Source organism: Schistocerca gregaria, chromosome 2 (genome assembly GCF_023897955.1).
Source record: "Schistocerca gregaria isolate iqSchGreg1 chromosome 2, iqSchGreg1.2, whole genome shotgun sequence".
Taxonomy (NCBI): domain Eukaryota; kingdom Metazoa; phylum Arthropoda; class Insecta; order Orthoptera; family Acrididae; genus Schistocerca; species Schistocerca gregaria.
This window is the reverse complement of record NC_064921.1, coordinates 1,054,185,811-1,054,410,478: the sequence shown is the minus strand read 5'-3', so window position 1 is coordinate 1,054,410,478 and position 224,668 is coordinate 1,054,185,811. Positions and strand designations below refer to the sequence as shown.

Here is a 224,668-nt window from a genome sequence, read left to right as displayed (position 1 = left end):
GAATGTTCGCGTGGTACACAAGTTTTGAAAGAACAAGTAACAAAAACATCTATCTGATTAACAGATTTAGAACAGAATTAAAAGAGAGTTGAATATGAATGCAGCAGCTATCTGGTGCTGTCTACTGATGATGCTGGAGTGTACATAAAATGTCGTCGAGTGACTGTAGGAGGATACAAGATGACTTAGGAAAAAATTGTAGTTGGTGTGATGTATGGCAGCTAGCTATAAGTGTTGAAAAATATAGGTTAATGAGGACGAGTAGGAAAAGAAACTCGTAACGTTCGAATACAACATTAGTAGTGTGTTACCTGACACAGTCACGTCCATTAAATGTCTAGGCGTACCTTTATAAATCGATATGCAATGGAACGAGCATTTAGGGTTTGTGTTAGGGAAGGCCAATGGTGTTCAGTTTATTGGAAGAATTTTGAGACTGTGGTTCATCTGCAAAGGACTGCTAGAGTGTTTCGGATCCACACCAGGTCGGAACACAGGAAGACACAGAAGCAGTTCAGTGGCGGGTGCTACATTTGTTACTGGTAGATTCGAGCAACACAAAAGTATTATAGAGTAACTTTTGGAACTCAAATGGGAATCCCATTGATGACGTTCTTTTCAAGGAATACTACTGAGAAAATTTAAATAATTTGAGGCTGACTGCAGAACGATTCTACTACCGCCAACGTACGTTTCTCGAAAGGGAGACGAAGAAAACATAAGAGAAATTATGGCTCTTATAGAAGCATACAGACATTTTTCCTTCTCTCTGTTTGGGATTGGAAAGGGGAAAGGAAATGACCAGGTGTGGTACAGTGTCCCCTCCGCCACACACCATACAGTGGCTTGCGGAGTATGTGCCAGGTAGGTGTAATTAAAGTGCAGCCACTCACGGAGGTGCAGTGTGGGTTTTAAATATCGTATAGCAGCGACACTTTGTAGATATACTACTGTTTTTATAGGGAACTGACTTACACTCGAAAAAAATTAGTTACAATTTTGGCAACCAGGTGCAAATCTGTCATCGTACTGCATCTGATTGACGTCTCCGATGTTCATATTGAACAAATTGTCTAACCGAAGGTTAATAATAAAATCAGCATTATGCCTTCCTCACTTCATTGATCCTTTCAGCCCACGTCCTCTTCCTAATCCGTTACAGCGCCAGGTTTGCACCTGATGGCTAAAAGTGGAACTACTTTTCTACCAGAGTAAATAGGTTCCACATTAACGCATTAGAATATCAAACACATTTGCGCAACGACTGCATATAATAATTACAGCCCAGACTGGATCTCTGTGATTAGCTGCACTTTAATTATAGCCACCCAACATGTAGATTCAGGAGGAAATGAAAAATCGCCAGTCAACAAGTTAATACCAGCTCATATACTGCTACCAGAAGACATCAGACCTGCCTGCTCGCCTATGTGGTGGCACTCGATTTGGTGGTAAGTCGGTTTAAATCCTGGTGGTGGAAGAAACTATGAGCACCAGTATGTGGACCCATTGTCAGTGTTTGAGTGTCAATGGGAGGAAAAGTGGCGGCGTGAGGTTCCTGACCACGAGACTTTGCACCAATGCCTTTGATTAAATTCTAGCCTCTGAACAGTGTGTAATGGAGTGTGCGGACCGTTCGCCGGATAGTTACGTTATTTAAGGAAACAGGAAGGGTTCAGCCACATGTGAAACGTCAACCACGACCTGCAACAAATGATGATGCCCAAGTAGGTGTTTTAGCTGCTGTCGCGGCTAATCCGCACATCAGTAGCAGACAAATTGCGTGAGAATTGGCAATTTCAGAAATTTCGGTGGTGAGAATGCTACATCAACATCGATTGCACCCGTACCATATTTCTTTGCACCAGGAGTTGCATGCCGACGACTTTGAACGTCCTGTACAGTTCTGCCACTGGGCACAAGAGAAATTACGGGATGTTGACAGATTTTTTGCACGCGTTCTGTTTAGCGACGAAGTGTCATTTACCAACAGCGGTAACGTAAGCCGGCATAATGTACATTATTGGGAAACTGGATGAGACGAGTGGAACGTCAGCGACTTGGCGGGTTAATGTATGGTGCAGCATTATGGGAGGAAGGATAATTGCCCCCATTTTATCGATGGCAATCTAAATGGTGCAATGTATGCTCATTTCCTACGCAATGTTCTACGGATGTTACTACAAGACGTTTCACTGGATGACAGAATGGCGATGTACTTCCAACATGATGGATGTCCGGCACATAGCCCGCATGCGGTTGAGGCGGTACTGCATAGCATATTTCATGACAGGTAGATTGGTAGTCGAAGCACCATACCGTGACCCGCACGTTCACCGGATCTGACGTCCCCGGATTTCTTTCTGTGGGGAAAGTTGAAGGATATTTGCTATCGTGATCCACCGACAACGCCTGACAACATGCGTCAGCGCATTGTCAGTCCATGCGTGAACATTACGGAAGTCGAACTACTCGCGGGTGAGAGGAATGTCGTTACATGTATTGCCAAATGCATTGAGGTTGACGGACATCATTTTGAGCATTTATTGTATTAATGTGGTATTTACAGGTAACCACGCTGTAACGACATGCGTCCTCAGAAATGATAAGTTCAGATCAGAAAGGTACATGTATCACATTGTAACAACCGAAATAAAATGTTCAAACGTACCTATGTCCTGTATTTAATTTAAAAAACCTACCTGTTAAAACTCTGAGCCACATGTTTGTAACTATTACATCGCCATCAATCACAACGCGAAAAAAGTGGTCCAATTAAAATATACATAATCTTTACGTTCTACACGAATATGTAATAAAAATGGGGGTTACTATTTTTAAAAAATGCACTTGATATCCGTTTGAGCTATGGCAGCGCCATCCAGCAGGCCAACCATAGCGCCATCTGGTTTCCCCCTTCAAGCTAGACGAGTTTCGTTCTTGGTAATTTTTTAGTTTGATGCTTATTTCGTGAGACATTTGGGCCGGTCACGATCAATGGACCACCCTGTATAATCAGTATACGCATCAGTGCAGCTACAATAACTACATCACATTAACATCTCAGTTTGTCCCACCTGAAACGCCGCGCAGGGAGGCCGCGCTGTCTGTGACGCCTAAGCACGGTTCGCGAGGCTTTCCCCATCGGAGGTTCGATTCCTCCCTCGGGCATGGATGTTTGTGTTGTCCTTAGCATAAGTTACTCCGAGCTAGATTAAGTAGTTGACGTGGCCCTGACACTCAGTAGCCCCTTGGATGGGGTGAAGCTAAGACGGGAAGGGCCATCCAAGCAATATGTTAAAAGGCTAGCCCTTAACTGGGTGCAATCCTCACTGGTCCGCAATGGCCCACTGTGAATAATCAAAAGCGGTGGGTGAGACATGGTCGGTCATGATCCCCCAGAACGTGTGGAGGACCTCCGGGCACTGTAACTCGGGTTTGAGTGCCGCACCGTCTCGGTGATGTCAAACTGCACAACATAAGACCTGGGCAACAACATCATTACCACAATACCATAACATCTCCGGGCTGTGGAACGGTGAGGGCTGTCGTTGTGTCAAGGAAGGAAGTAAAACTCCGGTCAAGGTAGGACGTTAAACATCAAAAACTCGAGACGAAAGCGAAGGGTGCGTGGCGCAGGGGAAGGTGTGTTGCGAGAGACACACCGACTGTCTCTCTTGAGTCGAGCACGGCGGTCAGGCGAGGGTATGAGGGTAAGTCTAATGACAATCCCGGAACCCTGCGGTTCGGCTGCTGTTGTTCCTCATGTCCTGGACGGCGTTAAAAGTTCCCCAACCCAAGGCAAAAGCAAAGGGTGCATGGAGAGGGGGGGGGGCGGGGCTGCGCAACAGGGACACTACACCTGTCCCTCCCGGGTTTCTGGGTGTAGGGTGAGTGCGGCGCGTTCCTGGCCTTGGCCGCGGCCTGCTGCGCCTGCCCGGTGCTGCGGCTCCCCAGAGAGCAGCGACACGCCACCATCTGTGCCTCTGGCGCTGGTGGCCTCGATTGCCGTCGTGGTATCTTGTCCCAAGTCGGAAAGTGTGCCTCGCCGCGCCTCTCGGTCTTCCGAGGCGTGTTCCGCCAAGCCCAGGAGGTGGTTACACATCCTGGGTCAGGTTAGATGGGTCCAGACCCCCGAAACACTGGGTGACCGGCCCACCACCTGAGTAGGGGTGGGTCCTTGGCCGCAAGGCGGAAGCTCGAGCTGGCAGGGGAGAAGGGCGAGAGGGGCATCCGCCTCTCCGGAAATGGTGCATTGAACCCAGTAGCTCTGAGGGGTCCTTCCAAAAACCGTTACCTGGCCAAGACATCAAAAAAGCTCAGGAGGTATTTGCCACCACTGTAAACCCGGTTAGAGAAAAAATTAAAGTTAACCGAGTTAAGGCTACAAAAAACGTAGTCATAGTTGATGTTGCCTCAAAAGGCTCAAAAGTAAACTATTAGCTAACCAGAAGCTATGTAAGTCAGTTAGGTGTGAGCCACCCCATAAAAGAAATCCACTGGTAACTTTGTATGATGTCCCCACATCACTAACAGATGGAGAATTACGCAAAACCCTGTATTAGCAAAACCTGGACGACATGGACATGGTGACTTTTATGAAGGATTTTAGGTTAAGATTTAGAACACGATCAACGGACCGGGATGTAGTTCATAATGATGCTGAAGTCTCAGGGTCTTTGATTCAAATGGCTCTGAGCACTATGGGACTTAACTTCTGAGGTAATCAGTCCCGTAGAACTTAGAACTACTTAAACCTAACTAACCTAAGGAGACCACACACATCCATGCCTGAGGCAGGATTCGAACCTGCGACTGTAGCAGTCGCGCTGTTCCCGCCTGCAGCGCCCAGAACCGCGCCTCTCATTGCCTTTGTGGAGGAAATTAACAGCAAGGAGCCGAGTATACATAGGGTTTCATGTGATAAATGTGAAGGACTACCTCGTGGTACCTCGTTGCCACAACTGTGGGGATGTGGACCGCATACACAAATGCTGTAGTAGAAAGCCGGCTTGCTCCAAATGTGGATCTGAAGACCACCTGAGAAAGAACGGCACTAAACCAGGCGTCTGTATACCACGCACACACAGGGGCAAAAGGACCTGTGGAACAACCGGAAGAAACTGTCTGATGTATAAATTGCTGGAACAATGCCTTATATCTATAATATATTATCGCTGATGCTGTCTCCGAAACAAAGACAACAAAGAAAATAAAGTCCCCAAGCAATAGTAGGAGAGATGCTGAAAGGGTATGTACATTCAAAGATTTTTTAAAATGTTAACTACGGTCAAAAGAAAGAAAAATAATGATGTTATACACATGTATGCAGACTGAGCCCTAACAAAAAGTATCCAGGATAGATATATGTATTCAAACTGAGCCGGCTACTTGGGCCCCCTTGCGTGTCTCTTCGTGACTCAACCCAGAGGCAGAACGTTACGTCGGACGCCCGGTACCAATGGGCGGGCCAACAACAGATGAAGGGCACCAAGTGTCGGACAGCAGCCCAGCCCGCGTGCCACCACGGAAAACAACATCGTCCTTGTGCAAGAAGGACTTTCCAAACCGGCACTACAAGACAGCACAGTCACAAGCACAAAGCAGCTGCAGGCAGCACAGAGAGCCACGGGAGTGAATCCGAAAATGGTGTACCCCAACGTGGACTTCGGTATGCAGCTGTCGCGTTTGGAGCAACCGGCTGTCCTCACAACGGCGCTCAGACACGTTGCCAGTTTCTGATATGGCTGATGGCTCTGGGTGTTGCCAAAGACATCTATCTTACTCCCTGGTCCACCTCCTCCTGTGTAGGTGGGGGGTTTCCTGGCTTGCTTGCCACTACAAGCTGGGAGGCCATAATTAACTCTTCGGCCTTGTCGCCGTTGGGGTCCCTGGTACCGCTGTACCACAGGGGGGATTCGCCATTCATATCGGCCGTGATACTAACCTTTCGCTCTCTCAACGCCGTGGTGACTCGTGTGAGATGGTGCAGTACATCCTCGAAATTTCCTCCATATTGGAAATACATGTTTATGATGTATACTGTTCCTACAGGGGATTGTAATTCCATGACGTTGCAATGACTACTTGATAACTGCATTATTGTGGTGGCCCGCAGAGCCTTATTTACCACAATTATGACGGCCTTGGGCTCTTCTCCAATGGAGATTATCTGCCAGGTGGAGGGCATGAAAGAAATTTGCCCAGCTTGAGAGTATGGCTCCTGCAGGCAGATTACATCCAGTCTCCACTCCTCCACTACCTTCGGAGCTCCTGCATCGCTAGCTGACTGTTATGGGTGTTGATGTGTCCAATCATTATTTCATTTGTCAGTATGGAGAGTGAGCGTGAAAGCTCTGAGAGTGTGAAAAGTGAGTGTGAAAGTTATGGATGTTGACCTATACAATCTTGTTTTAGTTGATATTATGGGAAGTAAGTGTGGAAGTTGCAATCAGGCCACTACAAGTGGTCATAATTTGATCGTTTTCCGTCTTAGTGACAATGAGTACCGCTGGGACCTGGGATGGGAAACCCAGTACAATTTCAACAATATGAATTGGGAATGCGTAGGTCGAGAGTGTGACTTTCCTCCGTTGCCTGAGGGTGAGTTAGACGTTGACAGGTACGCCGAAGAACTGGTAAAAGCTGCTGTGCAACCAGGAGAAGGACTGTTGCGGCCTCTCCATCATCACCATGGACTTCCGACCTAGAACGTATGCGCCAGTCTATGAGACGGGCGTGGAAGTAGTACCAGCTAAGTGCCGCTGGTGAGAATAACAGTATTGGTTGCAGCAATACAGAGAAACGAGAGGAATCTTTAAAAAAGAATTGAAGGAAGTCAGGGTGAATAGCTGGGAGAGGTGCGTACTCGATCAGCTAACCACTGGCCCTTGGGGAGCCCCTACAAGCTGGTCAGAGAAAAGATAACATCTCCTGTGGTCCTCTCGACAATCAGAGATGGTGGCCGAATGACAGAGCCCTGGCAGGATAATGCTGAAGCCCTCGTGCGCACTCTGTTGCCAGATGACTAGGAAAATGGGAAAACTGAACTCCAACAGCACATTGGCAGGAAAGATCCGGAAGAATACACCAATGACACCATGTTGGACCCCTTCTCAGAGGAAGAAGTTGCTGCATACATAAAAACACTCAAAAGGGGAAAGACACCACGACCAGACGGTGTAGTGGCGGAGGTTGTACAGTTTCTCGCCCCTCAGCAGATAGTACGTCTCACGGGGTTATTCAATGAATGCCTTAGGATTGGAAAATTCCCAAAGATTTGGAACGTGGTCATAATAAAGAAGGGAAAAGACAAGGACCCTACGGAACCCAAGACCTACAGGAAAATATGTGTACTAGGCATCTTGGGGAAATTATTAGACAAGCTATTGGCTGGCAGACTGACAGCACACAGGATAGTGCGCGGGTTGAGCGCCAGACAGTTCGGCTTCCAATAATTCAAAAACAGCTTTAATGTTATTTATTATTATTATACCGCCAACCGGTTTCAACCCGACGTAAGGGTCATCTTCTGGGTGTTTACACCTGTTGGTTGTGTCACTCCTGTCTACATAACGGCAGGAAACTATTAGATAATTTCCTGCCGTTATGTAGACAGGAGTGACACCACCAACAGTCGACCAATGGTGTAAACGCCCAGAAGATGACCCTTACGTCGGGTTGAAACCGGTTGGCGGTATTATAACAATAATAAATGCGATTAAGACTCTTTTTGAATTATTGATTAGTCATACTAATCACTGCTTCTCTCCAGAACCATGTTGTCCAAAAAATAAGTTCGGCTTCCGGCTGGGGCGATCGGCATCAGACACAAGTACCCTGGGGGCTGAGGTGTGTGGCTGAGCCCCGCACAAGCATGTCGATGGTCATCAGTGGCGCCTTTGCCAACCTGTGGTGGCCCTTGCTCTCCCGCCAGCGAGAGCGGGGGTGCCCAGGGTCCCTCTATGGCCGTCTGAGTAGCTGTTGCATGGACAGCGGTTGGTTGGCGGCCGTATCCGTGAAGACCGTGAGCCACAACTGGAAGGAGCAATAACATCACTTGCTGCGTGGTGCCAAGGAGCTCAAGTGAAAGCTGCACCACATAAATCTACATACGTATTGTTGAGAGGCAGTCTAATCAGAAACCCAACACTGAGAATAGAAGGAACTCCAGTTCTTCCTCGCCACATGACAAGATATCTAGGAGTGGTAATTGACGAGAAATGGAACTATACCGCACATATAGACACCATACCACAGCGAAATCTTGAATAATCTTACAAATATACGCCAAAAAAGATTCCATTTACCACTCAATTATGATAACAGCATTCTTATGTGAATAGTAGGATATGCGTACGATGTCTGGGCACACGGCTCACGAGGGTGATGCCTGCCATGACCGTCAGAAGGGTGCAGCGGAACACGTTATTGCGTTCCGCTGGAGAATACCGAACGACTTCCGGGGAGGCTTTACTCGTAATAATGGGGCTATGTCCATTAGAAATAAAGATATGGCAGCAGGCAGCGTGGTACTGGGTCACCAAGAGGAAGATAGAAAGGACTAGGCAAATCATGGGGGTTCAGGTAGGGGATAAATTTGCTGTTACAAGAAGGGGAGGAAGAGTTATGGCAACAATTACGGGAAAATGAGGAAACGGGGAGAAGGGTACTGCAATTGCTGCCCAGCGTCGATGAAATATTAGGGATGAGCTATTTTGAGCCCAGCAGGGGCCTGCTTTCCTTTCTGACAGGACGTGGACCATGTCCGACACACGCATGTCGATTTGGCAAACAGGCGACAACGGCGAGTGACTGGGGCGAGCTGTATGGTACAGCCGAACGCGTCGTCTCCGACTGCCCGTTATATGATGATGTTGCGCATGAACTAAGAATTCAATTACCGAATAGCCACACATATGCCCTAATACGACGTGCTGACACCTTTAATGTCCTCAACAGTTTGGCAAACAGTATATCACAAAAGATAACGAGAGATTTTATTAGAAACCAAAATGGATAACAAAACAGGAAGCGACGAAGGCTGAGGCGTACCTGCGGAATACCGCCGGGTGCGCAACTGGCCGGTATCCGCTGCACTACAGGGCCAGGCAGGCAGGTGTGTCCGTCCCCAGAAAACAGACGTCTGCACTGGCTGCTAGCAGCTGCGGGGAGAGCTCAGAACACTAAGGCCACTAGCACTGGTAAGGACCGTAGCGGTTTGCAGGTAATTCGGGCAGCCCAGCGTCAGGGAGACGCTCACTGGGATTATTTCGGTCAGCAGGCCGCAAAAAGGTGGGTTTGTACATCTGAAACGCTGCACAGTAGATTAGCATTAGAGTAGATTAATAGATTAGATTAACTTTGCTCATACCTTTGTGCCAGTCAATTAAGTACAAGCTGCTTTTCTTTTTCTATCATAAAAAGACCTACTAATTAATTAGGTGGTGGGTTATTCTGTATCTTCATACTGAATTGTATTGTACTGTATTGTAGCATCTACTGTATTTGTATTGTATTTTGTATCATCATGCCAGCCGGGGTGGCCGAGCGGTTCTAGGCGCTACAGTCTGGAACGTCGCGACCGCTACGATCGCAGGTTCGAATCCTGCCTCGGGAATGGATGCGTGTGATGTCCTTAGGTTAGTTAGGTTTAAGTAGTTCTAAGTTCTATGGGACTTATGAGCTCAGAATTCAAGTCCCATAGGGCTCAGAGCCATTTCAACCGTTTTTTGTATCATCATTATAGCATTGTATTAATAAAGTTTTTTTTAGTGTAGAATGTAAGCCTAGGGACCGATGACCTCAGCAGTCTGGGCCAACAGGAACTTACCACCAGCCATATGAAAATGGAGTGGTTGATAAAAGTCTGAGAGGAGTCAGTAAGTGACAGAAAAAAACCCTAGGACTCACTGAAATTTGAACACCGATCCTTGGAATTTTACACTCTGGCACCACTCTGATTACCGAACTTTAAACAAATACAAAAATACTAACTGCACAATGACAGCCGTCTGTAGTAGGCGAATAGAAATGACCAAATCACTAAAGAGCTGTCCAGTAAGCATTTTAGTGTCAAAGGGGGTAATATATGACTGTCACTCAGTCAACTCCATACATTTACTGTAACTCGATCCAATGGAGAACAAGTATCTTTGTCCAAAACCAAATCCAACTACGACAAACGCAGACGGTTTGCACTTTGCCCTTCATCTGTTTGAAAGAGATTGGATGCAGTTCTCCAGGTTATTATCCAATGGTGAATGTATGACTCCCATACCACTCCTCATAAGTATGAGTATTAGTTATCACTCATTCCTGGGCCCTGACTACAGCTATGTAGTTTGTGACAGTGATGTGCTGATATCCACTGCAGAGCATGAAAAACTACCTTCTGAGAATCAGAAAGTTCATGCAAAGACCCCATCATCTTGAAAGAAATGCTACCATAATTTAGTAAGAAAACACGTAGTCCGCACATTGTGTTATAAAAAAAAGGGGGGCTAGATAGTACAGTAGAAACCTTAACACCAATCGCTGGAGACGTAATTCTACCAGAGCAAAAGTATTGTAGAACTGATACCAATAGTAAAGAGATGTTCAAAAGATCAAAACACTTACTGATGACTGTCAGGATGAGTCTGTTCAAAAAATGGTTCACATGGCTCTGAGCACTATGGGACTTAACTTCTGAGGTCATCAGTCCCCTAGAACTTCGAACTACTTACACCTAACTAACCTAAGGACATCACACACATCCATGCCCGACGCAAGATTCGAACCTGCGACCGCAGCGGTCGCAAATTCCAGACTGTAACGCCTAGAACCGCTTGGCCACCCCGACCGGCGATGAGTCTGTTGAAACGTATGTCAACAGTGATTTAACTCATTAGTATACTCTGCTTTCAACAAAGCACATACAACAATTAGATACTTTCGACACATCTGAAAGTAATATCACAATCGATATGTCAGAGATCATGTTCTCCAATAAACAACGAGCAGTACCTCTGCGCGAACACTCTCTTTGAGGCAACAGTAATTAACTGGTCTCCAAATACAGTCACAATTTTTTAGTGAGTGTAACTGAACTACTGCACAATACATTCACACCTGGCCAAACTACAATTGACTGCGTTCTTAAATGTCTAAAGTAACATTATTATTGTCATAAACAAGTTAACATATTTAAGCAGTTCTTGAGACTTACATTACAGGGATTATATGAAAAGACGCAAACATCACGTTAAAGGTAATGCGAAGGATAAGCAACATATACTCTGGTATGGACGATTTACTTGGAACGATAATTTAATGCCGATTTTATAATGCTCTAATTTCAATTCATTACCGAAGTCGAAAAATAAAGAACCGACTACATAAAGCGACAGCACATTATTGTCTTCTCTGTAAAAGAAATTGCAAGGATACTGAGAAAAGCCTAGGTCCTGGGATCTGTTGTAACTTTGCTGCCACACCTGCTCCTGTGTTTTTTTATACAGCATTCGTTTCCGCCACTAATGTATCAGGCTCCAACAAAATGAAACAAATCACTGTTCACAGGCCGGGACACAGTTTGCCGTGTTGCGAGGACTGATTTACGCAATTAAATGACGTAGCATGACAAAGCAGTCTTTCTTGTTGCCGACATGAGGCAGCAGCTTCATCTTAATGCTTCCTTTTGAACAGTCACATGTTTTCCTTGGAGGACAAGTCAAACAAGGTGTCCCCTTGAGTAGGTCAGTTTTTGTTAAATGTCAAAACGGCAGTGCAGCTTTATAGCTAGGGTCTAACGCTGTGCTAAATCGTCTAACGGGCTCTCATGTACCAAGCATTAAGACTGCTAGAACACCGAATTGATATACATCACAGAAAATGATGAAAAAACCATTTCTGTAACTATTACGTCAACGATAATGAGAGACAAAATGCAACCGACTACTTACAGTCACGGTTAACATACCGGTAAGCTAATAGTAATATACTATACAGTATGTCACGTGAAACAACGAAATTGTACGCAAGATAACAATCGTCTTAGGTAGAATATCGCCATCTTCTTGGCTAATGTTTCAAGACGTAAGGTAAAGTAACATTGCTATTAAAATACACGTATTTCACTACTCAGTATCATATTAGCAATCTCGCTTATTCCATGTCTCTTCTGCCATCTGTGTCTGCGAATAACCTAACCATCCTCCTGATATCCGTAAGTGCCATAACTAAACAAGTCATAAATGGGGAGCAGTAACGAACAGTTTACAAATAGACACATAGAATCATTCTCCTAGACACTATGTAGTTCTTAGTTAAAGCTGTAACAGTCATTAAGTCATAGTGTACGAAGGAGTAGAAGTGCTTAATTTCATCTTCGCCATAGTACATTGTAATGCATTTCTGTTATTGACTTAGAGGACAAATTTGTATGTCAGTTTCCACAACTGCTCGAAGTTGGCACGGCTCTTCTTGATAGTGCCTCCAGCGCTGTAGAATCGGTTCAGGACTTGTGTTGGAAATGTAATCCAGGATCCACCATTGATAGCGGGGAAGATGCTGTCGGATTTGATCTCGAGGGGTACCGGTGTCTTGGTGACCATCTGGAAACTGAAGGGCGAGAGGAAGTGCACCAACAGCACCTTCATCTCCATCAGCGCGAACTTCTGACCTGGAACAATAGCACTTCCGTAAGCTATGCAATTTTAAGTTTATTGTCTCCTTTGCTGTTCTGTTTTTCTAACAGAAAAAGAATCGTTCTCGATCTAAATACAAACTTGCTTAACGAACTGAGAGGGTGTAACTGCGATGTGATGAAAATCTTCGTAAAGAATGGGTGGTAAATTTTATTTTACTGGAAGAACTAACATTTTATGGTAGTAAATCGATGGATTTGGCTTATAGCCCTCATCAGTGGAACTGTTAGCACCCCCCTCTCTCCATATGAGGGTACGTCAAGCGTCGTCGACCATGACCGTTTGGGTGCTACAGGTGTCGCATTGTGGGAATGCAAAGTGTTGCATGGGCTTACTGACTCCAGACCTCTGAATGTGCTACACTAACCAATCAGCGTCATTGTCACACGGTCGTAGTTTCCGATGCGCCAGGGATGCATTCGTCCCTGACTACATTTTTGTGGATGACAGTGTGCGACAACAGTACAGATGGCGGAACTCTTCCAATGAGAGAGGCTGTTCAGCGAATGGAATGGCCTGGCCATCGCACCGACCTAACTCCCATCGAGCACGTATTTGATGCTTTGGGGAGGGGTACTGCCCACAGGCGCCGACGACGGTCCACCAGATGCCAATCACCCTGGTGGAGGAGTGCCGCGCCCCGACACAAGGACTCCTCATCCAGCTTGTGGTCAGCGTGGGAGCATGCACCCCGCCCATGGTGGTCACACACCCATGGCCCACCGTTTGTGGTATCCAGGCGACCATCATGAGTCACGCTGGCTACAGTGTAGTTATTGTCTTTGAATACAACTTGTGTTTCTGTTCGTCTCATTGTGTTTAACTTCCAGTTACCTACCGTCCTATACTGCAGCAGTTTTTTTCTGTGTATGGTCCAAGTTTCATCCAGTTATGTTACTTGGAACTGACACATCATACGAAAGCTACTTTCGTCATTAAATTTTGTGCACCAGTGTAGTAACGGATATAACGAACAACAGAGTTCCATCTTGTGAAAGGAATAAAAGAGAAAAGCAACATAATACGAGGAAACGAAGGTAAGTACCTACCGATGCAAACCCGAGGTCCAGATCCAAATGGGCAGTACGTTAAAGGTTTGATAAGGTGTTTGCTCTCTGGGTCGAAACGCTCCGATACCGTATAGTATTTCGGGTCGAAATGGATGGGGCGGATTGGTAGTCATATGTCGTCTCCAGGTCGGAGGTCGATTCCAGAGCAGGGTCTCAGTCGCTGGCAGTTTGGTAGGGACGCACGCACTGTCGCTCCAAAGCAGAGAGCGGCGGGTAGACGCGCAGCGTCTCTGTGAACAGCGTAATAGAGGAGGGTGAGTGCTCTCACTGGCAGCAATTGATATGAAACGAAAAAAAATACTGATAGGACACTAGCTGAGATATTTGTGTTTGTTCAGTTTTGGACTGTCCCTGCAGGCACTTCCAGCTGCTAGGCTCTAGCTGTCAGATGGAGCCAGAATCATCCAGTTACACGGCTTCCAGCAGTGCCTTACATCTGTACGGGTCATTTTGGGTAATCGCCATCATCCAGTGTGGGATTGTGGACACTATAAAGGGTGTGGTCAAGTCTGACACTGTGGTTTTGCCTGCAAACTGGCAGACGGCAGGCAGCAAGACTTACGCCAGACTGCTGGAGTGGCGGCCCTGGTGGGTAGCCGAGCAGTGCCGGAAACAGTAGCCAGGTCAGTTCCACCGTGCGGCTGGCACTACGTGTCGGCTGCGGCTCATGAGAAGAGGTTCGACTTTAAATCATAACCAGTAAATGTTTGTATGCTAATGGCATCTTATCAGCGATAAGAGACATTCAAGAGTTCAAATAGGTGTGAATTCTTAAGGGACCAAACTGTTCAGGTCATCCGCCCCTAGACTTACACAGTACTTAAACGAAATTCAAGTAAATTACGCTAAGGATAGCACACGCACCCATGCCCGAGGGAGGACTCCAACCTCCAGCGGAAGGGGCCGCGCAGTCCGTGACATGGCACCTCGAACCGCGCGGCCGCCCCGCAGACACTCTGTAGATCCACATCGCCATCCTCACAACATACTGGTGCCTCCACATGGCACTCATACAGATATCAACAAACACCTGCAGTATAATCAAATATATGGTCATTCGATAATACCAGGTATCCATTAATGGCTCCTTCTGCACCTTTGGTGTTTTTGTATAACGAAAAATCACATTCATGACGAATAGTATATCATTAATCATGGAGTGTACTTTGAGATTCACTGCTTTTGTGTGACTTAACTGGAGTTGTTTAAAGAAAAGCGTCTTTTCAGGTCTGCTGGACTGTGGACGAACTGCAACAGTCTAAATGACTACCGGTACTGAAGACATTTATCTCAAGAGAAAGAGAATCATTTCATTCTTTCATATACCCTAGCTTTAAAAATCAGATCATATCTTCAGTTGTTGTTTCATAATTGCAGTATAGTGTGACCCCGATGAGCCATTCATGTCTTTGTAATGAGTAGGTTCAAATGGTTCTGAGCACTATGGGACATAACTGCTGACGTCATCAGTCCACTAGAATTTAGAACTACTTAAACCTAACTAACCTAAGGACATCACACACACTCATGCCCGAGGCAGGATTGGAACCTGCGACCGTAGCGGTCGCGCGGTTCCAGACTGTAACAGAACCAAATTAGAAATTTAGCAGCAGCAAAATTGTCTTAAGGCCCCAATTTAAAAGTATGTTTTACCAGACTGTAGCGCCTAGAACCGCTCCGACCATCGTAATGAGTAGCCTGGATTACACAGTTGTTTAGGGTATGATAGAAACACAGTAGGGGAATAGGAACAGAATACAATAATGTTAATCATGTGGCACATGTTAGTGTAAATTGGACTGGGTAAAATAAGGCAGGCATTCAAGCACTCACTGTCAAAAGTCCTTATTCCTATTTTTCTTTAAAACAAACACACCTCAAACCAGTGTAGCTGTAGGCACGAAATGTCGCACTGAACTGATAGTTGGCCCCATGTATTCTGGGATAGGAGAGGGGAGTGTAGCATATAAAATTCGTACTGCGAGACGTTCGGCTATTTGGAATTCAAATTGCAAAACATTAAATGGGACAGACTCGGAATTGGTGAGACGAGTCTCAGAGGTGAAGTGACTGCTGAAGTGGCAGGGGGCCAGTTGGGAAGTGGAAAACTACTGCGGCCACAACAGTAAAGTACATTTTAACAGTAGTCTATCAAGAATAACCAAACTCATTTCAGTGATGATAAAATAATGCAACGAAAGCCAGCGAGAAATTTAAAGTTTTTAATATGAGCTGAAGAACAAATAAAAATTGCTTTCCACAACAAACTATGGTTCACCAGTCAGATTGCCGTTAAACAGGTAATTCACTTTTGGCTTCGTTCGTAGAAAGGTAACAGAACCAAATTAGAAATTTAGCAGCAGCAAAATTGTCTTAAGGCCCCAATTTAAAAGTATGTTTTACCAGACACCTGTGATTTACACATGACAACTGTATAAAGGGGCTCATAGACCAAATAAAACATCTAACTGCGTAAGCAAACCACGTGTTAAGGGGACTGCAAATTTTGCGAACATTAACCTTCCGCAGTATTTGAATAAGTTAGAGCGTGTGCACAGTAAATGAATTAGCGGACGGTAGCAAAGAAAACCAGTTTACAGTTGACGTAGTCACTTTAAGGTTAGACGAATTTCCCCTTGCGGCTGTTGTTGTGGTCTTCAGTCCTGAGACTGGTATGATGCAGCTCTCCATGCTACTCTATCCTGTGCAAGATTCTTAATCTCCCAGTACCTACTGCAACATTCATCCCTCTGAATCTGCTTAGTATATTCATCTCTTGGTCTCCCTCTACGACTTTTACCCTCCATTCTGCCGTTCAATACTAAATTGGTGATCCCTTGATGTCCTACCAAGCGATCCCTTCTTCTAGTCAAGATGTGCCACAAACTCCTCCTCTCCCCAATTCTGTTCAATACTTCCTCATAAGTTATGTGATCTACCCACCTAAACTTCAGCATTCTTCTGTAGCACCACATTTCGAAAGCTTCTGTTCTCTTCTTGTCCAAACTATTTATCGTCCATGTTTCCCTTCCATACATGGCTACACTCCATACAAATATTTTCAGAAACGACTTCCTGACACTTAAATCTATACTCGATGTTAACAAATTTCTCTTCTTCAGAAACACTTTCCTTCCCATTGCCAGCCTACTTTTTATATCCTCTCTACTTCGACCATCATCAGTCATTTTGTTCCCCAAATAGCAAAACTCCTTTACTACATTAAGTGTCTTATTTCCTAATCAAATTCCCTCAGCATCACCCGACTTAATCCGACTACACTCCATTATCCTCGTTTTGCTTTTGTTGATGTTGATCTTATATCCTCCTTACAAGACACTGTCAATTCCGTTCAACTGCTCTTGCAAGTCCTTTGCTGTCTCCGATAGAATTACAATGTCATCGGCGAACCACAAATTTTTATTTCTTCGCCCTGAATTTTAATACCTACTCCGAATCTTTCTTTTGTTTCCTTTACTGCTTGCTCCATGTACAGATTGAATAACATCGGGGAGAGGCTGCAACCATGTCCCACTCCCTTCACAACCACTGCACCCCTTTCATGTCCCTCGACTCTTATAACTGCCATCTGGTTTCTGTACAAATTGTAAATAGCCTTTCGCTCCCTGTATTTTACCCTTCCACCTACAGAGTTTGAAAGAGAGTATTCCAGTCACTGTTGTCAAAAGCTTTCTCTAGGTCTACAAATGCTAGAAATGTAGGTTTGCCGTTCCGTAATCTATTTTCTAAGGTAAGTCGTAGGTTCAGTATTGCCTCACGTGTTCCAATATTTCTACGGAATCCAAACTGATCTTCCCCGAGCTCGGCTTCTGCTAGTTTTTCCATTCATCTGTAAAGAATTCGCTTAGTATTTTGCGCCGTGACTTATTAAACTCATAGTTCAGTATTTTTCACATCTGTAAACATCTGCTTTCCTTGGGATTGGAATTATTACATTCTTCTTGAAGTGTGAGAGTATTTCGCCTGTCTCATACATCTTGCTCACCAGATGGTAGAGTTTTGTCAGGACTGGCTCTCCCAAGGCTGTCAGTAGTTCTAACGGAATGTTGTCTACTCCCGGGGCCTTGTTTCGACTCAAGTCGTTCAGAGCTCTGTCAGACTCTTCACGCTGTATCATATCTCCAATTTCATCTTCATCTACATCCTCTCCCATTTCCATTATATTGTCCTGAAGTACATCGCTCTTGTATAGACACTCTGTATACTTCTTCCACCTTTCTGCTTTCGCTTCTTTGCTTAGAACTGGGTTTCCATCTGCGCTCTTGATATTCATACAAGTGGTTCTCTTTTCTCCAAAGGTCTCTTTAATTTTCCTGTAGGCAGTATCTATCTTACCCCTAGTAAGATAAGCCTCTGCACCCTTACATTTGTCCTCTAGCCTCCCTGTTTAGCCATTTAGCACTTCCTGTCGACCTCATTTTTGAGACGTTTGTATTCCTTTTTGCTTGCTTCATTTACTGCATTTTTATATTTTCTCCTTTCATCAGTTAAATTCAATATTTCTTCTGTTACCCAAGGATCTAACTTTAACCTATCCATTTCCCTTTTTAAGTTTTATAACCTACCTGCCCGATTAAGGGATCTGAGATTCCACGCACCGATCCGTAGAACGCCAGTTTTCTTTCTCCTGATAACGACATCCTCCCGAGTAGTCCCCACCCGGAGATCCGAATGGGGGACTATTTTACCTCCGGAATATTTTACGCAAGAGGATGCCATCATCATTTAATCATACAGTAAAGCTTCATGCCCTCGGGAAAAATTACGGCTGTAGTTTCCCCTTGCTTTCAGCCGTTGGCAGTACCATCACAGCAAGGCCGTTTCGGTTAGTGTTACAAGGCCAGATCAGTCAATCATCCAGACTGTTGCCCCTGCAACTACTGAAAAGGCTGTTGCCCCTCTTCAGGAACCACACGTTTGTCTGGCCTCTCAACGGATACCCCTCCGTTGTGGTTGCAGCTACGGTACGGCCATCTGTATCGCTGAGGCACGAAGCCTCCCAACCAACGGCAAGGTCCATGGTTCATGGGGGTTCCCCTTAACTGTAAAAAAATCCGTTAGCAAAATTTCCAAAGAAATAGACGGAATTTAAATTACAGATTGCCTCTTAAATGGTGTTTCTTTATTTAAATCGCAGTTGTGGGAGTAACAAGAACAGTGAAGATGGATACCAAAACTAAAATTACAACTAGAACAAAAATTTTAAGACTTAGAAGAATTTTTCCCTACAGTACTTTTAAAATAAATACGTCCACTGAGCCAACGGCCGCCAGTCTCTTAAACAAGTCTTACAGTTGGTAGAAGTGCCTGTGGGACCTGCCCTTAAGTCCGACAAAAAGACCTGGAGTGCATAAGTAATGTATACAAAAAGACTTTTCGCCTCAGCCGCCAAATACAGTAGTAAACTAAGTTTATATTACAGGGCGCACTTATGCGAAACCAACAATTAACTTTAGAGGAGGAAACAATGGCAGTAGCTGCTCAAAACTATCGACATACTGGGTAAGGCCCACTGTCACAATCAAACAAACAATTGATGTGTAATTACGAGATAAACAACTATTTAAAAAATAATAAACAGATATAACAGTGATCTAAAATTCTCAGCTGGCCCGCTTGCTTACCAGAACAGATCACCATAAATCTGACATTTGTCACGGCACTCCTAACGGCATGCATTGTGGCCTCCCTCAATGAAGCTTTAGTAACGGAATATGTATGCCCTGCAACATACGCATGAAATTTAACAGTACAGTAATCAAAACCAGTGCCACGGGTACAAGAGTACACGCTGAGGGTCATGCGCACTGAGGTTGCGGGTTGTGACGATATTGCGAATCTTTTCGCCACGCCGCACTGCATTCAAGCTTATAGGTACACGGAACACACATTTTTAATTCATACGCAGGTGTGAACGTAGTACGTATTATTAAGCTTTATATTAGTTACACTATATTTTTCTACGCTCAGTGAAATGCTAGTTTGTAGTTTACGAACATCGAACTTTTCCACAATGTTGGAGGGCACTGCTCTTTTTGCTAGGGAAAAGGTTCACACAGTCTTAGATCACATAGACCTCTAGTAAGGATAAAATCCCTATAATGTCTTTTTAAACTCTTAAACTGTATTAATAGGTTTCTTTTTAATTTCTGGTAAGTTATGTTACAAGCGTTTTAATTTTTCTTCAGATTTTGTCGCATTTTTTCTTGTTCATAGCTTTCATTCTGAGGAAAGAGCGTGTCCTTATGAAACATACTACAACAAAGTGTTCCATTCCTCGATACATCTCATGTATAATGTCCTTTAACCTTGTAACAACTTTTTGGCTACAAACAATGAAACTGCCGTGGGACTGTTGAAATTCTCTTCTCATTCACGAAGCAAATTACATAAAACTTTCAGTTTGCGTCGTTAAAGATCCATTTGAAATCATTTGAAATTAGATCTTTCCTGAAACATTTACGTGATCAGTTAATTTATCATACGAATGTGCTAAGTGGAGGTGTTTGCGTTTAACTGTATGGGCATCATATCCTACAATCATCTCCAACTGCTCAATACTTTCCTTCAAATCTTGAACAACTCTGCCTTCGTATTAGGTGCAATTCTCAAAACTTTCTCCCACTTCTGAAGCAATCTCTTCAATTTTATTGCTATCCCAATCACTGTCATGCTGAGAATAAGTTCTAGCTTCTCGAAAGACAATCATGTTTTATCCTATCAAGACAATGCCCATTCCATTCAACTGCTCTTCCAAATCCTTTGCTGTCTCTGACAGAGTGACAGTTTCATCGGCAAACTTCAAAGTTTTTTTTTTTCTTCTCCATGCTTCCACATTACGGCTCCACTCAGAAAACAACCGTTTGTGTTGTGATGCTAAACATGTAACGTCGGAAATACATATCCTCCTATTTTCATCTATTGTACTATAAATTTTTTTCCTTATTTTGTTACCTGTAGATACAACATTTCTGTGTCTTTATATATTGTAATTGTTTTACTACTTTTAATATATATATATATATATATATATATATATATATATATATATATATATGTGTGTGTGTGTGTGTGTGTGTGTGTGTGTGTGTGCATTTATGTCGATGTATAATTGGTTTCTTTTGTAAATATTATTTGTATTTTTACGCTGAGTCAGGCCTAGGGAAAACTATGCTATCGAACAATTACATCTATAAGTCGTGTGGACAACCAAAGTGTTTATGTTCTTTGGTAGTGTTAACTCTGCGCGTGGAGCGCGGGCAGAGCCGAGTCTGGCTGGAGTAGGGCGGTGGAGCAGGTGTGTTGTGTGACGCTCCCGCGAGTTGCCTCGCTTCCGGGGTTTGGCAGCACGTAATTGCGCTCGACTTGCTATGATATTTTCTGACACGGTGTCGCGGACGGGAAGCATTAGCTGGCGCACATCAAGAGCCCGTTTTGCCTGGTGACCGTGTCGAGAAGAAGGCGCGCCAACATCCAGCTTCTGCAACAGCGACGGCCGACAATGTGTGACTGTCGCCACCTCCTCGATCGACGACTGCAAACCTTCAATCAACCAACAAGGAAGACTGGAAGCACGTAAAGTCTTAGAACTGTATGGCACACCTCAGCTTTTCAAACTGTTCCATCACAAAAATACAGCGACTTAGCGTGAACCTTTGTTGCTCATTGTCCCAATTGCATTACCAAGTACGGTCCCTTCCTTTTCTGGAATTAAAGTAATATCATTCCATTTCACTGCTTTAATTTCAAAGTTCAGTTAAAGTATTCATAGCTTGGCTACAATATTTAGATTACACAAGCAGAAATTAAGAGTGCGAGTTTCGTTACCGTATTTTAGCTTACCTGTGACTGCTGTTCAGCTTGGTACGTACTAAATTTTACCATTGTTAATTGTTCACAATCATTTAATTCAAGTTCAAAGTTAAATATCTTGTTTCTAAATTGCGCGGATTCAAGTAGCTTTTGAAATGATTGTTGAGGTAGCCCTAGACTAACCTTATTTTATTGAATTTCTTAGTGCTTCAGAAACAAAGTTCACTATTAATTTCAGTCACTAAATTAACTTTCAATTTCCCAGTTTCATTAATTCTGTTGCTAAATTAAGTCAGAGTGTAACGAAATTTATTACTTCTGACAAACATTCAGTTTTCACACAGCACGTGTCAACCTTCAGTTGCCACGCTTTTAGTGCTAATTATATGTGCATTAATCTTTCATTTTCAGTTATTATAGTAGTTGTCCATAGGACTGGTGACCGTAATTTTCCCCAAATCCCAAATATCCAGTTAACGCCATTTAATTGTTAACGTAACAAACAAACATTTACTTTCTTTATTAATTTTACCCTTTTCTCAAAATTAATTTTCACCAATTTCATTTGTATTTTTCCTTTCATTTAGATGTAACCCATTCCTCCCTCTTTACCGACAGATTAACTTACGTGACGATTGCTTTTTCCCAAATTTCCATTAGGTGCACGTGGTTTAATTTTTCATTGTCATTAAGGTCGATAAGTGAGGATTACGTTACAAACAGCGGCCTACATATGGGACTGCAGTTCCCTTATTCGTTTGCTGCCAATAATGTTGCCCCAAAATACTGCAGGGAGTCCGTAGTTGTTCTCGGATGGCTGACGCAGTTGTGAAGAGGTTACAATATGCATGGTGCACAATATTACGATCCTCCCATTGTAGTTGGCAGGCGCCGTCGGCCGGAACCCTGAGGATGAGCATGTTGGCTCCTGTGTTCCCTTGCACTCCAACATCGGACCACTGTGATTTCCAGTTGCCCCGCCAACGAGTATCTTGCACGATTCGACCTGCCGGCCATAATGGAGACCCACTGTGTCAGGTACTGATAATGCTACCTCATGTGAGCACGCAGCATATCTGTATCCTCCACACTTTTCACTCAACATCTGATGCTGTTCAGGATCGTACCGTAACCGGTAACAACACTTGACAAGAACGGAACTAATTCACTCTGTTTACGTTTCTAGCTGCCACAGAGAATTTCGACTCTAACCTTCACATACCGACTGAGATGACTGTGTGTGAGTACAAAGTTAGGTTTCTATCGGACCATATCTTCTGGATGCTCTGATTTTAACAATTCACGAAGTTCGTGCTGTCAACGTTTTTGAAGACAAGAATGGCTTCTGCATAGTTCCATGACTCTGGAATCTTCCCTACCCTCAGCCATGTGCTTAGTAGAATTGGGTTTCCTTCTTCGTCTCTCCTCCAGTTTAAAGCATCGCGATCGTGAACTGGTCTTCTCCTGGTGCCTTGCAGTTCTTGTGTTGTTTCAGCGCTGTTCGCATTTCATTTTTATCGATCGGTTTTAGTTTTTCCAAACCAGAACGCACGAAGGATTCTTCATGTTCACACTGTTTTTAAGGCCTTCTCGATCAGTCTTGTGTTCTTGAGTTCACTGATCTCTTCTGATCGTCTTCCTTGCGGTTTTGTTGAGGTCTTCTTTTCGGGCGATTCTCTGTCAGTGTTTGGCTTTTCTTCTATAAGCTGTTCTGTTTCGAAGTCGAATCTCGGATTTTTCTTTTTTTGGAATGCAGCACATTTAGTTGTTCAGTATGAGAAGGTAACCTATTTCATTTTTAACTGTGCCATCAGGGCTTCTCCTGGCCCACAGGTGAGCTTCTTTTTCGACCTTTGATTGTGAAATGTGTTCGTGCAGCATAAACGATCTTTGTTACGAAATATTATCACCCTTTGTCCTCTTTGGTTTTGCATTTCATGTCGATCATTTTCAATCCAGGGATAATTTTATGTGGAATTCACTCCTATCACGGCACTATAATCGCAAAACATTGAGGAAATGTGATGTTTTCTGAAATATTGTGGTTCTCAGAACTTCATAAAACTGTTTTACTCTTCATCGGTTGAGGTGGAAGGAGCTGCAGAGCCACAAATGATTTGGAGAAAATCCAAGCTTTCAACTACAGGATCACGTAGATCACTGTGCCTGAAATGTAAACGGGCATTGGCGATAAGGTTCTCCTTCCTTTTGTGAATTAGTAGGCCTACGTTGCCAATATGCGAATTCATGTCCGCGTTATTCCTTAACACGAGGTGCCCAGACTTGAGGTTAGTAGGTGTACGGTGCGTGCATGACGTCACTGCTGGTATCCATTACAGTCGCGCTGGACTTCTCTCTGGTCGTTGTTGGCCAACAGTGCGGAAGCAGGCCAGTTGCGGGTATGTGTAAACGGCCGCGGACGGGTTAAATTCCGGCTCTTTGCTGGCGGTTGTGACCGGCTCTTGGCAGTGGGCGACGGTCTGTCTCAAAGGAGGGCGAATGAGTGCTCCGCGTTGGCAGAACATTACTGGAAGAGGGCGGATTCGCTTGTGAAGATTTATCAGCGACATCACACTAGCTGGGGACCTGGGTCCTTTATGCCTGACCAGTGAAGAAAGTAATCCTGCCGGGGACCTGTTACCCGCACGTATTGTGGACTATAGTGAGACACTTGATCGCTGGCTCCACATTTTTGCATCCTGGTTTCTCGTGCGTTTACGACCTTAATTGTGGCTATTACACCTGATATTGTGAACCAAAGCTGCTGGTTTGGTCTGATAACTGAACACGTTTTCGCGATTTCTCACGTTAAGGGTGTAAAACTTGTTTGCTGAGCATCTTGGTTGCATTGTGGTATGTGGAAATGCTGTTTTCTGTTATATACATTATTAGATTACTTGTCCTGTGCTTTGCCTCTTGTTACTTTTGTATAGAGACGTTCACTATTTGCCTAAACAGTGCTCTAGGCGCCTGCTGTTAAGGTTACTTGTATTTAGCTGTCTCACATGTAACTCAGGGGCGTTATTTGTTTTGTTAACGATTTAAGTTCTCGATATACTTAGCTAATGCACTGATCACGGTTACTAGAATACAAAAAAAAAATAGTGGTTCAAATGGCTGTAAGCACTACTGGACTTAACATCTGAGGTCATCAGTCCCCTAGAACTTAGAACTACTTAAACGTAACCAACCTAAGGACGTCACACACATCCATGCCCGAGGCAGGATTCAAACATGCGACCGTAGCAGCAGCGCGGTTCCGGACTGAAGCGCCTAGAACCTCTCGGCCGCAGCGGCGGGTTCCAGTAGCAAGCTGGGCAGCTGACTTCAGAGTGAAACCGAGCAGCGCGGTTCCGGACTGAAGCGCCTAGAACCTCTCGGCCGCAGCGGCGGGTTCCAGTAGCAAGCTGGGCAGCTGACTTCAGAGTGAAACCGAGCAGCGCGGTTCCGGACTGAAGCGCCTAGAACCTCTCGGCCGCAGCGGCGGGTTCCAGTAGCAAGCTGGGCAGCTGACTTCAGAGTGAAACCGAGCAGCGCGGTTCCGGACTGAAGCGCCTAGAACCTCTCGGCCGCAGCGGCGGGTTCCAGTAGCAAGCTGGGCAGCTGACTTCAGAGCGACACCGAGCTGCGCTCGGTGGCCCCCAGCTGCAGTAACGTTTTGTGCTGTAATTGCCTTTACGAACTAAAATGAGGTTGTTTACGGCACTGTGAATTTTTATTAGTGACTAGCGATTGAGGGCAGAGCTACGCCGTAGTCATCAGCTTATCGAGAGAGTACTTGGCCCAAGGTTTTAAGTAAAAAATAATCGTTTGCAGCATGAGCCCAGTTGTACTGACCATAGCAGACAGGTAGGTAGGTTAAAAATTAAATTTCATGTATTCCCTAAAAACAATGAGAGAAAATGAAAATGGTTAAGTGCTAGTAAACATGCAGATTTGTTTTCACTTGAAAATGCTCGTGTCTGATCAATGCATTTCACTGATTCGGATTTGAAAAGTATACTGTTAAATTTTCCTCCGAAACGCCAGCTGAATGCTGATGCTATTCCAGCTGTAAATCCACCATCCTGTGCTGCTGATTTAGGACGTAGTAATGAGCCTAATAATGAGAGAAATACTCGGGCACAAAAACGAAGCTGCTGTAACGAAGAAGATATTTCACAGGTCAATCCATTATCAAATAATGAAGAAATTTCTACTAGACCATGAAAATAAAAAACTGTTATGAATGGGGTAACGTGTGCTGACGCCACTAATGAGAAATTTTGGAAACAGAAATAAAAACCTTAAACAAATGAATGAAGTTTTACAGAATCGTCTCTTGGCGTAGCGCTGATCTGTGATTCAAGTCTCTGTTTTCTGACTGTCAGCAACGATTGGTTTTGTAATGTCAGTTGGTAACTAGACACCTGAGCATGTTTCAAAACCTGCGACTTTGCATTCTCTATCTATGACCACTTTTTGCCTACGACCGTCCCCCAAAGAATTAAGTCTCTGATTTTAACCCATAATGCTAACGAAATCCTATCAGGTAGTACATGCAATAATGAGAAAGAATTTGATACTTTACTTTGTTACTTTACTGGAGGAAACTCTAGCTACGACTTTTCAGTGTACAGCAATGGAACTATTACGTCAGGAAGTTGCTCTTTTTCACCTCATATTCAGGTGAGGACTATCTGTTATTGTTATTGTGGTCTTATACAAAGACTTCTTTGATGCAGCTCTCCGTGCTGCTCTGTCTTCATCTCCGAATAAGTACTGCAGAATAACTTCTTTCAGTTGTCTGTCAAATTCTTCTCGCAGTACCATGTCACCCTGAGCTGAAGAGCTGAAGGCAGAAACATAGGAAGCTTAAATAAAGACTCAGATGCCTGAATACAATGAGATGCAGCGAAAGCTCTTCTGAGGCGCGTCTGAGAGAAACATGACCTTGCGCAATTTTTCTATCAAGGAAGACTAGCCAGAATTCTAAGTCACGACTGTGCAGCTTAATTTCACAGAAACTGTGTGGGAAGCCGGTCAGTGAGGAAGATCCTCTGGAGCGCTCTGTCGCTGGTATTTATAGTCTTTGATAGCGTTATACCTGCAGCTCCTATCACCCCTCTCGAGATGTTTATCGTCAGCTAAGCATCTGAACGCCGTGGTGACTCACACGCTCAACTTCAGATAATGTGGCGTAATTTTGTAGCAGCGGTATGACTCACACTGGTAATCCCTTCTTTAGTTAATGTGGTGCAACTTTGTGAATATCCTTACTCCTCTGATGTCACAGGCCAACGTATAAAACGGTCAGTAATTAAAACTTTGGCAGAACATTGAAAACAGCCAAATTGTGCTGACATCACACCTCAGAGCCCAGTTTTCCTAAATGTAAACTGAGTGGAAATCCAAGATGGTACATTGTCTTGTTGGTATGAAATGAAAAAAAATCCACGGTGGCGATCCAAGATGCTGGAAATACGAGCACTGCCCTGTGAACCACAATTCCAGATGGCTGCCTTGGTAACAAAAGCACAGATGTATGATGTCACAATTCAAAGAAGTGAGCCTGGGAATACAAGCACAGCCACTGTGACGTTACCGTTGAAGATGGAGGAACTGGGAATAAGAGCACCATCTGCATAATTTATCAGAGTTCTCAGCTGAGTGGCGCAACTTGAAAGACTGGCAGAGATCACTTGTGCTAAGTATGGAATCCTGCATTAAGTCGAAAATCTTGGGAAATTAAAATCGTTGGTTTTCTCCAAATGTTGGCGTTGAAAGACCACTTATCCCATGTTTAAATATTTAAATTAGGATAGGACGGGAACAATTGTATCTTTATTTAAACAAGTATGGGCGAACTCTTCTGCAGTCGCAAACTTCGCGAGCGCCATGCCACCAGCATCACACTGGACCGGGCCGGACCGGACTTCCACACTGAGCAAGCAGGGCAGGCCCGCCCTCCATCGGCCACCTTGGTGAACCAACTAAACTCTCTTCAACACGACGAGCTGCCCTGGGGACCAGGGGCACCCATTCCAGAGTCTACTATCAAAGATCCCACATATGTTAAGTATAAATTGAAAGTAAATTAAAAAAATCCCGAAGACTAGTCTCAACTGACACCATTAGTAGGCTACTTTCTGTTGCAAGACAAACGCTCTCACAATCTCTCTGACACCGCACCCCACGCTCCAAGTCAAAATGGCGATGAAATTTGAAAATGGAAGAAGCATATTTACGCTTCATCCAATGTCCAAAAGTGGTGGGAAACTCGAAATTGTCCTAAGCATGTAAATACACATACGCACATTCTGCACCGAAACTCAAAAAGTAAAGTACACCCGTCCTATTAGAGCACTTGTACAAATAGATCAGGATCAAAATTAGAGAGAAAAACGAAAGGAAAGAAAACTGCTAACAGACATGTATGAAGCACATAGAGAACTATACAAGTTTATCTGATTTCTCATGTTGAGAAATTACTGCGCGGGGTTAGCCGTGCGGCCTCAGGCGCTGCAAGCAGGGCCTGTGCGGCTGGTCCCGGCGGAGATTCGAGTCCTCCCTCGGGCACGGGTGTGTGCGTTTGTACTTAGGATAATGTAGGTTAAGTAGTGTGTACGCTTAGGGACTGATGACCTCAGCAGTTAAGTGGCATAAGACTTCACACACATTTGAGAAATTAGAAGGAACGATCTGGTTTATTTGCTTACAAACTATCTACGCCGAAGGTCACATAAATTATTCTTTACTTCTGACAATATGTTTCGACTCGTGTACTTATATCTTCTGGTATGTATCATTACGCATATACAAGGAACATATCTTCCATCATTTTTGCTTGAAATTACAAAAAACGGAAATGGAAACTCTACATGTATATACCTTCAACATTTTTGTAACAAAACATGTCCATTGTGAGTTAGAACCTTATACCATCTTGTCATAATGGTGGATAAAATGTGGCACATTATACGGAAGTTTATTAGTAGTAAAACATGCACAATTAAAAAGTGCTCTGTGCACTTGGCCATGTCTGTATGTATACTGTTTACATGTGATTGTTAATTCTTAAAAATCACAATATAAAGTAAAATGTACATAAAATGCACATTTGCACATCTGTGCAAGTGAATGGCAGTTTGGCAAAAATGAACTGTGTATAGCGTGCTACAGCCAGTAGATAACACTTACATAGGTCTCATAGTATCAGAGTGTAAACTGTTCTCTTCTCACATTTAAAATTACATACTTTTGTGAATAGTCTTTAAACATTGTACTATGGCAAAACTATACCACATTTGTCCACAAAAAATATTTTACATTCCAACAACACACATCAAACGATCTTTTTCCTACATGCATGATAGGTAAGTTTTCGTATTGACTCTACTAGCATTTAATATTGTGTTGTGTAATGTGCATGTCAGTAACAACAAAACTGAACCATGCACCACTCAAGATGCCCGATTCCCGACAGCTGACACATGATGCATAACGCATGCGCAAGCTACCAAACACGCTGGGCTTAGTAAAAGGAGAGTGCTGTGTGGACGGGGGATATGGTGCAAATGTGAGCTCAGCACAGGCAACTGGATAGTGTAGTGCACAGGCAGCTAAAGTATGGGAGTAGGAGTCTGCAGGTGCAAAGTACAGTATCCATAGAAAATTTGCACACAAAAAAACTTGCATAGATACCATCTATCCACAAAGTACATATAAACTATCTGAGCCGTGCGTGGCTTGTGTTTGTGCCATATCTCATTTGACATCCTATTTCTACTGTATTACCACCTCGTTATGTTAATTTCAGTTACTGGTGTCACTAAGTTGCCCCCTTGCCTGCCCGTGAGCGGCAGCAGCGGCACTTATCGATATAAGCCCTGGCGTATTATCTTTGCTGACTGCTATTACCTCCTGGTTGTCAGGTGTTGGGAGTGAGTTTGGATCTGCCAGTGAGTTGGGAGGCGCTAGCAGTGCAGCTCGGACGTGGCAGTGTTTGTCTTAGGACGTGGCAGTTCAGTCAGGGCACGGCTGCAGTGAGGTCCGGACAGTCATGACTCACCCGACAATTGCCGATGATACATATCACTCGAGTGTGGATCACCTGGGTTGGTCGTCGGTCGGTCATCTTGTCAGACGACGTGTATGTTGGCTAGCGATCGCTTATGCGTTGCCTGCATGCGCCAACTCGTGATTCTTCCTTGATATTGCACAGTCGCTGTAATAGTACTGTCTGGTCATTGGTGCAAGTGTTCCTAAAACGGTGTAGCTTGTGATGTCAACTGCTCAGTTATTTTAATGCTGTGTCCGTGCTCATGTGTGGCAGTCGGTCTGTTGGCGTGAAGCAGCGAGGAAATCTCTTTGGGGGCATAGTTTGGTTGGACCCGCTAGAGGTGTCTACGCAGTGTCTGAGTGTGTGGGGCTGTTCCCACAGCTACGAGGTCTGTGACTCACCGATCCTGGACACGAAAGTTGAGTTTGCATTTAATTTACCAGCAAGTCAAGACTGTTCACATTGTGCCGTTTGGTTCTCGTTGTTAGCTGTTGGGACATTACTGTGAGCAACAACTTGTTTGTTCGAATGGGCGAAGGTTTAGCCACCGTCCGGTGGATTCTAACTGTATTTGGTTATTTGCAATTGAGGTGCACCTGCGGAATTTTCTGCCTTGTGGCCATTAACGTTCTGTTTTCCTGCCCTGGCCGTTGACGTAAATTTAGGTAGTGTCCTTTCCTCACCATGTTGTTGCTGTCCAGCATGGTGTGTAGTTCAACAGCCTAATGTATGCTCAGCTGTGGGCGTCCACTCCTTTTACGTTTGTATTGAACTCCCGGTTGTATGCTCGTCGAGTGGAGTGCAAGTTACCTTGTCGGTCGGTCCATTGACTGTCTGTTGGTTGGGTTCTCGTCGGATCGAGAAAGGTGAGGCAAACAGTCGGCCCAACCAAAGTGAACATTAGTATTTCAAGTGCTGGCCGACACTCGAAACTTCTTAATGTCATTAGCTGCACTGCCTTTTCTTATTTTCTGTTGTATGTATTTGTATGGCTCGTAGCCGATTATTTTGAATTAAAAGTTGAATTGTTTTTAGTGGTGTTTTAAGTCATGGGCCTCCAGACACTTTAAAATTAAACTTCCTTGCTTTTCAAGTGTTAGACTGTTTAGGCCTTACGCCTGATTAATATGTTGTTTAAAGATAAAGCCTTGGGCCTTCTGTATTGCCTCAGGTGTTCCAACCCTTCTAGAGTCAAAGCTGATCTTCCCGAAGGTCGGCTTCTACCAGTTTTTCCATTCATCTGTAAATAAGTCGTGTTAGTATTTTGCAGTTGTGACTAATTAAACTGATAGGTCGATAATTTTCACATCTGTTAACACCTGCTTTCTTTGAGATTCAAAATATTATATTCCTCTTGTCATCTGAGGGTATTTTGCCTGTCTCATACATCTTGCTCACCAGATCGAAGAGTTTTGTGAATGCTGGCTCTCCCAAGGCCATCAGTAGTTCTAATGAGATGATGTCTACTCCCGGCGCCTTGTTTCGACTCCTGTCTTTCAGTGCTCGGTCAAACTCGTCACGCAGTATCATATCTCCCACTTCATCTTCGTCTACGAGCTCTTCCATTTCGATAATATTTCCCTCCAGTACATCACCCTTGTATACACCCTCTATATACTCCTTCGACCTTTCTGCTTTCGCTCCTTTGCTTATAAATGGTTTTCCATTTGAGCTCTTGATATTCATACAAGTGGTTATCTTTTCCCCAAAGGTCTCTTTAATCCATGTAGGCAGTATCTGTCTTACCCCTAGTGATATAGGTTCCACATCATAACGGCTTTTCCGTGCTATTGATACACGTAATTAACTAACTAACTAACAAGGCATCTACATCCTTACATTTGTCCTGTACCCATCCCTGTCGAACTCATTTTTCAGACTTTTGTATTACATTTTACCTGCATTATATTTTCTCCTTTCACTAATTAAATTCAATATCTCTTCTGTTAGCCAAGAATTTCTACTAGAATTCGTATTTTTCCCGCTTGATCCTCTGCTGCCTTCACAATTTCATCTCTCGAAGTTGCCTATTCTTCTAGTGTATTTCTCTCCCCCATACCTGCCAATCGTTCCCAAATGCTCTCTCTGAAACTCTCTACAACCTCTGGGTCTTTCAGTTTATCCAGGTCCCATCTCCTTAAATTCCTACCTTTTTGCACCAGAGTTTTAATCTCTAGTGCATAACCAGTAAAGTGTGGTCGGAGTCCACATCTGACCGTGGAAATGTCTTACAATTTAAAACCAGGGTTGGAAATCTCTGTCTTATCTTTATGTAATCAATTTGAAATCTTTCGATCTCTCCAGGTCTCTTCCAAGTACACAGCCTTCAAATGGTCCAAATGGTTCTGAGCACTATGAGACTTAACATCTGAGGTCATCAGTCCCCTAGAACTACTTAACCTAACTAACCTAAGGACATCACACACATCCATACCCGGGGCAGATTCGAACCTGCGACCGTAGCGGTCGCGAGGTTCCAGACTGAAGCGCCTAGAACCGCTCGGTCACAGAGGCCAGCTATACACCCTTCTTTTATGATTCTTAAATCAAGTGTTAGCTATGATTAAGTTATGCTTTGTGCAAAATGCTACTAGGTGGTTTCCTCTTAAGTTTCTTACCCCCATTTCATATTCACCTACTACTTTTCCTTCTCTTCCTTTTCCTACAATCGAATTCCAGTCCCCCATGACCATTAGATTTTCTTCTCTCTTAACTAAATAAATAATTTCATTTATCTCATCATACATTTCCTCAATCTCCTCCTCATTTGCGGAGCTAGTTGGCATATAAACTTCTACTACCGTGGTAGGCGTGGGCTTCGTGTCTATCTTGGCAACAATAATAGATTCCCTATGATGTTCGTAGTAGCTTACTCACGTTCCTATTTTTTTAGTCAGTTATCGAACCCACTCCTGCATTACCCCTATTTGATTTTGTATTTAAAACCCTGTATTCATTAGAGCCAAAAGTCTTGTTCCTCCTGCCACCGAACTTCACTAATTCCCACTATATCTAAATTTAACCTATCCTCCTCCATTTTTATTTTTTCTAAACTACCTGCCCAAATAAGGGATCTGACATTCCATGCCCTGATCCACAGAAAGTCAGTTTTAGTTCTTTTGATAACGATGCCTTCCTGAGTGGTCCGCGCCCAGAGCTTATAATGGGGGACGAGTTCCTAAATCGAATTTAAAATCTGTTAATTCCCATACTGCAGCCACAATCACTTCAGAAACTTCTTTGCATAAATCACCTGCATATAGATTTCAGCTCTGCTGATGCACTGCCATTTTATACTTTGTGTTCGCTATACTACTGTCATGTATATACGTGCATATCACTGTTCCACGGCTTTTGCCACCTCAACTTAATGTGCAGTCCAAGTTGTTACTTTTCTGAGACCTTTTGTCTTAATTTTTCGCTTCTGTATGTTCTCACCTTAAAGTGCAGTCCTGTTGTCAATTCCATCACAAACAAATATGCACTCCTTGTTTTTATTGTGATGTGTGGTACTTATTCAGATATGTGTATCTATATAACTTCCTATGATGAAGTACAACCTGGTTAGCACCCATGTGTGCATAGCACTTCTGAACAGAATATTACTTGCATCTCTCTACAGCACTTATTTGTGAATTCAAGTCTATCGAAGGAAAAGGTAGATTTACACTTGTGTTGAACTGCACTTTTTGTTTCACCAGTGCAGCTATATATAACATTCATTATATGCTGTATACATTGCCACTGTGAATACATTGTGTGTAGATTGTCATTATGAAGTGCTTTAATATTATATAATGGATAGTTTATTCACACTTTGTAGATTGATAGTATCTATGCATGTTTTTTGTATGCAAATTTTCTGTTGATATTGTAATTTGAACCAGCCTCTTGGGCCTGTATGCTACAATATCCAGTTGCCTGTGCTCAGCTCACATTTGCACCACATACCCCATCCACCCAGCGCCCTTCTGTTATTGAGCCCAGCGTTTTGATGGCTTGCACATGCATCAGGCATCATGTGTCGCCGTATTTCACAACACAGGATTAAATGGTAGCAGAGTGAATACCAAAACTTACCTAACATGCATGTAGGAAAAACAACGTTTGAACGGTGTTGTCGAAATGTAAAATATTTTTTCTGGACAAATAGAGAATAGTTCTGGAATCGTACAATGTCTAACAACGATTCACAAGTCGCTGCTGCCGAAAAAAGATCCTGCAAGCACGGAACCAACGACGACTGAAGAGGATCGTTCAGCGTGACGGAAGTGCAATCCTTCTGCAGAATGCTGCAGATTTCAATGCTGGGCCGCCATGAACACGTGTCAGCGTGCGAACCATTCAACGAAACATCATCAGTATGGACTTGTGTGTCGGAAGGTCCACTCTTGTACAATAGATGACTGCACGGCACAAAGCTTTACAAACTCGCCTGGATGCGTCAGCACCGACAGTAGGCTGTTTATGACTGAAAACGCGTTGCCTGGTTGGACGAGTCTTGTTTCAAATCGTATGGAGTGGGTAGACGTCTCTGGGTATGGAGACAACCTCGTGAATCCGTGGTCCCAGCGTGTTAGCAGAGTACTGTTGAAGCTGGTCGAGGCTCTGCTGTAATGGTGTGGGGTGTGTGCAGCTGGAGTCATATATGACCCCCCCATACTTCGAGATACGAATCGGACCGGTGGCACGTACGTAAGCATACTTTCTAATCACCTGCATCCTTTCGTGTCCATTGTGCATTCCGATGGACTTGAGCAATTCCGGCAGGACAATGCGACACGCCACAAGTCCAGAAGTGTTACTGAGTGGCTCCAAGGAAACTCTTTTTAGTTTAAACACTTCCGCTAGCCATCAGACTCTCCAGACATGAACATTATTGAGCGTGTCTGGGATGCCTTGCAACATGCTCTTCCGTAGAAATCTCCTTGTACTGTTACGGATTTATGGACAGTCCTGCAGGGCTCATGGTGTCAATTCCCTCTAGCACTGCTTCAAACATTAGTCAATGCCACGTCCTGTTCCGGTACTTTTGCGTGCTTGTGGGGCCCTGTACGATATTAAGAAGGTGTACCAGTTCCTTTGGCTCTTCAGTGGCATACCTAAAGCAATTAATTTTCTACATAGATCAGTATTTTTGCGTGTAATCTGTCCCATTGTCGTTGAACATGTGTAAGACTTCGTGGTCTCCTGACCTTTATTGCTTACATATTCAGCCCTCGCAATCATATTCCGCACATCAAGACGCTTCATTCGAACCCAAACTCGATAAGATAAACTCAGTGTTGTATGAATTCATGTAAACGATATGCAAATAACTAGTAAATCGCCAATGCGCACCGAGATTCAAATACTCGAGGCTGGCGTACACACACACATTCCAGACACGACAGTCACAGGATCTTTTAGTTTGGGAGACGCAAACCGCACGCCGGGGGCCTGGTCCCTACAGAGGACGACTCAGCCATCTATGTCGGCCGGTGACCACGCATAGAGCAGACAGCGTTTCCCCGAGTGAAAAGAAGAATGACTCCGTGTTCAGCTTAAAAGCAAATACCGCTACATTGTGTGGGAACGCCAAGCCTACGCATTCTGTACAAATATAGCACACAGTTTCAGAGATTTTCACAGGGAGACAACAAACGCCAAACACCGATGCGAGAGATTTCCAGATTGGTCGCCTTAAACGAAACGTCATTCTCCATTTTTGGAAGAGCAATGCTGATTGGCAGACGATATTCCTGATGCCTTGAGCTGAAGTAGTAATGGAAGAGACCGAAAGATATACCCCTTCACGTCTGGCATGGAGAGGGGCCATTCCGTTGTCGCTCTTGAAGCGAGAACACGTAACGAGAGTGTGCGCGCTCATATGTGTACTCAAAGAGCGAGGAACAAGTGTCTCCTCAGTACTTCACTGGGAGAGCACCTCTGTCGAGAGTGAATCGGAGTGCGAGTCTATATTGAGTCCTTGCCATTAAGCGTTGTTCACTGTGTTGGCCGCCACACTTATTGTGCGGTGTGAACGGATAGAGTTATAGTTAAACGCCTGCAAGCGAATTTTTGAGTGACATCGCAGTGGACTGTTTATCTGACCAGTGTACCACGCCAATAGTTAGGCTAGAGGCGAATAGGAGTCCTTGACTTCATCAAGCTATAGGGAGAGAGTGATTGGGCGAAGGTCAATCCAGACAGAACGAGAGTTATTTTATTTGTCAGCAGCGAGCGGCGCAGACAGCAGTCATCGCAGCTTACGGTATTGTGCGCTACAGCTCTTGCGAGCCCCATATTTCCTCCACAACAGTACACTTCACTGCATTTCACACGCGACAGCCTCAACCGTACCTAGCAACATTCTAACGGATAATTATTCTAGTTGAGTAGGCGCGGCTCTCAGCCATTCTGCCAAATCAATAACAATCTTACACTTTGCATAGAAATATCATTAGCGAATCCTATACTTGAGAGGTAACTTCACATTCCGAAAAGAACCCGGAAATAATTTGTTCAGTTCATAACTAAAAGTTCCATTGCGATTTCTCAGAATTATTGCAAAAAAATAATAATTTTCGTTAGTTTCACTTTTTTCTTACACTAAGTAGCACTACTCCAGTATCCAAGTATCCTACTAGTTACGTAAGAAATTTTGTGATTTTTTGTATCATTTCATTACAGCGGATGTCTCCAGAAGATATTTATTGCTGAAAGTTCAGGCATTTCTCTTTAGAACGTTAGGAGCGTCTGTCTGACTTCTGTAGTAGTGCGAGGGTGGAAATTTCATATTGCACGAGCCACAGGGTAAAGGGTGCATCTCAGATTAATCCGTTGCGCAGAGTGAAAGAATAGCACCACATGCTCACACATGTACATTGAAGAACCAAACTTAGCTATTCACTAGTTTTAAAATCAGCAAACGACACATGATAGCAATCATGGTACCGAAGATTTACATTTCAGGGTTTCTGCTTCACCATCTGTTTTGAATCGCATGTATGACAACAGATGTCTCTACACGATTTTTAAATAATTTATGATGAATGGAAGGGAGTTCCCTCAACAAAGGCGCTCCTTTGGGAGTCACTCGCAGACCAAATCTGTGTGATTCAGTGTCGTGGGGACGGAAGCACCGGACGACCAGAGCGGCCAGCGGCGTGTGTGATCTCGGAAGGTAGTCTCGTTCCATGTAGGCGAAAACAGTGGACGGCAACGTTGTCTCCTGGAGGACAAAGCCGCTCGTTAGCAGACAACTGTCGCCATTTGCTACCATTACTGACACGCAGGCGCTTTTCATACTTGTCGGTAGAATGGAATCTTCAACGGTCAAACCTGAAAAAAAGGGAATGATGTGGTATGAAGCACCCAGATACTACTGTCCTTTTGTGTGCAGTGTACTGCTAGCAAGACGTGTTTTTAGCGAGCTTACATGTTTCCACAAGATCCTATGTCACTGACGAATTCGTGGATACTACAGACGTCCACCAGTGTCGATGAGTGTTCAGAGCAGATAAATTTGACGGCTGTGTAAGTTCAACTCCTTCAACAAAGAAATTACAGATATACACCCTCGTCAGTAGGAGTTAGTGTTTCGTCTCTAATGATATCGATTCAGACTGTATGTCAAAATCCAGTCATCTTACTGAAAACAGCAAAAGATCTTGTATTCGGGCGAGCACAGCATTATTAAATGATCTTAAGTGATTTTTAACATAATTTATGTTTTACGTTGCAAATACATCTACATCTAGATCTACATTCATACTCCGCAAGCCACCTGCCGGTGTGTGGCGGAGGGTATGTTGAGTACCTCTATCGGTTCCTTTCTATTCCAGTCTCGTATCGTTCGTGGAAAGAAAGATTGTCGGTGTGCCTCTGATTTTATCCTCATGGTCTCTTCGCGAGATATACGTAGGAGGGAGAAATATACTGCTTGACAATTCGGTGACGGTATGTTCTCGAAACTTCAACAAAACCCCGTACCGAGGTACTGAGCTTCTCTCCTGTAGAGTCTTCCACTGGAATTTATCTATCATCTCCGTAACGCTTTCGCGATTACTAAATGATCCTGTAACGAAGCGCGTTGTTCTCCGTTGGATCTTCTCTATCACCTCTATCAACCCTATCTGGTACGGATCCCACACTGGTGGGCAATATTCAACCAGTGGGCGAACAAGTGTACTGTAACCTACTTCCTTTGTTTTCAGATTGCATTTCCTTAGGATTCTTCCAATGAATCTCAGTGTGGCATCTGATTTACCGACGATTAACTTTATACGATCATTCCATTTTAAATCACTCCCAATGCCTACTCCCAGATAATTCACGGATTTAACTGCTTCCAGTTGCTGAACTGCTATATTGTAGCTAAACGATAAAGGATCTTTCTTTCTATGTATTCGCAGCACATTACACTTGCCTACATTGAGATTCAATTGCCATTCCCTGCACCATGCGTCAGTTCGTTGCAGATCATCTGACATTTCCAGTGGTTTCTAATACTACTGTCTTCTGCGGTTGAACAGCAGGTGGGTCTGTAAGCCATGTACCTAAGTATCAACATAAGGAAGGTGAATCTAGGCACTTTACAGATCGACCTCACGAGAGTGAATTTGTTGTACTGTCTTGCTTGGGGCAGTGGAAGCGCTCAGAGGGAGATGTGGAGTTCTCGATTTCCGTCACTCGCTATCTCTGAGATGGCAGTTCATAGCTTGACAGAAATAGTGTGAAAGTCTTGTACTCATTAACGCCGCAAATGTCTCTGGACGTGGTAGAGTAACCCTTTCAATTGGTGAAAGTCTATCCTTGAACGATGACAAGTGCAACATGTTTGAGATTTAGGATAAATGGGAGCCCAACGCTGAGAAGACGTGCAGTAAGTTAATTGTCAGACAAACACAATCACACTTTCAAAGGGATTTTTAAATAATTTCTGACGAACCCAGGTATTACCTGCATCGATATGCTTGGTACATGTGTATAGGCGCGGTATAGACACTGACTCAGCAAGCTGGTGCAGTGGTTAGCACACTGGATACGCATTCCTGAGGACGATGGTTCATTTCCCGATCTGGTCATCCGAGCAGTTGCCTGGACTGCTTACTTGAAAATGCACGACTGATTTCCTTCTCCACCCTTTCCTAACTCGAGCTTGTGCTGCATCTCTAATGACCTCGATGTCGATGGAACGTTAAAACCTAATCTGCGAACTTTAGGTGTAGACATCGACTCTCCCCACAATACTTCTAAATCATTTCTGACAAATATTGGCGTGCTTCCTTCAAAAAGGATGTTTCTGTGGTAAGTCAGTCGCTGACCATGGTTGAAAACGTTCACTATAGCAAGGACTTGCTGCTGCGGTTTACACTACACCCCAAAAGCAGAGAGATCTGACGTCACGTATTTACACAATTTCCGTAAATTGTGCATGCAGAGCTGACTTTCAATACCGTCGAAAAGGTTCAAAGAAGGGTAGCTCTTTCTGCACCATCGTCAAATACAGTGTACAACGGACATGATACGTGATTAAGGATGGCAGTCATTAAGACAAAGACGCTTTTCATTGCGGCAGAATCTTCTCGCGAAATTTCGATCACCAACTTTCTTCTCTGAATTCGAAAATATTCTATTGGCTGCCACTTACATAGCGAGACAATCATCAAGATTAAATAAGAGGAATCACAGCTCGTACAGAACAGTGATCATGTAGATGTAGATATACTGTCATCAGAGATCCTCAAACCAAATTAAAAAAAAACAGACTCACCCAGACGGTTGTAGGTGCTAAACCCTCTCAATATTTATTATTATTATTATTAGTTTTCATGGTTTTCGGTCATTATTTCTCCCTCAGTGCAATGTTCCTCTGTGCCTGGTATATTCTAGCAGCAGCAGAGAACTCAAAGACTCCCTGATGCAGCATTCAGATCTCCTGTTCATCAGTGAGCAATCATCATAAACGTTACGCCACTTGATTGTTAACCACATCTAATAGGAATTAGAAGTAAGTTAACACTGGATATTCTTTCTAATACACTCGTTCCACTTTGCTCTCCTGCTGACTAAGCTGTTGCTTCAGCGCTGTTATAAGATGTAACAACACCTTTTGCAGAGGACTTTGTTCGATACAATCAACAGTTCGCATGCGTTTAGTAAAAGACTACAGTTTATTGTAAAACAGTTAGGTATCATCAAAGACTGGTTACACTGCACGATCTATTTACACCCAGAATGTTAGTGAAAATCCGTTGATAGCGCGCAAATGAATCACAGAGCGAGTTAGTGAAGGCCCTAGTGCTTCAGCGTGGGATATCCCACGTTCATCACCGCCGTTAGTTTTATCTTATCGGCTGCTTGCACGCTGCTGCGCCGCGCACACGTCCCTGCTGAGGTTAAGACCAGCCTTTCCGCGACCCCCTCCCACGCCACGTCTACGCCTCCTGCCAACTCGTCTGATGTATATCAGCAGGCACTCGCCAGTTTCACATGTGCACCGCGGTTGGTGCAGTGTGTTCTTACGCTGTAGTTCGTGTTGTTACTGTTGCTAGAGCTATACTGTGCTGCCCCCTTATAAGTCTCCCTGTAACTGTTGGGAAAAGCGTGCAGGAGACACTTTGACAGAAAAGGTAAGATGCACTGGGCTACATTATACGAATATAAATCCCTGTTACTTGAGGGAAGAATAACAATGAAGTCTCTTTTTCTTTACACTGAAGTATGCGTCCAGTAGTTAAGGCTCTTAGACAATACCTGATGAAAGAAGCTTTTAAGACTCTTACGTCCTCTGTGTATTGAGAGCAACTTTATTTTCACTGATTTCAAGAAGAATTGTACATTGAATATTTTCGCGTAACTACGGACATTAATAATAGCACTATTATCATACATCAAAGCTTTGCAGAAGTGATTAATGCTTCACTTAACTAGTAAAGCGTTCTTCTGGAAGTTTTCCTGTGGAAGGAAGAAGTTTACTTAACGAGCCATCGATGATGAAGGCATTCGAGACAGAGCACAAACTTGAGTGGGTGACGAATAGGAAAGGAAATTGGATGTGTCCCATTCAAAGGAAGCATGCCAGTCTTTGTCTTAAGCAACTTACTGAAACAATATAAAGACTTAAACGTGGTAGCGGACTCTGTTGGCTGTGTAACGTACCATTATTTTCTACAGAACGTAGTATAGGAATGCTGATATAGTACGTTTCATGGTACGTTTCATGGTAATGAATTACAAGATCACAAAAGTTGCTACAGAATCCGTAAAAAAACACATTAAAAGCGTGTTCTGTCGCACCTCAATGAAAGTTATGTAATCGATTGATGCTAGACGCTTTTGTTACCAACTAGCCTTTAACAAAATGTTTCCTTCACGATTAAGAGTTTTTTTTGTAAGTTGATGTCGTGTCAAATAAATGTCTGAATGGGAAACAGATGTAAACACTGGCGAAAACTGTAACCGGTCCTCCGCAGAGTTTTACCAGCCCGTATCACGAGGTTATCACGATCGATACGTGACTTCGCTGTGTACTGGGAAACTTCCTCCCATTTCTCACGCAACTCTAATGAAGGGAAATTTTGAATTTCATCTTACTGCTACTTATTACGAAGGTTAGAACTTAAATACTGCCAACTATTTATTCACAACCGATACAAAAGAGTTACATGTTTGCACCTCTATTGTCCTTCAAAGTAGTCACCAGCGTTGTGTAGAAGCCGTTGCCAGCGATGTGGAAGGCGTAGTACACCGTTAGCGCAGCCTGTTCTGTTAATGGTGCGAATGGAGCAGCCTACTGCCTGTCGAATCTCTGGAACAGTTCTGAAGCGAATGCCACGAAGTGGTTTCTTCATCTTCGGAATCAAAGTCACAAGGACTTAAAACCAGGGAGTACGGTGGATGGTACAGTACTTCCCAGTCCCATCGACCGAACAGAGCAGCCACAGCCTGCGCTGTATACGTCCGTGCATTGTCGTGCAAAATGGTGGGTGGGTTGCGCAGAAAGTGTCGCCGCTTCTTTGGCAAAGCTGGTCGCAGGTGATGCTCCAAAAACGAACAATAATACTGTGCATTGACGGTCTGCCGTGGAGGACCGTAATGCGCTAGGCTAACACCATCACATCGAGAATCACCATAATTGTAGACCGCTCCATTCGCAACACGAACAGAACAGGCTGCGCTCACGGTATACTACGCCTTCCACATCGCTGGCAACGGGCAACGGGTTCTACACAACGCCGGTGACTACTCTGAAGGACAGTAACAGGTGCAAAAATGTGACTCTTTTGTATCGGTTGTGAATAAATAGTTGCCACTAATTAAGTTCCAACGCTCTTATATAGAGGGCAGTGCTGTACCTACTTTTTTCGGAGGGTACTTCAGTCTAGTGACTGACCTTACAGCCACATGAAGGAAAGCGCAATGAAGAGCAACGTAAGCACTGTCCCCCATTTTCTACAGTTGTTGTGGTTGTTAGACCTGATTTTGTGTTTTGTGCAGCATTTGTAAATATTTCGCGTTCAACCTAAGAAAGCGGTGAGTTTATTAAAGATATTTGAAATACAGTGCTAATGTTTGAGGTACAGAGTGAAATGTAATCTATTTTTAAAACTGTAACAATACGTGGACAGTTAAGCCATGCGTCAACCTTGAAACATAAGGTCTTTTACATAGAACAAGCGATATTTGCAAATAAACTAAGTTTGTTAAAAATTTTATGTCACGAAAATGTAAATTTGTTTTATTTTCCAATAGTTTCTATTTTAAAATGTAAGAGGGCATGCTGACTCCATTTTTTATTCTGTTCTCGATATAGGTTGAGGTATTACATGTCACGCGTATACCTCGGTCGACTTTCTCGCTTCGCTGATGCAGACTGCCTCCAGAGCACTCCGAATTATGGCATGTAACGTGGCGGCGTCCAACAAACATGTCGGTGCGTGAGAAAAAACGTGTTGTAATCTCGTTTCTAACCGCTGAATACGTACCTCGAGCTGAGATCCATAGAATAATGGCAGCTGAGTGACTGCGTCGACAACAGTAATGAGCGACGTTGGACTGTTAGAGCTCATAACAAAGGAGGCGGTGGTGCTCAGCTCAGTGTCTGTGGCAGAGCTCGGGGTGGCCCACCACGTAAGGCACCCGACTCACTCATCGGAATCTCGTTGATCAACTCATCTCAGAGGTGACACAGACACAGCTCTCAGCTGAGTGTGACATACCACGAGAACGTGTACAGTCCATCACTGCAGAAGTGTGATATAGGAAACTGTGTGCGTAAGTGGGTGCCTCAGTGTTCACTCCTGACATGAAACAGAGCAGACTGGACATCTGCGAGTTTCTTTAACGTTTTTAGCGTGAGGTTGATAGCTTCCTTGAAAAAATCGTGTCGTTTTATGACAGTTGGGTTCACCATTTTCACCCCTAAAATAAGAACACCAATAGAGTTCCGACGCAAAGGTCACCGACGGCAAAAGCATTCAAGACCACGCCATCAGTGGAAGTGAAGCTCGCAGTGTTCAATGTGTGTTGGATTTGGAATTCAGGTCTAAAGGCCCCACCACAAACTCTACGTCTACATGTACATGGATACTCTGCAAATCATAGATCCACCTTCACAATTCTTTATTATTCCAATCCCGTATAGTGAGGAAAGAACGAACATCTATATCTTTCCGTACGAGCTCTCATTTTCCTCATTTTATCGTGCTGATCGTGCCTCCCTATGAAGGTCGGTGTCAACAAAATATCTTCGCATTCGGAAGAGTAAGTTGGTGATTGGAATTTCGTGAGAACATTCCGTCACAACGACAAATGGTTTTCCTTAGGTTAGTTAGGTTTAGGTAGTTCTAAGTTCTAGGGGTCTGATGACCTCAGATGTTAAGTCTTGTTTAACATACGATTCAAATGTCTCTAAGCACTACAAGTTACTTGGCATAGTACCAGAGTGGGCTTCCTCTCACCTAACACTTGTGTGCGTTTTCATCCAGCGTGGTATGCTTGCTTTTACAACACAAATGAAGCAGCTACTCAGGTAGCAGAGTACCTGCCGAGTGCCAGGAGGGTCTTTTAGGCTAGGCGGTAGTTTGAGGTACTATGACGAACACTCGCCAGTCGATACGCGGCAAGAGAAGTAAGACCACGTTCAGAGTAAAGACACTTCGATTGTGAAAATTTCATCAGTAAATTGTCAAAGTATTCGCAACAGAGTTCCAGAATTAATTCCCTTCAGAAAAGTTCTCCGCTAAAATTATTCTTGGGACCGAGAGCTGGCTGAAACCCTAAGTGGGAAGCTCCGAGATATTTAGCGAGTTGTAGAATGTATATCGGAAACACAGATTACAGGCCATAGGAGGGGGAGTGTTCATTGCAGCTGACAAAAACATTGTCTCTATTGAGGTTGAAATTGACTGTAATAGCCAAGCTATTCGGTTGCCTGTAAGAAGTCAAGGTGAAACCAAGTTCAATGTTCGATATTCTTACCGGCAACCCGATTCTGCTGTGACAGTTCTCGAGTCATTCAAAGAAAGTACACAGCCAGTACCGCGTAAATATCCAAGTCATGCAGAACTAGCTGCAGGCGACTAACCTACCTGGTATAGACTGGGATATTTGTGGATTCACTGCTGGGCTACAGACAGTCCTGCGAAATTCTTTTCAACAAGTTTTCTGAAAACTTGTCTTGAGCAACTAGTTCGGCAGTCCACACGCAACGGGAATATCTTAGACTTTGTTGCTGCAAATAGGCCGGATGTTATCGACAATGTCATACAGAAACTGGTATTAGCGATCATGATGTCAGTATAACAACTATGGTTACAAAAATTAACAAATCAGTCAAGAAGGCCAGGAGGGTGGTTCTTGTAAAAAGAGCAGAAAAGTAATTGTTAGCATCTCACTTGCACAATGAATGGACATCACTTAGCTCCAGTAAGATGGACGTAGAGAAATTATGGGTGAACTTTCAGTAGATTGTATATCGTGGTCTGGAGAATTATGTGCCTAGTAATTGGGTTAAGAACGGAAAAGATACTTGTTTAACAACGAAATTCGAAAACTTTGTTTTACAGGACCCTCTTGATCACAGAAACTGTTACACTTCTCTATTACCAGTTTCGGCTACCGCCATCTTCAGATCTATTACAAACAAAACGATGTGTAACCAACTAAGTTCAATCTGAAGTTTTCCCGGAGTATTTACAATTTGAACAGTTCTCGGGTATCCGACAGGGTAGCGTCGTAATTTCTCCACAATATTTCGGCAGACGTACACGCTGCCATCTTCAGGCGGTTCCTGACGAATGCTGTGCTGTTCCTCTCGGCGCCCTATATATACTAGCTGTTACCCCCTCCACCTTTCCTCTGCTGGTGTCTTCGGTGCAGCCGGCGCGGCGGCTACGGGGGGTGGTGGGGGATGCGGCGCCTGGGTCTGAACTGGGGTCTGCAGGCTCCCTGCTGCCGCCGTCGGGGGCAGAAGAACACAAGTCATTGGCGTGCAAGACCTAAGGAAAAGTCGGTAGAATCCTGGGGAAACACAACGTGAAATATGTATTCCGACCCCCTGCAAAAACTTGACTCTACTGGGCTCAGTGAAAGATGACCTAGGCATTCGAAAACCAGGCGTTGCCTGTCGGTGCGGAAAATCATACATCGGGGAGACAGTCCGTACTGTAGAAGAGAGGTGCCGAGAACACAAGCGCCGTACCGAGTTACGCCAGGCCACGAAATCAGCCGTGGCTGACCATTGTATAAAGACCGGCCATACTATGGACTATGAAAAAAACAAAAATACTCTGTCAATCCTCCTACTTCTGGGACTGCGTTACTAAAGAGGCCATCGAAATCCGACTACAGGACGATCTAATTAATAAAGACAGCGGACTTCAACTTAGTCAGACTCGGAACCCTGCACTCAGCCTGGAGAGAAAGATGCGGTCCCAGAGACCGAGGACCGCCCCCGACGGCGGCAGCAGGGAGAGTGCAGACCCCAGTTCAGACCCAGGCTTGGAGGGGGTAACGGCTAGTATATATACGGCGCCGAGAGGAACAGCAGAGCTTTCGTCAGGAACCACCTGAAGATGGCAGCGCGTACGTCTGCCGAAATATTGTGGAGAAGCTACGACGCTATCCGGTCAGATACCCGAGAACTGTTCAACTAAGTTCAGTTTGCTGACGCTAAATATATAAAAGGCCTGGTGCTACACAAGAAAGGTAAAGCGTGTTTAAATGATTAACAGCTATGAATACCAGCCATACATACCATAAAATATTTTGATGTAGTATCAACGTCAAACTAAACATGTAGGTAGGTAGTAAGTGCTCATGATTATCAGAATGCGCCTGGTACTTAGACAAAGAAACTGAGGGCAGCAGAGGGCACTATAGGTGTGGTACGTGATTAACCATTATCGCAACTGTAATGGTTAAAATGTGGTATGCGTAGTCATTAATTAAAATTACTTCACATGCCAAAACGAGCGTCTGACAATGAAACATGTACTGCCATAATATACGTGAAATTAGATCCATACTTAAAATCAACATAAAAGTGCAAATACTAATAATGTGAAACTCCTAGCCTAGCAAAGTAAAACATACAATTGTGTAAAAGCCAGTATAAACAGTATAAGATTAAAATCACGTCTATAAAATAGGATCTTCCAGCATGACAAATCAACTACCGTAACAGTAAATGTAAGGTAATTAACAAAACAGTGACTATTAATTAAAAATTTTAAAAATCTATAGTCGATAATACGTTCGGAGTGGGATCTCAATGGCGGCACGTTGTGGCTTCTCGGTACGACGTTCTTGTTTTCCTCTGGCGGAACGTATACCGAAAACGCTCTTATTTTGATTATACGTATGCTCTCTAAAACGAGTCTTCAAATTCTTTCCTGTTTGGTCGATATAAAACTTGTCACATTCTTGGCAGCTGGTCTTGCTGACACCAGATTCCAAATATTTGTAACTGTTGTTGCCAGCTTGTGATGTAGGCTACAACCAGTTGTGCTTTTCGTTTGAAATCCAAATTTCATTTTCGTTTTCCTGAAAGACTTTGCAGTCCTGTCGGAAAATGCACCATTGTGCGACATAACCACAAACTGCTAGCCCTCTGGTTCAGTTGTCTCCCTGTCACAATTTTTATTTTATTTTTAGTTTCATTACATCACGATCCTTGTGTCCGTTTGCCTTTGCTACTTGTCTAATCACATACACACAACCAGATCATCGCCAGCACTTACTGTCTATCTACTTGTTTAATTTGACGTTGATATATCATAATATTTTATGGTATATATGGCTGGTATACAAAACTTTATCTTTCTTGTGTAGCACCGGGCCTTTTATAGACTTAACGTCTTTTTTTTTTTTTTTTTCTTTTTTTTTTTTTTTTTTAGCGGATCTGAAGATGGAAGTTTCGGAAACCGGTAAAAGTTTCTGTGATCAGGACGGACCTGTAAAATAAAGTGCCAAAAATGATCACCGACTCATTTTCAGACTTTGTCTTCCACTGATAAATTCGGAAAATTCTCAGGTAGTAGAGGCTGTTGCACTCTCGATTCAAAAGGGAACGCGCAGATGACAAGCAAAGTTTGGTAGAAAGTCGTTCGTCTGTAAAGATATTTGCACGAAGCTTACAACAGCTACCACCATCATACTCAGCTGAAGGTCTGACAGAGAACCGAAGAAAATTCTGGCCCTGTATAAAATCACTAAGCGGGTCTAAGACTTACATACAGTCACTTGTTAACAATGCTGGTGTGGCAGTTAATATATCGAAACGAAAGCCGCGGTTTCAAATTTAGCATTCAAGAAACCGTTTACGCAGGAGAATCGTACAAGCGTACCGTTGTCAACCATACAACAGACTCCAGTATGGACGACATAGCAACAAGCATCCCTGGAGTACTGAAACAACTGAAATAATGGGAAACAAGTAAGTGGCCAGTTCCGGACGGAACAATGCCACTCCGCCTTTACAAAGTACTCTGCGGCATTCAGCCCCTACCTAGCTTGCATATATTGCGAATCTCTCTCCCGGAGAAAAGTCTCAAGCGAGTAGAAAAAAACACAGGCGGCCTTGGTGTATAGAAAGGGCAGAATGACGAACCGAGAAGCTTATGTCCACGAACCAGCATGGTTTCAGAAAGCATCTATCATATGAAACTCAGCTCGCTCTTTTCTCACATGATATACTGCGGACTATGGCTCGGGGCAACGGGCAGATTCCCCATTTAGATTTGTGGAAGGGTTTTGAATCGAAGCTTCGTTGCAGACTTAACGACGGTACGAATATACGCTATAAGTTCCCAGATACGTTAAGGCTCGAAGACTTCTTGACTAAAGGAACCCAGTACGTTGTCCTCGCCGTCTTAGTGTTGAGAGACAAGGATATTTATTATAAGGAGGCCGCATGGAAGTGTAACAGGAGCACTGTTATTCTTTACAAACATAAATGATTTGATGGACAGGGTGTTTGCTGGATGCAATTTGACTTAAACAAAATTTGTAATTGGTATAATGAATGGCAGCTATCTCCAAATGTAGGAAAATGTAAGTTAATGAGGATAATTAGGAAAAACGAGCCCGTAATGTTTGGATAAAGCATTAGTAGTGCCCTGCTTGACGTAGTCACGTCGTTTAAATATCTGGGAATTACGTTGCAAAGTGATATGAAATGGAACAGCCATGTTAGGATTGTGGTAGGGAAGGTGAATTGTCGACTTCGGCTAACTGGGAGAATTTTGGGAATGTGTAGTTCACCTGTAAAGGAGACCGCGTATAGGAAGCTGGTGCGTCCTATTTTTGACTTCTGCTTGAATGTTTCGGATCCGTACCAAGTCGTACTAAAGGAAGACACCCAGGCAGTTCTGAGGCGGGCTGCCCGATTTGTTGTCGGTAGCTTCGAACAGTGCTCAGGTGCTACGGAGATGCTTCGGGAAATTCAATGGGAGCACCTGGAGGGAAGGGGAAGAAAGCTATTGAGATAATTTTGAAGGACCGGCATTTGAAGCTGACTTAATAACGATTCTACTGCCTCCAACATTCAATGCGAGTGAAGACCACGAAAATACGAGTCATTTGGGCTCATACGGAGGCAAATAGAAGCTGTTTTTTCCTCACTATCTATGCAATTGGAACAGGGAAGAAAATGGCTGGCGGTGGCACAGGGTATCCTCCGCCATGCACCGTACGGTGGCTTTCGGGGAATGTATGCAAATGTAGATGTAGATAAGAACTTTTCCATTTAGGATAACAGAATGTTTTATATTTTATTTCGGTATATTTTGAGCCACGTTTTTGTTTCCTTTTGTGGGTATAGAAGCATTTTGTTGCTGTTACGTTGATACGCACATATCTCATTCGTGAGATTCCACCGTGGTACACAAGTGTTGATATTATATATTTTTGATGCGAAAGATTTCCGCTATTCTATTGTGTTTTGTCCATATCACTTACGGCTACACTAACGTATCTCTTCAGTTAAATATTGTGATACATTTTCTCTGTAGTACCAACGTAGAAATCCTTGTCACTTTGTGCAAACTTCCTGTTTGATTATCTTTCAGATACGAAGATGATTGAAGTTTTCCAACCGAAACTATTTATTTTATTATTGTTATCTAACTGCGATCTAGACAAGTTTCGTACAAATTTTAAAAAAAGAATTTGAATAGTAGAAATATGTTTGAGGTCGCTTCTCTCCATCCTGACAATGTCACTTAGTAATTAGAAATTTTTGGTCTTCTGTGTAAGTTTAAATTTATGCCAATTTCCTTTCTTCATTGAGATAATAAAGACTATTGTGAATTTGGATTAATATTTTTGATGCACACTGCATATTGTACTACCCACCACCTACGCCTTTGGGTAACTAACCTGTATGAGTACATAGATGCCCAATGAGGACTAAACTATGATTTATTACAAAGGTTTTTAATTAATCGTAAATAATGACTCTACAGACTTCAAAAGGATGGTGGAATAATGACAATGAAATTTAATTTTGTGAGCCGATAAGATACGTATGTAATGAAAGTCGAAGTTACATAAGTTCTGTTGTTTGTTATAAGTCGGCACACAAAACGAGTGCGGTAGTTGGACTGAAATACAGGTACAACACGAACATGTTTAATAACATTCTAATCACTGACAAATTGACACAAGAATATGAAAGAGGTACCAGAAAATAAGGCTGGCGTAAATTCAAGACAAGGAACTGAATAGTTAGGTTACTACATTATTAGCACACTGAACAGTTTCTGCGATTTGATGACAGTGATTTCCAAAAGTTGAGTCCGAAAAATTAGGCAGGCCAGAAGGGTGTCTTTCTCCTGTACATTAACACTCTAAGGTTTACTGAGTACATTGTGACCTGCACAAGACGAAGCCGACTGTACATGTAACCTTTTTTTAGAACAACAATCAGCAGGTTGCGTTGTCCGCCAGCGCTGGTGTCAGTGGCCACTGCATCGGCTGTTATGCCTCTGAATTCCAAAAGGCTATCTAAGGCAAACTCTCCGTCATGCTCCAGTTGGAGCTGCAAAATAAAATGGCTACTTCTCACACCGAATTCTGGGAGCAGAATTCAAAGTGTTCCTCTCAGTAGCGGCGGACGAAGTGTCCTTAGTTCGTCCTGTCTTCCCTCCCAACATCCGCTACTTCTTCGGGAGACAGTGCTAGCCTCTCATGAGCAGTCATCCAATGACACCTGTCAATTCTCTTGGAGCGTCCTCCCACTTTTCAGTAATTTTCCACAAGTACTACATCAGACCTGGATGACTAATGAAATTCCCGGCTTTTTGCGACCAGAAGCCTACAATGGAAGAAACCAATTTATTTTGGCTCTGTCCTGTCAGAGACTCAAAGGAGCGCGGTATTGTGTTACAGCACGTTTCCCACAACCCTTCTGAGATTCGTGTCTGTTTTATGTATATGAGGGGCCAGCTACAGCTGGTTTTGGGATGAAAAAGTTGCAGTCTCATCTCACACCTCGCCTGCGTTGTTGTTCCGAGAGTATAGAGCCATAAATAGCTGTATCTTTCACAGAGCGTGCCACCGGAATATTGCTCTCCTACTGGAGGATTAATGTCGTCTTCTCTGCATTCTCCGCCCAAGGCCCGTAGCTGCCCGCCTTCTGGAACCATTACTGTACTTTGCAACGCCCTCACCGCATAAAAACGCCTTAGGAACACGGGGGCGGCAGCCACCTCGTGCAGGATTGCAAAGACTCCTCTGCGGCCGTCCACACCTGCCGTCTGCATTTTGTCGGCTTCGGGTGGGCGTGGCCTCATCGTGCCTCGGTTGCTCAGATGGCCGGTAGCTCAGCGTGTTCGGTCAGAGGGTTAGCTGCCCTCTGTAATAAAAAAAACTGAGTTAATGGATCAACAACGAACTTAAAATGGTGTCTTACGACATCCGCCCCGAGCAGGCGCAACGAACAAAAGCGAACAGAGTGAGATTAAAAAAAAGAAAAAAAAAGTGGTCAGCCGGACAGAATGCCAATCCTAAGGACCCGAGTTCGATTCCCGGCCGGGTCGAAGTTTTCTACGCTCAGGGACTGGGTGTTGTGTTACCCTAATATCATCATTTCATCCCTGTCGACACGCAAGTCGCCGAAGTGGCGTCAAATCGAAAGACTTGCACCAGGCGAGCGGTCTGCGCGACGGGAGGCCCTCGTCACACGGCGTTATTATTTATCGTGCCCAGTAGACCCAGCACCCTTCGGTGGATGCTAACCTACCTCACATCAGCGTCACAACCCAATTACGTTAAAGGCGCCCTTCGCCTACTTCGATCTGCTGTCTGTGAAAATGCCAGCTGAGCCAAAAGCAGTTCTCAAGAAATGAAACGCCTACAATCACTTCAAGTACTGGCAATCACTGTCGGATAATCTGCAACAAAAATAAACGAATGTGCTATTTGTAAAACATATCAATTGGATCTATATTTCACGTATATAATTTGCATCAATTATCAGTAATGTGAAAGTCGACGACACCAACAGTTTCGCCACCTTTCAGTACTAACAAGGAGTCAGTTTGTGCTTATGTAACAGTGGGTGTCAGGTGTGTCAGAATAATTTATGCTCACTAAGCTACAGAGTACTGGTAAGGCTGTGTCCACTACGTTGTTATGGCTACTGAGTGAACGTCGTCATAATCTTGATATGTTGCAAGGAGAAACAGAGTGAAGTTTTTGTTACCAGAGTGCTTTCGAACCCTTGTAAATGTCGATGTACGCTGGAGCAGGCTAACGCCGCAGTGTTTCGCACACTTTGTTCCAGAGGATGGTCCCGGACTGGTGGACTCTGTTCACGTCGGCGGTGGCTGGCCTGCTGGTGCTGGCCGCCTTCCGCTGGTACCGCTACCACACGCACTTTGCGCGTCGCGGCCTGCCCTACGCACCGCCGCTGCCCTTCGTCGGAAACATGCTGGACATGGCGTTCGGCTGGAAGTCTCGCACAGATCTCTTGATCGCACTGTACAACAAGTTCCGAAAACATCAGTACGCAGGGGTCTACTTCTTCGGGACGCCCTTCGTCATGGTGACGGATCCAGAGATCATTCGTACCATTACCGTGAAGGATTTTGATCACTTTACCGACCACAATGATATGATCAACGCTGACAGGAACGACAACCTGCTGCAGAAGATGTTAATCTCCTTGAACGGTAAAATTAATAATGACAATTCCTTTCTTTCAGTTTCCATCGTTAATAACAATAACTTCCACTGCTGCGAAAGTTTTCGTGTCCTATAAACTGAAGTGACAGTAAGCCAGAACTCTTTCCCGCTGGTGTAGACTTAGAAAAACATACTCAGCAGACGATTTGGGTGGGATTCGGTTAATGAAAAGGGGACATACAATACAAGGTTTATTTCCCCATAACAATTAATTAATTGTAACCAATTAAACTATGGTTTACAAATTGCAGTGGCACAAACAATCAAACTGCTTGCAATATGAGGTCATAAAAATATGAAATGTGAACAGAGAAACTTATTTGTGTCGTTTGAATCACTGCCAGACAAACTTTACAATTTGATGAACCATGGACCTTGCCGTTGGTGGGGAGGCTTGCGTGCCTCAGCGATACAGATAGCCGTACCGTAGGTGCAACCACAACGGAGGGGTATCTGTTGAGAGGCCAGACAAATATGTGGTTCCTGAAGAGGGGCAGCAGCCTTTTCAGTAGTTGCGGGGGCAACAGTCTGGATGAATGACTGATCTGTCATTGTAACACTAACCAAAACGGCCTTGCTGTGCTGGTACTGCGAACGGCTGAAATCAAGGGGAAACTACGGCCGTAATTTTTCCCGAGGGCATACAGCTCTGCTGTATGATTAAATGATGTTGTCGTCCTCTTGGATAAACTATTCCGGAGGTAAAATAGTCCCCCATTGGGATCTCCGGGCGGGGACTACTCAAGAGGATGTCGTTATCAGGAGAAAGAAAACTGGCGTTCTACGGATCGGAGCGTGGAATGTCACATCACTTAATCGGGCAGGTAGGATAGAAAATTTAAAAAGGGAAATGGATAGGTGAAAGTTAGATGTAGTGGGAATTAGTGAAGTTCGGTGGCAGGCGGAACTAGACTTCTGGTCAGGAGACTACAGGGTTATAAACACAAAGTCAAATAGGGGTAACGCAGGAGTAGGTTTAATAATGAATAGGAAAATTGAAATGCGGGTAAGCTACTACAAACAGCATAGTGAACGCTTTATTGTGGCCAAGATAGATACGAAGCCCACACCTACTACAGTAGTACAAGTTTATATCCCAACTAGCTCTGCAGATGACGAAGAAATTGAAGATATGTATGATGATATAAAAATGGCTCTGAGCACTATGGGACTTAACATCTGTGGTCATCAATCCCCTAGAACTTAGAACTACTTAAACCTAACTAACCTAAGGACATCACACACATCCATGCTCGAGGCAGGATTCGAACCTGCGACCGTAGAAGTCGCGCGGTCCCGGACTGAGCGCCTTAACCACGAGACCACCGCGGCCGGCGATGAAATAAAAGAAATTACTCAGATAGTGAAACGTGACGACAATTTAATAGTCATCGGTGACTGGAATTAGGTAGTAGGAAAAGGGAGAGAAGGAGACGCAGTAGGGGAATATTGTTTCGGTCTAAGAAATGAAAGAGGAAGCCGCCTGGTAGAATTTTTCATAGAGCACAACTTAATCATAGCTAACACTTGGTTTCAGAATCATGAAAGAAGGTTGTATACATGGAAGAACCCTGGATATACTAAAATGTATCAGATAGATTATATAATGGTAAGACAGAGATTTAGGAACCAGGTTTTAAATTGTAAGACATTTCCAGGGGCAGATGTGGACTCTGACCACAATCTGTTGGTTATGAGCTATCGATTAAAACTGAAGAAACTGCAAAAAGGTGGGAATTTAAGGAGATGGGACCTGGATAAACTAAAAGAACCAGAGGTTGTACGGAGTTTCAAGGAGAGCATAAGGGAGCAAATGACAGGAATGGGGGAAAGAAATACAATAGAAGAAGAATGGGTAGCTTTGAGGGATGAAGTAGTGAAGGCAGCAGAGGATCAAGTAGGTAAAAAGACGAGGGCTAGTAGAAATCCTTGGGTAACAGAAGAAATATTGAATTTAATTGATGAAAGGAGAAAATATAAAAATGCAGTAAATGAAGCAGGCAAAAAGGAATACAAACGTCTCAAAAATGACATCGACAGGAAGTGCAAAATGGCTAAGCAGGGATGGCTAGAGAACAAATGTAAGGATGTAGAGGCTTATCTCACTAGGTGTGCGATAGATACTGCCTACAGGAAAATTAAAGAGACCTTTGGAGAAAAGAGGACCACTTGTATGAATATTAAGAGCTCAGATGGAAACCCAGTTCTAACCAAAGAAGGGAAAGCAGAAAGGTGGTAGGAGTATATAGAGGGTCTATACAAGGGTGATGTACTTGAGGACAATATTACGGAAATGGAAGAAGAGGTAGATGAAGATGAAATGGGAGATACGATACTGCGTGAAGAGTTTGACAGAGCACTGAAAGACCTGAGTCGAAACAAGGCCCCTGGAGTAGAAAACATTCCATTGGAACTACTGACGGCCTTGGGAGAGCCAGTCCTGACAAAACTCTACCATCTGGTGAGCAAGATGTATGTTGTTGTTGTTGTCTTCAGTCCTGAGACTGGTTTGATGCAGCTCTCCATGCTACTCTATCCTGTGCAAGCTACTTCATCTCCCAGTACCTACTGCAACCTACATCCTTCTGAATCTGCTTAGTGTACTGATCTCTCGGTCTCCCTCTACGATTTTTACCCTCCACGCTGCCCTCCAATGCTAAATTTGTGATCCCTTGATGCCTCAAAACATGTCCTACCAACCGATCCCTTCTTCTAGTCAAGTTGTGCCACAAACTTCTCTTCTCCCCAATCCTATTCAATACCTCCTCATTAGTTACGTGATCTATCCACCTTATCTTCAGTATTCTTCTGTAGCACCACATTTCGAAAGCTTCTATTCTCTTCTTGTCCAAACAAGTTATCGTCCATGTTTCACTTCCATACATGGCTACACTCCAAACAAATACTTTCAGAAACGACTTCCTGATACATAAATCTATATTTGATGTTAACAAATTTCTCTTCTTCAGAAACGCTTTCCTTGCCATTGCCAGTCTACATTTTATATCCTCTCTACTTCGACCATCATCAGTTATTTTACTTCCTAAATAGCAAAACTCCTTTACTACTTTAAGTGTCTCATTTCCTAATCTAATTCCCTCAGCATCACCCGATTTAATTTGACTACATTCCATTATCCTCGTTTTGCTTTTGTTAATGTTCATCTTATATCCTCCTTTCAAGACACTGTCCATTCCGTTCAACTGCTCTTCCAAGTCCTTTGCCGTCTCTGACAGAATTACAATGTCATCGGCGAACCTCAAAGTTTTTACTTCGTCTCTATGAATTTTAATACCTACTCCAAATTTTTCTTTTGTTTCCTTTACTGCTTGCTCAATATACAGATTGAATAACATTGGGGAGAGGCTACAACCCTGTCTCACTCCTTTCCCAACCACTGCTTCCCTTTCATGCCCCTCGACTCTTATTACTGCCATCTGGTTTCTGTACAAATTATAAATAGCCTTTCGCTCCCTGTATTTTACCCCTGCCACCTTTAGAATTTGAAAAAGAGTATTCCAGTCAACATTGTCAAAAGCTTTCTCTAAGTCTACAAATGCTAGAAACGTAGGTTTGCCTTTTCTTAATCTTTCTTCTAAGATAAGTCGTAAGGTCAGTATTGCCTCACGTGTTCCAACATTTCGACGGAATCCAAACTGATCCTCCCCGAGGTCTGCATCTACCAGTTTTTCCATTCGTCTGTAAAGAATTCGCGTTAGTATTTTGCAGCCGTGGCTTATTAAACTGATAGTTCGGTAATTTTCACATCTGTCAGCACCTGCTTTCTTTGGGATTGGAATTATTATATTCTTCTTGAAGTCTGAGGGTATTTCACCTGTCTCATACATCTTGCTCACCAGCTGGTAGAGTTTTGTCAGGACTGGCTCTCCCAAGGCCGTCAGTAGTTCTAATGGAATGTTGTCTACTCCGGGGGCCTTGTTTCGACTCAGGTCTTTCAGTGCTAAGATGTATGAGACAGGCGAAATACCCTCAGACTTCAAGAAGAATATAATAATTCCAATCCCAAAGAAAGCAGGTGTTGACAGATGTGAAAATTATCGAACAATCAGTCTAATAAGCCACAGCTGCAAAATACTAACACGAATTCTTTACAGACGCATGGAAAAACTAGTAGAAGCCGACCTCAGGGAAGATCAGTTTGGATTCCGTAGAAATACTGCAACGCGTGAGGCAATACTGACCTTACGATTTATCTTAGAAGAAGGAATAAGAAAAGGCAAACCTACGTTTATAGCATTTGTAGACGTAGAGAAAGCTTTTGACAATGTTGACTGGAATACTCTCTTTCAAATTCTAAAGGTGGCAGGGGTAAAATACAGGGAGTGAAAGGTTACTTACAATTTGTACAGAAACCAGATGGCAGTTATATGAGTCGAGGGACATGAAAGGGAACACTAGTTGTGAAGGGAGTAATACAGGGTTGTAGCCTGTCTCCGATTTTATTCAATCTGTATATTGAGCAACCAGTAAAGGAAACAAAAGAAAAATTCGGAGTTGGTATTAAAATCCATGGAGAAGAAATAAAAACTTTGAGGTTCACCGATGACATCGTAATTCTGTCAGAGACAGCAAAGGACTTGGAAGAGCAATTGAACGGAATGGACAGTGTCTTGAAAGGAGGGTATAAGATGAACATCAACAATAGCAAAACGAGGATAATGGAATGTAGTCGGATTAAGTCGGGTGATGCTGAGGGAATTAGATTAGGAAATGAGACACTTAAAGTAGTAAAGGAGTTTTGCTATTTGGGGAGGAAAATAACCGATGATGGTCGAAGTAGAGAGGATATAAAATGTAGACTGGCAACAGCAAGGAAAGCGTTTCTGAGGAAGAGAAATTTGTTAACATCGAGTATAGATTTAAGTGTCAGGAAGTTATTTCTGAAAGTATTTGTAAGAAGTGTAGCCATGTATGGAAGTGAAACATCGACGATAAATAGTTTGGACAAGAAGAGAATAGAAGCTTTGGAAATGTGGTGCTACAGAAGAATACTGAAGATTAGATGGGTGGATCACATAACTATTGAATCGGATTGGGGAGAAGAGAAGTTTGTGGCACAACTTGACCAGAAGAATGGATCGGTTGGTAGAACATGTTCTGAGGCACCATGGGATCACCAATTTAGTATTGGAGTGCAGCGTGGAGGGTAAAATTCGTAGAGGGAGACCAAGAGATCAATACATTAAGCAGATTCAGAAGGATGTAGGTTGCAGTAGGTACTGGGGGATAAAGAAGCTTGCACAGGATAGAGTAGCATGGTGAGCTGCATCAAACCAGTCTCAGGACTGAAGACCACGACAAGAACAACAACAAATTTGACAAATAATCGGTGTGCATTAAACTATATACTTTCACTTATACAGTAAAATTTTTAAATGTCAACCACAAATATATAATTTACAATTAAATTTTCAGTTGAAGTTACTCCTTCCTATACCTTCTGTAAAAGAGTGATAAAGTTTTCAACAGGTATCTCTGCTAAAAATGCCCAAAATCCTTAACACCACAAGACGTACGTGAGTAAATATATGTACGGCAAGGCCCCACATTAACAGCGCAAACACATACAGACTTTCGCCAACATGGGCCGCTTGTCGGTCAAGACATGTTACGACTACAGCAGCGGGCAAACTTACATAGGTAATAACACAGGCCACCTTGCAATCTTGCCAAAATTAGTTTACACGAAGGAGGTAGCAGTGGGGGAGGGGTAAACACAATAAATACCATACGCAAGTGCACTTGCCGACCCTACTACTAAAAATACAGTACAAAAAGTTCTCAATTAATGACAAATCCGGGATATGCCCGGCAATATTGCACCTGAGCTCTAGTAGCCAAAATAAGGTTGACAGATACCAAAGTCTCACATCATCTTATGACTAACTGGATCAACAAATAAATAAGAGTAAAAGAACAAGTAAATGGCAATGCTCAAGAATTTAAATAAGATTAAGTACACACGAGGCTAAAATCAATTGCTAGCACCTTGGACATCGTCTTAGGCTTAACTGACACTACAAATAAAGGTAAAAGGACAGACAAATGACAATGCCCAGCAATTTAAATAAAATAAGTGAGCACAAGTCTAAAAGCAATTGCTAGCAACTTAACAAGCACACATAAAAATATCAGACTGCTGCCACATCACATAACGGAACAGGCGCGCGCGCAGCCCCCAGCAGGCCAGAAAACCAACAACTCACACTCCAGCAACCGAGCCGGCCTGGCCACAGCCATTTCAACTCAGAGTCAGGGCGCGTGAGCACACCGGGTCCACGTAAGACACACGCTGCCAAATAATCCCCGCCAACAGATACGGCTGCCCCCCGGGCGGGAAAACGGGGGCGACGACCGGGTACACACCAGCAGAAAACTCGACACTCAGACTCCGGCTAAAATGAAATCACGCAGAAAATATAAACAGCAGAAACGAACCCTGCCACGCAGACCGGACAGAGCCAACACACATCAGAACTGCCCTGCAGTCCTTACAACTGCTGAGTGCGGAAACCCGAGCCATACCGTGGCACCCTTTTCAGAGGCGGAGAACCTCGATCGATCTCGTGCGGGGATCCGTCAGTTGTCCACTGCACCACGTCACCGACACGCCACACTACCCAATGCCCAAATCAACGGGGCCCGCCAACAACGAGACCACACCTCCGTGCCGGGGCGGAAGGCAAAACAGCGCCAGCTCGGTGCGAATCCAACCCCTGCGAAAAACGCTCCGGAGGGCAGCAGCCGCCTCAGCGCCTGCGCAGGCCGAACCACACGCAAACAGAAATAAAATTCGCATTCCATAGTGCCGGACACGCAACGCGCCAGAGAAATGGCACACATACTGGACAGCTTTTCATCGTGATCCGGGCGAGGGTGTTGCCTAGGGTTGGTTGACAGTCTGTGCTGCAAGAAAAAACACCAATTCGGCCAGGTGTGAGGGAGTCTTGAAAAGGTGTCTTCAAGTCCCTTTAGTAATGCGCTGGTGAGTTAAAGACCAAGAATGGAGAGTACAACAGTATTACAATTATTCAGATAGGCCTGAAAAATCAGGACTACTTTTCTGACGGATGACGCCTACAGCTGGCAATCAATATGTGTACCAGATGCCACGTTCGAGCAAGAAGTGTCATGTGCAAGCACAGAGACAGTGATAACCGTTCAGAATAATTAGTGGTGTTCACCCAAGGACGTTATGTAGGCACCTTTTCCAGGAATTAGGTATGTTAACTGCACCATCAGAGTACATATATTCGCTAATGAAATTCGTTACAGATAATCCATCCCCATTCACGAAGAAGAGTGATGTTCATGCGCACAACACTAGAGGGAAAAATGACCTTTCCTATTCGTTATTGAAGCTGTCAGTTGTTCAAAAACGAGTACATTATTCAGCAACAAAAAATCTTTGATCTTTCGCCCAACAACATAAAGCGTTTGGCAGATAGCAGATCTAGTTTTAAATATAGTTTAAAATCATTTCTTTTGGACAACTCCTTCTACTCCATGGACAAGTTTCTGTTTCAGAAATGGTAAAAAAATGTAATTGCATGTGTAAAACTAAAAATTTCAGTAATATTAATATTAGCACTATTCATGTGTGTGTGTCTGTATATATATCTTGTAATCTGACTTATTCCACACAATATCGATAAAATAATCGGGAAAATGATCTATAGAACATAGCCTAACTTAAACTAAACTAAAACTAAACTTCCGACATTTTATACAGGGCGATTCAGAGATAAACTTTCAGGGATTATGGAGGAGGATAAATGTATAAATTTGAGTCAACGACCAAGTCGAAAGTTATAAGCGAAAATCATTCATACGTGTGACAGTGAACTACATATAGCGGTGCAGTTGTTGCTAAGATCGTAGCGTACGAGTATTTCAGAGGTGGTAGTATGGACAGAAACGGGGAAAAATTCCTAGTAACCATGGGCTTACCTTAACGGCTATGAGCTCTTATTAATCTTCGATACTGTGAAATATCTCGTCTACTGCAAGTTCTTTCCTTCCCATATTTGCGATGGCGGTGGTATAGACCAAAACAAAGGACAATTGATCAGTAAATATGAGTTCTAAGATGAATACCTTAAGAGCTACGGGCTCTAGATCAGTAAAAGGGAAGTTTTTCATAGTACCGAAAATGAAAAAGTGTTTTAAATCTGAGGGTATGCATTTTGGTGCCCATGTTTAGTAGCCTTTTTTCTGTTTTCATCCCCACTACCACCTCGGAAAGTCGCCCACACCAGTCTCAGCTACAGCACTACCGGTACATGTATTCCACTGGCCGCGGTATCAGAACTGTTTGCGCTTATAACTTTCAACTCTGTAGTTTCTAGACCACGGTCCACTACCTCAGATTCATACATTTACCCTTCTGTATCACAGAATCACCCTACAGAATCAGACGTACTTCTTCCGAAGACTGAGTGACCCATTAATTCGGCGTAAGTTCCCTGTGTGGTGTCACCGCCAGACACCACACTTGCTAGGTGGTAGCCTTTAAATCGGCCGCGGTCCGTTAGTATAAGTCGGACCCGCGTGTCGCCACTATCAGTGATTGCAGACCGAGCGCCGCCAAACGGCAGGTCTAGAGAGACTTCCTAGCACTCGCCCCAGTTGTACAGCCGACTTTGCTAGCGATGGTTCACTGACAAATTGCGCTCTCATTTGCCGAGACGATAGTTAGCATAGCCTTCAGGTACGTTATTTGCTACGACCTAGCAAGGCGCCAGTATCCGTACTATTGATATTGTGAATCATGTACCATAAAGAGCGACGTTCTCCATGAATGGATTAAAGTTAAGTATTCCACCAGCTACGTCCATTTTTCTCAATTCTAATTCCCTTGTCATGTACCAGACATCACGCCAACCTGCCTGAGCTGAGACGCGTGCATTTCGGCCTCCTTTAGAAAAACACGGTTGGCTCTCCTGCCAACCACAACACCCTGAGTTTACACGAGCATCGGACACTGAAGATAAACTATCTGGCCAAATGCAGTCTGGATTCTAAGCTGTTCTCCGAGTGACCCGAGGCTGAGAAAACTTGGGACTGAGAGCTTAGTGCGTAACTGAGACGCTGTTCAGAAAGTGTCTGATTGACCTTGACTACTGTGTCTTGTGGTTCTGCCAAATTTCTTCAACCTCGCCTGTCCCTGGCGTGGCGTAATGTCGAATGCTCCTTGCTTTTCATTGTTATCCTTCTGACCTTGTATGTTGCACAGGCCGAGCAAAGGGAGGGATCTGCTATTTGCCTTAGTGTATCTTGTCTAATTCTAGGCATTTCCTTGGCTTCCAGTGGCGCAGTGTATCCCACAAGTTTTCTCTTTTTATCGTAGCAAACGCTTTCTCACCAGAGTGGTATATTTGTTCTGCTCGCTATGCGGAGTTCGTTCGTATGTAGCTCAGAGTACATCGGATCATTTAGCTAGCTGCAGACCCTTTTGTCTGAGCAAACTCTCCCCCATTGTCTGATATCTTATTACGCCTGTCAATGCTATCCCAGGCGTCGGTATGCATCGTCCACGTGGCGTTATGCAACCCCGATGAGTCAGTCTTTCCTTGTAATTCTGTCGCATCTTAAACCCATTTATTGCCCAAAGACTTTACTGATTCTGTACTGATTATTTACACTTTTATTTCCTAAGGTCCTCACTTCTGTACCAGTAATCGATGGAATGAGACTGGAAGGCTGGATATCAATTTTGACAATGTTAATTTGATATACTTTTTGTTTATTCAATTCAGAGACAAAAGTTTGATGTAAATCAAATGGTGATACTGCAGTGCCTGTGTTGTTCTGAATTACGATGCAAAGTTCCTTTGGACACACAAGGGTGCAGTCCGGGCACGAGTACCGGTCCAACTCAAATTTTCATTGTCGTTCCATTCTACACATGATGGTTGTCAATATTCAGAAATGCGAATACAGTTGATGGAAATCAACGGGGATTGGCGCATGACACCCGCTTGTTGGTCGGTATGCGTAAGGCTTGTTACCCAGAAAAAAAATAGCCCGCAGCTCGTGGTCTAGTGTCTAGCGTGGCTGCCTCTGGGTCCTCACGGAGTCCCGGGTTCGAATCCCGGCCGGGTTGGGGACTTTATCTGCCCTGGAACTGGGTGTTTGTGTTGTCCTCATCACTTCATCATCATCATTCGTGACAGTGGCTTGCTTGGATTGAGAAAAAATTGGACTGTGTACAAACTGGAACTTTGCATGGGCGCTGATGACCGAGCAGTTTAGTGCCACACAGACCATTCATCATCATCGTCGTCGTCGTCGTCACCCAGCAACTACTACAGGGCCTTGGACAAAAGAATGCAGATTTACAGTATCGTCCCTCGGCGTAGGGGATTAAAACATGATCAAAAAGTGATTGGCCCCTGAGGGTTCGGGGGTTAGAATAGGCCCGCGGTATTCCTGCCTGTCGTAAGAGGCGACTAAAAGGAGTCTCAAACTTTTCGGCCTTATATGATGGTCCCCTGTTGCGTTGACCTCCATCTCTCAAAATTTTCCGAAGAGCGAGCCGATTGGGGAAGGGCGCCTTACTTGGTGCATTGTGTCCATCCTGCGATCAGACCTTTCGCCAGCTTATACACAGTTGAACTGCAGTCCTGTCCGCTCTCCATCTCTTGGGCATGACTCTGTTTCTGCGTGCAGATTACACCTTGCACTGTTCAGTGCCTCTTTCTGCACCGACGGCGACCTTGGACCACATGTTACCTAACATTCAGCACGGTTGTGGTGGGGCCGCCATGTACCCTGTTGGTTGTAGCCCCCTGACAACACAGGGATCGCTCTACTGATGCCTGCGCCGTTAACTCCCCACGTATGCCAAGGAGTAGATGCCTGTCCTCCTGGGGTATCGGGACTCCCGGCAACGGCCATCCTGCCAGGTGGCTCTTGCCGTGGCTGGGTGGCACCTGTGGGGAGGGCCCTTGGTCGGAGTAGGTGGCATCAGGGCGGATGACCCGCAATGAAGCGTGGTACATCCTCTCTCGCTGGTGGCCAGCCGCCAGCAGTCTCTAAGCGTTCTCGGGCTCAGTTTAACGCTCAGAAGTACGATCCGAAAACGTTCCCCTCCCTGGCCACACCGTGGGAGGAACGTAAGTCTCAGGATGGCAGTAGCAGTTATTCGCCCCGCTTCTTAGTTTGTACGAGGGTTGATGGGGAGTCTTTTCCCTCCACAAAGCCTCAGTTATTCGTCGAGCATTTAGAGGACAAGTTTGGGGAGGTGGAGGGCTTGTCAAAAATGCGCTCTGGGTCAGTCCTGATACAAACGGCATCCTCTGCCCAGTCACGACGGTTACTCGCTTGTGAGAAGTTGGGGGATGTTGCCGTTACGATCACACCCCATAAGAGTTTAAATATGGTCCAGGGAGTTATTTACCATAGGGATCTTCTTTTGCAGTCTGATGAAGAGCTGCGCGCCAATTTAGAGCGCCGAGGTGTACATTTCGTCCGGCGCGTTCATCGGGGTCCGAAGAAAAATCAGATTGCTACCAGTGCCTTCATCTTGGCCTTCGAAGGGGATACATTACCGGAAAAAGTCAAGGTGATGCTCTACCGATGTGACGTTAAGCCCTATATCCCTGCCCCGATGCGGTGCTTTAAGTGCTGGAAGTTCGGCCATATGTCTTCTCGCTGCACTTCCAGCCTCACATGTCGAGATTGCGGACGCCCATCACATCCCAATACTCCATGTGCCCCGCCTCCCATCTGTGTCAACTGCGGGGAGCACCATTCACCTTGCTCGCCAGACTGCCGAATTTTCCAGAAAGAGCGTAAAATCGTGGAATACAAGACCCTGGACCGACTAACCTATACTGAGGCCAAGAGGAAATACGACCGACTCCATCCTGTGAGAATGACATCTTCCTACGCTGCTGCTACAACACCTGTGCTAGCCCCATCTGTTTCTCCAATTGTGGCCGGATCGACGAGTAGTACAACTCCTTCTGCCCCCTCGCCAGTGGGGGGCTCTACCCACCGGGTTGCTCCTGCGCCACCTACCTCAGGAGCAACACCATCCCACCCATCGGGGACGTCCGTCCCCACTTCTAAGCCGGAGAAGTGTCCAACTTATTCGGCTTCTCACGCTCGCAAGGGGTCCCTTGGGTCCCTCTCTTCCCAGGTTTCCGCCAGCGAGAAGCCTGACGACTGACAATGGCGTAAGTGCCCGCAATCAGCTGGAGACTGAATCGGTGAAGCCCTCCCGGTCGGTGCGACCCAAGGAACGGCGTGAGAAACCCAAGAAGAGCTCTCAGCCCAAGGAACTCGCGGTGGCAGCCATCCCACCGCAACTTTCCAGCTCTGCATCTGAGGATGCGGTGGAGATTCTGGCGTCCGCTTAGGACCTCGATCTCGCCGGTCCATCAGACGCCATGGGAAGCACTATCACAGGTGCTAAATCGGAGGCAACAGGTGACCCAGCGGCGTAATCTCCCTTCCCAGTCCCGTCAAACCTTTCTCAGCCATGGACAACACCATCCTCCAGTGGAACTGCAGCGGTTTCTTCCACCATCTAGCTGAGCTCCGCCAACTTATCAGCCTTCACCCTTTCCTCTGCATTGCTTTGCAGGAAACTTGGTTTCCGGCAATGCGAACCCCCGCCCTCCGTGGCTACCGGGGTTATTATAAGAGCCGGGCAGCTTATGAAAGGGTGTCTGGTGGCGTCAGCATGTATGTCCTGAACTCTCTTCACAGCGAGTCTGTACCTCTCCACACACCTTTAGAGGCTGTCGCTGTTCGGGTGTGGGCGCCACAGGCTGTTACCGTCTGCAGTCTTTACCTTCCACCGGATGGTGATGTCACGCAGCATGTCCTGGCTGCTCTGATAGCTCAATTGCCTCCACCTTTCCTGTTACTGGGCGACTTTAACGCCCATAACCATCTGTGGGGTGGTCAGTGGCAACAGGTCGAGGCGCCATCGTTGAGCATTTATTGGCGCAGCTCGATCTCTCGATCTTAAATGATGGTGCCTTCACACACTTCAGTGTGGCGCATGTCACATACTCCGCCATTGACCTTTCCATCTGTAGCCCTAGCCTCTTGCCGTCTGTCCAATGGAGAGTGCATGACGACCTGTGTGGTAGTGACCACTTACCGATCTTTCTGTCACTGCCACAGCGTCAGTCTTCTGGGCGCCCCAGCAGATGGGCTCTGAATCAGGCTGACTGGGACTTGTTCTCCTCCACTGCCGCTATTGAGCCTCTCCAACGACGCCATTGATGCAGTGGTTCAATCGGTCACCACCGGCATCGTTACTGCCGCAGAATCTGCCATTCCCCGTTCTTCTGGGTCCCTTCGGCGGCGGACTGTGCCTTGGTGGTCGCCTGAGATCGCTGAAGCGATTAAAGCTCGCCGGCGGGCGCTCCAGCGTCACAAGCGACATCCCTCAATCGACCACCTTATCGCCTTCAGACGGCTGCGTGCGTGAGCCCGCTGCATTATCCGCCAACGCAAGCAGGAGTGCTGGGAGCGGTGTGTGTCCACCATTGGCCTCCATGTCACTCCATCACAGGTCTGGGCCAAGATTCGCTGCCTCTATGGCTATCGGACCCCTGTCAGCGTCCCTGCGCTCTCACTGAATGGAGCAGTTTGTACCGACTCCGAAGTCATTGCAAACCGCTTGGCAGAGCACTTTGCTTTGAATTCGGCTTCTGCCAACTACCCCTTGGGCTTCCGCTCCATTAAGGAGCGGATAGAACGTCGGAGTCTTTCTTTTCGCACTCACCATCCTGAATTGTACAATGTTCCATTCAGTGAGTGGGAATTTCGAAGTGCCCTCGCCGCTTGTCCTGATACCGCTCCTGGGCCAGATAGCATCCACTCTCAGATGCTGAAACACCTTTCAGTGGACTGTCAGCGACGCCTCCTCGATCTTTAGAACCGCATTTGGGTCAAGGGTGAGTTTCCGTCGCAATGGCGGGAAAGTCTTGTTGTCCCCATTCTGAAACCAGGGAAGAACCCTTTGGAGGTGGACAGCTACCGTCCCATTAGCCTCACCAACGTTCTTTGCAAGTTGCTTGAACGGATGGCGAGCCGGCGCTTGAGTTGGGTACTGGAGTCTCGAGGCCTTCTGGCTCCGTCTCAGGGTGGGTTCCGTAAAGGCCGCTCCGCCGCCGACAATCTGGTGAGCCTGGAGTCGGCCGTCCGTACTGCCTTTGCTCGCCGTCAGCATCTGGTTGCTGTCTTTTTCGACGTGCGGAAGGCGTATGATACGACATGTTGTCATCACATCCTTTCTACGCTTCATGCATAGGGTCTTCGGGGCTCTCTGCCGATCTATATCCGCAATTTTCTGTCGTATCGTACCTTCCGCGTGCACGTCGCAGCCTCATATAGTTCCTCCCAAGTCCAGGAGAATGGTGTGCCACAGGGTTCTGTTCTCAGTGTGTGTCTGTTTTTAATAGCTATTAACGGACTCGCTGCGGCCGTGGGAAATACTGTCTCCGCTTCCCTGTATGCTGACGACTTCTGCCTTTACTACAGCTCTATTGGCATTGCAGCTGCTGAACGTCGGCTACAGGGCGCAATCCGCAAGGCGCAGTCTTGGGCTGTAGCGCTTGGTTTTCAGTTTTCCGCAGCCAAGACCTGCGTTATGCATTTCTGCCGGCGACGCACTGTTCACCCAGAGCCGCGGCTTTATCTTGACGGCGAGCTTCTTAAAGTGGTGGAGTCACATAGGTTTTTGGGGATGGTTTTTGATGCCCGGTTGACTTGGCTGCCTCATATTCGGCAGCTTAAACAGTCGTGTTGGCGGCATCTAAAGGCTATGTGATGCCTGAGCCACACCAGGTGGGGCGCCGACCGATCTACTCTCCTACGGCTTTACCAGGCGTTAATCCAGTCCCGTCTGGACTATGGGAGTCTGGCTTATGGCTCAGCATCCCCATCTGCGTTGCGGGTGCTGGACCCAATCCTCCACAGCGGGATACGCCTTGCCACTGGTGCCTTCCGGACCAGCGCTGTGGGCAGCATACTTGTGGAGGCAGGTGTCCCTCTACTGCGGTTATTACGCCAACAATTACTGGCTGCTTATGCTGCCCATGTTTTTAGCTTGCCCGGGCATCCAAATTATCGTGTCCTCTTCCCGCAGTCAGTCGTTCATCTGCCAGAACGTCGGCCCCAGTTGGGTTGTCCGATCGCCGTCCGTGTCAAACAGCTTCTTTCCTGGCTTGGGTGTTTCCCTGTTCCACCTCCTTTCCGGGCCCCTCTGCGTACACCCCCGTGGTGTGTGCCTCGCCCTTGCCTTCGGCTCGACTTGGCACATGGCCCGAAGGACTCAGTTCCTCCGGAGGCCTTCCGACGCCGCTTTTATTCTATCCTGGCCACGTATCAGGGCTCTGGCGTTGTCTACACCGACGGTTCGATGGTTGCTGGTCGTGTCGGTTATGCACTAACTCTAGGGGACCATTCTGAACAACGTTCGTTGCCGGCTGGCTGCAGTGTTTACACTGCTGAGCTGGTCGCCATCTTTCGTGCCCTAGAGTATATCCGCTCTTGCTCAGGTGAGTCCTTCGTTATCTGCAGCGATTCCCTGAGCGGTTTACGAGCACTCGACCAGTGTTTCCCTCGTTCTCGTCTGGTGATGGCTATCCAGGAGTCCCTGCATACTCTCGCCCGTAGCGGCAGGTCTGTGGTCTTTATTTGGACCCCAGGCCATGATGGTATACCCGGCAATGAAACTGTTGACCGCCTGGCGAAAGAGGCCACCAGTGCGCCATCTCTGGAGATTGGCCTCCTGGCGGCTGATTTGCGGCCAGTCTTACGCCGCAAAGTTCTCTCGTTTTGGGATGCTGAATGGCGCGGTCTGACCACCCCTAACAGACTCCGTGCCGTCAAGGACACGACGACCGTGTGGCGGTCATCCATGCGAGCCAACCGCAGGGACTCAGTCGTCCTTTGTCGGCTCCGCATTGGCCACACCCGACTCACGCACAGTTATTTACTGTGTCGTGAGGATCCCCCTCTTTGTCGTTGTGGGGCGTCCTTGACGGTGGTCCATATTCTGTCGGAGTGCGCCCTTTTAACCGTGCTCAGGCAGACTTTTGCAATGCCTGACACGCTCTCTGCTCTTTTATCAGATGCCTCTGCCATGGTGGACTTGGTTTTGTGTTTTATGCGGGCAGGGGGTTTTTATCTTTTAATCTGAGTTTTTTAGTGTTGATTCTGGCTTTTAGCCTCTGATTTTAAACTGAGTTTTTAAAGTGCTGTTGGTGGTTGGCTTTTCCTCTTTTTCTCTACGGTCGGCCAACCACAGTCACACTGTGTGTTTTAATTTGTTTTGTCTGGTCTCTGTCAGAGTATTTCATTTCCTGTTTCGTCTGCTGTCTTTCCTGTTGTTCGTTTTTTATTCTCTTCAGGTAGTTTTAGATTTTATGGAACGAGGGACCGATGACCATAGTAGTCTGGTCCCTTTAATTGTGGGTAATTGGAAAGTAATGTAAAAAAGATTTGAGATCAGTAAGACTCTTCCATTATACTTCTTTTAACATTAAAAAACTTAAATTTTGTTGACCAGTGTTATCAACGAAGTGAGGAACGAAGAGAAACCTCACATACTTCACTTATCTCTGTACTATTGTTGCCTTCCTTCGATATTAATAGCCTTAAGATGACCCATTCGAAGCTTACACATTTTTTGTTAGGCTTATATAGATAAGACTCGTAATTGTTAATGGCACGACACCACTTATTTCCTATTATTGTGGATTCCTGTCACATTGTTCAAAAAATGTTCAAATGTATGTGAAATCTTATGGGACGTAACTGCTAATTTCATCAGCCCCTAAGCTTACACACTGCTTAACCTAAATTAGCCTAAGGACAAACACACACATCCATGCCCGAGGGAGGACTCGAACCTCCGCCGGGACCAGCCGCACAGTCCATGACTGCAGCACCTCAGACCGCTCGGCTAATCCCGCGCGGCCCTGTCACATGGTCTTGGCATCATCTACACCGTGATAACTAAATCGTATTCAGAGGTTTCCGATAAAACGCGATTATATCCATGTATCCAGTGTCAGATTATTGCAGATCAATTTTGCTGGAAATTCTGGTATGGTTTTACAGTTACCTGTGTCGCAATATTCCAATTGTTCTTCGTCCTGTTTACCTAATAGTGATAGTAGCTTAGTGGTTTCTGCTAGGACCATTTTGGAGACAAACAGAAGGTTGCTCAGAAGAAGAATATTAAGTTTTCACTCTTTTTAGGAAAGGAATGGCACGACATGCGGACCACGTTGAGCCCAGCATTCACTACTGCGAAGATAAAGAACATGTTCGTGTTGATGAAGCAGACTGGGCAGCAGATGGTCAATTATTTATCTGAGAGGGCTGCAGAACACAAGGGTGAGTCACTACATCATAAGGACGGTTTCTTAATCATATATATTCTGACTAGCGCAAGTGGGAGAAACATACACTAAAGATAATTTCAAATGGCACCTAACGGTATTAGCAAAGAATAATCACAGTGAATCCACAGTGCACTTATGTCGTCCCATAACATGCAAGATGTGCTCAGTAGGATTGAAGACTCGTAATCTGAATGCCAACACAAGCACCTTCATGTCCATAAATTCTTCTTCGAATCACTCTGATTATCCACAAGCAATGTGTGAATCATGAAATTCTTCTAGACAAACTTAAGTATTGTGGCATGAGTGGGACAGAGCACAAATGTTTCAATTCATACTTAACTGGAAGAATGCACAAGGTTGAAATTAACAGTACAGATAGTCTGCAAAAACGAGTAGAGTTCTCTAACTGAGGAGGTATCAAGAATGTTGTCCCTCAGGGTGCAGTCTTAGGTCACTTATTGTTCTTTATATATGTATATATATATATATATATTAACGACTTGCCACTCTGTATTCTTGAAGATACGAAGTTAGTTCTTTTCATTGATGATAAAAGTATACTAATCACACCGAAGAAACAAGAATCAGCTGAGGAAATTGCAAACAATGTCATTCAGAAAATTATTAAGTTGTTCTCCGCAAATGGACTCTCATTAAATTCTGAGAAAATACAGTTTATACAATTCTGTACAGTAAATGGCATAACAGCATTGATAAATTTAGACTATGAACGGAAGCCTATTGCTAAGGTAGAATACTCAAAATTTCTGGGTGTGTGCATTGATGAGAAATTGAATCGGAAGAAACACATCGATGATCTGCTGAAACGGTTAGGTTCAGCTACTTATGCTATTAGGCTTATTGCAAAGTTTGGTAATAAACATATCGGTAAATTAGTCTACTATGCCTATTTTCATTCACTGCTATCATATGGAGCAATTCGTCATTAAGAGAGAAAGTATTCATAGCACAAAACCGTGCAATCAGAATAATAGCTGAAGGCCACCCAATATTACTTTGCAGACATTTATATAAGGAAATCGGGAAATTCACAGTACCTTCGCAATACGTACACTCCTGCAAATGGAAAAAAGAACACATTGACACCGGTGTGTCAGACCCACCATACTTCCTCCGGACACTACGTGAGGGCTGTACAAGCAATGATCACACGCACGGCACAGCGGCCAGACCAGGAACCGCGGTGTTGGCCGTCGAATGGCGCTAGCTGCGCAGCATTTGTGCACCGCCGCCGTCAGTGTCAGCCAGTTTGCCGTGGCATACGGAGCTCCATCGCAGTCTTTAACACTGGTAGCATGCCGCGACAGCGTGGACGTGAACCGTATGTGCAGTTGACGGACTTTTAGCGAGGGCGTATAGTGGGCATGCGGGAGGCCGGGTGGACGTACCGCCGAATTACTCAAAACGTGGGGCGTGAGGTCTCCACAGTACATCGATGTTGTCGCCAGTGGTCGGCGGAAGGTGCACGTGCCCGTCGACCTGGGACCGGACCGCAGCGACGCACGGATGCACGCCAAGACCGTAGGATCCTACGTAGTGCCGTAGGGGACCGCACCGCCACTTCCCAGCAAATTAGGGACACTGTTGCTCCTGGGGTATCGGCGAGGACCATTCCCAACCGTCTCCATGAAGCTGGGCTACGGTCCCGGACACCGTTAAGCCGTCTTCCGCTCACGCCCCAACATCGTGCAGCCCGCCTCCAGTGGTGTCGCGACAGGCGTGAATGGAGGGACGAATGGAGACGTGTCGTCTTCAGCGACGAGAGTCGCTTCTGGCTTGGTGCCAATGATGGTCGTATGCGTGTTTGGCGCCGTGCAGGTGAGCGCCACAATCAGGACTGCATACGACCGAGGCACACAGGGCCAACACCCGGCATCATGGTGTGGGGAGCGATCTCCTACACTAGCTGTACACCTCTGGTGATCGTCGAGGGGACACTGAATAGTGCACGGTACATCCAAACCGTCATCGAACCCATCGTTCTACCATTCCTAGACCGGCAAGGGAACTTGCTGTTCCAACAGGACAATGCACGTCCGCATGTATCCCGTGCCACCCAACGTGCTCTAGAAGGTGTAAGTCAACTACCCTGGCCAGCAAGATCTCCGGATCTGTCCCCCATTGAGCATGTTTGGGACTGGATGAAGCGTCGTCTCACGCGGTCTGCACGTCCAGCACGAACGCTGGTCCAACTGAGGCGCCAGGTGGAAATGGCATGGCAAGCCGTTCCACAGGACTACATCCAGCATCTCTACGATTGTCTCCATGGGAGAATAGCAGCCTGCATTGCTGCGAAAGGTGGATATACACTGTACTAGTGCCGACATTTTGCATGCTCTGCTGCCTGTGTCTATGTGCCTGTGGTTCTGTCAGTGTGATCATGTGATGTATCTGACCCCAGGAATGTGTCAATAAAGTTTCCCCTTCCTGGGACAATGAATTCACGGTGTTCTTATTTCAATTTCCAGGAGTGTATATTCAATTATGAAATTTGTCATTAATAACCCATCCCAATTGAAAAACTACAGCGAAGTGCATAGCTACAACATTAGAAGACAGGATGATATTCATTACTCTGGATTCAATCTCACTTTGGCACAGAAATGGGTGAATTATGCTGCTACAAAAATCTTCGGTCATTTGCCAAATAGTATTAACAGTCTGACAGGTAGCCAACCAACATTTAAAAGAAAATTAATAGAATTCCTGAATTACAACTGCTTCTAACCGTAAAAAATAATTTAATTAATTAATTAATTAATTTTTGTAAAGAAAATTTACGTAGCGACACATTCTACATCATTACGAAATGTCGTATTCATGATCTATGGAACAAGGATTAGTGTATGTATGTATGTATATATGTGGTGTAGTGTCGTGCAGAAGGTACAGGTCGCCTGTGAGAGTGTTGTAGGCGGGCACTTGTGTTCTCACGATCGCACATTATGTTCCTTCAACCATCCCATGTAAGTATTCCCCACAAAAGAATTACATCTCACGTTCACTGTGGATAACAACAGAATTGGCTAATTTTATCACTGATATCCTTTCAAACTGTAATTTAATCCAACTTTTGAACCTTTCTTTATTTGCTTCATTATTACGTCCATGTATAGATTGAAGAGCAGGAGCGAAAGACCTTAACCCTGTCTTATACACTTGCTAATCCGAGCACTTCATTCTTGATATTCCATTATTATTGTCCACTCTTGTTTCTAGTACATACTGTATATTAACCGTCTTTGCCTACAGCTTACTCATATTTTTCTCAGAATTTCTAACATCTTGGACCATTTTATGTTGCCGAACCTTTTTCTGGGTTGACATATCCAATCAAAGTGTCTTGATTTCTTCAGTATTGCTTCCACTATCAAGCATAACGTCAGAACTTCCTCTCTGGTGCCTTTACCTTTCCTAAAGACAAACTTCTCGCTATCTAACAGATACAGAATTTTCTTTTCCATTTATTTGTATATTATCCTTGTCAGAAACCTGGACCATTAATTCTTAAGGTGATTGAGCGGTAGTTTTCACACTTACTTGTCCTTGCTATCTTCGCGATTGTGTGGGTGATATTTTCGCGGACGTCTAATGGTACATATCAAGTGCCGCAGGCTCTTTGTATCAACCTGAATAGCTTGTTTCTCGCTCACCCAACGACTTTTGAACTTCCAAAGGAATGTTATCTGTCCCTACGACCTTACTTGATTCCACGTCTTCCAGAGCTCTGTTAAACTCTAACTCTAATGCTGGATCCGTTACGCTTCCATATCGACTCCCATTTCTTCTTCTCCCATGTCATCAGACAACACCTAGTAGAAGTCCTGAGTGTACTCTTTTCTTTAAGCTCTTCCCTCTGGATAGAACAGTCGAATTCCCATTTAACTGTTAATATTTCCACGTTTGCTTTTAATGTCAAAGCCCTTTGTGTTGACTTTCCTGTATCGTACACAGTAATCCTACAATTGGCGCCCCAAGGAGCGGGCTGTGTCGCTTGGGCCTTAAAACGGCCCTGATCATCCCTCAACAAGTATTTGTTTCCGAACGTTCGTATGCAGGCCTTTTTTCCAAGTTTTTGACAACAACTATCACCGGTAAGAATATTGGTGACTCTTTTTCAGTATTTTGTGTAATCAACTGAGCCGAATGGAGCCGTCGTGTACCCACTTCTGTAACGGCAAAGAATCGGAATTTTATGCCGGAAAAAAGTAAATAATTTTGAAAGAACTTGTTTTCTATTGGACAGTTTCAGCATTTATTGGGTAATACGATAAATAATTTCTAAGTATCTAGTTGAGATGGTATAAGCTATTGAGCATAGTTGCTTTTATTTCCACAAGGTTCCAGTGGAAATGACGTCCTGACACTGGAGATGAAGGAATTTTTCACTCGTGTTACCAACGACGTAATAGCTACCACAGCTTTTGGTGTCAGCGTGGACTCGCTGTCGGAACCCCACAACACTTTCTACAGCATGGGCCGTGCCATCACCAACATGAGTGCACTTGTTGTTTTCGGCTATTTTGTCTCCCAGAAGCTCATGAAGGTAGGTATTTCATTCAAACGCACGGTATTTTCATCGACTGATCCCTTTCCCCCTATTAATTTAGTTTCTTTGTTTCATGCGCGGTAGCTGTTAAACATTCCCTTCTTGGACCAAAGGGCGGAGCAGTACTTCAGGTCGGTGGTTGCAGATACTATCAAGACGCGAGATAAAGAGGGAATCGTCCGTCCCGATGTTATCCAGCTGTTGATGCAGGCTAGGAGGGGTGAACTACAGGCAGAAGACGACGAAGAAAACAGCATCAGTGGAGGCCGGCGTAAGAGTAAGTACAGAGCATTCATAAACAGCCACTACATTTATGGAAAGAACCTTGACAAATCTATCTCTGAAAGGAATTTTGAATGCAGCACACGGGTAAAAAAATACGTTTCAGTTTTTATGCCTATAAAATAATTTCAATTTTTCTACTAAAATCATAATTTTTTAAACAAATTCTACGTAGAAATAATTCACTCCTTTATCAAAATTGTACATGCACTTAAAAAAGTCATCCAACTTATGATTTGAAAGTGATCGTACTCAACAAACTTTAGCATCTCCGGAAACAGGAGATATAGGAATAACGTTCGAATAACTTTACCTCTCTTTTTTTTCTTTTTGTTTAGTTTTGCGAAGTGATTAGCAAATAATGCTACTATCATTAACTCATAAAGTGGAAGCTAAAATATCAAGAAGCTTTAAAAATCATTTTCACTTGGGCTGTAGCCCGTTGGATGATATATTTTCTTGGTACATAACGGTTCCAGCTAATGGTAGCAGTCTACTTAACCTCCGGCTCTGATCACAGTGACGGTTTGTGGTCCAGCATATGACCCGCCAACCTGGGGGTACAGCTCCTAACGCTAGTCACAACGAACTTTTCATAGATGTCAATAAACTGGATACAGTTCGCAATGCACAAGCAGAAAATGTTAGCCGATAGCAGGAATGTCACAGACTAATTTAATGTGAACTTCTGCTCGTAACTTTTCAGGGTATAAATATGAAATGAATGCAGAATGAGTTGTCGTAGAATATTCCTGATGCGTCAGTATTGTTCTTGCCAGTCGAATATGGTTGGTTTCCAAACTTTTTGTTGAATCCTTGTCAGTCCTGTTGACGCCTTGCTCTACGCTGGACAGGACTCACCGACGAAGACGTGGCGGCGCAGGCGATGCTTTTCTTCTTCGCTGGCTTCGAAACCGTGGCCACCGTGCTGACGTTCTGCAGCTACCTGCTGGCGACGAACGAAGAGGTGCAGCGGCGGCTGCAGCGGGAGGTGGACCAGCTGATGGAGAAGAGCGGCGGCCAGCCCGGCTACGAGCAGGTCGTGGGCTGCCAGTACCTCGACATGGTGCTCTCTGGTGAGCTCAAGATACCGATTCCACTCGGCGAAGCTTTGTAAGCGTCTGCAATCCACAAGATCTTATTAGCGTGCACTTGCAAAGCCGCACACTCACATTCGACACCATGTATTCCTTGATTATTACCTGTTTCTTGCTTTGATACTACTATTCTGCATCTCTATACACTGTTGCTGAATGCCGATCCACTTGCTGCTGTATTTTTTATTTATTGACGAAGGTTTCCCTAGTCTCCAGCCAGGTGGTAGCGTTGATATCTCGCGACGTTTGAGGAAGTGTCATACTACCCATCTTCTGGCGAAAATGGGTAGGCATGTAGCACGTGAAGGTATTAGTGGTATGAGCAGTAAAATTTCTGATGTCGTTCGCATTATTCCACTGTCAGCTGCAATTGTTTTGACAGAATTGTACAAACAGTACGAAGACTTTATACATATTAGAGGAAAGTACATTAGGTAAGTCAAGGGGAAAGCCTGGAATGATTTTTCAATTAAAAACTCACTATTGTTGAATTCATGAGTGAAAATTACAACAGCCATAAGGGATTGCAGACTCGCATTTTAAATGGAATTGGCTGCACACTGTCCACAGTAAGACACTGGAAGGTGAGGACCAACTTCTTTCTGATATGATGGGATGCATTTAAAAAGAAAATAGCTTTATAGTAAGGACACATATCGACATACACAGTCTAGTTTCCTGATCTCATTGTCCTTAAAAGAAAACACATCGTCTGAAGAATTCATCATGGCGTTGAAAGAATTACAAAGGTAGTTTCCTAAACTTTCTGAGGACACAGTCAATCTCGTACCCGTTTATGAGGTATTTTTGAGGCCGTTTGCCGTTTCAGCTGAAAGCATCGCATTGCATATGCAGTTGTAACGGATTTATCTGCAAGATAATTCCCGTTTAAATGACAAATTCTTCTACGTTAGAACTGCCCACGGTATATACCTTGCTTTCCCCAGGTAGAGTTCCCCTGACTGCTTAATGAGGTTGTAAAAGTGGTGCAATATTTCGGTCGACACACTTGTGTGGGAGACCTTTTTCGATTATGAAACTAAATAAGTCATGATTATGTGGCAACCTCAGTGCAAAAATTTGTGAAACTGTCTGCATCTGTGCGAATGTCGACAGTTTGTACGAGATAAGTTATGTCTTCAGCGCGCCACAAATAATTAAAAGACTGAAAATTTGTTTTGTTTGTTGATCTATGTAGTCGATAAATTTGAAATATAAAAGCAAGTCGTGTGCAGGGCGACCGCACCGTCGTTTGAACGCGGCACATTCGCACAGTTGACGCCTCCCCCCTCCTGCCACTCACAGTCAGACGGCAGGGCGCGGTGGTGGGGGAAATGTGCACCGAAGTGCGAGCCGTGGCACACTCCAGCGCTCGGCCCACGGGCCGTCTTGGCCACCCCTGACGTAGATCTTCGAGTTGAAAACGTAGTGTTCAGGGCTGAACACAGCCAACAGTCACGTACCATTCTGTATTTTATTGCAGATCTAGGTGTACTCGTTCTTTAGCTACATTATGGCCAGTATCAGTGCTTGAAGGAATAAGAAACATAGGAATCAGACACTTGAATTCATCATATCAAGAAACATTAAGCAGCTGTACAGACTGAAGCTTACATGGTCAGACGAACATACCGTTTAGTAGCGAGTCATGTTGTTGTTGTTGTTGTCTTCAGTCCTGAGACTGGTTTGATGCAGCTCTCCATGCTACTCTATCCTGTGCAAGCTGCTTCATCTCCCAGTACCTACTGCAACCTACATCCTTCTGAATCTGCTTAGTGTACTCATCTCTCGGTCTCCCTCTACGATTTTTACCCTCCACGCTGCCCTCCAATGCTAAATTTGTGATCCCTTGATGCCTCAAAACATGTCCTACCAACCGATCCCTTCTTCTAATCAAGTTGTGCCACAAACTTCTCTTCTCCCCAATCCTAATCAATACCTCCTCATTAGTTACGTGCTCTATCCACCTTATCTTCAGTATTCTTCTGTAGCACCACATTTCGAAAGCTTCTATTCTCTTCTTGTCCAAACTAGTTATCGTCCATGTTTCACTTCCATACATGGCTACACTCCAAACAAATACTTTCAGAAAGAACTTCCTGATACATAAATCTATATTCGATGTTAACAAATTTCTCTTCTTCAGAAACGCTTTCCTTGCCATTGCCAGTCTACATTTTATATCCTCTCTACTTCGACCATCATCAGTTATTTTACTTCCTAAATAGCAAAACTCCTTTACTACTTTAAGTGTCTCATTTCCTAATCTAATTCCCTCAGCATCACCCGATTTAATTTGACTACATTCCATTATCCTCGTTTTGCTTTTGTTAATGTTCATCTTATATCCTCCTTTCAAGACACTGTCCATTCCGTTAAACTGCACTTCCAAGTCCTTTGCCGTCTCTGACAGAATTACAATGTCATCGGCGAACCTCAAAGTTTTTACTTCGTCTCCATGAATTTTAATACCTACTCCAAATTTTTCTTTTGTTTCCTTTACTGCTTGCTCAATATACAGATTGAATAACATCGGGGAGAGGCTACAACCCTGTCTCACTCCTTTCCCAACCACTGCTTCCCTTTCATGCCCCTCGACTCTTATGACTGCCATCTGGTTTCTGTACAAATTATAAATAGCCTTTCGCTCCCTGTATCTTACCCCTGCCACCTTTAGAATTTGAAAAAGAGTATTCCAGTCAACATTGTCAAAAGCTTTCTCTAAGTCTACAAATGTTAGAAACGTAGGTTTGCCTTTTCTTAATCTTTCTTCTAAGATAAGTCGTAAGGTCAGTATTGCCTCACGTGTCCCAACATTTCGACGGAATCCAAACTGATCCTCCCCGAGGTCTGCATCTACCAGTTTTTCCATTCGTCTGTAAAGAATTCGCGTTAGTATTTTGCAGCCGTGGCTTATTAAACTGATAGTTCGGTAATTTTCACATCTGTCAGCACCTGCTTTCTTTGGGATTGGAATTATTATATTCTTCTTGAAGTCTGAGGGTATTTCACCTGTCTCATACATCTTGCTCACCAGCTGGTAGAGTTTTGTCAGGACTGGTTGTCCCAAGGCTGTCAGTAGTTCTAATGGAATGTTGTCTACTCCGGGGGCCTTGTTTCGACTCAGGTCTTTCAGTGCTCTGTCAAACTCTTCACGCAGTATCGTATCTCCCATTTCGTCTTCATCTACATCCTCTTTCATTTCCATAATATTGTCCTCAAGTACATCGCCCTTGTATAAACCTTCTATATACTCCTTCCACCTTTCTGCCTTCCCTTCTTTGCTTAGAACTGGGCTGCCATCTGAGCTCTTGATATTCATACACGTGGTTCTCTTCTCTCCAAAGGTCTCTTTAATTTTCCTGTAGGCAGTATCTATCTTACCCCTAGTGAGATAAGCTTCTACATCCTTACATTTGTCCTCTAGCCATCCCTGTTTAGCCATTTTGCACTTCCTGTCGATCTCATTTTTGAGACGTTTGTATTCCTTTTTGCCTGCTTCATTTACTGCATTTTTATATTTTCTCCTTTCATCAATTAAATTCAATATTTCTTCTGTTACCCAAGGATTTCTAGCAGCCCTCGTCTTTGTACCTACTTTATCCTCTGCTGCCTTCACTACTACATCCCTCAGAGCTACCCATTCTTCTTCTACTGTATTTCTTTCCCCTATTCCTGTCAATTGTTCCCTTATGCTCTCCCTGAAACTCTGTACAACCTCTGGTTCTTTCAGTTTATCCAGGTCCCATCTCCTTAATTTCCCACATTTTTGCAGTTTCTTCAGTTTTAATCTACAGGTCATAACCAATAGATTGTGGTCAGAGTCCACATCTGCCCCTGGAAATGTCTTACAACTTAAAACCTGGTTCCTAAATCTCTGTCTTACCATTATATAATCTATCTGATACCTTTTGGTATCTCCAGGGTTCTTCCACGTATACAACCTTCTTTCATGATTCTTAAACCAAGTGTTAGCTATGATTAAGTTGTGCTCTGTGCAAAATTCTACTAGGCGGCTTCCTCTTTCATTTCTTAGCCCCAATCCATATTCACCTACTATGTTTCCTTCTCTCCCTTTTCCTACACTCGAATTCCAGTCACCCATTACTATTAAATTTTCGTCTCCCTTCACTATCTGAATAATTTCTTTTATTTCATCATACATTTCTTCAATTTCTTCATCATCTGCAGAGCTAGTTGGCATATAAACTTGTACTACTGTAGTAGGTGTGGGCTTCGTATCTATCTTGGCCACAATAATGCGTTCACTATGCTGTTTTTAGTAGCTTACCCGCATTCCTATTTTCCTATTCATTATTAAACCTACTCCTGCATTATCCCTATTTGATTTTGTGTTTATAACCCTGTAGTCACCTGACCAGAAGTCTTGTTCCTCCTGCCACCGAACTTCACTAATTCCCACTATATCTAACTTTAACCTATCCATTTCCCTTTTTAAATTTTCTAACCTACCTGCCCGATTAAGGGATCTGACATTCCACGCTCCGATCCGTAGAACGCCAGTTTTCTTTCTCCTGATAACGACATCCTCCTGAGTAGTCCCCGCCCGGAGATCCGAATGGGGGACTATTTTACCTCCGGAATATTTTACCCAAGAGGATGCCATCATCATTTAATCATACAGTAAAGCTGCATGTCCTCGGGAAAAATTAAGGCTGTAGTTTCCCCTTGCTTTCAGCCGTTCGCAGTACCAGCACAGCAAGGCCGTTTTGGTTAATGTTGCAAGGCCAGATCAGTCAATCATCCAGACTGTTGCCCCTGCAACTACTGAAAAGGCTGCTGCCCCTCTTCAGGAACCACACGTTTGTCTGGCCTCTCAACAGATACCCCTCCGTTGTGGTTGCACCTACGGTACGGCCATCTGTATCGCTGAGGCACGCAAGCCTCCCCACCAACGGCAAGGTCCATGGTTCATGGGGGGAGGTAGCGAGTCATATAGACCCAAAAAACTTGTAGAGACACATGTTGTTAAAACAACCTTCAACTGTCCATACTTCAGGTGCAGTTAGGCTAATGTTCACAAGTCTGAACGGCAAATAGTGCCGTATTGCCTACACTCTGTATCTGTATCATTTCAGACCAGTTTCATTTATTCAGTTCAAAATTTATAAATATATGTTAGAACATTTAGTTTAATACTTTACAGTTTATTTTTACGTTCTATTAGGAACTTACATAAATTTTAATTAGTAACCAAAAGATATGTAGTATAATGGGTGCCTTTACTGTATATGACAGAGGTGGTGGCCAAGTATTCAGCTCGTGAGCCATGCCTGGCAATAGTTCTGAAACGTCCCCTTTGAAAAATTTATACACGACTGTGCTTAAACTGAAACACAATATTTTTTAGCGCAACGCAATCTGATTTCCAAAAATCCCTACGAAAGAATGGCCCTGACTAACATTAACCTATACGTTTCACAAATCACTTACCTCACAAAAATCTTCGTTACTCAAGCTACTGCAACACAGCGAGCGCCACTACTGCCAGCTAAATAAAAGATTCAAGCTACTGAAGGCACTAACTACTGATAGGCATAGTTATCAAATGAAAGATTTTAATAGGGAACAAACAATGTATTTACCTCACTAGTCATAATATATATATAGCAGTTCATGACATCCAGTCTTACAAATTTCAAAACTCCGCCATCTCTCTCCCCACGTCCACCACTGCTGGCGGCTCACCTCCAACTGCGCAACGTTACACGCTCTTAGCATCCAGCTGCCGTTGCCCAACACTACAATGGCAGACAACAATGCAAACCAGCCACAGACTGCACACGGCACAGCCAGTCATTTTCATACAGAGCGCTACGTGGCGGTGGCGTTATCAATAAAAAAAACCTAAACATCCTACTTACATAGCCCCCATGCTCCCCACAAAAAAATTTACAAATTGTTTTGGGCAGTGGCCAATACAGATTTGAATTTTTTTTCATAATTACAATAACAAAGAAATGAAATGCACACACTTATCGATACAATGTTGGTCAAAAGCTAAAATTTTCTCACAGTCCATAAAGACAGCCCTGATCATTCATTAAAGTAAAATTGCAGTGTATTTCTCAAAGTTTGATTAGTAAAACAAAATGCACATGGAAGTAGTGGATTTCCATGCAGTCTTGAAGAAGTAGTGTTGTCCTTCCAACGGAAAGACAGTGCTGACTCTTGACATGCAGACAAGTAATGGTCCACAACAGAGCAAACCCACAGCAGAGTCAGTCGAAGTTTTAAAGAATATTGGTAGGTAGGTCATCACAGAGTAGACCCATTGTAGTCCTGGTAGAGATTACGATATTGGTGGGCCACCAGAGGTCCAGACCCACTGCAGTCCTTGTAGAAATAATGGTATTGGTGGGTCATCAAAGGTGTAGACCCACTGTAATCCTTGTAGAGATGGTCAGCAGCCATCTGTTTGACTGTGCAGGCGCACAATCACCATTGAAGAGTCTTGCAGATAATATAGCAAGTCCATCAACCACCACTTGTGCACTCACAAAGTTTATGGAATTGTCCTTAGAACCAGCAATGCTGTTGTCCAGTCCCTTGCTGAATTATTAACACATGTGCAAACACTATCAGTCCCTACTTCTCACATATTGTCCATGCACTATGACCAACAGAAATTTGTGCAGTGAAATGAAACTTAATTTGAAGAACTGGTGACTATACAGTTATAAATTTACAACATAAGAATACGATTACAAAGTTACAAAATATATCATTAAGGAACGTAATAGTACAGACAACATTTGCTGTAATACAGGCTTTACAAAAGAATCGAAATAACAAATACATCAGTGTTAGAGAAATTATGACATAAGTACATACATAAAAGATCAGAATAACTTTTGAAAATCTACTTCACCCATGAGCATTAGAACAAAACAGAATAAATAATGCGTAAACATCTTTACGAAGTAAATAACATGTTATTAATGCAAATTGTATTTGAGGATAACAGTATTCCTCATCATAGTGAATGTAGCTTAGTATTAGAAGAGAAAAAATTCTATGAAACATTACACAGAGACAGGAAGAAAATAAATACACAAGGGTACACAAACACATAGTGGAATAACACAAAAGGAAAAGACAGGGTTTGTTTTCCGGGTAACATTTGGTACTGCAGTCCAACCCAAAACTTCATACCATAGATCGTTCCTCTTATTTGCACATTTGGTCCAGCCAAAAAAAAAATCATATCCAAGCATGCTTTCTCTATTCTGTTCACATCCTCTTTCAAAAATAGTTTTTCTCCACTGTACACTACTTTTTTTGGCTAAACCATTTTCTTATAGCTTCTCAATGCTTCTCTCCCAATTCATCATAGTTAGTTTCTTATATAGTCTACCCCCTCTTAAGCTAACTTAAACCTACTGAGCTCAAATCCTAAACTAAGGGACGACGCAATGCAGCAGCACAAAACCATTAACACAAACAGCAAGGACAAGAAAGTGGAAGTAAACAAAGCAAGCAGCAATAAATGTAATAACTTATATCTAAACACAACAAACCCACAAACAGAAAAAAAAATAGTACACTGAAGACAACAATGCAGATAAGGGAAATGTATATTCACATCTTAATGTCTATGAAATTAAAGTGGCGCACTACAAAAACTAATTCTAAAAAAAAATTACCAAGTACTGGAAAAGAAAATTATATATGCAGTTACTGTACTAGTCCCTTCTTATTGTTCTTTCCTTTCGAAGTGCTCCTTTTTTTTTGGAAGAATGTGGATCATTATTTAACATTCTGTTGACAGAAAGTTATCATGTTAGCAAATGCATTTAATTTTATTTTATAAAACCAATGCTATAACACAGCTGGAAAACAGATATCAAATGAAACAAGCAACTATGAAAGGCAAAGCATAAAAATATAATTCAATAGTCATGTGACGTTTCATAAGTTAGTACAAATTCTCTCAACTCTCGTAGAAAGACGCTTGTCATTATCAGGTGTGCATATGTGAGAAAGTATCTTTCCAAGGAATGAGCGTGTCGTTTTTGAGATGCTTTCTACAAAGGAATGTCAATAGCGAGGATAGTGGCCTCTATATTTTTTTCTCCACCTGTGCCTCTAAAAGCCTTGTTTCCAGGTGGCTGTCGCCCAGCTGGGTGCCCACGAAGCATTACGTGCAGGTGGTCACTTAACTTTCTTACCGAAATATTTACGACACCAGTTTCCGCTACAGTGGCAGTCTCATATAAAAAAATTCACAGGTCAACAATTTGCGTTACACATCTGTAGAAACAAAATCCTATTGATATAACAGTGTCCAAAAAAATTTTGTCGGCATTGTAATACATTCACGCATTTACATACATTTCATAGCTCTTAAAGTACGATTCTTGGTTTCCAACAACCTTCTTCACAAACCAGAGTCCCTAACCACTACTCTGTATTCCTTACCTTATTCGTCGACACTTCTACAATATTTCATCATAACAGATACATAGAATAATCAAATTCCTCGTATAGCATCAGCTTATTGATCATAAACATACCTCAACAGCTTAATACACATAGTCATCGTAATAATATCATAACACCTCAGTCAAATTCTCAAAATCGTCGTAGCTTCCTCCAGTAATTTCAAAACCTAAAAGAATTCTCTGCTCATGTCAAAAGTGTCATCTACCTCAAACGAACTTTAAAAATCATGATCCCATACCAAATACGCCATTCAAAGCTCTCATAGTATCACAATGGTTCCGAAAAATTATGAACATTCCACAAAGTACAGACAAAATACAATTTCATAAGTGTGAAGTTATCCACCTGCGTAATTGCTTAAACATGTGTCACTGACGTAGTAAAAAGATGTTGGTTTCTCTGTCAAATGATCAGATAGCTGTGTAATTAATGTGTTAGAGAAATATGGTACCGATGTGTAAAGTTGTATAAGCAAATACCATATCAGCTAGGGCTCCTTGTGCTTGCCATACACATGGTACACAAAGTAAGCGTGTACACCCCTGAGGATTAATGTAATTATCTCCTCAGGTGTTACAGATTACAGCAATGGAATGAAATGTATCACGAAAAACTTTCTTTTTAATTCAACAATCTTGATAAATAAATGGTTTAAGTACCAAATTAATCACTCAAATGCGTGCCCTGTAGTGCTAAATGTGCGTTTTGCTGTAAGATAATTCTGTGGAACTGTCGTAGTTATCGTCCTCTGTAATCAAAGTTGTGCTGAGGTCAATGTACTTACCTCATCATAAACGAAAGTGAAATGCTTTCCATATAGATATCGTAGTTATTACGTACCTTACCGTGATCAAGAAAGTACTATAAGGTAACGTGTTGTTGTGCTACGATATAGGCTGTCTCACTGTAGCTATACCACTAAAGTTACTACTAAAACATGTTTTACTTTCCAGAATAATACAGAAAAACTGTGCAGAAATAAAACAGATACACCGCAAAAGCAACAATGAAAATCGTGTCACATATTAGTAGCGTCGTGATATAACCGTGTAGCTATCAGAGAAACCAAATGCTAAGTCATCTTTAATCTCACCGAATGTACTTCAAATAAATAATGTATGTTCAAGTAAACCAAAATGTTGCATTAAAATCTCATTAGCAGTACTGGTAAATGTTCTAAGTATGTAAGCCTTATAGTCGTTATGTAATCGTGCAACTAACAAGCAAGAATGTACACACACAATAACACTGCGACGTCTGTTCAGTATAACAATGCACTCGTAAATACTGTCTAAATAAGTTATCTAAGTTCTAGACTGGATAGTTAACTTCAAAACATTGTTAACAGATTCTAAGTCTGACAAAGTATACTAGTGATGTGATGTGAACAGCTTTATGGCAAAGACAAAGTTAAAAGCAGATTATCTTTCAATAAACGGTTTTACATGTGAAATGTGGTGTAAACCTTTACTCATCCTAGTACGCAGAGTTTCAACTTCAACGCAATTATCATGTGGTATACGTCGGATTCTGTAAGGTCCATTGTAAACTAGAAAGAATTTGTGGCTCAAGTGTTTCTTCTTATGTGACAATGAATAAGCTTTAATGAGAACTTTCTGACCAACATATAATTTCTTTGCATTTGCTTTATGCTTTACCGTGTAATTTTCTCCTTTTATCTGCAGCAGAATTTATATTTTTAATAGCCAAATCAATTATGTCTTTGTGTCGAAGTTTACGTGTATTCGGAAAAGGTACAAGCACTCTGATTCTGTTCGGTGGTTCTTTATTCTTCAGTACAAGAACAGGTGGTAAAGCAGTGGAGTCATGAGGCATTTCATTCAGCACGTTTTGAAATAAGTGTAAATATCTGTCCCAATGCTGATGCTTTCTGTGACAATAAAGTCTGCAAAGCTTATTGATTTCTTTCATAATCCGTTCAGACGGGTTACAACGTCATGAGTACAATGAAATAAAAACAGATTTGATTTTATGGTTACGAAGCATGCGTGACCAAACAGCAGATCTGAATTGCGGTCCGTTATCTGAAATGACTTTACTAACGTGTCCAACTTCACGTAAGAAATTTTTAACAAAGGCGTTGGATACAGACCGTCCAGTGGCTTTACGTAACGGAGTGAAAGAAACAAATTTTGAAGTAAGTTCACCAACGACTAGAACGTACGAAAATCCATTAGTTGTTCTGACAAGCGGTCCCAAGAGATCAACAGCAGCAAATTCTTTTAATTTAGAAGGAATGATAGGAAACAATGGAGCACGATGCGAGACAGTAGATGGTTTTGCCTTTTGACAAAGTTTACAAATAGACAAGACTCTTCGAATTCTCTTTTCCATATTGTTAAAATAACAAGTCGTTCGAAGAATATGATAACATTTTCGTGGACCAAAATGTGCATAGCTGAAATGAATGTACCAAATGAGCTTATTAACGAAATCGTCTGGAATTCAAAGTACCCATAGCTTGTCATCAACAGTGCAGCGTTTGAAGCGTATGTTGTTTCTAACCAGATAATAATGCCGAATCTGTGTGTGTGTCTTTTCATGCCATTTACTTTTGATGTCTTTCCAAATCGGATCTTTATCTTGTTCATGAGCAATGTCCTTTAAAGATGTGGTGATGAAGTTTTCAAAGGCGACTTTCTGAATGTAAAGCATACTGAAATTTTTCTCGAGGTTGCTTTCTGTGTTACTTTTCTCAAGTTCAGCCGGTGCACGGGTCAGTGCGTCCGCAACAATGTTCTCCTTGCCGAGAATGTAGACTATTGTGAAGTGGAATTCTTGGAGAAACAATGCCCAACGTTTTAACCTGTCATGATTTAATTTTGAAGACATAAGAAATTGTAATGCACGATGATCACTGTATACTTTTACGTGCTTACCATAAAGAAAGAAATGGAATTTGTTAAATGCCCAAACGATAGCTAAAGCTTCTAATTCAGTAACGGAATAATTTTTTTTCAGATTTTGTTAGCACTCGGTTAGCAAAAGCAACGGTTTTCTGAACGGTAGTGTCATTTTCTATGGCTTCTTGAAATAAATGGGCACCAAGACCGACTTTAGAAGAATCTGTGCTAAGGCAGAAATCTTGTGACAGATCTGGATGAGCTAGTATTGGCGCGTTAAGTAGCGGCTTTCAAAGAATTGAATTCCAACTGTGCTTGTTCGTCCCAGTTTCAAATAGTATTTTTTCCAGTGAGAGAACAAAGTTTTGGTGTAACTAGAATTTGCATATTCAGGAAACGACGGTAAAAATTTACGAGACCTAGAAAACTGCGGACTTGTTTTTTTGTGGATAGAACTGGAATGGCTCTGATTGCTTCTAACTTTTCATGATCCGGCTGAATGCCTCCAGAAGGAATAATATGTCCTAAAAACTTCCCTTTGTCCTACCGAATTCAGATTTTTCCAAGTTAACGGTAATTCCAGATTCTGCAAAAATACGTAACACGCTGTTGAGGATGCGATTATGTTGTTCCCATGAGGATTCTGCTATCAGAATATCGTCCACATATAAGGTGATGTGACGTTTTAAGAACTCAGGTAATATGGAATTTAGCCCGCGAATGAATGCTGCCTAAGAAATGTTCAAGCCAAAAGGAAGTTTCCGAAACTGATAACAAACGCCGAAACAAAGGAAAGCTGTGTATTTTCTACATTCTGGATGAAGTTCGATCTGATAAAAGCTGGATCTGAGATCAATGTAAGACAACACTTTTACACCATTAAAATTTTGAAGAAGTTCTTCCAACCTTTGCGGCCTGTCTGTTTCAGGAATAATGATAGTATTGATTTGTTTCGAATCTAAGGCAAGCCTGATCGACCCATTTTTCTTCTCAACAACATGTAATGGATTGTTGTATGAGCTTACTGCAGGCTCAATAATGCCCTCGTCAAGCATAGATTGTATTTCTGTTCTAACACGGTCCCTGTAATGTGCTGGAATTACGTATGGTCTAACACAAAATTTAGTATGCTCACGAACACGAAATTGGTATTGAAATCCCTTGATTGTTCCTGTTTTGTGAGTAAAAACTGTGGAATGTGCTTGTAAAATCTCAAAAAGGTCCTGCCTATCAGTGTCATTACAGTTCTCAATTTTTTGAATTTTATTCTGAATTAACTCATTAGTTTCAAATATGCCGTCGATATCATTCCCCGCCGGGAATCGAACCCGGGCGAGGGAAGCGAGAACGCTACCGCACGACCAGAAGCTCCGGACCAGATCACATACTAAGAAAACAAAATGCAGGGACGGATTCCTGACTGTAGATACAGGAAAAAAGGTCCTATGAACATGTGTCCAGAAAAGCATCGTTGCCAAGGTAGAAGGCACTGACGGTTGAGCGTTCCTCTTGCCACGGGCCGTGTGTTCCTCGTGGGTTGCAGCCTCTGTGATTCACCCAACGTGCTGTAAACAACTGCGCGGTGCGTACGCTAGCAGCGCCACGTGCGAGCGGGGTTGAACAGGCGGCCTCGTGGACTTACTGGCACTGTTCTTTCGTGCGGTGTTCAATGTAAGCGGCTTCAGTATGCCTCGTAGAAGACAGCGAGTGTCATTCGAGCACATTTGGGAGTTGGACGGAGGAAGAATAGCTGCCTATAGGCACTGTGTATTATCCTCCCGAGAAATTGGCGATCGTGTCCGACGGAACCAAGCAACTGCGATGCGGACGTGTAATCGCCGGGTGCAGGAGGGAACGACGGACCAACGGGAGCGACTGCACCCACCTTGTTGCACCACTACCCGTGGCGACAGCCACACCGTGCTCGTGGCAGCGCCTGACTACTCTGCCGCGTAGCGAACCATATCACAACAAATTCTGTCTGTTGCGCAACAAGCAGTACCCCGAAGTCGTTTGCAGCAGGGCATCCGTTGCGCAGGCAGTGGTGCGGTGAACGACGGACGTGGACAACGGAATGGAACGACTTTGTTTTTACCGACGAGTCCAGAATCTGCCTGCACTGACAGAACAGTTGGACCAGAGTCTGGAGACACAGTGGCTGCCATTGTTGCATTCAGAGGTTGAGTCACTTTACTGAAAATTTCCCCAGCACATTTGAAGCTTTGGTGTAGCCGATGGGAGGGGATGCCCCACATTAATATGTCCACCAACAGGTCTACCTACTTTCTGTGTCCGGAACTAGACTTCAAACTTCCAAATCAGCAGCCAATATGGCCTTGTCATTTGCCTCCCGTAAGTCATTCATTGTGCAGGGATGGTCTAAATATGGACAGATAAGCAGGTGTTGAGGATCCTGGACAGAACCGCACAGACAGAGAGTGTTCTCATTCTCTTTTAGGAAATCCCATTGCTGCAGGTTTGTCTTGCACTTTGGCACTTCTACCCTCATACGGTTTAGGGCTCTCCAGACTGTGTATGGTAAGTCTCCACCAGGCGCCAGTTCTTCTTTTACATTTTTATGGGGGTTTCTCAGGTGTCGATTTCCCACCTTTTCAAACGACTCTCTGCAGCCGACCCTTCCAGGGCTCGGCTACGTGGCAGGAAACTCTTCCTCGAACAAAGCCGTCGGTCAGCAGGCTGGTGTCCATATAAAGGTGACGCATGTCGTTTCCTTGCTTGGTTTTTTCGACTTCGGCAGCGATGTCACGTCGTATGTTGGGCGGTGGGATCCCCATGATTAAGTACATCTTGTGCACTGGGGTTGGCCTCAAGCATCCGGTAACAATCCGTGCCATTTCATTTACCGCGACATCAACTTTTCTCGCGTGTGTTGATGCAGACCATACTGGAACGGCGTATTCCGCGACTGACACACTGAGCGCAAGGCCTGAAGTTCTCATCATTTTTGGGTTTGCACACCAGGATCCGCTGGTTAGTTTCCTGATGATGTTGTTTCTAGTTGAGACTTTTTCCCTTGTGGCATTACAATGAAGTTTAGAGATCAGTGTACGATCCAGCGTGACACCAAGATATTTCGGCGTTTTACAAATCTCGAGACGTTCACCTCTCCATATTACATTTAATTCGCGATTTGCCCTACTGTTCTTTAAATGGAATGCACAGACCTACGTCTTGGAACGGTTCGGCCTTAGGTGGTTTGCTTCATAATACTGGGAGAGAGCTTGCAAGGTCCTGGTTAATTTCTCCTCTACATCCATAAAATTGTTACCTTCGGCTGCAACTGCAGTGTCATTGGCATACATAAATTGGCGCGTGATGTTCGGCACTGGTTGGTCATTTGTGTATGTATTATACAGAGCTGGGGCTAGGACGCTTCCCTGAGGTAGGCCATCCTCTGATTTTGATTTCTCCACCTGTTCTTCTTGCCCTGGAGACAGACGAAAAATCTCCTTTTATGCAGGAAAGTACGTATCAGTGATGTTAAATGGTAATCTATTGTCACATTATATACTTTCCTGAGGAGCGTACGATGGTTTACAGTATCACATGCTGCTGAAAGGTGTATGAATGCCACTCCCGTGATCTCTTCTCTCTCAAACTCATCCTCGATATGTTGGGTCCGGTTCAGAACTTGACTGCAGCACGATTTGCCTGGTCGGAAGCCTGCCTGCTGTGGGATGATCTGTTATTCCAAGACTTTGCGTCAGGCGTTCCAAGATCTTAAGACAGTGACATAAAAGAGACACAGGTCGGAAGTTTTTTGGATCATCACAGTCCTTTCCTGGTTTCAGAAGTGCAACCACTCGGGCTGTCCTCCACATCTTTGGAAAATGGAGCCCTTCTACACATGCGTTTATCAAATCTAGCAGCCACTGTAGGGTATTACTGCCAAAGTTTTTAATTTGCTCGACTCTAAGTTCGTCGATACCAGGAGCTGTGTTAATCTTCAAGCTGGAAATGGCTGCAGTAAGTTCTGGCATTGTAAATGGTGCCTTGAGGTGATGATTTTCCTCTGCCGGATCATGTGCTAATGTTTTCTGGTACTTTCTGCCGCTGGTTTTGGCATTCATAAGGAGTGTAGTGGCTACTTGGTCTGCCGTGACGTTAGTAAATTTATCGTTTGACTTTGTGGCGTCACCGTTAAGGTTCTTTAACAGTTTCCAAGCCCGCCTACCGTTCATTTTCATGTCCAGGGGCTCCACGAGGTCACACCATTTGGCTTCGCGGTTCTAAGCTATGACTGACATGAGTTCATCACCTGCTGGAAGTGTCTCGTCATCAAATGGGTCGTTATCGAACAGCTTGTGGTATCTTTCCAGTAGTGGCTTTGCGTCCTCAGACAGTCCCATAATATACTGTGTTCTGCATCCTCGCGGTATTGTTTCCCTAGACACCTTCTGAAAGAGTTTGAGAAAAGAGTTGTAGATCTCAGGTTGTGGGGGGGATTTTTGTTATTTCTCTCTAAATTTCTTCCTGTTGGCCTTTTTCAAGTTCAACCTTCTTTTGAAAGGATCTTGTCTAGGCTTAACAACTGCACTGACCGTGCAAATTATGGGCCGATGCTGCGTGTGGGGAATTAGCTCTCCAACCAGTTTTCCACACTGGCCAGCGAGTTTCGTGCTAACAAAGATGTTATCGGGATTGTACCGTTTCTTCCATCTGCCACTATTAAAGGAGCTTGGCAGTTTCGGGTCATGTATGAGCAGTAGATCGTGTACCTCAGCCCAGGTCTCTAGATCCACCCCGCTGCTGTCCACTAACAGGTATTTGGATACTTTCCATCAGGCCTGTAACGACGTCAACTTGGCTGCATGGAGCCACTTTTACAGTGAATTTACGTGTCGTGCTGTTACACCCCGTTGTACGAATCCCTGAACCACGCTTTTCCTGTACTCCAGACTGTATTGTGAGTGTAAGCTGCTGATGAGCGAGAACCGACGGCTAGTTCTGTGTCCACAGAGACGCTCCGGATGTACACCCCTGGCTCCACCTCCGACCGCAAGTGCGTGAAGCCGTACCGCCTGCCCCCCACGGACAGCTGTCCGGACGGACTCCAGCTGGAGCCTGGAGACGGCGTCTGGATCCCCGCACACGCCCTCCACCACGACGAGAAGTACTTCCCCGACCCCGAGCGCTTCGACCCGGAGCGCTTCAGCCCGGAGAACAAGCACCGCATCAAGCCCTTCACCTACATCCCGTTCGGCGTTGGACCTCGTATTTGCATTGGTAAGCTCTTTTCTGGTCCTGTTAATGTCTTCATCTTCTCCACAAGTTCTTATTTAACGTAATTAACCCTTCGATACAGACTTGCCACTGCGTTTCTACTATTTATGCTTGAATGTTCAATGAAAACTATTTACACAAACAATTTATGTCTCTGTGTGTGTGTGTGTCACTCATCATCTTCACTACTGAGCTGTGTCTAGGACACCGGTAACGACAAAAGCATCTACACTGTTAAAAAATTCTAGAATTTAGTGGCTGTATTCAGCCTGATGTTTTCCTGGACAGGCTGTTACCAATGACAGTGCGACTGAGTTACGAAATACCGTTTTGCGAAAATCCTTCGCCAAAGGAAACTACGCAAATATTCCAGAATTCGAATCAAGAACTGCCGCTAAAATAAGTAACTTAATAGTGGATAACCGCGGTATACCGAAGCAACTCAAATCACTTAATAAAGGCAAGCCCGGCGGTCCAGACTATGTACCAGTTAGGTTCCCTTCAGACTACGCTAACCTATCAGCAGTCACATACAACAGCTCGCTCGTCGAAAGATCCGTACCTAAAGGCGAGAAAGTTGCACATGTCGCACCAGTAGTGAGAAGACAAAATGCGGGCAATCAGCTGAATTACAGACCTACAGCACTAACGGCGACTTGCAGTGGGGTTGAGGGACATAAGATGCGTTGATTTAGTTCGAAGTAAACTGTCTGTTGACGTATAATTCAGAAAACATCGTTCCTGTGAAAAACAAGTAGCTCTTTGTTCTTGAGAAATTCTGAGTTCTATCGACAGGAGGTCTCAATTTGATTTCACATTACTAGATTTCCGGGAGGTTTTTGACACTGTTCTTCACAAGCGACTCCTACGGAAATTGCTTGCCTACGGACTATCGCCATACAGTGTGACTGGTTTCGTGATCTGCTGTCAGAAAGGTCACAGTTCATAGTAGCCGAGCCATCGAGTAAAACTGAATTAATGTAGAGCGTTCCCCAAGGAAGTCTTATAGGCACTCCGGTGTTCTTAATCTATATAAATGATTTTGGACATCATCTGAACAGCCATCTTAGATTGTTTGCAGATGATTCTATCCTATCCCGTCTAGTAAAGTCATCAGAATGTCAAAACCAATTGTAACATCATTTAGACAAAATACCTGAATGGTGTGAAAAGTGACAATTGACGCTAAATAATGAAAATATTGAGGTCATCCTTATGAATACTACTAAAAGGAATGTGTTAAATTTCTGTTACACAACAAATTACAAAAATCTGAGGACTGTCAATTTAAATAAATACCTGGAGATAACAATTACAAACACTTGAACTGGAATGTACAAACAGAAAATGTTGTGGGGAAGGCCAACCAAAGATTGCCTTCCATTGACAAAACTTTTAGAAGATGTAACAGGTCTACTAAAGAGTCTGAATATACAACACTTGTCCATTCTCTTCTGGAGTATTGCTGCGCTGTATTGCCAGTCTGTATCAGACAGAAGTTACGGAGGGCATTGAAATAGTTCAGACAAGGGCAGCTCGTTTAGCATTTTAGCGAAATAGGGGGACAGTGTAACGGGTGTGGTTCACGAGCTGGAGTCGCAATCTTCATTGCGGCCAAATCTTTCCACGGAATTTCGATCAACAAATTTCTCCTCTCAATGTGAAACTATTTTAATAACGCCCATCTACAGAGGGCGAAATGTCCATCGTAATAAAATAAAATAAAATCAGAGCTCGCACGCAATGATCCGAGTGTTCGCTTCTCCCCAGTGCAGTTCGAGAGTGGGACGGTAGAGAAATAGACCGAAAGTGGTTCGATGAATCGTCTACCAGACATTCAATTGTGAATTGAAGATTGCTCATGTAGATGTAGATGTAGATGTAAGATATTTCTTGTGAGGCTCTGAACCAACGCAACGTTACTTTGATTGTGGTTAAGTTGCAAATTTAGTTTAACTTTTAGTTTTATGTACCCAGCCTCAGCTACTGGTTTGTCATTCAGTTCACTGCCCTTGACTGTAGCAGTAAAAAGCAATTATTAAACATTATTTTGGAGTCTTATGGCCGCTGTGTGAGGGTGCTGTGTGGTAAGCGCAGCGTATCACTTGTCCAGTAGAGTCGTACAGGAATTTACTGACGATTCTCTAACGGTGGTCTTCTCAGAAACTTTCGTCTGCTGTTACATCTGCACGTAATTTGAGACTCACTGAGAAACTAATACAGGCACAACAACAGAAAAGGTTAAATAATAGCGCCATAAGTTCTGTGTTAGCTATTCAGAAATGTAGAGACTTGCACAAGACAGTCTTACGTGGAGAGCTGGCTCAAACCAGTTTACCGATTAAAGACCACAATAACACCAACAGCAACAACAACAGTTCTTAGTTAAATGCTCAGTCAACCGTGTGTTTTTATGTCACTTACAGCATAAATCGTTGCTAGAATGAAATTCTCACTCTACAGCGGAGTGTGCGCTGATATGAAACTTCCTGGCAGATTGAAACTGTGTACCGGACCGAGACTCGAACTCGGGATCTTTGCTTTTCGCGGGCAAGTGCTCTACCGACTGAGCTACCCAAGCATGACTCACGGTCCGTACACTCAGCTTTAATTCCGCCAGTCAGTTTGGAAGGTAGGAGACGAGGTAGTGGCGGAATTAAAGCTGTGAGTACGGGCCAAGAGTCATGCTTGGGTAGCTCAGTCGGTAGAGCACTTGCCCACGAAAAGCAAAGATCCCGAGTTCGAGTCTCGGTCCGGCACACAGTTTTAATCTACCAGTAAGTTTCAGCATAGATCTTTAATTGGCATGCCCCCCCCCCCCCCCCTACCATGCCAAACAGGACAGGATCAAGCCATATGCGCATTGAGGTCACCTTTGTTTGTATTTAAGAATTTTTTTAAGCAGTACAGCTAAACAGATTATAAAGGAAATAAGTTCTTGGACATCTAGTTGTACTTATGCAGTAAGACAGTATGTTGTGCACGCGACAGCATACGTGCGCAGTCGAAATTCGTCGACAAGAAGGTTTTTTTTTTTAATGTCGTAATAACCATCTGGGAGAAACCACGAATCCGGACGTTCAACGAGACGCATTAAACTTGCGCCTAACATTATAAATGGCTCCTAAGCACTATGGGTCTTAACATCTGAGGTCATCAGTCCCCTATACTTAGAACTACTTAAACCTAACTAACCTGAGGACATCACACACATACATGCCCGAGGTAGGATTCAAACCTGCGACCATAGCAGCAGCGCGGTCCTGGACTGAAACGCCTAGTACCGATCGGTCACAGCGGCCGGCTGCTTAACATTAGAATTAGCGAAATTATTATCAAGTGCATACTTCAGGAAGTCAATGATTAAAGTTACAACAGTGACATATCAAATCAACCGATACGCGCCACAACCTTAAACTTCACTGTTGACCTAAGTCAGGAATAGTCGTTATAAACTGTTGTGGAGGGAGTAGCTTCCTTGTAAACATTGCTCTCTTCCACCACTGAAGTTCGGGGATTGTGACTTAAGGTATATCTGTGGAGAGGGGGGTCGGCTGCCGAGCGACGGATGGATTACCGTCAACCACCTCACGTGCCCTCCTCACGTGTCCAAGACACACTGCCACAGGTTTGGCACTTGACACAGGACACCAGCAGAAAGTCTGGTGATCAGGAACCTTACAAAACCACGTCTCCTCCTAGTGCTGTAAAGTTTTCTTCCACAAGCAGTGTTCTGACCTGTTACCGCCTAGCCCAGCTCGAGACCACACTGAAGCGTCAGTAACTTCTGTCACGACTTATCTACATATCATTTACCGATAGGGAATAGGATTCTGTTTTCTTCGTTGAACTGGTGCTAGCCACAAATTCCTCTTCTGCGACAACCTCTTCATCTCACAGTGGAAATTCCAAGCCATGTCTTCAATTACTTGATGGATATATTCCAATCTATGCTTCCTCAACAGCTCTGTTCACATTATAATTTAAAGAATCTCAATTATGTAAAAAAATTGGAAACATTACTTATGAAGTCAATGTAAATACAATAAACCGCAATGACCAGTAAAATAATAAAGTCAATATTAGGAAATGTACGGTAAGCGAGTAAGTTTAACAACGTTAGTGAGATTTTTTCAGACAATCCGGCCATAGAACAAAGTCTCACACTTGCGGTATCTGTGTAAAGTCATTACTTTCGTCTGGGATAACTAATAAAGTGAACTATTATTAGAAAATATTTAAAACAATAGAATGAAAATTAGAGCAGAATTAGGTTCAAAGTTTTACATGCTGATCGCAGTCCCGCAGCTTTTTTATAGCAGTCAAAATTGTGTGTTAAAGTAAAAAGACACAAGAATAATCCAAACTTCAGAGGTGGAGTTTCTGAGTAAAATCGCTGGAGTAACACCAATTAGCGGCAAAAAGAAGCCGCGTACATTAATCTAAAAACTTTCACCATAAATGACAAAATCTTATACTTACTCAAATTATAACTGTTTAGACTTAAGGTCCTTTATCTATTAAGTGTAACGAATTAAAGCTGGCTGCACACTTTTAGTTACATAAACCATCGAACGTCTGCTTAGCATACAGCATAGTTCCAGCATTACAATTAGTGTATCATCATTCCTCTTATAGATGACACTCTTACTGCGAAGTACGAAAGGGTACAGAATCCTAATTCAGATAATAATATACAAGACTATACGAAAAACAATTGCAATCAAAATTTCGTTCAAAATCTTAATTTCACTAGAAGTGTCATGTGCCTTGAGTTGACCTAAAAGTTTTCGTGAATATTAAATAGGTAAACAGTTCCTAATGTTCTAGAAATTTATATATTTTTTTTGTCTTAGACCGGTTTTAGACTTCTTAGGGCACTTTCAGGTGACAACTGAAGGTCGAAAACATAGAAAAAAATGATTTGCAACTTAACACAGTTATTACTTGTACAAAAGATATAAAAACTATGCATAGGAAAACACTGCAATTTTTATCGTGTATATAGATTACTACATGAAGAACAGCGAGGGGAAGTAAAGGCTTTATGTGGAGATACTGTTAACAGCTGATGAGAAATAAGAATAATTTGTAATCTGAATCTAGTATTTCCAAATAAAACTTACTTTTACAGAGGGGAAAATAGAATCGAGTCTCATCATATAATACTACGCTCACATTCTGTTTGTTTTATTTGATCACATAACATGATATAGAGTGCCAACTTAGCATTAAATGATCAGATTCGATTTACCTTTTTGGTCTCTGTTTGATTAAGTTTCGTTACAAAACCTAGATGCCAACTGTATAGTCGTCTTACTTTTCATCAATCTTTAAATGTATCTGCACGTAAAAGCTTTGCTCCATCCGCCTTTTTTAGTTAATGTAATTCTTCGTACGTGATAAAAATGTAATGTTTTCGTCTGCTTGCACTATATGTCATTTTTGTATCTATTGTGCAAATAATATCTATATATGTCATACATCATTTTTGCCTGTGCTTGCAACGTTCAGTTTTCACATGAAGATGGCTAAGAAGCTGAAAGCCTCTTCATGATAACAAATAGATAATTGTGCAGAATGTTAGGAAGTGTTCTGCTATTTGATATTGTTATCATGTTCTGCCAAGTACCACCGCAAAATTCAAGCTTTTTTTTATATCTGTCGGTTCTGAAGACACCATGTTGTGGGACGACGTGTGACATTGGCCCACATTTCTCGGTAATTCGGACCACTTTATGGTCCTACCTAGTAATACTCGTTACTTGCCGTAACAACACCTCTCTCTCACAACTCCCCAAAGAGCGATTCTTGAATCAGACGACCCCTACAGCGTGCTACAGAGAAGTCCCCAAGCCTACAGTTGACGGTCAAGCTGTCTCTCTCTGTACAAGCATTTATCCCGACTCGCGAGGTCTGCTTTGTAAATACTGATTTGGCATGCTTAACTTTGAAGGGGTGACCGAATGCCCTTCCTGTAACCACCCCATATCCCCCTGGACGGAAATAGTGTACCCCAGATGTCGGCGTCTAGTGTAAATCATGAAATAGTGCGAATATGTTTCAAATGTCTGCGAGTCGTGTAACTGAGGTGGGACATGGGGACCAGTCTCGTATTCACCTAGTGGGATGTGGAAAACCGCCTAAAAACCACATCCAGGCTGGCCGGCACACCGGCCCTCGTCGTTAAGCCGCCGGGCGGACACGACCCGGGGCCAGCGCGCCTCCCCGAGTCCAGGAAGCAGCGCGTTAGTGCTCTCTGCTAACCTGGCGGGTTTTACCGTAGAAGCTGTAATGAGATGAAATAAAACTATTCTTCAGTGTTATTTCGTGCCTTCGAAAATAATTTTGTCAAAGACGGGGATAGTCTTTATAAATGTTCTGCAGTTTCTGCGGAATCAAATAACCGCTTGGTTTTATTTACTCAGCATACAACATGCAATGAAGGAACATTAACATATAGCTAAGGATGTCTTTAAATTATCAAATAGCCGTGCTAGAACATGCGAAGTAGTTGTCTTCACATAAAATCTCAGGGACAAACAGTCCTCGTCGTACTCAAAATCGGTTATTCGCGTCCCTCTGTTTCGTTTCGCCACACTACCGCTTGACGAACATTGTACACATTTTCTGCTTCGCTGTTATTGCGCCTCCTAGCTATTTGTATATTTCCTACTTTTGGTTATTTCTTTATCATCAAGAGAATTATATTTACGCTCGCTTGAAATGTAATACTAGACCCAATAATAATCTCTACAGGGTTTGTAGGACTAGTATGTGGTACAGAAAGGAAAAAGGTATAAGTGTACTTGACAACCTAACAGGGCGTTTGTAGAGCCTTGTAGACAATATCGTGGAGTTTAACATAGAATTTAAACTCCTTTTTTTTATGTCAAAGCTTTGTACCCCAAGAAGATAACTTTCATTCAAACGTCTTTGTATTATGTCATAAATAAAATGAGCATTGTTGTACGTAAATAAAATGAACAGTTCGATTTCTTTCCACAGCTCAGAGATTATTTTCTGGAGCTTCATGAAATGCGAGTCACATGGTTCAATAACAATAAACCACATATGTTATAACTGAACTGTCTTTATTTGCGCCTCCGGATGCGGGATGCTTATTCGATCTTAAAGTGTTGCTTTATGGCTTCGCCTAAACACATAGCAATGTGAATGGTCGATGTGTAAGTAACTGGACAACGCATGTTAGTAGATGGACTTTCCAAATAAGCATGCGATTGTCGTTACAGTAATGAGTAGTGTTCGATATACACTGATGTTGTTGTTGTTGTTGTTGTGGTCTTCAGTCCTGAGACTGGTTTGATGCAGCTCTCCATGCTACTCTATCCTGTGCAAGCTTCTTCATCTCCCAGTACGTACTGCAGCGTACATCCTTCTGAACCTGCTTAGTGTATTCATCTCTGATGAACCAGACCATTATGACAAATGCCCACCGCGTTGCTGGATGCCGCCTTGTGTCCTCGCGGTCATGTGACGTGGTAACGAAAGTGTGTAAGGGGAGCTGGTGCGGACGGGGATCACCCTAGCGAAGATGTGGGCTGCAAATTGGGAGCTCTACTGAGATGAGCGACTATGACACAGACCAGATAATTATTAAGCAGACCCTTGAATGACTATCTCGGAAATGGCGAAGCTGGTCGAATGTTCACGTGCTACTGTCGTGAGCATCTGCGGAAAGAGACAGAAGGACAGGCAAACTGTCACTACTCTCTAAATGGTTGGACGCACACGACTCTTCACAGAACGCGGGGCACGGAGGCTTGTCTGCTCTGAAAGTAGGTTAGATGGTGATCTGTGGCATCTGTGCCGAACAAGACAGTGCCGGGCACGCACAAGTGTTTCAGATCACACCGTTCATCGTTCATTCTGCATCTACGTCTACATGATTACTCAGCAATTCACATTTAAGTACTTGGCAGAGGGTTCATCGAACCACAATCATACTATCTCTCTACCATTCCACTTCCGAACAGCGCGCGGGAAAAACGAACACCTAAACCTTTCTGTTCGAGCTCTGATTTCTCTTATTTTATTTTGATGATCATTCCTACCTATGTAGGCTGGGCTCAACAAAATATTTTCGCATTCGGAAGAGAAAGTTGGTGACTGAAATTTCGTAAATAGATCTCGCCGCGACGAAAAACGTCTTTGCTTTAATGACTTCCATCCCAACTCGCGTATCATATCTGCCACACTCTTTCCCCTATAACGTGATAATACAAAACAAGCTGCCCTCTTTTGCAACCCTTCGATGTCCTCCGTCAATCCCACCTGGTAAGGATCCCACACCGCGCAGCAATATGAACGATTGTAGTGTAAGCTGTCTCTTTAGTGGACTTGTTGCATCTTCTAAGTGTCCTGCCAATGAAACGCAACCTTTCCCTCGCCTTCCCCACAATATTGTCTATGTGGTCTTTCCGACTGAAGTTGTCGTAATTTTAACACCCAGGTACTTAGTTGAATGGTCAGCCTTGAGAATTGTACTATTTATCGAGTAATCGAATTCCAGCGGATTTCTTCTGGAACTCATGTGGATCACCTCACACGTTTCGCTATTTAGCGTCAACTGCCACCTGCCACACCATACAGCAATCTTTACTAAACCGCTTTGCAACTGATACTGCTCTTCGGGTGACCTTACAAGACGGTAAATTACAGCATCATCTGCGAACAATCTAAGAGAACTCCTCAGATTGTCACCCAGGTCATTTATATAGATCAGGAACAGCAGAGGTCCTAGGACGCTTCCCTGTGGAACACCTGATATCACTCCAGTTTTACTCGATGATTTGCTGTCTATTACTACAAACTGCGACCTTCCTGACAGGAAATCACGAATCCAGTCGCACAACTGAGACGATAGCCCGTAGGCCCGCAGATTGATTAGAAGTCGCTTGTGAGGAACGGTGTCAAAAGCTTTCCGGAAATCTAGAAATACGGAACCAACTTGAGATCCCCTGTCGATAGCGGCCATTACTTCGTGCGAATAAAGAGCTAGCTGCGTTGCACAAGAATGATGTTTTCTGAAACCATACTGATAACGTATCAATAGATCGTTCCTTTCGAGGTGATTCATAATGTTTAAATACAGTATATGCTCCAGAACCCTAGTGCAAACCGACGTCAATGATATAGGTCTATAGTTCGATGGATTACTCCTACTACCCTTCTTAAACATTGTCGAACACGGAGTTCGGCAACAGGCCACCCCTACACTTTCACTTGTTGACCCAACGACATCGTCAATTACGATTGTAGTGGGCACTGAACCATCGGGATTCGACCATCGATCAATGGAAACGTGTCTGCTCTTCGGGTGAACCACATTTTTGTTACACTAGATCGCTTGCTCTCTCCACTAGGCTCTCATCGAGGTGAATGGCGGCTCGAAACGTGCAGCGCGCCACGGACGCAGTCTGGTGGAAGCAGAATTATGCTATGGGGCACACTCTCCTGTGCTTCCATGGGACCTGTGGTAGTAATCCAAGACACGCTGACAACTACGAACTATCTGCATCCCTTCATGCTTGCTGTCTTTCCAAACGGCGATGTCATCTTTCAGCAGTACAGGTGTTTCAAAAAGGACTTTACAACTTTAAAAATTCATATAAATTTATTGAAGGAATATATAGTGTTATTTTGTAGGGAAACACATCAAGTTTTTTTTACCCTACACTAAAGATGTTGATTGTGGTTTCCGGTGGCTATCCTGCACGGAACCCATCGGAAGTCAATTTTTTCCCAAACTCACTGTAGCATTGCACTGGCGGCCTAAATTCTGCTCTAAGTTCAGGTAGAGAAGCCGGCACAGGATACACAAACGCGCTGTCCTTGACGTGTCCCCATACAAAAAAAATCAAGTGGTGTCAAGTCTGGCGAACGTGGGGGCCATGCAGTTGGCGCATCACAGCCAATCCATTGACCTGGAAAGCGGTCACTGAGAACACCCTGGACGTCAGCCAGGTAGTGGAGTGGTGCCACGATCTTGTATGAAGTAAAGTTTCGTTCTTGATCATCCTCATCGGTCTGTGGTATCAAAAACTGTTGTGACATATCCAGGTACACTATCCCATTGATGGTTCTCTCACGAAAAAATGAGGCCGTACACTTTGTTCCTGCTCGATGCACAAACAATTTCAGTTTAGGGCTATTACGAACATGTTGTAATGTTTGATGTGGATTTTCACTGTCCCAAACCCTACAGTTATGTATGTTAACCTTGCTACTTAAGTAAAGAGTCGACTCGTCAGAAACGATGATTTTTGTTCAAGAAATGTTCATCCTTGTGTAATGGGCCATTTTATCATTGTCTTTTATTACTTGTACGATTGTCAACCTGTACGGTTTGAAATGCAAACGGTTCCTCAACCCACGCCAAACGTGGGATTTGTAGTTCGCGAGATTCACGCCTGGTCGATTTTGTAGGACTGTTTACAAAACGTTGTCTCACTCGCTCCACGTCGTCAGATCTCCTTGGACGACCTGACGATTTCCCTTGTCTTACTGAGCACCCTTATAAATTGCAGTCCTACTAGGAGGATCTTCAGCACACTTTGTACGGAAATTACGCTGAACTGTTGCTGCCGACTTCGGTTCTTCAAACCATAACACACAGCTATCATGGTCTGGTCCAGTGAAGGCAGCCATCTTAGACACCACTGCCGCTAGCGCTCCTTCCGGTGCGATTCGGTACTAACGAACTACGCGAAATAGAAGCTGACGTATTTCCCTTCAAATTGACACTACTATCACCTCTGTAGGCACTATGAATTAATATATGAATTTTCAAAGTTGTAAACTCCTTTTTGAAACACCCTGAATAATTGTCCCTGTCTCGGAGCCAGAACCGTGTTACCAAGGTTTGACGAGCACTATAGAGAACTCATGTTTATGTCTCGGCGACCAAATTTCATTATGTACATCCTATCAGACCCATCTGGGCCTGTCGGCCGGAGTGGCCGAGCGTTTCTAGGTCCTTCAGTCTGGAACAGCGCGACCGCTACGGTTCGAATCCTGCCTCGGGCATGGATGTGTGTGATGTCCTTAGGTTAGTTAGGTTTAAGTAGTTCTGAGTTCTAGGGGACTGATGACGTCAGATGTTCAGTCCCATAGTGCTCAGAGACATTTGAACCATTTGAACCATCTGGGCCGTTATTGGGCGCCATAACCGTGTACACAAATCAGCGGCCCGTTATTTACGCGAATTGCATGATCTGTGCGTGGGTATCTAATGCTACAAACCTCCACAAACCTACCAATAAACTTTCGGATCCATGATACGCAGAATCAGTGATATATTTCGTTCGAAAGACGGACCAACAAGCTATTGAGCAGCTGATCATAATGTTTTGGTTCATCAGTGTATGTTCGGACATATGTACCTTTTTTCTGTGCACTTCACTTTATTGTCAAGCTGCGATCGTAATTCAGTTAACGTATGTTTCTTCACTGGGTAAATCATCCGTTTTCCAGCCCAGAGGTTCGCGCTGCTGGAGATGAAGGTGATGCTGGTCTACCTGCTGTCCAGATTCACTCTCCAGGTGGTCGACCAGACGCCGGTGCCTCTCAAGATAGACCCGAAGAGTGTCGCACTGTCTATCAGTGGCGGCGCTTGGGTGGGATTCCGTCAGAGATTCTGAAGCACTGAAACGTGATTGGCCGCTGTGTGCAACTCTGTCGGCCTGTTGTCGATTGCACTTAAGCGTAACGTAACTTATCCGTAGGTGTTACTGTGTTACCGATATGTACCAAGGCAAGTGAAGTGTCTGACGTTGTTCTGACGATGATAGTGTGTCGTGATGGGGTGGACTCGACACTACGCTAAAACTTGTAGCAGAGAACATGCACTGATATTATATGATCTCTCGGCTTAGACAGTTCACGTCCGTGGAGATTGTGGTAGCATTGTGTGTGGTAGCATGATTCTATGCGTTTTGTGTTAAGATGGGAGATGAGTCGATGGTAGACAACAGAAATAGTTTGCCTGTTACTGATGACGCCAGATGCGCCATGACTTCTAATATATTCAATACGCCACACCCATCTCTAACAGAACCAGCTCACACGAACTCCACAACTTCTACCTGCTCAGTACCCGAACTCCACATCTTGTCCAACTTGTCCAAGACTGACCTTACATGAACTTCCAAACCAGTAGAATACTTCTGAATTGTTCTTGGACGCTCACCGAAACACTTTAGTAATTTATTTTGTGGAAGTGTAGTAATGCTAAGCTAAACAATAATAATGCATTATCATTACAGAATTCAGAAAAAAGATAAATTATTATGTTAAATATGCTAAATAGAAGAAGAAAGGCTAAGGAATATTTAAAGACAGAGTTCTTGACAAAGGTACAAACGTAAGTGTTGTGTACATGACAATGAAATAAGAAGACAATCCCAATAGACATAATTAGGGAAACCAATGGTTTCCCCGCACGACGTGTTACGACTGAAGCCTTACAATATAGTCTAAACTGCAGAGGCTCCCTTGAGAACAAACACGTTCCCTTGTTTGATATAGGGACCGTTCATCGATGCCCATACACGTTCAAAAGTCACGCACGTGTTCCTAATCCGCAGTGCGTTCCCGGAATTCATCAAACTGTCGACAGGGTCGAAATACACCAAGCGTATCCACATATACAAGCCTTAGACATCAACAATGTTACAATATTGGCGTGATTGTACTTCTGCAAACGTCGTACAGGGGAAAGAATTGGTCTCTGGACCTGCCTTTACTAGGATTATTTGCTTCTTTCATTGTCCTCCATTCACCCTTTGGTTTTTTCTTATAACAACACTCTGTATAATAACGAGCTTCAGTCGTACGTGCTTCTATTAGGAAGGTATATTTAAGCCAATGATAACGTTTAAGCTATGTAGGAACTACGCTTCAGTATTTGCAGTCTTATCATTTCACCATTGCACATTTTTGTTCTGGATGAATATTTGTCTTTCTTTGATTTGGTAGGGGAACAGAAACGGTACGACTTAGTGGAACATACGAGTTTGTCTGCACAGTTCTGAAATTACCACAATTCAAGTGTTAAGGTGAACCAATTCAAGCAAAGAGTTAAAATGAGATTGAAAACTCTAGCTGTCGTTGTACTTCTCCAAGGGGCAGAGGACTCATCTGTCCACATACATACACGTGCTTTCTACCTGCAGGACAAGTTGTGGATTTCGGGCACGCAGTTAGGGGACCATTCCCGGACCTTTTCTTTATTCCAGAATTCGTGTGCGTCCAACGGAACTAGAACACCAGCGACACAGTGTTACTTTTCGACGTTGTAATTATTGCTATCGATATGTTCCAACAATGACACTTAACAAAGATACTGTTGGGGAACGATGGCATGTGAAGTTCATGGTTTCGCGTAGAGCGATTTGGGGCATGGTGTTGCCGTGTGAGAAACTGACTGCTGCTGGTGTACTTCTCTGCTTGCTGTTACGAGCTTATGCAGCCTACGACAATTCAGACATCTACGCGTTTCATTCTGTGAGAAATGAGGCTGTGGTGCCGGCTTTATGTGAACCAAAGTGCGAGCAGTACACTACTGATATGACGCCATATGGAATGCGAGTGCCTGACCGATAATGGGAGTGTGTTACATGCGCCTGTGGCTTTCAGAGGAAGATGTAACTTAACTTACTATTCCGTTAAATTGGGACTGTAATAGGCTATTGAGTTTGACTGAATGCACATGCTTCCACGGCACCTCCATCTTGTGCTGTGTCTCTCAGCGAAACGACAACGTTGCCTTCCCACTAAACACTGTAATCAGGCAGAATCATTGTTAAGAGTTCTATACCCTGACCAACGCTCAAACATTTGATTTGTTACCTAAAATGCAGTAAAGTCATAGTTTAAGAGCACTCCTGTAAGGACGCTTATGACTTAAATGCACTGTCTGTTGTTACAGAAGATTTTTCTTCACAGCTGATATCATCAATGTAAAGCTTGGGTTGCTAACAAAATCTAAAAGACAACTGATTTTATTTCTGTATTACAGCTGTGATGAAATGTAATTTATTTCATTATTTACCAATAAAATATACATTGTCTTATACCAGTAAATGTTTCCACGCTCTTAGATGGAACAGTTTAATGTTTAAGAATGGAAAACAAAACAAAAAAAGGTGTTTTGATAGTATCAATTTGTAAGCAAGGAACATGAATCATGATTTCTGGTTTTTAATTTTTTTAAATCTCCCACTACCTTGTGTTCACTGATTTATTCTGTTGATACAAGACGTACGCTAAAATAGTTAAAAAAACTAATTCTATTTGAGGATTTTTAAAAACGGATTTCCTATCCTGATGGAATTGAAGCAGCGCTCCGCAGCTAATAATCACGATATTGCTGGAACGACACGAGCAATCTTTGTTTTATTTTTTGAGTTGCTGTGTTCAAAAATATTATTGTAAGACCCTACCAAAAAAAGAAATTTGCGCTGCGTACTGCAGGCAACTATTCGAAGTCTTGTGAAGGCATGTCTTAAGTTAGGAGTAAGTACAATCATCACTGCAAGACACACGTCTCCAGTCATTTGCTGCCAACATCACGCGTCGCTTAACAGCAAGAGTGAGAGGCTGACGAGCAGCGGCTCTATCACCGTGCGTGCCCACTGCTTTTAACTCCCTGCGCGCCCGGCCACGCTACCAACTGGACTGCCGCTAGCACTCTGGAACTCACAAGTGGTTCCTTCCGCTGGTTTCATGCGACTTTTTTACTACCATCTTCCACAATTCTGGATAACACCTGTTCGTCGGTAAAATGAGGTCTTACTGGTCTTGGTGTAGGCGTAGTTGTTCCTTCGCGTTTCTACTTCCCACTGGCATCGCCCACAGTCCGCTTGGGCAGCTTCAGAAATGTTTAAACCTTCCTAATGCACTTCTACTCATGTGACATCCAGTGACTAGCCGACCTACGAGATCACTGACGTCTGACCCTTTCTGCTGTCACTGCTTCCATACTTACCGCGTTTCACGGGCGACACATTTTTCAGAGGACGAACACCGAATTCCGGAGTCCGTTTTTCGCTATCGCGTCTACATATTATGATCTGAAGCTAATTTTCTAGTTTACCCAATATGGCGCTTGGAAAACTGCTTTTTCTGTTTCTATTTCTCTTCGGCTAAATTTTGCAGGTAGACAGCTTCACGCTGAGTCTAATATTTCTATTTCTCCTTCACTGTAAAAAAAGTCACTCCTTCCACATTAGCTGAAAATTTTTAAAAGCAAGACGTAACTTGACAGCCGAAGCACATTTCAAAACCGGTTGTGGGTTTTCATATGAGTGGGACCTTTCATTCCTACTGATTGTCTTTACTGTTATTATTACCTCACTGTTTTAACTGGCTGATTGTTCACAAAATTAATGCAATGCTGTCCGCGGCTTGCCGCTCTGGCATGTGTCCCATGTTACCAAGCTGAACACGGTGCTAAAATTTAACTAAACGTTTTTCGAGTGTCTTGTTATCTTTCGATTTCGAGTAATGCTATTCATGCAATTAATTTCTCGCTACACCGGTTGGTTGTTTTATCCTATAATACTGTACACAGTGCTAAATTTCAAAATTTAATAATGGCTCCTGGTTGCTGTTATGTTTCGGGCTATTGTATTCGTGAGATCAGTAAGTGTAACTTGCTGCTGAGGTCAAATTGTTCCTTTATCAATCAACTAGTAATAGTTGTTCCGTTAATTCAATCAACCCATTACACCCTTCTGTTTTTCGTATATTCTTATCTACCTGCTTGCCACAATGGGTAACACGTTACACATCGCCGGCGCTGTGGCCGAGCGGTTCTTGGCGCTTCAGTCTGGAATCGCAGCCAGCATCTCGTGGTCGTGCGGTAGCGTTCTCGCTTCCCACGCCCGGGTTCCCGGGTTCAATTCCCGGCGGGGTCAGGGATTTTCTCTGCCTCGTGATGGCTGGGTGTTGTGTGATGTCCTTAGGTCAGTTAGGTTGAAATAGTTCTAAGTTCTAGGGGACTGATGACCATTGATGTTAAGTCCCATAGTGCTCAGAGCCATTTGAACCAAGAATTACAAGATCTGCCGAATGGAATGAACAACCTAATGAGCACATAATACGGACTGTGAGTAAATCTAAGAAAGGCAGAAGTAACGACAAGCAGTAGATACTTTACATCAGCATTGTTGACCATGAAGTAGATGAAGGAATTAAGTTACCGTGGTAGCGCAATAACCGATGATGGACGGAGCAGGGAGGACATAGAAAGCAGACTAGCACTAGCAAAAAGGGCATTCCTGGCCTAGAGAAGTCCATAGTATCGAACATAGGCCTTAGATTGAAGAAGAAATTCTTGAGAATGTACGTTTGGAGCACAGCATTGCACAGTAAATCGTAACAGAAGAGTATCGAAGCAGTTGATATGTTGTGATTCAGAAGGAAAATTAGGTGAAATGATAAGGAATGAGGATGTTCTCCGGAGAACTGGCGGCGAAAGGAATATTTGGGAAACACTGAGAAGAAGAAGGGACAAGATGGTAGGACATCTGTTGACACATCACAGAATAACTCCCATGGTACTAAAGAGAGCTGTAGAGTGTAAAAACTGTAGAGGAAGACAGAAATTGGGATATAAGCAGCAAATAATTGAGAAACTTGGTTGAAAATGCAAGTCTGAGATGAAGAGGTTGGCACACGAGAGGGAATTCGTCACGAGCAGCATCATACAAGTCAGAAGACTGATGACACAAAAAAATTAGAGGTTTTCTTCTTCGTACACACATCAAAAAAAGTTTCGCATCACCCTGGCTCCGAGAGCTCCTGAAGATAGTCGTTGACTGTGGATATTGTATCACAGTCACAGCCCCTTTGACTGTTCGGAGCTGTCACTAAACCCGCCTAAAGACGTAAACAAACATGGAAGAGCAGTGCCTATTAGACAGAGAGGGTCGGACAGCGGATCAGTTCCAGTCATTCCACCAGGAAGGAGGTACACGGCTCGTGTTGTCTGTAGTTCAACGATGCCTAGACAGTCAATACAGCGGTTCGATTGCGTCAGCATTGTTCCTCTGAGGCAGGAAGGGCTCTCAACAAGGGAAGTGTCCAGGCGTCTCGGAGTGAACCAAAGCATTGTCGTTCGGACATGGGGGAGATACAGAGAGACAGGAACTGTCTATGACACGTCTCGCTCAGCCCGCCCAAGGGCTGCTACTGCCGTAGATGGCCGATAACTACGGATTATGGCTCGAAGGAATCCTGACAGCAATGCCACTATCTTGAATAATGCTTTTCGTGCAGCCACAGCACATCGTGTTACTACCGCAACTGTCCGCAATAAGCTGCATGATGCGCAATTTTACTCCCGATGTCCATGGCGAGGTCCACCTTCGCAACCACATCATGCAGCGCGGTGCCGATGGGCCCAACAACATGACGCTCAGGGTTGGCGTCACATTCTGTTCACCGATGAGTGTCGGATATGCCTTCCAGCAGACAATCGTCGGAGACATGTTTGGAGGAAACCCGCTCACCCTCAATACCTTAGACACCCTGTCCAACAAGTGCGACAAGGTAGAGGTTCCCTCCTGTATTGGGGTGGCATTATGTGGGGCAGACGTACGCCGCTGGTGGTCATGGAAGGCGCCGTAACAGCTGTACGATACGTCAATGCCACCCTCCGACCGATGGTGTAACCATTGTCAATAGCATATTGCCTAGGCATTCGTCTTCATCTTGTGAATGACATCCTTGAGGATAACGACATCGCTCGATTAGAGTGGCCAGCATGTTGTCCAGACATTAACCCTATCGCACATGTTTAGGATAGATTGAAAAGGACTGTTTATGGACGACGAGACCCACCAACCACTCTGAGGGATCTACGCCGAATCGCAGTTGAGAAGTGGGACAATCTGGACCAACAGTGCCTTGACGAACATGTGGATAGTATGCCACGACGAACACAGGCATGCATCAATACAAGAGGACGTGCTACTGGGTATTAGAGTACCGGTGTGTACAGCAATCCGGACCACCACCTCTGATGGTCTCGCTGTATGGTAGTAGAACATGCAATGTGTGGTTTTCATGAGCAATAAAAAGGGCGGAAATGATGTTTATGATAATCTCTTTTGCCGTTTTCTGTACAGGTTCCGGAATTCTCGGAAGCGAGGTGATGCAAAACTTTTTTTGATATGTGTACATTACTGTGTTAAATTCCTGAGAGGAAGGGCAGGATGGTGTACCCACAATCTAGCTGTTGGTTTTACTCAACGGATAAAGCTTAAACCTTATTATTACTGGTACGGGGATTGCTGGTTCAACAGAGCATGCAGAAAAGGCTGTGTGTTGTCGGCTGTCGAGGGAACGAAGTACAGGAAGTCTGGAGGTTTGAGTCATGTGTTGAAGTGATTCGGATAGCAGGCAGAACATCTCTCTTCTCATCAGGGAAATATTTCATTACATCTACAGCCATACTCCACGAGCCACCATACGGTGCGTGGAGGAGCGAACCCTGCACCGCAACTGGTCGTTTCCTTTCCTGTTCACTCGCAGACAGAGAGAAGGAGAAACGACTGTCTATATGCCTCCATACGAGACCTAATCTTTCTTCGTTCTCCCTGCCCGGATTGGCCGCAGCGGGGTCGTTCTGCAGTCAGTTTCAAATGCCGTTTCTCTAAATTTTCTCGGAAGTGTTGATGGAAATTAATGTCTTCTACCGTCCTGGGATTCCCACCTGCGCTTCAGAAGCATACCCGTAACACTTGCATGCTGATCGCACCTACCGGTAACAAATCTAGCAGCTCGCCTCTGAATTGCTTCGATGTCTTCTTTCAATCTGACCTGGTGCGGATCCCAAACACTCGAGCAGTACTCAAGAATAGGTCGCACTAGCTGCCTATACGCAGACTCCTTTACAGATGTACCACACTTTCCTAAAATTTTCCCCTTATACCGAAGTCGACCATTCGCCATCCCTACCACAATCCTCACATGCTCGTTCCACTTTACGCCCAGATTACAGTAATTTATATGGAAAACAGCGACGGTCCTACCGCACTTATGTGTGGCACTCCTGATGTTACTCCGATCTCCGATTAAGCCTCCCCTTCGAGGACACCGTTTTCGGTTCTGTTACCTAAGAAGTCTTCCAGCCAGTCAGACATCTTGCAAGGAAAACACAACAGTCGCATGAACTCCGTTACACCTTTATATGACAAATTTTTACATGGGCAAATATCTGTCCGCATTTATCAAGACAGTCAATGAAAGTTATACAATATTGCTCATGACTTCTCCCGCAACTGAGCTCCAACCAACCCTTTCCCCTACCATTCAGTCCGGCGAAACCCGTGCCGAAGCCATTGCTCGTGCAAAACGGGTCAGCGTGAACGACGAGACATCGCAATACAAGGTTACTTGTTTTAAGTGACACTGCTCTCGCAGATGTTAACAGTAATTTTTTTCTTGTTCCATATAAATATAAATTTTTAGAGAAATAATACATTAATGGAAATTACAATCATTGTGTGCGTCGTCGAATGTGACTTCTTCGGAAAGAATGTAATAACACGACACACAAATGTAGATATTGTCACCAAAAAATTTAATTACAGGAAGAAATACTTTCATTAGACGAATTTCTAATAGGAAAGTACCTAAAATACGAACAACTCTCAAAATTAGGATTCCTAAATGGCTTCTTGGTTTTGTGGTAGATGTAAAAAAGAAACGCCTTTTTTGCGTCAGCCCTAAATCTTTTAGAAAATGAGCCCAATGTTGCACTTTGAGTCGAAGAGGTGCTAAGCCTAATGGTGGTTTTTCTCGCTATCCTAGTCCGGCTGTTGGACATTATTTAACATTACCTCTGCTAAATTTAGTCGCTAATCAACGTTTCGTATCTTTTTCTGCCCGTTTATTGCTTTTTGGATAATGTTCGTGTTGATTGGAGTTTGGCCAGACTTCCGTTCCCACAAGTTTGACTCGTATCGTTTGCGTTTGGTCCGCTTTTGTTTCCACAAGTGGGGTTCATGAAAGTACGACAAAGGTTTAAATGCAGCAAATTAGCAAGATTGGAAGCACTTGCACTCATAAATCCTTAGGAGAATCAACTTGTCTTTGGCCGGCCACACCATAGGTTTTCTGGCCAGATCCTTCCTGGATAATAGTCAAAACTACCAGCACTTGCCGCGCATGCTACGAGATACAACAAAATCCACAACCCCGAACAGACAGCGTTAACACATTGGGTCACCCGATGGTATCCTCTGCCGTTATAAATACAGAGCCAAGAAAAAATTCTATGAAAACTCAAGGACTTTGAACATGGTCAGGTTATTGGGTGTCACTTGCCTCATACGTCTGCACGCGAGATTTCCACACTCCTAAACACCCCTAGGTTCAGTGTTTCCGATGTGACAGTGAAGTGGAAAGGTGAAGGGACACGTACAGCACAAAAGCGCACAGACCGACCTCGTCTGTTGACTGACAGAGACCGCCGATAGTTGAAGAGGGTCGTAATGTCTAATAGGCAGACATCTAGCCAGACCATCACTCAGGAATTCCCAACTGCATCAAGACATCAAGATCAAGAGCAAGTACTATGACAGTTATGCAGGAGGTGAGAAAACTTGGATTTCATGGTCGAGCGGCTGCTCATAAGTCACACATGACATCACTAAATACGAAACGACGCCTCGCTTGGTGTAAGGAGCGTAAACATTGGACGATTGAACAGTGGAAAAACGTTGTGTGGAGTGACGAATCACGGTACACAATGTGGCGATCCGATTGCAGGGTGTGGCTGTGGCAAATGCTTGGTGAACGTCATGTGCCAGACCCATTTCTTCCTTGGAGGATGGTAGGCGGAGCTCTCCTGACTTCGTAGCAGCTGAGGAGAGCTCCGCCCACCATCCTCCACGGAAGACATGGTTCTGAAGATGGTTATATAAATTTTACCGAAACCGATCACCTATGTTATTGAGACATAAATGTTGTGATCAAGACTGAACCTTAGTTAAAATATGTGACTGATGACACTTCACGTCTTTTTCCTAGTGCCTTTCTCTCTTCCTCTTAGGTGCAATAAAATCAAAAAGTTTAGTTTTCTATCTATACAAAAGAACTCACTATGAAAACATTCAGCAGCAAAAGGTGGATCAATAGCTTTGTATGTTCGTTTGTCTTAAAAATGTGGATTAATTCACTTTTAAAAAAAAAGGGTAATACAAAACACTCCCTGAAAGTGTCTGCTAATATTCAAAGCAGCACGTTTTCCTTGACATTTCATCGAGAATTCTTTGAAAGTGGTTCAGTCAATAACAGCAGAAACTGGTAGAGTAAATGATTCGCTAGGATTCAGTTAATCAGTACTGAATTTTTCTCTCTGATGTGACGTTTGAAGTTTGAAAACAGGCAGAAATGATGTTCAACTAATCTTAATTCAGGAAAAGCATCAGATGATCCAGTGATAAGAAAGATCCTGGTACACGACCCCTACAATATCAACCTAATGCCATCCGTAAAGAATTTGAGATGATGATAATCTTATATCGGGCATCGTTATCTTCGGTATTTCAGACTGATAACTATTGACATCAACTAATCCCCTCTCGATTCTATCTTGTCATCATATTACTCTTTTATGATGAGAAAAGAGATTAGATTTAATGCATCATGATTCATTTAATTACCCATGTTTTAATTGCCATACATAACAACACAGACATTTCTGTAAGTTTAGCCCATAACATTATGATCTTTAATGAAACCGGAATACAAAAGCTCTGCATGTACTACTTTTGCGAAATCCCTTTAACCATGGTTTTTTCTATATATTTTTTATTTTCTATCCTTAGTACCACAACGGCACTCTGTGTATGCGATGATCCGAAACAGTGCTACTGAGCAGTGCATGTCTGAAATTGATAATATGATCATTTTGTTGTAATATGCATTAACCAGTTGTACAAAAGAAATTTTATTTTCGTAATTGGTTTCAAGCATTGAGTGCCCTTTTTCAAAATGTTATAAGCATTGCATTATTTCCAAATGTCAGAAATAGGATGCACACAGCACATTGCTGTGGTCATATGGTTCGTAGAGCTTGTACAAAAATGCCTGTACCGTTTTTTACAGGTAATATCACCAACATAACCACAGTAATGTGCTGTATGCATTCTATTTTTGACACCTGAATATAATACGACGCTTATAACATTCTGAAGAAGGGCACAAAGTCCCTGAAACCGAATAAGTAAATAATTTTTTCTGCAGCTCGTTGATGATTATCTCAATAAACGCAACTACAGTTGCTGAAGATGGATAAAATACTGAACATTATGTGATCACTTGCATTAAAGAGATTTTCGTTTCTTAGTCCCCATTAATTTTTCTTTGTTTTTTTATTTTTATTTTTTTATATTTTGTGTTACCAGTCTTTCGAATGGTTGATTAGGCCCGCCATCAATTCCTTCCTTGTGCCAACCTCTTCATCTCAAAGTACCATTTGCATCCTACGTCCTCAAATATGTTCTGGATGCATTCCATTATCTTGCTTCAGCTATAAATCTTACGCTCTACAGTTCTCCCAAGTCCCATGAATTTTTCGCACCGATCTGTGCTTGCTGTCTTTGGAATTATGTGAATCATATTTTTCCGAAAGTCTGATGGTAGATACCATGTGCACACCAACGTGAACAGTCGTTTTGTTGCCACTTATCGCAACGATTTTAAAAATTGCGATGAAATGGTATCTGTCCATTCTGCTTAATTTGTTCTGAAGTCTACCAATACTCTTTTATATTCGGCCTCTAATTCTGGATGCCCTAGGTCTTCCTTATCGACTCAGGTTTCTAGCTGTATCACATTCTTAGACAAGTCCTTTCCCTCACAGAGGACTTTAATGCAGCCCTACCTCCTATCCGCCCTTTCTTTTGCGTTTAGCACTGGAGTTCTCATTGCATTCTTAATGTTACCATCACTACTTTTAATTTCAACTGTGGCTGTTTTGACTTTTCTATACACTTTATCAGTCCTTCCAATGATCGTTTCTTTTCGATTCCTTCACATTTTTCCTGCAGAAGATTTCCCTCTGGTGTTGAACACGTCATATTTATTTAATTTCTAAGAGATACATGTCGGTGTATTCCTGTCGTTTCCTAGAGCGCTGATGCGCTGCTTCCTGGACTCGGGTAACCGCGTTGGCACCAGATTGAAGCAGCCCGGAGGATTACCGACGTCGGCTGGTGTGCCGCCCAGCCTGGATGTGGTTTTTAGGCAGTTTTCTACATGCTGCTAGGTGAATACTGAGCTGGTCCCCACGTTCCGCTTCAGTCACACGACTCGCAGACATCTGAACACGTTCGCATTTTCCCATGGACTACACTCGACGCAGACAGCTTCGGGGCACTAATTTGGTAAAGGCATCTGACTACCCCTAGAAATTAACCTTGCCAAATTCACTCCTCATCATAAAGGCCCTGCGAAACAGCAAGACAAGGCACCAGCAGGTAAAGCAAATTTTTACCTGAAAACTACCTTGAGCAGTTAAACAGAGAACCGATTCGTGGCGAAAACATAATAGACCTTCTAGTGACAAACAGACCCGAACTATTTGAAACAGTTAACGCAGAACAGAAAATCAGCAATCATAAAGCGGTTACTGCATCGATGATTTCAGCCGTAAATAGAAATGTTATAAAAGGTAGAAAGATTTTTCTGTTTAGCAAAAGTGACAAAATGCAGATTACAGAGTACCTGACGGCTCAACGCAAAAGTTTTGTCTCAAGTACAGATAGTGTTGAGAATCAGTGGACATAGTTCAAAACCATTGTACAATATGCGTTAGATGAGTACGTGCCAAGCAAGATCGTAAGAGATGGAAAAGAGCCACCGTGGTACAACAACCGAGTCACGAAACTGCTGTGGAAGCAAAGGGAACTTCACAGCATACATAAACATAGCCAAAGCCCTGCAGCCAAACAAAAATTATGCGAAGCGAAATGTAGTGTGAGGAGGGCTATGTGAGAGGCTTTCAATGAATTCTGACTTGGCAGAAAATCCTAAGAACTTTTCGTCTTATGTCAAAGCGGTAGGTGGATGAAAACAAAATGTCCAGACACTCTGTGACCAAAATGGTACTGAAACAGAGGATCACAAAGGCCGAACTACTAAATGTCTTTTTCCAAAGCTGTTTCACAGAAGAAGACTTCACTGTATTTCCTTCTCTAGATTATCGCACAGATGACAAAATTGTAGATATCGAAATAGACGACAGAGAGATAGAGAAACAATTAAACTCGCTCAAAAGAGGAAAGGCCGCTGGACCTGATGGGATACCACTTCGATTTTACACAGAGTACGCGAAGCAACTTGCCCCCGTTCTTGCAGCGGTGTACCGTAGGTCTCTAGAAGAGCGTAGCGTTCCAAAGGATTTTAAAAGGGCACACGTCATCCCCGTTTTCAACAAGGGATGGCGAACAGATATGCAGAACTATAGACCTATATCTCTAACGTCGATCAGATGTAGAATTTTGGAACATGTATTATGTTCGAGTATTATGACTTTTCTAGAGACTAGAAATCTACTCTGTAGGAATCAGCATGGGTTTCGAAAACGACGGTCTTGTGAAACCCAGCTCGCGCTATTCGTCCACGAGACTCAGAGGGCCACAGACACGGGTTCATAGGTAGATGCCGTGTTTGTTGACTTCTGCAAGGCGTTCGATACAGTTCCCCACAGTCGTTTAATGAACAAAGTCAGAGCATGTGGACTATCAGACCAATTGTGTGATTGGATTGAAGATTTCCTAGACAACAGAACGCAGCCTGTCATTCTCAATGGAGTGAAGTCTTCCGAAGTAAGAGTGATTTCAGGTGTGCCGCAGGGGAGTGTCATAGGACCCTTGCTATTCACAATATACGTAAATGACCTTGTGGATGACATCGGAAGTTCACTGAGGCTTTTTTCAGATGATGCTGTGGTGTATCGAGAGGTTGTAACAATGGGAAATTGTACTGAAATGAAGGAGGATCTGCAACGAATTGACGCATGGTGCATGGAAGGACAAATTGAATCTCAATGTAGACAGGTGTAATGTGCTGCGAATACGTAGAAATAAAGATCCTTTATCATTTAGCTACAATATAGCAGGTCAGCAACTGGAAGCACTTAATTCCATAAATTATCTGGGAGTACGCATTAGGAGTGATTTAAAATGGAATGATCATATAAAGTTGATCATCGGTAAAGCAGATGTCAGACGTAGATTCATTGGAAGAATCCTAAGGAAATGCAATCCGAAAACAAAGGAAGTAGGTACCCTTGTTCGCCCACTGCTTCAATACTGCTCAGCAGTGTGGGATCCGTACCAGATAGGGTTGATAGAAGAGATAGAGAAAATCCAACGGAGAGCAGCGCGCTTCGTTACAGGATCATTTAGTAATCGTGAAAGCGTTACGGAGATGACAGATAAACTCTAGTGGAAGACTCTGCAGGAGAGACGCTCAGTAGCTCGGTACGGGCTTTTGTCGAATTTTCGAGAACATACCTTCGCCGAAGTGTCAAGCAGTATATTGCTCCCTCCTACGTATATCTCGCGAAGAGACCATGAGGATAAAATCAGAGAGACTAGAGCTCACACAGAAGCATACCGACAGTCCTTCTTTCCACGAACAATACGAGACTGGAATAGAAGGGAGAACCGATAGAGGTACTCAGGGTACCTTCCGCCACACACCGTCAGGTGGATTGAGGAGTGTGGAAATAGATGTAGATGTAGAAGGAAGAAAGATTCCTGTCTTTTCCTGAACGTTGTCGGACTTTCTCTTTTCATCTGTCAGCTGAAGTATTTTGCGTGCTCTTTTCAGAGATCTTCACTCCATAACTGCCTATCATTATCAGAGTATTAACATCCAAAACAAACATCAAACACGTCTCATCATGCCATCTACGTCGATTCTTCCATGTGTTTTTCTCAAACCTTAGTTTACTCTTCAACATTATTAAATTAAGATATGAGTCCATAGCACCTGATTTCAGAATCTCTGTCTGACAGTAATATAACCCAGGAGGAATCTCGCCGTTTCTCTATGTGTTATCAAATATAACACCTTCTCTTGTTAATGTTGGATAGAGTATTCGCTATTAACATCTGAAAATTATTGCAGAACTGAATTCGTCTGTCTCTTTTCTCACTGCTACTGCCTAGTCCATGTTCTTCTGTAACACTTATTCTATTCTTTCCCCTACAACCGTGTTCCATTTCCAAATGGCTATTAGATATTGACTTGCTTTTAGGTGCTGAATTGCGCGTTCAGTGTCTTACATCTTCATCTGCTGCTTGCAGCGTCGGCATTTGTGCCTGCACCTCCCTTGTCGGCGTTGCTTTGCTGTCGAGTTTGCTGAGAACAGCACTATCATTATACGGTTCACGTTAGCTCACTCCCTACCCTACTTTCGTATTCATAACTAATCATACTCCCGTTACAGCACATTCTTCTGCAACCTTGAGTCGTCTGACCAGAAATCGTTATCTTCTTTCCCTTTTACTTCACTGACACCCACTGCATCTGGACTGTGCCTTTGCATTTCCCTTTTCAGATTTCCTACGTTTTTCTACCACGCTCAAGCTACAACACTGCACGCTCCATGCTCCATGTCTATTGAGTGCTATCCTCCCGTGTCGATTCCATCTGTTTCTCACGGTCACCTCCCCCTTGGCAGTACACTCCTACAGATTCTAATGGGGGACTAATCCAGAGCGTTTTGCTAATAGAGAGATCATCAGTACACATCATTTTCAATTTCAGGTCACATGTCCTGTGAATACACATTATTTTTTTTTAATGCATTGGTTCCCGTTGTCTTCTGCATCCTCATGCCGTTGATCGTTTCTGGTTATTTTGCTCTTTTTGGGGCAGTTTCCGACCCGGAGTGCAAGGGAGTGCTCTGAACCTCTGTCCCCTCCTCTGCTCTCTTTGACAATGCTTTTGCCAGAGCTAGGGTAACATCTTATGACAGAAGTTTTCGGCCGCCATTGCTAATATTTTTATTCAACATTTAAGCAGTGGGTGCGTGCGAAACCGTGTCCATGACCTTGCGATTACTAGATGGACGCTACCCATAGACAACGGGATCAATCACTTTCTCACATGAACACCAGCAATAAATGGACGAGGTCGTAGCACCACTGGGAGAACTGCTGATGCTACGCTCCCTGTATTTTACCCCTATCACCTTCAGAATATGAAATAGAGTGTTCCAGTCAACATTGTCAAAATCTTTCTCTACAAATGCTAGAAACGTAGGTTTGCCTTTCCTTAATCTATCTTCTAAGATAAGTCGTAGGGTCAGTATTGCCTCACGTGTTTCAATATTTCTACGGAATCCAAAGTGATCTTCCCCGAGGTCGGCCTCTACCAGTTTTTCCATTCTTCTGTAAGGAATTCGTGTTACTATTTTGCAACCGTTACTTATTAAACTGATGGTTCGGTAATTTTCACATCTGTCAGCACCTGCTTTCTTTGGAATAGGAATTACTATATTCTTCTTATTGAGTCTGAAAGTATTTCACCTGTCTCATTTGTCTTTCTCACCAGATGGTAGAGTTCTGTCAGTGCTGGCTCTCCCAAAGCTATCAGTAGCTCTAATGGAATGTTGTCTAACACCGGGGCCTTTCCTGGACTTAAGTCTTTCAGTGCTTTGTCAAACTCTTCACGCAGTATCATATCTATCATTTCATCTTCATCTACATCCTCTTCCACTTCCTTAATATTGCCCTTAACTACACCTCCCATGTTAGACCCTCTATATACTCCTTCCACCTTTCCGCTTTCCCTTCTTTGATTGGGACTCTTGATATTCATACAGGTTGTTCTGTTTTCTCCAAAGAACCTGTAAGCAATGTCTATCTTACCTCTAGTGATACATGTTTCCACATCCTTACTTTCCTGCTTAGCAATTTTGCACTTCCTGTCGACTTCATTTTTTAGACGTTTATATTCCTATTCACCTGATTCATTCATTTCATTTTTATATTTTCTTCTTTCGTCGATTAAATTAAATATCATCTGTGGTATCCAAGAATTTCTACTAGTCCTCGGCTTTTTACCTACTTCATCCACTGCCGCCTTCACTATTTCATCTATCAGAGCTGCCCAATCCCTTTCTTCTGCATTTCTTTCCCCTGTCTTGTCAGTCTTTACCTAATGCTCCCTCTGAAACTCTCTACAATCGCTGGTTTTTTCAGTTTATCCACATCCCAACTCCTTTAAGTCCTGCCCTTTTGCAGTTTCTTCAGTTTTAATCTGCAGTTCATAAATAATACATTGTGGCCAGAGCCCACATCTGCCGCAGGAAATGTCTTACAATTAAAACCCTGGTCCCTAAATCTCTGTCTTACGATTACACATTCAGTCTGAAACCTTCTGGTATCTCCAGGTCTCTTCCACGTATACAGTCTTCACTCATGGCTCTTAAACCATTAGCTATGATTAAGTTATGCTCTGAGCAAAATTCTCCCAGGCCACTTCCTCTTTCAGTTCTTTCCCCTATTCCATATTCCCCTACTATTTCTCCTTCTCTCCCTTTTCCTAATATTGAATTCCAGTCCCCCATGACTATCTGAATAATTTCTTTTATCACATCATAAACTTCCTCATTTGCGGAGCTAGTTAGCATATAAACTTCTACTACTGTGGTGTGTGTGGGCTTTGTGTCTATCTGGGCTACAATAATTCGTTCACTATGCTGTTCATAGTGCCTTATCCGAGTTCTTATTTTCTTATTCGTTATTAAACCTACTCCTTCATTACCCCTATTTGATTTTGTATTTATAACCCTGTATTGACCTGACCAGAAGTCCTGTTCCTCTTGGCACCAAACTTTACTAATTCCCACTATATCTAACTTTAAGCTACACATTCCCCTTTTTAAATTTCCGAACCTACCTGCCAGATTAGGGGATCTGACATTCCACGTTCCGATCCGTAGAATGCCAGTTTTGGTTCTCCTGATAACGACATCCTTATCGGTAGTCGCTTCTCGGAGATCGGAATTGGAGGAGGGGTGGGGGGGGGGGGTGCTATTTTTCCTCTGGAATATTTTACCCAACAGGATACTGTCATAGTTTAACCATACAGTAGCGCTTCATGCCATCGAGAAAAACTACGGCTGTAGTTTCCCATTGTTTCAGCCGTTCGCAGTACCAACACAGCAAGGCCGTTTTGTTTACTGTTACAAGGGCATATCAGTCAATCATCGAGACTGATGGCACTACATTAGTGAAAAGGCTGCTGCCCCTCTTCAGGAACCACACGTTTGTCTGGCCTCTCAACAGCTGCCCCTCAGTTGTGGTTGCACCTACGGTACGGCTATCTGTATCGCTTAGGCACGGAAGCCTCCCCAGGAACGACATGTTCTATGGTTTTATGACACCCGTTCCAACCTAATCAGTAGCAACATCTACACCAGAAGCTGTGTAAACGTTACACCGATCTGATAAGTACGTTCACACTGTTACGTTTTCTGTAAATGTGACGCAATTTTTTAATCACTGAAACAGACTGACTTAACCGCTCAACGAGTGAAGTTTCATTTCAGTTCCTCCTCCTCCTCCTCTGCGTACTTGACTTTTTTATTATAAACTGTATAAAACACGGTGTACATTCCGACATTTCTTGAGAATACAACACAAGTCCATATCAGCTTCTATGAACAAAAACTGGTAGTATCATCAGTCAGAATATTATTCTTTTCGTCTCATATTTAAATGAGGACTGTCTAAAAACTAAATTACCGTAAAGGTTGTTGTATCGTGTCGTATGTCTATTACGGATGTCGATTCTGCCTGAGCAATTAGCCACGCAGCCGAGAAAGCAACTGTAGCAACCAAGTACAATAAGCATTTAATGACGCACATTCTGAGAAGGGAGCCACGTAACGGTGCTCAATTAACAATAAGACGGATCCACTAATCACGAAGCAGACGTTATCAAAGCTTTCCATACCTTACATTTTATTATTAATTCAGAGAACAGCTATGTAAACTACGGAAAACAACTGAGAAATTATAATCTGTATAATCCGGCATCCGGATCCGATAAAGAAGTGAGGCTGTCTGGCGGCAGTTGTTTCACTCTTATCAGACATTCTAAGAATTCCACTTAGCAGACAAAGCATTGCTGAGCGTAGCACTTCAGTCTTGTTGAGGAATACGCAAGTAGCGTGGGGTTTGTTTGCGCACGTATTGGACTGAGCACGTAACTGCAACGTGCAAAAAGCCACCAACATAGCTCCATGCAGTACAAAAATACGGAAAGCTCTCCTCTATAGACCTGAAAAAGAAACTTGTACGAACACTTACACTTACAGTTACTGATTACAGCGATGTTGTGCTGTAAGTACTTACGAGGAAAGCTCTTCACAGACAATACTAATGCACTCTGATTACCGTACAAGCTGGCACAGAGAACAGCAAATATAATCATTTATATACTCGACAATAAGTGTGTATTAGTACGAAGTTACATTGACATTCGGCCAAATCTTCTGCGTGCTTTGCTTTTACTTTCAAATATTTAAGAGAGTTCATAAAAATTCGAATTCATTTACTATGGAGAAAAATCTGATTTGTTGTGCCCAAGATCTTTTATCAAGACCCATCATTTAATTAATACCGTACAACAATGGTTCGTTTTCATTATACCTACTTTAAAAATTAGAGTAGTTTCTCAGTTTGGGTGGGAAAGTTATACACTCCTGGAAATTGAAATAAGAACACCGTGAATTCATTGTCCCAGGAAGGGGAAACTTTATTGACACATTCCTGGGGTCAGATACATCACATGATCACACTGACAGAACCACAGGCACATAGACACAGGCAACAGAGCATGCACAATGTCGGCACTAGTACAGTGTATATACACCTTGCGCAGCAATGCACGCTGCTGTTCTCCCATGGAGACGATCGTAGAGATGCTGGATGTAGTCCTGTGGAACGGCTTGCCATGCCATTTCCACCTGGCGCCTCAGTTGGACCAGCGTTCGTGCTGGACGTGCAGACCGCGTGAGACGACGCTTCATCCAGTCCCAAACATGCTCAATGGGGGACAGATCCGGAGACCTTGCTGGCCAGGGTAGTTGACTTACACCTTCTAGAGCACGTTGGGTGGCACGGGATACATGCGGACGTGCATTGTCCTGTTGGAACAGCAAGTTCCCTTGCCGGTCTAGGAATGGTAGAACGATGGGTTCGATGACGGTTTGGATGTACCGTGCACTATTCAGTGTCCCCTCGACGATCAACAGAGGTGTACCACTGGAGGCGGGCTGCACGATGTTGGGGCGTGAGCGGAAGACGGCCTAACGGTGTGCGGGACCGTAGCCCAGCTTCATGGAGACGGTTGCGAATGGTCCTCGCCTATACCCCAGGAGCAACAGTGTCCCTAATTTGCTGGGAAGTGGCGGTGCGGTCCCCTACGGCACTGCGTAGGATCCTACGGGTTTGGCGTGCATCCGTGCGTCGCTGCGGTCCAGTCCCAGGTCGACGGGCACGTGCACCTTCCGCCGACCACTGGCGACAACATCGATGTACTGTGGAGACCTCACGCCCCACGTGTTGAGCAATTCGATGGTACGTCCACCCGGCCTCCCGCATGCCCACTATACGCCCTCGCTCCAAGTCCGTCAACTGGACATACGGTTCACGTCAACGCTGTCGCGGCATGCTACCAGTGTTAAAGACTGCGATGGAGCTCCGTATGCCACGGCAAACTGGCTGACACTGACGGCGGCGGTGCACAAATGCTGCGCAGCTAGCGCCATTCGACGGCCAACACCGCGGTTCCTGGTGTGTCCGCTGTGCCGTGAATGTGATCATTGCTTGTACAGCCCTCTCGCAGTGTCCGGAGCAAGTATGGTGGGTCTGACACACCGGTGTCAATGTGTTCTTTTTTCCATTTCCAGGAGTGTAGAAGGGTAGGGGGCGGGTGAGGGAGAGCGCGCAGCGTTAGGAGTTCTCCGAGGAGTGGTGCGGACTCCACCCATTTCTTTTTCGTAATAATGGCCAAAAACTCTGGAAGTGTCAGGGGTAATATACTATTTATCGTCCATGTTTCACTTCCTTACATGGCTACACTCCATACTAATACTTCGAGAAACGACTTCCTGACATTTAAATCTATACTCGATGTTAACAAATTTCCCTTCTTCAGAAACCCTCTTCTTGCCATTGCCCGTCTACATTTTATATCCTCTCTACTTCGACCATCATCAGTTATTTTGCTCCCCAAATAGCAAAACTCCTTTACAACTTTGTCTCATTTCCTAATCTAATTCCCCCAGCATCACCCGATTTAATTCGACTACATTCCATCATCCTCGTTTTGCTTTTGTTGATGTTCCTCTTACATTCTCCTTTCAAGACACTGTCCATTCCGTTTAACTGCTGTCCCAAATCCTTTGCTGTCTCTGACAGAATGACAATGTCATCGGCGAACCTCAAAATTTTTATTTCTTCTCCATGGATTTTAATACCTACTCCGAATTTTTCTATTGTTTTCTTTACTGCTTGCTCAATATACAGATTGAATATCATCGGGGAGAGGCTACAGCCCTGTATTACTACCTTCCCAACCACTGCTTCACTTTCATGTCCCTCGACTCTTCTAACTGCCATCTGATTTCCGTACAAATTGTAAATAGCCTTTCGCTCCCTATATTTTACCCCTGCCACCTTTAGATTTTGAAAGAGAGTATTCCAGTCAACATTGTGAAACCGTTTCTCTAAATGTACAAATGAGACAAACATAGGTTTGCATTTCCTTAATCTAGCTTCTAAGATAAGTCGTAGGGTCAGTATTGCTCACGTGATCCAACATTTCTACGGAAAACAAACTGATCTACCCCGAGGTCGGCTTCTACTAGTTTTTCCATTCGTCTGTAAAGAATTCGTGTTAGTATTTTGCTGCTGTGGCTTAATAAACTGATTGTTCGGTAATTTTCACATCTGTCAACACCTGCTTTTTTGGTATTGGAATTATTATATTCTTCTTGAAGTCTGAGGGTATTTCGTCTGTTTCGTACATCTTGCTCACCAGATTATAGAGTTTTGTCAGGACTGGCTCTCCCAAGGCCGTCAGTAGTTCCAATGGAATGTTGTCTACTCCGACGGCCTTGTTTCGACTCAGGTGCTTCAATTCTCTGTCAGACTCTTCACGCAGTATCGTGTCTCCCATTTCATCTTCATTTTTACCGAGCGAGGTGGCGCAGTGGTTGGCACACTGGATTCACATTCGGGAGGACGACGGTTCAATCCCGTCTCCAGCCATCCTGATTTAGGTTTTCCGTGATTTCCCTACATCGCTTCAGGCAAATGCCGGGATGGTTCCTTTGAAAGGGCACGGCCGATTTCCTTCCCAATCCTTCCCTAACCCGAGCTTGACCTCCGTCTCTGATGACCTCGTTGTCGACGTGACGTTAAACGCTAACCACTACCACCACCACCATCTTCATTTACATCCTCTTCCGTTTCCATAATATTGTCCTCAAGTACATCGTTCTTGTGTAGACCCTCTATATACTCCTTCCACCTTTCAGCTTTCCCTTCTTTGCTTAGAACTTGGTTTCCATCTGAGCTCTTCATGTTCATACAAGTGGTTCTCTTATTTCCAAAGATCTCTTTAATTTTCCTGTAGGCAGTCTCTGTCTTACCCCAAGTGAGATAAGCCTCTACATCCTTACATTTGTCCTCTAGCCAACCCTGCTTAGCCATTTTGCACTTCCTGTCAAACTCATTTTTGAGACGTTTGTATTCCTTTTTGCCTGCTTCATTTACTGCATGTTTATATTTTCTCCTTTCATCAATTAAATTCAATATTTCTTCTGTTACCCAAGGATTTCCACTAGCCCTTGTCTTTTTACCTACTTGATCCTCTGCTGCCTTCACTACTTCATCCCTCAAAGCTACCCATTCTTCGTTTACTGTATTTCTTTCCCCCATTCCTGCCAATTGTTCCCTTATACTCTCCCTGAAACTCTGTACATCCTCTGGTTTAGTCAGTTTATCCAGGTACCATCTCCTTAAATTCCCACCTTTTTGCAGTTTCTTCAGTTTTAACCAATAGATTGTGGTCAGAGTCCACATCTGGCCCTGGAAATGTTTTACAATTTGAAACCTGGTTCCTAAATCTCTGTCTTACCATTATATAATCTATCTGATACCTTTAAGTGTCTCCAGTGTTCTTCCATGTATACAACCTTCTTTCATGAATCTGAAACCAAGTGTTAGCTATGATTAAGTTATGCTCTGTGAAAAATTCTACCAGGTGGCTTCCTCTTTCGTTTCTTAGCCCCAATCCATATTCATTTACTACGTTTCCTTCTCTCCCTTTTCCTACAATCGAATTCCAGTCACCAATGACTATTAAATTTTCGTCTCCCTTCACTATCTGAATAATTTCTTTTATTTCATCATACATTTCTTCAATTTCTTCGTCATCTGCAGGGCTACTTGGCATATAAACTTGTACTACTGAAGTAAGTGTGGGCTTCGTATCTATCTTGGTCACAATAATGCGTTCACTATGTTGTTTGTAGTAGCTTACCCGCATTCCTATTTTCCTATTCATTATTAAACCTACTCCTGCATTACCCCTATTTGATTTTGTGTTTATAACCCAGTAGTCACCTGACCAGAAGTCTTGTTCCTCCTGCCACCGAACTTCACTAATTTCCACTATATCTAACTTTAACCTGTCCATCTCCCTTTTTAAATGTTTTAACCTACCTGCCCGATTGAGTGATCTGACATTCCACGCTCCGATCCGTAGAACGCCAGTTTTCTTTCTCCTGATAACGACGTCCTCTTGAGTAGTCCCCACCTGGAGATCCGAATGGGGGACTATTTTACCTCCGGAATATTTTACCCAAGAGGACGTCATCATCATTTAATCATACACTAAAGCTGCATGCCCTCGGGAAAAATTACGGCCGCAGTTTCCCCTTTGCTTTCAGCCGTTCGCAGTACCAGCAGAGCAATGCCGTTTTGGTTAGTGTTACAGGGCCAGATCAGTCAATCATCCAGACTGTTGCCCCTGCAACTACCGAAAAGGCTGCTGCCCCTCTTCAGGAACCACACGTTTGTCTGGCCTCTCAACAGATAACTCTCCGTTGTGGTTGCACCTACGGTACGGCTATCTGTATCGCTGAGGCACGCAAGCCTCCCCACCAACGGCAAGGTCCATGGTTCACGGAGGGAAGAATAGAAGCTTTCGAAATGTGGTGCTACAGAAGATGGCTCAAGATTAGGTGGGTAGATCACATAACTAATGAAGAGGAATTAAATAGGATTGGGGAGAAGAGGAGTTTGTGGCACACCTTGACTAGAGGAAGGGATCGCTTTGTAGGACATGTTCTGAGACACCAATTAAGTATTGGATGGCAGCGTGGAGGGTAAAAGGCGTAGAGGCAGACCAAGAGATGAATACACTAAGCAGATTCAGAAGGATATAGGTCCTGCGAGATGAAGAAACTTGCACAGGATAGAGTAGCTTAGAGAGCTGCATCAAACCAGTCTCAGGACAGAAGACCACAACAACAATGGGAAATAGTGAATGAACCCGACCTATATGGGTAGCGCCCATGGCTAATAGTCACAAGGTCATGGGCATAGGTTGGTACCAAGCCACTGTTTAAATTTTGAATAAATATCATCAGCAATGGTGACCGAAGACTTGTAGTACGTCACCGTCGCTCTGCCTACATCTCTCTCAAAGAGGGCGGAGGAGGAGTCAGACGTTCATGGCACACCCTTGCTCTTCGGGTCGGAAACTGTACTAAAAAGGGCGAAAGAATCAGCAACGATCAACGGCATGAAGATTTAGAAGGCAATGCAGACGAGTGCATTAAAATACCTAATGTTTATCGACAGAACATATGACATGGGATTGAAAATGTATCATGATGATCTCTCCATTGGCAAAATACTCCGGATTACTCCCCCATTCGGATCTCCAGGAGTGTACTGCGTTCTTTATATCTGTGATGTTCGACTCTTTGATCATATTCCATCGTAATATGCACAACCATCCTGGTTACGTGGAGACAAGGGCAGAGATTTCCATACCCTTTGTCTCCTCTTCAGTGTTATCGACGAAAACTGCCCCTCATATCTGCCCTCAGTCTTAACGCTCTTGTCTAAACAATATGGCAGATAAATCTGTTCCACTGAGAGCAGAATCCTCTTAGTGCCACTCCAGCGCTCAGGCACTCTGTCGAAGTCCTTTCCAGTTGCAGGAACCCGACGCTGGAACGACCTCCCGTATAATATTAGAGAACTGAATAACACCCCCAGCGTCACACGACAGTTAATGACGTCTCTTCTAAAGCAAGCATAAGAATTGCCCTTGTCCCTGTACACACTCGTTACTTTTGGACATCCTTCATTCCTACCAGATCTTCCTCAATTCCAATTATTCCTAGCTAATGCAGACTACTTTCATTTCTTTTACCCAAAAGTTGTTATTTCAGAAAACATCTGTTTTGTACAGCTCTAAATCTTTTTTGTATCTTCTACTGCCATTGTTATTACAGTCTTTATTATTATCACTATTATTGTCACTGTTACTGTCACTATTAGTGGCAGCAACTTCAGCAGTTCATTTACTGCCAGTATTAACGTGATTTTAATGCTATATTAAAATAATTATTTCTCAGGTAACTATGATGCAAAGAAGGAGCTGTATATTCGAAACTCTACTTCTATGTAAGAGGGGGCTTGACGGACCTAATCAGATCATATTAAGGAAATATATACACTGAAGAGCCAAAGTAACTCATCCACCTGCCAAATATCGTGTAGGGCCTCCACGAGCACGCAGAATTGCCGCAACACGACGTGGCATGGACTCGTCTAATATCTGAAGTAGTGCTCCAGGAAACTGACACCGTGAATCCTGCAGAGGGTTCACAAATCTGTAAGAGTTCGACGGAGAGGATCTCTCTCCTTAACTGCACGTTAGAAGGCATCTCAGATATGCTCAATAATGTTCACCTCTGGGGAGTTTTGTGGAAAGCGAAAGTGTTGTAAGTAGGCTGTTTAGGTTTTTATGTTGGTAACGTCACCTAGTGCTCTGTATGAAAATCACTGGCTGAGCTGTGTGAAGTCTGTGGCTGGTTGGCAAATTGTTGGAATATTCGCCATTGTAGTGTTGGGCAGTTGGATGTGAACAGCTCGTAGCGTTGCGCAGTTGGTCAGCCGGCAGCAGTGGTGGATGTGGGGAGAGAAATGGCACAATTCTGAGAGCGGACAATCTGGACGTGTGTCCATCAGAAAGAGTAAACTTGTAATATTGGATATCGTGAACTGATATATATATAATGACTTTGAAACATTATTAAGGTAAATACATTGTTTGTTCTCCATCAAAATGTTTCATTTGCTAACTATGCCTATCAGTAGTTAGTGCCTTCCGTAGTTTGAATCTTTTGTTTAGCTGGCAGTAGTGGCGCTCGCTGAAAGTCAGATTGCGTTGCGCTAAAAATATTGTGTGTTACTTTAGTGCTGATCAGAACAGGTAAAGAGCGAAATGTCAGTACGTTCAGTTCTACTCAGCTGTTTGAAAATCGAATAATGTAAGAGGTTTATCAGCACAGTCATTCATAAATTTTTCTAAGGGGAAATTTCACTGTTTAGATTCAGAAGAGTGTTCGTGGAGCCACTGTGTAGTAGTTCTGGATATGTGAGGTGTCACATTGTCCTGCTGGAACCGCACAAGTCTGTCGGGGTGCACAATGGATATGAGCGCATGAGCGAATGCAGGTGACCAGACAGGATACTTAGGTACGTGTCACCTATCAGAGTCGTTTCTAGACGTATAAAGGATCCCATATGACTCCAACTGCGCACGCCCCACACCATTACAGAGCCTCCACCATCTTGAACTGTCCCCTGCCGACATACAGGGTCCATGGATTCATGAGGTTGCCTCCATACCTGTAAACGTCCATCCGCTCGATATAATTTGAAATGAGACTCGTTCGACAAGGCAACATGTTTCCAGTCATCAACATCCAATGTCGGCGTTCACGGCCCCAGGCGACACGTAATGCTTTGTGTCGTACAGTCATCAAGGGTACACGAGTGGGCCTTCATCTCCAAAATACAATATCGATGATGTTTCGTTGAATGGTACGCTCACTTATACTTGTTCATGGCTCAGCATTGAAATCTGTAGTAATTTGCGCAAGTTTTGCCCTTTTGTCACGTTGAACTATTCTCTTCCGTCGTCGTTGGTCCCATTCTGAGAATCTTTTTGCTGTTTCTTCAGTTTTAATCTACAGTTCATTAGATAGCGGTCAGAATCCACATCTGCCCCTGGAAATGTCTTACAATTTAAAACCTGGTTCCTAACTCTCTCTCTTACCATTATATAATCTACCTTAAACGTTCCAGAGTCTCCAGGCCTCTTATATGTATGCAACCTTCTTTCAAGATTCTTGAGCCAAGTGTTAGCTATGATTAAGTTATGCTCTGTGCAAACTTCTACCAGGCGCCTTCCTCTTTCATTCCTTACCCCCATTCCATATTTACCTACTACGTTTCCTTCTCTTCCTTTCCTTACTATCGAATTTACAATCCCCCATGTCTATTAAATTTTCGTCTCCCTTAAGTATCTGAATTATTTCTATTATCACGTTATAGATTTCTTCAATCTCTTCATCATCTGCGTAAGTAGTTGGCATATAAACTTGTACTACTGTGGTAGGCGTCGGCTTCGTGTCCATTGTGGCTACAATAATGCGTTCACTATGCTGTTCGTAGTACATTATCCGCGTTCTTATTTTCTTATTCATTGTGAAACGGTTTACACATCCGATAAGTACGATCGCCCTGCTAAGTTCTCTGTAAATCTGACACCATTTTGTAATCTCTGAAACATGTTGACTTAACCTCTCAACGTGTGATGTTTCATTTCATTTCCTCCTCGACTTCTGCGTACTTCACCTTTTTGTTAGACAGTGTACAACACACGGTGTAAACTCCAACATTTGTCCGGATATCACGCAAATCAGTTTCAGCTTTCCACTGCACAAAATGGCTCTGAGCACTATGGGACTTAACATCTTAGGTCGTCAGTCCCCTAGAACTTAGAACTACTTAAACCTAACTAAAGTAAGGACATCACACAGATCCATGTCCCAGGCAGGATTCGAACCTATGACCGTAGCGCTCCCGCGGTTCCGGACTGCAGTGCCTAGAGCCGCAAGACCACCGCGGCCGGCTTCTACTGCACGACAACTGGAGTATCATCAGTCACAGTATTATTCTTTTCGCCTCTACAAGGTGAGGCAGCTAAGTCATAACAGCCCTTGTATATCCCGAAACAGATACAATGATGCCGTTAGGACAGTGAATTGCAGGGACAGGGGCTACTTGAATGCATCACATTTCATGTCTGTACTATTTTTTATTACAGACAAATGAGGCCATCTTTGGTTTCTTTAAGTGGAAACCCTATGTTAAATTTTACCGTAACATGATGGGCTTAAAAAGACGGTTTCAAATATGTATATATCATAATACACTCCTGGAAATTGAAATAAGAACACCGTGAATTCATTGTCCCAGGAAGGGGAAACTTTATTGACACATTCCTGGGGTCAGATACATCACATGATCACACTGACAGAACCACAGGCACATAGACACAGGCAGCAGAGCATGCAAAATGTCGGCACTAGTACAGTGTATATCCACCTTTCGCAGCAATGCAGGCTGCTATTCTCCCATGGAGACGATCGTAGAGATGCTGGATGTAGTCCTGTGGAACGGCTTGCCATGCCATTTCCACCTGGCGCCTCAGTTGGACCAGCGTTCGTGCTGGACGTGCAGACCGCGTGAGACGACGCTTCATCCAGTCCCAAACATGCTCAATGGGGGACAGATCCGGAGATCTTGCTGGCCAGGGTAGTTGACTTACACCTTCTAGAGCACGTTGGGTGGCACGGGATACATGCGGACGTGCATTGTCCTGTTGGAACAGCAAGTTCCCTTGCCGGTCTAGGAATGGTAGAACGATGGGTTCGATGACGGTTTGGATGTACCGTGCACTATTCAGTGTCCCCTCGACGATCAACAGAGGTGTACGGCCAGTGTAGGAGATCGCTGCCCACACCATGATGCCGGGTGTTGGCCCTGTGTGCCTCGGTCGTATGCAGTCCTGATTGTGGCTCTCACCTGCACGGCGCCAAACACGCATACGACCATCATTGGCACCAAGCCAGAAGCGACTCTCATCGCTGAAGACGACACGTCTCCATTCGTCCCTCCATTCACGCCTGTCGCTACACCACTGGAGGCGGGCTGCACGATGTTGGGGCGTGAGCGGAAGACGGCCTAACGGTGTGCGGGACCGTAGCCCAGCTTCATGGAGACGGTTGCGAATGGTCCTCGCCTATACCCCAGGAGCAACAGTGTCCCTAATTTGCTGGGAAGTGGCGGTGCGGTCCCCTACGGCACTGCGTAGGATCCTACGGGTTTGGCGTGCATCCGTGCGTCGCTGCGGTCCGGTCCCAGGTCGACGGGCACGTGCACCTTCCGCCGACCACTGGCGACAACATCGATGTACTGTGGAGACCTCACGCCCCACGTTTTGAGCAATTCGGCGGTACGTCCACCCGGCCTCCCGCATGCCCACTATACGCCCTCGCTCAAAGTCCGTCAACTGCACATACGGTTCACGTCCACGCTGTCGCAGCATGCTACCAGTGTTAAAGACTGCGATGGAGCTCCGTATGCCACGGCAAACTGGCTGACACTGACGGCGGCGGTGCACAAATGCTACGCAGCTAGCGTCATTCGACGGCCAACACCGCGGTTCCTGGTGTGTCCGCTGTGTCATGCGTGTGATCATTGCTTGTACAGTCCTCTCGCAGTGTCCGGAGAAAGTATGGTGGGTCTGACACACCGGTGTCAATGTGTTCTTTTTTCCATTTCCAGGAGTGTATTTAGGCGAATAGTTTTTGAGACACAGGTATGTTCCCGTATCGTACTCGTCCTTCGAAGCGGCGTTGTCCAAAGCGACGTTTCCTGTTGACCACTGAGGAACTTAACAGGTAAGCCGTTGTTTTCCTGCTTCTCGAGAACGCCGCAAAGATGATGCACGACGTAGCTGGAGAGAAGGGTTTAAATGTGCTGCTGGGGTAATGAGACGTCGCATTTCCGTCACAGTTTCTTGGAGCAAACATGTACACCAACGAAGAAAAGTTAGATATGCTTCTAGTGTATAGTGAAAGCAGAAGAAATGATGTTAGACCAATAAAGCGATATGGAGAGGTGTATCCTGATCGTGAGCGTCCTACGCGCCAACTTCTTGCACATATTTGCAAGAAACTACTTCAATCGGAATCATCGAACGCCATACAGAGGACAAGGTAGAAAACTGCAACTGGCGACGTACATGAAGAGGGCGTTCTAGCGTTGGTGGATAACGATCCGACAGTGTCGTCGCGACGAATCGCCTCGGAATGTGGTCTCAGTCAAAGTGTTCTGCGCATATTGCACTGGCATAGATTTCAATAAACAATTCCCGCTGTGGATTTCTAACGGCGCCAGGAATTTTACCGGTTTGCTGTGCAGCGCCTACAAGATGATCCAACGTCTTTTCAACGGATGCTTTTACTGATGAAGCGACTTTCACCAAGCTCGGTAATGTGAATTTACATAATATGGATTACTGGTCAATAGAGAACCGTCACTGGGTTCGATAGGTACAGCATTACCAACCGTGGAGTGTTAACGTGTGGTGCGGCATCATCGGAAATGTCATTGTGGGGGCGTACGTCATTCCGGGTATATTAAATGGCAATAGCTACGCATAGTTCCTGCGAAACGTTCTGCCCAATTTGCTGGAAGAGGTACCACAAACTACGCGTCGATGCGCGTGGGTCCAGCATGACGGCTGCCCTGCCCGCTCTTCCCGTGTGGCTGCAGAGCTGTTCAATGAAAAGTTCCCGGATTGTCGGATAGGACGACGTGCTGAAGTGAAGTGGCCAGCACGGTCTCCTGATTTGACCCCTCTTGACTGTTTTCTGTGGGGAGCAATCAAACATAAACTGAATGCTCAAATACCAACTACGCCAGGCGATATGAAGCAACGTATCAACGAACTGTACGCTGATATCTCACGTGACACCCTCGCAGCCGTTCACAAGTCATTCTAACGCCGACTACAAATGTGCGCTGCAGCAGAGGGGAAGCATTTTGAGCACACGCTTCAATAAAGTTTTGTATCATGTACAGTATGTATTTTGCATCTTTGTGTGTATTTGCTTCGTATTGTGATCAGTAGTAAATATTTTCAAATAAGAAAGAAATGCGTACGAAATAATCGTGACGACAAAGGGCCTCCTCATTTTCATTTGTCTTTCTGTTACTTAAAATTTATTAACACCTTGTAGTATTTTAATACTGTATGTTATCTGCTATTTTGGTATCACAGTTGTCAAGTAACTGAATAATATTTGCGACGCATCATCAGTTAATTTTTGCGCAAAATATCGCAGTATGTCTTATTATTGTCGGGTAAATGGGCGTGTTTGTCTAAGCACTGACTTGCGATGTTTACCACGTACTCTACACAACAGGAAAGGTCGCATTGGACAACGCCGCTTCGAAGGACGAATACGATACGGGAACATATTTGTGTCTCAAAAACTATTAGCCTAAATATTATGATATACACATATTTGAAACTGTCTTTTTAAGCCCATCATGTTACGATAAAATTTAACATAGGGTTTCCATTTAAAGAAACCTAAGATGGCTTCATTTGTCTGTAATAAAAAATAGCACATACATGAAATGTGCTGTGTTCAAGTAGCCCCTGTCCCTGCTATTCACTGTCCAAACGGCATCTTTGTATCTGTCACGGTTTGGGAGATACAAGGGGTGTTGTGACTTAGCTGTCTCACCCTCTTCACACGAAAATATCAAATTGTTGTTGTGTCATGTCGTATGTCTGTTACGGATGTCGATTCCTTCTCAGCAATTAGCCACGCAGCCGAAAAGGCAACTGTAGCGACCACGTGCAACGATAAGCAGTAAACGACACTCTTTGAGAAGGGAAATCACGTAACGGTGTTCAATTAACAAGAAACCGGATCCACTTATGATTAAGAAGACGTTGTCAAAGCTTTCAATACATTACATATTATTATTAATTCAGCGAACAGCCTCATAAACTACGAAAAACGACTGTGAAATTATAATCTGTACGTGCACTGATAAATATGAGGATCCGGGATCCAGATCCGATAAAGAAGTGAGGCTGTTTGGCGGCAGTTATTTCACTCTTATCAGACATTCTAAGAATTCCACTTAGCAGACAAAGTATTGCTCAGCGTAGCACTTCAATCTTGGTGAGGAACACCCAAGTGGCGTGGGTTTTGTTTGCGCACGTATTGGACTGAGCAAGTAAATGCAACGTGCAAAAAGGCACCAACATATCTCCATGGCGCACAAAATGAGGCAAGCTCTTCCCTACTGACATCAAAAACAAACTTGTACAAACACTTACACTTAAATTTATTGATAACAGCGACGTTGTGCTGTAAGGTCATACGAGGAAAGCCCTCGACAAATAACACTAATGCACTCTGGTTACCGTTCTAGCTGTGACAGAGAACAGCAACTCTAATTAATTACATACTCACCAATATGTGTATATTAGTACGAAGTAACATTGTCATTCGACCAAGCCTACTACATGCTTCGCTTTTACTTCGAAATATTTTAGAGAGTTAGAAAAATTTTAGTTCATTTACTATGATGATACATGTATTTTGTTGTGGCCTATATTTTTCGTCAATATAGTTCGTTTAATTAAGATTGTACAATAATGCTTCAATTTCATTATACCCATTTTCAAAATTATCGTAGTTGCTCAGTTTGGGCGGAAACAGTTCCGGAAGGGTAATTTTATGCTGAGGAAAAGAGGGGTGGATAGGGGGGGGGGGGGCAGCGTTAGCAGCAGTTCTCCGAAGAGCGGTACAGCTCCGCCCCTTCGTTCTTGGTGCTGATGGGAAACAGTGATTGAACCCGTTGCGTCCACGTAGTAATCACAAGGTTTCGCACACACCCGATGCTTAAATTTTAAACAGAAATCAATACCAGTGGCGGTCGAGAACTTCTGACATAAGATATGACGCTCGCTCTGCCAACGGCCTTCTCAGAGAGGGAGGAGAAAGGGACACACGTTCAGAGCACTGCGTTGCATTTTGTGTCGGAAACTGCCCCATGTAGGCGAAGGAATCAGCGACGATCAGCGGCATCAGGCTGCAAAAAGGCAATGGAGACCAGTGTATTATCCACATGACATGTGACCTCTAGTTGAAAATGTATCATGATAATTTCTCCATTAGCAAAAGATTCCTGATTAGCCTCCCATTCGAATCTCCAGGAGTGCACTGTGTTCTTTATATCTATGAGGTTCCACTCTTTGTTCATATTTCACTGTAATACGCACAGCCGTCGTGGCTGCATGCAGACGAGCGCAGAAATTTCAATATCCTTTGTTTCCTCTTCTGTATTACCAACGAAAACTGTCCTTAATATCTCTCAGCGACCTTAATGCTCTTATCTGAATAACAGGACAGACAGCCGCAATGCAACGTTCAGGCGCTCCCTACGTGCTTCTCAGCTACAGAAGACAGTGAACGGTACATATAACGAAGTGAAGTTTGGAAGGACGAGACGAGGGATTGGCAGAATTGAAGCTGTGAAGACGGGTCGTGAGTCGTGCTTGGGTAGCGCAGTTGGTAGAGCACTTGCCCGCGAAAGGCAAAGGTCCCGTGTTCGAGTCTCGGTCCGGCACACAGTTTTAATCTGCCCGGAAGTTTTATAGGTAGACTTCATAGTACACAGCAAATGCAATTTAGAACAACTGTCTGGTCACATTTAAGAGTTCACTAAACGACGTTCCCTATCTATAGTCAGCAGTAAACGCTGATCTATGACCAAGTGAGCGAGAGCTGCCCTTCTGTCATCCGAATAGGCTTCTGTTCGCTGTCATCAGGTCATTGGCGGGTTGTACTCGGCCGGTAATTCGCCGAGGCGAAGTCGACATTTTCATTCTTAGTGCCGGCCGTTGTGGCCGAGCGGTCCTAGGCACATGAACCGCGCTGCTGCTACGGTCGCAGGTTCGAATCCTGCCTCCGGCATGGATGTGTGTGATGTCCTTAAGTTAGTTAGGTTTAAGTAGTTCTAAGTTCTAGGGGACTGATGACCTCAGAAGTTAAGTCCCATAGTGCTCAGAGCCAGTTGAACCATTTTTTTCATCCTTAGCGCCGGCCGTGGCGCTGTTGGAACTCACACGAGTGCCAAGTCTCTACGACACGACAGCACCTGCTCGCTCTTTTGGGCCTGCGGTGCTTTTTTCCTGGCTGTGTCTCGTTCGGACCACACAGCACTTAAAGGGTCACTTTGTTGTCCGTCTGTCTGTCTTTTAAGACCCCTTTTTCTCAGCGCCAGGTGTAGGTACCAAGTTTAAATTTAATGTCAGACGCTAATGTCTACCGACCTTTCGCATTGTAAATAATTTAACCTTCAGCGTCAATGCAATGAGAAGATACGACCATCCCTTATTTTCATACTCGTAAACCCACTCATCAAAATCTCTAGAGTACTTCCCACTGACTTACAATGGTGAAATTCGACAAGAAGTACGGTTTTACAGTACAAAATCAAATGAAAAAGTGAAAATTGTTAATTTGTAATTAAATGACATAAAAATATTTTTGGCATTAGTTGTCTGTCTGCATGTCTGCCTGCGTGTCCCTCTTTCGAGACCCTTTTTTTTCTCATGAAGGGATGTTGTTGTTGTTGTGGTCTTCAATCCTGAGACTGGTTTAATGCCCCTCTCCATGCCACTCTATCCTGTGCAAGCCTCTTCATCCCCCAGTACCTACTGCAACCTACATCCTTCTGAATCTGCTTAGTGTCTTCATCTCTTGGTCTCCCTCTACGATTTTTACCCTCCACGCTGCCCTCCAATACTAAATTGGTGATCCCTTGATGCCTCATAACATGTCCTACAAACCGATCCCTTCTTCTAGTCAAGTTGTGCCACAACCTTCTCTTCTTCCCTATCCGATTCAATACCTCCTCGTTAGTTATGTGATCTACCCATCTAATCTTCAGCATTCTTCTGTAGCACCACATTTCGAAAGCTTCTATTTTCTTCTTGTCCAAACTATTTATTGTCCATGTTTCACTTCCATACATGGCTACACTCCATAAAATACTTTCAGAAATGACTTCCAGACACTTAAATCTATACTCGATGTTAACAACATTCTCTTCTTCTGAAACGCATTCCTTGCCATTGCCAGTCTACATTTTATATCCTCTCTACTTCGACCATCATCAGTTATTTTGCTCCCCAAATAGCAAAACTCCTTTACTACTTTAAGTGTCTCATTTCCTAATATAATTCCCTCAGCATCACCAGACTTAATTCGACTACATTCCATTATACTTGATTTGCTTTTGTTGATTTCATCATATACCCTCCTTTCAAGACAATGTCCATTCCGAAATTTTCCCGGCGTATTTGTTCTTCTAATAATTTCCGGGTATGCAGCCGGATCCCGTCGACATTCTGCCACGATATTTCGGCCCAGAGACGTCCGGCCATCATCAGGTGAGTACACAACTACTGAAGAGCCCAGGTGCAGTCGCGGTATTTATACCGATTCTTGCGCACGTGTTGACATGCGCGGCATAGCCGAGTTGTACGTGCTGCCCTCGGTGGTGAAAGTAAAAGATCATCTAGTCATTGAGTATCGAATGACGCTGTCTATTCCGCTGTGAATGTATAATTTTAATAACAGGATTCCAAGTTTTATCCAGTTGAAAGCCGTTGTCACGATTTATAAGATTATCGGCAAGACGTATTTCCACTGATTCCTTGATTACGAAATCCCAAAATCCGGAAACCGGAGCTAAAATTTTTGTTCCATTGTATTCCATTGAATGTCCCATTGAAATACAGTGCTCTGCTACTGCCGATTTTGACGGTTGCCGCAGACGGGTGTATCTTTCATGTTCTGTACATCGTTCACGGACAGTTCTTGTCGTCTGGCCAATATATGCAGAGCCACATTCACAGGGAATTTTGTAGACGCCTGCTTTCTTCAGTTGTAAATCGTCTTTAACGGATCCAACCAGGGCCCGGTTCTTTGCTGGTGGACGGAAGATAACCTTGATTTTATTCTTCTTCAGTAATCGGCTATTTTCGACGACACATTCCCGGCGTATGGAAGAAACGCTTTTGTTGTATGGCCTCATGGCAGACAGGAACTGGAGAAATTCCTTCATCATTTAAACTCTTTACATGAGAACATCAAATTCACGATGGAGATTGAAAAAGATGGCACTTTACCATTTCTAGACGTGCTAGTATGCCGTAAAAATGATGGGTCATTAGGACATTCTGTGTACAGGAAACCGACTCACACAGATCTGTATCTCCAGGCGTCAAGCTGCCACCACCCAGCACAAACAGCCGGCGTTCTCAGTACCTTAATACATCGAGCGCATGTAATATCGGACGATGAAAACCTCCACGCAGAATTAGAACACTTGGAGAAGGTTTTTAAAGAGAATGGCTACACTTCACGCCAAATAAGAAAGGCCATGCACCACTGTCATAACAAGAAGCAGCGCACTGAGGACACTGATGACGACTTTAAATCAACTGAGTTTCTTCCATACGCCGGGAATGTGTCGTCGAAAATAGGCCGACTACTGAAGAAGAATAAAATCAAGGTTATCTTCCGTCCACCAGCAAAGAACCGGGCCCTGGTTGGATCCGTTAAAGACGATTTACAACTGAAGAAAGCAGGCGTCTACAAAATTCCCTGTGAATGTGGCTCTGCATATATTGGCCAGACGACAAGAACTGTCCATGAACGATGTACAGAACATGAAAGATAAACCCGTCTGCGGCAACCGTCAAAATCGGCAGTAACAGGGCACTGTATTTCATTGGGACATTCAATGGAATACAATGGAACAAAAATTTTAGCTCCGGTTTCCGGATTTTGGGATTCCGTAATCAAGGAATCAGTGGAAATACGTCTTGCCGATAATCTTATAAATCGTGACAACGGCTTTCAACTGGATAAAACTTGGAATCCTGTTATTAAAATTATACATTCACAGCGGAATAGACAGCGTCATTCGATACTCAATGACTAGATGATCTTTTACTTTCACCACCGAGGGCAGCACGTACAACTCGGCTATGCCGCGCATGTCAACACGTGCGCGAGAATCGGTATAAATACCGCGACTGCACCTGGGCTCTTCAGTAGTTGTGTACTCACCTGATGATGGCCGGACGTCTCTGGGCCGAAATATCGTGGCAGAATGTCGACGGGATCCGGCTGCATACCCGGAAATTATTAGAAGAATGTCCATTCCGTTCAACTGCTCTTCCAAGTCCTTTGCTGTCTCTGACAGAATTACAATGTCATCGGCGAACCTCAAAGTTTGTATTTCTTCTCCCTAGACTTTAATACCTACTCCTAATTTTTCTTCTGTTTCCTTTACTGCTTGCTCAATATACAGATTGAATAACATCGGGGAGAGGCTACAACCCTCTCTTACTCCCTTCCCAACAACTGCTTCACTTTCATGTCCCTCGACTCTTATAACTGCCATCTGGTTTCTGAAGCCTTTCGCTCCCTGTATTTTACCCCTGCCACCTTTAGAATTTGAAAGAGAGTATTCCAGTCAACATTGCCAAAAGCTTTCTCTAAGTCTACAAATGCTAGAAACGTAGGTTTGCCTTTCCTTAATCTTTCTTCTAAGATAAGTCGTTAGGTCAGTATTGCCTCACGCGTTGCAGTATTTCTACGGAATCCAAACTGATCTTCCCTGAGGTCGGTTTCTACTAGTTTTTCCATTCGTCTGTAAAGAATTAGAGTTAGTATTTTGCAGCTGTGGCTTATTAGACTGATTGTTCGGTAATTTTCACATCTGTCAACACCTGCTTTCTTTGGGATTTGAATTATTATGTTCTTCTTGAAGTCTGAGGGTATTTCGCCTGTTTCATACATCTTGCTCACCAGATGGTAGTGTTTTGTCAGGACTGGCTCTCCCAAGGCCGTCAGTAGTTCCAATGGAATGTTGTCTACTCCGGGGGCCTTGTTTCGACTGAGGTCTTTCAATGCTCTGCAAACTCTTCACGCAGTATCGCATCTCCCATGTCATCTTCATCTACATCCTCTTCCATTTCCATAATACTGTCCTCAAGTACATCGCCCTTGTATAGACCCTCTATATACTCCTTCCACCTTTCTGCTTTCCCTTCTTTGCTTAGAACTGGGTTTCCATCTGAGCTCTTCATGTTCGTACAAGTGGTTCTCTTATCTCCAAAGGTCTCTTTAATTTTCCTGTAGGCAGTATCTATCTTACCCCTAGTAAGATAAGCCTCTACATCCTTACATTTGTCCTCTAGCCATCCCTGCTTAGCCATTTTGCGCTTCCTGTCGATCTCATTATTGAGACGTTTGTATTCCTTTTTGTCTGCTTCACTTACTGCATTTTTATATTTTCTCCTTTCATCAATTAAATTTAATATTTCTTGTGTCACCCAAGGATTTCTACTAGCCCTCGTCTTTTTACCTACTTGATCCTCTGCTGCCTTCACTACTTCATGCCTCAAAGCTTCTTCTTCTACTGTATTTCTTTCCCCAATTCCTGTCAATTGTTCCCTTATGCTCTCCCTGAAACTCTGTACAACTTCTTGTTCTTTCAGTTTATCCAGGTCCCATCTCCTTAAATTCCCAAATTCTTTCAGTTTCTTAAGTTTTAATCTACAGGTCATAACCAATAGATTGTGGTCAGAGTCCACATCTGGCCCTGGAAATGCCTTACAATTTGAAACCTGGTTCCTAAATCTGTGTCTTACCATTATATAATCTATCTGATACCTTTTAGTATCTCCAGAGTTCTTCCATGTACACAACGTTCTTTCATGATTTTGAAACCAAATGTTAGCTATGATTAAGTTGTGCTCTGTGAAAAATTCTACCAGGTGGCTTCCTCTTTCATTTCTCTCCACCAATCCATATTCACCTACTACGTTTCCTTCTCTCCCTTTTCCTACAATCGAATTTCAGTCACCAATGACTATTAATTTATCGTCACCCTTCACTATCTGAATAATTTCTTTTATTTCACCATACGTTTCTTCAATATCTTCGTCATCTGCAGAGCTAGTTGGCATATAAACTTGTACTACTGTAGTAGGTGTGGGTTTCGCATCTATCTTGGCCACAATAATGCGTTCACTATGTTGTTTGTAGTAGCTTACCCGCATTCCTATTTTCCTATTCATTATTAAACCTACTCCTGCATTACCCCTATTTGATTTTGTGTTTATAACCCTGTAGTCACCTGACCAGAAGTCTTGTTCCTCCTGCCACCGAACTTCACTAATTCCCACTATATCTAACTTTAACCTGTCCATCTCCCTTTTTAAATGTTTTAACCTACCTGCCCGATTGAGTGATCTGACATTCCACGCTCCGATCCGTAGAACGCCAGTTTTCTTTTTCCTGATAACGACATCCTCTTGAGTAGTCCCCGCCTGGAGATACGAATGGGGGACTATTTTACCTCCGGAATATTTTACCCAAGAGGACGTCATCATCATTTAATCATTCAGTAAAGCTGCATGCACTCGGGAAAAATTACGGCCGTAGTTTCCCCTTGCTTTGAGCCGTTCGCAGTACCAGCAGAGCAATGCCGTTTTGGTTAGTGTTACAAGGCCATATCAGTCAATCATCCAGACTGTTGCCCCTGCAACTACTGAAAAGGCTGCTGCCCTTCTTCAGGAACCACACGTTTGTCTGGCCTCTCAACAGATACCCCTCCGTTGTGGTTGCACCTACGGTACCGCTATCTGTATCGCTGAGGCACGCAAGCCTCCCCACCAACGACAAGGTCCATGGTTCATGGGGGGAGGCAGGAAGGGATACAGGCATCAAATTGAAGTTTATGTTAAATACTGATATCTAAGGTCACGTGGCGGTGCAAATAATTTCGGCCTCAGTCAGTCAGTCAGTGCAACCAGAAGATACGGCCATGAGATCCAGTTATTCCGGTACTGGCAAGCCCACTCAACGAACGCTATTGGCTAACTATCCACATCGTATCGACGTGGTGGTGAAGCAGTAGAATGCATTTCTTGAAAGCGAGAAGCCGTGAGAAGTAATCTTGGCTAGGCCGCTGACCTTGGAGTCTTTGTTTTAACCTGCTGTTCAGCTCTGGGTGTGAGGAACGACCAGAACCGAGACTCCCCGACTGGATGAGTGGGTAGGCGGGGGACACACTTGTCACGGAAGTGGCGTCCAAAATCCACCAACACCAGGCCGCTGACTCACTCGGAGTTATTAATATCACCCACTAGAGAACCTGGCAGTGCTTCGTAATTGCTAAGTGTGTATAAGAATTGGATGTAGGTCCTAATCTCCTTCCTCCTTCCTCTTATCCTCCTCGCCCCTCCGTTTGTCCATTCCTTCTTCTCCCCGCGTCTCTGACCATCACCTTCCCATGCTCTTATGCCACACCGCCTCCATCCATCTGCTCCTGGCATCTCTCTGCCCATACACTCCCTCCTCTTCTTTATATTCATTTCCTCCCCCCCCCCCCCCTTATCGCTCCATCTTCTCCTCCCCCTTCCCTCTGACCTTATTTATTGTTATTGCAAGCAGAATCTTGATTGAAGATAGAAGTTAAAATGAATTGGTAAATCGGTTGGAACCATTAGTGCACAAGATATGTGAGACACCAACCCGGTTGCTGGATCTATTTAATGACAAAATTTTGTATCCCGCCTAGGAGGCGGCGCGTTGGGTAGGAACAGGAAAAGGAAAAGGTACTAATCTCTCGGTACTGCAAATACAGTTAAAGCACCTTTACTAGTGGATAAACATAATATGCAAACATATTCCATAACTTGCAAGGCGGTGCGAAGCAGAAGCGAAGTGCCCTGGCTGTCTGCACCTGATGAAATGGGCTGAAGCAGTCGCGCAGCTCGTAGTCCTCGACAGCACCGGCTAGAGGGCGCTGCCGTCTGTGTTCCTCGTAGTGCCAACTTGAGAAACTACTCCGTGGCATCGTTGCTACCGATACCACAAAAATTTCGCACGGTTTTATTCTACAAAGAGATTGGATTATTAAGTTAACCATAAATACAACTTCCCTGATTTCTGCTGGAAATAATTGCGAGAAGAGAAACATAACCACCCATTTTCGCAGCACATCTTAGCATGTTCTTTCTCGTAGCCGTTTCAAAAGCAAGTGTTTGTTGTATAACACGTCCCTAACTGCAGTGGTTTACACTGTGCGTCATCTATCAGTCAGTCAGATGGTCGAGGAACCACTCAACCGAATCGCTTCTTGAATTTGTGTGGACAGAATCAAAGCGCTGTCTAGACTCTTCGTCAGTCTCATTGACTCGACGATCATAAGCTAGCGTGCGTTGCGCGTGTGCCGATCGATATTTCGTACCAAAGAAATAAACCACGAACTGAAATCAACTTAATGTTTGCAACACACCAAATTACCACGAACAGACATCCATTTTGTTTTTGCAACACACCAAAGATATAATCGCCACCGATAACACACTGAAATATCGTTTTCAATTGTATTCGTTTTCGAAAAAATTAATATTCAACGCGGCATTTTTTGTTATAAAAATTTGCGACAGCAGAGCTGTGAGACTGAACATAACTATTATTGTTTTATGAAAACATGTGACAGCAGAACTGTCAAACTGACCGTTACACTTCTTTCATTGAGATTTTCATACAAAAGTACCGTCCCAATTTCCGACTATTCCGCAAGCTGTTCCAAAAATTTTCGTCATACAAATCTTGTCCTAACAACAAAAACAAAAAATCAATCAGATCGGTCGAGCCGTTCTCAAGTGATAATCTTTCGTACAAGCGGCAACTGATTCTTATTTATATAGACATACGTAATTAAGTTTATGCGGAACCCTCAGAATGTGACTTCCACTCGTACTTGTCCATTCTCTTTCTCAATTCGACAACAGTTAAGCATAAAGAGACTATAATTTGCAATACAACCATTAGAAATCATTAAAGGTTGGCTACATTGGGTGATCTATTTACATCCGGAATGTCAGTGAAAATCCGTCGGTAGTGGACAGAGACTCTGAATGCCCCAAGGCCTAGTAAGTAACTACTCACGCTCATCACCTCAGGCGGTTTTATCTTATCGAAGGTCTGCTCAGCGCTGCGCTGCGCACGTATCCGGGACGCCCATGACGTAATGTGACGCCCCCCCCCCCCCCCCCCACTAATCCCCTCTCCACTCGTCTACCCCATCCGAGCCTCCCGCCACGCCGCGCGCTGTATATCAACAGAGGCTCGCTTCGTCCTGGGAAGCTTCGGCAGTTTCAGGCACGCGACGCGGTGGGGGTAGTGGTGTGCTCTTACAAGTGCGTGGTCTCATTGTTGCTAGAGTTATACTGTGTGATTAATTTGTAAGGTTCCCTGCAATTGTCGAGGAAGGTGTAGGGGAAAGAACTTGGCAGCAAATAAAGGTAAGGACGTAGTGAAATAGATTGTGCGAATGTAAATCCATGTTATTTGATGGAAGAATAACACTGATGTCTTTTTTATTTATTTATTAATCTGTGATTTCGTATTGTAGTCACAGAACTGAGAAACTTTCTCCTACTTCCGACGCAACGCTGTAATGACAGGATTATTTGAATTTCATTGTTTTGCTAGACGTAAAATGGGGAAGAGTGTTGTTCCTAGAAGATAGTGTACCTAGAATATTTTGCTAGGAGCTTCAGGCTAGAGACAGACTTTAGAACCACATGAAGAAAAAAGCACTAGAGATCGCAATATGCAGTTCCCGCCATTTTCTACAGTTTTTGTTGTTGTTAGACATTAGGTTATGTTTTGTGCAGCACCTTTAAATATTTCGCGTTCTACACGTGTAACTGATGCGTACTATATTAAAGCTATTTGAAATCTACTGATATTCTTCAGCCACAGAATGTTACCGTGTTCGATTTTTGTATAAAAATCGCCTTTATCTTGCTGCAGTGCATTTTATTTGTTCCAGGAGGGTTTCGTCTCCTACTGTAAGGCATCTACAGGTGGAGTCCAGAATGATACAGGTTCATTTTGATATGCGGCATTTGTAGATTATAAAACGGTTTACGTCTTGTTTTATAATCTACAAATATCGCATATCGAAACGACTCTGTATCGTTCTAGATTTCACTGAAGATGCTTTAAAGTAAAAGAGGAAACGCGTCTGAAATAATATAAAATACAATGTAGCGAGAAAAAGGCGGTTTTTATTTCAAAAACGAATATTTCTGTGCTTGATGGCCACGCAAACAAACCTGTTAAAACGTTATTTATTTTTAAAACTGTTTATATGTCATAAGCCATACTTATTCGATGGTGCACCATTTTGTACCTTGAATCAGGAGGTCTCGTAGCGTGGAACATGTGTTACTTGCAAATGAATTGAGTTTCTTTCATGTCTTAACACTTTTACCTGGCATGAAAATGGAAACGAGTTTCAGTTCCAATAGCTTCTGTTTCAAAATAAGTTTTAACTTGTAACTGGTTTCTGATAATACCTCTGTTTGATTTCATTTCACTTATTGATTGTTGGGGTGTAGTATAGGAATAATGGAACAGATAGACTATTAAATACAGTACTGACAACATTTTCTCGACTGCAGTGGCTTTTAATTTCAGTCGAATTTTTGTTCGCAAGTACATGACCACTGCTCTATATTTTGAGGTCAATTTTAGTGGCAGAATATTTTCTTAGAATGACAGAGGATACGACGCTTCACTTCGAAGTTTGATAGCATTCGGCTTACCTGTAACCCCCAAAACGCCTTTAAAGACCTTAAAGGTGTTTGGGGGTTACAGGTAAGCTGAATGCTATCAAACTTCGAAGTGAAGCGTCGTATCCTCTGTCATTCTAAGAAAATATGATGCCACTAAAATAGACCTCAAAATATAGAGCAGTGGTCTTGTACTTGCGAACTGTACATGCCAACAAATACATGCCCCATACAGATACGGCCAATTCACAATGAGTTGCAATATCTTTTAGAGCGAGGATTACCGCTTAAAATCGATTCGACAAAACCAACTGAACTACTCAGTCTCCCCCCCCTCCTCCTCTACCTCCACTGCCTCCTCCCTCGGGAGGACTTTTAGAATCCAACATGGTCTAAATCAACTTTGGGACCGTCACATTCAATTCGTCGATTCGTGTTGGAAAACAGATTTCAATCGCTCGTGCAGTACAGATTGACAGGACCATCAGTACTCAAATCCAACTACTGTAGACTGGCAATGGCAAGGAATGTGTTTCTGAAAAAGAGAAATTTGTTAATATCGAGTGTAGATATAACTGTCAGGAAGTGTTTTTCGAAAGTATTTGTATGAAGTGTAGCCATGTATGGAAGTGAAACATTGACGATAAATATTTTGGACAAAAAGAGGTTAGAAACTTTAGAAATGTGGTGGTAAAGAAGAATGCTGAAGATTAGATGGGTAGATCACGTAACTAATGAGGAGGTGCTGAATAGAATGTGGGAGAAGAGGAATTTGTGGCGCAACTTGACTTGAAGAAGGGATCGTTTGGTAGAAAACGTTGTGAGGCACCAAGTGATCTCCAATGTAGTATTGAAGGGAAGCGCGGAGGGTAAAAATCGTTGCGGGAGACCAAGAGATGAATAGACTAAGCAGATTCAGAAGCATGTATGTTGCAGTAGTTACTCTGAGGTGAAGAGGGTTACACAGGATAGAGTAGCATGGTGAGCTGCGTCTGGAGTGAAGACCACAACAACAACAACAACAACAACAACTGATGTTTATTTAAGGCTAAGGCTTATAAACGTCGTAGTAAATGTAATTAAAAGTTGGTAAAAGCTACAAGAAGATTAAATAAATTAAAGTTCCTGAAAAGCTGAGGTATTTTTCAATCGCATCGGATTTTACTGGAATGTGTGAGGGATCCGGATATCCTTCGCACCATTACCATCAAGGATTTTGATCACTTTACCGACCACGTTGTCATGGCCAATGTCAGCAACGAAGATATTCTGCCGCCAAAGATGTGTGCGAGCATGGACAGTATAGACAGTCGTCGCCATTGAATAAGTACCGCGGAATAAGTTCCCCATCGGAACTGTTTTAATTTTATCACTAATCTTCCCCCAATCTGGATGCAGCATTCAATAATCATCTGAGTGTATTACTGCACCTACCGTGTAGCCACGTCTGTCTACAGCGAAACTGTATGAACAAAGAAGGTTCCAGGGAACATCGTAGCCCAGAGACATCAGCGGTGCGGAGCAGAAATAAGCTGCACGTTCCAGCACAATTCTCTTTCAGATCACGGCTACTAAAAAGAGTGGAGTAATGTAGATATATTTTTGAAACTTGCTAGGTACACTCTGTGCCGATGAAGGATACATAGACATTCAAGAGGCTACGCAGACGTTTTTGGTATTACATAAACAACATAGCAGAAATATTTAAAATTTTATTAATTCATGAGTGATAAGTGAATATAAGACCATTAAAAGTATCGTACCCATTGTGAGTATATCTCGTTGCTTTGTCCATAGCATCCTTGGTCACGATGTGTTTTCCAACTTCTAGACATGTTACAAGGAGGAAACATCACCGAGAAATGACGTGTTTCTACCAGAGTGCTAGAGTTGTTTCTTCGAACCATTGCTATTATCTGTGTTAGTTGGAACCGACAGTGAACACTCACCGCAGTGTTTCGCACACTTTGTTCCAGAGGATGGTCCCGGACTGGTGGACTCTGTTCACGTCGGCGGTGGCTGGCCTGCTGGTGCTGGCCGCCTTCCGCTGGTACCGCTACCACACGCACTTTGCGCGTCGCGGCCTGCCCTACGCACCGCCGCTGCCCTTCGTCGGAAACATGCTGGACGCGCTGATCGGCAGGTGGTCCCTGACTGATCACGTGATCGTACTGTACAACAAGTTCCAGAAACATCGATATGCGGGAGTCTACTTCTTCGGGAACCCCCTCGTCATGGTGAGGGATCCGGAAATCCTTCGCACCATTACCATCAAGGATTTTGATCACTTTACCGACCACCTTGACATGGCCAATGTCGACAAGGAAGATATTCTGCTGCAAAAGATGTTAATCGCCTTGAAAGGTAAGATCAATAATGACAAATCGATCTTCTTTCAGTTAGTATTGTTTATATGCCAAACTCCCAAGGCTGTGAAAGCTGTTCACGTTACATAAAACTAGTAACCGAGAAGTGTGTCTTGATGGCCTAGACCAGCAGTGGCCAAGAATTCGGCTCGTGGCCCGTGCCATCGAACTCAACCTAACTGGCACGTTTCCCCCACCACCACGCCACGCTGTTTGATCGTGGGGTGGGGGAAGCTGCACAAGACTCTGTTTCACTCGTATATTTCACATTTCTCGACAACATAGATAAAAAAAACTAATTTTCAGCACTGTTTATTGGTGTGCTGAGGACATAAGATTTTCATCTAGTACAGATTGTCGGCATACGGACAGACACAGATAATTTCCCAGATTTTCACCACCAGGTTGCCAAGTAATGTGATTTATTTAGTTGCATAATCGAAAAAACTTCTTCGACACATGTATGTCTATCGAAATGTCGTAACACTTTTGCAGCCTCATTATGGAGACGTGGAAACTCTACCTGAGGAAAGCAAGCCATGAGGACTTTGTGTCTTCTGGTTCTGATAATTTTCCGCTTCAACTCCACCTGTTCCCGACGTGATGTAATGTCGGAAGCTAATAGCTTTTCATTGGGTACTGGCTAATACAGGCAACGCCTTTTGATCTCGTGTGTTTCACAGGCTGATTGAATGGAGGTATCTGGTCTTTATTATATTTCGTGTAATTGTAGGCCTCTCGTTGATTGCTTTCCACGAGCCCTCTCTTTGTTCCTCGTAGCTCAATAATGGCTACCGTGCCCACGCCAAGGTTTGCTCGAGCAACAGATACAGAAGATGCTCTGTTAGAGACAGAAAGTGTCGTGCTTACTTGTCAGAAGCACAGATGCTTCATTTATTGATAGAAGCTGATCATGAATGTTCTTCAGCTGCGAACTGAAAAGTGTAGTTTCAGCTAACAGCGTGTTTTCTTGAGCACTGTGTTTTAGAAGGATTAACATGTCTTTCAAATGTAGAAACGAAAAAGAAATTTTTTGTTGAGTTTTTGTCGAATTCACTTGGCAAATACAGAGGAGAAATTTCACTCCTCGAATGAAAAGAACTTATGAGTGTTTTTTGACAATAAAATAGACTAGAATAAGATCAGGACTCCAAAAATCTGTCGTGTCAAATGTGTAACATTATGAACTGGCTGACTAAAACGATCTTGTCCCACGCCTGTTTGCATCCTGCGAAATGGCGGGAACCTAAGGATCATGCAACCGGCTGCTGATTATGCTTGACAAATATATTTCCAATTAGTTCATAGCCCAAACATACTGTAGATACCCGTCTGTAAATATCAGCAATTCGACTAATTCCTCATAGACCCCAACTCCCCATACTAACTCGACCACACGACAAAAACGTAGCCGAAGATTATGAAAGTGTTAAAGATATTAATGAATTAGAACAACAGAGTGATCCAGACTTTCTGGAAGGCGTTCTCTACAAATCAACCTCACTTTCTGACATACGAGGATTTGATGGATTTTGGCTGCTGAATAAAATCAGAAGGTTGACGCCTGTTCAACGAGCTTGAAAGGGGTTTTACCACACAACGGAAGTACGTTTCCATCCATTTTTATGGCCCATGCAGTTGTTATTGAGGAAAATTACATGAACATGCTTTTCTTTCTGTCAAGTATCCGTTATTATGACTGTTCATGGTAGATACGTGCAGATATTAAAGTGATACTTATTCTGCTTCTATTACAACTTGGTTATACAAAATTTTGCAGCTTCTTGTGCATGTGTGATAGCAAAGACAGAAGCAATCATTTTATTAAGTAAATCTGGCCAAAGAGAGTGCCGTTGTACCTAGGACAGGTAATCGTTGTTCATCAACCACTTGTAAGTGCTGACAAAATGTTACTGCCTCCATTACGTATCAAAATATGTTTGATTGAGAATTTTGTGAAATCAGTGGAGCGTGACAAGAAAGCATTTCTCTTCCCAAAAACCAAATACCGGAAGATGACAGAAGCGGAAATAAAAGAGGGAATATTTGTTGGTCCTCTAATTACACATCTTATGAATGATTCACACACTGAAAGCCTTTTAAATATGCAAGAATCGGCTGCATGGAACTCTTTTAAAAAAGTTGTCATAAACGTGGGAAACTGCAGGCCTGAACATTACTGAGAACTAGTCAGGGAGTTGACTGAGAACTACAAGGCCATGGATTGTAATACGTTGTTGAAAACACATTTGTTGGTCTCCTATCTTGATTTATTCTTTGAGAACCTCGGCGCTGTCAGCGATGAACATGGCGACCGTTTCCAACTACGCATAGCTGAAATGCAAAAACGCTACTAGAGGAAATTTAGTCGAAATATGTCGGCTGATACTCGAGGTAGATGTTGCTCAAACGAAATGTAGTCGAAAAATCTGCTTCACATCAATTTTGGGTAGGTACAATGTATTCCAGCTAAGATTTTACATTTACTCAAATGAGTGTTATCAACGAGGCGAGCAGAGAGATGGAGCCTCGTACACTTCAATCATATCACCAGTGTTGGTGTCATCCTTCGACATTAACATCCTTAAGACGACCCACTCTAAGTGATAGTAGGTTTTTATTCGCTTAAATAAATGAGATTCGGAATGGTTACTGTCACAAACCCATTCACTTCTTAATACTGTGGATTGCTGTGGTGACATCTGCAACATGATAATTCATATTTGGAAGTTTCCTAGCAATAGTGGTCAGGCTATTAGAGAAACGTTTTCTTACAAACTGTAAAACAGTTTTACAGTCACCTGCGTCGCAACACGCCAGTGGTTCTTTCCCCGGTTACCTAAAAGCGTTAGTACCTTAGCAGCTTCTGTTGAGACCATTTTGGAGACGAACAGGAGCTTGCTCAGAAGAATAACACTGAGTCTTCTCTCATCTTAGGAAAGGAATGGCACGACATGCGGACCACGCTCAGCCCGGCATTCACTACTACCAAGATAAAGAATATGTTCGTGCTGATGACAGAGATTGGACAGCAAATGATCAGTTTTCTTTCTGAGAAGACAGCTGAACACAAAGGTGAGTAATTACTCCATTAGGGTGATTTCTTAATCAGATATATTCTAGAGTAGCATAAGAAGGAGAAACATGCACTCAACATAATATCAAATGAAACCTAATGGTATTAGTAAATATTAATCGGAGAGAATCCACGGTGCGCAAATGTCAGTCTATAACATCCAAGACGTACTCATCAGCACTGAGGACTGGTGATCTGAATGTCAACACAAGAACCTTCACGTCCACAGACTGTTCGTCGAATCGTTTCGGCGACTCGACAGCTGTAGTGTGGTGTATTGTTTTGCAGAAGACGCAGGTCGCGTGTGGGAGTGCATCGTGAGTGCACGACCAGACATCACACTTCTGCATCCGTCCCACGTACGAATTCCGACATAACATTTCCGTTCAACAGCTCCTGCTACTTTACCTCACTTTCAATGCGGGTAACAATGTAATCAGCAAATCTTATCATTCGTATCGTTTCACCCGAAATTTTAACTCCCCTCTTGCACCTTTATCTGCTTCACTGCTTCATCAATGGGTGGATTGATGAGTAAGGGTGAAAGAGTGCATCCTTATCTTACACCCTTCTTATCCGACCACATCGTTCTTCGTTTTTCATTGTTAATTTTCACTCTTGGTTGTTTTAAAACATGTATCTTACCCATTTTCCCCGTAACTGACTACCGTTTTTTGTGAGAATTTCGAAAATGCTGCGCCCTGTTACACTGTCAAACGCTTTTTCTAACTCGACAGATGATATGATTTTCTTAAGTCATGCATCCGTTATCGAGTGCAAGTCAGAACAGCCACTCTTTTGTCTTCATGTTTCGTAAAGTCAAACTGATCACAGTCTAACATATAATTGAATTTTCTTTTCTGTTCCTGCGTATTCTTCTTAGGAAATTGGATACATGAGCTGTTGAACTGATTGAACGAGAATTGTCATACCTATCTGTCCATCTTGTTTGTGTGGATGGTAATTTTCCGAATGTCAGGTGATATGAATCAAGTCTCATAAAGTCTACATACCTAGCTGAATAGTTTGTCGCCACTGCCCTCAATAATTTTAGAACGGCCGTAGGACTGTTATCTGTCCTTTGCACTTTACTTTATTCTAAGTCTTTCAAAATCCTGTTAACTTCTGACTCTATTGCTGGATCTCATGTGTCTTCCATATCGGCGTCCATTTCTTCTTCTGTCACATCAGACATGTCTTTCTCTCATAAAAGAGTCCAGTGTACTCTTTCCACCTACCTGCTCTTTCCGCTGCGTTGGGCAGTGGAGTTCGCATTGTACTGTTAGTATTGCCGCCTTTGCTTTTAATTTCACCGAACTTTGTCATGACATCTCTGTATCTTACACAGTTATCTCACAATGATGATGTTTCTGACCCCCTCAGCTTCTCTCTTGGGCCTTAAACCGGTCCAACCCATCCCTGAACAATTATTTGTTTCCCAACATATTTGTACGGGGTCCCCTTTTTCTAGTATTGACGAGAATTTCTCCTTTAAGAATGTTGGTAACTCTTCTTGAGCATCTTGGACAATTAATGCAGCTGAATGGAGCCTTTGTGTAACCACTAAAGTAATATCAAAGAACCCAAATGTCATGCTGGAAACAGCAAATAATTTGGAAAGAAAGTATTTTCATCTTGGGCAACCCTAAAACTCATTGAGTAATACAACAAATAATTTTAAGTATCTAGTTGAGACGGTATAAGCTATTGAGCATAGTTGCTTTTATTTCCACAAGGTTCCAGTGGAAACGACGTCCTGACACTGGAGATGAAGGAATTTTTCACTCGTGTTACCAACGACGTAATAGCTACCACAGCTTTTGGTGTCAGGGTGGACTCACTGTCGGAACCCAACAACACTTTCTACAGCATGGGCCGTGCTATGAGCAACGTGAAAGCGCTTGTTGCTTTTGGTTACTTTGTCTCTCCGAAGCTCATGAAGGTAGGCATTTTATTCAAACGCACAGTACATAGGTTCAACATCGCCCGTCCATTAATGTAATTTCTCTGTTTCACGCACGGTAGCTGCTGAACATTCCGTTCTTCGACCGAAGGGCGGAGCAATACTTCAGGTCGGTGGTTGCAGATACTATCAAGACGCGAGATAAAGAGGGAATCGTCCGTCCTGATGTTATCCAGCTGTTGATGCAGGCTAGGAGGGGTGAACTAAAGGCAGAAGACGACGAAGAAAACGGCACCAGTGGAGGCCGGCGTATGAGTAAGTACAGGCCGTTGGCGTCCAACCATCAAATTCATGGAAGTCTGCCACTGGACGGGAGTCGGTATGCAGCAAAATATGACATTTCAGTTCTTATGCCTGTAAAAATTTTTTGAGTTTCTACTTAAAATCCTCTACAATTCTTTAAGAAATTCTATTCAGAAATACCTTTCTCGTTCATCTAAATTATACGTGCGCTCAGTAAAAAATCACCTACCTTACGGTGTGTTCGTATTCAAACCTCCGCATTTCCGAAAACATGAGATACAGAAGTCGGTCATTTCACTCGTTTGCAGCAGAAACTTTGATATTTCCGTTAGTATCATCGTCATAAAAACCAGCTATGTTTACTGTCCGTTTTTTGATCTGTGATTTACTGTTTTGAGTCCTGATGCTAAGAACATTGGAGGACACTTTGATAGATAATGCAAAGAAACTTTAGCAGTGCTATAGCATGGAAATAAAACATAATTTAAATAATTTGCAGTTAAGGAAGCATGCTTATAGGCAACACGTTTACATCGATTATCAAGTGATAACAATCCTCCACATTTTGATTGTTTAATCGGTCCTAAGTTGTAGGGCCAAGAATGGAAAGCTCTAACTATTGGAGTTATTAAACTTCCTGGCAGATTAAAACTGTGTGCCCGACCGAGACTCGAACTCGGGACCTTTGCCTTTCGCGGGCAAGTGCTCTACCAACTGAGCTACCGAGCATTGGAGTTATTTATCATCACGAAAACGCTATCCGAGAAGTAGTAATGTAAGCAATTCAACCAGATCATAACGCTTTGAGATATTTTACCTAATGAAATTTCTTCACGGTCGTACTCAGAAAAAAATGAGTTATTTAATGAGGCCACGTGAGTAGATTAAAGGTTCTGCGTTGTTCCTGTTGTTAATACCTCGAAAAGTGTATATGGACAGCATACGGGCAATGTGTGAATGCACGAGACTCAGTATCAGTTGAATTTAACAACAAGAATGCACGGGCAACAAAAGGAAGAAAGCTTCTGTGTAAACAAGAAGGACCGGGAGATGGCCCGGATTATTCTGCTGGACACGTTTTGATTATAAAATCAGAATTATTTGTGAATTTTCATAACAAATTACTATAATCGAATTTTGTAGTATTCCACATTTTCAGTGTGATACATATCTTTGCCCCAGAAACCACTTAACCACGATATTCAGAACTTCAGAAATGCTACAGAACGTTGGTGGCAGCTGTTCAATTAGAACCGCGGCAAGTACTGGCCGTTCTCTGAGTTAGGCAGAGTTCCGTAGAAATATTCCCAGTTAAAAACGGCTTAACGGAAAAAATCATAAATATGTTACCAACAAGAAAAAAATATTGATTCTAGTTCAGTGAAATAAAAATACCTGTTGAAAATAGCAGTCAAAATTTAAAAACTCCATCTGCAACAAATCTAGAGATAAAGATACATAACTATGGCAGGTGGTGACACCCATGGTCTGTGCGTAGCGTCTTTGATTAGAATCAAAATGTAATCGGTATTGGGTTCGAACCCCGCCACAGCTTAAATTTTCAATAGAAAGTTATCTGCACTGGCAGCCGAAGACTCCCGGCATAAGAAGTCGCCCTCATTCTACCAACGGCTTTGTCTAAGAGGATCGAGGAACGGACAGAGATTCGGGACACTCTCTTGCCTTGGAGTGGGAAACTGCCCCTAAAGGCGGAAGAATCGGCTATCATCAGCTGCCTGAGGATGCAGAACGCAATGGAAACCACTGCTTTAAAGACACATAATGTTTATTGACATGACATGTGGCCTTTATTGAAAAAGTGTCATGATAATCTCTCCATTGGCAAAAGATTCCGGAATAGTCCCCCATTTGGATCTCCTGGAGCTGACTCACAAGGGGGAGGTGACCATCAGAAAAAGATAGAATAACCAACGAAAGGATAACGTTCTACGTGTCGGTGCATGAAATGTCAGGTTTTTGCACATGCTAAGGAAGCTAGAAAATCTGAAAATGGAAATGCAAAGGCTCAGTCTAGATATGCTGGGGATCAGTGAAGTAAAATGAAGAGCAGACCAAGTACAGGGAAACATCAACAGTAGCAGAAAATGGTGTAACGGGAGTGTGGTTCGTTATGAATAGGAAGGTAGAGCAGAGAGTGTGCTACAATGAACAGTCCAGAGATGAAGTTGATCTCATCAGAATCGACAACAAACCAGCATCGACGACGATAGTTCAAGTACACCTGCTGAAGTCACAAACTGAAGATAAAGAGATAGAGAAAGTATATGGGGATACTAAACGTGTAATTCACTACGTAAAGAGAGATGAAATTCTAATAGTCATGAGGGACTGCAGTGCGGTTGTAGGAAAAGCGGTAGAAGAAAGGGGTTACAGCGGAATATGGGATTGGCACTGCGAATGAGAGAGGAGAGAGGCTGATCGACTTCTGCAATAAATTTCAGCTAATAACTGCGAATACTCTGTTCAAGAATCAAGGGAGCAGGAGGTATACTTGCAAAAGGCCGGAAGATATCGAAAGACTTCAGTTAGATTACATAATGGTCGGGTAGAGATTCCGAAATCAGACACTGGATTGAAAGACGTACCTAAAAGCAAATATAGATTCAAGTCACAATTTCCTAGTGATGAAGAATAGACTGAAGTTTAAGAGACTACTCAGAAAGAATCAAAACGCAAAGAAGTGGGATACGGAAGTACTAAGGAATGAAGAGATACGCTTGACCTTCTCTTTGGCTATAGTGACTGCGATAAAGAATAGCTCTGTAGGCAGGTCAATTGAAGAGGAATGGATGCCTCTGAAAAGGGCAGTTACAGAAATCGGAAAAGACATAGGTGCCAAGAAGGAAACTGCGAAGAAACCATGGGTAACAGAAGAAATACTTTAGCTGATCGATGAAAGAAGGAAGTAAAAAAATGTTTAGGGAAATTCAGTATATATATTTCTTCACATTTTCCATGCAGCCATTTCTCCTTGGTTTCGCTGTGCTTCCCATTTATTTGATTCCAAAGCGAATGGATGGTAACATTCACAATGCAATGGGAGTTCCACTGTTAAATCCAGAGGAGAGAGCGGGTATGGGGAAAGAGTACGTTCAAGGCCTCTGGTAGGGGAAGATATGTCTGATGTAATAGAATAAGAAGCAGGTGTCGATAGGTTAGAGTTAGGGGATCCTGTATTGTTGTTGTTGTTGTTGTCTTCAGTCCTGAGACTGGTTTGATGCAGCTCTCCATGCTACTCTATCCTGTGCAAGCTGCTTCATCTCCCAGTACCTATTGCAACCTACATCCTTCTGAATCTGCTTAGTGTACTCATCTCTCGGTCTCCCTCTACGATTTTTACCCTCCACGCTGCCCTCCAACGCTAAATTTGTGATCCCTTGATGCCTCAAAACATGTCCTACCAACCGATCCCTTCTTCTAGTCAAGTTGTGCCACAAACTTCTCTTCTCCCCAATCCTATTCAATACCTCCTCATTAGTTACGTGATCTATCCACCTTATCTTCAGTATTCTTCTGTAGCACCACATTTCGAAAGCTTCTATTCTCTTCTTGTCCAAACTAGTTATCGTCCATGTTTCACTTCCATACATGGCTACACTCCAAACAAATACTTTCAGAAACGACTTCCTGATACATAAATCTATATTCGATGTTAACAAATTTCTCTTCTTCAGAAACGCTTTCCTTGCCATTGCCAGTCTACATTTTATATCATCTCTACTTCGACCATCATCAGTTATTTTACTTCCTAAATAGCAAAACTCCTTTACTACTTTAAGTGTCTCATTTCCTAATCTAATTCCCTCAGCATCACCCGATTTAATTTGACTACATTCCATTATCCTCGTTTTGCTTTTGTTAATGTTCATCTTATATCCTCCTTTCAAGACACTGTCCATTCCGTTCAACTGCTCTTCCAAGTCCTTTGCTGTCTCTGACAGAATTACAATGTCATCGGCGAACCTCAAAGTTTTTACTTCGTCTCCATGAATTTTAATACCTACTCCGAATTTTTCTTTTGTTTCCTTTACTGCTTGCTCAATATACAGATTGAATAACATCGGGGAGAGGCTACAACCCTGTCTCACTCCTTTCCCAACCACTGCTTCCCTTTCATGCACATCGACTCTTATTACTGCCATCTGGTTTCTGTACAAATTATAAATAGCCTTTCGCTCCCTGTATTTTACCCCTGCCACCTTTAGAATTTGAAAGAGAGTATTCCAGTCAACATTGTCAAAAGCTTTCTCTAAGTCTACAAATGCTAGAAACGTAGGTTTGCCTTTCCTTAATCTTTCTTCTAAGATAAGTCGTAAGGTCAGTATTGCCTCACGTGTTCCAACATTTCGACGGAATCCAAACTGATCCTCCCCGAGGTCTGCATCTACCAGTTTTTCCATTCGTCTGTAAAGAATTCGCGTTAGTATTTTGCAGCCGTGGCTTATTAAACTGATAGTTCGGTAATTTTCACATCTGTCAGCACCTGCTTTCTTTGGGATTGGAATTATTATATTCTTCTTGAAGTCTGAGGGTATTTCGCCTGTCTCATACATCTTGCTCACCAGCTGGTAGAGTTTTGTCATGACTGGCTCTCCCAAGGCCGTCAGTAGTTCTAATGGAATGTTGTCTACTCCGGGGGCCTTGTTTCGACTCAGGTCTTTCAGTGCTCTGTCAAACTCTTCACGCAGTATCGTATCTCCCATTTCGTCTTCATCTACATCCTCTTCTATTTCCATAATATTGTCCTCAAGTACATCGCCCTTGTATAAACCTTCTATATACTCCTTCCACCTTTCTGCCTTCCCTTCTTTGCTTAGAACTGGGCTGCCATCTGAGCTCTTGATATTCATACACGTGGTTCTCTTCTCTCCAAAGGTCTCTTTAATTTTCCTGTAGGCAGTATCTATCTTACCCCTAGTGAGATAAGCTTCTACATCCTTACATTTGTCCTCTAGCCATCCCTGTTTAGCCATTTTGCACTTCCTGTCGATCTCATTTTTGAGACGTTTGTATTCCTTTTTGCCTGCTTCTTTTACTGCATTTTTATATTTTCTCCTTTCATCAATTAAATTCAATATTTCTTCTGTTACCCAAGGATTTCTAGCAGCCCTCGTCTTTGTACCTACTTTATCCTCTGCTGCCTTCACTACTACATCCCTCAGAGCTACCCATTCTTCTTCTACTGTATTTCTTTCCCCTATTCCTGTCAATTGTTCCCTTATGCTCTCCCTGAAACTCTGTACAACCTCTGGTTCTTTCAGTTTATCCAGGTCCCATCTCCTTAATTTCCCACATTTTTGCAGTTTCTTCAGTTTTAATCTACAGGTCATAACCAATAGATTGTGGTCAGAGTCCACATCTGCCCCTGGAAATGTCTTACAACTTAAAACCTGGTTCCTAAATCTCTGTCTTACCATTATATAATCTATCTGATCCCTTTTAGTATCTCCAGGGTTCTTCCACGTATACAACCTTCTTTCATGATTCTTAAACCAAGTGTTAGCTATGATTAAGTTGTGCTCTGTGCAAAATTCTACTAGGCGGCTTCCTCTTTCATTTCTTAGCCCCAATCCATATTCACCTACTATGTTTCCTTCTCTCCCTTTTCCTACACTCGAATTCCAGTCACCCATTACTATTAAATTTTCGTCTCCCTTCACTATCTGAATAATTTCTTTTATTTCATCGTACATTTCTTCAATTTCTTCATCATCTGCAGAGCTAGTTGGCATATAAACTTGTACTACTGTAGTAGGTGTGGGCTTCGTATCTATCTTGGCCACAATAATGCGTTTACTATGCTGTTTGTAGTAGCTTACCCGCATTCCTATTTTCCTATTCATTATTAAACCTACTCCTGCATTACCCCTATTTGATTTTGTGGTTATAACCCTGTAGTCACCTGACCAGAAGTCTTGTTCCTCCTGCCACCGAACTTCACTAATTCCCACTATATCTAACTTTAACCTATCCATTTCCCTTTTTAAATTTTCTAACCTACCTGCCCGATTAAGGGATCTGACATTCCACGCTCCGATCCGTAGAACGCCAGTTTTCTTTCTCCTGATAACGACATCCTCCTGAGTAGTCCCCGCCCGGAGATCCGAATGGGGGACTATTTTACCTCCGGAATATTTTACCCAAGAGGATGCCATCATCATTTAATCATACAGTAAAGCTGCATGTCCTCGGGAAAAATTACGGCTGTAGTTTCCCCTTGCTTTCAGCCGTTCGCAGTACCAGCACAGCAAGGCCGTTTTGGTTAATGTTGCAAGGCCAGATCAGTCAATCATCCAGACTGTTGCCCCTGCAACTACTGAAAAGGCTGCTGCCCCTCTTCAGGAACCACACGTTTGTCTGGCCTCTCAACAGATACCCCTCCGTTGTGGTTGCACCTACGGTACGGCCATCTGTATCGCTGAGGCACGCAAGCCTCCCCACCAACGGCAAGGTCCATGGTTCATGGGGGGAGGGATCCTGTATTAGGATCAGAATTTACAAAAGCATTGGAAGACTTAAGATCATATACGGAATATATAACATTCCATCAGAATTTCTAAAATCATTCTGGGAAGAAGCACCAAAATGAGTATTCACACTGGTGTGTAGAATGTATGAATCAGGTGATATACTATCTTACTTCCGGGAAAATATCATCCACCCGGTTCTGAAAGCTCCAAGAACTGACTAGTGCGAAAATTATCGTACAATCAGCTTAACAACTCATACATATGTTGACAAGAATAATATACATAAAAGAATGGAAAAGAAAATTGAGGATGTGTTAGGTGATAATCAGTTTGGCTTTAAGAAAGGTAAAAGCACCAGAGAAACAGTTTTGACATTGAGGTTGGTTGTGAAGCAGAACTAAGGAAAAATGAAGACAGATTCCTAAGATCTGTCGACCTGCATAAGGCGTTCGACAGTGTAAAATGGTGCAAGATGTACGACATTCCGAGGAAAGTAAAGTAGGTGTGAGCTATAGAGAGAGACGTGTAATATACAGCATGTACAGAAGCAGAGAGGGAATAATAAGAGTGGAACACCAAGAACAAAATGCTCGTATTATAAAGGGCGTGAGATAAGGATGTAGTTTTTCGCCCCTACTGTTCAATCTATATATTGAAGAAGTAAAGATGGAAATAAAAGAAAGGTTCAAGACGGGGATAAAAATTCGAGGTGAATGGATATCATTGCTAAGATTCGCTCATGATACTGCTATCCTTAGTGAAGGTGATGAAGAGTTACAGGAACTATTGAATGGAACGAACGTTCTGAGTACGGAATACCGATGGAGAGAAAATCGAAAGAAGATGATCGTAATGAGAAATAGTAGAAACGAGTACAGAGTGAAACTTAACATCAGTTTTTGTGTAGTTAACGATTTCTGCTATCTAAGTAGACAAAATAAATACTATGGACGGGGAAAGGAGGACGTAAAAAACGGACTAGCGCTTGGGAAAAGGGCATTCCTGGCCAAGAAATCTGCTAGCATTAAACGTAGGCCTTAATTTGAGGAAAACATTTCTGAGAACGTACATCTGGAGAACAGGACTATATGATAGTGAAACATGGACCGCGGGAAAATCGGAAAAGAAGAGAATCGATGCATTTGAGATGCAGTGCTAGAGAATAATGTTGAAAATTAGGTGGAATGATACGGTAAGAAATGAGTAGGTTCTCAGCAGAATAGGCTAGAGGACGAATGTATGGAAAACAATGACAAGGAGAAGGGAAAGTATGATAGATCATCTGTTGAGGCGTCAGGAAATAACATCCAAGGTACCAGAGGGAGCTGTGGAGGGTAAAAGCTATAGCAGAAGACGGAGAATGGAATATATCCAGCAAATAACTAAGGGCGTAGGTCGCAGTTGCTGCTCTGAGATGAAGAAGATGGCAGAGGAGCGGAATTCGTTGCGGACGGCACCACTCCGATCAGAAGACTGATGACTCGAATTTAGCATTAGCGAGATGGGGCGTTCCGTCTCCCCTAGAGGGAAAATAAGCAACGATGAGGTGACATTAGTACCACGATTTCTTTTCCTAACCGTTTACAATATGTTATCTTTCAAATGTAACAGTTTATTTAATGGCCATACCAGAAGTCACCACACAAAATAAATGAATATTATCCTTATTTAATTAATTTGGTGGGTCTGGAGTACATGATTACGTAAATGAGTGCCTGTACACACTACATACTTTACACATTGAAAAAATTACTATTGATGCGCTTTCACATATTAAAAAAACACACTTTCAAATTATTTGATGTTGATATTGTCAGCTCACTGTGATCATGTTCGTATAACTTTAACTCTGGGTGAATTTTGATGTATCAGGAAGAAGAAATCGTCCTCACTGTGGCTTAACCAGTTAGATAAGAAACAGATACGAATAACAAACAGCCAGGGGCTGAGGTATTTTCATGGTACATCATCGCTGCAGATACTGGTATCCGTGTTACGTCATCTCCAGGTCTGATACACAGCGATGATGCACGGTCAAGTGTATCACCTCTCACCTTGTGGGAACGGCTCCCAATGATGCTCACTACGAGTTTCAATCATAGCACTGAATACACTGCATACAGTCCACAATGCGAAAGAATACTAATGCGTCAGTATTGCTCTTGCCTGTCGAATTTCTTTGCTTTCTAAACTGTCGATTAAATCGTTGTCAGTTGTGTTAAAAGTGTTGTTCTGCCTCGGCACAGAACTCACCGAAGAAGACGTGGCGGCGCAGGCGATGTTCTTCTTCTTCGCTGGCTTCGAGACCGTGGCGAGCGTGCTGACCTTCTGCAGCTACCTGCTGGCGACGAACGAAGAGGTGCAGCGGCGGCTGCAGCGGGAGGTGGACCAGCTGATGGAGAAGAGCGGCGGCCAGCCCGGCTACGAGGAGGTCGTGGGCAGCCAGTACCTCGACATGGTCGCCTCTGGTGAGCTCAAGATACCGATTCCACTCGGCGAAGCTTTGTAAGCGTCTGCTTTCCACAACATCTTATTAGCGTGCACTTGTAAAGCCGCACACTCACATCCTACGCAGTATATTCGTTGTTTCGCAACTGTAAGCTCAGTTACTGAGAGACCGCTCCACTTATTGATATGTTCTCTAAGTCCACGGACCTGAACGTGTACTTCAATAAACAACAAATCAGCAACTGGTGCGGTTTTTCATTAACCAATACTCGTAAGTGCCTCTTACTTCCTAAGGAAATGATACGTTCTTTGGTTGCCATTGTACTTCTTAGTGACGTAGCCTATGGCGACACTTTTGGAGACCGATAATCCATGTAGGAACCATCACGTATTCCGCAAGCAACAATTGTCTGAAACTGTGCTTGCTATACACGTTGACGACATATAGAAAGCCTTCGATATGGCTCCGTATGTCAACTAGTAAGATACCATATGTGTTTATGGAAGATCGGAACAAGGTCTTTTAATCGAGGACTTACTAGCAAGAGGAATCTCAGTGGATAGCGCCTAATGGCGAGACATGATTCCAAGTGAGAGGAGCATCCAGGGTATGTACTGAAGAAAGTGTAATACTGTTCAGGCTGTGCACCGGTGTGACTTGTGGCCATGTCGGTTGGGCCCCAGGCGACAGGAAAACCATAGCTCGATCATATGAAGCCCGATTTCAGCTGGTAAGAGCTGATGGTAGGGTTTGGGCGTGGCGCAGACCCCACCAAGCCACGGACCCTGTGCAAGCTGTGGTCCTCCCTCGGGCGTGAGTGTGTGTGCTGTACTTTGCGAAAGTTGGTTTGAATTAGATTAAGTAGTGTGTAAGATTAGGGACCGATTACCTACGCAGTTTGGTCCCATAAGATCTCACCACAAATTTACAAACTTACAAATACGGATTTGATCTGATTTGGTGAAGGCTGCCGGTCTTGCTTACGAGATGAAGGCAGAGCTCACCATCTGCAGCATCGTTGACAGAACCGACTGCGGACATTTGGTGCAGAGCCGGTTGGAGGGTCTGAATCAGAGGATCAGACGGTTTTGCGACCGTATTGGCTGCAGATTCCTAGACTTGCGCCATAGGGTGGTGAGGTTTCGGGTTCCGCTCAATAGGTCAGGAGTTCACTACACTCAGCTGGCGGCTACACGGGTAGCGGAGGCTGTGTGGCGTGGACTGGGCGGTTTTTTAGGTTAGAAGGCCTCCGGAAAGTGCGGGATGGGCTGCAATGTCAAAGGGTGCTTGGCAATTACTGGACGTGCTTGGATCAAGGAACAGTCGGAATATTAGTTGTAAATTGTTGTAGTTGCGCTGGAAAAGTCCCTGAGCTTCAAGCGCTAATAGAAAGCACAGAAGCTGATATCGTTATAGGTACAGAAAGCTGGCTAAAGCCTGAAATAAGTTCTGCAGAAATTTTTACGAAGTCTCAGACGGTGTTCAGGAAAGATAGATTAGGCAGAATTGGTGGTGGAGTGTTTGTGTCTGTCAGTAGTGGTTTATCTTGTAGTGAAGTCGAAGTAGATACTCCGTGCGAATTGGTGTGGGTGGAGGTTATACTTAACAGCCGAATTAAGTTAATAATTGGCTCCTTCTACCGACCCCCAGACTCCGATGATACAGTTGCGGAACAGTTCAGAGAAAGTTTGCGTCTCGTAACAAATAAATACCCCACTCATACGGTTATAGTTGGTGGGGACTTCAACCTACCCTCGGTATGTTGGCAAAAATACTTGTTCAAAACCGGTGGTAGGCAGAAAATATCTTCCGAGATTGTCCTAAATGCTTTCTCCGAAAATTATTTCGAGCAGTTAGTCCACGAACCCACGCGAATTGTAAATGGTTGCGAAAACACACTTGACCTCTTGGCCACAAACAATCCAGAGCTGATAGAGAGCATCATGACTGATACAGGGATTAGTGATCACAAGGTCATTGTAGCTAGGATCAATACCATTTCTTCCAAATCCATCAGAAACAAACGCAAAATAATTTTATTTAAAAAAGCGGATAAAGTGCCACTAGAAGCCTTCCTAAAAGACAATTTCCATTCCTTCCGAACTGACTATGCGAATGTAGACGAGATGTGGCTCAAATTCAAAGATATAGTAGCAACAGCAATTGAGATACTCATACCTCATAAATTGGTAAGAGATGGAACGGATCCCCCGTGGTACACAAAAAAAGGTCCGAACGCTGTTGCAGAGGCAACGGAAAAAGCATGCGAAGTTCAGAAGAACGCGAAATCCTGAAGATGGGCTAAAATTTACAGACGCGCGAAATTTGGCACGTACTTCGATGCGAGATGCCTTTAATAGGTTCCACAACGAAACATTGTCTCGAAATTTGGTAGAAAATCCAAAGAAATTCTGGTCGTATGTAAAGTACACAAGCGGCAAGACGCAGTCAATACCTTCGCTGCGCAGTGCCGATGGTACTGTTATCGACGACTGTGCCGCTAAAGCGGAGTTATTGAACGCAGTTTTCCGAAATTCCTTCACCAGGGAAGACGAACGGAATATTCCAGAATTTGAAACACGAACATCTGCTAGCATGAGTTTCTTAGAAGTAGATACCTTAGGGGTTGCGAAGCAACTCAAATCGCTTGATACGGGCAAGTCTTCAGGTCCAGATTGTATACCGATTAGGTTCCTTTCAGATTACGCTGATACTATAGCTCCCTACTTAGCACTCATTTACAACCGCTCGCTCACCGATAGATCTGTACCTACAGATTGGAAAATTGCGCAGGTCGCACCAGTGTTCAAGAAGGGTAGTAGGAGTAATCCATTTAACTGCAGACCTATATCATTGACGTCGGTTTGCAGTAGGGTTTTGGAGCATATACTGTATTCAAACATTATGAATCACCTCGAAGGGAACGATCTATTGACACGTAATCAGCATGGCTTCAGAAAATATCGCTCTTGTGCAACGCAGCTAGCTCTATATTCGCACGAAGTAATGGCCGCTATCGACAGGGGATCTCAAGTTGATTCCGTATTTCTAGATTTCCGGAAAGCTTTTGACACCGTTCCTCACAAGAGACTTCTAATCAAGCTGCGGAGCTATGGGGTATCGTCTCAGTTGTGCGACTGGATTCGTGATTTCCTGTCAGGAAGGTCGCAGTTCGTATGGTGTGTCAGGTGGCAGTTGACGCTAAATAACGAAAAGTGTGAGATGATCCACATGAGTTCCAAAAGAAATCCGTTGGAATTCGATTACTCGATAAATAGTACAATTCTCAAGGCTGTCAATTCAACTAAGTACCTGGGTGTTAAAATTACGAACAACTTCAGTTGGAAGGACCACATAGATAATATTGTCGGGAAGGCGAGCCAAAGGTTGCGTTTCATTGGCAGGACACTTAGAAGATGCAACAAGTCCACTAAAGAGACAGCTTACACTACACTCGTTCGTCCTCTGTTAGAATATTGCTGCGCGGTGTGGGATCCTTACCAGGTGGGATTGACGGACGACATCGAGAGGGTGCAAAGAAGGGCAGCTCGTTTTGTATTATCGCGTTATAGGGGAGAGAGTGTGGCAGATATGATACACGAGTTGGGATGGAAGTCATTACAGCATAGACGTTTTTCGTCGCGGCGAGACCTTTTTACGAAATTTCAGTCACCAACTTTCTCTTCCGAATGCGAAAATATTTTGTTGAGCCCAACCTACATAGGTAGGAATGATCATCAAAATAAAATAAGAGGAATCAGAGCTCGAACAGAAAGGTTTAGGTGTTCGTTTTTCCCGCTCGCTGTTCGGGAGTGGAATAGTAGAGAGATAGTATGATTGTGGTTCGATGAACCGTCTGCCAAGCACTTAAATGTGAATTGCAGAGTAGTCATGTAGATTAGTAGATCACTACAAGTCACGCGAGGCGAACCCGCCGTTATTGAAGGAGACGAAGGGTGTTGTGTTGTCAGTAGAAAAGCACTAACAGAAGAGTGGGTCGGCAAAGAGAGCTCAGTGCCTCCGTATGTGGAATATTCATTGGGTTCAACTTGAGTAAAAAATCTTTTGGAACATTTCAACTATTGTGAATGTGCCAAAATGGACTGTTGCTATTGTTATTGCGAAAGGGAAACTCAAAGGAACAACCAGAAGAAGAGCGACGGTTGAACGCCGATGGGCAGGGACCAGGCGAGCACTGCGGAGGGCGGCCGTGAAACGTCGCATAATATAAGCAGCGTGAAGAACCACTCGTGCGTTACAAAGTGCTTCCTCCTCGTTTTGTCGTGCACTGTTGTAAGGTCACGCTGTGTGATAGATTGTCATGTGTACGTAGTGTAAAGTCGTACACTTGCGAACCATCTAAGAGAAAAATCAATTTTTCCATCTCATGTTTTTGCCTTTTCTTCCTGTGATGACGATCTGAGAGACCGGAAACAGTAGAAGATAAAGGTTTATTTGTACAACTGTTGGTTACAAATACAGTTCTGTAAATGCCACCAGCAGTCTAGCAAGCACAATGACTGTGCACAGGAAGTTGAAAGGAATGGATACAGTGTTGGAGCACCTCCTGATATACCCACAGGTTTGTGGCCAGTATTAAGCGATGCTTGAAATGATGTAAACAGCGACGGCACTGCATTGCAGATGACTGGAAACGAGTGATATGGGATTAGGAATCACACTGTGACAGTTCGATGAAAGGATTTAGGTTTGGCGGATGGCTGGAGAACGTTACCTGCCATTTTATGTAGCGAAGTTCGGAAGAAGTGGTGTTACGGTATGGCTGTCGTCTCCGTGGTTTGTGTGTGCGGTATCCCTTGCGACTGCTAACAGAACGCTGAATTCGGAAGGAACTGTTTGCAGCATGCAGTAGAGGAACATTTCGAGACGATGATTGAGTCAATACGACAATGCACCTTATCATAAAGTAGGACTCGCAACGCAGTGCTTTGTGCACAACAGCATTCCTGAAAAGGACTAGACCGTCCAGACCAGCGTTCCTGCCAGAACCCAGTGTCTCACCTTTGGGATCGGTTCCGCTCCAGACCCCACCGTCCAGCATCGCTACCTTTTCCAGTTTCGGCTCTAGAGGAAGAACGGGTTGCTGTTCCTCCACAGACACCCTATCGGCCGGCCACTGTGGCCGAGCGGTTCTGGGCGCTTGAGTCCTGAACCGCGCTGCTGCTACGGTCGCAGGTTCGAATCCTGCCTCGGGCATGGATGTGTGTGATATCCTTAGGTTAGTTAGGTTTAAGTAGTCCTGAGTCGAGGGGACTGATGACCTCCGATGTTAACTCCCATAGTGCCTAGACCCACACCTTGTTGAAAGTGTACACACCAGATTTCAAGTCGCTATAAAGGCAAAGTGTGGGCACGTGCCATACTAATCTCCACTAATAGGTGTCCTCATACCTTTGACAAGATATCGTAACTACTGGGGCACCTGGCCTTTGCTATACAGACGCAGCCTCCAGTGAATTGTACAGTGTTTTTTATCTTATGATTACATTCTGTGCACTTTTTCCAGCCGCGTGCTTTTCCTGTAGCCCAGCCCGTATTGTGAGTGTAGGCTGACGGCTCTCCCCGTGTCCACAGAGGCGCTGCGCATGTACACCCCTGGCTCCGCCTCCGACCGCAAGTGCGTGAAGCCGTACCGCCTGCCCCCCACGGACAGCTGTCCGGACGGAGTCCAGCTGGAGCCTGGAGACGGCGTCTGGATCCCCGCACACGCCCTGCACCACGACGAGAAGTACTTCCCCGACCCCGAGCGCTTCGATCCGGAGCGCTTCAGCCCGGAGAACAAGCACCGCATCAAGCCCTTCACCTACATCCCGTTCGGCGTTGGACCTCGTATTTGCATTGGTAAGCCATTTTTTGTTCCTGTTAATGTCTTCATCTTCTCCACAAGTTCTTATTTAATTAACCCTTCGATACAAATTTTCCACTGCACTATTACTTCTGGTGCTTAAATGTTTAATGAAAGCGACTAACATAAACACTTTACGTGTATTTCACTCGTCATCTTCACTATTAAGTACTGTCTGGGACACTGGCAACGTCAAAACCATCTACACTGTGTTTATTGCAGTGGTTACAGAACTGTTTAAAAACACACTGGCTGTCATTATGTGGCTGCACTCAATTTAGCGTTTAAGTGGATAGTGTTTCGCTTGAGGCTCTGATTCAGTGGAACGTTATTTTGATCCTCGTTAAACTATGAATGTATTTTTTAGTTTAATTGCAAGTGCCTAGCCGCGCGGGATTACCCGAGCGGTCTGAGGCGCTGCAGTCATGGACTGTGCGGTTGGTCCCGGATGAGGTTCGATTCCTCCCTCGGGCATGGCTGTGTGTGTTTGTCCTTAGGACAATTTAGGTTAAGTAGTGTGTAAGCGTAGGGACTGATGATCTTAACAGTTAAGTCCCATAAGATTTCACACACATTTGAACATTTTTGCGAGGGCCTAGTCTCAGATATTGCTCTGTTATTTTGTCAACTGACGTTGAATGTAGCAGAACACAGGTGTTAAGCAGCATCTTTAGATTCTTATGACAGCGGTGTGAGGGTACTGTGAGGCCAGCGCAGCGTACCACTTATTCATTGTTGTCGTACAAAATTTTCTTAATGACTCTCGTGGGAGTCTTCTTAAAAAATTTTGTCTACTGTTACACTTGCACTTACTTCGTGACCCCTTGAGAAATGAATACAGCCAGAGCAGCAGTAACCGTTAATTATACGCACTATAGGTCCTACGTTAGTTATGCAGTACGTAGAAACGTGCACAACATAGAGTAACACGGAGACCTGGTTCAAACAATTTTTCGGACTGCAGACAACAACAGGTTCTGCATTCAACGCTCAGTTGGGCCTGTGTTTTTTATGTGTCTCGTAAGAGGGCCCTTTCAAATGTCCTGCACGCTGCACATGCCCGACTGTTAAGGTGAAGTTAGCGAGTTGAAATTCATGTCAGTTGTGAGCGAGATTTTAGTTGTGACAGTCGTACAGAACATTATGACGACCGACTTAGTAGCCGGTTCGTCCATCTTTGGCACGGATAACAGCGAGAACGCAATGAGGCTTTCGTAGGTGGCTGAAGGGAGTTGGCACCATATCTGCACACGCAAGTGACCTGACACCCGTAAATTCCGGTGTGGGGGTCGCAGACCTCTGACGCCACTTTCAATCACGTCCCAGATACGTTCGATCTGGTTCATATCTGGCGACTTGGGGAGCCAGCACATCAGTGTGAACTCACCACCCCTGTGTTCCACGACCACTCTACCACACTCCTGGTCTTGCTACGTGCCGCATTATCTTGCCGAAAAAAGCTACAGCTGTCGGGAGACACGATCGCCATGAAGGGTTGTACGTGCTCTACAATACACCTTGGTAGTTGCGGTGCCTCGCACGAGCTGCACTGGACCCATGGGTTCCCACGTGAGTGTTCCGCAGAGCGTAATGGAGCCGCCGCCAGCTTGTCTCTGTCCTACAGTACAGGTGTCAGTCAGCTGCTCCCCTGGAAGACGACGGATTAGCTCCCCCCGACCGACACGATGAAGGAGGTATGGGGATTCATCAGACCATACAACAACGTTCCACCTCTGTACCAACGTCCGGTGCCAGTGGTCACGTGCGCACTTCGGTCGTAGTTACCGATGTCCTGGCTTCAACACTGACACACGCATGCGTCGTCGGCTATGGACGCCCATTGTTAGGAGCGTTCGGTGCACTGTGTGTTCAGACACACTTGTACACTGCCCAGCATTAAAAAATCTAATGTTAGTTCCGCTACGGTTCGCCGCCTGTCCTGTTTTACCAGTCTGCCCAGCCTACGACGTCCGACATCCGTAATGAGGGGGACCGCCAGCCCCTCAAAATCCGGACGTGGTTTCACTTAATAAAGGCAAGGCCTCTGGTCCAGATTGAATAGCAGCCAGGTTCCTCTCAGACTATGCTGATAAAACAGCTCCATATTTATCAATTATATACAACCACTCGCTCACAGGAACATACGTAGCTAAAGACTGGAAAATTGCTCAAGTCACACCAATACCCAAAAACTGAAGTAGGAGTAATCCGCTGAATAAGAGGCCCATATCACTAACGTCGATTTGCAGTAGGGTTTTAGAACATATACTGTATTCCAACACTATGAAGTACCTCGAAGGAAACGATTTATTTACATATAGTCAGCACGGATTCAGAAAATATCGTTCTTGCTAAATACAACTTGCTCTTTATACGCATTAGGTAATGCGTGCTATCGACAGGTGATGCCAAATTGATTCCATGTTTTTAGATTTCCAGAAGACTTTCGACACCGTTCCTCACAAGCGTCTTCTAATCAGACTGTATGCCCACTGAGTACCGCCTCAGTTGTGTGACTGGATTAGTGATTTGCTGTCAGAAAGGTCACTGTTCGTAGTAACAGACGGAAAGTCATCGAGTAAAACCCAAGTAATATCCGGCGTTCCCCATGGAAGTGTTATAGGCCCTCTATCGTTGCTGATCTATATTAACGACGTAGGAGACAATATCAGTAGCCGTCTTAGATTCTTTGCAGATGATGCTGTCATTTACCGTCTTGTAAAGTCAACAGATGATCAAAACGACTTGCAAAATGATTTAGATAAGATATCTGTATGGTGCGAAAAGTGGCAATTGACCCTGAATAAAGAAAAGTGCGAAGTTATTCACATGAGTACTAAAAGAAATCAGCTAAACTTCGATTACCTGATAAGTCACACAAATCTGATGGCTGTAAATTCAACTAAATACTTACGGATTACAATTACAAATAACCTAAATTGGAACCAACACATAGATAATGTTGTGGGCAGAGCAACCAAAACACTGCGATTCATTGGCAGAACACTTATAAGGTGCAACAGGTCTACTAAAGAGACCGCTTATATCACGCTTGTCCGCCCTATTCTGGAGTACTGCTGGGCGGTGTGGGATCCGCATCAGGTGGGACTGACGGATGACATCGAAAAAGTACAAAGAAGGGCAGCTCGTTTTGTATTGTCGCGAAATAGGGGAGATAGTGTCACAGACTTGATACGTGAATTGGAGTGGCAATCATTAAAACAAAGGCGTTTTTCGATGCTATACGATCTTCTCATGAAATTTCAGTCACCAGTTTTCTCCTCCGATTGCCAAAACAATCTGTTGGCACCGACCTACATAGAAATGATCATCACTATAAAATAAGAGAAATCATGGCTCCCACGGAGAAATTTAAGTGCCCGTTTTTCCCGCTTGCCGTTCGACAGTAGAACGGTTGAGAGACAGCATGAAGGTGGTTCATCGAACCCTCTGCCAGGCACTTTATTGCGAATAGCAGAGCAATCACGTAGATTTAGATGTACATGTAGACCTTGGTTTCGTCACATGTTGAAGACTGTCACGACAGCACTCGTCGAACACCCGACAAGTCGTACAGCTCCCGAATTTTCCGTGCCGAGCCTCTGGGCCAGACAGAGCACGCGCCTCCCCCATTCTGCACACTGACAGCGCGACCACTCATACTGGGGCGCCGTCCGTGTGTCTGATCAGCAGTCATTCCTCGCCAGGTGATGCTGCTGTCGCCTGGACGGGTTTACATCGTTAGCAGTTCAGTGGTCGCAACGTTCTGGCTAATAAGTGTATGTGTTTACCGGTTTGCGTGGCTGTGTCGTGACTACTTCAGTTTTAAAATGGAAGCTGAAACCGAGTCAGATCGAATCACACGTAGTGGGCAGCGTCCTACATCAAAATCGAGTACCTACGTGTAAAGAACCCAACGCAAATTGACAGCGCTTTGAGAGGGGTCGCATAGTGTAGCCGATCAGAGCACAGAGTCGCGGTGATTTCCACGTTTCCGTAGAGGTCGGGTAAGCACTGAGGACAACTCAAGAAGAGAAAAGCAATCAGCTGGAACAGACTACACCTCTCAGGTTATTGTTAATGACGTTTCCAGAGAGGATTGCCGAAAGACACCTGAGGAAACTGCGTATGAGGTCAGAGTGGCTGAACCTTCAGTTTAAAGAATAAGAACTGAATAGTTAAAGATGAGAGAAATTGCTGCCAGTTGCATTCCTCAAGGTTAGAGTGAAGAGCAGAAATGAGGTTGCAAAAGAACGGCAGAAGAACTGCTTCAACGTTATCGGGAAGAAGGAGAGCAGTTCCTGAAAGTATTGTTGCACTTGGAAAAATCTGAAGACGAGATTCTGAGCCATAACCGAAGCCCGAGTCGTCAAAGCGGAAAAGTCCCGACTCACCACGCCTGCAGCTGGCGTCCTCGTTTTTCGCGATAATGCAAGAGCGCATATTGTTCTACCACTCAGAGAAACGCTCGACAAATATGGATGGTCAGTACTTCCCCACCCACCACACAATCCTAATATGAACCCATTGATTTGTCTCCCAGATTGAAGCAACAACTTTGTCGAAAACGTTTTGGTACAACTAACGAAGCTGGCAGTGATGTTATCCGAATAATCAGACATCTCAACAATGAAGATGGCCTATCCGACGTACAGAGATTGCCAAAACGTTGGGAAGCTGCCATAAGCAAGAATGGAAATTGTACTGAAAGTCTGTAAAAGTATTTTGTGAAATAAATTATTTTCTTCGATTCTGTCTTACAGTGTGCATAAATTCTGAGGCGACCCTCGCAGCAAGTTAATTAGCACCGTTGTTACGTGTACAAGATCAATTATTGTTACTCCCACAACTGCTAGTTAACTTACCCCAAGGATCATAAGAAATCAGAGAGTAGCCACACACAACAGGATTAAGCCAGCTGCACATTGAGGATACCTTTGTTTATATTTGGGCGTTTCATTAAATAGTACAGCTAAACAAGTTATATGGGAAAAAAGCTTCCGAACACCCAAATGAACTTACCTTTTGTGACGTTAGGTTGTGCATGGAAGCATGAAGTCGAAATAGGACTGTTACCAACGACTGTGGCGCTAAAGCGGAGTAATGGAACGTAGTTTTCCGAAATTCCTTCACCAGCGAAGACGAATGGAATATTACAGAATTTGAAACACGAACACCTGCTAGCATGAGTTTCTTAGACGTAGGTGCCTTAGGGGTTGCAAAGCAACTCAAATCGCTTGATATAGGCAAGTCTTCAGGTCCAGATTGTATACCGATTAGGTTCCTTTCAGATTACGCTGATAAAATAGCTCCCTACTTAGCAATAATATACAACCGCTCGCTCACACATAGATCTGTACCTACAGATAGGAAAATTGCGCAGGTCGCAACAGTGTTTAAGAAGGGTAGTAGGAGTAATCCATCGAACTACAGACCTATGTCATTGACGTCGCTTTGCAGTAGGTTTTTGGAGCATATACTGTATTCAAACATTATGAATCACCTCAAAGGGAACGATCTACTGATACGTAATCAGCATGGTTTCAGAAAACATCGTTCTTGTGCAATGCAGCTAGCTCTTTATTCGCACGAAGTAATGGCCGCTATGGACAGGGGATCTCAAGTTGATTCCGTATTTCTAGATTTCCGGAAAGCTTTTGACACCGTTCCTCACCAGTGACTTCTAATCAAGCTGTGGGCCTATGGGCTATCGTCTCAGTTGTGCGACTGGATTCGTGATTTCCTGTCAGGAAGGTCGCAGTTCGTAGTAATAGACGGCAAATCATCGAGTAAAACTGAAGTGATATCAGGTGTTCCCCAGTGAAGCGTCCTAGGACCTCTGTTGTTCCTGATCTATATAAATCACCTGGGTGACAATCTGAGCAGTTCTCTTAGGTTGTTCGCAGATGATGCTGTAATTTATCGTCTAGTAAGGTGATCCGAAGACCAGTATCAGTTGCAAAGCGGTTTAGAAAAGATTGCTGTATGGTGTGGCAGGTGGCAGTTGACGCTAAATAGCGAAACGTGTGAGGTGATCCACATGAGTTCCAAAAGAAATCCGCTGGAATTCGATTACTCGATAAATAGTACAATTCTCAAGGCTCTCAATTCAACTAAGTACCTGGGTGTTAAAATTACGAACAACTTCAGTCGGGAAGACCACATAGATAATAAAGGCGAGCCAAAGGTTGCGTTTCATTGGCAGGATACTTAGAAGGTGCAACAAGTCCACTAAAGAGACAGCTAACACTACACTCGTTCGTCCTCTGTTAGAATATTGCTGCGCGGTGTGGGATCCTTACCAGGTGGAATTGACGGAGGACATCGAAAGGGTGCAAAAAAGGGCAGCTCGTTTTGTTTTATGACGTAATAGGGGAGAGAGTGCGGCAGATATGATACGCGAGTTGGGATGGAAGTCATTAAAGCAAAACGTTTTTCGTCGCGGCGAGATCTATTTATGAAATTTCAGTCACCAACTTTCTCTTCCGAATGCGAAAATATTTTGTTGAGCCCAACCTACATAGATAGGAATGATCATCAAAATAAAATCAGAGCTCGAACAGAAAGGTTTAGGTGTTAGGGAGTGGAATGGTAGAGAGATAGTGCGATTGTGGTTCGATGAACCCTCTGCCATGCACTTAAATGTGGTAGGGTTTTTTACCGAATGATAACCAACCAAAATAATTTGGATAAAATAGTGCAAGATCGTGCGGACCCACGAATCCGGACATTCCGCGAGAGAGATGGCGCCTGCGAATGGCATCACAATTAGCGACATTGTTGAGAAGAGGCTGCGTCCCGCCGAGCTGTGAACTACACTGCTAGAATAAATCACGAGCAGTTCTTATAAATTGCTGCGGAGGAACAATGTTTGTTGTTGGCTGGGATATGCAGTGTGATGTGTTCAGTTCCCTAACTGGAAAGGTTTTCTTCCGATGTGTACATTGGGACCTAGTAAAGTTCGAGAACCGCGACTTATGGAGGGGGGGGGAGGGGGAGGGGGTACTGAGCTGAGCTTTGAGTCCTCATCATGTAATGGTTAATCGACGAACCACCAGCCGCAATGTCACATGCCCTCCTCCATAGGACACTGCGGAGAGGTTCGGAATTTAATCTGTTACATTTGTGCGAACCTTAAGGCACCATCTCTCCTCCAGTGCAGGAGAAAGTCAAGCTGTGAAAAAGTATTCCATAAGCAGCAGTCTGACTTTCCACCCCCCAGTTTAGCTCCACCGCACACTTCCGCGTTAATAAGCTCTGTTACGGCGACAAGTTTCTTCTAAATGCATTTCATCGAGAGACAACAGAATTCTGTCTTCTTTGTTCAGCTGCTGCTCGGAAGCCATTTCTAACAGATTCGATCGGTTAATCATTTAGACAACATGATCGTGGTACGAAGAGGTTCTGAAACAGGACATAGATCCTTAAAATGCAGTCGCATAGCAGATACATCGTGTGCAAGTTGCTGCTAATGATGACAACATCTCTGCACGCACTTCGGCCGAAACAATTTATATTGATTTATAATTTAGATGATAGTGATAATCATAACGTAACTGGAAGAGCCAAAACTGTTCACCAAATAACTGCAAGGAAAATAATTAATTTAGGCATATACGATCGAGTGTTTACAATTAACAGATACCGCTGTTTAGCTGCTAGTCACATAGTAGCGATTTAATTAATCTGAAAGTACCATACGTCTAGACTACACAGAATGTCACAGAAACATGCACATAAAGTGCACTATTTAAATAGCTAGAAAAAAGCAGTCTGTGACTCTATTCATACGTAGTATTATTCCTAACAATTTGGAAAGTAATAATACTGAAAATTAGCTGTAATTACTGAAAATGGGCTGTAGTTACTGAGAATCAGTTTTTCTCCACCGGACAATCCAAACCCGTCACAACAGATTAATGGTAACTGCACAGGACTGTTATTATTACAATTAAATCAATCTCAGTTATCAAAAAAGGTTAAAACACAGCTCAAGCCAATACAAATACAGTAGCCCACAACGACCAGTAAAATGATGAAATCCAAATTAGGAAACGCGTCGTAATTAAGATTACTAGAGCTACTGAGATTCTTTCAGACAATTCAGCCACCGAACAAATCTTACACTTGCGGTACCTGAGGGTACATTGTGTTTCGCAGGGATAAGTAATAAACTGAAGTAATATTAGTAACTATTTGGAACAATAAAGGGATATCGGAGACACCAAGTGCAAAGTTACAAATCGATTGCAGTCCCGCAGTTTATTTATGACAGTGAAATAGGATGTTAACGTAAAAAGACAAAAGAAGAATTCGAACTTTAGAGGCAGAGTTTGTGACGAGAACTAGTAGAGTTACAGTATCAGTGACGAAACTGGACAACATGGGCTTAATTAAAAAACTTTTGTCATATTACACCTTTCCAATTTATGACTCTTCATACTGAAGATCCTCTATTAAGTGTAAAAAATAACGACTAACATCAGATCTTTAATTATATAAATGATCAAACAATTACTTAGAAAGTTGCATAGTTCCAGTATTAATCAATTTATGATCATGTCTCTTATAAATGGTACCAAGACTTCCAACAGCGTAAAAATACACAAACCTAATTCAGATAATAATAAATAAGACTATCACAAAAACGATTATAATCAAAATTTTATTCAAGAGGAACCTTAATTCCACTGAAAGTGTCATATACATACTGTTGATCTAAGCTTCCTTATTTTAATGCTAAATAGGAAATCACTTTCTAATGTTCTGCAAAATTATATTTGTTTGGTTGCAAACCGGCTTTCAGGTCTTAGGCCATCTTCAGGCGATGATAATTACGTGCGACCCTCACAGATATTATTCGTAAGAAAGATACAAAAATGGCATCTAATGTTACCATAAGAAAACATTTTTTTCTTTCACGTAAAATTAAATTACATTAACTAAAAAGGTGGAGGAACAAAATTCTTACGTTGAGATATATTTAACAGTTGATGTATTAATGGCTTGAATCTAGTATTTGTAACATAAACTTAACAAACAGGAAAGACTAAATTGAGTCAGATCATTTAATATTATATTTTGTGTCATGTGTTTAGTTTATTTGGTCTCGAATACATGGCAGAGAATGCCAGCTTAATAGTAAGTGGTCAGACTCAGTTTCCTTTTCCCCGTTTGTTAAATTAAGTTATAGATATTAGGTTCAAATTGTAAAAATTCACCTTGTTTCTTATCCATTGTTAAATGCGTGTCCATTTAAAAACTTTGTCCCCTCCACCTTTTTGTAGTAAATGTAATTACTTCTGTGTGACAATTGAAAAGGATTATTATGTTTTGCTTTGCAAACACTATGAGTCAATTTTGTATCTTTTGCACAATTAATTATTTGTTTAAGTCGCACATCATTTCTAACTGTTTTTTCGACATTCGGTTGTCACCTGAAGACGGCCTAAGAACCCGAAAGATGAACCCTTGGAAAACATATTTAATTTTGCAGAACATTAGGAATTGTTTTCCCATTTAATATTATTAAATACTACTATCAAGCACCAATGAAAAGATTTCTTGAAAAAAAGAAAAGAAAAGACCTCACGTAGCTGCTTGTTATGAGAGAGACTCCCATCATCTGTCTGTGTTTGAGTTACCAAATAGACGTACCTGTACATGCGAAATAGCTGTCGTAAGTTAAAGGTATAGGCTCATACCATACTTGTCTTACCTAAGACCAGTTACTCGAGTCCCTGCATCCCATCCCATCCCACCACACTGCTGCCTCACCTTCTGCAGCAGCCTTACTGACCAATTACGCTCCTCTTACAGCTGTACCCTAATTTATGTTTTTCTGACTCATTTAGGTACTGTTACTACTAGCTATTTATATAATTTCTTTCATTTTGTTATTTTTTATCATAAAGAGAATAACGTTTGTCATTACTTGAAATGTAATACTAAATGCAAAAATAGCCTCTAGAGGAATTTTTAGGGCTAATAAGTACTACAGAGAGGAGGAAGCTATAAGTGTACTGCAAAATCTAACAGCATTTGAAATAAGTTGTGGCTAATTATGCAAAGTTTAATATACAACTGAAATTTTTCTGTTGGTCAGATGCTTCTGCCTCAAGGAGATGGCTTTCACAAAAAACTCAAATTTAACATTTCTGTGTTATGACATAATTAAAATGAGCGTTGTAATATATTAATACTTTTGTAATGTTAAGTCAATTCATTGCGTTGCATGTAAATAATATAAACAGTTTGACTTCTTTTCACATCTCATACTGTCCTTCACATCTTCATGGAATACAATTAACATCATATAATATTAATAAACCACCTCAGTCGCAACTGAACAGTTTTTATTAACGTTGCTGGGTTCAGGGTGCTTATGCCATCTTCAGGCATATACATTATGTTGCTTTATACCTTTGCATAAAATCATAACACTCTGCTTACAAGTATCTGAGTATTCAAATCCTAACTAAATGGACGCCACATTTTAACAGATGGACTTCCCATATGATGAGCATGCAGTTTTCATTACGATAATAACTAATAATAGAAATGTCTACGAAAGTACGTGCATTTTTTCTGTGTGCTAAGTTTTACCTGTACACAGCGCTGGCTATTCAGTTTACGTATGTTTCTTCACTGGATGAACCACTCATGTTCCAGCCCAGAGGTTCGCGCTGCTGGAGTTGAAGGTGATGCTCATATACCTGCTGTCGAAGTTCACTCTCCACGTGGTCGACAAGACGCCGATACCTCTGCAGATCAAGCCGAACAGCCTCATGCTGTCCATCAAAGGGGGCGCCTGGCTGGGAATTAGTCCCAGATCGTGAAGCATTAAAAAGTGGTTGGAAGAGCCAAAGTTACCTGATATATACTCTGTGATTTACACTTAAGCATAGCTTCATTTACCTCTAGGTGCTACTGAGTTACCAACACCTACCGAGGTCAGTGCAGCGTCTGACTTCCTGATGATAGTGTATCTTGATGGCACAGACTCCGCAAAACGAAAAAGCTTGCAGCAGAACGTAGGTAGTGCCATTGAGGTCACTGGTCTCTCGGATTACGCTTTTTCCAGTCCGTCGAGTGTGAGACACCAATTACATGGCGTCCTACGATTTAATACGTTCTATTCCTGAGGGGTAGGGGGATGAGTTTGTGGCGAACATCATCTACCAACAGGTCTGTGTATAATTTATGTGTTACCGCCGGTATCAGATGAGCCACGAGTCCAATACTTCCAACACACCACACCCAGTGCACATAGAACACTAGGCAGCTCTTAGCTCTCAGTACTCCAACTCCACACCTTTTCCAAAGCCGGCCACACCGCTAGTACACCAACTTCGCAACCAGCAGCAGATTTTCCATTTTCCCGTGCCATATCAAAGAAAGAACCACTTCGGTGAGACATGTTTTAAGTATGTAACAAAGTTAAGCCAAACAATAATATTCCATTATCATTACAAAATTGAGAAGAAAGCACTTTTTGTCATGAATATCCTAAACAGCAAAAGGAAGTTGAAAAAGCTTTCAAAGGAAGTAACTTGTAGAAAGTGTTTCACTATTATGGGTGCAAACGACGGGGTGCGTAGAGAACTATAATATCAGAAAATAATTCCAATAAATATAGGTCCGGAAACCAACTATTTTCCCGGTGCAACATACACGACCGAGTACAAGAATACCTTATAACTGAGTCCCTCAGGATTCAAGCAGCAGATACATACACGAGGGCAAACACATTACAGTTGTTTGAGATGACCACCGTTCATGTGAAAACAAGCTTGAGCACGTCTCCTCATCGATGCCCGTACACGTTAAAAAATCCCAGTCATGTCCAGAATACTTTGACAACCATCCCCTAGCTCATCAAAACTATCAGCAGGGCCAAAGTACACCAAAGCTTTTAAGTATAGACCACACAAAAATGTACACGTAGCCTTAGACGTTAACAGTGCTGTAACATTGAGATGACTGCACTTGTACAACATCGTATTGGGAAAACAATTGGTATCTGGGCCTGTGTTTACTAGGATTATTTACTTGTTTCAATCTTCTCCATGCACCCCTTTGGTTTGTACCTATAACAGTGGAACACCCTATATAACAACTAGCTTCAGGTATAATAACGAGCGTATATTTGGAAGGTATGCTTAAGTTAAGGATAGCTTTTAAGTTATGTAAGAGCCATATTTCAGTTCGCGCAGTCTGCCCATTTCGCCAACGCAGAGTTCTGTTCTGAATGAATACTTGTCTTTCTTTGATATGGCACGGGACCGGAGCCGACAAAATTTCGTGTACTGTACGAGTCTCTTTGTACTCTTCTGAAATTACTGACAAAAATCTATGTGTTAGAGTGAAACGATTCGAGCAAAGAGTTAAAACGAGAATGAAAACTCTCTCTGTCATCTGTACTTCTGTCCTTCTAGTACTTCTAGTACGTAGGTACTATTGGGGAACGGTGGCCGACGTAGCTCGTGGAGAGGAGATGATGATGCGTAGTGTAGTTTCATATAAGTTGTTGCCGTGGAACAAAGAATCGGCGGCTGGTGTGCGGTACAGCGACTTCTCTGCTTGCTGTTAATGACTTTATGTAGCCTACGACGGCTTCTGACAGTCACACGTTACAATAACAAATGAGACTGTGGTGGTGGATCTATCTGAGTCCCAAGTGTTTGCGGCAGACTTTTGATATGACGGCACATGAAATGCGATTGCTTGAACGATATTAGGAACAGAGAAAATGTGCCCATGGCTATCAGAGGTAGAAGTAACACAGCTCACTATCGTACAACGTATTAAAGTGGATTTGTACAGACTATTGAGTTTCTCAAAATGCACATTGTCCCATGGCATTACCTTGTGCCTCCTCTATTAGGGAAATGATAATGCTGCACTGATCCAACACACAATGCTACTTCCTACCGCCCTCCCAGCGTTTAAAGCTGAAAACAGGGAGAACCGTAAGTAACAGGCTTCTGTATCCCGCAAAACACTCGAGCCTTTGATTTGTTGTTGCAAAGCGAGTAAGAGTGTAGTTTAAGTTAACGCTGCTCTAAGCACAGATTGACTTAAAAGCATTATTTGTTGTAATAAATTATTTTTTTAACAATGTCTCAAAGACAGCTGATTTAATGTGTATGCTGTAGCTATGATGAAATGTATTGTATTCTATTATTTATCAATAAAATCATATTGTCTTACGCCACTGAATTTTTACCTCCCTCTTAGGTAGAACAGTTTACTATTTAAGAATTAGAAACGAAAAACAATACACATTTTAATTTTTAATCAAGGAACATGTAGCTTTTATTTTATCTTTTTAATTTTCAATCTTCGCATTAACTGATTTTTATGAGTTCATACGATTGACGATACAATAGCAAAATGCAAATTCCTTGCGAAGTTTTCTTTTTTTTAAACTCATATCCTATATTTGTACAATTGAGCTAGGGTCCCCCAGCTGTAATCACTGCATTGCTGGAAGGATATGAGCAACCTTTTTTTTTTTTAAGCTGTGCCGGAACATGTTACATCGAGAGCCAGCCAAGGAAGGAAAAGTAACCCTACTTACAAGGAACACCTTGAGCGCGAGGACGCTCGTTCAGTCTTCATTAAGGCTCATTTGAAAGTGTTGTGTTAACAGTTATGAGAGGAACAATATTAGGTGCTAATGACACATCTGCATCACAAGGGCGACGAAAAATGAGTGTCCGGGAGGTGCAGAGGCCAACCTTCTATGGGATTTATGTGTTACATCTGACAAAATTGACATCATCGACAGTAAAGAAATGCTCAAAACAAACTAACTTGCCCCATTAAAACTGAATGAAAAGTGACGCGCCAGAGTGAATCACAACGGTTCGCATCAGCAAAATGATCTTGGGCGTTACAAACGATGCACCCCTTCCACCTAGGTATCCACTCTTAGAGGCTGCACGTAGAATCGTCGTGGTGTAACGGAGCAGTGAGGACTGATGTAGTGTGACGGCGTGCAACGGAATGCGAAACGGAATGTCGTGGATCTTGTTGCGGAACCAGCTCCTCACAGTACGATAACATCCAGAATGAGATTTTCACTCTGCAGCGGAGTGTGCGCTGATATGAAATTTCCTGGCAGATTTAAACTGCGTTCCGGACCGAGACTCGAACTCGCGACCTTTGCCTTGCGCGGGTAAGTGCTCTACCATCCGAGCTACCCAAGCCACCCAAGCTTTACTGTAAGTAAAGCTGTGAGGACGGGGAGTGAGTCGTGCTTGGGTAGCTCAGATTGTACAGCACTTGACAGCGAAAGGCAAAGGTCCCGAGTTCGAGTCTCGGTCCGGTACAAAGTTTAAATCTCCCAGGAATTTTCAGTACAATAATATGTTTTATAGGCTCGAAAAAAAAGCATTTGGAGGCTTAATTTGTCTAGTGGTTCCAGGGCACTCGTTCTGCAATCTCACATTTTTCTGGAGGGTGTACTTCTCTCGAGGAGTATGGTTTTTATATGCAGACCGGGAATCAATCAAAAACAAGTTATTTTGACCAGTTATTGGCCATAAGCAGTGCCCATACTATAGTTGTAGTTCTCTTACGCCCATTTTTCCTATTCCTGGTGGCTGTGACGTGAGTATTCCTTACTGCCCGTGCGAGATCACGCACACAAGAAAGAATCGCAGGGAGCAGAGCAGCTCCAGCTTGTCGCACCACAATGTAACTTTCCAGTCATATTAACATCCAGATTAAGAGTCAGCGTAATTGTTAAGGAATACGTTAAGACCATGTTCTCATTCAAATGAGCACAAATGACACTGTTTGGGAAGTTTTTTTGAGAAAATGAGAAGACATAAAATGGATTTATTTGAGGGTTATGAGTGATCATACTTTTAACTTTGTTCTAGATTTTAAGTGCAAAAAAAATTGCGTCCGTATTACGGTTTGGTCAAGGGCCTTGCGAGTCTGACGTAAGCAGACGGCGTGCAGAACAGGCCTTTACGAGTTAAACCAAAAAGGGACAACATTAGTCGATACCAACTTAAATTTATGGAAGCTTGTATGTAACGAAAATGAAATAATACTTTAACGATATGGTACTAACCTAAACAATGAGTTCAATTTTTGGGGGTTTGTTTCACTCTTTATTGCTTTACAAGAAATATTTAATGGTAACAAATTTCGTATATTATAGGCGAAGCTCCCAATATAAGTGTTAACTTTTCGGGGGACAAAAGTAAAAGTTAATAGATTCAACCGTTTTTATTTTATGCCACATTCAGTTTTGAAACATTTCTTGATAAATCCTGTTTGAAGTTCATGAAAAACTTTTATATGTATTATTAGTTCAGTTTGCACAAAAAGTACATTCTAATATATATTTCTGATGGTGCTGAACACAAATCTGAAGTCAAATTTTCAAAATTCAAAATTGCTAATCCAGTACTGCGGACCAAAAGTTATATTTTACCAGTTTTTACCAATATATAATTTGATTAAGTGTTTTTAATACTTACACTTTGTCTGCAACTCCAGGACCGTATATCAGCCCCTCCTCTAACTCAAATTGTTCAAATGGTCCAAATGGCTCTGAGCATTACGGGACTTTTAACTGCTGAGGTCATCAGTCCCCTAGAACTTAGAAATACTTAAACCTAACTAACCTAAGTACATCACACAGATCCATGCCTGAGACAGAATTGGAACCTGCGACCGCAGCGGTTGCGCGGTTCCTGACTGAAGCTGCTAGAACCTCTCGGCCGCAACGGCCGGCTGCAGGATGCACTTGAAAGCTTCCGTGCTTGCTGAATTCACAGTATTGGGTGGATCAACGGCCTCCGACTGATTGAGAACACTCCGCCGCGACACTATCAAATGATCAAATTTACCTAACTTGAGCCAACACGATGTGGCTCCTAGAGGACCGACATTTGCGATACAACCTACACGGCGAGCGGCGACGGAAATGACGTCTCAGCAGAAAGAAAACACGTCTGTGGCCCGCGTCCAGGAAACAGGACCGCGTCTCCCGCTGCCCAGACTACCCTGCCGACACACACCAGAAGGGAACAGTCAGCCCAAATAAGGCTACAGACGAGCATGCTTGAGGTGTATGGAATATTAACCTGTTGTGAAAGCGACTACCATCAAGTTACAAGCTTAACGCTGCTCAAAATTAGTTGAAGATTACACGGCGAAATATCACTGCCTGCTAACACAATGACTTGGTTATACTCATCTATAAAAGGTGTCTTGCCTTCTATAAAGTGTCACCATTTGTCTTTCATCAGCTTAGTTTATAACAGAGAATCTCGTACTCTTACACGGAATATGGCCTGGAACAGCAAATTCCCATCAGTAACACTGAGTGATGCCCATACACTCAATCACTCGCAGGCGCGTTGATGTAACAGGTCCCATTCCACATTAACACAGGCGTGGCCTTACGATAACAAGTACCAAACTAAAAAAACAACCTTCGCTCCATTCAGATGTGAACGAGTCTGCTGACAGTGGTAAAAGGAAGAATTTTTATCATGATGAGCAGAATGACGTGGGATAATCGCACCTGTAGCTGTTGGCTTCCTACAAAATGCAGATTTGTGATACCATTATTATTCATCAACGTAATATCCAGGAAATTATTTTTCTCGTTACTTCACTTTCATATGTAAACTGTATATTGGGATGCAGAGTGTTGAGCACCTCAAAAATTTTCATTAACCTTCATTGTCTTCATTAAATAATAATGTATCACCAACATATTGAAAATGATATATGATTAAATCATTTAACTTCTGCTGCTGTACAAAAAATTTTCTTCGAAATGATTCACAAACATACAAGCTAGCGTTCACGACAGACCCCACTGCTAACCCATCATGCTGCTTGAAAAACTCTCCTCTAAATGAGAAGTAATTATATTACAGAACTAGCTCTAACAGTTATAAAAAAATTATCAGTCTTACCTATGGACATATATCTGTCCTTAATAAAATTCAGTCTTACATGAGAGAAAACCTCATTTACAGCAACATTTGTGTACAAATTTATAATCTCTAGCGACATCCATATGTAATTATCAGGTATCTCAATATCCTTAATTTTCTCAACCAGCTCATATGTATTCTTTACAGAGAATTGTCACTCAAACACATAATTAGTGACCAAAATCTCATTTAACTTACTGCACAGTCTATAAGCAGGACTGCCTATATAATTAACAATAGGCGTCATTGGAGCATTCGGTTTACGAATCTTTTGTTATGCCTGTAAACAGGGGGCGTGTGTATTCATTACTTCGAGGGATCTGAAGGTTTTGTCATCAAATGAGAAAGAAGTCTCGCTAATAGCATTTTTGACTTGTTTAACAAACTGTTTAGTGGTGTCATGGTGTAGTTGTGAAATATTATTATCTTCAAAAAACTTCACTATATTCAGCGATACTTAATATTACCAAGGTATTCACCTTTCACAATTAATTGTTGATGCTCTTTCAGTTTAGAATGAATAATACAAATTAACTGTACATCATTATTTGCCTGACCCTTACTCATTCTTTTATTCATAATAATTCGTCGGTTAACTGACTCAGCAACTCTACTGGTAATGAAGTCATGCTGCACCTTATCAACCTCAGCACTTTTAATCTCTACTAACATTAATAAACATTAAATTAATGTTCTTATTCCGCACCACTCTGCTCACAGCGTATTTATAACCATTCTGTAGTAACTGTAGTTCATTACTGAAAACAATATCGCTCCTGTTAAATAACCTGTCATAGAATACACGACTACTATGGTATACTCTGTCCTATGTGCCACAAGTTGCCTACATTTCAATTCACAGATCTTTTCATGATTGCTAACAACAGTTTGCAACTTATTATCTACTACCTTAGTGATGTAACCCATTGTCCTATCAAGCTACTGCGGATTTCACGTCTGACAAAGTTGTTGGTGATCTAAATAAACCTGTTATGAAAGGCAATCATGTTTCTGATATAACTTCCTAAGCTCAAGTTATACCCATAACCTCTCCTAGTCTGATTTATTTTCTGTCCGATGCTGTTATCTCCTCTTATTCTCACTAGCACGTATTTGGGAGTGACGCCTATGGAGACACGCCTCTTGTTCAAGTTGGTGGCCGCTGCTATCTTCATTAGCTTGATCCTGTTGCCAATAAATCTACAAGACTGTCACATTACCTGGTAAGGAACATCAAGTTTTTGTATGTCCATCCCTCTGTCAGGACGCCTTTGAAACGATGTCCATTTAATATGATGAGAATATAAAAGGCTTACAGCCATCCTTGTGATTTTATTTATTTTGTAAAAACCCGTTTTAGCGCTTCGGTGAGCCATATTCAGGCCTGCATGCATGATCAGTAACGATAGCATTATCAACTTATGAATCAAGCAACACAAAAATATATTAAAAACAGAATGAGAAACAAGGACTAGACTGCACAAGTTAATTTACAGCGAACATTTGATAGGACGAACAGAGACGTCTATTGACATATACCTAAAGTATACAATACTCAATTTCCACTCAGTACTCTGTACAACTATGTTATTTATTAATAACTTCTTTAAATAACTATTCCATGTTTTTTATTGACCAGTCGGACATACGTTATCTGCACAACCCTGAAATAACATACTGAAAGACAAAACAACTGTAGAGGATGATAAATGAATAAAGGAGCCAATGCCTCACAAACAAGTAAAGAGAAGGAATATGACCTGTGTGTCATGTCAAAAATTAAAATGCTAAGTTGAACACAGTTCAGGGGAATACTTTTGTCATACTCATACAATGGACGTCTAAGACGAGTCAGGAGACCGAATATAAGATCCACCTCAGGTCATATGTAGAACATATAAAAAATGACCACAAGAACCTGTTCATGACGAAAAACGTTCATGTGCGAATGCATCTACACATCATGTACTGTTTTGAAACGATCACACATAGGGACACTAAGTAGCCTGCAAGGATACAGGGCATCATAAAGGATGACTCAAGATTATATACATACATATCATTTGTTGTGTAAATTCAAGATCATGTAGAAACCTGTTCAAGGAACTTTTTATTCTAACCTCAATGAAATTTGTTGCAAGTAATATAGCCCTATTTCCAATCAATAGCTCAATACATAGTAGGGCCTATTAATACTAGGAATAAGGACAATCTACACTACTACCTAAAATCATTTACCTTGGTCCAAAATTGGGTCAATAAATTGCCAACACCCATTAAAAACTTGATTTCAGATAAATCACGATTTACACAGAGTTTGAAAGACTTTTTATAGGCAACTCCTTCAACTCTATAGATAAATATCTTAACAGAGACTTATGCCAGCTTAAGTAAAAATGTCTGTTAGTATTTAGTTTTGAGAGCACTTGGTCACAACAATCAAAATGGTTCAAATGGCTCTGAGCACTATGGGACTTAACATCTGTGGTCATCAGTCCCCTAGAACTTAGAACTACTTAAACCTAACTAACCTAAGGACATCACACACATCCATGCCCGAGGCAGGATTCGAACCTGCGACCGTAGCAGTCGCGCGGTTCCGGACTGAGCGCCTGAACCGCTAGACCACCGCGGCCGGCTCACAACAATCAACATTAGGTATTTTGTGTATTATAAATTTATTAATAGTGCATAAGAATGTTTCATTCTGACAGCGTGTTGATTCTGTTAATATTAGCTGTTCCAATTACCGCAATGCATTCACGTATTTCGTAAATCTCCTGACAAATGATCACGGTAGTAAATATTATATTTAAATGCTTTATGGTTTTATTTTATACTTTCTGACTGGTTCCACATCCACAGTAATGATCTCATATTTTGGGTCCATGGACCGAAAACTGAATCTAATCTAATCTAAATATTAAATATCGGAAAAGCTTTCTGGCTGTCGCAAAAAGTACTGATACGTCTTAAACGTGACCACAAAGAAATGAGATCTAAAATAACATACAGTTACGAATGAATGTACACCCAACTAGAGGCTAATGGCAGCAACGTTTACATAAGCTAGCTTCCTAACCAGCAACCCACTCCAAAAGTACTTGTATATATGAAACACAAGTAAACACGCAAAAATACAATAAAATTTAAATTGCATATAGTTATGAGTAAATGTACTGTAATCAGTCCACACCTTGTTCTTTGTCCCAGATCAAAACTAAAAACCATCGTATCCATACAATCAAGTTTGCAAATGAGCCATACAACCCATACGTATCACTTGATAAACCAATTTATCACTTGACCAGCGAGGACTCCACGCAACATGCCAATAATTAAATCTAATAAAATCATAAAGATGTCAGTAGGCATTATATTTTCTCACAAAGGTTGTAGGCGGCGTGCTCTGGTTTTCGCGCGACTAGCCGCTGTCAATCTTTAATCGAGTCGGCAAAGCCTGTCCCCGATGCTTCTGGAGGCCCGAACAGGACAGCAGGAGTCCCCCAAAAACCAACAACTTGCCAGCCATGTGCCATCCAGCTAACTGTCAGTCCCAGGACCGGCCAAAGACAAAGTTAGTGGCACCAGTGGAGCTCCATGCCCGCCAAAATTTAAGACACCACGGCTCATATACCTTTGAAAAAATACAATAAAATAAAAATCGAATTTGGACCATTTTGAATGAGAACCTGACCTTAAGGCGTTGATGTTAGTTGAACTTGATACAACTCTCCTGGAACCATTAATTTCCAGTGTTCCCTTCATATGCATTTTCTCTTTAAATCAAGAATGGTTGGAGTTGGAAACAAATGCCTTACTGAACGATGGAAAAGTTTGTTTATCCCGTCTGCATATTTCCGTGCCAATGTCGCAGTTTGCTGTGCATCGTCAAGTTGACGTTTTGTTTGAAATTTCGTTATCTTACGTCCCCACTCTGTAGCATTGTTTGAAAATACGCAACTGTCCACTGCTTCCCTTGAAATCACTGTAATGTATGTCGTGCGTAGTTCGATGTGCACAACGTAGTAAGTCACTATCACATTCATTCTGTAAATTGTACCGAACACGCTTCAAACGTGCAAACACCAGTTTCTGTAAAAAGTGCGCCTTCGCCTGCTTTGAATATCCGTAGTTTGTCTTGTGCACTACACAGTCATATTGCTGCAGACTTGGTCGACATGTGTTTGAAACCTTTTTATTTATTTATTTTTACTGTGCTGTGGATGATCTTAGTACCTGCTGCTTTGACAACGACTGTCCTTTACTACGTTCTGCTGGAGACGGGATTTGAGGTTCCCTGTCCGACAAGGGTGATAAACGACGTAGCTCGACACGAGTTTCAACAGCACTTTGACTTGTTAAGCACCTATTGTCATCGTTTTACTGCTCATGTACGAAACTTTAAAGTTCCTTTCTGACGAAATGTCAACATCGGCAACTGCTGTTTTACATATAATGCAGTGCCTGCTTTGTTTATCTTTTATGTTGCTGTGCTTTGTATCAACATCACTAGCACTGCTGTAAGTTTCTCGTCGGCTGAGTAGTTCAACTGCGTTCTGTAGCCTCAAGCTGTGCTCACCATTGGATACCTCCAGTCGCTCCGCCTGTTCCCATCAGCAGCCAAAATTGTGGTTGCATGGCAGACAACGTGTGGGGCATTGAATGTCGTAAACATCATTGGCCTTTTGTGACCTCGCACTCAAGGAGTTCCCTGTTAGTGTAGGTGGATATTCGAAATCTGGTGAAGGCATGTCGTATGCTGGAAGTCAGTACAATCATGATTCCCAATCAGCAGTTTTCAGTCATCTACTGCCTCCATCAAGCGTCACTTAACTACAGAAATTAGAGGCTAAGAGGGGCTGTTCGGCCATTCTAACACATTATTTTTAACCCCCTGCTCACCGTCAATGGGCAAGTTGGTTTGCCCGTAGGGCTCTTGAACTCCGCTGATTTCATGCTATTTTCTACAACCACCCACCACAACCCCCGATGCTTCCTGTCCATCTGCACACCCTGGCCTCGATCTAGCTGCGGTGATTCCTTCGCCTCTCACCTCACAGTGGTATCACCAGCAGTTGATGGGGCCAGCCTTAGAAGGATAGAAACGACCCTGATGGATCTGTTACTCAGGTGCCATCCAATGACTTGTCCACCTTCCAAGGCGATGAGATTTCGTGACGGACCATTCCATTATTGGGCTACTCTGCTGGGTTCCAAATACCTCCTGTCTCCTTTACACTGGGGAGTCCATCCCGCTTGACATCTAGTGGTCGATTCTGCATTGCATCGGGACTTCGAATACTTCTGATCAAATAATTTATGTACTTGTAGGATTTACCCAGTACTATTAATGGGGGAAGTGCGATCCAACCCCCAAGCGGTCAGTTCATCAGTGCATCATACACTCCAGGAAATTGAAATAAGAACACCGTGAATTCATTGTCCCAGGCATGGGAAACTTTATTGACACATTCCTGGGGTCAGATACATCACATGATCACACTGACAGAACCACAGGCACATAGACACAGGCAACAGAGCATGCAAAATGTCGGCACTAGTACAGTGTATATCCACCTTTCACAGCAATGCAGGCTGCTATTCTCCCATGGAGATGATCCTAGAGATGCTGGATGTAGTCCTGTGGAACGGCTTACCATGCCATTTCCATCTGACGCCTCAGTTGGACCAGCGTTCGTGCTGGACGTGCAGACCGCGTGAGATGACGCTTCATCCAGTCCCAAACATGCTCAATGGGGGACAGATCCGGAGATCTTGCTGGCCATGGTAGTTGACTTACACCTTCTAGAGCACATTGGATGGCACGGGATACATGCGGACGTGCATTGTCCTGTTGGAACAGCAAGTTCCCTTGCCGGTCTAGGAATGGTAGAACGATGGGTTCGATGACGGTTTGGATGTACTGTGCACTATTCAGTGTCCCCTCGACGATCACCAGAGGTGTACAGACAGTGTAGGAGATCGCTCCCCACACCATGATGCCGGGTGTTGGCCCTGTGTGCCACCGTCGTATGCAGTCCTGATTGTGGCGCTCACCTGCACGGCGCCAAACACGCATACGACCATCATTGGCACCAAGGCAGAAGCGACTCTCATCGCTGAAGACGACACGTCTCCATTCGTCCCTCCATTCACGCCTGTCGCGACACCACTGGAGGCGGGCTGCACGATGTTGGGGCGTGAGCGGAAGACGGCCTAACGGTGTGCGGGACCGTAGCCCAGCTTCATGGAGACGGTTGCGAATGGTCCTCGCCGATACCCCAGGAGCAACAGTGTCCCTAATTTGCTGGGAAGTGGCGGTGCGGTCCCCTACGGCACTGCGTAGGATCCTACGGTCTTGGCGTGCATCCGTGCGTCGCTACGGTCCGGTCCCAGGTCGACGGGCACGTGCACCTTCCGCCGACCACTGGCGACAACATCGATGTACTGTGGAGACCTCACGCCCCACGTGTTGAGCAATTCGGCGGTACGTCCACCCGGCCTCTCGCATGCCCACTATACGCCCTCGCTCAAAGTCCGTCAACTGCACATACGGTTCACGTCCACGCTGTCGCGGCATGCTACCAGTGTTAAAGACTGCGATGGAGCTCCGTATGCCACGGCAAACTGGCTGACACTGACGGCGGCGGTGCACAAATGCTGCGCAGCTAGCGCCATTCGACGGCCAACACCGCGGTTCCTGGTGTGTCCGCTGTGCCGTGCGTGTGATCATTGCTTGTACAGCTCTCTCGCAGTGTCCGGAGAAAGTATGATGGGTCTGACACACCGGTGTCAATGTGTTCTTTTTTCCATTTCCAGGAGTGTATATGCATTCGGCCAAAGTAACATGTGTTGAGATGTAATGTATTATCTGTACATGAATCATTAAACGTTTTAGGATTCAGATTGAACCTTTCTGTTCGCAGTGGAATATGTACTGCATGTACCTGACTGACTGTTGCCATCTAAATTTGAATTGGCTGTTATTACCTGGATTCGAAACTTGAACATTTCTTTTCTCAGCAAATTTCGAGCTGTTTGTAGTACCTCATGAACCGCCTCAGAACTACACTTACTTTTCCTATTACAGAGATTCTCTTGTATACATCGCTGCATTAAATTCCTGACAGGGAAGGTAGAATGATGTGACCGTTATTTTGCTGTTGGTTCCAGATCGCTGATTCTATAAAATGGCTTTTACCTCATAGATAACTCTTAAATTATTTCTTAAGTCCTTTGCTGCCCTATCAGAAGTGCCATATAGTTGATAGTTCAACGAAGCGTGCACAGAAGGACCTGAGTAGTTGGCAACGGAGTGCACAAGTACAGGAAGATTAGAGTTTTCCGTCATCTGCTAGAGTAATTACAGATAGCTCAGGTGGAACATCTATCTTCTTCCAAGGGAAACATCTAGTTAGTAGCTTTTATTGACAACGAGAACTCATCCTTCACGACAGTTAAGCATTGCTGAGTTTACTAGTGACAAGGCCTGCTATCTAATTCTCCTCGTCTTATTTCTGCGAGTTTTCTGTACACAGTGATGTCTCTCGCATCGAAATTTTCCGCTCTTGTCCGCCTGCTTAGCTGAGTGATAACGTGTTTGCTTGTCATGCGGAGGGCCCAGGTTCGATTCCCGCCCGACTTGGAGATTTTTCTCGGATCGTGGGCTCGCTGTTGTATTGTCCCAATAATCATTTTATCATCATCAGCATGAAAGTCACCCAATGGAGCCTCACCTGCAACAAGACTCGCAACTCGCCGCCGAACATCCCCAGCTAGGGCCACCCGACCATCAATGCCACATTTTTTTTTCATCTCTTTCTGTCTTGCAGATTTATGAGTTCGGTTTATAGTACGGTAGCTCCTGTTCCAGTATCCATGAGCACACAAAATAAATAGACAAAATTACAGGAGCCCCATTCTCCAACACACAAAACACAGATGAACAACGAAATTTTTCACACCCTGTACACACACAGAAGACACCACGTAGAGCTTCAGGGGCCACTTGCCAACACATGGTGCAATGAGGTACAATGAATAAACTATCAAGTCGCACAAGTGACATAAGTTGCATACAGTTTCATCATTTAGACTAGTCTCACATTTAACACGACCCGACTCCGTCTCTGGCTCCAGTGATACTGTACGGATAATAGCGAACAATCGCTCACAATTCGCAGGGTAGCCGATCTTACGTAACTGAATTACTTACTTTACTGCGCTTCTGACAAGTTTCTGGGTAACCAGGACGGTGACCACGGAAATGGTCAGACCGGACAACCAAAAACCAGCCATAAAACAAAATGATCTCCGCCATTTCTAAGAGGAAACCAACAGCAGCCCCAAATAACTGAGACTGCTAACAAATCGATGCTGTCACCATACAGCTGTCTTTCGGGAACCAACAGGCTGTAATCCACAGGCTGCCCTTACAATCAATATTCGGAAGTTACTCACAGGTAGCAAGCCTGCCACCACACCTGACACAGGGTTCTTTCAGATAATCAGATTCACAGCACCAGCAAGGTCCAACCATCACGCTGGGACAAGTTTCCCACTGGACGATATTCACTGGTTAAACAGCACCCCCAAGTAACTGAGACTGCTAGGAAGCACGTGCTTTCACCGAATGGCTGTTATGCAGGAACCAACAAATCCACAGGCTGCCCATACATCCAATGTTCAGATCTTACTGACAGGTAACGAAACCACCACTGCAGCTGACATAGGGTTCCTTCAGATATTCAGATTATGAGCACCGGGAAGGTTCAAATACCAAATCAGAACAAATTTCCAATGGGAGATATTCACTACCCAGTCAGCAGCCCCGAGTAACTGAGTTTGCGAGCAAGTGTGTGATTTCACCATACAGCTGTCATTCAGGAACCAACAGGCCGTAATCCACAGGCTGTCCTCAGTACAAATGTTTGGAGCTGACTGCCAGGTAGCGAACTGGCCACCACAGCTGAGATAATCAGATTCAGAGTACCAGGAAAGTCCAACCGTCACGTCGAAACAAGTCTCCCACCGGGCGATATTCACTGGCCAAACAGCAGTAATCGGCCAATCAGAACAGCACAGACTATCGTTTGAATCGCATCTGCTGCCCATGTCTACCACACCTGAAGAAAAAGCCCCTGCCCGCAGCTGACTGCCTGCTCGCCACTGATTGCGGCTGCTGACCGCTGCTGCAGCCCTTAAATCGCGCGTCGCAAAGTGCGACCTCCCCTCTGATGGCTGATGCACAGCTCCTTATGAGCCCACAACAAGTGCTGCTGCCAATCTCAGGCGCAAATCGATAGAGTGCGAAAAGAAAAGATTGTCCACCACAGCACAAATATGTGTATATGGTTGTTGCTAAAGTTCCTAGCGTGTTTGGTTTGCATTTTGGTACTGAGGTAGTTGTAGGTTTCTTTATGGGCCATCATTTTTTATTTGTCGTTCGTTATTGCTGTTTAAGTTTAAACATTGTGATTCTGGCTTTCGCTATACTGAGTGGAGCTGTGGACGCTAGAAGATGGAGTGCCCAGAAGAGAAATGAAAGCATCTCAGAAATATTCTTCTGTCTGACTTCAGTAGAGAGGTGACAGCACCAGAGGTAGCCAAAAACGTTTGCACCATGTATGTGGATAGTTTCATTGGCCACTGAATGGCAATAAAATGGTTTCCTCCTTTTAAGGAGGATCGTTTTGACATTAGTGACTCTCCACGTTCAGGAAGACTTTCATGATTTGATAATGATCCACGTGACTCAGATGTGATGACCTGTGATCATTCCGCCATCGTGCAACTTTTGCATGCAGCGGGGAAGGCTAAAAACTTGGGTGTAGGGGTGCCACACGCTCTAAGCCAAAATAACACAAAAATCGATGTATGTTCGTCATCAATTGGCTCACGAACAACGCCGACCATCCCAGTCCTGTACAGTTACTGGTGACGAGAAGTGGAATGAAAGGAATGAGTGGGCGCTAACCAAACAGTAACTCCCCTTAAAACGACTTGCACACATCCACAGAAGAAAATGTTTATGCATCTGTTGGAACAGTGGCGGTGTGATATACTACGAATTACTTCCCCAAGGTGTAACCGTCCATGCTAGCATTCACTGTCAACAACTGAGACGTCTTGCAGTCCAATAACAAAGACCAGAAAGACTGGGTGCAGCGATGCTACTCTACTATAATGCCCTCCCGCATTCTGCTGCACTGAGAAAAAACATTATACACAAGTCTGGTTGGGAAGTCATCCTGCACCCACCTCATTCACCGATCATGCGCCCTCAGACTTCCACCATTTCCGCTCTCTATCGAACATTCTTCACCATGCTTCCTTCCGGATGAAAATGCGCCCCGAACAAGCCTCGACGACGTCTTCGCCTCAAAATCGTGTGTTTTCTACAGTCGCAGAATCGAAAAGTCCCCCAGAATTGGTAGATTGTGAAAATAGTGAAGGAGAATATACAATTGCTGACTACTGTCTCTGCTGTTCTGCTGATACTCTGAGGGTTGCCAGTAAAGTAAGGTCACTAACGAGCTACCGCCGGAACGGAGCGAGCTTCTCAAATCTGACAACAGCGCCGCCCGCGTCCCTCGCTTCCCTCACCACTGCCGTCGTCAGTCCCCACCTCCCTGGGACGCTCATTCTTGGCGTAGCAGCCGTTAACGATGGAAGGGAAAATAGACGCTCCCGCAAATTGTGAATTGCGTTCTGTGATTAGATTTCTGTGGCTTAAGGGGCCAGCCCCTATTGAAATCCATCGCCAGTCAACCGATGTGGATGGAGAAAGGTTTATGGACGTCCAAAATGTACATAAGTGGCGAAAGGAGTTCGCAGGCGGCCGTACAGACGTGCTCGACGAGGCCGGCTGTCTGTGTCCGTCAGTTTCGGACGAGAATCGAAGAAGTTCTGCTTGCTGATCGGAGTGTGGCTGTGCAAGAGATTGCAGAACTGATAGGGGAAGTCTCTAAGGCTACTCCGGACAAGATAATGACAAACATTTTGAAGTATCGAAAGGTGTGAGCCAGATGCGTGCCGCGGTTGTTCACTGGTAAACACAAGAAGAAGCGCATCGGAAGTGCCCGCAAGTTTCTGCATTGTTACCTGGAAGAGGGTGAGGAATTTCTGGATTGAATTGTAACCGGGGATGCGACTTACTTCACGACTTCACACCAGAGACTAAGGAACAATCAAAATAATGGCGGTATTTCGGTTGTCCAAATGTCAAGACGTTCAAGTAAACGCCGTCGGCAGTGAAGGTGGTGGCTTTGGTGCTCTGGGGTGCGGAAGGCTTTCTGGTGGTCGACTGTCTGGAAAGAGGTACAACAGTCAACACCGCGAGGTACTGCGGGACACCAACAAAGCTACGCCTGGCTAGACAAATGGAGGGGTCGGCTGACAAAGGAAGTCCGTTTGCACCATGACAATGCCTGCCCTCAAGTCATCCTCACTAGAGAGGTTGTCATGGCAAAATTCGGGTAGGAAATCATTGGCCATCCTCCCTACAGCCCTGTTTTGGCTCCCCAAGACTACTATTTGTTCCCAAACTTGGTACATGTGATATCCACGAAGTTACTGTAAAAGTAGGTGAACTAACAGTAAACAACATTTACAAACCTCCAGGCCACTCGTCGCCTCCACAAATTCTACAACCCCTGCCTCACCCCACAATATATGTGGGTGACTTCAACAGCCACCACGAACTGTAGAAATTCCGCACATCTGACCAGAATGGTGAAGACTTGGTGAAATGGGCTGATGATTGCAATACACAGCTAATCTTTGACGCCAAAGACCAAAGTACATTTAAGTCAGCTGCATGGGGAACTGAAACCCATCCTGATCTATGTTTTGTTACGGCTGACACTAGTAACAAACCTATACCAGCCTCCCGCAGAATACTTGGGGACTTCCCTCACTCCCAACATCGTCCGGTGCTCATAGAAATAGGCCTTACTATCCCCCTAATTTCCTCGTATCCTCATCCCAGATGGAACGTTGGGAAAGCGGACTGGGATACTTTCTCAGAAACACTTGATAAACGTCTTGGATGGATACCTCCAACTTATAAAAATTACAAAAGATTTGTGGGAGCAATCATCAGCTCAGCTAAGAACAGCATTCCCGGGGATTTAGAAAAGAATACGTGCCGGGGTGAAACGAAGAGAGTGAGCGCCTCTATAAACAGTTCCTAGAGCATGGGGATAGGGAGATTGCAGATGACTCATTGCACAGTCTGGACGCTGCCAGGCGCACTAAATGGATAGAGGCTGTTGAGGAAATGGACTTGACACAATCAAGCAGAAAGGCGTGGTCGCTACTCCGGAAGCTTGGTGGCAGCAGCAGGAACCGACGACCGACCAGCTCCATGTCTCCAGACACAGTGGCGGCGCGCGTCGTCAGCGAAACCTCTGGAGCTCCAGGGGATTGAGCTCATACCATGAAACTTAAAAACGAACTCAAAAAGTTGAAATCTTTAGTGGGAAGAAATTCACTACACTCGCAGCCCTTCTCAATCGAAGAGATAACACTGGCTCCGAGAGACATCAAGCCACGGAAAGCCCCAGGTTTTGATGGAATTCATCCAGAGTTTCTGGCTCACTGCGGTAAATTTGCAAAATTATGGCTTGCACAGTTCTTCTCCAGCATGATGGAAACTGAGAGAATACCAAATACCCTTAAGAAAGCAAAAATCATAGCGATACTGAAACCAGGTAAACCGAATGACCAACCAAACAGCTACCGCCCAATTGCCCTTCTTAGCATGATCTACAAACTAATGGATAGACGTATATGTAACAGAATAAGTACAGATATCCTAAAGTGTATCCCTGTGGAACAAGCAGGCTTCCGGCCAAATAGGAGCTGCACAGATCAAGTCCTCTCACTAACTTCCTAATCGAGGCAGGCTTCGAAAGGCAAGAAAGAACATCGGTGGTATTTATAGGCCTGACAGCTGCTTATGATACTGTATGGAGGCAAGGCCTGATTTACAAACTACTCCGCATAGTGCCATGTTTGAAAATGGCTAACCTTACCTACGAGATGCTCTGCAACAGACCATTCCAGGTGATACTTGGAAATTATAGGAGCAAAACAATGAAGCTCAATAATGGCTTGCTCGAAGGATCAGTCATTGCACCACTACTTTTCAGCATGTATATAGCCGATATGCCTAATACTAAATCTGAAAAGTTTGGATATGCAGATGACTGGGCCATAGCTACACAACATCGAGATATGGAGCATACTGAGACTATCCTGACAAGCGACTTGTCCTCGCTGGGAACGTACTTTCGCGAATGGAGACTACAACCTAGTCCAACTAAAACTGAGGCTATGTGTTTCCACCTGAATAATAAATTGGCTAACAGACGCCTTAAGATATATTTTGATAACAATATTTTGCCTTATAATAAAAATTCAAAATACCTGGGAGTGGCATTAGATAGAACCTTGACCTACAAACAACACCTCATCAACACTGCTGCAAAAATCCGTACTAGAAACAACATCATTCAGAAACTATGTGGTGCCAGCTGGGGCTCCGCCGCCTCTACCTTGCGATGCTCTGCTTTGGGACTTGTCTACTCTGTGGCAGAGTATTGTTCCCCTGTTTGGCTAAAGAGGGCTCACACCAAGATGGTGGACGCAGTACTGAACCAAACTATGAAGATTATTTCAGGTACAATAAAATGAACCCCCATTCACTGGCTACCCGTACTGAGCCACATACCGCCACCTCACTTACGAAGAGAACATGCGCTTCTCAGAGAATTTAAAAAAGTACAAGACAACCCACAACTTCCGATTCACGCTTTGAGCAATGGTATTGACAGAGATAGATTGCGCTCTAGACATCCACCTCTTATGAGGGCCAAAGATCTGGAGGAAAACGGTTTCTGTCTTGAAGAGCGCTGGAAAGTGGAATGGGAAGAGTCAGCACCACCGCACGTAAACACCTTACTGAAACCGTCGAACAGACCTCCAGGCTTTGGCTTACCACGTAAAACCTGGACCATCCTCAACAGGATCAGGACTTGCCACGGTCGATGTGCGGACTCTCTACACAAATGGGGAAGAGCACCATCCCCAAAGTGCGACTGCGGCGCTGAGAAGCAGACGATCCGGCACATCATTGCAGAGTGCCCTCTGAGAGCCTGCTCAGGTCAAACAAAGGACTTCCTGGATGCGACTCGAAGTGCAGTTCAATATATTAAAAACCTAAATGTTAATTTGTAATTATATATATGTTGTTCATGACATAACTGTATTTAATTCTTTATGTCTTGTTTTTAGTGCCAAAGTTATAAAGTTATTGTAGCAGCTTATTTCTGTATAAACGTGTTTTGTACTTGCCATACGCTAAATAAAATAAATCCCCAACTTGAAACATCACTTGAAATTCTCAAGCGATGGAAAGATGAAGGCAGCTGACCAATCCTTGATGCACGGTTAGGCGGGAGAGTGCTACGACGCGGGTATAAAAAAGCTTCCGGAGCGTCTCCAAAAATGCGCCAACAGTGACGGGCACTACGTTGAAAAATAGCTAAAAGTCCAAGCTTTCAAGAACTGTAATTGGTTTTGCAATAAAATGATGTTTACTATGTGAAAAACCGTTGAGGACCTTAATTTACGGACAACCCTAGTATATTATGGCAGTTTTAGGTTGGGTGTGTTTTGAACTACGGTGACGTAGGATACCGGTAGAGGGCTGGCCTGATCTGCCACTGCCAACCGCAGCAAACGATTGCGCTGTAGCCACTGCCAAATGCCTTGTGTACTCCTGTTTAGTTTGTGTTGTGGAATGCTGCCGGGTTTTTAATTTCTTCTTTTGAAATGAGCGAAGAGACTAATCCTGGTGCAAAAAAGGGATTCGAATGCTACTCTCACCACAACAAAAGGAATCAGCGACACGTGTGACCGTTACGTCAAAATGTTCCAATGTTTGTGAATTCCTAAGAGATCAAACTGCTGAGGTCATCGGTCCAAAGACTTACACACTACTTAAACTAACTTATGCACACACACACCCATGTCCGAGGGAGGGCTTCAACCTTCGGCTGGAGGGGCCGCGCAGTCCGTGACATGGCGCCTCAAATCGCGCACCGTTGCGTCAGTTCTGCTTTAGTGGTCGCACAGAACGCGGACGTAAGATGGCAGCCCTTGTAGAAGGAGGCGGGCTTATTCCCCCTCGCAGCGCAGGCGGCTTAAGTTATCGTTTGTTTACGGTCGCGGCAGGCTGCCACGATATACTGTCCGCATATGTATTATCTGTTTATTAAACTTATGGAAGAATGCTACGAATTTATGAACCAACCGAAATGAGAACTGTCAACCATCGGAAATTTGTGTGGTCATCCTTGCTTCCGTTTTTAATTATGTTTATGATGAATCTTCTTTAAACACGACATGAATTTCCCCTCAACTGAGACAGAGTTTAAACAGCTTCGCGAGATCTGTAACTAATACGTTTGGCTCACCCTTCAACAACTGCTTATAAACAGTTCGGAGTTCCAGTGCTGGCCAATTTCGAGTTGTTTAATCGTCTCCTGTACCTCTGCTACTGTTATTTCCTGGATTTTTGTGTATAGTTCGTCGGCTGTAAAGGAGCGTATGTCTCGATATCCGAATCGATTTTCTTAGAACAATTCTTCATAATATATCTTCCATCTACCTAGATTTACCAGTGGAATTTTATACTACTACTGTCATTTATTCTTAGCTGTTTTACCGCCTTCCATGCTTCTATGGACTTTGAACTTACTACGCAGCTATTAATTTCTTCACCTTGAAGTTAGCGATTTTGCACTATTACTCCTTTTTCTCTCTCCTCAGTCTTACATACCTACTTCTATCATATGTCTCATAAGACATCTATTTTTCTCCTTCGCCTTTTCTGCAATGTCATCATTACACCACTGCAATCGCTCAAGTGAATGATGACCTGTCGTCAGTGGTGACATGAGCGAAAAACCTGGGGCTTAAACTAAATGCAAAAAAGACACAAGTAGTCTTAATAGCGCATCAGAAATTAATAAGTTCGAATTTCCGCGAACAGCTGCCTCCTATTTTGCTCGACGGTACTCCAATACCATATCAGAAAACAGTGAAGAACTTGGGTGTAACTTTGGACGAGCATCTCAACTGGGCGTAGAATACAGTCGCAGTGTGCCGAAAGACGTCTGCTTGTCTCTATGATCTCAAAAAGTTTCGGAACGTATTCCCACAGGACTTGAAAGGCCAGCTCGTGCAAGCACTCGTTCTACCGAATCTCCACTATTGTGATGTAATTCAACAAGGCACAAGCAGTGAAAACTACCGACGGCTAGAACTAACCATGAATGCATCTGTGCGTTACACCTGCAACATTCGCCGATATGATCATGTTAGTGCTTCATACTCCCAGCTAGGTTGGCTGCTGCCGGACAAATTGCGTGACTACCGCACTCTATGCCTACTTCACCGACTCCTCGTCGCACAAGCACCCCAATATATTGCTTTAGAGATTAAACACCTTTCATGCCATCATAATCGAAACACGAGGTCACTCTTATCTGGTATCCTAACTGTGCCCACTCACAAAACAAAAACTTTTGCAAACTCCTTCTCAGTTGCCGCTGTTCGTCTCTGGAACAAACTGCCCCTTACCTTGCGCAAAATTCAATCCCCTGCCGTTTTTAAGAAGTTGAAGCATTTCCTACTATCATGCTCATAGTGTATTCCACAAAATTAATGTACAAGGCCAATCCTGTCCTCCGTCAGATAGCAAAGCTGGCGTCTCCTGTCTTGCTCCTTTCTCTTCTTCCTCTTAATCTATCTCTATTAGCCACGCAATCTTATTTCCTGTATATTTCCTTAATTATGTTTCATCATGTCTCTATTCTTCTCCTTCCTTCACCATCAGTCTCCCTCATATTCCCTGCTGCTAGCACTCCTATCTAAAATCTCTCTCTTTCATAATGTATAATTATAACAGTACTTATCATCTACGAATATAAACTCAACATGTATGTATGTTTCCAAGTGTGTTTTGTAATTGTTTATTTCACTTTTTGTACTAGATGTAGTTCAACATGCCTACTAAAACATATGAATGTAAAATAAGTAGAATGCCTGGTTAGATGTAAGAGAGGGCCTGATGGCCCTAATCTTGCCAGGTTAAATAAATAAATAAATAAAATAAATACACCGCTCACTTTCAGATTTGTACGACGTGTTCTCAACTACTACGAGACTCTCATAGGTCGATTCATGAATAGCAATAAGGTAACCTATATGCTACCTCCATTATCGTATCATCAATCTATGTAGCTTCCCACTCAGTATAAGCTTGAACAAAAAGTCAATTGACAGATCCTGCAGTAAACTCAATTTATACCGTGGTTGGTCCATTTTCTTTCGATTCTCATTACAACTGTTTCGGCACCAACAGTTTTTTTTTTTTTTAATTGCGGACCAAAGTGCCAACCGAAGCAGAACCTGGTCAGTTGCACATACTACTCCCTAGCAGACTCTACAATCCTTCAGCTTAGCACGATTGCTTTCTTGCCCTACAGTGTAATCAGTTATAGAGTGTAACTTCCTTGCAGGCTGTATCCACCTATATTTATGTGTATGTACTGTTGACACATTTCTACCCGCCTCGTTCGATTATTAGTGGCAATATTCTCTACACTCCCCAGATTTGCCTACAGCTTTGCTAACACCCTGCTTATGCAGTCATCAATTAAAATCTCCTGAAAGATACAGCTCCTTCCTATTTGCTAATGCCTTCCGCAGGTTTGTCAAACCATTAAAGAAACTAGAATGAAATTTTCACTCTGCGCCGGTATGAAACATCCGGGCAGATTAAAGCTGTGTGCCGGACAGAGACCCGAACTCGGGACCTTTGCCTTTCGCGGGCAAGTACTCTCCCATCTGACCTACCCATGCAGAACGCACGACCTCTCCTCACAGCTTCAATTCTGCCGGTTCCTCGCCTCGCACCTTCCAAACTTCACAGAAGCTCTCCTGCGAACCTCACAGAAGTAACATTCCTCTACTGTCTGTGCTTTTGAACATGTCCAGAAGAACAACCGCCTTGACGGGCACCTCATGATATCTTCAGTGCGGATGCAGTCTAGGTCCTATCTCCTGTGAGAATTGAGAGCTAACATCCGAAAAATGTCCGGGCTCACATGCGGTTCCTCTTCGTCGAACTGTCTCTGCTCGAACTCGCCTAGGAGTTGAACCGCACGTGTCGCATTACACGCCCTAAAGTAGACACTCGTGACCCTTTGGTTAAACTGTCTGGCTTATGGAAATTTTAAGAAATACAAAGTTAACATAACATGTAACAACAGTAATAATAATATCGGGAACTAAATTAACGACCCACAAATGACGTAGGCCACACAGTTGCGATTTGGTTAGAATAATGTTTATTCAGAAAGCAAACTAATAGCGAAAGTGGTCGCATTTACAGTTGCTATTACACTCGAGTGCATATCCATTTGACGCAGTTCGATCATCCACAGTCTCACCGCGAAATACATGTAAACTACGCGAAAGGTTGGAGTTCACACCAGGGGCGCGGCTGCTCACCGCTCAGAGAGTAAATCCCGCGACACCTCACAACGCCAAATTGTCCGAGTCGTCTCACTTGCTAGTTTCCTAAGACCGACTGTCCGCCTTCGCGTCTCAACCCGAAGTGTACCCTTTGGTGTCTCCAGCCGAACTGTCCGCTTTGGTGTCTCGACCAGAACTACCCTCTGCCCGTCTCCGACCGCGTTTCCCGCGCGCCGAACATCTTCGCTCAACTGACTGGGGCAGTTCCCTTTCCTGAAGCCGTCCATCCGATGGCTACAGTTTATTCTACATTATTTTACATTCTAACACTTTTAAATAATCAAAGCTTAACCACTTTCACGTTCTAAATAAACTAACAATGATATCCATTACATAATAAGCGTTAAATTCTTTTACGCAAAACCAATACTATTTCCTTCTTAGCTTTGAATGCTACGGCCACGGCCAGTAGCCTTGCATCAAGGAGCTTTCTGATAAATAAATAAGAACAAAAGTAAGCATTATGCACTAAATTTCACGACAAATATTCTATTACCTAATGATTCAATAAGGTGTCATGCTGTCGTCGTTCAATGTGTTTTGTGTGGAGGAAATGATGATCTGATGCTTAACTGTAAACACTCATAATTTAAATTTATTATATCGTTTAAACAAATAAAGTTACAGATATTTACAACGTTGGTCATTTTAATGGTGCGGTTCTGTATGGAAGATCGACAGAAGCGTTCAGATTTTAGCATTCAGATCTTTGTCACAAAACTTGTTAATTTCACTTTAACAATAAATTCTAAACTATTATAGACATGATCAATATTCAAGTTTTATTGGGATCACCTAGGAATTTTATGAAGGGTGGTACATTACAATTACTCTGGCTTCATCCCCTGCATTACCACCGAATTAAATAGTTTTCATAAATGTTTCCCTTAATAGCCGATCTTAGGTCCGCCACATTTGACAGTGCTACGTCTCCTCGGCCACAAAAGCCTTCTACTTGGTTTTCCTATGACGTAGGTTCTCGCCTGTCTCACTCTCACACTACAGCACTTAGGCGTCGATAGACGATAGAAGCCTGTGGGTTCTGCCATCTCGTGGTGAATCTGCGCCCTCTGTGGCACGCGGTCCTGGACGACAGGGTTTGTTTCACAGTTCCTGTGGGCTGACTCTTTCAGCCATATATTAAAATGAGAGCGCAATGCTCGTTAACTCACAGAATCGACATCCACATCCATAATCCGCAAGTCAGCTTACTGTTATTTCCTTTCCTGTTCCACTGGCATATTGAGCGAAATAAACGTTGGCGGCTGAAGAAGCATTCTGCAGTCAGCCTCAAACATCGGTTCTCTAAATTTTCTCGATAGTGCTCCTCGAAAGGAAAGTAGCCTTCTCTCCAGTGATTCTCATTTGGGTTCCCCAAGCATCTCCGTAATACTTTCGTGTTGTTCGAACCTGCCGGTAACAAATCTAGCAGCCTGCCTGTGACTTGCTTTGATGTGTTCCTTTAACCCGACGTATGGATCCCAAAGAACAGCTCCCCCTTGTGTCCCGTATGCGGCATCCTGTACGGATGAACCACATTTTACTAAAATTCTCCGAATACACCGAAGTCAACCATTCGACTTCCCTACCACAATACCCAGATTGCTTTGCAAGGTTACGCCTAGATGTTTAATCTACGCGGCTGTATCAAGCAGCACACAATTTATATTATATTCGAACATCACGCTTTTGTTTTTCCTGCATTAACTTACATTTTTCTATATTCAGAGCAGCTGCCACTCATCATATCCACCAAGTCCCCTTGTACCCTGCTACAGCCACTCAACGACGACACCTCCTCGTAACCACGGCACCATCAGCAGACAGCCGCACACTGCTGCCTGCCCTTTCCGCCTGACCGCTTACGTATACAGGAAATAACAGCCGCTTCTTTCACACTTCCCTGGGCCACTGACGACGATACCCTTGTCTCTGGTGAATACTCGCCGTCGAGGACAACACACTGGCTTGGAATCTAATCGGTACGCTTGCACATTCGGTTACAGTCGGCAGTGTGGTATCGTGTCAAATGCTTTACGAAAATCTAGGAATATGGAACCAGTCTGTTCCCCTTTACCCATGGTTAGCGAGATCTCATGTGGGAAAAGGGCAAGCTGAGTTTCGCACGAGCGATGCTTTCTGAAACCGTGCTGATTTGTGAACGGAAGCTTTTCTTTGTAAAGGAAATTTATTGTATTCGAACTGACAATATGTTCAAAGATTCTGCAGCGAACCGATGTTCAAAATGTTGTTGTTGTTGTTGTCTTCAGTCCTGAGACTTTCCATGCTGCTCTATCCTGTGCAAGCTTCTTCATCTCCCAGTACCTACTGCAACCTACATCCTTCTGAATCTGCTTAGTGTATTCATCTCTTGGTCTCCCTCTACGATTTTTACCCTCCACGCTGCCCTCTAATACTAAATTGGTGATCCCTTGATGCCTCAGAACATGTCCTACCAACCAATCCCTTCTTCTAGTCAAGTTGTGCCACAAATTTCTCTTCTCCCCAATCCTATTCAATACTTCCTCATTAGTTATGTGATCTACCCATCTAATCTTGATCTGTAATTCTGTAGGTCTGTTTCTTTACCGTTCTTATATACATTAGTCATGTGCGCATTTTTTCTAGTCTCTTTTTACGTTGCACTGGGCAGGAGATTTGCAACAAATGCAATCTAAGTAAGGACCAATGTTATAGAGTACTGTTTGTAAAACCGAAGTGGGATTCCATTAGCACCTGAAGACTTATTTGCTTTCACCTATTTCAGTTATTTTTCTACACTAGGGGTGCTCATTACTACATAATGTGCGATGGTCAGGCGACGGTGTCTTTGTATCATTTTCCTGTGTGAACGATTTATTAAAGAGGAAGTTTAAAACATCGACTTTCGTTTTCTGTCTTCCACTGCCATACCTGACTCGTCAGCGAGTGATTGGATAGGAGCTTTAGACCCACTTAGTGATTTTACGTGTGACCAGAATTTTCTCTGGTTCTCGACAATATCTGTTGCTAAGGAATGACGGTGGTATTTGTTGTAACCTTTGCGCATCGATCTTCCTACACGCGCTCGAATTTCTATTAACTTTTGACTGTCGTCATTTGCTCGTTCTCTTTGAACCGAGAGTGCAACAGCCTTTACGTCCTCTGTATTTCTTCGAGTTTTGTTGCTAAGCCACTGGGCGGGGTGCTTCTTTTTCGCCCTTAATCCGCATCCTCCTCCAGAGCGTTACTTACTGTCCGTTTAAACTTTATCGATAGTTCCTCTACCTCCATCGTACTGGAACTAAATTATTACGTCTGTCCATTGCGTAAGTCGGACGCTAACAACCGTTTATCTGCTCTTTGTAGCACAACTATTCTCCTAGCCTTTTCGACTGATTTATTAGCCTTAGTAACCAAAATCGCTATGATGGCATCATTGTCACTAATCCCTGTCTCCTTAGTGGCTCCGTCGAATAATGCGAGATGCTGCGAGCAATAAGGAAAATGGACGGAGAGGGGGACGGTGGGGGGGGGGGGGCTACAGAATTAGTGGCAACAGGTTGGGAGTTATGGGTCGGAACTGAAGTGTGATCGGATATCCGAAGGTTGAAGCGAGTGAGTGAGTGAAGCGGGAAATCCTGGATAGAGTCCCGGTCCGACACCAGCTTTCACTTGTCGCCAATATTTCAATGCCCTCATGCGGCTAAAGTCGGTATTTTTCTTTGACCAGTTTTTGGCATCGATGGTTGCACACCATCTGCTTTCATTGCCCAGGGAACACACACACCTTCGACAGAAATGAGAACGTGAGCACTGTCAGTTAAGTTTCGAGTGGCGCAACTTTGGAACTACGAACGAATTCTGTTGGTCCGTGTCTTAACAAGTGGCGCCAGCTGGCGTTGTTGTGGAGCGCGGCGTATAAATATGTTCAGTCATTGTTTGTGGCGCCATCGGAGATAACGAGCTATTTACATTCTGGCATATAGATGGCAACGTAAACATTAACAGCTACACCAGAGAGGCTTTACGACCCGGGTACTCAGCACTTTTCCCCATTCGACATGCGAGACTTTCACGATAAACCTGTTAGTTTACCATGTTGTCTATCGAACGTCTCTAGGATATACCTGGTCGTAAAGTACTCTACAGACTCTCTTGGGACATAAGCAGTAACTCTTTGCCACCATATCGCGGACTTCGGAGGCTATAACTAATGGTAGTGGGGTCTTCAGACTCTATTTAATTCTTCAGGTAAGAAATATTTACAGTTCTGAAATCATCATTTGTGTGTTCGTACATGTCTAATCGTGGCATAAAGTTTATCTCAGTCACATGTGTTCTTTTAGTATTGCTCTTTTCACAAGAGTTAGAATTCTTACCGAGAACCTAAATCTGGTTGTTTATCCGATCCATCCTTATTTTAGACAGAATCAACTTACGACCGTGGAACTAACGAGGAGAACACAACTGGTGCCATAACTTGATTTAGAAGAAATTTCTCTCGGTGGAAAAGGGGTTAACTAGCGAACACTTTTCTCGGCTTATTCGTAGGAACTCGAGCGTTTATGGTAAAACAACGTCCAATTATTTTGAAAGTACTGTATTTGCCTTTGAGCGAGTAAGTGGGTCAACTGTAGTGGAGGTATAGTGGCTAACGTTGCGGCTTCACTCTTCTGCGTCCCGTGTTCATAACCCGATTACTATTTTTATTCTTGTTTTTGGTTTATCTACCCAAGTCCGTGGAAGGTTGGTATACGAGTGTTTCCCATTGTATATTGAATTAACGTTGTCCTTAATCTTCTGCTAATTGTATGCCTTGTGAATGAATTAAAAAATACAATAGCTGAATGAAAAAAGTATTTGAAATAATTTTCCTTGAAATTCCTCTAGCCTATCTCGATTCATAATCAATTTAAATCGCTAGTTTTTGGAAAAGTGACCCGTTATACAGGGTTAGCCGCGAAATTATTGCCAACGCGTGAAATCTTCAGCAGCGTTAACGAATTTTCTTTGTTAAATGATATTTGTACGAAGAAATGTCGCCTTCGTAAACCTCCTTTCGCGAGGTGCTCGTGGTGTTGGGGATGTCTATGCTTCGAATGTTTCTATGATCGGCATAATACAAGGGAATGCACAAAATCTTCCTGAAAAATAAACATCAGAATATGGCACAAGAATTAAGAACTGATATATCAGTGAAATACAAGAATGTGAGAATTTACAACTATTGTCACACCTGAAAATACCATAGGCACATGATATTATTGAATAAATGTATGACACTTACTGTGAAATATAGTGGTAATTTTACAATTAATGTAACGCCCTTGTATCCCCTAACTTGATAAGAAACATTCGAGTACTAATCTTCTGCGGACATGGTAGATAAATGAAAAAAATATAAATAAAAACAGTAATCGGGTTTCGAACACGGGACGCAAAAGTGAGAGAGGCCACTGTGCTAGCCGCTGTGCCACAGTTGTGCTGAGCTAACTGCGTAACCCAGTTGTAATTTTATTTAGCACGCTGGTGGAAAAAAAATCGGAATACAGAAAAAGAGTTGTGCAACATAAACGGAAGTTGGTACGCGTGTTTCCATGTCTGAAAGACGATGTCTGTTAATATTTCGCTCCAGTCGAATAAGAATGCCGCTAGTAGTGCCACCGTCAGGTTTGCTTTAAATACACGTTGTAACGGTTGTGATCGTTAGATACCTTTGCCGTTGCATGTGGTGAGCCGAGGTTAGTCAACAATGCCTTTAAGGCGACAAAGACGCTGATATCAACATCCCACTGAGTTTGAACGATATCATGTAACAGGGCTACGAGAAGTTAGATGTTCTTTTCGCGTTTCTGCAGAAAAATCTGCCACTGTAGGCAGCGGTGGTCATAAGAATGTACGGTCACAAGAAGACCGAGATCTCGATGGTAACGTGGGACTACCGCGAGGAAAGTGTTCGGTGTATGCCTCTGGTGCATTGTACTGCATCTGCAGTAGCAATTTCAGCAGCAGCTGGCGCCTCAGTAACACAAAGAACTGATACAAATCGCTCCGAACCAGACGCCTTGTAGCTGCACTCCACTGACCCCGAACCACCGTCATTTGCGACTTCAGTGGTGTCAAAAGAGAGCCCACTGTAAGGCAGGGTGGAGGTCTGCCGTGTTTTCTGATGGTAGCTGGTTCTGCCTCGGTGCCAATGATGGCCGTGTGTTGGTGAGACGCGGGCCAGTCAAGGACCTGCAACCAACCTGTCTCCTTGCTGGACACACTGGAGTTACGCTCTGGGGTGTCATTTTGTATGACAGCAGGAGCACTTGTGAACAGCCCACGCACCCTGACTGCAGATTTGTGCGTCAGTCTCGTGATTCGACCCGCTGTGGCTGTCATTCATGAACAGCATAAAAAAACGGCTCTGAGCACTATGGGACTTAGTATCTGTGGTCATCAGTCCCCTAGAACTTAGAACTACTTAAACCTGACTAACCTAAGGACATCACAGACATCCCTGTCCGAGGCAGGATTCGAACCTGCGACCGAAGCGGTCACGCGGTTCCGGACTGAAGCGCCTAGAACCGCACGGCCACACATGCCGGCCATGAACAGCATAGCAGGAGGCGTTTTCCAATAGGATAACGCTCGCCCACATACCGCGGTTGTAACCCGACATACTGTACAGGGTTTCTATATATTGTTGTTCATAATTCTTCTGGGTTATATGGCCGTGGTCCATGGAATTCTTCTATTCCTAACGTTTCGTCCAATACTACGTTGGACATCCTCAGAGGTATGGTTGGTCGTGCTGAGTCCTACCGACTGACGAGTCGGGCGTCGGAGAGCAGCCTAAATACCGAGGAAAGTGGGCGTGGTCTAGCTTGCACAAGGTAGCAGAGAGAAAACTAGTCAAGGATAAAATGTAACTATCGATAATAGTCCGTCATAGATAAAAATTACTTATCGATTCTGTAGCGCCTCTGTCCATATGTCGCCGCGTGGGATTAGCCGAGTGGTCTAAGGCGCTGCAGTCATGGACTGTGCGGCTGATTCCGGCGGAGGTTCGAGTCCTTGACTAGTTTTCTCTCTACTGCTCTGTGCAAGCTAGACCACGCCCACTTTCCTCGGTATTTAGGCCGCTCTCCGACGCCCGACTCGTCAGTCGGTAGGACTCAGCAGGACCGGCCATACGTCTGAGGATGTCCAATGTAGTATTGGACGAAACGTTAGGAATAGAAGAATTCCATGGACCTCGGCCATATAACCCGGAAGAATGATCAAGAAGAGTACCATCCGGTCGCGAAAGCCTTCACTGCATGTCTAGATATTGTCTTGGGCTGCTCTGTCTGCAGTCGAGCACTTCTGGGACACCATCGGACCACAACTCCAGCACCACCGCATTCACAAACAATGTTAACTGTCGCTGTATAGACCGACTAAGTTCAACAGGCATGAAACTCCATTCACATTCTGATGTCCGACAGCTATACTACACAGGGAATCCACATTTGCATACTTGCATTCAGTAGTCTGGCCGTTCCACCGTTTATTAATGTACTGTACTAGCATTTTACGTTTGCAGTGGCTTATCTCGAGCTTACGTTAACCTGCGATGTTTCAGTGCTAATCACTTAAATATATTTATCTTGACAAGCGCATTCCCGAAATTTCATTACTGTACATTAATTTTTTTTGTGATGTGATTTCTTTCCGTCAGTGTATAAAGCCCTTGTATCCCCTATCTTGATACGAAATATTGTTGTAGTATTCTAAAACGGACATGAGTATACCACACACACGAAAAAATTGAAATGCAATAAATTAAAAAGATAATCGGGTTTCGAAGACCGGACACAAAGAGCGAGACACTGCATGGTAGCCACTGTGCCACCAGCTGGTGGTCTAAGCATATCGACCGCTAAAAGACATCTGAGTTACGTCGACAACTTTGAAGTTTTCTCGACAAAGGTCGAGTATGCACAGGTAATCCACAACACGTGTCCGCTTATTCTTCCACTGAGCGAAGATTCTGGGCAATCTGGTTATGGCACTTGTTGTGTTCGCGTTCTCCTCATAAGTAATTTAGTCCCTCTCTACAAATTCAAACTCGAATGCGACACACTTTTCCCAACGATAGATTACTTCCCAGACACTAAATGCAGAACTCTGCATTTTGGTATTTCAGGAAACGTTTTATCTCAAAGATAATCTCATCTCCATTCTTATAATGCCTGCTACACAATGGCGTCTTCGTTTGAAGAAAGAGCAATAAATCACTGGACGCCATGTCATAAGTTGGGGGGGGGGGGGGTGGAGTAGGTAAAATTTGACAAACCGAAGAACCAGCATGTGTGACTGTGGTACTGTGTACGGCCATGGATGCAAAAATTCGACAGCTAAACTCGACGCTTCGTCTCAGCGTACGGTTCCATTTTCAGGCTTAGCTTTCCATCGAGAAATGAACACAATCAAATACTCAAATACACTGATCAGCCAGAACATTATGACCACCCACCTAGCAGGCAGTATTTCCACCTTTCGCATGGAGAACAGCGGTGAGTCATGGCATGGAAGCAGTGAGGTCTTCGTAGGTCGCTGGAGAGAGCCGGCACCACATCTGCACACACAAGTCACGTAATTCGCGTAAATTCCTTAGAGACGGGGGGGGGGGGGGGGGGAAGGGGGGGAAGAGATCTGATGCCACATTTCAGATGTATTCGATTGGGTTCAGATCTGGCGATTTGCGATTTGGGACGCCAGCACTTTAACTGGAACTCGCCACTTTGTTCCTCGAACCGCACCATCACACTCCTGCCGTTGTGACGTGGCGCAGCCGGCCGGTGTGGCCTAGCGGTTCTAGACGCTTCAGTCTGGAGCCGTGCGACTGCTACGGTCGCAGGTTCGAATCCTGCCTCGGGCATGGATGTGTGTGACGCCCTTAGGTTAGTTAGGTTTAAGTGGTTCTAAGTTGTAGGGGACTGATGGCCTCAGATGTTAAGTCCCGTAGTGCTCAGAGCCATGTCAACCATTTTTGACGTGGCACATTATGTTGGTGAAAAATGCCGGGAAGCATAATCGTCATGAAGGGGTTTCCATGGTCTCCAACTAGTGTGCGATACTTTTGGCCGTCAACTGGACCCATGCATGCCCACATGAGCGTCCCCCACAGCATGGTGGAGCTGCCGCCACCCTGTCTCCGTCCTGCAGACGAAGGATTCGCGGCTTCCCGTAGCCACTATGAAGAGGGCACCGAGATTCATGAGACCGTGCAGCGCTCTGTCACTGCGCCAGCTTCCCGTACCGGTGGTCACGTGCCTATTTCAGTCGTAGTCGCTGATGTCGCGGTGATAACGATGGCACCCAGATGGGTCATCGGCTGCGGAGGCCCTTCATAACGAGTGCTCGCTGCACTGCACGTCCACACACACTTGTACTCTGCCCAGCAGTCAAGTCTGATGCTAGTTCCGACACAGTTCACCGCCTGTCCTGTTTCTTCACTCTGCCCAGCGTACGATGGCCAACAAATGTCGTGAAGCATGGTCGCCCAACCCACGACCTCTGGACGTGGTTTCACCTGTTTTTGCCACGTGTTGGAGATACGCACCACAGCACTCCTCGAACACCCGAGAAATTGCGCAGTTTCCGAAGTGCTCTTGCTGAGCCTGCTCGCCATCACAGTCTGCCTTCAATCAACCTCAGACAGACCGCGCGTCCCCCATTCTACACACGGGTACCACCTGACTGGCAGCCGTTCGTCGCCAGGTGTCGCTCCTGTCGCCTGGACGGGTTTGTATCGAAGCAGGTCGGTGGTCGTAATGTTCCGGCTCGTTAGTGTACATTGCTCATGTTAATTGCTGCAACCCCGATTATGTTAGTAATGCTAACAGGATGATCCGTAAGAAAATGTTGCCTGCCATTCTGCTTGCACGACAGAAAATAGCCCTAATAAACTGAATAATAAAGGCGTTTCGCCAGTATTTTTTATTCCAAGAACCACTCGATTTCAGCTTCGCCACGATGAAAGAATAAAGTACAACAAATTTCATTGTACAAGTACCGGGTGTTTCAAAAATGACCCGTATATTTGAAACGGTAATACAAACTAAACGAGCAGCGATAGAAATACACCGTTTGTTGCAATATGCTTGGGACAACAGTACATTTTCAGACAGACAAACTTTCGAAATTACAGTAGTTACAATTGTCAACAACAGATGGCGCTGCGGTCTGGGAAACACTATAGTACGATATTTTCCACATATCCACCATGCGTAGCAATAATATGGCGTCGTCTCTGAATGAAATTACCCGAAACCTTTGACAACGTGTCTGGCGGAATGGCTTCACATGCAGATGAGATGTACTGCTTCAGCTGTTCAATTGTTTCTGGATTCTGGCGGTACACCTGGTCTTTCTAGTGTCCCCACAGAAAGAAGTCACAGGGGTTCATGTCTGGCGAATAGGGAGGCCAATCCACGCCGCCTCCTGTATGTTTCGGATAACCCAAAGCAATCACACGATCATCGAAATATTCATTCAGGAAATTAAAGACGTCGGCCGTGCGATGTGGCCGGCACCATCTTGCATAAACCACGAGGTGTTCGCAGTGTCGTCTAAGGCAGTTTGTACCGCCACAAATTCAAGAAGAATGTCCAGAGAGCGTGATGCATTAAACATTTCGGATCTGAAAAATGGGCCAATGATTCCTTTGGAAGAAATGGCGGCCCAGACCAGTACTTTTTGAGGATGCAGGGACGATGGGACTGCAACATGGGGCTATTCGGTTCCCCATATGCGCCAATTCTGTTTATTGACGAAGCCATCCACGTAAAATAAGCTTCGTCAGTAAACCAAATGCTGCCCACATGCATATCGCCGTCATCAATCCTGTGCACTATATCGTTAACGAATGTCTCTCGTGCAGCAATGGTAGCGGCGCTGAGGGCTTGCCGCGTTTGAATTTTGTATGGATAGAGGTGTAAACTCTGGCGCATGAGACGATACGTGGACGTTGGCGTCATTTGGACCGCAGCTGTAACACGGCGAACGGAAACCTGAGGCCGCTGTTGGATCACCTGCTGCACTAGCTGCGCGTTGCCCTCTGTGGTTCCCGTACGCGGTCGCCCTACCTTTCCAGCACGTTCATCCGTCACGTTCCCAGTCCGTTGAAATTTTTCAAACAGATCCTTTATTGTATCGCTTTTCGGTCCTTTAGTTACATTAAACCTCCGTTGAAAACTTCGTCTCGTTGCAACAACACTGTTTTCTAAGCGGTGGAATTCCAACACCAGAAAAATCCTCTGTTCTAAGGAATAAACCATGTTGTCCACAGCACACTTGCATTTTGTGAACAGCACACGCTTACAGCAGAAAGACGACGTACAGAATGGCCCACCCACAGACTGCGTTGTCTTCTATATCTTCCACATCACTTGCAGCGCCATCTGTTGTTGAAAATTGTAACTACTGTAATTTCGAAAGTTTGTCCGCCTGAAAATGTACTGTTGTCCCAAGCATATTGCAACAAACGGTGTATTTCTATCGCTGCTCGTTTAGTTTTTATTGCCGTTTCAAATATACCGGTCATTTTTGAAACACCCTGTATATATTCTATTTATTGCAATGATTGTACGCAGTGTTATGTTGGACAAACGGGGCGAAGTATTCGAATCCGTTTCAAACAACATATGAACGTGACTGGCTCAAAATCCGAAATTTCCAAACATTTACGCGAGACCGGATATACAATTACGGATCTGGCAAGTAACTTAGAGATGTTATGTAATGGAAGCGAGAGTAATATGCTGAACATCCTCGAAGACATCCATATCATGCACTCGCTAAAGCTACAGCCAAACCAAAGGTTGAATGGCCAGCTGGATTCGAGACACAGAACAGCTCTCTCGAATTTGGATTGCTTACGTCCTCCTTTACGAGTAGCCTCTTCACGATAACACCTGCAGTATCGGCACTTCGACTTTTGGTTGCCACTCACTTAGTTTTCCTGTACGTTATTGTGTAACATCTTTCTCCTGTCAGTTTCAGTTATTTTCGTAATTTTTCTTGCAGTCGTAAGCATTAATCTAATTTAAATCATGTGTTCTTAGAACTGAAAGTCAATTCAAGTATCTTATATTTTAATCAATTTTAAGTTTTTTTTTCTTCATTGAATTTCGATTCTCCCCTCAGAAAGGGGCGGGCTCTACAGCCTACTGAGGAGTTATAAACGCAATGAGAAGATACAACAATAGAAACATGCGATAAAACGGTGACTAATTAAAAGTAGAACATGCCGAAAAGTTGTGGACTGAACTCTAAATATAAAAACAAAGGCTCAGCGATGCTCATTGAAACACATAGTCAATAGACGGGCACAAATAAAAAACACGGCGGCAGTCTGGTTTCTGTTCGCAAGAGTCAAAAAAATACACCCAGCGATAGTATGGTGGCTGTTAACAACAATTAAAAAGGAGACACACAACACTGAACACTCACGGAAACGCTGCACTAGAGAGTACGAAGGCATTTGGTGCGGGGGGGGGGGGGGGGGGGGAGGGAAGGACCCGGACAGATGAAGGGGAAAAATGGGGGAGGAGAGTAAGGCAAAAAAGGGAGAGTCGATTGAGGGAGAGTACACAGAAAAGGGGGAGGGACAGGGCGGACGCGAGAAGGAGTGGGGAAGACAGTAGAGGGGAAAGCAAAAGGACTCAGGGGAGAGAATCGAGTCAAAGGGAGGGTAGGTGGGGGAAAAACAGGATGGAAAGGGGAGTGAGGGGACCGGGGAAAAGGACAGAGGAAGGGAGGGGAATTGAGGATCAGAGGTCAAAGGAAGGATAAATGGAGGGAGAGAGGTTAATAACCTGGAGAGTGAGTTGATCGAAGTGACCTTAGGAAAGGAGATGGAGGGTGTAAGGGTGGAGGTTAGGGGGGACACAACGGTTAAGGCATGGAAGTGGGTGGGGGTTGGAGAGGAGAGGGGCAACCAGGGGATGAGGGGGATCAAGCTGGCTGGAGGTGTAGAGGATGTGGATGTGTTCGAGGAATAGGAGCAGATGGGGGAGAGGAATGAGGTCATAGAGGATCCGCATGGGGGACGGAGGCGTATACGGAAGGCAGGGCGGAGTTCATGGCACTCGAGGATCTGGAGCGACTTACAGAATTTGAGGGGGGGGGATAACAGAGGACAATTTTAAGTTTTAATTAGTGGGATTTGTACAAAAGCTAAAATATTTAGCATATACGCAGAATTTTTCCACTGTCTTAAAAGAGCTAGTAATGTAACCAATGACAAGCAACACTCGTTGTTATTGTACAGTTTACCTTAAATGGTCAATTCCATTTGTAAGATGACTCGAAACATTGGAAAAATAAGTTACCATGGGCCCGTGCATCCCTAAATGTCCCCTACCACCCTCTACTAGCACTCGCGCAGCTGTCACTTTTCGCTGTGACGTACTAGTTGCTGTCTCTGCACAAGATGTCATCACTTCTTCATCGCAGCCGAGATAGCTGTTTTTTAAGTACTGCCGGTAATTCAACACCGGTAAATTACGGCAGTACTGTATTTACTTGAGCTGATACCACAATTTCGTGTTCTTCCGCTTATCCACCCAGTTTTTCAGGTCCAAAGTCGTATGTCCCTGAGTTATGACCGGTAATTGTTTAAGATTATTGATGGATTTTTCAACATACAACGCATGTGATGTTGTCTCCACCGCCTTGATCCCCCTCACCCCCTGGTGTCTCCCTTCCTCTCCACCCCCAGCCAGTTGCAGCGCCTTTACCATTGTGTCCCACCCTCTCTCCATCTCCACACTCTCCATCTCCTTTCCCAACGCAACTTCCACCGTCTACCCCTCCCGGATGATGAGCTTCGCCCTGACATCTACCCTTCCTACCAACTCTAACCCCATCTTCCTGCCTCTCCTCCCCCTCCCTCCTCCCGAGCCGCTTCCCCCTCCTACTCCCCCTCCCTCTCTTGTGTCTCATCCAGTGTCTCTGCACCCCCTCATGCCTTGTCTTCCTTCTTCATCTCCCACCCCACGTGTCTCCTGCCTCTTCGTGTACCTGCGGACGCCCCTACTCTCTTCATACCGCCGCTTCCCGTGCTGCCCCTTGCTCTTCCCTCCTTTTCCATCCTCTCTGACCTTTCCCTCGACGGGTTCCACCTGTCAGTTTTATTCTTCGTCTTGTGTGCTACAAGTGGGTTTTAAGTGTGTTGTTCTGGAGTGTTTTTCATACTGTGGCCGACTTTTATTTTGTGCATTCAGTGTCCTCTCTGTGTTTTAAGAATCGCCACTGTGTTTTTTAACTTTCTGGTGACTTTTTCAACTGCCCCCCATGAACGTCTCCATATCAGTCTAATTTTGCCTCAATTTCCTCCCTTTATTCTGTTTTATGTTCCCCTTTTTTATCGCCTTATGTATGTAACATTCTCTTCTTATTTTAAGTTGTCATGTCACTCGGCTGAAGAGCGGCGGATTGTGCCGCTGACAGCCCCCCCGTGCCCATATGGGGCACGAGGATGAAATCACAATGAGGAAAAAAAACTGGATATGTGCATTATAGAATGTTGGGACATCGCATTGGCTTAAGAGCTTCAGGTAATTCAGCCAAGTAAGTACTTTCTATCTTCTTCATAGTAGGCTCTATCAGTAGCGGCCACTAATTCAATGTATATTGTGTATACTGTTGTAGTTTAACACGAAAATACTATTCATTATCGTCAAACTGGTGGCACCTCGATCCGACAATAAATGAGGATTAGCAGCTACAGGTGTACTCTACAATTTTATAGAAGATTTTACCACATTTTTTAAAAAGATCCTCTAGCTTGATCTTGACAGCTCTCGGTAACCGCTTCAGTAGATTTTGGTAGTAAGCTCCTGTGGCTATTTACCTTTAACGAGCACAATCTTTTAGAATCACACCACAGCTCTTCCAAAAACAAAATCAACATCACCTCCATCTACATCTACGTAGATAATCGGCAGCGCACGGCACGGCGCGTGGCGGACGGTACCTCGTACCACCACTAATCATTACCTTCCCTGCTCCACTCGCACATAGGCCGAGGGAACAACGACTCTATGCCTTGGTAAGAGCCCTAATTTCTCGTGTTTTATCTTCGTGGTCCTTAGGCGCAATGTATGCTGGAGACAGTAGAATCGCCCTGCAGTCGGATTCAGATAGTGTTCTTCGAAAAGAACATCGCCTTCTCTCTATTTGAGTTCTCAAATCATGTTCGTATAACACATGGTGTTGTTCGAACCTACCACTAACAACTCCAGTAGCCCGTCTCTGAACTGCCTCGGTGTCTTTCTTCAACACAATCTGGTACAGATCCCATACATTCGAGCAGTACTCAAGACTATGTCGTACTGGCGTCCTGTATGCGGTCTCCTTTAATGATGATCCACACTTTCCTAGAATTATCGCAATAAACCGAAGTCGACCGTTAGCCTCCCCTACCACGATCCTCGTACTCTTATTCAATTTCTCATCAGTTTGCAACGTGACTCTGCCAAACAGGGCGCAACTAATGCTGTATCCAGATATTACGGGTTGGTTTTTCCTAGACATCCGCATTCACTTACATTTTTCTACATTTAGAGGTTGCTGGCATGCATCACACCAACGAGAAATTTTGTGTACATCATCTTGTGTCCTCCTAGTCACTCAGCTTTGGTACCTTACCATTCACCGCTGCATCATGAGCAGACAAACGCAGACTGCTGCCCACTGTCACACCATTTATGTATGTAATTAGAAGAGGAACCAATAGTAATCGGTCTGATACTGCTGGGTAGCAGTACGTTCTCGTTATTCTGTTTTTCGAACCAAAGTATTATCTGATCAATCAGTTACAACGAAGTCCTTGTGTAAAGGATATTTTATCCATCCACACATGTAGAATGCAGTATGACTACGTTAGTATATAGGGGATTTATACGGGAAAAGCAGAACGCAGACGTCAAACACATGCTTCATTTGAAACTTCCTGGCAGATTAAAACTGTGTGTCGGAAAGAGACTCGAGACGTGCGAGGATGCCTCGCGGACATATGCGCAAACCATACCTTCATATCAATGTGTTTTAAAGAAGGCGCATTATTGGCACAAGAGAATGTGATACATCCATCCAGGAAACTGCTGCTCATGTGGACGAACCGTTTCGGCCGTGCAACGGTCGTGTGCACAATGGTTCACGGAAGGCCGTAGAACACGACAACATGGATCAAGTCGCACCACCTAGACCTCCGCCCGAGGAGATCGACACCTCGTCCGAATGGCAAGACAGATGTGCGTCCTCCTCGACTATCACGCAGCAGTGGAACAGTGTGACACGTCGTACCCTTTCAGGGGTGTCAGTCCGTCGCCCTTGGTGTACTGTGGGCTACAGGACACGCTGAACAGAGGTGACTGACCTGCCAATCGTTTCTGCAGAACATACCACTGTAAATGTCCTGTAAATATGAACATCGCATCTCTGGTCGTTTACTGCATAGCACTATATCTATACATATATGCAAGAACACTGATATTACATGATGTTGGCTGCTGGGTGGAGCCTGACGTTCCATCATGATGATGATGATGTCACTCACCAGCTGGACATTGACGACTGAAGGCATTACTTAACTAGCAATATATACATTGATTTCGCAGTGCAGTGTTAACAAATTCATGGAAAAAATGCATGATCGATGTATTGCAGCTGTTTCTTATGGAAGTAACATAATATCAGAATCTTTGCTACAATAGAATATTGTGTGTTGAATGGACATGGTTGCATGACTTTAGAACGCGGAATCTACGACCAAACCAATTGCACTACATTGATCACATCACTTAAACTACGTTTTAGGTGGATAGTGGTCTAACAGCAAGGCTATTAAAGTACGACTATAATTTTCAAGATTCTTTATTCGTTGACTGAGTTCTATCAGGTTTGAATTTACCACATCTGAACGTTTAATTATTGTCATTTGACGAAATGTTTTGGTCTGACATCACCATTATTTTTCTGTCATGTGGAACATTCTATATTTCTTCACACTCCTGAATGGTGCAATTTTCTGCTGCAAATAGCACTGAAGGTAGACCAAAAACTCCTGTTGTGTGAATAATATGTAAGAGGAAAACATGTCATGTATTTTAGACTGGTTGCTGCTTAAATGGCACATCTCAGAGAATAATATGTAGACTAGTGGACTGGGCACACTGTAGGGTGAAAATATGTGGAAATAACTAGCAGGTTTCAACAAACATCCTTTGACTCGACATCTCTCGAAGAGTATTTTCAAGTAGGGTAACTATAAAGAAGATGAAACTCAACTATCAAAAAAACCATGCAGGTTGCACCACATATGAGATTTGTGAGTGCGAAAACCTGTGGGGTTAATCATGCACCCGAGTGGTGCAGTGCAGTTTGGATGTCTCCAGAACCTAGTAGGATGGTGATCGAGGGCAGAGCTGCCTTGAGGGAGGTTGAGGGGGAGCAGTCATTACTGTGACGTCATACGCTGCCCTAACAGACCGCCAATGTGTCCCAAAGACTGGAGAGGTCCGAGAGTGGCCTAGCAGTCCCGCGCGGAACCGCACCGGGGTCTGAGGCAGATGTGACAGCGAATTCCTGACATGACGACGTGGCGGTGGCAGTGGTGTCCGTGTGAATCACGGCAAGGGAGGTGACTGGCTGCTGTCCTGTAGACTGCACTCAGTGAAATGTGCATCCAGTGTACTTTGCACCCAGGGAAGGTCCGATAATTTCCTCTTCCCCCCTTCCCCCAGCGCAACGCCGCGACCTGCCCCGCAGGCAAAAGAGCTGAGAGCCTGCTTCGACCCACCCATAGGGTCCACCAAGCAGTTACCGGTGTCCACACACAGTTGGATGGCTTGGTCAGTGGATCGGACTGTCAATGGGCGCCTTGCGTGGTGTGTTGATGAAGAGGACATGAATTGCTCAAACAAGAACTTTAATGCCTAAATTTTTACAATCGTAAATAATTACAGCTCTTTATTTTCTGTCGGACCCAATAATAATTTATTTCGTACTTACGCCCATATCTTCAGAAAATACGATGGAAAAGTTTGAAACTGAATTACAAACACAGATTTTAAAAGTTGTTTCTGTTATGTACTACAAAACATACTTTTTAAAAAAAACATGTTCTATAGGCATGAATCAGCAAATGGTATGTGTAATATGGATAAGATGTCATTTTAAGGGGACATTGTATGTTCTATGCCGCCAATGTTAAATTATCGAATTTTGTGACCCATTATCTTGGAAACTTCTTAAGACACCAACTTACAGTTTTCCATAATTACTGAATGCACCTCTCTAGATACATTGAACTAGAATTATTACTAAAATTGTATTGTGGGACATGTTATCTTTTTTTCAAACACTCGATTTTTGACAGAATTTTGTAAATAAATGAACATAAAAACAAAACAACTCAGGATATTTTAATTATTCTAGTTCCATACTTGCCATCTCACACTTGGCATGCTGTGAAAATTTCATGTCTCTATCACCAGTCCTTTTTCATTGCAAAAAATGTAGTTCAGAGATATTGAGGTTTAATCTTTTTTGATTACAAATTCTTATACATACTTACATTTCTTCGTCTTTTATGCACTAGAATTGCCCTGGCCCATAGTCTGTGTCTTCTTCAGTGTCACAATAGACCAGTACTTGCCTCCTCCTTTTCTTTCTTGCTTACTTCTTTTGTCATTTGCTGTGCAGCTAACTCTGCTTCACATACACGAAGCTCATCCCGTTCCCGCAGTCCTTTAGCTGCGTTCTGTTCAAATCTTACCCCTAACTTCTCCATAACCTTAAGCCTTTCATAGTCCCCACCATTAACAGTTATTACAGCATCAGACACTGCTAACCCTACAGTCATTACGCCAACAAATACCTTTCTAGGCACCGGGCACTGCACAACGTTATTGAATGACTCATTCACCTTCTGAGTCTCCCCATGTAAACACTTCTTTAGTAGCTCAGGATTTGCCAAATCTCTGTAAATAGGTTTTATTGCCTCCATTACTGCCAAAGGAACAGAATGTCACCCGTTTCTAATGTTACTTTCCTTTTCGATGCACTAGGGGGCGTGGTCACTTCAGACACATTATCGTGGTTTTCCTGATTGCTAGCACATGTGTTTTCAAGTACTTCAGAAGAAAATGAAGGTCTCACATATGTCTTCCCGCAAATTTGAGTTTCTTTATGTTACTTTTACGCTTAGTCATTTTATTTACGTATAAAATGCAATAGAACTTAGCTGACTACAAAAATAGCCGATAATCACACAACTTTCAACAAAAACTAGTATCAGAAACAAAGAACAGATTTGTTGATTCGTAATGCCAACTTCTGAGACGTAGCAGTAGGCACAAAACAAAGCAATTCACAGCCTTCTAGACTGTGTAATTCCCAAGATATGACTGCTCACCTCTGGCAGTATATGCGTAGCTGCTG

The 224,668-nt window shown here is 43.7% G+C and overlaps 1 protein-coding gene and 1 non-coding gene across 4 annotated transcripts; one reads left to right on the top strand and one right to left on the bottom strand.

Moving 5' to 3' along the window:
* Nucleotides 1–40,090: 40,090 nt before the first annotated feature.
* LOC126335586 (cytochrome P450 9e2-like) lies at nucleotides 40,091–182,830 on the top strand. 3 transcript variants are annotated; one of them, XM_049999022.1, is made up of 8 exons: nucleotides 40,091–40,249; nucleotides 51,907–52,294; nucleotides 69,561–69,698; nucleotides 74,071–74,276; nucleotides 74,364–74,556; nucleotides 75,416–75,637; nucleotides 91,969–92,235; nucleotides 103,729–106,338. In XM_049999022.1, the coding sequence occupies exons 2-8, from the start codon at nucleotides 51,910–51,912 to the stop codon at nucleotides 103,893–103,895; spliced, it is 1,578 nt and encodes a 525-aa protein (XP_049854979.1). In that variant the 5' UTR covers nucleotides 40,091–40,249; nucleotides 51,907–51,909; the 3' UTR covers nucleotides 103,896–106,338. The 3 variants fall into 3 exon arrangements, with proteins under 3 accessions (XP_049854979.1, XP_049854978.1, XP_049854977.1); XM_049999021.1 differs by lacking the exons at nucleotides 51,907–52,294; nucleotides 69,561–69,698; nucleotides 74,071–74,276; ... (2 more) ...; nucleotides 91,969–92,235; nucleotides 103,729–106,338 and adding exons at nucleotides 149,142–149,529; nucleotides 152,469–152,606; nucleotides 154,344–154,549; ... (2 more) ...; nucleotides 169,349–169,615; nucleotides 180,291–182,830 and having other exon boundaries at nucleotides 40,124–40,249; XM_049999020.1 differs by lacking the exons at nucleotides 40,091–40,249; nucleotides 51,907–52,294; nucleotides 69,561–69,698; ... (3 more) ...; nucleotides 91,969–92,235; nucleotides 103,729–106,338 and adding exons at nucleotides 145,665–145,887; nucleotides 149,142–149,529; nucleotides 152,469–152,606; ... (3 more) ...; nucleotides 169,349–169,615; nucleotides 180,291–182,830.
* Trnas-cga (transfer RNA serine (anticodon CGA)) lies at nucleotides 155,469–155,542 on the bottom strand. The gene has a single exon. It is a non-coding gene; the product is annotated as a tRNA-Ser (tRNA).
* Nucleotides 182,831–224,668: the final 41,838 nt, after the last annotated feature.

Excerpts from the sequence above, each read along its gene's own strand:
- LOC126335586 (XM_049999021.1), top strand. The coding sequence starts at position 149,145 with ATGGTCCCGGACTGGTGGACTCTGTTCACGTCGGCGGTGGCTGGCCTG. Across the intron at positions 152,607-154,343 it reads GAAGACAGCTGAACACAAAG|GTTCCAGTGGAAACGACGTC; the intron begins GTGAGTAATTAC and ends TATTTCCACAAG. Across the intron at positions 169,616-180,290 it reads TGGACCTCGTATTTGCATTG|CCCAGAGGTTCGCGCTGCTG; the intron begins GTAAGCCATTTT and ends CTCATGTTCCAG.